Source organism: Gnatocerus cornutus, chromosome 8 (assembly GCF_029298725.1).
Source record: "Gnatocerus cornutus isolate USDA-ARS CGAHR chromosome 8, icGnaCorn1.1, whole genome shotgun sequence".
Taxonomy (NCBI): domain Eukaryota; kingdom Metazoa; phylum Arthropoda; class Insecta; order Coleoptera; family Tenebrionidae; genus Gnatocerus; species Gnatocerus cornutus.
The window spans coordinates 10,071,712-10,358,185 of NC_142240.1; the positions used below are offsets into that span (position 1 = coordinate 10,071,712).

At 39.3% G+C, this 286,474-nt stretch overlaps 21 protein-coding genes, 1 long non-coding RNA gene and 1 other non-coding gene across 38 annotated transcripts; 12 read left to right on the forward strand and 11 right to left on the reverse strand.

The window, feature by feature from the left end:
- The first annotated feature begins 15,039 nt into the window (after positions 1–15,039).
- aop (ETS variant transcription factor anterior open) lies at positions 15,040–18,462 on the forward strand. The gene is made up of 5 exons (XM_088043655.1): positions 15,040–15,195; positions 16,126–16,432; positions 16,485–17,081; positions 17,136–17,385; positions 17,439–18,462. Exons 2-5 carry the CDS (start codon positions 16,132–16,134, stop codon positions 17,719–17,721), a joined length of 1,431 nt encoding a protein of 476 aa, XP_087899781.1. The 5' UTR covers positions 15,040–15,195; positions 16,126–16,131; the 3' UTR covers positions 17,722–18,462.
- Positions 18,463–18,674: 212 nt separating this feature from the next.
- mtSSB (mitochondrial single stranded DNA-binding protein) lies at positions 18,675–19,378 on the forward strand. The gene is made up of 3 exons (XM_088043674.1): positions 18,675–18,783; positions 18,834–18,933; positions 18,980–19,378. The coding sequence occupies exons 1-3, from the start codon at positions 18,769–18,771 to the stop codon at positions 19,306–19,308; spliced, it is 444 nt and encodes a 147-aa protein (XP_087899800.1). The 5' UTR covers positions 18,675–18,768; the 3' UTR covers positions 19,309–19,378.
- On the reverse strand, positions 19,267–22,216 carry LOC148169665 (regulator of telomere elongation helicase 1 homolog). The gene is made up of 8 exons (XM_088043673.1): positions 21,540–22,216; positions 20,932–21,495; positions 20,707–20,886; positions 20,545–20,660; positions 20,128–20,497; positions 19,821–20,078; positions 19,393–19,773; positions 19,267–19,336 (listed from the first exon to the last, which is right to left on the reverse strand). Exons 1-7 carry the CDS (start codon positions 21,969–21,971, stop codon positions 19,405–19,407), a joined length of 2,289 nt encoding a protein of 762 aa, XP_087899799.1. The 5' UTR covers positions 21,972–22,216; the 3' UTR covers positions 19,267–19,336; positions 19,393–19,404.
- Positions 22,217–22,247: 31 nt separating this feature from the next.
- Positions 22,248–25,411, reverse strand: LOC148169666 (regulator of telomere elongation helicase 1 homolog). The gene is made up of 9 exons (XM_088044217.1): positions 24,291–25,411; positions 24,060–24,245; positions 23,900–24,015; positions 23,484–23,853; positions 23,179–23,436; positions 22,651–23,133; positions 22,385–22,602; positions 22,295–22,345; positions 22,248–22,263 (listed from the first exon to the last, which is right to left on the reverse strand). Exons 1-9 carry the CDS (start codon positions 25,317–25,319, stop codon positions 22,248–22,250), a joined length of 2,727 nt encoding a protein of 908 aa, XP_087900343.1. The 5' UTR covers positions 25,320–25,411.
- On the forward strand, positions 25,402–26,829 carry wol (Dolichyl-phosphate beta-glucosyltransferase wollknaeuel). Of its 2 annotated transcripts, XM_088043263.1 has the most exons (6): positions 25,402–25,612; positions 25,660–25,834; positions 25,881–26,086; positions 26,132–26,240; positions 26,289–26,526; positions 26,572–26,829. In XM_088043263.1, the coding sequence occupies exons 1-6, from the start codon at positions 25,547–25,549 to the stop codon at positions 26,774–26,776; spliced, it is 999 nt and encodes a 332-aa protein (XP_087899389.1). In that variant the 5' UTR covers positions 25,402–25,546; the 3' UTR covers positions 26,777–26,829. The 2 variants fall into 2 exon arrangements, with proteins under 2 accessions (XP_087899389.1, XP_087899388.1); XM_088043262.1 differs by having other exon boundaries at positions 26,132–26,526.
- A 32-nt stretch (positions 26,830–26,861) lies between these two features.
- LOC148169668 (uncharacterized) lies at positions 26,862–28,391 on the reverse strand. The gene has a single exon (XM_088043260.1). The coding sequence runs from the start codon at positions 28,178–28,180 to the stop codon at positions 26,963–26,965; it is 1,218 nt and encodes a 405-aa protein (XP_087899386.1). The 5' UTR covers positions 28,181–28,391; the 3' UTR covers positions 26,862–26,962.
- A 345-nt stretch (positions 28,392–28,736) lies between these two features.
- On the forward strand, positions 28,737–39,338 carry Rab3-GEF (Rab3 GDP-GTP exchange factor). 4 transcript variants are annotated; one of them, XM_088042724.1, is made up of 22 exons: positions 28,737–28,850; positions 30,118–30,617; positions 30,658–30,841; positions 30,893–31,050; positions 31,099–31,233; positions 31,282–31,397; positions 31,451–31,632; positions 31,681–31,866; positions 31,930–31,962; positions 32,095–32,189; positions 32,237–33,638; positions 33,684–33,884; positions 33,934–34,674; positions 34,722–34,940; positions 35,026–35,172; positions 35,245–35,496; positions 35,541–35,780; positions 35,826–36,098; positions 36,148–36,315; positions 37,425–37,497; positions 38,282–38,328; positions 38,576–39,338. In XM_088042724.1, exons 2-22 carry the CDS (start codon positions 30,181–30,183, stop codon positions 38,936–38,938), a joined length of 5,652 nt encoding a protein of 1,883 aa, XP_087898850.1. In that variant the 5' UTR covers positions 28,737–28,850; positions 30,118–30,180; the 3' UTR covers positions 38,939–39,338. The 4 variants fall into 4 exon arrangements, with proteins under 4 accessions (XP_087898850.1, XP_087898851.1, XP_087898853.1 ...); XM_088042725.1 differs by having other exon boundaries at positions 30,667–30,841; XM_088042727.1 differs by lacking the exon at positions 35,026–35,172.
- Positions 39,339–42,744: 3,406 nt separating this feature from the next.
- LOC148169670 (cilia- and flagella-associated protein 263-like) lies at positions 42,745–43,887 on the reverse strand. The gene has a single exon (XM_088044218.1). It carries the CDS (start codon positions 43,885–43,887, stop codon positions 42,745–42,747), a length of 1,143 nt encoding a protein of 380 aa, XP_087900344.1.
- Positions 43,888–47,357: 3,470 nt separating this feature from the next.
- Positions 47,358–165,324, forward strand: Ten-a (Teneurin-a transmembrane protein). Of its 7 annotated transcripts, none has more exons than XM_088044292.1 (28): positions 47,358–47,474; positions 49,178–49,221; positions 66,040–66,078; positions 75,061–75,090; positions 100,964–101,161; positions 107,150–107,359; positions 107,409–107,612; positions 109,394–109,549; positions 123,076–123,157; positions 148,844–149,115; positions 149,569–149,688; positions 149,737–150,579; positions 150,864–151,268; positions 151,742–151,927; positions 152,218–152,364; positions 154,052–154,259; positions 155,096–155,122; positions 156,753–156,872; positions 158,007–158,174; positions 158,217–159,068; positions 159,326–159,467; positions 159,518–159,769; positions 159,817–160,737; positions 160,784–162,438; positions 162,484–162,684; positions 162,733–163,063; positions 163,111–163,288; positions 163,335–165,324. In XM_088044292.1, the coding sequence occupies exons 5-28, from the start codon at positions 100,975–100,977 to the stop codon at positions 164,330–164,332; spliced, it is 8,865 nt and encodes a 2,954-aa protein (XP_087900418.1). In that variant the 5' UTR covers positions 47,358–47,474; positions 49,178–49,221; positions 66,040–66,078; positions 75,061–75,090; positions 100,964–100,974; the 3' UTR covers positions 164,333–165,324. The 7 variants fall into 7 exon arrangements, with proteins under 7 accessions (XP_087900418.1, XP_087900419.1, XP_087900420.1 ...); XM_088044293.1 differs by having other exon boundaries at positions 158,226–159,068; XM_088044294.1 differs by lacking the exon at positions 155,096–155,122.
- Positions 141,878–143,002, forward strand: LOC148169672 (alpha-tocopherol transfer protein-like). Its single transcript, XM_088043641.1, has 5 exons — positions 141,878–142,020; positions 142,064–142,214; positions 142,261–142,624; positions 142,671–142,773; positions 142,818–143,002. Exons 1-5 carry the CDS (start codon positions 141,903–141,905, stop codon positions 142,952–142,954), a joined length of 873 nt encoding a protein of 290 aa, XP_087899767.1. The 5' UTR covers positions 141,878–141,902; the 3' UTR covers positions 142,955–143,002.
- Positions 165,325–165,359: 35 nt separating the features above from the next.
- On the reverse strand, positions 165,360–193,254 carry mnb (minibrain). 2 transcript variants are annotated; one of them, XM_088042637.1, is made up of 8 exons: positions 193,009–193,254; positions 172,952–173,175; positions 169,289–169,622; positions 168,943–169,229; positions 168,628–168,884; positions 167,674–168,008; positions 167,434–167,504; positions 166,889–166,978 (listed from the first exon to the last, which is right to left on the reverse strand). In XM_088042637.1, exons 1-7 carry the CDS (start codon positions 193,079–193,081, stop codon positions 167,482–167,484), a joined length of 1,533 nt encoding a protein of 510 aa, XP_087898763.1. In that variant the 5' UTR covers positions 193,082–193,254; the 3' UTR covers positions 166,889–166,978; positions 167,434–167,481. The 2 variants fall into 2 exon arrangements, with proteins under 2 accessions (XP_087898762.1, XP_087898763.1); XM_088042636.1 differs by lacking the exon at positions 167,434–167,504 and having other exon boundaries at positions 165,360–166,978.
- Positions 188,175–189,012, forward strand: LOC148169674 (uncharacterized). Of its 2 annotated transcripts, XR_015770533.1 has the most exons (3): positions 188,175–188,624; positions 188,676–188,697; positions 188,794–189,012. It is a non-coding gene; the product is annotated as an uncharacterized LOC148169674 (long non-coding RNA). The 2 variants fall into 2 exon arrangements; XR_015770532.1 differs by having other exon boundaries at positions 188,676–189,010.
- Positions 193,255–194,089: 835 nt separating the features above from the next.
- Positions 194,090–200,021, reverse strand: LOC148169675 (uncharacterized). Its single transcript, XM_088042934.1, has 7 exons — positions 199,901–200,021; positions 199,505–199,852; positions 197,823–199,346; positions 196,280–197,685; positions 196,175–196,229; positions 196,014–196,055; positions 194,090–195,942 (listed from the first exon to the last, which is right to left on the reverse strand). Exons 1-7 carry the CDS (start codon positions 200,019–200,021, stop codon positions 194,993–194,995), a joined length of 4,446 nt encoding a protein of 1,481 aa, XP_087899060.1. The 3' UTR covers positions 194,090–194,992.
- An 11-nt stretch (positions 200,022–200,032) lies between these two features.
- On the reverse strand, positions 200,033–200,853 carry Tpt (tRNA 2'-phosphotransferase). Its single transcript, XM_088042973.1, has 3 exons — positions 200,727–200,853; positions 200,416–200,676; positions 200,033–200,368 (listed from the first exon to the last, which is right to left on the reverse strand). The coding sequence occupies exons 2-3, from the start codon at positions 200,674–200,676 to the stop codon at positions 200,033–200,035; spliced, it is 597 nt and encodes a 198-aa protein (XP_087899099.1). The 5' UTR covers positions 200,727–200,853.
- Positions 200,854–200,939: 86 nt separating this feature from the next.
- On the forward strand, positions 200,940–202,156 carry LOC148169677 (uncharacterized). Its single transcript, XM_088042963.1, has 3 exons — positions 200,940–201,186; positions 201,234–201,822; positions 201,871–202,156. Exons 1-3 carry the CDS (start codon positions 201,082–201,084, stop codon positions 202,128–202,130), a joined length of 954 nt encoding a protein of 317 aa, XP_087899089.1. The 5' UTR covers positions 200,940–201,081; the 3' UTR covers positions 202,131–202,156.
- Positions 202,031–203,218, reverse strand: alc (5'-AMP-activated protein kinase subunit beta-1). Its single transcript, XM_088042967.1, has 2 exons — positions 202,448–203,218; positions 202,031–202,401 (listed from the first exon to the last, which is right to left on the reverse strand). The coding sequence occupies exons 1-2, from the start codon at positions 203,114–203,116 to the stop codon at positions 202,255–202,257; spliced, it is 816 nt and encodes a 271-aa protein (XP_087899093.1). The 5' UTR covers positions 203,117–203,218; the 3' UTR covers positions 202,031–202,254.
- Positions 203,219–203,410: 192 nt separating this feature from the next.
- LOC148169679 (serine/arginine-rich splicing factor 7-like) lies at positions 203,411–205,072 on the forward strand. 3 transcript variants are annotated; one of them, XM_088042972.1, is made up of 4 exons: positions 203,411–203,590; positions 203,638–204,033; positions 204,081–204,263; positions 204,430–204,583. In XM_088042972.1, the coding sequence occupies exons 2-4, from the start codon at positions 203,687–203,689 to the stop codon at positions 204,482–204,484; spliced, it is 585 nt and encodes a 194-aa protein (XP_087899098.1). In that variant the 5' UTR covers positions 203,411–203,590; positions 203,638–203,686; the 3' UTR covers positions 204,485–204,583. The 3 variants fall into 3 exon arrangements, with proteins under 3 accessions (XP_087899098.1, XP_087899097.1, XP_087899096.1); XM_088042971.1 differs by lacking the exon at positions 204,430–204,583 and adding an exon at positions 204,590–205,072 and having other exon boundaries at positions 203,413–203,582; XM_088042970.1 differs by lacking the exon at positions 204,430–204,583 and adding an exon at positions 204,590–205,072 and having other exon boundaries at positions 203,414–203,590.
- On the reverse strand, positions 205,069–207,244 carry Ccdc85 (coiled-coil domain-containing protein 85). Its single transcript, XM_088042960.1, has 4 exons — positions 206,686–207,244; positions 205,940–206,582; positions 205,434–205,747; positions 205,069–205,298 (listed from the first exon to the last, which is right to left on the reverse strand). The coding sequence occupies exons 1-4, from the start codon at positions 206,917–206,919 to the stop codon at positions 205,254–205,256; spliced, it is 1,236 nt and encodes a 411-aa protein (XP_087899086.1). The 5' UTR covers positions 206,920–207,244; the 3' UTR covers positions 205,069–205,253.
- Positions 207,245–208,891: 1,647 nt separating this feature from the next.
- TRNAR-UCU (transfer RNA arginine (anticodon UCU)) lies at positions 208,892–208,964 on the reverse strand. The gene has a single exon. It is a non-coding gene; the product is annotated as a tRNA-Arg (tRNA).
- Positions 208,965–210,475: 1,511 nt separating this feature from the next.
- LOC148169682 (extracellular matrix protein 2-like) lies at positions 210,476–212,109 on the reverse strand. The gene is made up of 2 exons (XM_088042955.1): positions 212,005–212,109; positions 210,476–211,958 (listed from the first exon to the last, which is right to left on the reverse strand). The coding sequence occupies exons 1-2, from the start codon at positions 212,018–212,020 to the stop codon at positions 210,595–210,597; spliced, it is 1,380 nt and encodes a 459-aa protein (XP_087899081.1). The 5' UTR covers positions 212,021–212,109; the 3' UTR covers positions 210,476–210,594.
- A 16,509-nt stretch (positions 212,110–228,618) lies between these two features.
- Positions 228,619–249,611, forward strand: LOC148169683 (fasciclin-2-like). Its single transcript, XM_088042959.1, has 7 exons — positions 228,619–228,711; positions 233,834–233,884; positions 240,709–240,978; positions 244,199–244,327; positions 245,415–245,555; positions 248,247–248,717; positions 248,768–249,611. The coding sequence occupies exons 2-7, from the start codon at positions 233,836–233,838 to the stop codon at positions 248,968–248,970; spliced, it is 1,263 nt and encodes a 420-aa protein (XP_087899085.1). The 5' UTR covers positions 228,619–228,711; positions 233,834–233,835; the 3' UTR covers positions 248,971–249,611.
- A 1,627-nt stretch (positions 249,612–251,238) lies between these two features.
- Positions 251,239–257,502, forward strand: Tps1 (Trehalose-6-phosphate synthase 1). 2 transcript variants are annotated; one of them, XM_088042941.1, is made up of 6 exons: positions 251,239–251,389; positions 254,624–254,720; positions 254,764–254,920; positions 254,969–256,245; positions 256,291–256,912; positions 256,958–257,502. In XM_088042941.1, the coding sequence occupies exons 1-6, from the start codon at positions 251,332–251,334 to the stop codon at positions 257,243–257,245; spliced, it is 2,499 nt and encodes an 832-aa protein (XP_087899067.1). In that variant the 5' UTR covers positions 251,239–251,331; the 3' UTR covers positions 257,246–257,502. The 2 variants fall into 2 exon arrangements, with proteins under 2 accessions (XP_087899067.1, XP_087899068.1); XM_088042942.1 differs by lacking the exon at positions 251,239–251,389 and adding an exon at positions 252,058–252,138.
- Positions 257,503–263,811: 6,309 nt separating this feature from the next.
- LOC148169685 (uncharacterized) lies at positions 263,812–265,125 on the forward strand. Its single transcript, XM_088044220.1, has 5 exons — positions 263,812–264,660; positions 264,706–264,762; positions 264,807–264,896; positions 264,943–264,995; positions 265,059–265,125. Exons 1-5 carry the CDS (start codon positions 263,812–263,814, stop codon positions 265,123–265,125), a joined length of 1,116 nt encoding a protein of 371 aa, XP_087900346.1.
- The last annotated feature ends 21,349 nt before the right edge of the window (positions 265,126–286,474 follow it).

The window sequence follows — 286,474 nt, forward strand, 5'->3', positions numbered from 1 at the left end:
TGACCTAAAAGCCAACAGCGGAAGCATGACCCTAACTCAAATTCGACCACTTCCTTCATTTTTTCTTTATTCTTGCCGCACCTCTAATAAAATTTTATTGTCCATTAATACACAGATGCCACGCATGTGGTCATTGTTACGCAATTCGCGATTTCTGCCCACACCACAAGTTTTTGGCGAAGAAGGGCGTCGTCTTCGTGTGGGCTGAGGTTGTAGACCTTTGATGATGGACAAGTTAGAGTCGAAAACATTGTCAACGCGCTACTGGACGATTTATCTCGTTTTACATCAGTTTTTGATTGCGTGGTGCGTGATTAATGTCACATGCTGTATACATTCGAAATGAGAACAAGACAGGAAATTAAAAAAAAAAAAACGAAATCTTGACGAGGACAAAAATGTGGCAGACCTTGACCCTGCCCTGGCGGCGTGGGGGCAGGTGTCACAACGATAAGATATGCTAAATCAGAGGCTCGAAAATGGCGTCAACAGTGCTAAGGAAAAATTAGAATGGGTGCTATTGTCGTTTATTTATTGCTTTGATCAATAAAACTAGCTAAATAATTAAGAGCCCGACAACAAACAAGCGAGATAATAAAATAAAATTTGCCATTTTTTGCACGCCTTGTTAATCGTTGAATAACAATCAACACTTCTTGCAAAATTTTCCACGGGCGTCGCCCATCACACTCCCAATTTCTTCCTGTTCTGATGCATCAAAATTAATAACACCTGGATATTATCTTGAATTTATTCCAGTCGTCGGCTGTATCATCTCGTAATCTCATGTTTGGCTTGATGAATAGTTAAGAGCATAAACGACTCAGTGTACGCAGACGTGGTCGTATCTTGAGTTAAGAAATCCACATCGTTTTATCAGATTTAATTATGCAATTCGGCACGGAAATTTATGGCTCAATTAAGAGATATTTCCAGGTCTCGTGATCAGCAGTGGCGTGCAAGTGGAGCATCTTTGTGTCCATAAGTGACTAACGGCCACATTCATCTATGTTACGTTTCTGAGAAAGTCTATAAAGCCCCTATTGTATCAAGGGTAAAATTCAGTCTCTTTTAAGGACATACAATGACGTCCTTTTTTCACCTTGCACCTTGCAGGTAGCGAAACCGCGCCACTCCTCCAAACCGGGCCAGAAATATCTTCTTGTTTATGTGTTTAATGTTTGCATTAACACTTGACACTTGGCGAGGATTCGCCAACATCAGACGGTCTTTAACCCCGATACAACCCTTGTTTATTCAATCAGCGCAGTAACCTAAAATCTCTTGGAAATAGACTGTGGAACCGTTTTATCGGCTATTACCTCGCTTGCAAGAACAGGTGTTTTACGGTTTGGTGCTTGTCTACTCCGTTACCCTACTATTAACTGCATTTTTTTGTCTAGATGCACATGTGGGATTGACATCCCCCAACCACTGGTTTATGTTACGGATTTATGATGCGTTCCAGAGATTACAAAGAAAAAATGCATAGAGGGGGGCAAGAGTCAGGGAACCCGAACACGATTTAATTTTTCGTATTTCTCTTCCTTTTCTCTTTATGGTACTGAAATAATTCTCCTAAAAAAGCCAAAGTGGCGATGATCCATCCAACCATCAAAACGTAAAAAGGTCCTTCCAATCTCTTGAAACTAAGAACTTTAGAACCCACCAAACTCGCCGGTTCTTTCATTTTATGACTCTTGGACTCAATATGCTGAATCAACCCGGCTGACTTCAATTGGGTTATAGCTCGATTTATCTGTGGTACCATTGGGTACCCTTTCACGAAATAAAACACCACGTAGAAATACAAAAGGTGGTCATCAACCAAGTGGACTCCCTTTTGGTACGACTGGTTTATTCTCCACTTTATACTGCGTTCGGCCCAGCAACCAACAAGATTCCTGTGGTAGATGGTACGATTTAGACAGAAAGTACCAAGAGGACAAGTTATTATCTCTTTTTTTGATGTTAAAGTAGACCAGTTAGGATCGCGCTGGAGAATGTGCATCACGTCGTCTGTTAAACCCACATCCAAGTTGGATCTTACAATTTCTTGGAAAGACTCGAGTTGGTACCCTAGAAAATTACCAAAGAAGACGTTGATTAAGTTGCTATTGAAGACAATGTTAAAAATCATGCAGAGGTATATCCAGAAGATGAAGAGTATTCTCATTTCGAGTTTCAGAGGAGTCTTTTTTAAATTCTCACCAACTAAAAGTCGGAAAGTGGTAACATACGTGAACTTGCTAAACAACTGGGAGGGTTCTTTACTCATCTCACTTGTCTTCTGGAAAATTTTAGCCACAACCATCGTAAGAACAAACAGAATAACCCAAAAATTCATCTCAAACGTTTTAATGATTCTCATCCAATGAACCATCGGAAGAGCCTGAGGTACCACCCAAACCAACTTATCTTGCAAATGGTTAGTAGTGAAGTCAAAATCTTGGTACTGACTCGAGCCAATGGTACGAAAACCACCCATGGTCATATCGACCCGACGTTGTTGTAACAGTCCAAAAGAATTGGAGTAACTCCCGTTTTCCTTGAGACCGAAACTGAAACTACGGTCGATGACGTACCGAATTTTAAATTTCAAGATTCTTTGGATGAGAGCCAAAATTTCGGTTTCTAGACCTGAAAGTTTGAAGGAACATTCCACGAAAGGAACCACGCATTTGGTTAATATAGTGATGGTGGTGTTGCGCCAAAACTTCGGCAACACAGCTCGATCTTGAGAAGATGTCGTTTCTGGATTGGCGGCATTTTCGTACTTGTAGGGGTTGTACGATAATGCTGACGAATTTGTGACGATTGTTGCGTTTATTACGTGGTATTTTCCTAGAATTGCGAAAATGTTGACAGGGTCACAGTTTGTTAGGACCCAAAATTTGGCCCGTGGGTTGAATGAGTCCAACTCAGACCATGACTGTAGTGTTGTTTCCACTTCGCAATTTTTGATTTCCAGTAAATACGTTTCTGGTTTTTGTGGGTGCGAAAAGGTTCTGTAGTTTTTTGCATCACCGTGTATGATAATTACAGGGTGTTGCATGATCTCAGTGTACTTTCTAGACAACATGGAAGTGAGGACAAGGAGATTGGAAATGTTCATTTCGTCGAGTCAACTGAAAAACTGACTAAATTTATGGGCTATTAATTTGATACTTTTTTAATAATTTCCCAAAGGTCTTATTACATCCTAATGAGTCGTGGTATATGAAGAGGTCATTAAGTGAATACTTTATCAGCGTGAATCTCGTCTTATCTGTTATCATAAAGTGTGTTTTTCTAAAATAATGACGTCGTAAATCATAATGGAAGTGGATCGATATGCTAAATGTTTTACACTGTAATTATTTCGAGTGGAGTTTCATGCAAGCTTGCTAATAAAAATTATAATAACAGGATGATTTTCTTCGTTTTTTTCGAAATTTTTTCCCCACGGACCGGTTCGAAGCCGCCAAGGTCCCTTTTTTGAAAATGTCCTTTGTGACTGAACTGGTTCTCTTTTATGGTTTCTTTTCCTAACCACCAACCTGTCTGTCGCAGCATGTAAATCAATTTTTTGCCCTGGAGGTGTCGGAAACCTATCAGAAACCAAAACAACGTCGCTGCAGCTGGTGTCAGGAAGTCTCCAGTTTCACACATGTTCTTCGTGCACCGGCTCTGTTTATTCAACAATGTTTGCATACGCATCGAGCTTTCGCCTTTACTATTTACAGACTCTGCACGGTTTTTTCGCGTGGAAACAGCGAACAGATTTAGAACAATGGAAGTAGGAACGAAATCAAATAAATATATCCGGGTTGCACCGGTTTGGTATCTCATGTTTGGAGGCTAATTAAAGAAAAGGCCACGAGAGTCTTTTTGGTCTAGGTGCAGTTTTTATGGTTCATTGTGGGGAAGTTTTCTGAAGAATCAATAATTATTCATAATCACTTCCAAAGCCATTGAAAGCGCCTCCACAAATCATTGTAACGTTTCCAACGGTGAAAAGACTTTACACAATGCGTCGCACAAAGCCCCACTTTCTGTAAAATGTAAACTTGGATGCCTTCCCATTGACCTGCATCGATATTTCTCCGATTCCGCCGCCAAACTCCCGCTACAACGGCAAAAAGTCCCAAAAAAAATCTTACCTTCGCCCACCCCTCATCATTTCAGGTATAATTCGAACTGTCTAAATCTTTTGTAGAGTTCGATTTGTGCGTATTTGTCACCCTGCACCCTACTGGGGTCGTACCCTCTGTTATTTTTAAGGGGTGTGGAAGCCGGTTTGAGAAAGCGAAACTGGAACCCTCGATTCATTAAACGCCCAACATTTAAATGCAATCCTAACCTGTGACTACGCCACACCTGTTGGGTTCTTCCAGCCACAGGTGCGCTATGAAATCTCACATTCCGAGACGTAATCAAGATACGAGCAATTAAAACCAAGACAAACAAAGGAAAGGGTTGAAAGGACGCATCAGAAGAGATGAAGCGCGATAATTCGAGTGCAGCGACAATGCAACCGAGAGGTTAATATTTTCAGCTTCGGCTAAATCACTTAGCTTGATGAGATGCTCTGAAAGCCTGTTTTAAATTAAAAGTCAACTGTAGCCACATGTGACTGTAATATTTTTGTCGAGACGGTTGGTATTATGTTACGGCGTCATCACTGGGAAAGGGTTTTTGCACGTAATTAGCGGGATTTTCACAAAAAGACGAACAACTCGCTGCAGGCTAGAAAAATTGGAATTGTAATGAATAAAAAACTTTTTTGGCTAATTAAAAATACTATATTTTTGGTTCTCTAGCCTGCAGGTGCGGGTCGAGAGTCCCCGAATCCCTCTTAATTCCTTTTTTAGGGCGGCTCCCTGGTTATCTACCCTTATTTCCACCCCCTGGCCAGCAGCCGTCCAGATGTGTGTAACCTGCAAAGACAAGCCACACTTGCCATGCATCCCCCTTAAAAAACCCTTTGTGAATCCCGATCTCCCCTTTTCCAGTCCCTCGGTCATCGGGGACGCATCCATTATTCTTTTGTTAAGTGACGCAACATGAAAATTAGATCATTTTCTGAGTCGTGGCCGCAACCGCAAACAAAAACAAAGTCATAGGTACAGAAATAGCCCGGAGTGAGTCTTCGACGATAACGTTGAAGATGCCGGAAGTGGATGACATTCCGACGGTTTGGATTATTTTAAGAAATTTCGACGTGGAGAGAACACAATGTAGGTTCCCTCCACATTACATAACAATAAATCGACGATGAAACTGGTTCCGATGAAAGAAGACACAGGCGGCTGCTGAAGAAGAAGACGACGCAATGTGCAGTTTCTTAAGAAGTCTTGGCTATTGTCGAGCGTGGGAAAGACGTTTCGGGCTTTCTTCCGTATGCAATAAGATTTTTGATATGAAAAGTAGGGGACGGTGCTGGAGTTTACACTTTTGACCTCCATTCTTCTATTGAAAAAATTCAGAAAAGGTGCAGTTGAAAGAAAGAATCTTATCTTGAAATGCAATTTCAGACAAGAATGTGGGAACTGACTTTTAAATCGGAGTTTTTACATGCTCGTGGAAAATCTAGGAGACGATGCCGTTTTATACTTTTAACCTGCATTTTCTTCGAGGAAACGACGCACCGGATGTGTATAGAAGCCGTTGTTTGCGGAACAAATATCGCGTTTATCGATAGTCGAGAAGTCGTCGCTTTGGGATAAATAAAGAACAGTAACAAGGAAAATTTGTAATGCAATTTCGAAAAAGTGATCGACTTAGATTCGTTCCATCCAAAAAACTCTAATTACCCCTCGCTCGCTACTAACTTCTCACAGGAAGTCACTTTACACTGAGTGAACTCGAGCACATCGGAAGCACTTCCTGAAGTCATCAGATTGAAACGGATGTCTAATATGTCGTATTTTTCGTCTCGATAATCGCTCATAACTGCGAAGAAGAAATCATGGGATATCCGCCCGGCAGCCATTCCATCGAATTTTTCAAAACTGGAATTCAAATAGCCAATTACCGTTTCCGCTTGAAATTATTTTAATTGGCTCCGATCGAACATCCTCACCTGAAAAAACCAATCCGGGATACTTAACCAGAACTGGTTGGCTAATTGGCGACACCATGTCATAATTACTTTCATGTCAATATACCTACAACAGCATTTAACTTTTTTTGTGGTAATCACAGTTTAAAAACACGTCAAGCATAAGTGCCTGGAATGACTGGCCGTATCTCCCTGTTTCGAACCGATAAAACCACCATCATCAGTGACCATTTTCCGATAGTTCCGCGAACGATCAGCACGTGGTTGTTATGTGGTCGGATAATACCGCTCTCTTGGGATGATGATGAGAACAGCTATGACCTGGAGTATGTGGCCTTGAAGATCAACGACTTCCGGAAAGTAGCCGCGCCTCTCAAGCGATTTACGACGACCGATCGAAGATCGAACACGTTTGTGCCATGGGAACCTTGACATTTACCAGGGGAAGACGTCAAATGACAATTTTTAAGTGTGGTTCCAAAAAGCCGGAATTTGTTGCGTCAATCCGAGAAGAACCGAAACCTTCTGGGAAAAGAACTTGACAGGAAATTTTTCAATAACAGCTTTTTATACTCCAAGATTTTAATGCAAAATCGTTTCTGTTTTTCCCCATTTTAATTCGAGGAAAATGATGGCGTTTTTATTTCACTGTTAACGATCGTAAAAATTACAGAAAATTATACACTTAATCTAATGATAATTTTACGACTTATTCGCATCATTACTCTGCAATGATTTATTTTAAAAGCGCTACGGTTTTTAGAGCAAATTTAATCACAAGTTTGGGGTAATTTTTCGAAATTTGGAATAAATTAGCCTGTAAAAGTAGCCTGTAAATGTCATTTAACAGGGGTGTTAAAACCCCTAAATAACAATACTGGCAATGTGAAAAACATTTAAAATAAATGAAAAAATAGTCCGCATTGGTGAACGGTAATTCCAGCATGTGTCATTTTCCCCTCATCAGTCTGAAATAGCCATTTCCGTTCTGATTATAGTCTTTCAAAGTTGCCACTTGGCGTCTTTAATTACACCTTCAAACGAAATCAGAAAATTAGCATCCTCACTTTTAGTTTTTTTGTAAAATCACGTCAATAAACCGGTTTATCAACAGCCAGGAAAAGCATCCAAAGGATTTTTTCCAACAATTAGAATCAAGAATCGACCACATTTACGATGTGGTTTGCGTCACCACTTATCTAACACCTCCCACTAACAAACCACGTTACGTCTGTTATTTTTTCTTCAACTGAAATCCTGTTATTTGTATTTCTTGTTGGGTTATTATACGTTCTATTTGCAAATCGATTAACATAACGCGCATAAGAGACACCTTGAAATCGTACATTTTTAACGCTAAAAACGACTCGCTAACTTCACTCCGGCTTCCTTCCTTCCGGTACCGGAAATGGAACGGCGGCCATTTCTTTCCGTTTCCGCCGGATTCCCGATTCTGACGTCATCGCAGGGGATCGATGGGGCTATAGGGTACATTAAACAGGGAGCAGGATTTTTCTTGGGTCCATTAACACGGCGCTAATCATTCCTGCAAATATCCAGCACCTTGACTCAATTAGCGTTGAAACCGGATGCCCTCTGCTTGTCCTGCTACAACGCATTCAGCGAACCAGGAAGCGTGCAATATGTGGGCACTTCGCCGGCATTTCCGCGTCGGGGCCACTAGGTGAAGTTGACACCGTAAGCTCACTTGTTGCACTCCTCCACGGTGGCCCCCAGTAGGCGTTCAATCGGAGAAATCCTTACGTAAGCCCCGTGCAATATCGGTCGCTGAGTGTTCACGTAACAAGAAATCACATCCGTGTCGACGATTCGCCACACGAGCAGAGTTTCAGCAATTTTCGGAAAGTTACAAAGCAAATGTTGACACAGTTTTTTCGGGGTGGACGTCGAAAGGATTGCTCAGGTTTTTGGCGTAAGAGAACTCATCGGAATCTGTAACAAAAGAGGGTGCGGCTTTTGTCAAATTTCTCAAAAATTGCGAGGTGTTATTAGTACTTATTGGAATCCGTTAATTTTGAAAATTCATATCTAATCTGAATCTATATATAGATTACAAGAGATTTAAAGTGGCAAAATATTGATAGATTGCTACGAATACGAGGAATCCAGGATACAGAGAATTTTAATAATTTGCTTTGGAGTATTTGGAGAATCAAATATTTTAAAGTAGAATATCCAAAGGATTAAAAAAATACAACCGCAAATGCAGTTTTGCATTTGGGCAGTTTTTCACCCGCAATTTTGGACACTGACCAAAAATTTCGGATTTCTAGACCCAAATCTATTTCTGTTTTTATAATTGGAACACTCAGAGCTCTTTAGCTTTATATTCAAATCGAATCAATTAAAAACAAACTTTCCGAGTTGAACTCTTGGACAAAGATTGAAATCTGCATGGTAAACGGCAACTGTCGCCCAAAAGCACTCGAATTTACACCTTTGTGTCCAATTACGGTATCGCATTCGACCCAAATCCGGCTCAGTACCGCAACCTGGCAAATATTTTCAACAATAATTAATTCGAAGTATCAACAGGTATAAACGGTACCTCTTCCACAATCAAAGAAAATTTTGACCTCAACCTTCCCTAAATCCTCCAGAAAATCCGCACAGACGCATATTCCCAAAGTTCAGTGTCCTCCCGATATTTGTAGCCTGCACCACAGAATGCACTCGGTTATTTTAGATGACCCGCATTTTACCGAATTCCTGGCATTCAATCCTGTCGCGATTTTTCCCGGGGCGCAGCCGGAAATGGCACTGGCCGGAAATGACACTTGGGTCAAAGGTCGTTTAGTTTTAGACGGTTTAGACATTTACATGACAATGTGGCGTTTGTGGCTAACGAGACCATCCGGTGCGATAGCACCTAACGCACTTGCTTAAAAAATTTAAAAAGACTTTGATAAGGAGTCGGGGCAGGTCTTGACGTTTCCGGGGCTGTTCTCCGGAGTTATTAAATCACGGACTGGTTTCCGGTTCCGACAGAGAGAACCGCCGGTGGCAACATGGCCGCTACTGTTTACGTCAATTTGTAAATAAAAACGATAAATCTTGTAATTTACAGTGATAACCTTTGACATTCGAGGATATCCGGGCGGGGACGGCGTTTGATAACCTACAGTGATGTCGCAGAGTGAACAGATTCCACGGTTCCAAGAACGCAGACAAAATATGCAAAGCGAAAATGTGGGAAAATCAACTAAAATACTAAAGGCTGAAAAGCAAGCATTGCATAATGTGCAAACAGTCTTCTATTGCATAAAGTATTCGGTTTACACCTCAGGTGATTAAATTTGGAAAAAACCCGCCATGTTGGCCGCCATCTTGTTCCGCGAAATTCGAACACCCCCAAATCGATACCACCATTTTTCCGTCCGGTTTCTTTGCGTAAGTGGCGAGGAAGTCGCTCTGAATACTCAACAAACCGTATTCGTCGGGCCTCGATTACTGTATCCGTTTCCGCGTTGATTTTTCGTGTTCGTCACGGCCTCGTGCTTTCTCACATAAATATTTAGAGGAAGGGGCGCTTGGTGCACTTTCAAGGTCGCGACGTTTCGGGTTGCGTGTCCGAAGAAGACAACAATGCCGGTGCAGCTGCTCTCTGTAATGCGATCTGATGGAAAAATTGACCGAGAAGTGAATTGTGACATTCCACGAGGACTAGTCATAAAAAAGTTGAAATCAGACACTGCAGCTTTGCTTTGTCTGAGAGGTCACAAAGGGACGATAGTAAAGGGGTCAAAAATTTGGCGATGTCTCCAAGAGGTCGAAAAAATCAGTTGGGTCCTGCGTGGCTGGCAGCTTCTGACCCCAAAACGTCGCTCGTTGGACCAAAATGGCCCAAAAATGGCACGGGAGCCGCTTTCTCCGCTTACCCAAGTCGCTTATACAACGAAACGTGACACTGTCTCGGCAATTGCATCGTTTCTTACACAACTCAACATTGTGAAAATTCCCGAAAACACGATTCGTGAGAAGTTGAGCCGACCTGGAAACGGGAAAGGTCACCTTATTCCAAGATGGCGGCTATTTAAACTTCCGCATATTGTTTGGTAAAACAGACATCCCTGATTCTGTAATGAGTTATGATTTTTAATGGCATTGTTTGACATTGAAATTGTACGAATCTTATGTAACACTAAAACAACCGAAAATTGGACTTCATGAATTGCAAAAACACTGATAAAGAAAAATCTTGTTTAAGTTGGTTTTATCAACAATGAGAGTGATAAAACGATAAATTTTATGGACTATCGTGATTAAGGAAGAGGTACAGTAGCAGGACGAAATTTCCATTGCCAGCGGCTAGTTGAAAGAGTGCTAAATGCCTCATACTTTCGGCTATTTTTGACATTCCAACAAAGCCTCTTTGTGCACACCGCTAACACCAGGGGGTCTCTTCTTAATTAATTTAATCTTATTACTCTCCCAAATAAGGAGGATTTGCATTTTAAACCGTGGCCTTTAACTCGAAAAGTCCGCAATGTTCCTTCCTAGAAACCAAGTTTTCCCAAATTTCAGGTCGCAGGCAAACATAACCCAAAAACCTCAAGTGCTCAAATATTTTCAACATTTTTATAGCACGGAAGAGTCATGATTTATCACGTTGATTAGTTCGACAAGACAACAAAAATGAGCCAAGATTTCGGAATCAAAACATTTGCTAACCTCGACAAAATTGCAACATTACTATTTCCATTTACTCGAACAGGATGTGATTACCGTAATTTTACTCATAAATGTAAATTTTCCTTTCGAAGAAGGAAGATTGATATTTGCTGTTAATTCTGTTACGTGTTACGTTAATAAAATTTAATTCCAAGACAAAGCAGTAAACGTCAATGATAAAGTAAACATGGATAAGAACACGAGAAATGTGTGGACAATTAATGTTAATTAAACCTTTTTTTAATGCGTGAAACGGAAACACAACCTACGAAAAATTGCAGACTGGTTTTGGCCTTGCTGAAGCTCGTCAAGGCTGCTCATTTCGGTAAATGATTCCGGGAAAAGGCGGGAAATTGAGAGAAAAACAAGACAGGACCGCAATGAAATCATAAATTACGGTCAGAACCAAATTATGACAATTAGACATACTCAATTGGAAGTTCAGCGAAAGTAACTTGAATTGATTCCAAATAATTAGGGCAAATTAGGCATAGTTTCGAATTAAATTAGATTAAATTAGACGAATTGGTTGCATCGAACCAACTTCTGACTAAAATAGGTCAGGTTTATTAGGTTATAATTATTATATAATTAGGTAGGCAAATTTTAACAAATTTTGGATTTTAAGAGCACTATTTGTCTAAAATACGTGGATACAATATAAGATAAGCTTAAACAAGATCCTTTTGAACTAGAATGGAATAAATTGGGAAAAATTTTACCAAAAGGAACCCAGTTGAACCCAATTTATTTAATACAAATACATGGTTAAATCGATTTGGGTTAAATTGAACTAAATGCTATCGACTGGGACTTGTTTTGAGTTAAATTGAACTGGATTGACTTGAACCCAATTGGAATAATTATTATGGCTCACTTTATAAAAGAACGAACTGGATGGACTAAACTGACCAGTGTAAATAATTTATTTAAAATCCTGGAAATTCCGGCACAAATTTTTGTGATAAGAAAACTCTACGTAACTAACCACAAAAATCACACAGTTCTAGCTACTGAGTTATTGTGCAAATTTATTTATATTTTCACTCTGACATCATCCATTTCTTCTTACCTTTTGCATAACAATAACGCAAGTAATTTTCGCTCATGCCCAAAGATAGCACTTCCATCTACAGGAGTTTAAGTCTCAAAAATCCATTTCAGACCAACCATAATTGAGTCTGTTACTGTTAATTTTGAGATGAACAAAGAAGTCAAAGCAGGTTAAGTAGCTTTACGACCGCAAAATTGAAGGACGTGTTCATCAAGTTCTGTCAAAATTGATGTACGATGGACTATAAGCGGTGTAAGAATGCTAATATTGGTCATTATAGTGAGAAAGTTAAGTCATATCCGGTTCTAAATTCTTCGGAGTTCAGGTCAAAGTTGGAATGATTCAAAGAGGATTTAGTTCTTTTAAAACTCTCTGACCACAACGATATTTTAATTACCCTACTGGAATTGAAGTGGATAATCCTGGGTCCCTAGTTCAAAGTACCGCTCTATTAACCCATAATCTCCACTTCTGAACCATCTGTCCTTCACATTTACCTGTAATCGCAAAAAACAATGACGCACATCCACAGATAAATATTTACAAAGTCCGTCGACAGGAAATTTGTGTTCTTAACTCGATAATGAATTATTAGATATCGCTTATCACGATTAATTATCGCAAGGAAGCAAATTGGGCTTCTGACGCTGACATCACTCATATTATTGCCTCTGAATCATTCCCAACAAAGGAAGGAAGTGTAAGTGGAATAAGTCACTCTTGAAACGTTGCCAAGAAATCCGCTGGTTCTGTTTCAACCTCAGAAGTGGGATTTTTTCGCATGTGTGTACTGTCTATAATAAAAACACGCCATCAACGGATACATTTGGCATGTCCGGCCACAGTCTTCGCATTCCTTGGTTGACGTCACCGCAGACTCATTCCGCCTTTTTTGGCTTTTGCGAAGCAACACTCGCAGGAGATTTTTAACAATCGAAATATTCGACCCCCTATCTAGAATTATTGATTGCCAATTTCCGATAACAGATAAAAGCGTTTTTAATGATCGAGTTCCTGTATGGGAGTCACGTAATCACAAAATTCCGTTCTATCAAAATATCTTTCGAGTGGGTTATCTCCATGCTCTGTTTTGGTTGGAGATTATTTTCTGCAATTATGTCACTATGTGCAGATCTTATCGAACTTTTAGGTGTTTACATGGAAAAACAGACAGAACCGGGCTCCACTCACAAACAGCCCACTCAAATCGCATTTATTTGGGCACAGTTTGGATTCAATTTCAAATAAATTGACACCAATTATCGTACATCAAGGGTGACTCTGGAATTCCTGTCATGCACTATTTTGCCGCTTTGTTTTCATAGTGAATATAACTTCAGAAGAACCTCGATTATCCGGACCTCTTTTATCCGGATGCTCGATTATCCGGATCACCGATCAAAAAAAACACGTGGGTAAGGGTTTTCTGTTATCGTTTCAGATTACTTCTCTCACGCCAATAAAAAATGCGTGCCAAATAGTTTCTTTGTATAGTGTGAATTCGAGACTTGGCCGTCATTAAGAAGAAAAATTCTACCTGTCAAACAACAGTTATAAAGTAATAAAAAAACTTCTATAATAACATATTTGTATTTACATGTTTAACTTGTATAATAATCCAAGTTTTGCATTATTTTTTGGGTTATTATCGATTATGACCTCTGCAACAATTAGTCCGGATAATCAAGGTTCTACTGTCTATTAAAAATGATTTAAAATGTCACTACGTTAACGGCGTTTTAGATGCGATTTTGTGTCCAAGTTTTTGTTTTGTACCATAACTAGAACAGCTTTTTTCAAAACTAATTTGGATTTATGATTGAAGATAACTACTATAAACGTCATTTGAAAACAATCTAAAACCTACATTTGTAATAAGCGCCAATTTTTTTTAACATTTCGTAGCTTTGATGCTGGAAAACTTTATATGTCTGATTCAATTAATTACTGAAGTTCACTTTTTCTCTTATGTATTCAAAATTTAGTTAGCTCTAATGCAATCCACTTTATAGATTTTATCAAATTTAGAAATTTAGTCCAAGTTTAATAAAAGTATTGCAAATTTAGTCTAATTTCACCCAAAATTCAGACAATTAACTTTATAAACCTGACCAGTTTAGTCACATTTTTTTGAACTAAATTTAATTTAAATAATTTCATTGCAATAACCTGGTCCAAATAAGAGAAAAAGTGGAGCTTATAAAAGCCTTTTTATTTCCCATGGATGAATTGCGAGCAAAAATTTTTCAGTAGCAGACAAAATTTTATTTTTGGCTCATATTTTATCTTGGAATTATTTTTAACCCGATTAGCTCGTTGATATTATTTTATGACCATCATAAAGTGTTAAAACATCGAAAAAATGATGTTATTACTGATACTATTAATTTACAATGAAATTTATTCCATAATTTTATTGCCCATTGATGGGTATTTGTTTAAGTTATGTAAATTCGAGCTATTGATTATCATAATTTGTAATTTCAATTGGTTTTGGAACTAGAAGTTCCTGATTTAAATACATATGCGGGTAAACTGCCAAGAAGATTGAACCAATCAATTTGTCATAATGTTTTGGTGGTTGTGATGAATTTAAAGAAACAAAAGCTTGACAAAAACGATCGTGAATTGATTATATTTGTGGCTTCCGCTCAATTCGATATTCGTGGCAGGTTATTGGTGACAGATGCATCAATCTCAGACGTGAGTTCACGTTTCCATCGGCGATGCGAGTGTGAATGTTGAGGGAATAAAAACAAAGAGGAAGGTTGAAAAACTGGTCATACATTCATAAAAAAGACAGCAAAAAGCAAGGTAAAACAACAGAAAGTTGATAAGAATTGTATTGGATTAGCGTCTTGAAAGTGGCGTCGTCGGCGTCGCCTTGTTCAACAGGTGTCCGGACGCCTCGCAACATCCCAAATAAGTCTCCAAGTTGGTCACCCTTTCTTCTCCGCCTTACACAATCCATTTTGTAACAATTGACCTATTACGTTATCCCCGATTGATTTCCTAGTTGTTCCACTTGGCTGCCTCATTCCTCATCCTGTATTATTCTTCCCTCCAACCACCTGTCTCAAAAAATCGCCCGCATCATCGCTCCTGACAAAGTACAGATTTAGTTAGGAGGAAGTCTGCGCCCGATCCTCTGCCCCTTGCGCCCCCCAACTGTAGATCCGGTCCGAAGCGGCAACAGCGCACGTCGCCCCCACTCCACCTCGTACTCCCGCATACTCCAGCCAGTCCAAACAGTTCCCAAAACAGTAGTGGTAAGGTGGCGGTCGAGTTTACAACGTCACAGTTACTGCTATCAAGTGCGCCGAGAAAAAACAACGAAACTTGGAGGCGGTTTTCGGTGTAGTGTTCGTGAATTGTGAATGTGCCGTTTTGGATAACTCCACCAAAGGTAAAGAGTGCTGTGCTGGTTTTTAGCACTTGTTTTGGTTTATCGGGGGTGGCTACCTGTCGCACGTGTCTTCACCTGTTGCTCGTGTGTGATAAGTAAAGTTGCGGAATTACGCGAAGGAGTACGGTCTTGAGTCGGTTCCCAGAAATTCGTGTAGGCGAGAGGAATTTCCGGTGCACCAGAGGCGTGCGGTTTTTAGGGATCAAAATCACGAAATTCGTTCATCACTAAAATTATCTGTTTTGGAGATTATGAGATTTATAGGCGCCACCTGTCAATCCAAGACCGGAAGTCGTTAAGAATACTTTAAAAAAATATGACGTCACTGTTATCAATCACGATGTTCAGGTGTTTGTTACGTCATAGTTCCTGGGAATTTATGTGCGCAACGATTTATTCTTCTTCTTCGTTTCGTAATCTTAAAAAGCGATCAAAATGGGGTAAATGAGGCAAGACCAATTAAACGCTTGTGTAATGCAGGAATATGAGAATGTAGATGTAGAATTTTGAGCAACAGTTGCGATTGCGGAAGTCGTGTCTTTCCATTTCTCTTTATTCTCGCCGCTCGGCATTGACACATTTCTTCCTGGTAATATTTCACCGCGTCGACAAAAACCACTCAAAGGTCGGAAGCCTAAAACCTACATCAGTTTCCGTTCTTTTTGTCTTGTAGGCTTCACCTGAAGGTCGCTAGGCTGCATGTCTTTATCGCATTGTTACTTCAGCTTTATTTTAAAAGCCGGATAATGCGAAATGTAAATAGCTTGAAAAAACACACTCTTAACCTTGAAATAACTTCCGCGAGCGTCAGAGCCCCACGTATACAGTCGGCTCCGCTCTATCATTAGTCCGCGTATTTTTAAATTGCATGCAAAAACCACTTCCTACTCGTTTAAAAACTCGTTAATTTCGCAACTCATTTTCTTCCAGATCGATATGAAATTGGTGCCGGGCCCTCTGCCGCCGATACCCACCAGTAGCGCAATGGACCGTTTGGCCTTACCTTTACCCTTCAGCGCGGATTCTCTCTTATGGCGCTACCCTGCTTTGGGATTCTCCATCGGCCAAGCACAACACCCCCCTTCTTCGCCGCTCTTGGACTACAAGAGTCAACTTCCATCAAGTCTGGTTTCGGACCCCAGAGTTTGGAACCGCGAAGATGTGGGCACGTTCCTCAGGTGGGCAGAACGCGAGTTCGATCTGCAGCCCCTCGACATGGAAATGTTCCAAATGAATGGTAAAACTTTTCAACTTTGCATTGTGTTTAGTTTCATGTTTTTTTTTCGTAGGTAAGGCAATCTGCCTCCTCACTCGCACCGACTTGTCAGAGCGCGCCCCCGGCTCCGGTGATGTCCTCTACAATGTCCTCCAAATTTTGGTCCGCGAAGCCAACAACCTCCAACGAATGTTGCCGTCCAGTCCCGTCACCCCCACATCTCGCCACCCATATCCACTCTCACCTCATTCGCATCCTGCCACCCCCAACTGGAATATCCTCACGCAAAGCAACGATCCTTTCCATCCGCACGCCGCCTCTCTCGCGGCTCATCTGATGGCACAGAGCAACTCGGTGACATTAAGTCCGGCTCCTTCTGTAGACAGCCAAGCGGGAAGCCCACAACACGCCGATAACCCTCAGACATTCGGGCATTCCATTTTCAGCGCTGGAGGCAGCAATGGAAGCAATCCTTCGGATTCAGACGAAGATGGTTACGAGAAGAACGGGCAAAGCGGGAGCCCTCCCAATACTCCGAGCGCGTATTCAGTCGCACCACAGCTGCCACACATGGCTCCCAGGAGCCCCAAGGAGGTTGCGAACAGTCCCGGAGTTTTCAAAGCCGTGGGTCGGGAATTCTTCCCCAACGAGTCTCCAGAGCCCAATACGAGTAAGTTACACTTTATAATTTTAAAAGTTGGATTTAATTATTTTATTCGTCTAGATGGCCGCTTGCTGTGGGACTTTCTTCAGCAGCTCCTGAATGACCCAGCGCAGCGTTACACCAAATACATCGCCTGGAAGAACCGCGACACTGGTGTCTTCAAAATCGTGGATCCTCCCGGTTTGGCAAAGTTGTGGGGTATCCAGAAGAACCACCTTTCTATGAATTACGACAAGATGTCTCGGGCTCTCCGGTATTACTACAGGGTCAACATTTTGCGGAAAGTGCAGGGAGAAAGACATTGCTACCAGTACGTCTCTTTTATTCTTCGTTTTTCGATGGACTAAATGTTATTTTTTACAGATTCTTGCGTAATCCCACAGAATTGAAAAACATCAAGAACATTTCCCTTTTGCGTCAGATGTCACCCACGAACGTGAAGCCCCCAGTTCAGATCGTGCCAAGCGTGACCATCAAACCCGAGCCCTTAGAAGCGGAAAATGACGGGAATAGGGTTGATTATGATGATAAACCCACAGATTTAAGTATATCAATGGAAGGGCCGACGGATTTGAGCAGCAGTAGCAGGCACGTGACGAATATAATCTGTTCGCCGGATCCGCCAATTCCGCCCCAGCATCACTAGCGTTAGTGGACCTTATGTGCATTATTAGTGACTTTATTGGTGCCAATATTTATGAGACTTGTGCAAATAGTGATTATAAAGATGTGTAAATAGTTAATTTTTTTAAAGATTTATTAAGAATAGCGGTTTTTAAAGTGACGCTTTAAGAACCGACTTTTATAAAACGCATGTGCCAAAATAAATAAATTATTTTTTCATTTGGTCATGAGGGAAGTTACGTGACTGCTAAAGGCAGCTTTTTGAGTGATCCTCATTTGATGACAATAATTGGATAAACAATGTACAAAGAGATGGACTGGAAGTAAATTTTCAATTTTGGGTACATACACCACATTCCAATTTTTGTGGCATTTGCCTTTTTTGTTTTAAAGAAAAAACTTTTTTTTCTCAATAAATTTGCTTTTGGGGATTGAACTGTTTCCAGTTCTGTTTCTGTGATCTCTTAATATTTGACTCAATTCTTTGTGTGATGTTAAAAAGAATGTATAATGCTTTATGTATATTCAGATTCTGTACATATTTTATTGCATATTCAGAGAGATAGGTTTGTAAGGGTTGATAACCTAATGGCTTTATTTTTAAAATGTGAATCGAATTTTGTGTCAATTGGTATATTGTTCCCATGTTGATTAGTTAATGTAAATATCATTTAGAAACCCTCAATTGCAATGCTGTCTTAATATGTTTTGTATGAGAATTTATTGTTGATATGACAAGTTTGAAATATACCTTTACAACGGCCCCCACGTCTTTTTTTTAACAAATTGTAGTCTTTTTTTTAACAAATTTTAAAATACACTGAATAAAACGCCACGCCGTGTACGGTAAAACCGTCAATTTTGTTAATTGTGAATTTAAATAAAATTAGGGACATTTTTTACGATTTCGGAATATTTTTTTAAAGCCCTTCTGCGCCTTAAACATAGTCAACCAACAATAACACTTTTGACATTCCGGCGCACGTTTGACGAATTGAGGTTATTTCCGCGCACGTTTGACGGATTGAGGTTATTTTCGCGCGTCAGTTTTATTTTATAACTCGTGAAAATGTTTCCGCTGCAGGTAATTATTGATGACAATTGAAACTCGGCAATAATTACTCAATTTTTCAGTCACGAACTGTCTTTCCACTGATGCGTCTTTTAAATCAACCGAAAATTATTCGTCATGCCTCTCATAGCCCTGAACAAGAGCCTTCGCGTGTTGAAAAAAGTAAGTTTTTCAAACTGTTTTCAGATTGTACATCCGCTTTTTGTAGGTATTAACAGTGTGCAGTTATTGGGCCGAGTTGGTGCAGATCCCCAGAAAAAAGGTACAGATGAGCATCCCATCGCGACGTTTTCTTTAGCTACTCATACCAATTATCGATACGAGTCAGGACAGTTTTTACAACGTACAGAGTGGCATCGTGTTATATGTTTTAAGCCTGGGCTAAGAGAAACCATTTTGAATTATTTGAAAAAGGGGCAAAGGGTACACGTGACTGGGCGCATCACTTATGGGGAAATTAAAGGGGAAGATGGTACCAAAAAGTCGACGACGGCCATTGCTGCTGATGACGTGATTTTTTTCCAAAATACCAACTAGGATCATTGAGACTGCTTAATTGATAGATCTGTATAAATTTCTCAACATTTTTATAAAATAGAAAAAATAACGTTGTTTTTTGACCTTAACCTTGAGCTATCTTCTCTTTGGGGGACTCTCCAAAATTTCGCCTTTCCGCGTGTGAATGTTCACCAAATTCTCACTACTCGTAGCGTTGATTTCCACAAGTTGTTCTATGACTACACTTCTTACTTCCCTAGGCAGTTTTTCTTGAGCCTGCTGAAAAAAACTGCGAACGCTCCTTGTAATTTCACCGAAGTTTTTCATGTCTGTGATGTGCTGACGTAACCACAGAGACAAGTTGTTTTTAACTTTGAAATGGGCGAAGCGTGAATCCAATAAAATTATGGCCCCATAATCATTTTTGTGTCTTATAACCCGACCGATTGCTTGGTTGACGGCTCTGGTGGCTTCCAAACCGTACCAATCATCGCCTCGCAAGTACTAAAAAAAAACGATGAAGTACATTGATTGGATGAAGTAAAACTAACTTCTTTGTCTTTGGAGTGTCTGAAATTTAAATACTGCTTCTTCAGGATAATTTTCGGGTCTTTGAGCGGTGGATATGGCAGTCCTGTGATGAAAACCGCTCGTCCGTTGATATCGGCGAAATCCAACCCTTCGGAGATTTTTCCGCGACAAACTCCCATGAAAATCGCTCCCTTGAAACTCGGGTCTTGGATTTTGGCGTAGTAGTCCAACATTGCGGTTTGGAAAGCCATCTTATCCTTCGGCTCCACATAAACGGGCTGCAAAAGCTCAATTATTCTGTTTTTTTGTTTCATCATCAGTTATTACTTTAGTTCTGTTGATAGAGTCCCAAGTCCCATTATGTTGCCACATTTCTATCGTTTTTTCCATAATTATGTAAGACGGGAAAAAAATGAGGACCCCATCCGGGATTATACGAATCAAATTAGAAATTACGAGCCCCAAAGACTGGACGTATTTCGGGTTGTTACGATTTTTAAAATTGCTGTTGAGGAGTTCCATGTCCGGGCCTTTACTGAGGATTTTTACGCAGACTTGGTTGCTTTGAACGATATGAGGGTTTTCAATACGGACACCCACATCTAGTTCTAGCTCGGAAATTAGGGGCTGCAGTGGGGCCAAAGTCCCGCTGGTTAAAATAACGCAACGAACTTCATGGTCCATCAACATGTTCATCCTGTAATCCCAAAACTAGTAATTGGGATAAAATTCCGAGGTAGTTACCCAAATCCCGGGCAAAAGCACCAGAAATTCAGTATGCGACACTTTTCTTTGAGCTTCTGTGAAAACTGTGTGAACCGGAAATTCGAGAATTCCTCTCCTTCGTCTTCGAATTGAACCTGTAATTTCTTCATAACGCCGGTTGTTATCAACTTGAAATTTTACCTTGAATGACTCTTTGACTTTCTGTCTAAACTCAGGTCCTGTTTTATAGAAAACTATGTGCAACAGATTGACTAGAAGTTGTAAATTGTAGCCACTCTTTTGCAGAAGTTTGGTGGAGGTCAAGAAATCCTCAACGGTCTCCAGAAGATCGATCACCCCATGAAAATTGCTATCAATGATCTGAAACGGGAATATTATCTAAGAAAATTGTTCTACCATTCTCACCTTCGCTTTGTCTAACATAGAGAAGATGTAATCCCCGTCAAAAACAGTTCCTTCTAGAGCGAGTGGTGACAATACCACTCCATCAATCTGTCTTTTAAATTCCATGAGCATTTCAGTTAATTGCTGCAGTTTGTGGGAGGTAAAATTAACGTCTTCAACATCGAGCTGTCTTCCGCTTCTTAGCAAATCAAAAACTGCAGAAATATCGTCGATTGCATTTTGAATGTCGGTCGTTTTTAATTGCACGGAAACTGCCTCTTCACAGACTTTTTCAATGTTATGCGCTTCATCAAAAATGATGATGTTGTTATAAAAAACGTCTCCCATTGACTTGTTCATTTTGGGGTCCAACAGGTAATTGTAAGGCATAAAAATTACGTCAGCATCACTTCTAAGTTCTCGGGCCATGTAATAGGGGCAAAAAGTGCGTTCCCTGCCTAAACGAACAATGTCTTCTATGTCTACAATGTGTGTGCTACACAACAGTGGATTCTTTTTTTCTCTTTCTACTTTGTTGTAATACGCGCACTGATTTTTCTTGACTTTCGCTCTACATATGTTTACCTGGATAAGAATTATTAGCTTTATTTTAATTATTGGGTACATACTTTGCTTCCTGAATTTTTCTCCTGGAGTACTTCCTCATCAATGCACATTTGCTCTCTAGATCCCAAGACACAAGCTTTCATGTGATTGTAAGCTGTTCTTTTCATCTCCTGCATCGCCTGATGTAACTGCGTGTGAGTCCTTGAAGAGTAAATAATTTTTGGGGCTGTCAAAAGAGGCTCGCGCTGTTCATCAACATTTTTGTTAAAGAATTCAGGGGTTAGTTGTTTCGCACATTGTTTTTTCCTGTCGTCAAGCCATGCGAGAGACGCACAGAGTAGCGAAAGGGTCTTTCCCGTTCCTGTGGGAGACTCCAGAATTCCGTTTTTTGGGCTATCAATGCATTCTATTACTTTGTTCATGTAGTTTTTCTGGATGTCGTAAGGAGGGAACGGGAATTGTACATGGATGTCTCTTATTGTCACGTTGGCCATGGTCAGGAGTTTCAGGGGGGCTACTTGTAAAAAATTACATTTCTACTAGAGGAGGAAAAAATTGACGAAAAATAAAAACAGTTTTAACACCCAAACCAGTACCACTCAATTTAATACAATCACGGGTTAAATAACTTCAGATAACTTGTATTTAAAACTTCTTTGATAGGTGAGGTTACTTGGAAAAGTGAAAGTAAGGTTATGGTAGAAAAATGTCGTAATTTAGGGTCATTTCGCCAAAGTTTACACTGGAGGCAAGAGGTCGCGAGCGAATTTCTAATCTTCTTTGAGGCTCAAGAGATAAAATAAATGTTCTAATTTACTTTTTGAACGGTGGCGACATGGGCAAAAAATGTGGAAAATTGGTAGAGGGGCTGTTATAAAAAAAGTTATTATTATTCATAAATTATTACTATTCTAGTTGCATACTATCACAATATTTTTGAAATTCGACTTGATGGCATTTCGAGAGGTAAGGTGTTATTCCTCTGATCAAATATCGCAAGTGGTACCTACTCAAAAATATCTCATTTAACGACTTCTTGAGTTCTTCTAGATCATCATTGTTTTTATATGCCGACATAGCGGCAACCAACCTGTCGAAAATATCGGCATTCAGTGCTTTTTTCGCCTAAAACAAACCAAATAGTGTTACATGTTAATTCTCCTCTAGTACTACCATAGCTATGTAATCATTAATCGCCGAATTCAAAGAAGTCGTCGTGTCCCGATTCGCTACAACACTAATCTTCGTTTTCTTTGGAGTATTCGTTAAATCTTCTGGTTTTCTTTTATGGATTTTCACCAAGCCCTCGCTCGACGAAGGCAGGGAAACAGAACTGGTGCTAAAATCAAAATTACCACCTTTCTTGGGGTTCAGCGGTGGAGTATTTTCATCCTTGATTTGGCGTTTTACGGGAATTTTTGTCGTCGCGTTATCAAAAAACACTTTTAGCCCCCGCATCGCAACGCCAAAGTTCTGTTGAACTTGAATGTGTTTTTGTAACCATTTAGACAAATTGTGTTGGATTGTGGCGTTTGCGAATCTGCTATCAAGAAGGATGATGGCGCCATAATCATTTTTGTGTCTTATAACCCGACCGATGGCTTGGTTTATAGCGCGTGTTGCTTCAAGGCGGTACCAATCATCGCCTCTCAGGTACTAAAACGCAAGATTTTTTATTGTTTTTGGTTTGAAACTCCTTACTTCTCTATCTTTGGCGTTGCAAACGTCAAGATAACGCTTCTTCAGTATGATCTTCGGGTCTTTTAACGGTGGATACGGTAAGCCTACGATAAACACAGCCCGTCCGTTCATGTCAGCGAAATCCAAACCTTCAGAGACTTTTCCTCTGCAGACTCCCATAAAGACAGCCCCCCTGATGTTGGGGTCGTTAATTTTCGCGTAATACTCGCTCATCGCTGCGGCGAAGGAAACTTTATCTTTAGGTTCCACGAAAATGGGCTGAAATCTTAGAATTATTTCTTTGTTTCATTTCTCTGCCGCTTTACTTTGGCACTGTTGATCGTGTTCCAAATTCCACAGTTTTGCCAGAATTGTTGGCACTTCAGCATTATGGGGTACGACGGGAAGAAAATAAGAACACCATGCGGGATGACCCGGATGAAATTCATGAGAACTTGCCCCAAGGATCTGAGGTATTTGGGGTTGTCTCTGTTTTGGTAATTACAGATGAGGGGTTCATTATCTGGGCCTTTTGTAAGGACTTTGACGCAGATTTGGTCGTCCTTGACGATGTGAGGGTTCTCTATACATACATCGACTTTGAGTTCGAGCTCCGAAATGAGCGGTTTTAAAGGGGCCAAAGTGCCACTGGTGAGAATCACGCAGTGGACGCCTTGTTCCATCAACATGTTCATGCTAAAAACGAAAATTAGAAATGGAGATTAGCCATCAGGGAGATTACCCGAATCCTGGGCTAAAACACCAGTAACTCAACACTCTGCATTTACTCTTTGATGTTGCTTTAGATAACCAGTCATCGTTTCCCCATTTTTTTGGTTCTTCAATAGTGAGATGCACCTGGAAACAAAGATTACCACAAACACAACGCAAAATCAACTCACTTTATAGCACTTTTGTAGTTTTTCCTTAAACTGGGGAGTCAAACTAGCAAAAACTATGGATAATAGATTTGAAAATAGTTGTAAGCCTGCGCCTTTTCGCGCGAAGGGACCTTCGTTTACTGTGGTTAAAAATTGTACAATTTTGTCTATTAAATTCTGGACTGTGAGCATGTTCCTGTCGCAGATCTACAAGAAAGTTGTAATTTTTTTTTATAAGACTCTTTAACTTACGCCGGCTTTTTCCAACAGATCAAAAATATAATTGCCTTCAAAGTACGTTCCTTCGTCAATTGAAGACTTGATTTCAATAGCATCAAGAGCTTTTTCAAAGTTCAAAAACATTTCTTTGAGAATGCAAAGCTCATCAGCGGTGAAGTCTTTCGGAATTTCTTTATCGTTAAAATCAAAAACAGCCTCCTGAGTGAGGGCTTTCATGACTGTCGTAACTTCATCAATACAAAGAGTTATATCAGTGGACTTTAATTGTATAGATGCCGATTCTTCACAAGCTTTTTCAATATTGTGACCCTCATCAAAAATCACAACATTGTCGGCCAACTCTAGACCCAAGGTTTTTCTGGTTTTAGGGTCAAGTAAATAATTATATGGGGTAAAAATTACATCCGCGTTTTGTTTCAATTCCTTTGCCATGTAATAGGGACAAAATCTGTGCTTTTGCCCCAATTTTACTAAGTCTTCTATATCTATAACGTCGAGATTCGTAATTTCTGCATCAGTTTTTTTCGTCTCGACTTTATTATAATATAAACACGATCGCTCCCTCACTTTCATTCTACATAAATGCACCTTCATTGTGTTATTTTTTTCATTGACCACTTCTTGGTGGACGCACATTTGTTCCCGAGATCCGATAACACATGCTTTGACATGATTGTAACTTGATCTTTTCAACTCCTGCATGGCTTGAGACAACTGGCTATGAGTCCGTGACGCGTAGATAATCGTAGGAGTTCCTAAAAGCCCCCTTGTGCTGGCTTCACCTCCTACTGATTTCAGTTGCTCTAGGAAACTTTCAGGGAGTGTGTGTCTCTGGGCTTGAATTTGTGCTTTCTTCACTTCTAACCACGCCAAGGAGGCGCAGAGAAGAGACAGAGTTTTTCCGGTTCCTGTGGGAGACTCAAGAACCCCATTTTTGCGATTTTGGAGACAGTCAATCACTTTTTCCATGTAATTTACCTGGATGTCGTACGGGGGAAACGGGAACGCCACGGGGATGCCTTTTATAGTTGTCACAGACATGTTGCTCGAATTCACTACAAAAAGGATTTCAAAGTTTGAGGTTAGCCCTGGGTTTCCCGCCAAGGAGCGGAGAGCAATGCTGCCAATTTGCTGCCAGCTGTCACCCTAAAATTGACGTTTCTGTCAGAGATAACTTCTTTCTGTCAATTGCCAATTGAAATTTGCCACCGATTCATTTTCCAATATCATAAAAATCATGCGATAACTCCTTTCAAACGCCAGCCACGATGGACATACCGCTTAAGCTGCTCTTTTTCTACATTTCGGCATTTATTACAGCGTGTTTTTTAGCGGTAGGTCGTCTCAATTCCTAACCTCAAAACTCATGTTTTTTGCACAGTTTGGCATTCTTTTGGTCGCAACAACTCAAGAGTACCCCGTAATCATTAGGAGCAAAAAAGAAAAGGAATTTATTGATCCCGTAACCGGAAAGGTGTCCCAATTTCCTTCAATTGATGATCCCCCTAGCAAAAAGTTGAGCGTTGTTATTCCAGCTTATAATGAAGAAGCACGACGTAATTGTTGCGACGAATTAGGAAAAAAACTATAATTTTTTTCTAGTTTCACCAATGTTGGAAGAATGCGTGGAATTCTTAGAATCTAGAGCTAGAAGTAGTGATTTTACCTATGAGATAATTATAGTTAGTGATGGTAGCACTGATAGCACTGTTAAGGTTGCAAATGATTGGAGTAAGAAGTTGGGGGCTGACAAATTAAGAGTTTTGGAATTGGAAACAAATCGCGGTAAAGGAGGGGCTGTCAGACTGGTTGGTTATCAATTAAAATAAAACTTTTTACATGGAAACTTCTAGGGGGTTCAGAGCTCGCGGGGTTCCGTAATTCTATTTGCTGATGCCGACGGGGCTAGCAAATTTGCAGATCTCGTTAAACTAGAGAAGAGCCTGACTGAAAAAATTGGAGGTAGTAGCGCCCTTCCTTACCAATTTTCTCTCAACAATGTGTTTTCAGTTGACTACCTTAAAGACGACGTAAGCGGTCTTATCGCCATAGCTGTGGGGTCTAGGGCCCACTTAGAGAAAGACTCCGTGGCAAAACGCAGTCTTTTTAGAACAATTCTAATGTATGGTTTCCATTTTTTGGTTTGGACGTTCACTGTGCGGAGCATTAAAGACACCCAATGTGGATTTAAATTGTTTACACGAGAAGCTGCGAGGATTTGTTTTGATAGTCTACACGTGGAGCGATGGTAAGGCCTCCAAACTGTAAACACTAATAAAATATCGTTTTCAAGGGCTTTTGATGTAGAGTTGTTGTACATCGCGGAAAAACTTAAAGTTCCTACAACGGAAGTTGCGATTAACTGGACTGAAATCGATGGTTCTAAACTCACACCCTTTTGGAGCTCAGTACAGATGGGCAAGGATTTAGCTCTCATTTGGGTGAGGTACTTGGTGGGAGCTTGGAAGATTAAAGATCAGAAATTTAAGTACGACTGAACTATTTTTGCGTATTTTTGTAATTTAAGGTTCAATGAAAGTGTTTCTAATTACTTAGTCTTTATTTCTTTAGTCCTTGACTTCGTTTGAGTCAACAATTACAGATAAGTATGAAAATTCACGAAAGGTCATTTTAAATCCCCCGCCAGAAATAAGCATTTTCATTGGTCGAACATGGCGCGTCTTTTATTTCTCACCATTTAAAACTCGCACCATTGATCTAATAGCTGAAGAAACTCTATTATGGTACTGTGAATTATTCTGAAACTCCTTCACGGCGTATTTGCTACGATTCAAGAACGAAAACTCATTAAACTTTACAATATCTTCAACAATACTGTTCGCCAGTTCTTCAGAAATGTAAATATGAGTCCCATACATCACAGTTTCCACCAGAGCTGGGAGCCTGTACTGCTCCAATGACTCCTCATACTCACTTCTTGGTAATTCACTACGATCCAATTTGTGTCGTTCTAATTCCTCCACCAGAAACGAGTAGTAAATGTCTGTTAGAGTCTTCAAGTTGTTGTCCACATAATTACAGTCAAGATTGAGGTAAAGACATGTGAGAACGTCGAAGGCTGGTGGTGTGTATCTCCCCAATTGATAATCCACGATAAGACACTCATTTTTGTCGTTGAACAAAATATTATTACACCACAAGTCATCGTGAGTTAGAACGTTTCTAAACTTATTGGATGGCGCCAAGATGTGTTCCATTTCTTCAAAAATGAACTTCTCGAATCGTGCACAAATATCTTCGGCGTTTTTGTAGTCCATCAGTTTAATTAGATTTGTGACACATTTGGTGGTACTGAGCAACCACTTGTGCCTTGGTTTGCCTTCAGTGAAACTGAAGCAGGTCTCCTTAAATTCTTCTTTGAATTTGTCGTTCAAGCGGACGTCGCGTCTTTTTTCGTACACCAGACTTGAGGCGTGGAATCTTGCTGCAGTTTTCAGCAAGGCGATGGTATGGTCATCCTTAAGAAAACGCTGCACGGAGTTCATTTTAAAGCCTTTGGATCTTAAGTCGTCGAGAACTATCAAGTCGTCTTTCGCGAAGTAACACTTTGGGGCAAAATGACCGATCTTGTTGAGCTCTGTTATGAGGTTTTGGTAAACAATGACTTCTTTCTTGAAGATTCCAGAGTCGAGAACATAGTCCCGTTGGTTGAGGTTGAATACTGGGAGACTCTTCATGAAGTAGGAGGTTTGAGAAGTCGTGTTGTTCAACACAAAGGTGATGGTTAATTTCAAATGGTCACCCAAGAAGCCGGCGGCATTTTCATTGTACGTTGTTATTTGAAACGAAAGGAACTGAGTTGGAGTTTCAAAGGTTCGGTTGAGGATTTTCTCGCACTCTTCTTTAGTTAGCAGGTGTTGGAGGGGCGCTATGGTTGCCATTTTTGCACTGATTTGGGTTTTGGCTTCTTGCTATTTTATGTCTAAACATGTTTGTTTAGTGTTTGCGTGTATTTGAAATTAAAACAAAGGCATAATAGCTGTTTTTTGTTAACAGTGAGATTGGAAATGGAAACGTTGTGGGCTTTGTTGGTTTTAAACAACAAAGCGAACTAATCTATGATAACTGTATATTTTTGGAAAGTTATTATTCAAGATTTGTAGTTTTAATAAACGAGCCGACTTATTTGTTTTAGACTTTTTTGTTACGTCTGGATCACGTAATCCCCAAAGTCTCGCTTTCATAACTCCTCGCAACCTCCCCCCCACGTGACCTATGACCTTGCTTTTCCCCTTTTCACCCCGTCAATTTCATTACACCCCATGACACGTTCCGTAGGCGGTCAATTAACACAATAACGTCTGCCATAATAATTCTGAACATCTTCACACCTCCATCGTGTAATTAAAAAACCTTCCTTGCCCCTCTCCTTTTTGAATAATCGACGCCAATCAATGGCGCTTTTTCAGGGCGTCGCGACGCAGTTCCACCGTCGTAGGTTCAGCGCATGCCGACTACCCGGATCATTTATTCAGTGAAATCCGGAAAGCGAGTGTCTTCGCAAGCACGCACTGACATGGCCGAGCAAAAGCTGGACTCTTCATAAATTTGGTAAGTTTAATGTTGGGAGGACTTGAATGGCGTGTCAGGAGAGAGATTGGGTGTTTTGATGCATTCCTGGGTATTGATCCAGCACCACAAATGTCGGTAAAATGGGGTTTTTGGTCGAGGAGATTTTCGCGGATGATCAATATGGGTGGAGGCGCTGAGACTACTTGCGCAATTTTTGCTTTAGACACTTGTTGCGTTTCGGTTTTATAAAAATTGTCTTTACGTGCCAAGGTCGTGGGTCCTTCCTCTTTATTATGCTAAAACGGCGACTATAACCCACATAGCTGATAAACTATCAGTTTGTCGCCAGTGTTTGCCTACCACATGTGAACAGGTGTTGGACTTGGTAAATCTACTTAAATCAAGGATTTACAACTTTCCCAAAAAAGCTCTTTATCTCGGATTAGCTGTATCCCAAATTAGAGTGAGTATTGTTTGAGATGTGCTAATTTGTACGTGTCAGCTCTTCAAGCTCGCAACATTTTAAAAGCTTTCGTACATGAAAACTTCATTAGCACGCAATTAGTTGTTTTTATTGTGGATGCTGGGATGCTCTGAGAGGGGAGCCGAAGCTTAATTAGGTTTCAAAACCAGATGACCTACATTTCCTGCCAGGATTAAAATAGAGAATGAGGTCTTGGTAATGAAATATTACGCATATACGGAGTTATTGAGCTAGCTTACGTAATATAGAGCCAGAACTGGGATTTTATAAGAACAAAAGAGTCAATTTAAATTGAATTTCCACCCATCACGCTCTGACAGCATCTGGAAGCACGAGGATGTTGCGTCAAGCTTTTTACCCTCAGACGCTGAAATGAATTAGTTTAAATTGATGCAGCAATTTTCGCCGGAATCGATTTTCATTAAGCATTTGAGATAAAGTAGAGCGAGGTCGGTGATGCCCCGGAGTTGCAGTAAATGGAACACCGGAACTGCAATTTTTCTTTTGTTAAGCGGTGCGCAGTGGGGGTCTTTAATCACGGCTAGAGCATTAGATCGGATCTTGTTGCGCTTAGATTAATTTCAAGACGTGCACAAACTCTCATTAAAAATATTCCTCTGTAACCCGAGTTAAGTAAATTAGAAAAGTTTTGAAAATATAAAACGTGTACTCTGATTACATGATTTTTGATTCAGCAGGAAGCTCGTTACTTTATCGCTTTTAAATCCACGTGTTTTCCGTTTCCTCGTTCATTGCTCCTCCATCGATCTCGTTATTTCAGCCCCCGATGACCATGAACTCATAAATATTCTACTTCCACAGTTATTCCGATGATGTCGCTTTTGTCCCCTTCATCCGCCCCCAAATCGCCAAGGTGACCTCGCCATGTCCGTGGACGCCGAGCGGCAATTCTTGTGCCCCCGCCTGATAGACTACTTGGCTATAGTGGGGGCACGTCCAAGCAATAATGTCAGACAGAGCGCAAGCCCTCCTATTCAAGCTCCCGAACTTCTTCGTCGTTACCCCGTTCAAGACCACAAAGATTTTCCTATGCCGCTAGATATGGTGTATTTCTGTCAACCAGAAGGGTGTTCTTCGGTGGGTCCAAGGAGGACGGCGTTGAGGGAGGCTTCGTCTTTCGTTTTTACTCTGACGGATAAAGATTCCGGAAAAACGAGATATGGGATTTGTGTTAATTTTTATAGACCTGTGGAGAGGGTTTCTGGGGGTGTGGGAGTTGGAGGAAGGAGGGCTAGTACGAATTTGAGGAGGGATTCGTGGAGGAAGAGTATGGAGAAGAGTTCGGATTCTGCGTTCTCAAGGTAAGAAGAGTAAATTTGGATTTTATAATGGGGCTTTTAGTGATTATAGGAGCAGTAATGTTGGCCCTAGTGACTCTGAGAGGGATTGTCCGAGTCGGAGGGACTCGGAGACGACGGGGCCCAATACCATTCCCACACCAAGATTGGGGGTGACTGCTCCCTCCAATGACTCCGAGAGTGGAGGCAGTCACTCACCCTCTCCAAGAGCTAGTAGAAGAAGACAAGTACGTACCCCGTAACCTCCAACATCCCTTTAATTCAATATTTACTTGCAGAGGGTGCGTAACCATTCCTTAACCTCGTTATGCCTTCTCTCCCACCATCCTTTCTTCACCATGTTTCGAGAGTGTCTCTTCATCTTGAAGAAACTTATTGATGCTTGCAACGAATCGTCTAACCCTAGAAGGGTGGGCGGTTCGAAACAGATACCAAGGTGAGGGAAAGGACACAAAGAAACAAAAACTAATAAAGATAATTTAAGGGATAACGTGTGGAGCGTCCTAAGTGGACAAACCAACGAGGGCGCATCGTCGATTGTATTACACGACGTGAGGGAAATTGAAACGTGGATTTTGAGGTTGCTTTCAGCTCCCGTTCCAATTCCCGGGAAAACTAAGTAATCATAAATTCTAGCGGTAGATGAAGTTATAATTTGGTTTCGTAGGGTCGAGGTGGAGGTGTTGTCGCCGAGTGTTTATGAACCGTTGATATTTGCGTTACCTAGCCACACTCGGTTCAGCCTTGTAGACTTTCCATTACACTTGCCTTTAGAATTGTTAGGTAAAAAACGAAAAATATATTTTAACAATTTTGGAAATCTTTTGTGGTTGCAGGGGTAGAAACCTGTCTGAAAGTTTTAACAATAATACTGCTGGAAAACAAAGTCGTTTTCCAGTCGAGAGATTACAATGCTCTTTGTATGTCTGTGATGGCCTTCGTGACTATGATTTATCCTTTAGAGTACATGTTTCCGGTGATACCGATGCTACCAACTTGCATGAGCTGCGCCGAACAGGTAACTGTTGCATAACATAATTCTAGAACTACATAGAATGTCTTGCAGCTCTTGCTAGCACCAACCCCTTACGTGATCGGACTTCCAGCGAGTTTTCTAATGTACAAGAAGAACTTCAAACTACCAGACGACGTCTGGCTCGTAGATTTAGACTCGAACAAACTTACATCAGCTCAGGATATCCCAGTATTGCCTGAACCTGAAGGCACAATCCTGAAAAACCACCTCAAGCAGGTACTTCTTTGATGATTCTTCAATTTTAAAATTTTTAACTTTCTCTCTCACCTTTCACTTCAGGCAATGCAACTTATGGATCAAGTTGGCACTGGAGTAATTATTTTTCTTACCCTAGCTAGAGCACTAGTCCGCTTCTTAGATTAGTTTACCGACTTTAGCCGCCAGTTCATGCATGTTGAATGTAAACACTTCCGTTGTCGTCTTTTAACAGGAAATTGCTTTCAGGCTTTGGGAAGTTTGTCGACTCCGAGTGCCTCCAGCAACCAATTACAGCCTTCAAGACGTGATAGTATACCGGCGCCAACTCCCAACACTTTGAGGTATAATAGATGTTTGACTTTGATGTGTTCTGAAGAGATGATTGTAGCATTTCGCGACAAAAGTCGCCGGAACCCAGTCCCGCCCACTCTCCTGTTATCTCCCCCAAGTTGTCGATTACGCCTCAAAATGCTATGCCGCTACAACGCTCTGTCTCGCCCACGCCACCCACGGGGTTCAATCCCTTCATCTATGGGAATGACGTCGATTCGGTTGATGTTGCCACAAGAGTGGCGATGGTCCGGTTCTTCAATTCGCAAAATCTTTTGGCGAACTTTTCAGAGCACACGAGGACCCTGAGGTTGTATCCCAGACCGGTGGTGGCGTTCCAGATCAACAGTTTTTTAAGATCGCGGCCGAGGAGTACTCAATTCTTAAATAGATTCGCGAGGACTCAAGCGGTGGAATTTTTAGCAGAGTGGTCGCTCACTCCAACAAATGTCGCTTTCCAAAGAGTACAAACGGGGATTTTAGATCCTTCGCAAATTGGAGACAAACCGAAATGGTACCTCCATACTTTGGAACCCATCAAGTTTACTGTATGGGACGATGGTAGTTCTCTCAATGGCGCGTTGAGAAGCTTACAGACGCAAGAGAACCAACCCACTGATGAAAGTGGCTCGGACTCGGAAGGCGCAGAGAGTACAAGTTCAAGTTACTCGTCACTCAGTGACTTTGTTTCCGAGATGGTGTCCTCAGATTTATCACCAGGTTGTTCTTCGTACCAAGAGCAAAGAAAAGCGTCTGCACAGAACATGTCGTTATCCTCCAACGTCGATGTCGAAACTGTATACAGACCACCATCGGCGTTACAATATCCTGATGGTGGAATTCCTGCTGAAAGAACAGATTCCCCACAATCATCCTCTAGTAGTGAATCAGACTTGAGCTCTCCATCGTTTAACAGAGACTCAGAACTAGAATTCGGTAACCGCCAAAAGACTGAACAAGTTCTTGAAAAGACTGACAAGGAGGAAACCGAATTGGAAAACGAATCCGATTCGAATTCGACAACGACACCAAAGACGATAATGAGTTCAAATACAATAAAACCAGAGTCTCCAGGCAGTACCACAAGTGAAGAAAGACCGAGTACGCCTAGAAAGACAAGACAGGGACGATCGATAACTCCCGTTCCTCCAGTTACACCAGTTCTACAGAAACAACCAAGCATTGGTAATGTCTTGGCGAGGACTTCAAGTTTTGGTTCTTCGAGCAGTGGAAGTCCTGTGCCACCATCTTCAGGGGGTAGTATAGGGGGAGTGCAAAGACAGAGTTCTCAGGGTTCATTGTTCGAACAATTTGCTTCACAAGCTAAAGAACTGGTGAGAGAAACAACAAGACAAAGTAGTCAGGATGGACTTTTAGCCCAGATGGACAAATTTAAAATTCAAGCGAAAGAAAAGTTTACGGAAGCGGAGGAAAGCCATATCTTTGCCCCTTTTGATAAGGTTTGTAAATTTCTTGTTGCGGCTTCCATAACACTCGTATTGTAGTTGACCACACATGCTAAAAAGGCAGCGGAAGAAGCAACAAAAAGCGTACAAGAAGTCAGTAAAACGGCTTTAGAAGCAAGCAAAACCGCCACTGCTGTCAGCAAAAACACCCTCGAGGACCTCTCTTACGTCGGAAAATCAACATTCGGCGACTTAACAAAGAGCGCAAAAGAAGTAGTCACGAAGAAGGGACTCCTGAGGGTATAAACTTCCACTAAAATTTCTCACACGCTTAATTTTTTTACTTTAGGCTGATTCCTTTACGAAACCGACGGATTCTCGTCGCGAATCCACCAGTAGCTCCACTTCTTTAGTCGCAACTTCGAGTGTTATATCAGGAGCAAGTCGCGACTTTTTCTCCAACATCTCTTCTGATCTTAACGGTATCGCTGCAAGCACCACGAGTATGTTTTCAGATTTGTTCGGTAGCAAGAAAGATCATCCGAGGACTGCAGAAGTTGCAAATGTTCAGCAGAAACCTAAAGAAACAAAGAGTGGGATGTTTGGACCGTTTCCTCGAGGTCCGCGAGGTTTGGTTGAAAAGAGTCCTCTAATTAAGCACGCACCAAGAAGGCAAGATGATATCCAAAGAAAACAATCAGTGGATCGTTCCGCTACGAATAGTGAAAATCAAGCGTTCTTGAAGGACGTTGTTAATCAAGTTCTAGAGGGAGAAGGTGTGGGGTGGTTAAAACTTAACAGGTTGAAGAAGTTGATGGAAGACGAGTCGTACCGGAATTTCGTCTTGAGCAAGTTGAATAAGACGTTGGATAGAAAAATAGCGCCGGATGACCATATTGATGATGTTTGCATGGCCAAACCTGTCTGGAAAGGAATGTTGAAAGTGCTTCAAGCTGTGGTGCACGGCTTGGAGGTGACGTATGGAAACTATGGTCTCGGAGGAATGGCTTCCGCGTTTCAACTTCATGAAATCGCTCACACTCACTACTGGACAAAAGAGTTTATTGATAGCTCCACCGATTTTACTCAAGTAAAGCCACCACTTCATGTGTTTGTAAAGGTAAATGATCGTTTTAGAGCTCGAGTCCACGGTCACCTCAGAGCCCCCGTTCTTCTCTTCAACTTGAATGGGACAATTCTCGTAAGTCCTCTCAAGCTGAAGCTCCAGAAGTTCGACTGATCCAAGGCGACGACTCTGAAGCCGAGTCTCAACAATCCACCGCCGACATGTTCAAAGACATGTTGACCCAAAAGAAAAACATGCTTTTGTCTAAACTCACCTCTTTCGATTCTGATGTAAGTCTCTCCTCCTCCCCCATGCATGTGATGCTCATCAGGCATATTCTTCGGAATATGCTTGATTTTGTGTTGTATGTGGCAGGCTGAAGGGACATTGCAAGGCTCTGGAGGTACCATTTCTCCTTCAGGAGGTTCGATTACCACTGGTCCTGCTTGCGGTTTAAACAGAGGTGGTGGTCAAGCTTCATTCCGGTCCACGGTGTCTGATACGGAGGTCGAAACGTTGCAGGTAAGGAGCTTTAGTTGCTTTTATATGTTGCAACAACTTCCTTTCTTCACAATGAAGATATCGTTGTTGCAGTTTCCCAAATTACCTAAACAAAGAACTGCCAGCGTGTGGTCGAGTAAGTCGTCGTTGAGTACGGGCTTCAGGTACCACGGAGGACACATGGTGAACACGGTAACGTCACCGTCACCTGACGCCGTCAGAACATATCTCTTCGAGGGACTGTTGGGTAAAGACAGATCTTCGTTGTGGGACCAGATGCAGTTCTGGGAAGACGCTTTCCTGGATGCTGTGTCACAAGAACGAGATATGATCGGAATGGACCAGGTAATACTGAATAATACAAGAAATGTCGACTTACCGAGTTACAGGGTCCTCGTGAGATGATGGAGCGGTACAAGTCTTTGAGCGACACCGAGCGAAAACGACTCGAGCACGAAGAAGACAAACTTCTGGCGACGATGTTGTACAATTTAACCGCCATTTTGGTGATGCTCAACTGCAACAAAGCGGAAGTAAAGCGCAAGATTCGCCGTCTTCTCGGCAAGAGTCACATCGGTCTTGTTTATAGTCAAGAAGTGAACTTATTGTTAGACCAAATCAATAACTTGGTGAGTCCGTTGGGTTACAATTTGTTTTATTGAGTCGCATTGCAGCACGGTAACGATATTGATTTAAAACCTTTGGGATCTCGACTTTTACACCGCCAAAGTTTTACTGTCCATCAAGGGGTTGATGGCGGCGGCGAATTACGGTTTATGGAAGTTCGTGATGATGGTTTGGTATTACGTTCCGTGTCTGGGGTGATAGTAGAGCGGTGGTGGTTCGAACGATTAGTAAACATGACGTACAGTCCTAAGAATAAAGTCTTGTGTTTGTGGAGGAGGAACGGTCAGCAGACTCAGCTGCACAAGTACTACACAAAAAAGGTTAGTGGAAGATGTTTGGAAATTTGGTGTTGTAACAATGTCTTTACAGTGTAAGCAGCTCTACTATTGTATTAAAGAGGCGATGGAGCGCGGGGGAGTGGCTGGGAGCGCCCCTGAGCTCGGAGGGGAGTTTCCAATCCAGGATATGAGCAGCGGGGAAGGGGGGTTGTTACAGGTTTGCATGGAAGGGGTAGGATTGCTCTTCGCTAACAGCAAGGTGATACGATCAGGATTTTAGGATTAAGACGAAAATCGAAAACTGATCTAAATAAGGGATCAAAGTGAATTAATGTTCATTTTGGTCTCTATCAACTTTCATTTTTCTTTTGTTTCGTGTTGTTGGGTGCGCTGTGATATGTGCATTTGTCTGCAAGGACCACTCAAACTTTCCTACTTGCTCTGCCACTCGCTCGGTGCCATCTTTGTGTTTCTTTTTTTTGTTCTATAAAAGAATTTAGGACAGCGTAAAATCGGAGGCTCTTAACTCAGGTAGTAATTTTCTTCTTTTTATTTATTTAAAAACTCTATAAGTGTACTTATTCTGAATGCATGCAGCTCGATGTGCAGTCTTAAGATCTAGCTCGACGTTAAGAATTTTTAATTTCCTTTTGAATGTTTGGATGCTCTTCTTTTTCTTCTCTTTCTCTACTTTTCTTTTATTTTTCTCTATATCGATGTCGATGAGTGGTCATGTTGGGCAAAGGGGTGCTCTCGACGTCGCCGCGTCTAGACCGCCCCCGAGGCCGAGGCTTAGGAACTTTTGAGATGGTCCTTGTCGGTTACGAACTCGTCACTAATGTTGTGTTCTGTTGGTTTCTATTTCCGTTGATCTGTCCACGTCGGTCGCTGGCTGCTTGGCAGGACTTTGAGGTATATACAAATCTGGTCTAATTTGATCGTTAGATTAGTTACTAGTCTTTGTTTAGTTAGCGCTTTTTCCTGTAGTTGATTTGCTGCATCCCTCACCCACTTCCTTCCAAACACCGTTTTCTCAGTTGGTTTTTTTGATTTCCATTGCAAATCCAAAATTTTAACGACACGAGTTCCGATTCTGAATGCTGCTGGAACTGTTCGCATAGACGTAGTGTAGAGTGCTGCTTCTGGCGGGGACCGCATGGCAACTCACACCTGCACAACAGACACACACACTCTCACACTTACCATACCATCTCTACTACTGTTTAGGCCCATCATACATTGAGCAAACCATCTCTGAAGTTGCCTAGAGCTTCACGCATGACACGCGATGGCTGCATGACTTCTATTTTGCTTTGCTTTACTACTCTGTCTCGATGTTCTCTCTACGTAACCAAAACCGTGTTGCAGTTTTTCGTACGGATAGATCACATCAGGAAGTGCTTCACGCAGAAAGGAGGCATTTTCGTCATCGAAGAGTTCAGTAAGTTGCTCTCTTGTCTAGACGGCTCAAAATAAAACCAACGCGTCGTGCAACTTTAAATTTGCAGTAAATTTCCTTTCGGTCCCATTTGTGTTCAGATCGGTTAGATAGTTGATACATAAAAAGGTCTCATTTGAATACAAGGAATTTAATACCATGTTTCCTCTAGCTGCAAGAAATTCTATCCAGTATGGACGCAGTTTTTGCAAAAACAATTAAGAGCGGAATTCTGATATCGAGCTCTTATTAAAACAATAACTCGCCGGAATAGTATCGATTGAAAAAGTGTCTTGTAATTTTGTCATGCGACACCACTTCTGGATAATGGAAAATTCTTGATCTGATGTTTGAGGCGGCGCTGTAATATTATGCATACTTTCGTACTAAACGCTTCTGAGTCGTTCAATAGTTTCTTATATTGCAGGATAGAGATCGTATTCTATTGCTTTTGGTAGCGAAAAATAATTTAGAACAAGGAAAAGAGGTTCTAAAATGGTGGAGTTCCGTTGAATTTATTGTAAATAACACCGTACTTTTGCAGCAACTTTAATAAAAGAGGGCGCGATTAAAAAAGTAGTAAAAGTTGAGCGGTTATGCTCGTATCCATTTAATAGAGTCTCCAGTTTCCATTTCCAGGTCTGAAGTCGCAAAATACCTCTTCAACGCGACGAATTTAATATCGCTATAGTAAAAAGTCGCATTAAAATTCTCTCTTATATCGCCTCGTTATTAAAACCCGATTTTCCTTTCACCCCGTTAATCTATATAAACTCTTGTTTTTCAGATCCCAAAACGCGCCAAGTAATCCAGAGAAAGTACAAGTCACCAATGGTAAATTCCCTTTTCGCATTTCTTCCGTTCGTCTCATTTCGTTTAACCCCTCCCTATTTTGTTTTACACCCCACGTTATGTTATAGGCTAGCGAGATGTTGTTATTATTTCACCGGATAACCTCCATTTGCATGACACAGAGAATTCATGAGTTCGTACCCTCATCTGCATGACTATTTTATTTGTCTCCACGTAAGCCCCTTTTTTCCCACCCCCATCAATTTTTCACGCCACCTTTCTCTTCCAGGCCGATCAAATTTGCTACTCGGTGTTGTGCGTGTTTTCGTACGTGGCCGCCGGCTCCGAGAAAAAAGCCAAAGCTGCCGCTCCCAGGACTGGTTTGGCTCCGTTAAGTTGCTTGCGTCCGCAAGAACCGGAGACAAGACTGGAGCCGCCTAGTCCCGAGATGGGCAGTGTTACACCAACAGGAGGGCCTCCGACGTATCCACCGCCGGCGTTACCTCCTGGAGTGCCACCTCCCGCGCCGCCACCGGGACTGAAGGGTTTTGCGGTACCGGCACAGTTACCAGCAAGGCCGCCGCCGGTGCCTAGTAGGACTCTGCCGCCTAGGCAGCCGTCGTCGCCGCAGCCGCCGCCACGTCCGAAGTGACGGCATGGGAGGTATTCGCTGCCGTTTATTTACGGGGACGAGGCTTGTATCATCCCCTCTTGCCTTCCGTGGGTTTGAGGGTTGCATATCAGCGCTATTGTTTCGTTGTTTTTTTATGATATTGTAAATTATGTAGACACACCAAATGTTTCCTATCTTGTATAGAGGGAGGGGTTAGGCAATAAGTGGAGAAGGTCCTGAAGAAGGGTCTACTACTAATAAAATACTGTGCCTACATAGTAGCCATCTTGTAAACTTTGTATATACAGTTCACTGTGACTATTCCAGATGTATCGAGTTATATTGATTTTGGCAAGCAATATTAGAGTCGTTGTTAAACCCGCTGAAGCTTATGTAAAGACATTTTACATGTGAAATAAAGTCTAAAGGAGTTTCAAAAGCGTTTCTTTTTTTCCCAGAGATAATGTCCCGTCTCTTGACGAACATTATTTAACGGACTTTTTCTGAAATGAAACGAATATGTAAATTTTTATGCAAATTTCGAAAAGCCTTTTTGATATTAGTATGCAAAGCCTCACTAGCTTTTAGAAGTGAACGTTTAGATGTTGCGATAACTGTCATTTCCTTCTTTGAGGTAGCAAAAATGAGCATTTGGTTACAAATGACGTCGTTTCGACGTTGCAAAGAAAACTCAACGACTAAATGCCTAATATAGTGACGACGTGGCTAATTAACTTTCAGGGAACTAGTAGTCGGGAGATATTAACAAGTCGTCCTGGATTCAAAGCACAGGAATTTTCAGCTCGAATCGGGAGCATTACACGATATGCTGGCGACGAAATTATCACAAAATGTGTAACCTTTGCCCTTCGTCTCTCCATCAAATTTTAAATCTATTTGATCGCGAACGTCTGGAATGATAGAATCTGTAATATTTGCCGCTGTTAAGTCCTGTGGTCTTTTCGAATTACGTCCTTCCCAGAACTAGTTAATTTAAAACCGTGTAGCCTTTGAAGTCTAAAAAACATCCTGACAATCTCGTTCCATGAATATTTCAAAGTCTGAACCCTGGAAACAGATTTCAAGCCCGACAAATTGATAGTTTTATTTTCTCAAAGAAGTAAGCTTTCATTTCGTAATATTGTGTAAATTCGAGTCGCACATTCGAGTTTAGAGAAAAATGCATCATATTACTCAGCGATGCAAATTTGAATTAAAATTTCCGTCGAGAGAGGCACGCAGAGAGTAAGAGAATAATAAATTAATTTCGAAATTTCTAATTTATCATAGAAATGGAAACGACGGTGAAGTACGACGAGAAATTCTCCCTTTGCTGCGATAAATAAGCTTTTTTTATTCAAGCATGCTTCTGTCTTGAAACATTTTACGAGAATGCTGTAAAATCGAAAAGTAGCAGAGAAAAAAAATCTTAAAATTCCTCACCCTAATGTACTTTGGCGTTGCTCCGAACGAAGTAGTCAAAACTTAAAATGTCATTACGGCAAATCCCTTCCTCATATCGGCTTAGCATGGTCGGCACGAACTCGCGCGTGGCCTTTTCCTATCCCTTCGAGCTCCCCTCTTCTTAGACGACCCAGGAATTTCAGCAACCGCAGCGAAATATTTGTGTCGGGCATATAACAAATTTAATCTCTTGTTTGCACTTATTCCAGCCGCGATCTTAATTTTTCCGATTTTCTACGTCACAATGCATCGTCCCTCTCGCCCCATAAAGTTTTTCCTCTAATTAAATAATTACAAACGAGCCAAATCTTCGGCTCTGTTTATTTGCGATGGGAGCAACCGGAAACATCAGTTGCGCTTTTAATCTCTCCTTTGGGACGGTTTTAACCGATGATTTCGTGTGCTTTTTTCACGGCTAGTTCCATATGATGACTCAACTGGGACCGGATTGGAGTGCTATTTTGAAAAAAAATCCGGTAAATATTTGCCCAGGGTAACTTTCTCGATAAATATGGAGGTTGGCACCGGCTACCCAAACATTTGCTTAGGGTAATGCTGTAAAGTAACCGTTTCGTCTAACTTTCCGGTGTTTACATCATAAATTCTTGCTTAAGTCTTAATTTCGTATTCATACGTGACTCACACACCGGATTTGCCCGGAGTCGTCCGGGAGATGTAACTCACCTGAATGTCGAGGAGGTTAATGGAGCGTAGAGATTAGGGTAATTGTCGAAATTGCGGTCTTAATTTAATCGTTTTTAATTAAACTTTGAGTTTAAGGGATTTTGATCAGTTCATAACGGCCGGATTTGATTAAAAGGGGCAAAAGTGGCCACGGTCCACGTTTACCCTTAACGTGCATTTATTAAATTAAATGGCTTCACCGGAGTTTGAAAATATTTATTTGAATAAGAGTTGCGGTAACTTTTTCCTGCGAAACTTTGTTCAATCACACATCTCTCAGCTTAATTGCATTGACAGTTCGACCTGGTGGCGGCATTTAGAATGTCGTTCCGATTGCGTTTGGCGCCCCCACATCCTCTACATAATAGAAGCAATTAAGATACCGCCGTTGATGCAACTTCGAAACTTCATTACGCAGCTCTAACAACAAGATCTCGGCATATTCGTGTTGTTAATCGACGTCATCTCACGTACATCTCTTTGGAGTGATAAATGCCAGCAGTCGAGATGGATTCTCACCCCGTAAGTCGTCCAGAAACCGTAGTTATTAATCTCTCGCCAAAACATATCCTCGCGGCAATAACAATTTCTGCAAACTTTCCTAATATAGATTAGTTTCGCGCTGGTTTCGCCTTGATCAACTCGATCCCAAGAATGTTTCGCCGCAAATAACGATTCTCCAGCCTTTTAACGTAATAAAATACTTGCTCTCTCGTAGTCAAATTACTTTAAGAAATTTTCTTTGAGAGACGTAAATGGAATTCAATTTCGACGAGACAAAGGAAGCCGTTTTACTTTAAAAAGCGGGTAAACAAAATTGTGATTACCGGAGGTTTTATTAGCACAATAGTGTTTTGATTAATTGTTACTATTGTGTTTATCCCGAGCCTTCCCCCAGGCCTGTGGTCACGGTGTTGGCTTCCGGATCTTCCGCCGATAAGAGACTGTAGGTGTGTCGTGCGTGCCCGCTCCAGATTATCCCCCGACATATGAGGGTCGAGTTTGTTATCCCGAGCGGCACACTTCCTCCCCAGGGACCCCAAGATTGCCAAAGTTGGGAAGCCTCCGCACTGTCCAATATATACGGCCTGAAACATCAAACTTTTCCTCACCAAAGAAAATATACGTCAGTGGACACGCCTCTTCTTAAAGCTTGACGGCTTCCAAATTTATCGCAGGACATAACCGTAGCCACCACCTGTTCCATGCATCCATGGAAGCAAACAGAAAGTTTTGCTGTATTTTGTTGGATAATCACAATCAGCGAATATCGATAATTTCTTAGTTTATCCAAACGGGAATTTGCTTAATCAAGTTTGCATATTGCAGAGATGGGATGAGATGCAAATATTGCCATCGAATTGAGGAAAATTTGATACCGGCTTTAGGAGTTTCGCTAGACTGTCTTGAAACTAGTAAATTTAATCCTCGAGAGATCGTGAAGCGTTGCATGTATTGCAATATGTATTCTCAGTTTGACCTTTACATGTGACAAAATGTGGAGGCGGGACACAAATAATTCACAAGATCGATACACAATAACAAGTTTTTAACAAGCTTAAAACTTACATCGTCTTTCTACATTAACTTCATGCACTATAAGTCCGAGAAAATGAGAAAAAGTCATCGCGAAGACATTCCTTTTTAACTATCCACTTTATTCTCAATAAATACAATAAAATAAAACTAAATAAAACCTATTCGTACCGCGGAGAGTACTTTAAAACCATCTTCATTCTTTGAATCAATAACTTGAAAGTAGTGTCTCTGAGGTTCTTTCTTTTACTCCACACTTCCACTTCTTTTTTCAATCTTCCTAGTTCTAATTTCGTGTTGAGATATTCTAGAACGCCAGGTGCTTTGAAGGAATTCTTCAGATCTTGAAACTTTTGGTATCGTTCTTTAGCTACTTTCATCGCAACATATCCTTGGTCAAGATTCGAATCTAATTTAATAATATCTTGTTCCACCATTTTAATAGCTTTGCCAAGACTCTGTTTTTCACTTGCTTTCTTCTGTAAAACTTGCTTGATTTGACTTAGCTGCAAATTCCCCTTTCCCGCCATCTGTTTGAGTTCCATCAACATATAAACATGACTTTCTATCTTTTCCACCAAATGAAGATTTTCAATTCTGAGGTTCTCAACATCAATCTCATTTAAATTTTCTCCAATTAGTCGTTTATAAGCTAGAGTTGCGCTAAGTTTGCTTGCCTGTACTCTGAGAGAACTGTATCGTAGTCTAAATTTATCAGTTGAAACGTGCGTTTTTCTGGACCATTCGTTCATAATATGAACGAACTTCTGGAAAGTGAATTCTTCACAATATTGTTTGTATTTTTCGAAGTCTGTTGTGGCCTTTAAGATTTCCTGTTGCTTCATTTCGCAGTCTTCAAGCTGAGCTGCTAGTCCAAATTTGAATTTCTTCAGATTGGAGCGGATTGCTTCCACTTTCGCTTCCATTTCTTCGTTAGCTCTCAACACCATGTTCAACTTCTGGTTTAGACTAATTTTGTCTTTATCAAAGGCCTGATATAGACTTGACGGCGGCGATGAAAGAATTGATTGTTTATGCGGGAGTCTTAAACCAGACACACGAAATTCCGGATTGTTTTTTTCTAAAAACTTCCTAAAAACTCCATTCTCTGAAGCCAACCTTCTGATAATAACTTGAAGAGTTGTGGCATGTGCCACGAGTTCGTCATCAGTGAGCGCCTCTAGAGGCTTTTCTGAAGACGGCTGACTTTTGAAGACTGATTCGCGTCTAATCCCTGAGCTTCTTAAAAATGTACTGTCTTTAGAATCTTTATGGGATTGGAAGAAATCGTCGGATTTCAACATTTTTGTGTAAAAAAATTGACGTAAAAAATATGACGTTTGACAATGTTGTTTGGGCAACCATCCAACCACAAGCTCTAATTAAAGCTTAATGTTGGAGAAAATTCCGGAAACTCTGGGCAGACACATAGTCATCAACATTAAGCTTAACACAGCGTCTTACTGGAACTGATAACGAAAAGTGCATCTGGCAAGAATGCAACTGTGTAATTACAATCAAGGTAATCCTTACATAATTGCATTCGCGTGACAATGGCTTGGCAAGAGTTTTGAGGTTAAAGAGGAATCATGACTGGAAGAAAGAAGTACGTTTTGAGCAAGTTCATAAAGAAAATACGCCCGGCGCATCCACCATATTTTAACAGATATTATAATTATTTTTTTTTTATATTTGTTACTTCCTTTGTGGACATTTGCCGAAGTTTGCTTAATACTTTCGAGTGCTCGCCTTTGTGTATTTTAGCAACGTGAAGAGACCGGTAATGTGTGCTGCTTATGAATTGATGAAGCTCTCGTTTAGCCTCCAGGAAACGAGAAACGTCCGGTTTGTTTCGAAAATGTTACGTAATATCATCATATTAGCCAATAATGCCCCATTTTGGCATGACCTGTGCCACTTTCCTGCAATTACCATAACCGAGGAGGAAATTAACCTCCAACGCCACATTCAACTCGAATTACATCGGTTGCTAAAGATAAAAATAAACACATTTCAAATTATTGTTCTAAGTTCCCGATTCTGCGCGCTGATTAATATTCATTTTTGCTCCATGAATTTATGATTGTAAACTTTTTTTTCGTGTTTTTTCTCCGGTCAATACGAAGCAAGGAAGACATTGCGATTCGGGTTGGCTTGGCGCGAGTTAGTGAGCACTAAAATAAGATGTTCGAGCCCCACGTGCTCTGCGGCCGAACTGCCCCCAAGGGACGGACCGTGGGGGTTCGCCACCCCCGCCGCCCTGTGGACGGCTGCCGCCGCGGAACGTACGGACCGACATTCATCACCGTCTCTCTAAGTAATTGGAATTTCGCAAATATCACAGCTGCTGGCAGTCGGTCTATGCATGACGTGTAAATTATGCGCTTATTATACAAGAGTTAATTTGCGCTCACAGACAGATAGAGCTTAGGCGGTGGCGGTTGTTTAATGAAGTTGGAGGAAAATGGATGAACGATTTCGCAAGAAAAACTTTTCCGAAAAGTATTGAATTTTACCCGCACATTGTGTTTTTGTTGACTTTGTTCAGTGTGCGGCTATTATATGACGAGTTCAAACAATTGTTCGCAATAAATACTTCATTACCGTCATTAACGATGGATTGGACAAAAAATAGCGACAACTTCATAAAAGTAGTATAAAATGTAAAATTTGCGCACTAATGCTATTGCTTTGTACGGTATTATTATCATTAATTTAGGACGCAACCGTGCGCAAATTCGATGTATGTCACAGTCAAAATGGCTCCACTCCACTGCGCCTCAAATTCAAAGAGAAATCCGTGATCGGATAATTGTAAACGCAACAGCAACTCTCCTCATGTTTGTGTCGAAAGTTAAAAGAATAAACTTCAAACACGACTGTTTGTTCCATTATAGAAACTTAAAATTTAATTTTTCGACTTTCTTTTAAGTGATACAGCGTCGGAATATCAAAGAGCCGCCACGCGATGACTGCTCGAAAGAATAAAACGCGAACAATGTAACAGTACTTCTCTCAAATTCATATTGCATTCTCCAAACGTAATAACATAAAATGGTGAAATTCGTATTTCCCGATGATGATATTAAAAGTAGTTATTTCAGAGCTCAATGGTTGGGAGAAATTACAAAACACGTTCCTTTTCCCTTAAGACTCGAGGCATATTTTATTACAGAATTCCCCATATTCAATCATCGTACAATCACATTGATATTTGATTCGAATCGCGAGAGGGAAAACAGAGATGGAATGGGGCGATTTCATGGCAAATTTAGGCTCACAACTGTCGGGTTATTACCTTCGGCATAATCAAAGGGAGATTTATGTCTTTATCAATCAAGGAGAAAAATTGGAACGGAGTCGATTCTCTCAAAATATTAGAAACGAAAGAAATCGGTTATTAATTCAAATTTCGAAACCCTCCGTTAGGGATCCGTTCTACTGACACAATTTCTTCCTTTCCGGTCAGCGAAAGTCATCTTGTTAATTCCTGACCGGAGTCAAAGTCGCTGCAGTGAAATATCTGCAACGTTATTAGATACAAAAGCGATAACCGCAAGATGTCGAAACGGTCAACTGCAGTCAAACCGTCTTTCAAGACGCTTTTCCATCGCGGAATAATAAATTCAACTGCAATTTTTCAGAGGAAGGTTTCATATTTTCGCCACCTTTCACAACAAATCGTAGACGAGCTGGACTCCCGGGAAAACATTAATAATCCGGGAAGAAAATTTAGATGGTTTGTACACTAAACTGACACAAAGACTTTAATGGGGTTAATAAAATATGTATTGTAGAGAGGAAAGAATGCAATTTGAAATTGAAATGAGAAAAAAAGATTGATGAATTCTGCAAAAAGAAAAATGAAGTAGTTAGTGTCCAGAATTTTCCGTAAAATTTAGGTTTTCTAGAATTATGTTGTGAATTAGTAATTTTGGCGCTAGCAGCCGAACCGAAACTGTTGGCAATATTTTTCAAGTTTCCCAACTCTGGAAGACTTTAAAGGCCTCTAAAGTTACCAACGTCCAAAACTTGTTGAACTCTGTTAAAATTCCAATAAAAAACAGAGAATTTCCGCCATTAAGAATTCAAATGTAATCAGTTTTTTACCAATCTGGGTCACATTAAATATCAAGTGGTTTGTCATTAAATCATAATTGGACAGAGAATCCTCGAAATTCGTTTAAAACATTAATAAATCAAACAATCGTTGTAAACAAGTATTTTTTGTGGCGCGTATTTCCATAACTGATTTTAATCCCCTGTGATTTTAATACATAATAACAAAATATTTGCTTTAGTTGGAAAATGTAAAACTGGCCATCCCGCGTTTGTTAGTGTCAAACTGCCCCAAACTCTTGCGTAAAACTCCCCTTTTTCCCTTCACCGCCCCTCAACCCCATTAATTCCGCTCCCCGAGCCGTGCAATTCTAATCACAGTGGGTCATTTGAAAAACCCATGTAATTACAGCCGGTAATTCTCGTACACGATTACAATACATAAATAATGAACCAATTTAAATGTTTAATGAAAGCTTTGTTACCGGCCGTTCGCACCTCCGACGCCCCTTTCCATGGCAAAAACTAGAGACTTAAAATTTCATTGCGAAAACATCCCTTAATTAGGGGCGCTCACACTGTCGAAATCAATTAAACGAAATACCTAGCATCGAAAAGAAAAAAAGCGACGCGTCTCTTGAAAAATTATGAATCGGTGCGCGCCGGCTTCCTCCGACACCGACGTCGCCGTCGTCCTCGTTCAGTTCGCCGCCAACTTCGCAGGCGTCGGGACGCAAAGCGTCGAGGCTAAACGTGCGCGATAGCATGTGAATGCGAAGTCCAGACGCGACGAATCTGTGTGTGTTGGCAGAACTGATTAGGTTTCTCACAGGTGAGAGGAAGTCCCTAAAAGAACTTCCACGACGAGAAGAATTTAATTAAATCGGCAATTTTTAATCCAGCCGTGGGTGGTTTAAGGTGTTGTCGGCTCAAAGCAACGCTGAAAAGACCAATCTCTATGAATAAAGCCTGTTTCTGTTAATTACATGTTTTGTTTAATTAAATTGGCTTTTCATTTAATGGTTCGTTGCACATTTTGATGAGGATTTTGTGAAGTTCTGAACCATTCACCGACTCTTGAATTAACCCTCGTCGGTTGCTTTTTCGGATTGGCTTTGGCGGGAATGACCACAAGTTCAGATTGTGACATTTTGACCAGATTTTGATTTTAACAGACCTTGTTTGCTCTAATCGAGTTTAAATTGTGTTTATTTGGTTATTGTTTATTCACTATAAATTTGCTAAATAGGATTCCGTTTTGATTAACCCTGTTCCAAATTAAACTGTAATGAGTCTACTAATGAACGTTTGTTTGTTTTAAACGAAAGAGCCTTTCAATAAACATTTATTCTTTCAATTTTATTTATTCAGTGTTTATGTCAAATAACAGGTTATAAATTGTAGGTCATTAATGTGTTGACTTATCATTTATTCATTTCTCTGATGGAACATTTTATTTCATGTTTGATCATGATCTTATACCACTAAGACTTTATTAACCAAATATTCTACCCTTCAAACTAATCAACGACTTCAATCAAATATAACTTGCACATTAAACACTCAAATTAAATTAACTATATTCAACGTCAAACGTGAAATATTTATATTTATATTAAACATTTATATTCCTGAATCGACTATTATATCCCAAATTTATTACACCAAAATGATTAATTGAGTTTTTTGTATTTACCGACATTTTTTATAAAAGGTAAAACTCGAATTGTTTTAAAAATTCATTCGTGAAGTGATTGTTTCTGTTGCATATTTAAGCGGTTTTTGTGGTACTTCTATTTTCAATTCGGTTTTGGGAAATACTGTTATTGAATTGACTTGCTTTTATTTATAGCTGTCTGCTAATGAAAGAGGACGTATCATTGAATTATTCATGCAGAAGAAACGCCGCAATTTGTATGTGTTGTTGAAATGATTTTTATTTTTTGTCGCAACAAGTGTATTTTAAGCGCGTCAAACAAAAAATTATTAAAAATTTGTAAAATATCCAACTCTTTAATAAAACGAGCAAATATCTAAACATCCACGGATATTATTTGAAATCTCAGAGCAGATGAAAATTGGCGTTTTACTTAAAGTGTAATCTCTTAAAATTGGGTTATCAACAAGGAGCATGCTTTTTTACTTGGTTTAAGTTTTCCAAAGTCTAGTATAATAAAGCTTTTACAACGATCTCTTTGTTTGGAATTCCTGGTATTTTCAGGGTGCATTTCTTTGAAGTATACTTTGTGCAACTAACCGTTTTTAATACTCCTTTTAAAACCCCGCAGTGTACACAGTTATCTTAGATAAACAGGAATGGGACAGTACGGGCTATAAAATTTTCATTCCATCCCGACGATTCCTGTAACTTTCACTTTGCATTATTACGTGTTTATATTTTAGCTTTTAAAGTGATGAAATAATTTTGTTTGCTTTTCATTATTCATATTTGATAGTGGGCAGCGTAAAAATAATCAAAACAAATTTCAGTTTTTACGTAATGTAAATTAAGCAAAACATTTCTCTTCCTTTCAGGAGCGGATTGGTGGTGCCAGCGTCGCGACGCACTTCCCTCCAAGGTAAGTAAAGCCGTAAACCTCGATCGACTCCATTTACAGTTGTACTAATTCGAATTTACGAGCACGCCCATTTGCATGTCCTAATTCCGCATTGATACGTCCCTGATTTACGTCCCTTTGCCAGGATCGGGGCAATTTTTCCGTCGGAATCAGACCGTAATAGTGAATTTGTAAACACGCTAGTTAAGTAGATGCGGCTTTCAACTTACATGGATCAATAGCGTGTTAAATTATGAGTTCGGAAGGATTAAGATAGATTTACGATAGGATTAAATTTCGGTGCAGAAGTTTTCGTATGATATAAGCAGAGAAAAACGGTCTTCCTCGTGATGTTGAGCGCAACAAGACAATCCTAGCTGTGATTGTAATCGAGTTAAACTATCATAAATCTCATCGGGTTACCGTTATTAGCATAATAAACTCAATCAGCAATTTGAATATAATTCAAGGGTATGCCTTAACACCTGATTCCGTATGCATGGATCTTCCAAAGCTCGATCATATTAAGCGTGAAGTCGTAAACTCCAAATATTAGATTCCTCCGGATCCAATCGCGATCTAATGTGAAACGACATCGTGTTAGACTATGCTAATGAAAATCGGTCATAGCCACAACCGCCATTTTTCCGGGTTTCCGGATCGATTCCGGTCATTTTTCATCGCGGTTTTTGTCCTGACGCTGCAGTGGTGTGATGCGTATGATGGTGGCCACAAAACCTTATAATGCTATTAGCTTGCAATTTTTTAACATTGCAACTAATAAAAATCGGAGATGAATTTTTTTTACATTTTTGGACAGGTCTCTGGTGAAGTTACAAATGTAGCCATGTCTGTTTGAACACGTCCTTCTGTTGAATGTTTTATCATCGCTCCATAAATTCCACCTTTTCGTGGATTTCCTGCACACTTTCCTTCCCCAAGTAGCCCCACTTTTTGGACTGTTCTCTGCGTTCACCCAAGACTTGTTAGTACCCCATAATAGTGGTAAACGAAGGTCGACCTGGGTCTCAGTGGCACAGTTGTTGTAAGTGAGAACGGTTGGAAATTCACAGTTGACCTGGTGTGTTCATTAATCATGCGATGAAACCGTTTCCCGGTAATGAAAAACGGTGCGCTTTATCATCTGTTTTGTGGTTCACTTGCAATTCTGGAATTTAATTTGACGAAAAAAAGACACCTGTGCGAGTTCCCTGCGAGGTGCAAAAATCCACTGTGAATAAAATAAAGCGTCGTCTATTAAAGAGCTTTAAAACTTGGAGAAACATCATGGAGTCAAACTCATACGTTGGAAAAGTTCAAGCGACATCCGTGGAAAAAGTAGGACACGTTGGAACGGGAAACATGGGAAGAGGAAAAGGATGGAGAGAAGGGAATGGAGGAACTCTTAAATGCCGTTATATACATCCGCATTGTGTATTTGCCCGGAGAAGTTTAAAGCCCTTTTAATAGCTCATTAAACTTTCTTACATCGATTCGTGTTTTGTACCTGTCTCGAAACGGGATTGAGATACAGAGTGGACGATAAAAGGAAGTTTCGGGGAACTTCTAGCACTTTCCCTTTATGGAAAGTTACAACGATATTCCTGTTTTAAAACGTAATCAATATAATTCCCACACAACAATTTTTCGTCTTGTTTTAATAATTCCAGCTGTTCCAACTCGCCAAACAATTAAAAAAGGACTCACAAACACAATACCGTCGCGTGAGTCCCCGATGTAATTAGTTTTTGAAAATCGTGAAGCGAACACGACAAAAGACTCATTTTTGTGGGAGCTCGTTAAAACATTCTTAATGAATCCATGGAAGCGATAATGTTTAAAATAAGTTGATGGTTCTTTGATCCCGTTATTTAGTAGGAGGGTGTTCCATAAATACGACGCTCGTAATTTGTGGTCGGTTTAAGTTGCATTTTGCATTTATTAAGATTCTTCGATTCAGATGAAAGGAAGTTGGGAGTTAGTCGCGATAATTTTAGCTCATTTCAGCCGTGAAATATTACTCCGTATGCTGAGTTAAGATAATTAATGACGATTTGTCACAGAGAGGAAGGAATGAAAGAATAATAATTGTGATTTAGAGAATATGATTAATTTGACTATTTTTCATTATAAACTGTATTTTGCTCCACCGTAAAATTCGTTTCATTAAAAATTCGATTATCCAGCCTCCATGTGGAGGAAGCGACGGATGCATCTAAACCTTTTCATTTAACGAGCGCCATGTATAGACTTAGGAAGTCGTTTAAATTTTCGATAACGCCTCCTCGAGCAATTTTATCTAAATTGGAGAGTGCGTATCTGATAAAATATCGAATCTTGGAAGTAGGGCATACACTGGGTCAGTCACCACTTGCCTAATCCACACTCGCTCCGTTATTGTTTCGGCAATATCGACGTTCCCGGAGTCACCCGGAGTCGACCCTTTCAAATATCCCTTTCATCTTATCTTTGCCTTCGTCGCAAACCAACACATTTCAAGAGTACGACTTAATTGCTTCGTTAAAAGAATCATTCTCCATCCAATTTAAAAGAAAAACAACGCCAACTTTTTAATCCACTTAGAACGTACATAATGGAATCTGCCCCCAAAAACTAATTTTCCTAATCTTTGTAAAGTTAAATGGTTTTGCATTTTATTTAAATATGAATCGAGACACACGGCGGGATTTTTAATTGCACTTCTTTTTAGAGACTGAAATATTGGGGGTCGTAAACTGATAGATTTTTGGGTAATTTATGGCTTCGCGCAGCAATAAAATAAAATGCTGAAATCTTGCCTTCGAAAATCGCCCACTGAAATTTCAGCTCACGTGAAATATATTTCGGTATTGAGTCGCAACAGCGAATTTCAACGAACGTTTTTACACGAAACAAGTCTTTCTATTGCTATTTTTATTTCACTGCGACCGTGCGATAACTCCCCAAAAGCACAGTTTACATAAAAAAATAATTAGAGAAAACCACCGCAGTTAATTACTTTCATTTCGTTTTTCACTGTTGATTTGCTCTATCGGAAATAATTTCTAGATGTCAGATGTCTTTTCACCTGACACATGCCGCTCCCGAAACTCGACAATTAAAATTCCTTCGTCGTCCTTTTGTGACGATTCCGTCACGACGCTTGTGTACAAAGCTCGTTATTCTTTTCTTCATGAACATTAATCAATCTGCTTAGAGCCTTTTGAAATCTAGCTAATGCTCCTGAACGCCTCAAACTTTCATGATATTAACGTCGAAACGGATCTCCGGCTAGTAACACTGTAGTTACACCGTGTTCTAGAACGCTGAATAAATGATTAGGGATGGGAGGGATTAAAATTTGAGCGGACTTTGCAATTGAAACCGATGCCGGGACGAAACCGGAATGCAAGAAGCCGGAAAAATCGCCTCGGGGCCGGTAAATTAGATCTTTAATAACAACCCAACTTGTAGAATATTTCGAAAAATTAGTTAGTTTCGAAGACAATGCATTTCCGGGCCCCCATTGTCTCCTTTAATAAATTTGTATGGCTCGTGGCCGCAAAGCTCGTCATTATTGAATTAAATTATAAACCGAAAGCCGCCTCCATTTCAGCACTTCACTCGAATGTTGTGTACTTTCGTGGAGATCCTGCGTAATCGATGTGAAAGTGCTTCATTTGAGGATAGAGCTTTCGCAGCTTAAGGAAAGCTTAGTTGTGAGGAGCTTTAGAGGGTTCGGTTTTTCCTTCTCGAAGCCGGAGGTCGACCAATTAGACGAAAATTCTCTCGAAACAAAAATCGAGAAATTTCAGCGCGGGACATTGTTGCCATGATTCATGAGGTCTTTTGTTGGGGCGCTTTGTTGGGGCTTGCACATATTCCGGGTAATCATTTCTATGACAAAAATTACCTGGGGATAAATTTTCTCGGGATTAATTAAGGACACGTCAATCTTTATGAGTCGATAAAACAAAGTTTGGAAGAAAACCGAAACGCCTTGACCTTTCAAAGTCGCTGTTTTCGTCGTAATCACGGGAAATCCGTGTTTCTCAAATTAAAATTCCAAAGCAACACCGTTAAAAGGGGTCGCATTTTTAATAAAGTATCAATCGCGAAGGGTTGTGATATTAAATACCGAAAGTTCTGCGAGCTTTTTGTCGCGGAAAGTGACTTCCTGAGGGCATTGTTCTTCCTTCGTGGTCTTAATGGGAGCGTCACGGTCGCGAGAATATGCGCTGTTTGTTCAAATGACAGCCTTTATTGATGGTGGTTCATTATCGTAAGTTTCCTGAAGGTGACACCGACTAATTGTGTTTATCTGGAAAACTGACCATAAATAAAATATTTAACCACCTTTCATACCTTTGTTTGGTTATGACGTCACAAAGGCGCTATTTTTAACGAGTAACGATAGCGACGGTCGATAATAAGTGTTAAGAAAGTTCTAGAGATAAGTGCTTAGGGACAACTGACGAAGCAAACAAAAGAGATTCTAATTGGCTCATTACATGCAATATGACATTTATGAATAAATTAGAATGCAGTTTTTATCGATCGGTTATTGTAAAACATTTCGCCGCCTGTCAGCTCCAAAAAGAAAATTTTAATCATCGATAACAGTTTCGATAAAACCGGAATTGTTTCTGACGTGAAAATTTCGGATTAATTTCTAGATGAGGGATGTCTGAAAGCCGTTCCTAAACCAATAAACAAAATTCTTTCGCGCAAATCTCTTTTACTACAACGTCTGTGCAGAGAATTGAAGCTGAATTTTTCATGGTCCCTCAAGAGCCTTAATTATAGAGCAGCATCTCGGCTGTTGAAAATAAATTATTAACTTTCTCGCATTGCTTCGTTGATGACTGGTTAGTAGAAGAGCTCGCGGATTAAACAGGTTTAAAGATGGGATTCTACATAACCTACATTTTCTTAATCATCTAGTTGTAATTGCTTTTGCTACGTCGGTACCAGTGGCCTCTTTTCAAAGAGCTGAAACAATAGAAACCTGTAATTTCATGCATGATGGATTTATTCAACAAAAGACCATTCAGAGAGACATCGGTTTTAAATCGGAAAGCTCGTAAATATGGAGACTCATATCGATTTACAATTACGCTACAACCCGTCGCTTTTACCCCAAAAAATCGAAGCGAAATTAAGTTTGCCGATCTTCCTCGATGGATGATTTACAAACAAATGAATTTATTATGGAAATTCTAATGGCAAAAGACGGATATGAACGTAGGTGTAGATAAAACTGGAAAAATATTACACAACTGTGACGTCAAACCGAACCATAATTTCAAAAAAAGACACGTATTCAAATTTCCCGCCCCACAAAACATCCACAAATGGAATAATTAATATAATGCCGCCCCAAGTTGGAAGTGAATTCCATTTAACATTACACAAGAAAACCAATTAATACCAAGTCTAATTTAACATTTAGTCGTAACGGTCGTTCTTGTGAGTCCGGTCGAAATTTACTTAAGAGGCTTAATAAATTTCTAATTAGAAGGGAGACCATTGACCAAAACTCCCACACGCAACATATTCAATTGCACCAATTTTCTTAATTGACTCTCAAATTAAAACTTACAAATTAATGGTTTCGCTCAAAACTACGCATTACAGCCACGACACACTTTTCGCCTTGGTCGTAAACTTTTAACGCCCACTAATAAATTCCAAGATAAGACGTGTTGGGCTAAATACTGATCTGCACGTTACAATAAAAAAAAGTTTATTTTTGTTTAACAATTGTAAAGTATATGTGGCTCTTTTGTTTGCATATTGTGATGTTATTCCCTTTTATTTGCTAATAAAAAACGTAATTGCGGTCGTAAATGTTTTCAAACAAATTATTGGAGAGTTAAAAGTGTGCAGTTGCGTATTCACGTTTTATGAAGCGCGTTGAAGTAGAGTGTATTATTTCAAATTAATTATTACAGTAGGTAACAAAACAATGGCAATTAAAGGGCCGGAACCAAAGGAAACCATGTCGCGTCATAATAGCTATGTCAACTGAAATTCCCTACTGTAATTGGCAGCTTAAACACCACTCGGAAACTCAATTGACGAAATTCGAACGCCACGAAAATGGCGTCGATCCAACATATTAAACACCCCCGTATCAAATTCCCCGCAATTATCAACTGTTTGTTTACCCAGAAATTGGCAGTAACCATTAGTGTCGAGTGGCGGGGGTGGCGATTGAGTTAAAAGAGACAAAAAGTCAAACTAGCAGCAAAAATATTGCGATATAACCCGGCGCATCCACCATTTCCACACTTTATATTTCCGAGAAGTATTTCAATAATTTAATGGTTCTTGGGTTGTTACATAAATGTGATAGTACATTTGAGTTTTTTTCTATCTTGTCGGCTTGAAAAAGTACCATCAAATAATGAGTGGGCAGTCAACAATGCACGCGAGATGCAATCGCCCGAACCTGCTTAATGCAGCGGCAACAATGCACGTAAAACACACGATTATTCGAGTTATTTAGCACAAATTCTCTGAATGAAATCGTATTACCATATTTCAGTGTAATTAATGTGAAGAGCAGGGTTTTAATTATGTTAACAAGAACCGCTTGACTGCCGGAGGCTTTAGTTGCTGCCAACAGCACCATAAACACAAACGCCACTTTCAATTTCGGGAAAAATTCTTTTGCTCATGATGATTAGGGTTATTTTAGCACCACAATCTCAAAATTGTCTTAAACGCGCCAATAACCGATAAAAATCGATCTATCTTAATTTTTTATGGACACCCCCACCGCCCCGGATTTACGGCAGGTAATAAACTTCGTTATAAAATTAACAAATTGTGGTAGATTTCTTTATGGGTGCGCTATAATTTTTTATGAGATGCCATCATTACGTGAGGTTGTAAAAGTGTGTAATTAATACTCTGTTTGGATATGGAACCGGTGAAAGGAAAGCGGGAGCAATAAGTGTAAAACAAATTTATTTTTTTATAGGGTCGGAATTGTTTTATTCAAAGTTTTCCTTCCCGCTGCTGCATCGATAGATAAGCGCCTGTTTCCTGGCGCGCTTCGCGTCTTGTCAGCTTCTTCTCGAGCCTTTATCTTGTTATTTTGTTGTTTGTTGCCATATTTCGCACGTAAAAAATACATAAAGTTCGAAAACGAAGCACAGTTTCGCTCGTTAGAAGCCAGATTTATGGCGGCGAGAGAAAGAGGTTTTGCGGCGAGGGACAGTCATAATTAGAAAGAGGATGACCGGTGCAGATCTTAATTTATTTGAAGAAAATTTGAGTCGGGCCGTAAAAATTTCTCCGACTTCCATCCCCATTTCCTTCTCTTATTTCTTCGCAAACAGCAACCAATTAGATTTAATAAGCTTCGTATTACCACCGTAAAATCCAGGAATCCCGGCGTACGCCTACACCCCATTTTCGCCCCAAATAAAACACGTCTTCGCCCTAATTACACCAAAAGTGGCATTTAACGAATCCCAACTCACCCTTTGCGACAGTACTTATCTATTAACTGTTGGTCGCAATAAATCAGCGTCGAATGAAGGATGTAGCATCACGGAATTCATAAATTAGCCCAACATAAATCCGATATCGCAATCTCAGAGACGCACCTTCATAAATACGAACGGTCACAGCATTTCCATTTCGAAAGCGGCCTCTATTTCATTGCGACATTTCTCTATCTCGAGATAAGGGTTGCTTACGGTAAGAGACTACCCTTGTCAACGGTAAATCTAAGCGTGCAACGACATGCAACGTTGCACGAGTTCGAAAATAGCGAGCGTCGGAAGTTGCAGGATTAATGGGAGACTCGGAGATTATGACATTTTACTGTGTGATATAAATAATTCACGGAAACTCCTTCCTTTGCCTGCTTTTTTTCAATGAAGAATTTAATTTTTGAGCTTCAGAGGAGTGGCGGTTACAACTTGGGGATTTGCGATAAAAGTACTTTGAGAAGTTGTGTGTATGAGAATATTTGGTTCGGTTCAAAGTTCTTTCCGGTTTTTCGTATTATGTAGTTGGGGGTTTTATCTAAAGGGATTATCGATGAGCTGCAACAATTTTCAACATGTTCATTTTAAAATGAGGGCTACGAAGCGTGGGCTAGCTAAGTGCTTGTGCAAGTGTTTTCATTGAAGTTATAATTTAGATGCACTCTGAGCTGACGGAAATTATAAAACAAAGTTGCACAGAGTCATAAAGTTTAATCAAATCCTCATTGATGTTTTCTAGAGTTTTAATAACGTTATGGTTTTTTTAACAGCTTGTTTAGTTCATTACGTGAAGTTTCAGTCAAGAAAACAGCCCAATTAATATTAATAGTGCAGTCTGAAAAATATTCCGTTTTTGCTCATTTTGTCAATCTTCACCTCCCTGCCACGCGCAGTTCGTCCCAATAAAACGTTGAAGTTGAATCCGTTACGTTCGCATATTCCTGCATCATATAAGTGGATTTTTGCTTTGTGATTTGATTTTTGCTTGAAACCCGTGTTTCCCGGGCAAATATGCTGCGATCCAGCTCTCACAAGAGCCCCATCCGGTGCCGAGATGAGGCCATAACGTACACTTTAGCCGGCCCTTAGTCGCAACGAATCCTATAGATTCAAATTCAGGAATTTTGTATAAGGATAAACGACCATTCCGGCGACATGCACACACGAAAACCGCTTAAAACACAACGGTCTCGTATTTATTAATCATCGTCGAGGTCTAAGTAAATTACGAGAGAGGAAACGCCGTGTTCGGACGTTAATTGCGGACCGAGAAAAATTTAATAAGGTTTATAGTGTAGACGTAAAATTTAAGGGTTCAGTTTCATTTTCGTTGGGAATAAAACATGTTCAGAGTCTAATTACAGCGGAACGTGGAGGTTAAGTGAGGGTTTTACCCTTTCGGGAAATGGAAGACACGATAATGTTCGGAAAACCAAAGGTTTTTCATTTGTGATAGTAATTATCGCTGTGGAAAAACTCGTCACGTTTCCCATTCCAGAATAAACAGGACAGCTTTCCGCGTTTATGACAAGCGTTCACAATCGGCTTCAAGCAAATGTAATAGCTTTTGCAATACTTATGATTACACAAGTTTTATTTACTTTCCAGAACGATATTTCGTTCGACTTATCGCTACGACCCATTTAAAATTTATGACTTTTCACGTTCGATTTACTCCGACAAATGATCACATCTCTTGTGATTGATTAAAATTCGTTAATTTAATACAACATGGCGTCACTATTAACCTTTATATTCCATTGTTGTGACTGCTATAAAATCCCGGCGCATCCACCATTTTCGATCGATCACTCGACCATTAGCTGGCGGTGTGAAAGGCGGCGGATTTGATAGATTTTAATAAAAAGTGAATTGAATCATGCTAACCTGTTTAGCGGCGGGGTTTTTGCTGCCGCCAAATCCGAGAGGAATTTTTTTTACGAGACGATTACAATTGTTTTTCGTCCCTTTTTTTCGTACAAATTTGCAAATTTTTTAATACCAAAAAAAGAAAATCGGATTCGATGAGGTTCTGTTCTTTTTTCGCTATTGTTTACTCTAATTATTCTGTTACTGTACGTTTTAATTAATTAGTGAAGTGCTTTCAAGTCGGGATGCCCAAGGCTGATGCTATGGATGCTTTTTAGGTAAGCTTTTTTAACGGACTTTCGAAGTTCATTTTATGAGTTATTTCAGGCTTTAGCGTTTTTTCATATTCTTTAATTATCTTGTTCTGTGTTTTAATAATGCCGAAGTTTTTATATTTGATGTAAAAAGAAGCTTTCGGTGCTTAAGCTTTCATAATATTTTCCAGTTGTCTTAGCATCCACTTTTATTACGATTTTGCTTTAATATGATCATATTTGATTTAAAAAAAGATTGCATTCCTCGGGCTAAGACCCCGTTTTATCGTAATTGATTTTTATTGGATTAGGGCTCCAGCGCCAAAAAAAGAAAATTTAGAAATGATTTTTGTTGTTGAAGTTTTATATTAATTCTACAACAATTAGGTACATTGTAAAAAATGTGGGCAAATGGTCGAGTTTTCCTTTTCCGAACCTCTTCACTCGTTTCGCTGCATAAAACGTTTCAACTCGAACCAGAAAAGTGCTGACAATTATAGCGGCATTAATCTTAAGTTGCCTTTTAGCTAGAACAACAGCTTTTATAAAACTGTAGCACCGTTAAAAATAAATCACAGCCATTCGCGACATTCTAAGTTTTCAGAACCGTACAAAGTCAAAAACCCTAAATAACGGTCTCACGTTGACAATAAAATAAACCACCCCCTAACAGATTTAGTAAATGCGTCGTTTTAAATAAAAAAGTCGCTTTTTTCCTCTTGGTTTTTTTATGGTGATTATGTTCCGTCATAAGTCTCCAGTACCTGCGCAAGCACAATGAAATCTGTTTGATGTTTGGGATCGGATGCGCAAGAAGATTAACGTGTCACTGAGGGTCGCTTTTTAACGAGCTGAATACACAAAGAAACGAAAAAGAGAGGCGGTGACACGACGAATGGCATCAATCACTTTGTAGTCATAACGAAGAATTAGTGAGTATTTTTAGTACAAGGCTGTGTCGTCGATTCGAGTTATTGGGTTTAAATTGGGATGTGGGCGAAGCGGGCGGTATAAACAACTAAAATATGAATAAATCGGAAATTTTAATAACCCGACAGTTTTGGCAAGTTTTCAAAATGTGGGTCCAGCTGCTAACTGCTTTATTTGTACATTCTCGCCCTTCTATTAGTTTGTATTTTCAGCGCCATTTTTTCCGTCGCCGCCACCATTACTCGCGATAAATCCCCGTAATGTGTTCAAAGGTCTCGCCATTAATTCGTCGGTGGCGGCTACAATTTCAAAAAACAAACTCGAATAACTCACCGTTTGTCCGAATTGATCCTTGTATTGTCGCAGCACGACGCCAATAATTTATTTCGTTTCATATTGCGCCCCGGCGCGAAACGTGCCCGTGAAAAATGAGATAAAGCGTTGAATTCGCGACGACTTATTCAGATAAGGGAAAAGTTCGATTATGATAAAATCCGTTTGTAAGAATTGTAGCGCACAAGCTAAGGGAAAATCGACACCTGGAGCTTAGCACCCTCCATATAATTCAATTAAGTCCGGATCTGGAGATTTTAAAAATGATTTTTTCCAGGGTCGCAAACCTTTTTGATCATTTAATTAATTCAGCACACACAAACATGTTAATCAACAAAGAATTACAGGAGCCGCAAGGAATAAATGGGAACAAACATCGGGTTTATGTAAATATGAGTCCAGGAGCAGCGTGCGTGAATTTTTACACGTGTATCAACGTCAATTAAATCATGTAAAAGTACGAGCGGTTGCGAGTAGACACGTGTAATTTACACGTCGCTAATTACGATAACAGTGGCGTGGACCGTTTTCTCTGCATTATTGATAAGGCGGAGGCCGACACAAATTCAACCCTATTATTTATGGGAGTTCGTGTCATTTTTTTTCTTTTAAATTTCATGAAGAGTTTAATAGACTCAAACAATTTAGAAAATCTCAATAATCGCCACTCAATGACAAGTTAAAAAGCCGTTAATTTCCCATGTCAATGTCGATTTGAAAAATACACTCGTTTACTGCATTTTACTCCATGCAATTTACTGTGACTGCCAGGAAACAGCAACATGCGAGTCTAAAGTGACAAATGGTGTAACCCCAAGAAGGAATTGACATTTAATTTAATCAACAGTTTTGTACAAATTATCGGGCGTTTCAACACGAAAAATGTGGTAGATTATATTGATTATCTCACTTTTTACATATTACGGAGGTATTTTATGACGTGATTACTGGCTATTACCGATAAAAGCTCAAGAAAATAATGAAAACTTAAGCTTTGTTTGTGCGTTCGTGAAAAAGAGGCATTTTAATGACCGCGGCGTTCTTTTCGAAGCCGATGGCAGATTAACAGGAAAAACATGCATCAACTGTTGTTTTCCTTCCAATTATTGTATTTATAGATCAATAAATAATTCTTCAAGCTGGAAATTTTTTCACTCACGATATTTCCACTGACAAATCAATGCGTTGTGAAAAATTAATTAGGGAGACCTCTACTTCCTGCATAAAGAATTAGAACCTCTCGGATTCAATCAACAACTAGCGTAATGTGTTTTGATTGGCCAAATAAATAATTCCGGTTTTTCCGCATGGACATCTGATTGGAAGTTGCGTTTGAATAAATAACACAATCGATATCTTCCTCTCAAAATAGAGAATTCCAATTTGTAAATTGCGTAAACAAGAAATCCGGAAAAACCGTGTCCACCTGGACTCGACGTTCCTCCTATTCACTCTTGAAATGAATGAACAGACATGAAAGCTTGCCAAAGAGGAGGACTTTAATTAGCTACGAAAAAATGTCATAATTTGAGTAAGAGCGCATCCTGTGGCGGTCGTTGGCACGTGGCTTCAACACCTGACCTAGCTCATGTCGCTTGCACGTGAGCATGGAGCAACACGTGCCAATTATGAAAAAATCTCGCTAATTTAAACGGACAAAAAGAATTGTAAATATTGGGACAATTTATTCCACACACGTCATACAAGCAAATTGGAAGCGCGAAAAACGAGAATAATGATGTTGCAAAAGTAATTACTCTAATGGATTAGTCTTTGGGTGGGCACTGGGAGAGAATGGGAAATTAGATGAAGCCTAAAATGTGTCAAATTTCACCTTCTTTGTGGTTTGAATACTTTGTTGCAGCTCTGTACTTTTCCCGGAAAGTTTTTATGCCGCCCCCGACCATCATTTCGCGCTTAATCGCCGTCTCTCGTGCCGCATTCCCATGAACTATTTGTCCGCGATTAACGTCGAAAGTCGATTTAACGTAGTAATATTTCTCTCGTCCTGGAATTCGTCTTAACTACCACTTTTAAATTACATCCTGAAGCAACGGAAAGTACTTATGCAAACTCGCATCGAATCAGACGCTCCAAATTAGTAAAACTTGTTGATTTTAAAGAACGAACTTCGTCACCACCATCCAATTACGTTCACAAAAAAAGTAGCAAACGCGTGAATCCCAGCTAGTAAACATCGATTAGAGTTTCGTGTTCTATGGCGCTGCTGTATTTCATGTCGTTGCCAGAATTACTATCAAAAGTTGTAATTAAAATTGATGGGACATTCGCATTCGGGAAAGGGATGTTCGCTTCGATTATCTATCGAAGCACGTGTTCGAGGAAAGTTTAAAAGCGCGTTTTATATACCCCTTCAGTGATGATGATGATATTACACAGAGGTCGCTGCGGATGGCTTGTGCTGTTAGTAAATTGATTTTTAAAGATACGTGCTTGCTCGGTTATAAATTCTACCTACAACACTGTCACGAACTTTTTCCTATTAATTTACTCTGTTTACGTGCCGACGTTATACTTATTCGCAAATCGATACCTTGGTGACAGTAATTACGACGCTACTGGCTGAATTTCCTGGGATTTTCTACATTGAAAGGCGCTTTAATCGAGGAAAAAATGTAGTGACTATTTGGCAGCTCATTTCCCCAAAGTCACCGCATAAATCCAACCATTAGTTTTTATTCCTTCTACACCCTTTGTGGCGTTTCCAAAACGCCAGATAACAACTACTTTATTGGTGGAAACATATCCTATATTGGCAACAAAATGAAACTTTATAAGAGTATCAAGTCCGGAACTAAGGACTAAAGCATAATGTCAAATCATATATGTTCACTGAAGCGTGTAATCAATATCTCCGACTTATCCGAGCTCTTATATATGATTGTCGTAGCGCCGCAATATGTCTGCGATTTTTTTCTTTTCCAGTCGAGCTTCCGATGCAATTAATTAGAGCAAAAATTTAATACACTCAACATTGTTCCGACCTTTCATATTTTGTAAAAGCAATTGCTAGAGTTATAAATAGAGAAATGAAGACTGACATTAAATAAATACTACAACTCCATTGTGAAAAGATAAAGTAAACATACACCCGCTGTGTTGCTGTTTCGAAGAAACGAAAGAAAAATGTGAGAGAGAATGTGGCTAATTAATAGAGACGAGGCAAAAACGCATGTTTATTTTACCAACAAAGCTGGCTCAAACTTCACAAGTGCCACATTTGAGCAAAAAATTTCGTAATCTTGTCATTTCAAGAGTATTCTGAAACCGTGATGATGGCGTCGATAAAACTTTCAAAGTCCAGAGCGAGATGGAATTGAAAAAGTATGTTTCGCTTTTTTGTGAGATTTTGCGAAACAGTTTAAAGCACTCGGCGATTAAATTTTAGTGCTCTTAGCTTATTGATTAAATAAAAAGGAAGATTTCGAAGCTCATTCTGATGGTTTAAAACCTAACTAGATTTATTTGTCGCTTGACACTCTTAGGAGATTAATCCAGTAATGGAAACATTCTTACAACAAAGAGGTGTTGTGAAACATTAAAATTGGTCTGAGATGGAACAGAATTTGTCAGGATTCTGCTTGGGCGTGCAGCTACAAGGTTGCCAGATGTTGAATATCGTGGTCTTTTAGGCAAAAATTGAATCTTTTGAACTTAAACTATCAAATTTTAGAAAAAACTATTAGAAAGTCATTTCTACAGTAAAATGGCTTTTTGATTTAGAATCTAAACTCCGTTTTGCTCCATGAGGTTCGAATTCAGAGATATTCTTAACATATCACGGGTTTGGAATAACAAGGTTCTAACTGCATTTCTGACGAAAATTAAGATTTTCATAAAATTCTACTTTTTTAACATTGCTTTCCTGTTTTCTTAATAGGAATGAACGTAGCTTTATGCCTTTTTAAAATTCCAGGTGTACAAAGCTTTATTTGTTATAGATTAACTTAATGTTTTAAGTTAGATCTGGCATTCTTTACTAATTAATTTTACTGCAGTTAGAATCTTGTCATTCTAAACCTGTGATATTTTTAGCTACTTTTATCCTACTTAATTATTTTCAGTTTTTCTTGAAAACGACAACGTTTTAGAAAGCCAATTCAATACACTTTCCAACAATCTGTAAAACTCATCGTTAAGGTTAGTACTTGTAGTAAATTTAAAAAAAATGTCAAATTTCATACAACTCAAAAACTATTACATCAATTTTTCATCGTAATGCAAGATTGAAAAGAAATTTTGCTTTTTTGACCCGTTAATCAATAGATTTCTATCTCTTATTGTTTAGAAGTTACAAGACAAAAAATATAAAGTTTTTCAGAATAATTGAATTTATTTTCTGGCGATTTAATTAAAAAATCAATGCCATTGCATCTCTGAGTCCTGACCTGATGGAGTAAATCCGGATTCAGAATGAGGAGGCAGTTTGACTTTAGAAATGACTTTCCACTGCTCCAGTAGAAATTCCGTCCAAAATTTGTTGACTAGTCTTATTATTCCTCAAAGTCTAGAAACACATTTTTTTTATTTGAGTAGGTGGAGACCAAGCATGTTCCAACTGAAGATAAATGTGCGTTAATGGAAGGAGACAATGGCGCTAACTGCGTACTAAAGAAATGTCCAGAGCTGCCATTCTTGGTCCTGGAATAGTATGACATTTAGTATCGAGCGAGCCGCTAGAGCGAAAGAAATGACACGTCTTCGTACCAAAGCGATATTTACAGCAAGTTGAAGAGAATTCAGTTTGATGCCGTGGCAATGCGGGCTCTGTAACCGTTATCGGTAAATAATGTGATAGCAGTAAAAACTCGTAAAAGCCAGGATAGTTGCGCTGACGCATCTACCGCGTCATTAAGTGTGAATTGTGCTTTAGCGCGTCGATTTTAACGATTCCGGAAGACTGTTCCGGGCCGTAACAGACAATAGCCAGTTAATTTCGCATGTCGCAAACATTGTGTAGCAAATTAGCTGTAAATCTGCAACAGTGATGGATGCTCGGGTTGCCCAACCTGTCAGACGCTCCTTGCCTTCCGATATCCTGCACGCTATCTCTGCAAGCGCTCTGATAAAAGGTAAACCCATTAGTCAATGGGCCATTTTCAGCAATAAATAAGATAAGACCGCATTTAATTATGAGTTATCTAAGGGCGGCGCGTTTTGTTTGAGTGGTCGTGACGCGAATTGAGAATTAATTATAGCAAAATGCCTTAAAAGACGGTCAAAGGTCCAAAGATATATTCCAGGTTTTTATGGAGGACTATAAACATTCAAATGGCCATAATAATTCAACGGGTGTAGCTTTCAGACTCAACAATAACGATTTATATGGCGGAATTATAATATGACACTGGAGTCCAAAAATTGACGAGGGTTAGTTTGTGCATATACATCTCACTATTGCCTCGTTTCCGGGGATGCAAATTATCCTGCAGGAGCGTCGTTAGCATTCGTGACGTCACCGCGGCGCCCGCAGATGCAGTGGTCAGCATCGCAAATCATGGACAAGATGCTTTTGACATGGACGCTGATTTTTCGCATTCGCGCCGATAAACCGCACTCTTCTTGAATACCGGACGAGCCAAATGCAATTCTTACTGTTGTACCAACTGTTAGAAGAGTTTATATATAGCCTAGGTAAGATATATGGTTGAGTAAAACTTATCTGCAACAGAAGCTTTCGGTAAAGCTCTGTTGACAAACGCGTTATCGCAAAGTTATAAATCCGTCAAATTTTAATCTAACTTAGTTCGTTCAGATGCGTAACCAGCCGCCAACAGGACGTGCACTGAAGTGCCAACATCACCAATTACTATTTATATCCATATTCTGATTTATGCGTGGAAATTTCCCATCAACATGGCCGCCAACTCTTCCTCATCCTCCATCTTCATTACTCAGCATTAGCACGTCCGATGAAAAACTAACAATTTGAATTTTTCATGTTTCAGTCTTTGGAGAACCGCCGGCGTTTCCGCCGATAAATCCAGGTGAGTTATTTGTAGAATGTCATATCTTGTTTATCCGGGAAATGGTTCAACGCTCACGAGTGCAGTTAGTCGCCAACAAAGTCTTTTGTATTCGTCGGTTACTTTCTTAATAAAACCTTGCGTTGTCACTCGGAAATGGCACAATCACTATTGGTCGCGAGGGGTTCCAATTGAAAGCGTATTCTTTCTGAAAGGACTCCATTATCCTGTGAACGTCCTTCGACTCGCTCACATGCGGATTCCATCAAAGAAACATCACCAGCTGTGGTTAATTGACTCCTAGAAGGAGGAAGAACCGATAAAAAGACGATCTTGCTATCTACTAATTACTTAAGAGCTGAGACGATACGGACGGGATTAGGAGTGCCGGGTGGCCGCAATCAGGAAAAAACTAAGAAAATAAAGCGATCGTTGATTTAGGGGCACAGTATTGTGATAAAGCCTCGCATACTAAACGAAATTCAGAACGGAATTTAGCTGGAGAAGCCAAGTTGTGAGTTCCTGATCTACGCCAAAAGCGCAATAATTTGGTGGCACATGGTTTTACGACACTTCCAGTCTGTCGCAAACGCCGTCATTTTGCGAATATCGGGCAATTAAGCCCACAAACAGCTCCGATATTTACGTTGACACTAATTCGTTTTGTTGTCGGCTAGGTTAAGCGCTTATAATTAGAAGACTGCTTCGAATGCAACATCTGTGTTATTTTCATTCATTAGACCGTCGTGTTTAAATCCAGTACAAGTTGAAACGACCGTGTCGGATCTTCTATTTCCAGAAGCAAGAATGTGCACGACTAGTCGAGACTTATCAGTGCTCCTATCAACAAACTTTATAAGGACTTCCTGTGCTATGCTGGAAGACATTTGGAGTTGGCGAATGTCTGGTGCTGTCGCCGTCAGCTCTGAAAGAGATTGTTCTAATCCAAGCTTATAAAAAATCGACACGAAGAGCAAAAATGTTGTCGAGACAAGGTTGTTTCAGTGTCTATGAAATTTCTTCCGGGAGTTTACGAGCCATTTTCATTGGAGATAATAGAAGTGGGTTGGTCGTAACTGTGGCCCAACTAGTCGTAAGTAATGAGCGTGTTAATAAGAATGGCTGCTTGGAGAAGCGTAACTCATGCGTCCTTTATAATGAAATGAGATATCTACCTTACGCAAGGGTTTCACATTGTACTGTCATAAACAGACGTAAATTTCAGATCTTACGACTATACAGATATCTTTCTTTGAATAATAATTACAGGATAACACACCATGGAGAGAAATCTTGGAAAAAGACGGAATTAAGATATCTGTTAGAAAACCAGTCGAGCGTTCGAATCCTAATAGATCCTAAACAATAGTTACGATTAAGCTTCAAGTTCATTGAAACGTTGTAAAGTTATTATTGTGTCCTTACAATCTCCAACGTATTGTCCGTGGCGAAAATGGCCGCCCGACGCCATTACGATGTCCGCAATCTGATGTGCCAACAAACATAATTTAGACACGAATTTTTCAAGCCGGAGGCAAAGTCACGATTTAACCGGAATCGCATCGATGCTTATTTCGCTATTGTTTAATGTGCAAATCGCAAATACAATCAAAGCCTGCATATAAAATCGACCGGAATTAAAATTTCAATATGTTATTCCATCGAATAGACAAAATCAATGTTGGAATTTAAAATTTACATCGTATTACAATAAAACTGCATAAACCTCGACCAAGCTTTTTCGCTTCGTCGATATTTTAATTTAAGAGCGAAACTCGCGATAAGTGAGCGAACTCGTATAATTTTTCCGCAACTATGATGAATGGCCAAGAAACGAAACAATGGTGATAGTTGCATCCGTTTGTTGTCTGCACTGTAAAATTTATAGTGAAATTTCGAAAGTTTGTACGATAAAAATTAGATAAAGTTTGAGGACAGTCCCGGTATAAAATTTGTGTTTTATAGCTGCAAAAAGCATTTTAATTAAAAAATTAAATTTTTTCAGGCCGCCATCCGAAAATTTCCATAGCCCAGTCTTGATTAAAAGTAATAAAAAGCGAACCGCGACCCCTACAATATTAAAAGAGCGGTTTGTTTGAAAAAAAAGTTTACCACAACTTTATTAATGTTGAGCTTTTAATTGAAATACAACAAATCGTTGGAGAGGGACATCAGCAAATTAGCTGAATTTTTAATTAAAATTTTCCAAGTTTGACAGGAAGGAACGTGTTGCCTTATTTATATTCCTGTGTAAATCTTTATGCTTTGCAATTAGAAAAATCAACCCGGGAATATTAATCTTGTTGCGAATGTGTACAAAGTTTGCTTGCATTTCTTCGACTTTCTGATCAACTTCAAAAAGAGATAAATAAGCGAAATTGTGTCTTGTTGCTCGCTTCCGCCCACAAAAGAGACGAAGAAAAGTAATTGCTTCTCCTTTGTGCCTGCTCTCGATTTTTGGGGTCTTTTAACTTTTAAGACAATTAAATTTTGTTTGGATTTCGGAGGATTTGAAGAAACCGCGATGGATTGGAAGGAAGTTATTTCCGAGCCAGGAGATATTAATTTAGTTGATTGAAATGAGGAAAGTGGACGCGGTCAATCGGATTAAGAATGAATTTTCTAATTAAGTTTTCATTCGCATCAACTTAAAAGCTTAAAAAAGTCAATAATGATCAGGGCGCAATTGTCGGAAATTAGGCCCATCGCACACCTGCACCTTTCAGTTACTCTTTTGTTTCATTTTGAACTAATTGCCACCATAATTCATTGGTCGCAATGCGAGAAAATGTGAACAGTAATCAAAAAGCCCTTTGTTACAAGAGTCGTGCATGTGAACCGTACATTTCTTTGTGGCTACGGTTCTAACATAATTTACCTGTCAGAGATAGTATTGTGCTATTGTTTAGAGTACGGGAAATCTTTTACCACCTAACAAGTTATTCTCGTGTTGTTGCAATTACGATGAGACACTCGGAAGTGTCTGATCCGGGAGAACATATCCTGTCCATTATCTCCGGAGGGAAAAATCGACAAAGTGCAAACATAAATCGACACGGTTACGTGCGTGAGGAATTATGGGCTTCTTCTTGCGTGTCGACAACAACGGCCGAACTTTTCCACTTTGGGACTATTATAAAAATGCAAAAATTCCATCGAGAGGGATTAACGAGGCGAGGAGAAGCGCATTAGCCAGTCAAGGAAAAATATTGAAAGCACGACCAAGAAAAGTGCTTAATTTTTTTTAAAATACTTCCCGTGTTTTTACAAAACATAATCCTGCTCGAGACAACGGAAATCCGCTGTTCTTAATTTAAAATCTGAGAGGAACTCCAAGTCAATTTTTGAAAAAAATACGCACATTTGGGGATTTGGATTTACAAGCAAAAACGATCAACAAAAAGTAGTTTTCACGGAAAATCAGCGCTGTGCTGTGAATTATCGAGTAATTTTAGCAGCAACACGAAAACGCTAATAGTGATAATGGAAAAACAAGCTTGGATTTTATTTTAGCAGGAGCTAATAACGAACAAAAATTAAATTTGAAACGGCGTCTCGTCGTGGTCCTTGGCGTCGTGGGCGTCTCATCATGGCAGTATTAATACTCTCCAGTTTCAGCCGTTTTCATTAATTTTTTCTGCAGGATGCTCCCTCGGGACACCACCTTAATCTCGTATAATTGAATCCCGAACGTCATACGGGTCATAGAGGTGGGCGAGCGGTTCCGACATGCACCTTGTTTACGACTTGGAAGTGAATGTGTACCCTTGAGCTCAGGCTTTTTCCCAAGAGGCAAAATGGCGCATACCCTCTCGGCAAGAAATAAAAACACAAATAAAACCTGACAGCAGAGCTCTCTAAACTTTAGTCCGTAATACCTTTACTCGAGCTAGTTTTAATATGAACGTGGGACGCATAAAGCGGCCGTCAATCCGCTCGAAGAAGTAACATTTTCGGATTATGTTTAATGCACAACGACAAGAAAATTGTTCTTTCGATTATAAACGAGAGACTTGGATGGATTTGAGAAGCTAATTCTTGCGGGTGAGTGCTTATTAAAATGCAAGACGATGGCGGAGATGCGCGCATCGCATTTCCGACGAAACAAATTTCAACAGAGAACTTAATGAATGGTAAACAAACTTTAGTGGAATATATCTGCTCGGATACGAGACTTGTTAAATATACGCGGATAAACGAGCCTTTGTCCTGATGGCAGCAACGGTTTAGCGGGATAAAGCTTTGTTTAGACTATTGAAAGTTTACTATCAAATTTTAGTGTTTGACAAACGGTGACCCACATTTCGTGGCCCCAGCAAATTTTATGCAAATTTTCCAACACTAAACTAGTTCAAAAGCTAACAGCGGGGGCAGAATTTCAAATTAAATTTCCCCACCATCGCGATAACGATCTTGGCAAAATAAATAATTATCTTTAACAATTCGCCTGAGATTACCTAGTTTTGATTCGCCCGTCCCCAAGTGTGTTGAACCGACGAACTGATTAATTCCATATTAATTTCTATGGAACGTACATAGAGCTTGTGTCTCTGGAGGCAGAGATCGCCTGAACACGGCCCAATTCGCACAAGAGATATCTGTATAAGTGTTGGCGGCGGTACTAATCCAGCTCCCGACTTCGATGAGCTGTATAACGCAGAAAGTTCACCTCATTTCCCGGGGGCGGATTATCTTCGACCGCTTTTGATTACCGATCGGTGTTCGTTCGGCGAATGCGCGCCCCAGTTCTACACATGCTTTTTGCGCTACATTAACATATTAGAGCGCAAACTTGTCCATTAGAACAATCCCGGAATTATCCTCTTGTTTTTCCGAAATTAACGAGCGCTGCATGCAATTCCTAGTTTTGCTCGATACTGTTATTAATGATATTTGATTAAACGTCAGCTGCACTTGCAAGAAATTAATTTCCGGTCGACGCGGAAAAATTCGATGTGTTTTGTACCGGGATAAAAACAGGAAGGGCTATTATGGGACGGATTAATTTGAGGCGTTGTATTATTGGAAGCGGAATCGAAAAGCAACACTGCTTTTTCAAGATTACGCCAGAATACGCATGGAAGCTTTAATTGTCGCGAAATTCTGAGATGTTATCGCAACGGGAAATTGACTAACAAAAACGGAAATGTTGTCCCTCTTAACTCCAAAATACCCCCCAGCGAGGCTAAAGTAACAGAGAAAAATCTCCTTTGCGGCTCGCTTTGATTCGCGAGCATAAATCGCGATCAGAGCGTCGAAACGACGGAATTAAAAGGAAAAGAAACAATTATTCGTGGGTTTGTCGTCGAGGGGAGATCTAACCATATTTTGTTACATAAAGCGTGTAATCTGTTCAAGATTCCCGCTGCTTCTTCGATATCGAGTTTCTCTCAACACAAATTGAAAATCTAACTGGTTTAGTGGAGTATATAAAAGCTTGAGGTAACATCTTATCTGGAGCATTAACCCATCTTTCCATCTCATTTCGCTTCTACAGGACCTTTTGACCCTGTTTCGCCCAGTTGACCTATACGACCTCCGGACACGAATCGCCACTCTACGTTGATCGTTAAGGGGGTTATTCTTCAGCGCTAGCCACAAAATGTCCCCGTAATTTAACGGAAATTCTAATACTATTAACAGTTTTACTCGAGATTTACTTGTGAAAAATGTTTTCGCCTTTCACCTTCGTTATTTATTTTCCCCGATTTCTCGCAAAAATAAATAATGAAGGTCTCTGGAAGAGCGAGCGGCACGCGCAACGCAATTCTCTCCTAAGTATAAATTTCCTGCTAAAAATGAAAATGTGCCCAAAGTAGCTGACCTGAAAATACAGCAGCTGAATATTTCATCGTGCTGAGGTCGAAAGTTGAAAGTCTCAAAGTCCAACAGTGCCGTGGGCGTAGCTTCTAATGCATGCATAGTTTTTCTTCCATGTCCGGGAAATTTACATGTAATGGAAGGGAAAAATCCACCGGAAAGACCCGATCCTATTAATGTCTATTATTTACTCAAAAGAGGAAATTGAGGGTTGAAACCGCCGTCGCCGAATCCCTCGAATCTGAAAGCAATCCACTGATTAGGTCGCCCCGATTTTCTTTATTATTTTCCAATAGGCTGGGGTACATTCTTGCCTCGTTACCCCATTAAATTGTAAACATTGCACTGAATTATGGATTAACTTGTTAATTGACCAGCGTTTTATATCTAAAATTTATTCTCTTTGAGTGTCTTTAAACCACATCGCTGTCAGCAATTTATTACTAATAGATGGATTCTCATTTCGAGTTTCTATTTTGATCCGTCTCTTCAATACGTCACTTCTAATTTAGATCACAATTTTGCTACATTTCCCCTTTGAAATAACCACAAAATAACTAATATCTGAAATTCCGCAACAATGATAACTAAATATTTCAATGCGGTCAATAATTGAGTACAGCTAGGACAAAGCTACAATTTTGGGTGTTTACTCATGTTATTTGAGTGCTAAATTGGAGTGGGTAGTACTAAAGGATTTACAGTTTAGGGCATTTATAGTTAATGATATCCAACTATTTGGACATATAACGGTCATTTTATTGCGGAAATCAAAGATTTATTGGCATCGCTGATCTGTTGAAGCTGGCCACTAAACCAGAGCTTAGAGTGGACATTTTGGTATATCACGGTCTAAACTCGACCAATTTGCCTTCTCTCATTCATAACAGTACCATTACCCACGTACTACGTGTTTACTACGTCATTTCTGGCCAATCGGAGATCTTGGATGTGTGCCATCGTAAGCGAGGAAGTAGTAGCTCCGCCCCTTTCACGTTCAACAAAGTAAGGACGTTTGCACTCAAGATTTTGATCCGCCGGGGACCAGAAAATTTAAATAAATTGCATAAATTACAGATTCCGCGAGTTCCAAACATGGCGTAAAATGAAAAGTCCCCCCAATTAAAATCTCGCATTTTCGGAGTGAGCTTTATTTTTGTGTTCTTATGAATTTGCCGTTCTCTGTTGGACTGACACCTATTGTTTTCTCGTTCCCATTTCTTCGGATTTTCTCACCATTACAAGTCACGTGCCACGAAAAATGCACATTAGAGAGGCGTATTTCTTCCACTGACACCTGTCAAAGAAGCCCCTTTACGTCGTTTCGTAGCGGTCTCTGACTCTAATGCATTTTCTGCATTTTCCAGACGAATAATCATTTGGGAAATGTTATTACCGACATAAACCTCTCGACAAGGGAAGAATGGAGCGCTTGCAGTCTCATTATTTTTATATTTATGTCGAAACACTGCATCAAAATAAGTAATTGTGGATGCAAGCCCTAATGAAAAGGCTTTGTGTAGCTCGAGGTTTTGTTGCTTGGTTTTTGATGTGAAGCGCATCTTTTGGTACTAACTCCTGGTGGTGGAAGAATGCGTTTTATTAGTGAACACAGGAAAAACGTATGAGGAAAATCACGTAGATGTAAATGGGAATGTAAAAGTTTATGGCGGTGGAAACAAAAGGTAGGTCAAAAGTAAATGAGCGAACATAAGTGAACAGACGTGCCTCTACTTTAATTAGATTAACGAATTGTAAAGAAAACGACTCGCAGGAGCGAAAACTATAAAAATAAAATGAGTGCTATTTCTGTATTTAATTAAGATTTAAAGTTAAAAAAGCCATTTAACACTGCGTGTCCGATTATTATCCGAAGAATAACACCGCTTACTTGATTAATGCGAATTTGTAAGATAAGTAAAAAACGTGATTCGAAAACACACGCGCAATAAAAAAATTTTATAGTCCATGTAATAAAAAGCAAACTTTTCTGTATTTCCCTCCTGACCGATAAATACGGTTTTAAATTCGGAATGGAGTTCATTAGTTGACTTTTCGATACAAAGACTTGTTTACATCGGAACAACGTGACGTCAGGGAAATTAATCGGATTTGCCGCGAAACCAACAAAATGAAAATAAATTCATATTTTATCGCAAAAACCGAATTTTATGCACTAATTTCCATCGCAATTATTTATGATTGTCCGCCATAATATTAAACATTCCAAATAATTTATAATTGTGGCTTTATTTATTGTCATTGGATTCCCTGATGCAGCGGTGAATTAAATATGAGGATTAGGGTGGGGGAAAAAGTACCCTCTTACCTACTCAGACGTCCATTAGCTGACGCGAAGATTCAGGATAAGGAAACGTTACTAAACCAACAACAAATTGTGGAATATATGGCTCGGAATCCTCCAGAGATGGCAGAGTTCATCTGGCAAAAACAGGAGCCAAGATAATAAAAAAATCCTTAAATAACACAAAGAACGGGACGTAATGGCGATGTTATCTCCAACACTTTACGGTCGCATGTTCGCCTACATTTCACACTTTACGATTTAATTTAATTGCGAACCGTTAATTAATAACGATGATTGCTGCTACGATCGAGAGATTCTCCACGGAATTGGAAACTTCAAATTAGCGAAAGTATGGGAAATTGGATTTGAATTTTTAACTGCAGTCGATAAATATACTGCAGAACCTTGCGTGGGCGCAAATTATTACATGTGCGCTTGTACGGAAGTTTAAATTGAATCCTGACTGGCGCTTTCTTCGGCGAGAACTGATAAGAAATTCTGATAAAACTTCCAAACAAAAGTAGAACATAGGAGCTAAATATTGCATTAATTTGTCCGACAATAGCAGACTGCATGCCGTGCGTTTTTATATTTATTGTGGTAGTGTCTTCCGCCACAAGAACGCTCCAACGTTAATTAAAGTCCGCTGAAATATTGAATAGTTCCCGTTAAACAACTTTCATCGTCGACAAACTGCTGCCAATTTATTTTTGTGGAACAATTTCGTCCGCTCCGGAGCGAAAGCAAACTTCTCGAAAAAAACATGACGTGCACGTGCTGTTCTCTCGCTGTCATTTCCTCCATAAAAATGTCTTAGTTTTATAGAAAATAAGCCCCCAAGAGCGTACATTTTAATTTGTGTTTTTTGTTCACAGGAGAGTGTAGTCGTCTGCCAAAACGAGAGGGTGAGTAAAAGGACAATACTCGTAGGAAATGTAAATTCCGGTCCGATTCCACTTTTTCCGCCCTGAAAATAATTAATTTCTCGCTCCATCAATCATTGTTTATCATTTTTGAGTGATGCTCAAGAAGCCTAACAGATGAGCTTTATTATATGAACGGTTCAATTTAAGTAAATAATGAAGACATCAATCATGAGCAATTTTATGTTTGTCCGAAGAATCGGAATGATCGATGAAATATGGAAATCGACGTTGAAGTTTGACGGTCTGATGAGCACATACGAATTGTTAAATTACGTGTAATTAACGAATGCACGATCTAATTACGACCAGAGACGACTGTAAACAAGAGCCTAAGACAAACTCTAAGTTAGTTAATGCCTTAGTTGCTGGGAACAAAAGCTCGAGCCATAATACTAAGCTCATTGTACAAACTACAATGGCATACTGATTTAGTGGGAACATTTGGAAACAGCGCCCATTCTACCTAATTTTAAAGAGTTTTTCGATTCGAACAAAAGAAACTTTCATACAAATGAAAAGTTAATTTATCAAGCAGAGCTCTAGAGGGAAAGGAGCACTCATATATGACGGCGCAACTCAATCTTCCAAGATTGAAATTTTAAATCAATTGGAGTGATTTCGGAGCGACACGCGAGAAGATTACATTACTGAAAACTGAGTCCTGGGTGAAAACAATCGCTCTGAGCTAAAGGATGAAACACCAAATTAAAAACTCCACTTTCTCCGATCATACTCGTAATGAATCTCCCGAAAAAGCGCTTCCACTCCAGTGACTTAATTCCGCGTAAAGGCCAATTTGTCAACGGGTTATCCAAACAAGCCTCGAAATAATCCTCCATATATCAACCACGCAAAGAAGCCGAAGAAGCAGAGGCCTGTTCTTGCCCGGATTCGCCGCTTTCTGTGTGTACTCAACGCTCCGCGACCGCCATAAATCTACCACTCTACTGTTGGTATAAGTTTCGGCTTTTGGCTGTGGCCGTGATCCGCCTTTGCGAGTTGTGTATGGCCTAAGTCGGCTCCGGGCTACAAGACGTCCGGAAAAAAAAAACAAGAACTAAATCTATACGTATTTAGCCGGAAAGAAAGCTTTGTTTGCTTTGCGGAAGTGCACCTGTAGAATTGCCAAGTCCGGGCTCCGGGCGATTTTTAAACAAATGAAGCGAGCACAATGGATGTGGAAACTTGCAAGACTTGAAAGTTTATTAATTTAATTACATACTTTGTTCAGCGGAAGAGTTTAGTGGAAGAGGATCACGTCGTTTTATTGGAAACGTCGTCGAAGCGCGAGAGCTTTTCCTCTCATTACTACGATTTTTTTGATAGAATAGACAACAATCAAGGGGGAAATTGAGAAGAAACATTTATTAAAACACACATTGGCGCACAATTAGTTTTCTTCTTTTCTTATTGTTTTATGGACGTCACGTTTCTTTCCGATAACTTCGAGTTTTCCTGAATAAAAATTACAGACTTTGAAAGCACCACATTCTCTATTAATTAAATCTAATACTTAACCGGGGATAAACACGAGTTGAACATTAAGTTGGCGGGCAAAGTTTAAGACGCAGATTTAATATAATTAGAGAAGAACAAGACTAACACAAGACAGGTCTTAATTAATTAAAATAATTGGATTTAGATGAGTGTATACCTGGAAATGTTTGTAGAGGAATTCGGAAAAACAAAAGTTGGAGGTGTTGTTACAAATTAATTATAATTACAGAAAGGTAGAAATTTGGGATATATGTGGAGCGGAATTGATCTTAAAACCAAAAACTGAATTTAGACTTTCCAAGTAGATTTCCCAGTCTTCCCGTTTGTCAAGTCATAACTTCCAAATAATTCACGCAATCGATCTTGTGTAGTCTACAAAAACCCCGACTTTCAACTCGAATAAACAAGCGACTTTCCGATTCGAACAATTTTTTCAGGCAGCGAAAAGTTTCAGCAAAGATTAAATTACGAAACTTTGAGAGATGTGCTTTGATTTTTCATCGGGTATTTTTAGTGGGCCCAGAAGCCCAAAAAGCGTTTAATTATGTACATAATCTTGGAAACGTAAAAAATAATCCTTTGTGCGAATTTTGTTGGGGTGCGTTTCCCCCCTCATTTTCGCCTAAATCGCTAGTATTTATCCGGGCCGCAGCCTTTCAATCTCGAGTGTGGTGTAAATTGGCATCCATTTGCATAAACATTAGTTTTCCGTACCTGAGAGCCGTGTTTGAGCGCCTGGAATTTTCTAAAATATGCGCATAAATATATCGAATCCTGATTACCGCGCTTCTCGCCTAGACGCTCATTAAAAATCTTCAAAATTACCATCCTTTATTGCTTGTTTGGCGGAAATCGCCACCTTACAACACCCGAAATGACATTTTTCAACGGATGTTAATTATTGAGCACCTTTCTTCAGCGCCCATAAAACCGTTTTGTCTCGTCGCTCTTGAAGTATTGTCGTCCTTGTAACGTTACCAGTTTACGGCTCCGGTGTCGCTTTGAAAAATTAATAAACGTGTAAAACAGTGCGCTTGTCGCGCGTAAAAATAAATATTGAAACACGGGTTAGTTTTTATTGTTATTGCTGCGACTCGGTGCGCCCAAAACCATTACCATTATGTGTTTTAAAGTTGTCAGAACCGTGCCAGCCACCGAAAATAAAATGCCTGTAAAGTTGGCATCTGTAAGATATTAGCGCCCCTGACAGCAGCCAATATGCGCCACGAGATAAAGCACTTGTCACTTAAAAGTATTGACGCGTTTAACCGCCGGGGCTAATTACTAAAGGGGTGAAAGTTTACGATTTATTTATTGTAAAATTATCAATTTTATCATCCCCCTGTTTAGGGTTCAAGGTCCCGGAACAATAAACCTCTAATCCGGAGGCTGCTTCTCCGTGAAATATCATCGCAATTTCGGTATTCACAGGTGGGATGGAATTATTTATTGAAAAAAGGTGCCGGAAGATTGTGAATTAAATCTGCATAGTGCGAGTTCGAAGCACGCCCACCGTTCCGAATTTATTTTTACTTCTTAATTTAAATTCTATTTACAGAACATTTTGACGCAACGGTGTCTAAAAATAGATCGTCTTGTGAGAATTTGTCGAAAACTTCATCAAAAAAAGATAATCTTCGTGGGATGAAAAGAATGGAAGAGTGTCGGCGGTAATTGTTCTGTGGACGGCGATGTCGTGGAAAGTCACGCATTAAAACATCCCTTGACATTTTCTTCATTAATTTTTGATGCAAAGGCCGATGTAAATTTGAATAATGTTCACCGTTCATTGTTAGTTGGTCAATGGAAATTACGACTTCCGGGTTATACACGCACGGGTCGGACCGGAAAGGAGTTTCTAGGGGGAAAGTAAAAGAAGCGTCGATTTTCCGTATTCACTCGACTAATTTAATTATGGAAGACGTGACAGTTTGAGAAATTGTGTGTTCTGATTTGTTTCAAATTGGAATGGAATGGAAAAAAAATAATTACACTTTTTTGTCATGATTTGAACAAAACCCACTTTTTATTCCCGGAGCACTCAAATCGTTTTAACCGTAGTTAAATTTTCTCTAAAACAAACAGAAAACTCGTTCCAACTAAAATGTTTAGCTAAATTTTGTGAAAAATCGTTTTCCGAAGCGAAATTCATTTGTTACTCAAATAGACGTACAAAAAATGATATGATGTTAACTTTGTCACGGGAAATAAATAATAATGAAAGTCTATTTAACGCGTCTCCCGCTTCGTTCCAATTTTAATAAATCCGACTTATCTAAATGATGAAAAACTCGTGAAAGTTTTCGAACACTGCTCGGTTTTTCCATCTGGAAGTTGTTATGGTGAAGATCTTTATGGTAAACCGGAAAATGTGGTGCTTGTAGGACGCGCGGTATTTTATTCATAAAATGCAAATCGTTGTTTAATTTAGTGTTAATGGAACCGTTTTAATAAAAAGCTCTTGAAAACGGGTGATAATTTATGAAAGGGCACGGAGAAAATTACTGCGCCGCCACCAATACCGAATAACTTTAACCACCGTATAAAATTTCAAACGTCTTTATTTATAGAAGTTTGAAATTAGTAATTCGTGAGGTCGCATAACAGTCTGTAATTTTAAAACGGGGGCGTTTGGGGAAGTTTGTGAATGCGCATCTGTAATGAAAGCGTCGGTAAACAGACGCCATGGAAGCTTTCGGAGATATTTTTAACACTATTTGAAGAATGGTCTGATAGAACCTGCCATAAATATCGCATTTTGTTCCGTTTGCGCCGCGTAAAATTTAATTCTCATCCCCGGCTTTGATATTAATATTCCGGCTGTTAAACGTCGAGATATGGAAAGATGTAGCAGCGTCCATAAAGTGGCGGGCAACATTTTTATCATTTAAAGTGGTTAGCGCAGTACTTCGTGTATTTAAAATTTACAGCCGCAGCTTTTCAAAGCGGAAAACACTTGAAAACTAAATAATGCAGTGCCGACATTTCCACGGCACAGGTCGGTTTAATTTACGGCAATCAGCCGCTGTCGAAACTCCGGAACGGAGAGCTTTCACTGCAAAAAACACGTCCGACCGGAAATAAAGCTTTTACTTATCTACATCTGCATAAATGATTCATCGCAAATCTCGCGCAAATTGCCTCATCTGCTTCCAACTGATGGATGGACACATTGGAAAATTGCACAGCGAAAACTATTTTGTGTGGAGGCACAGAGGAAAGCGCTTTATGATAGCCCTATCAAATTTCTCCCAGTTGGAGCAACGATAAAACCGGGTCAAAGTACGTGACTAATGAAACGGAGATACAAAACGAAGTGTTAATCCTTCCTTTGCCTTTTCCACCTAACTATATTATTTTTTATGGTAGTGTAAAATCCAACTTGGCTGAAAAAGTGTCTTAACGAGCGCAGCGTTTCGCCCATTAGCGATGCATCATCAGCGATCGTGGACTTTTTACACAAACGATGTGTCCTGAGGGACTGTGTTGGTGATGTTATTAAAACCTTGTTACCGCCGTTTGTTTATAGGGATAAGCGACCGGACTAGACATAAATATTGAGATAATTGTAATTATTTCCTCAAAGTTCGAAGCTTAAAAAGGCTGGCAAAAACAAAATTAGGAAATGACCAACGCTTCGTTGCTTCGAAACTTTCGCAAACTATGGCCATATTGAATTTTTTTCGAAACTTTGTTGTTTTTCTCTCGTAAAAGCTCTTTTTTTTTCGTTCGTCCCCGTTCAACCTCTGTAAAAATTCTTTTATTCCCACTTCATCCATTGTCAGAGCTTGTTCTTGTATGATCTCTGATTAAATTTATCCTCGAAGTTTTGCCGTCGCTCGGGGAATATTTAATTTAATAAACGTTAGCTCGCTTAAACACCTCTCTCATATACAAGCGGACTTTTTAATAAAACCGGAACAATATCCCGTCGATGGGGCTCTAAAATCCGGACATTCAACCACAATCGCTGCTTTTTCCCCTACTCGAACTAATTAAAACCGAACGGCGATTATCTCAGGTCTGCATGTAATAAATTTGATTTGCACACATGTTTCTGAGCTTTATCGACTGGCTCGGACGTTTGTAGGTCGCTAGGAGTAGGTAATTCCGCATTTGCAACTGATGTAATTGCGGCTAATTTGTGTCCGGAGAACTGAAGATCCGCCATGTTGTGATGAGGACACGTTATCTACTCTAACCAGTCGCAATTTATGTTTCCATCAATAATCGATCCGAGGGGGTGTGAAGTGCTCATCGGGTGAATGCGTTTCGAGGTAAATTATCAACGCACAGGTCAGAGAGTTGCAGACTATTTTCAATAATAACTGAAATCATTTTTCAAACAGGTGATGTGGTCGAGGGTTATCAATGGTAATGGCTAACTTTTTGATGCCAATTTTGGCCATTGGAGCGTTATTTTCACTGGGATTTGTTGGGGATGAAAATGAAACTTGATGTGCATTTTACTTGGAAGCTGTAAAATTAATAGATGTTTACTTTATGATACTTCTATTTCAGTTACTAAAATTTATGACTTCTATTTTCAGAGTTGAGGCGGTCTGTTTATGAAAAGTAAATGGTGTCATATTTAAGAGGATTCTCTTCGAACATTTAAAACAGCACAAATTTCGGCCGACGTAGGATAAAAATTATTACACCATAAAAAAAGCAAGACATGGACTGAAGTAGATTTACAGACTTGTAAATTTTATTTTAGAAAAATTAAATTTTCGAATTCCAAAAAATGTAAGCAAATTCTTAGCAAACAAAATAGTAAAAACAATGGCAAAAATCGCATCTATCTGTCGTAGTTGCCGAAATACTAAGCACCAAAATCACAGAGTTCAAAATGTTTATCCTTTGACTACAACTTCAACTTCAACTGCTGATAATTCGGTTATTTGTAAACGTACGTTAAAAATTCGCACAATTTTGGGATTTTTCTTGAAATTCTGCATTAAATGAGCACTAATAACTTGAGTGTACTTTTGAAATAAACGAGTAAATGACCAAAATTCATCTTCTAAAGCTCTTTTTGGAGTGACTTTCGAAGAACTTTTTGGGAGAGAGAAAATGAGGTTACTACCTTTGAATTATCAACTGCTCAAATCATATAGATCGATAGGTCAAATAGTCAAAGTCTGGGTGAAATGAGCACCGATAAATTCAAGTTTGCTCCGCAATTAAGCGAAATATTAACCGAATTCGATTTAAGTACATCATTTTTTTGAAGAATTAAAGTTTTGACTCTGGGATATGTGAGAACAGATTGTTATCGGTCCAAAAAACAATGGCGCGAACCGCATCTTTCTATTTGTCATAGTTTCGAAGATTTCGAGACCACCGAAAGCGTCAAACACTTTGTTAATAATACAATTTAATAAACACTATGTATTTAATTACGTACTTTATAAATTCGCACATTTTGGATTTTGCGTAAAATTCTGCGTCAAATAAACACTAATAACTTGAGTTTGCTTTAGAAAAAATAAACAAAAGGGTTATTTTTAAGAAGCTTTTGTGAAGCAAAAACGACAATTAATCCAAATTAATTAATTAATTAATTAATCAAAAGTGTGAGAAAAGCGATGGCGAAAACCGCATCTTTCTATCTGTTGTAGTTTCAGAGATATTGAAAATTGAAAATTTCGAAAATAAACCAACTATCCAAAACTATAACCGGTATTTATTGTCGAACGTGGATTTCGACCACAAATTTAGAATCTGCATGGAATTCTGCGTAAATGGGAATCTTATAACTGGCAATAAAAATTAAGCCAAACTTGGAAAAATGGATCTCTGTAAAACAGCTTTAATAAAAAAAACATAAAAAAAAAATCCATTTGGTTTTCGAGATATTTTGTTAAGTATAACTTCACATTGGAATTCCCATAAGCGAAATACGGCAGGAATCCTCTTAACAAGCCAGTTGAGTTCTTCCTAAATTTTAATATTTACCACCACCGAAAAGGACGTAAAAACCACTTTTCATATTTGTTAATTATCGTTTTCGTTTCCAATTCCACGTCGCGTCGCGGCTTTGCGAAGTTGTGCCTCTGTTATTTGCCAACATAACATAACCATTCCTTTTATTCCCGTTCTCCTGGAAAAGGTCGTTCCAGGAGTTCCCTAACAATGTTCAAAGTGCAACATTGCATGTTTACTTGTCTCAAACATGGCGTTTTCTCCCGTCGTGCGATCTCCGAAGTCTCTTCGCATCACGAGACCTCCCAGGTCCGGGTCGTTATTGATTTCGGTTGCGGTAAGAGGGCAAAATTTCTGCCACACTGACACACATTAACATAGACATGGCTTATTGTCGTTACCGTTCGAGGTCTGGCGCCAGTAAAAAACCGAAAACGTTATTGTAGACGCATCCGTTTAGATATGCGCGTCGTGCGTGTTGGTAATCTCCCGTCGTGACACTTCCATTTGTAAGAGTTTTTTACTACAGGCTGCCGATATTTTCGGGGACTGCATAACAACGAAGTCTGTAATGGAGGATTCTGTTAATAATTACGTAATTGCGGGGTGTTTTGATGCGGTAAATATACGAATGAGAGAGTTAATATTTGATGAGGAGACAGAAAAAGGAGGGGAAAATTAAGCTTTTAAAAGCTTCTTGACGAGGAGGTCATGTATGATTTACGGAAACATGCGGAGATTTTTCAGACTGGAAAACATACGACAGATTACTCACTGACGTTGACACGCTTGTTGCGGCACGACGTGAATTTTGAAAATCTTTCAGAGGAGGAAATGGGAAAAACCTCCTCCACAATAAGTACAAACAAACTTAAATACTTTGTCGTCTCTGTGTGCTTTTTCCAATCGCAATAAAGGAGTCATAAATCCAAATTCGTTCGCTCAAGACAAAGTTATAAGTTATACTGCCGCCATAAAGTACCCCTATTTTACGTTATTATCGCGTTTCGCAATTGTTTCTTATATTCGCCGCCCCCGAAAGTTAATGTTTATCACCGGGACTGGTATCCATGTTGAACTGGGGCGGCATTCATCGTGTACCGTCCCGAGGTTAAGTAGAGCGTGAAGCGATTGCCGCCGCCGGTGTAGATATCGGTCGGTGACGGCGTCACCGCCACCGCGTGGGGTGCTGAGAGCAATGCTATGTATCTGTCTCCACCGTAATGGAGATAGTTCCACTAACGCCCCACTCGGGTATATGGCTCGTGATTTTGATACGATGATGTATCCATAAAAGATATCTAAACACGTCTCAAGTTATTGTGAAATGTGTGCGTTTGCCCTTGCCCGAAAAACCGCCAATTTATCCTTCGCCAGGATAAAGGCTTGGCTGGAAATATCGTCATAAAGTCATTGTACGAGGAAACATTTATTTTAAATGGTAAGAAAGATTCAGGAGCCGCGAGTGGACTTTGTGCATGTTCAGCAAGTGGGACATATGGGGGCGCATTACGCTCGTAAAACTTCTTGTTTTGGATGAAATCAGGTGTTTTATTACAACGGTCGTTAAAATGAAACTTGCAACGTTAAGGGACAAAACGAGATTAAATAAGGTCTACATGGGCAATATGTGGGAATTGGTGGAAGTCCGCAATGTTAATTTATAATGTACCGAAAAATTTAGTTAATTCGGATCTGCGTTCTATTTCAGAACAAGATTTTAATCCTTTAGATAATATGCTCGTGTTATTGTTTTACTATTAGTTACAATAATTACCAATAAATTGTAGAAAAGCAGTACCAAAACCTCGTAATTCCACTGTTTTAGGATAAAACTGCCAAAGCTACAAAATTCAATAGAAAGTTGTAAACATTTTTGGTCTGTCTTTAAAACAAAAATTTCTGAATATTGTGTTCATTGCTCTAAAATTTTGAAATTGAATACAGTTAATAGACAATACAATTAATAGACAAGACGAAGTAATAAAACCTCCAAACTTCACTGTTTCAGGATTTAAACTGTCAAAGTAGTAAACATATTTGGAGTTCGTCTTAAAAATATATTTTTTGTTAAATTTTGTTTCTTGGTATAAAATTTTGAAATTTAATTTAATTGATAAACAACTCAAAAATATCAAAACTTCCAAATTTCACAGTTTTAGGATTATATAATAAAGCTAGGTACTGAATTCAGTAGAAAAGGGTGAACCTTTTTTAAGTTTGTCTTGAAAATAAAAATTTTCAAAAATGTTGATTTTTGCGCTAAAATTTTGGAATTTAACACAGTCGATACACAAGTAGAAAGTAAAAATTTAATTGTTTTAGCATTAAAACTGCCAAACTTACAGAATTCAATAGAAACTAGTGAAGCTTTTAGGTTCGTCCTAAAAATGAAGATTTCTAAAAATTCTGTTTCCTTGCTTTAAAATTTTAGAATTCAACACAGTCGATAGACAAGTGTAAAAAAATAAAACTTCCAAATTTCACTGTTTTAGGAACACAACTGCAAAAATTACGAAATTAAATAAAAAGTGGTGAACATTTTTGATTCGTCTTCAAATTAAAAATTTCAAAAAATTTTATTATTTGCTCTAAAATTTTAGACAAACATTTGATAATTAAGTTAAAAGTATCAAAACCTCGTAATTTCAGTGTTTTAGAATTAAAACTGCCAAAGCAACGGTATTTAGTTGAACGATTTGAAAATTTTTGGTTACTCTTCAATTTGAAAAATTCTAAAAATTTTATTCATTGCACAAATTAATTTGAAATTTAATACAGTTTATAATATAAATAATAATTTTTAGATAAGTCGAAAGTAATACCTAAAACCCTTCAAATTTCAAGTTTAACACAGTTTGTAGTCAACTCAAAAATAACTAAATATCCAAATTTCAATTCAATAGAAAGTGGTAATAAACATTCATTTTGAGTTCGTCTTCAAAATATATTTTTCTTAATGTTATTTGTTGATGTAAAATTTTGGGATTTAGTTAATACATTTGATAGACGAGTCAAAAGTAACAAAAGCTCAGAATTTTACAGTTTTAGGATTAAAACTGCTAGAGTTACAAAATTTAATAAAAAGTGGTAACACTTTAAATTTTAATTCTTTCTTTAAAATTTTGGAATTTACACAGTCGATAGACAAGTAAAAAGTGATAAAACTTCAAAATTTTACTGTATTGGGATTATAACTACTAAAGTTACGGAGTCCAATTGAAAGTGTTGAACATTTTTGGTTCGCCCTGAAAATAAAAATTTCCAAAAATTTTGTTTCATGCTCTAAAATTTTGAAATTTAATACAGTTGATAAACTAGTCCCAAGTATCAAAACTTCCAAATTTCAGTGTTTTGGGATTAAAACTGCCCAAGATACAAAATTTAATTGAAAATTGTATAATTCTTTAAATGGCCTTACGTGAGATTTTGTGGAAATGCGCAATAATTTTGTGGAAATGCGCAATGTTAATTTATTATATCAAAAAAATGTCCTAAAAAATGTAATTAATTCGGATTTGTGTTCTATTCCAACAGAATTTTAATCGTATAGATATGTCGGTATTATTGTTTTACTATTAGGTACAATAATTACCAATAAATTGTGGAAAAGCACTAATGATAGAAACCGCCCATTTGTTTATTTGTTAAATAATGTATGTATGCGTTACAGTTGCATTAAATAAACCCACAGTTTTGTCGAATTCCGCTGAATTATTAAAGCCGAATAGGGAGATTCAGCGCCAGAGATCTGACAGTTTTAATAACATTCAGGTCAGGACGCACAATAGATAAATTCTTTTTTCTTTGTAAGAAAACTCGAATTTGACTCTACACCTTGTGCGATAATGACCGCGTTATGCCTTGTAACGTTCCGTCATGAAAAACGGTAATTGTTGTTTGCCAGTGCGGAAATAGGAAACATTGTATGTGAAAACATTTAGGAGAGGAAAACACAATTCCCGACTGTTGAGCACGACGAAACTCCCGTTATTTATACAGGAGGTGTTCTCTTACTCGTTACAAGAAGAGATCTTTACTACCGTCGTCGAGCAATCTGGCACTAACAATGCCAGTAATTGATAGCAATAAATGACATTTCGCTAACAAGCGACATGCGACACTCAATTTGTAGTTTTGCCGCCTCTCGTATTCTTGTTCCACCCCCAAAGTCAGTCAAATCCGCCCCATGAAAAATTGTGATTAGTCACATTTTAAGAAATCACACTACTGCATGTAATTAATCATAACTCGGAGTGGAAAGCCGACGGCGGTGCATAAATCAACTTATTTAATAGAGAACGTGTTAAACAAAATTTTCATTTTGCCGTTATCGATGCATGGATGGACTTGGTTATTGCGTTGCGGGTTTAATTAATGAAAAGCGATAACGATGAGCAGATGAGCGGCAAATGGCTTTAGTGGTGCGCTCTATATAACGCACCATCAAAAAAGAGGAAAAAGAGGCCGGGATTTAGTGCTAATTACCACTACCGGAGGGACTTTTGTCGAAGCAATAGTTGGCTGTAAAAAATTCACAAAAAGTCCGTTTTTTTCCTGTTTAACATTGCAACTGTGCGTCAAAAATGACATTCTTCTGGTTTTCCATTAACGCCACTAAATAAACTTTTATCGTTTCGCTTGTAATGCTGTTACGACCAACATGTTTTATTTTCGTCATTATACGCTGAATTACTCATTCCAGTACAATGCAATAAAGCGCTGGATGAAAGTCGTTAAAATGAATCGCTTTGCACTTTCTTTGGGTGTCGTTTTGCACATGATTTCGTTTAATTTCGGTCCCTAAATGGAAATTTCGCACACCTAAAGAAAGTGAATTAAAATGATAGCCATAAATTCCGATGTGTAACTTAAAAATGGCGCTGTCAAGCAGCCAGATGAAAATTTGTTTTGAACAAAGCCATAAGTCACAATTCACGAGCTTTGCCGCAAAAATGCCGCTCTGCCTCTCGCTTTCTTCAAAGCCACGAAACAGATGGGATTCCGAGTCTTAAATTTAACGCATCGCCTCGGGAAATTTATGAAAATATGCGTTTCATATATATTTGCGGTTTTAAAGTTATTATGTGCCCTAATACGGCAACGGAATTTTTAGGATGGCTCAAGGGTTAGACAAATTTCACAGTTTACGACGAAGGGAAAACGATTATTAAGACGTAGCAATATGCAGTTTTTATGGTTGAATTGGGGATAAATTTTGAGGGGATATGCCGCAAATTAGCGTGAATAAAATTCCGCACATTCTTGAAATGTTGTTCCACCACCTCGTGTAAATATAAACACAATTACTTCAATTACTAATGTTTCCTCGGCTACATTGTTTATTTTTTTTCCAATGTTGTTTCGACAAACACATTTGATGTAATAACCCGACACCGGCAACTCCGGTTTTGACGTAAAATCACGATGTTTAATTCTGTTATGAAAACTTAAAATTTGATTAAACGACGCTCCGCTTTTTTCCTTATAATCTAATTTCCGTTTCATTTATTCTCCTTAATTAGCGCCATGTATAGAAAATGCGAATGGTTTATCCTAAAATCCTTGATTCTTTCTTTCCCAGGTCAAAACATCACCACCGTGAATTCCCGGAAACTCATTACCAGTCAGAACGGTATTTGTAATGATTCGTTTTAATTAACACGGAAAACAGCAGAATCGTTTCTTCGGAAAGTTTATTAAATTTCGAATAGTGAATTATTTAGCCAGAACAATGCCGGCTTAAATCGGTACTTAATAATTAGGAAGAAGGGAGAGCATGGGAAATATTAAAGCCTTTTAAGTCCGGGTCGAGGTGCACTCCATATTTTCGCAGAATCACTTACTTAGCACCGGGATAAACGCGAACGCATTCAATTATACTGAAATGGTGAAATCCTTTTAATCAGGAATTCAATGCGCCCACTCCTCTACAATTACAGAGTGTTGGAAATTCACAAAGCTGGGACGAAATACATTATGGATTTAGAAATGGAGCGGACGGAGTGGACTCGAAAGTGTGGGCAGTAATGACGCGTTTCAGATGAGTTTACATTTTTCAGGATGGACGAAAAGTACAATTCAGTAGCATTCAATTATTTGCGGGTTGAGATTGGAATAACACTCATAATTAAAAAACAACGGCTTGTTTAGGCCAGTTATAATAAAACTTTGTCGAAATTGTTACTTACGGTTTAATCACAACACTGAATTCGTTGGCACTGCTGAATCTCGACTGTCCATGCGTTCCTTTATACTCGTATCATTATATTATACCAAAAAAATGCTTCATTACTGAGTCGTTGCATCACACAATTGACGATTATTAATAAAGTTTACACGCGTATTTGTTTGAAAGTAAAAAGTTAATTGTATTCTTGGTAAAGTTTGATATTTGCGTCGTTTTTTCTTGAGCAGAATAAAAAGTTATTTTTAAGAGTTTCGTATAATTAATTAAAATGTAACAAACTGCTATAGAGAACAGTACCGCAGGATAAAACAGGAAAACAAATTAAAATTTCAATATAAATGAGCGAGAAAGGGAGGAAAGGAAATTAGTTAGAACGAGACCGCGATGGCGCGGAGAGAGAGCGCCGTTGGATGAACGATGCAATAAGAAGTTAGAGAAGTGTTTAAAGAAAACAATTTGAGGAGGAAGGCAAAGTAGACTAGAATTAAAGATACCTCTCTCCGATTTTCACGAGGAATTGTTTATCCAATTAACATTTTTATGTAAATAATCGCGATGCTTAAACGAGACGCCATCGGCAACGGGATTCCCAGGTTGTTGTAATTATATTTTCTTGGCGCATTGTCGGGATTTCCGGGAGCTTTGATTACCCCGGAAACGATTGATAGATTTCCATTACCTGAATGCCCGTCAAGGGACCGGAGGATCTCAGTCGAATCGTTTCGGCCAAACACTCACCCTTTGCTGATTGCTGAGATTACTGAGAGCGTCAACGGTATCGCTGGAATGCGTGAAGATATATTCCACGATTAGCCCGGAACAGGGTGTAATTTACCCCGTCAAAGCCGAATCAATTATTCCGAGGGCGTCGGATTCCCCTATAATAACTTCTAGACAGATCTTACCAATAATAAATTCCTCTCTGTCTACGCTAAACCGAATAACAGTTAATTACAATTTTTTCCGGTCAATAAATCCCCGCCCGGACTTTTCCGGTCATTTTCCATTTTAACATATCCATTAAACTTCCAGCGTCGATTCATCCCACGGCGACGACACAACAATGCACGGCTCCGGATTTTATGTTTGGATTCACTTAAGGATATTAGAAGTATGCACGACCGGAATAGTTCGGGCGGGGTTTTCACCGGAGCACGATAAACAATGTTTTATTCTTTTTTTAAAGTTTACCGGAGTCAATTTGCTTGCTCTATCAATCATGTCGCGTTATTCAGATGACGTCTATGCAGATTGAACGGTTTACTATTAAATTATGTTGGGTAGGAGAGATACTTTCATTATTCCCAGCTGTCGGAGTGTTTATTATCATATTTCGACGGAATGCAGACTCATAAAAGTTTTAAAGTGCATTTTATGGATTTATTAAGGTGCAATAGAACGTAAACTTGTATTATGCATAAGCGAGGATAACTGAGTTTAAACATTTAAGTTGAAGTAATTTCCATTGGATTTTATTCAATTATTAAAGCATAAATCAATAGGTGTCGGCAACAGATTTTAAAGCGAAAATGTTGAAATGGGAGGCAAATTATGTATAAGTAATTTGTGGCGCTGGCGAATTTTTATACATTTTTCTGTGGGTTAACGATGGGGTAAAAAAATGTAGCTCCCGAATCAATAAACTTCGAGGGTCCATCAATTTAATAATAATAAACCCATTAGAGCAGTGGCGTTCTTGGCGTTCCTTTCCGATCGTCCGCCGTCAAGTGTGATTGGCAGACGTTGATCTAATAAAGCGGCCTAAAAAAATCCATTTAGATATTTGTTCCCGAACGTATGAGATTTTTGTAATCCACTCACCTTTCCAAACCTGCAAAACGAGTGCAGATGTAGCCAAGATGTCTAGACAGGTGAATTTTCGTGGAATAAAATTGGTTCCGACGAAAAGAGATCTGTGAATTGTTAAAGCGGGCGAGGTGGAAAAAACCTAATTAGGTCGGTGGTATGGAAACAAGGAAGGTTCTGCCCTTGGAAAAGGGTTCTCGCTTAGCTCGAAATACTAAGTAAATCAATAGTGTTAAATGTTTAATTCCCCGAGGCGAATTCTATATCGGGAACGTAATTAGCAACTGCGTAGGTTATTTTAACAAATTATATCCAACGATCGATAAACCTGAAGGGTTTTTAAGGCTAACGAGCAAGGATAATAACGAAAGGTTTTTTTATCCCTTCGTGCTAAATCCGAATGTGGGGTTGTGAGATTAAACTCCTGTTTTGATTGGACGATTTTATGGACTACCATAACATCTAAATGGCAAATTGTAGTGTTTTATGGTCGGAAGAGTCATTTACTTAACTATACTGTCACGGATAATTTTAGATAATTTCCTTTAGAAGTAATTACGTACAATTTTAATGGAGTCAGTCCACATTATATTCTTAATAGCCGTTCCAGACACTCTCGGTCGAGACAATTACACAAAAATTTCGACGCCTGACTTCTTGCAATTAACAGACAATTCTTGGAGCAAATCCAACGGAAGGATTAACCCAACGTTATGGACTTATGCAAGTGAAGAGTTGCTAAATTATGCTTATCGCGGCTTTACGACTGACGGAGGGCGAACAACGCAAAAATAAACAGCCGAAATACAACCCGAGAGACCGAATTTTTAAATTTTACCGAGGGATTACATTTATCTTAACCACGTTAACAATAACAATAAAAAAGGGTTGTTGCAAAGTTACACGAAAAGTTAAACCGGCGCCTCCACCATTTTTGCAAGTACATATTTTTGAAAAAGTTCTCGTTATTATGATTATGTTTTGGCATATTTATGTCTAGCGTGGTGTCGGCATTTGTCAATACATATAAAAATGTAGGAAAGATATCAGAAAATGGCGCTGCGACGAATCACAATGGGCACCGGAAGCCATCCTGCAACCCGCTCAGATATATCCGCTATGAATATATTCCGGTCTGACATGTCGATGTTTTGAAAGGGCCCGAAATCGGGCGTGCACCCTGTGAAAACATCATTCCTGTGCAGTCGACCAAAAATGTGCAGCGAATATTCGTTGGAGGGAAAAAAAAATGTTATATACAACTAAGAGATCCGCGCAGATGATGATGTCGACAGCGTTTCGATCACAAAAGACGCGGAAATATAACGTAAGACGAGACTTTTTCAATAAATAAAAAGGTTGCCTTCGACAGAAATGAATCGAGAGAATTGCCGATATCGGAAGATGTAGCAGAGAAAAATTTTGCCAACGGAATTTATTACACGGCGTGGTTCTTTATTTATTTAGTGGCGGCAGGGTGAAACCGCTAATACCAATTTTACGAGCAAAAGACACTAGAAATACACATTTATTATTAAAGCCGACTACAATTATTCCGCAAATGACAAAGAGGATTACTGTTTCATGATCTACAACCTGAAAGCGGCGCTCATAATGTTTCTCATAATAACTGGTGGTGCTATTTTATAATGGAACTTTACTAGTTTATTTATACGCTTTTCAGCCGCACTGTGTAAGTGATATTTAATTCAGTAATTAATGTACCACGACCTGTGAAGTGCGCGCATGCAATTTCGACATTTATAAAAAATGCTGGGTTTTACCATCTAGATGTTGCAACAAGTTTCTTTTCTTTTTTTAAGCTTGATGCATAACATTTTAGCCCCATAAAAGCATCAGTGGTGCCTGCGACTTAAAACTAGTTCTTAAAGTTAAAGTTGCGCCATAAAGCCTAACTGCCCCTTATTGTCAGTCGAATTTTTATGCTCTCGCGCCATCTTCATCCCCTTCGTCGTATATCTAAAACCGTGGCGTATATCCATGTGCATTATTAAAATTTTCCTCGCGACTTCGTCACGTTTACGAGTTGCAACAAAAACTAGACGATACATTATGCATGGCTCATCCGTGCCCTGGCAGGGCGATTCGCCACTGTTATTAACCCCTTGAAGACGTCCCTGTAAAGTTTGATGTAAAAATATTAATAAGAAGTGCAGAAGCTCCGGTCTTAAAACGCGAATTTCCGACAGGAAAGGTATGCAAAGAAGGAAATTGGTGATGAAACTAATTAAGTGTACCTTGTTTATTAGCGGCCCAGAGGTGTTCAGCTCGCATCTGCTTATTACAGGCCTCGAAGAGAGTTATGTCTTTCGTAATAGCTCTCCTCGTCATTCCGAGATGGTGTTCCCCGAATTAATTCTATTATCTGTAAGGCCGTGTTCTACAATGTTGTATAAAGGACAAGATTACGTCGGGATGATACAAGCGCGATTTTTAATGATGTTATACAAGAGAAGGTCGTTTTTGTCCTTGGAAGGATCAAAGGCGTTTTTGTCGGCGGTTAACGATAATTGCCACTTACTGAGCGGAATTAGCGACGGCGACGGAGGATTTGTCATTATCCGTCAAAGGAGACTAACCGGAGGCGATATATTTCCTTTATGATCATTATTTCGATAGGAAGCTTTCGCAAAAAAACAAGCTTTGCTGCACTAGTTAATTTGAGTAAACAACTCATTTTGTCGCGAACCGAAATGTATTTACCTTTGACAGTTTTATTGAATGTGGGCCATATATTTGGAAGTTCCGGAGGCTTAAAATCAGGGATGTTCACTTGCGTGTGTAGGCCCTCTTGCGTTCGGCGGCAATTATGATTAGTTCCACGATAAACATTAGTTAAATTTGCTTAAGCTTCAGGGGCAATTACTAAGAACTATTATGGTTAACAAAACACACAGAGCGAGCACTTGGTGTAATTCTATTAAGATTAGTTTCAGAGCAGGATGTTGTCAGAATATGAATGTTATCTATAGTCCACAGAATCGCAGGTATATTGTCGAAAATGTTGGTGTGAGGCAGTGTTGTTCCGGAATTAGATGGATCTCGTTTCCAGACGGTCGAACTCCCGTAAATAGTAATTAATATGGTTTCCTAATTCCACTTCTTCAAGGGTGGAGATCTTGATGAAGAATTATGTCTGGTGGGGTTGACTAACCGCCCTCATCTCGAATCGCAACGAGATACTTGTCATCGTCTAACGAAAATTGCAGGCGCGGCCCCATCAATCCATTAATTAAATCTGCCTTGTCTTCTCAAAGATGGTAAATCTTTCTAATTCGATTCTGAAGTGGCATTTCCCTAGCCATCGAGAAATTACTTCCGCAACATTTACTCTTTGTTATCGAGCATCAAAGTAAATAATTAGAGAGAACGAGAATCGCCCGATCAAAGTCACGCAATTCTTAAAATTCTTTTATCATCTCCCCCTTCACAAATATGGCAAGTTTTCAAGATTCGCCGACGGATTTGTCAATTTTATTGCAAACCCAACTTTAGCCAAAGCAATACAACTCCACCTTCCAGAATATTGCCCCATGCAAATTGCAGCTATTGCAGATAAGTTATAACCGCATGTCCAAGTCTGTTCCATCGAAAGCAAACTTATTACACTTTGTCGCAGCGTCATTCCCGTATTATCTCGGCAAGAATCCGCCGTTTCCGGGCCAAGTGCCCCGGAGTGATAATTCAGCGTGTGTTGTAAGTGTCGAGAGCTCGATTAGGGTTTCCAGGCTTTTTGCTTGATGAATTTGACATTAATAGGTATCCGACTAATAATCGAGTCGAGCGAGAACATTTAGATCGACGTAAGGACCTCTTCTTCTCATCGCAAAAAACCTTATAATGCACGTCTGTTGAGTGTTCTCTGTCAGCAGCAGTCTCTGAGTTAATGTGCTGTGTGTGTATTGGCTCACTGCAGCCTCCAATTTACTGGAAAGGCAGATTTTATTAGCAGAGACACGGTTTCACTTAATCCGGACTAATGCACCCGGAAAAGAGAATATAATCAACAAAGTTCTCATGAAAAAAATGTACAAATACGAAAACATAAATTTTTTTAGAAAACCGGCGGAAATAAATTTCAGGCGTCATTCTTCCACAGTAACGTAAATTTGCTTAATTGCCATTTTGAGCGACGTTGAGCTTTGGATTTGGAAATTTACAGTCTTGTCAAAGAAGATAAATTTAGTCTGTTTTACGGCTCTGTCGATAAAACATAATTTGTATCCACAATAATTCTTCGCGCAACTATTTAGTATCAAAGATGCCGACTTGACATCGTCAAAGTTCCTGGTCTTTCAATAATTATTTATCAGTCTCCTCGTGTCGAAAACGTGATTGTTCCGTTGAGAAATGTAAAGTCTTAAAAGTTTGAGTTAGTAGAGTAAATAGATTGGAAGGAGCCTGAAACCAGGACAATGTAATTAAATGTTTATTCAATTCAGTCGGTAACAATGTGCTTTCATTGAACCAACACGACTTGTAAAGGCTACGTCTGAAACGTTGATTGAAAGGCAGAAATTTCAGCAACGTTTTTCGAATTCGATCCGATTAATTTTTAAAGAGTAGTAATTGGAATTGCAATGTTACCGCCAACTTCAGGTGTTTAATAATTATTACCGACCGACGTGGACGTAAATTCTAATTGGGTGAAAAAAAGAGATAAATTGAGAAACAGTGAAAAAGGCAATAAACCGGGCGTCGATAAATCTTTTTGTTCCTGTTTTTGGAATTTAGAAGCAATTATTTTCGTTGAAAGCCGGCCACGAAGCTCGCATCGATTAGCCAGCAAACAATTGTCGAATTTAAATCGGAAGACAAACAATAAGCTATTCTAATAATTCTGTTTTCGATGGAAATCCTGGCAACAGTTTCCACTCGTGCGCATTATAAAATCAAAATGAGAGGAAAAAGAAGGAAATGAAGCAAGTTTGCTGAATAAACATGATTTAGTTTAGCGTCTACCCAACTAAAATATTCATAGCATTTTCTTACAATTGGATAACTGTTGAAAAATATTTCATTATCATTTTTAAATCGATCCTGTAATTTCACGTCATCTTTGAAAAATGGAGGTGTTGTTCACTGAGATAAGGTCCCCAGATAAGTGTCACATCCTATTTCCGGAGCTGACCGAAATGAAATATTTAAAAACTCCGGTTGGTTTAATAATTCTCTTGTTATTTATTCACCGTGTGCGTTGGCTTGGAAGTTGAAAAATTAATGGTGGCTGATTTTGACGCGCAAACTCTGATATTCACATCTACACGAATTAATTTAGCCCTCAAACAAAGCTCTGTTACCACAACAATCAATCAAAAACCACCAAAAATTCATCCCTCCAAGCTTCAATTGTTGCAGTAGTATCGTTGCAGTTATCGATTACCACCACCTCCAAGTAACGTAGCGACATCTATCTTCCTTTCCGGGGGCTCCCGGAGTTCTATTCTTCGCCGCTAGGTGCCGGAGTTTGTTCTTACGCACAATTATAAGAGATTATTGCGACGAATATAATTAAATTGATGATGTGAGGAAAATTTGAATCGAATACGTGATAAAACATGAAATAAACAAGATAAAAACCATGTTAAATATGCATGAGATCAAATGGAGGAAATAGAAAATATAAAACCGCATGTGAGGAACTGGAAATGTACTCAACCTCTTTCTTTTCCATTACGTTCACGCTCGGGCGCAAAAGTTTTCCTTCCTCTTGAATAAATTATAGTTGCGGGTTTTAATTTTAAACGGAGGCGGGGATTCAGATTTGAACTGTTGAACGCCAAAAATTCAAAGTGCTTTGTTTTATTCAGTTAATATCGAAAATTCACGTTATATGACAATACTAATTTTTTGTAAATAACTCACATTCGTTCGTTTTGTTCACAAATTATGAAAAAGTTTCAGGCCATTTTCAGTCTGAAACAATGCTTTTACCATGGTTGGATTAAAAAAATTCCACCCGCGTTGTATAGAGTGAAAAAAAGCTGACGAATTGAAACAACTCGAATAATTAAAACGTTAAATTGTTCAAATTTCAAATTTTATTAATTCAGCTTTACATTTTATCTCTTTAATTGTTGATTTTTAATCGTTTCACCAGACTACTTTCCGGGTCGTGCGGCACAATACCCCAAAGTGTGTTTCCATGTTAGTTTCTTGGGAGTCGTCTAAAGGCGCGCAAAAACTGTTTATGAACGGATTTCGAACTTTTCGGCTCAATATAAAACCGGAGAGAATAAAAATCCGACAATTTACGCTTTATTCCTCGCATTATTTATTCAGACTACAAGAAATCACTTTTCTTCATATTTTTATTCGAGCGATTCAATTTGAAAACGAGGGAATCTTTTAAAGCCAAGCACTGGAGATTTATTATGAATTTTTTCGCTTTTTGTCGGGTCGTTGAGTGTGTGTCTAATGGAAAAATATGCTGATGAGTAGCGATACAGCTGGAAAAACGAGGGTCGATTGGTCGAGACTTAAAGATGAATAATGACGTTTCCAGTGTGACATCGTTAGTCACAATTTTACAGCAATTTGTTGGGTTGACAGCTCAAAAGTTATGTTAATTGGAAAAAGAACGGCGTTATTTGTAAAAAAAAGTGCCGGATATAAAATTCATGGTCGCCGGGGGGCGGCAGAGCGCACTGTAAGTTCCGCGAATGGAACCGTTAAACAAAAGTAAACAAGTCCGGAGGCGGCGTTTTACGAAATTAAAAATAACCACCAAATAACTAACAAGATTGTCTCGGAAATGAGACACAAATGCCAAAGACTTTTTCTTGGTTCCCGCTGCATGTGAAGTTCCATCCAGGAAATTTGCAGCTTCCTCTAGGAGCTTCTTTCCAATTATTGCCTTCCTGTATGATGCAAATCGCGCCTTTTCACGCTCCTCTCCGGGGGTTAATATTTCGCCGAAAGGGGTGCAATGTTTGTTTGTGGGGGCGGCGGCTTTAATGACACCGGGGATCGATAATTGCCGATCTCTTAACGATTTACGCCGCCCTCAGATCCGACGGATTAGCCGACGATCACGTACACCGTCTAGTGCGTGATTGTGATTTTTTCGAATGCATTTACTCTGAAAATTCCAGAATTATCAACGTTTAATGGCACATTAAAATTACATTCAAGCTCGTAAATACACGTTTTATTTAATAATCAAACTAGCGCAGCTAGTAATTGAAGGATAATAAAGAGGAAGATATAATGTTCCACTTTATTAAATTACACTGTTTTATTGCGATTTTAATAATCTAATGTCTGATAGAACAGAGATCGCTTCTGGGGATTACGATTTTTTCTCTGTGTAAGGGCACTCGTTTCAGTCCTTATTGCTCCGGTTTCCGCTTATTAAATTTTCAAAATTTCCATAAGTGCTGCCATTACACAATTTTACACCACTCGTATCGACGAGGCCATTTATTAAGCACGGAAAATCGAACCGTAAAATACTGTTAACACCCTGTGATAAAAACCGATATTTATAACATATTTCGTCACAATCAATTTTAATTAAATCTGATATTAATCACGAAACATCCATCAAACGACTAAATAAATTCGATGCACAAACGTACTAAACATAAAACAGGTGTATTCATTATATTTCAGAAACTTTCCGGCTTTTAAAGCACTTTTCCTAAACAATTTGACAGTTACGGATTTATGTGGCAGCGCGGCTTAACATTCTTTGTCACGTGATGGTGCCATGAGCATTATATTTTATTGCAGACAGCAAATTTCGTGTAAATCAACAAGTTTTTTAACAACTAAACCAAATAAAGAACGACAAAAATTCAAGTTGTCTTAGGCGCCTCCACCATTTCAGTATCAGCGTCATTCTATAAATATATTTAGAATTTAAATTAAACTTCTTTTTTTGTATTTTTATCACGAAACTTTTGCCAACAACCTGTTCCGCTTCCAACTATTTACCTGCAAAGCGGCAGAGCCTCCAGCACTTATTTGCAAACAATTTCAAGCTGGATAATACATTTTTCCGTTAAAAACTTAGAAAACACAGCCTGCGGTTGCAAACGCGTAAACACGTTTTAGGCTCATTAAGTTATTGTCTCGTTCGGCGTTCTTTACTAATCAACACTTTAATTAGAATAATTAGTCGTCTGTTTTGATTAGCTCCAGGCCACCAAAACTTCCATTATCATAAAAGAAGGGGAAAAAGGAAAACATCCCTGATCGTGGCTCATTAGCGGGGATTGTTTTTTCGCAACGGTTGACACAAAGAGGGATATTTCTTGAGGGAAGTTTGCAGGTGTGTGTATTCTTTGGGGTTGGCGGCGTAAAACTTAAACGTTCGTTCAAATTATGATGAATTATTCAAATTTGATTTGCATGAAGCGGATGCGAAGTTTTCCACGTTTTCTAGGACTAGAATGGTCCTTAATAACTTATAAGTGGAGATGTTTACTTACGGTTTTTGCTACATTCACCGACACGAGTTTGATTTTAATTTTTTACACTTCGCTAATTGCAGACTACACTAAAACTGCAATAATGACCGTTTTATTCCTCTTAAAAATTCCGAAAGTAAATTAGAAAACATTAACTCTTTACTGCCGTTTTTATCCCACAATTAACGTCCAAATGACTAAAACATTTTCCATTATAGATTCCCCCGAGTAGTATTTCATAAATTTCAAAACAGCCATCGAAGTATGAAGCGTTTAATTTTCTCCTATATATAAAAACATGGAAATTTATTACGTGTTAAGCGCAACGTTAAACCCAATATAATGACATCTACCGCGAAGAAACTATAAAACCTCGCCCTGACATCTTTATTATGTTTTTACATTACACTGTAATAAACAAGAATTGCATTTTCCCCAATCGCTGTCGTAATTCATTGTCGATGGCACAGGATCCCATTAAAAGACTCCGTTTTATTACGCACAAAACTAAAAGAAGTGCGGTTATAACCTGAGCAAACATTGTTTTACATTGCGCGAGAAGAGAAATAATTTCAGCTGATATTTATGGAAACGTTTCCACAAGTTTAGATTAGGAAAGGAATAGAAATGGTGGATTTATTTCAAGCTATTTTAAGCAAAAATCGTCGATATGCAATTAGTTGAAAATTACTTAGATCTAGAGGGATAAAGTTATTAATTTTTTTTCAATTCATAATGTAATAGAAACTGTACATTATCATTAGAACTGACAGCTCAATTTATTATTTATGACAAATCAACACTTGCATGTTTTATATCCATTAAATAAAAAAATCTGGGCCCAATCCGTGCAGTTATTTAAAATAAATAATTTATTTTTCCCAAGCGGATGTTGTTGATTGATCAGCCGACAAAAACTCATGTTTTGGATTTGGTTTTTATCCAGCATTTACAAATTCAGATTGTTACTGAGCTTAGGGATTCCAGTAAAATTAATTAAATATTTAAAATAAATAAATAGAATGGTGGATGCGCCGCATCGCGTCAATTTATATAAAAATAGTTTCATTAGTTTTATTAACCCTGTCGTTGATTGAAACGCGTTTTTTGTTTACGAATATGATTGTGTAATGTCTCGCCACCGCCGCCATCCGAGAACCTCCTCGTCTTAATTTTTTCCGGTTTGCCGGAGCAAACAACTTCCGGAATTGGCCTAGAGGGCTGCGCTTCTTTGAGAGTTGCTCGTCAACTCCTCCGTCCAGATGCTGCTCATGAATTCCACCCCTCTGCATATCTCGCAGACTGTTGCGCTGTTCAAAGGCGGGTGCGGAATTCCAATTTCTAGCACACACAAAGTTTCCGTATACTACCTAGCGCGCATACAGCCAACAATCCGCAAACGCTTTGTAAGACTTTCGTCTTGGTATTTCCGACATACCGCCAGAACAAACCGGGGGCCTCCACCCCGATAACAACTTGACGGTTTTATAACTTGTTTTCGCCGCAGCCTCCGACACGAAATTAATGTCTGAAATATGAATACGGGCATAATGAAAAAGAACAAGTTGCGAGAGCGTCGTAAAAGGATGCGAGGAGCGAACGACGGCTTATTATTGGAGGGGAGGATTTCCAAATCGACGACGACGCCGGAAATTTTGACATAATGCAAGCATAACGATAACGAAGGCAATAACAATAATAAACAACTGGGGGCGGGGACAGGTGGCGGGTGGTAAACTCCCAAACTGTTAAAAAACTAAAGTTAGAATTTATATCGAAAGTCGCTTAATCCTCGTCTTAAATAACGATCGTTTCTGAACCTTAATTAAAAGTAATAGCATTAGTTGATGTCCCGGCAGAATTTAATAAATAAAACTTTGTGACCGGAAACGGAATCGCATTCCTTTAAGTGTTTTGTAACGATAAGAGTAATTGAAACGGAAAAGTCCCGTCAATCATCTTTATCATATCATTGCAAGGTTCTTGTTTGTTTCAGATGGGTTGGTGATGGACAGCAGCAGCGGGACGCTGGGGCGTCGCGGGCTGAAAGCCTCCGCAGGCATGAGACGTCAGAGGAGCCTGGAATGGCGGCAAGAACGCGGTTACAGCTCCAGCGAAGAAGAAATTCCCACCAGACCTCTAGACAGCCACGTCTTCGCGTCCCTGCTGGCACAAGCCCAGCAGGAATACTCCAGTGAGTAGAAAAGACGAACTAGTGAAGAATTTTATATACTCAATTCCGAGTTAAACGCTGCTTGAGAGACAGGAAAAAAGTTTGGCCGGCGCATCCACCAATTGTTGTAAAATTGTCTTTGTTGGAATGTTGGAAAATCCTCCCGTTCAACCCCCAGGTGGCGGGGAAACGTCCACCCCCAACCGGACATTGCAAACACGTGTTGATTAATTTACAGCCGAGATGGTCGAATCGATACGGCATCACCCCTTGTAGGCTCGTGGGTGGTGGTAAAGCCGTACAGACCAGGCCTAATTAGAAGCGACGCAATAAAGCCGAATGCGAACAGTGGCGTCGGCTCATTTAACGTTCGTCCTAATTAGAGTAGCGTTAATGCATTCATTGCGATGAGGATGAAGCCTCATCTACACTGACTAGTGTAAAACGACGAATTCACACGTGGAATCAATTATTGCAACCGACCGTCGTAATTGGCAGGGCTCGATATGACGCTGGTATGCAAATGTCTGACCGAAAAGGGGATGAAGCAGCCCAATTTGGTTCGGTTGTTGTGCGTCTAATGACGCCACTTGTTGCAGGAGGGCTGATTTAGGCCAAAAACGCCCTTTCCAAAAGCGAACTGATTGCCACGAGTCGCGATTTTTACGAATAGATCCATAGAAACTCGAAATTGTCTTGAATGAAACCACTCGCATTGTTATGAATTGAATTACGAATTAGGTAAAATGAGATAAAGTTGAATCAAATTTTTAATGTCGTTGCCTGTGCCCCCTTGTTTTGAAAAACGCAAGAGCAGCGCCAAAGTGATAGCCTTGGGGGCAGGTTAATAAAATTGCTGGAATCTCTCCCCCAGCTCGAGTTAGTTATCCTTCCCCATATTTTTCTTCAGCGAAGGTAGTCTGTTCGAGTTTCGTTTCGCAGTGAAGCAATTACTGCGTCGGTTATCACGTCTCAATTTCATGAGAGCGAAATGTGAAAACCACACACGTCTTTTTGTGTTGTTAGAGCGCTCACTAAAACTTGAGCTTTTACGCGTGAAGTGAACTTGGATATGGATGGAATCTTGGTAAACTTGTTAAATCTAATCCAGCTCATGTGACGCACTCTGAATAGAAAATGTGTACAAGATTCCGCCCCAAAGCTCGCTTTGTACAATTAGACGAAAAAATTGACTCCAGCAGCGTCCATTAAATTTCATGTTCGGTAAGAAAATCTTTAGCGGTCGCAACAGCGACATAACTGTTGTATTAAAGTGGGCAACGCTGAACGGCTTTGAGAAAATGTGGCCGTTAAACATTTACTATTATTGGTTTTGCTGTAGCGAAATTAAAGGGAGGATACATTAAGTTGTGAAATGCGAGGTTATGCCAGATATAAATACAGCAGGGGGTGCTAATGTAATTTCCACAGTCAAAGCACGGCCTCTTTTCCCCGCCATAAAGAACGGTTAAGCGTTGTTTTAGTGGCGCTGGGCCGCGGTTTGCTTTCCAGACTTTATGCCGTCCCCACGCTTCGGATATTATGAGTTATTATTCTGGATAGGTGCGTTTTTCGTCCCCCGCCAAAATCATGTGATTTTTCAGTAGGTTTTTTAATAAACTCTTCACTCGTGACGTTGTAATTTTTTTGGAACACATTGTGTATTTTTAATCTTTTCGGCGTTCTTCCGCGGCATAGAAATGAGGCGTCTCGTTCCAGAGATCCGCGATCCAATTCGGATATTACAATGCAGCAAGAATAATTCGATAATCTATATTCGAAGTAACATGCTGATATGGTAATAATATCAAAATGATATTAGAAGCAAACGTGCACAGACTTCATGGCTATGAGTAATCTTTTTCGCAGTGGGGGCGGCTAAATAAAGAAACCGCCTCCAGCCCTCTGTGTATCTATGGGTTATTTGGATGTATCCTCACATTCATTCCCGCCACAAAAGTAACTTCGTGAATATAAATCAACGTCATTGTGCTTGACACAGATCATCAAGGAGCTGCCACCACTGGTACATGCTAATTATAGAGCTGGATTTGCAGAAATCTGTTGCTTCGTGAGGGGTGGTCACATCCCTTGTCACCATGCAACACATTCGAGTCACCATGACGACACTTACATGTTAGAGGTCAAAGAGGCTGAAAAAGGGACGTCTGTTCCGGTGGCATCCGACCGGAATCGGGAGTGTGATTGATAGACGAAGCCCTATCGCCTCCACCTGACCCGAGATACTTAATTAAAAGTGTCTTTGAGAAATGTCCCGCCTTTATTGCAAGGATTCCGAGAAGGGCGAGCAGGACTCATATAAGGAAGAATGAGGAAAAGGAGGCGGCGAGCATTGTTTGCTTTAAATAACGAAAATAGACACGCAAAAGCGAAATACTTTTGACCTTTATTGTGTCCACGAATAATTGATTTGCCAAACTCTGACAATTTTTGTCACAAAAAAAACGAAGTGTTTCGTATTTTCTTCTTCTTTATGTCCCAGCCGTATTTTTTGTCCACACCTTCTGGAGGAAATTAACGGTCTTGGAAATTTTCTTCGTAGTCATTCATGAGCTTAATTCTTATCGTAAGTGGAGCAGAACGCAATTGTCGTTACGGTCTCGAAGACCCGGAAGTATTTAAAATAAAAATTACATCCGATGTGAGTGAATAATTTCAATGGGCCGAGCCTCCGAAACAAAGAGAAGGAGCCCCAAAAACCGACAAGGAATTAAAATACCCGTCTTATATTTCCCGTTTTATTTAACGTATCATTTATAAAAAATGTAATTTAATAGAATCTACCCCCAACGTTACCTTGTTACGGAAGAGCATTTTCCCAAGTCGCAAACTTTAGTTTACCTCAGGCGTCAGATTCAGCGGAATCTCTAGAGTACCTTGAAAAATAAATCACGTCTTTTCTAATCATATATGAATGACTTCCATTCCACTTCTGAAATGCAATCTCGCCGAATATCGAAAATCGAGGGAGAGAACTGGGTCTTAATTGAACTTAAATCAAAATTTTGTTTCAACTCACCTGCAATTATGACAGAGGAAAAGACGGACAGGAAGTGGAGGAAACCGATCCAAGACTGCCGAGACCTGTCTGCTCCCAGGGGCAAACAACTCAAGATTGAATATGAAAATTTAATCAGGTAATTTCATAGGGGATGATGCCTCAATGCTTTACCGACAAATTGTGTTCGTTGCTCCTTTGCCCACTTCTTATCAACGGACAAATTTCTCTACTCGATTGCCGACAATTTCGGGTGAGATTATGATTAGCTGCGAGCATTTGGAGCGAAGACGGACGGAATGATAAGTAGGGGATGCGAAAGTGCGTAAAAAATAATTACCCCCGACACTAAGTGCCTTGCTAGGATTACGGGGTGAAGGTGCGGTGCTGGCGAGGATGTGATGGCTTCAGGCTGGTGCTAATAGGGCTTAGACGCTCTTAAAAAACGCGCATTTTCACTTTTTAATTCTAGCTTATATTGATAAGATGACGAATTCGGTTCCCAGCTAATGTTTTTCCCGTGTGCATGTACATCGATCAGACAGGCGGTGAAGTTTCTTATATATTTTATTCCGGCTCAGTACGTTTCCAATTACCAAAGTGTTCCCGATGGACGTAACCTCCAACCTTGGGTCCGTCTGTTTCATAACGGGACGCTTCATTGCCTCTTCCATCAAAGAAAACAATACATCATGTCGACAAATCCTGGAGCCCTTCGAATTCGCTCTGGCGCGTTGACAGGAGCATAGTCATCCTGCAGGAACAAGAAGGGCGCACAGTTTCTATGACAACACAAACAAGCCACTTAACGGATGATTTTAATTCCGTTAGGAGGTTTTTAAATTAATTACGAGTGACGTAGGATTAGGAAAAAAGTAAAAAATTACTCGTTCGCAGCAGGACTGCGACACGGTTTTATCGGTTTCCTGCAACTCGAACATATTCAGCAGTTTCAGTTGGATTGTCGAGCAATTATCCGCGAGATATTTCAAGTGATTAATTTAACTTTGCAGGATCTGCCACGTCGGCGATTTTTTATTATAATTTCTACATCGTGTCGTACCACTACATTTCCGTCATTAATTTCCTCTTCGGACATTGCAAAGAAGCGCCACCTGTGTAATCATTCATTCCGAATCCCAGGTGCACCCTCAAATAATTCAATAAATCGGGGGTGGATCATAACACCAGGCGCAATGCGTTTGTTTGCGGTATCTTGAAACAATAACGAAACCGAGTGTGGGGCAATTTCCATTTATGTGGAGCCACCGGAGACCTGAAGAAAATTAAATGTCGGCTTGGCAATAAAACGCGTTCGGGTCCGGGGCCGGAGTCAAAGGTGAACGACGATCGTCTGCATTGAACACCTGCGGCGAGCTACCCCAAAAGTAAACAATTCGTGAAACCGACTTGTTTTTCTGGACGCTGGACTGGAATTATAAACTCGTCTCGGGGGATGCAAAGGGATTCTCGGTCTGCTGATTTCCACATCAATTAGGAAAACTCATCGGCACAAAAAGGGCGAACTTTGTTACGAAATTAGGGCACATTAATGTGGAATTACATAATTGACCAACTTTTTGTGAGCATAAGTTATTTTGCTCTCCTTTTATTTCTTCAGCCGGCTATTTCGGCTGCCTGTTCCAATAAGGATGCTTGATAAATGGCCCATCCCATGTAAACAGTGTCCTTCATTTGGTCCGAACAAAGACAGCTAATGATTTCTGAAAGCTAGATCTGTGTTTTTCCCGTTAATCTGTTGCTCGACTAGTGGTTTAAGGTGCGAATCCGTTCTGGATTAGGGGTGGTTCTGGGGGCGGCTGCAGCTGAGTGGCGGCGTGATGGATGGGGTTGCCAAGCCGACACCCGGTCGTGGTCCACGTGCCCACCGTGTCACGTCCGCGATTTGTGTTCAAGGAAACCACACGACCGATCGAAGTGCTCCCGAGGGAACACGATGCTGGATGTTATTACAGTTGTTTTGTTTCCCGAGAATTACATCCTTTCATCTCGATTCGGAAATCGACTTTTTCAAGGGTGATACTCCCTTGGACGGGATAAGAGAGCTTGAGGACTCTCAGGAAAGGGGAAACCTGTAATGTACTGGTGCTGCTGCACATAAATACATAAAGAGAAACTCGACTTTCGAGGGTCGTCCAAAAAAAATCCCGCGCTTGATTTGTTCTTGCGCTAATTTCCATCAGCTCCTGATTGAAAATTTCACAATCCAGGGAATTAATTCGTCCCGGATATCTGTTTACGGAATAGTTGTGGCGAAGGCAATCGGAAATGCTCGACATTCCCCCCAGCGCTCCCCGGAATGTGAAGTCCTCTATAATTAAAACTGATTAAACCAACAATTACTGTAGTCCCCTTTCAATGATAAAACTCATATCGATAATTAAAGCGAAGCCGTCCAACTTAAAGTCGCATTAAGAGCGGTGAGTGATTAAAAGAGAAACGGGGGGGTTGACGGGGTGATTGGTTTTATTAGGGAGAGTCTATCAATCAAGGTGGTGGCGAATACCACCCCTTCCGACACAAACACGAACGACACGTACTGCGGCGCCGAAGTTCCATTATGAATTAATTGTGTTTACATCCACTTACACAAAATACCTTTCACATTTTACTAAACTGTTATTGTTTAAACGCCATCGAAACTTTGCTACGAATGGTCTGAAACGGATGCTTGATTAATGAGTGGCGGCGGAAATACCTGAAAAAGGAAGTGTTTGTCGTAGAGTCGGAATTGGGGTAATACAAAAAGCGCTTCTTGGAGGATCATCGAAAATTAATTTGGGAACGCCGATATGATCCGGTTGAGGCGGAAATTTGTAATAGATATAAATCATTCGTAAGGAAAGTTCGAGCTGATGGATCGCTCTTGATAAAAGGTCAAAAATACCCGAACTTTGTTATTCAAAACGAATTATATTGACCAGTCAAAAACAGTCTTAACATAATACTCCCAATTTGAATATTTCCAGGCGTGGACCGTTCTTATCGCTCTGACGACACCGAAGACGCCGTCACCACTGACAACCCAACGACGCCGTTCCCGACCCCGCCACCCACTCTGGTGTCTCCCCGTTCCCCTCTTCCTCTCCACCGCCAAGCGTCGCCGTTTCCCTTGGAAAATACAAACACCCGAAGAATTCACTACGCAACCCCTCAAGATCGACTCCGTGGTACCAATGGTAAGAACTCTACTTTTGGTAAAAAAGACTATAATAGTGTTTTTCCAAGGCGAAGTCATCTACGCGAGCAACAAAAAGACTCTTTCTAACAGTACCTTGGGTCGGACAGGTCGGGGGCGGCACAGAACCGGTGGCATGACTTCATCCAGCAGTGCAACTTCTTGTAACAGCTGCAACGATGGGAGATTGCCGGCGGCGGCAAATCCTGAAATTTCTTACCACGAGCAGCAACAACGGATCTGTCTTAATAACGGTAAAAAAGCGTAAATAAAACGTTTTTGAGAAACTATTTAGAGTCGCAATTAAACATTAATGAGTTTTATTTGATCAAAAAGCACTCGGTAATTAAAGCCGACTGATGCTGTTTACAATGACAGGCGAGTGGACCGTCGGATGTCCCGTGCTGAAGGGATTTCAGCTTCAGCCGGACTGCGGCTATCGGATTTGCCAATCTAATTATAAAGTTGGTCGTAAAGTTCCATAGCCGCAGCGCTAATGGGATATATGGAAGCTGTATTTTTCGAAAATTTCACGCGGAAACCACATTGTCCGGACGCGTTAAGTGGAAAGGGACGAGGCGGCGGATCTTTTGTTTTACACCCCCATGGTCCAAATCGAAAAAGGGTGAAGTTGCGACGTCATGGGCATATTAAACCAAAAGGGGGTGGAATGTGGAGGTGACGAGATAAAATTAATTCCAAAGCAACACAATAAGATATCAAGAGCATACCGGCTAATTTAAACCTGGCAATTACTGATCAAGTTTATGTGTCTTAACTTGTAGGTAATTACTCCGAAATAGTAGTAATTAAGAGTAGGTTATTAGAATGATAGTGACATTATCTTGGGCTATCAAGTTTATTGTTTTGCAGAGTTATTTTCAGCTAAATTAATTTAACAGCCTACTTGTAATTAGGATTTGATTGCTCTAAACCCCTGTAATTTCCCTCGAAATTAGTGAAATTGTCGCAGATATCTAAACAGTGATCTTTCAGAACTGGCTCAGGTTTCAGCCACAACAATTTTTTTCAACACCACCCGTTTCGTATCCATCACTTCCATTCGTGGATCTCTCATTAATTCTGCTCGTCATTGTTAATATCGATCACGTATTTCCGGCTTGTTTGTTAAGCTTTGACTTTGTGAAACAACATTTACAAAACCGGCGCTTTTTTTATTAAGACAACAACGTAACAAAGGCCGAAATTCCATTAATCATCCGCGTTACGAGCCAGAACTAGACCCTATTTTCTTCCCTGACAATAACTAATTGCGCCGACATTTCCTGATGATCAATTAAAAATTGGGGGCTCCCACTTTTTCCAGGCGCGTTTCCGACAATTTCGCTGTTCTGACGCGCTAGTAGCTAATAATTAACTAATCGAGTTAAGCGATGGTGGATACGTGTAGTGGCGCCACCTATCTGGCTCTAAGCTAATTACAAGTCGTCACTCATTACCTTAACTTCGTTCGAGGTCTAATTAGATTTGTTCGGTTGCGACTTTGGAGAACGACGTAAAAGTCGGGGATGACAATGGGGCCTCCAAGGGGCGAAGTTACGACTTTTTTAATGCGGGGACAAACAATGGCAAAATTGGATTATAGTTAAGTTATAGTTAAGACTGGAAGTCCACAAAGTTGACGAAATGTGATCAGAGAGGAATTTTCTCAGGTGGGCGGTCATTTCGAAGCGATAACAGTCGGTGGCGCATCCACCATTTTTGTAAAATTGTTTCCAAATAATCTCAGGGAAATTTGCCGCTTGCTTTTCAAAACACTCTCTTTACCTCGTCCATTATCTTCTAAATCTCATCCCCGTCGGTATCATCCGTCGGTCCCTCGCCAAATCTATTTAATTTGTAATAATTTCGTATAAATTTCCATATTATTAGCGCGATTTGCATCCTCTCGTAATTTTCATGAAAATTCATCAGTTTACTCGTTCGAGTAAAACACGCCTTCGAATAGGTTCGTCATTATTTACAAATAATTTCCTGATTATAATTTCAGATTTGAGCACATTTCAATTTTCAGACGTAAACGAAGAGTCTCCGCCGGAGCCGGCACCACCGGAAGTGCCCCCAAGGGGTCCTTCCCTGCACTCGGCCACCCTTCGACGCCGCGCCGAGTACACCTTGCCCGTGGGCGATGGTCAGGGAACCCAAGAGTCCCAGTTCTTGTCACAAGGAGGTAAGGAGCGTCATTTTAATAAGCGGAAACTGTGAATCAACGAAGGTATTATGTAAGCAGTTAGTTTAATTCACGATAAAAGGGCGGTCAGTAGTTCGGTCTTAATACGGTCGATGAATACTAATGTCTTGGCTCTGCGACGCGCTTGTAAACTTTATTGCCACTTAGTGGTGCATTAGCAGTGATTGGGGACGAAATACGCCATCAGAGTACGCTGACGTTGGCGGCGGCGAGCATGTGTCCGGAAACGCCGATTAACTAACATGTGAGTAAAAACTAAACTCCGGACAAGAGCTTCTCGGGGTTACCACCCCCACTCTAAAAATGCGTTATGATGTATCGTGTGCACTGTAGAGTAAACCACTTTGTAAAAGTTTCACACCCTCGTCAGTTTTTCTGACGTTAACGGTAATCCTTAAAGCACACGTCGTCACTCATCGATTGTATGCAAACGACGTTCTCAATAACGGAACTTGTAGACGATAAGAATTTCATTTTTTTTTCTTTCTTTTCGCTACGCCTTTCTGAACCCGCGTCGTCACGACGGAAAGACTCTAATTTAGCGCAATACGGTCGAAAAAGGGAGTTTATGGAGGGTGATTGTGTTTTGAGGAAGAAGGGGTGACGCGGGAAATGTGAAGTTTAAAGTTCAACTTGGGATAGATGGTTTCATTTGAACCTGCACAAAAAAGCGCGATCCAAATTTCACTTGGAAGTCTAAAACTGGATTCTCTAAATTTTTTTATTGCCACTTCAAATCATCGTTTTTAATTTAACACATGACAGCGTTACCCATTAGCGACTAAATTTCAATTATTATTAAAATTACAATTTGTTACCAATAAATCGCCATTATACAAAATAATAGTTCAATAAATTAAACATGAAATTTATGTGGAAAACTCTAATGTTAAATCGTGGATAAAACGCGTTTAATTCCAAATAAATATCGAACTCAAAAACAATGGTTGACATTTTCGTTATCACTAAAGGGAAATTTTATAAAAAATTCATTTGTGGTAACTTTTTTAAAATATTAAACACTCTAAAAATCCAGAAAATTTAAAAAAATTTAAAGAAAAGAACATACAAATTCAGAATCATACAATTTGGAGGTTCTGAAGTTTCTAATGAATCTAGAACGTTCAGCTCCAACTTTGCTGAATTAGAAGCAATCGAAGACTAAAGAGACTCAAGAAGCTGTTGAATCCGAAAACTTGCAAAAATCTTGATCATAATCAAAATGGTGCTTTAACAATTCAAAATCGAAAGCGATGTTTGCATACTATGGATAAATATTTTCGATTTTTTTTAATTCAAGCAAAATTCCAGTTTGTGAATTTCACGAAAGCCTGAGTCGTAATTCCACGAGTGCAGTCAACCCGTGTAATAAAAGCCCCTAAAATCAAAATTTAATTCATCTACCTGCAGATTCCAATTTTATAAATGCCCGAGTTGTTTGTTGAAATTTACACATTGTAATAAATCCGAATCGCTGCGTCGAAAAAAGTTAAACAAAACCCGCACAAAATTCCAACAAAAACTTTAATCAGAGCATTGCGGTTAATTTTATGCGAAATAATCCCTACAATAGTCGCATTACTGCACGAATCATACCGGTATGAATAGTTTATTACAAAATTGGAATAGCTGTATATTTGCATACGAAAATATCGCATGAATGAATTTAAATCAAACAACTGGTAATTTGTTGTTTGCCCAAGTGCGCAGTGAATGATAAATTTAATTTAAAGTAATCTTACACCCACGCTCGTGGATGCACGTAATACAAAGTGTGCTCAATCGGAGAGGAAAAGGTAAATACAAACAATTAACAACCGAAACTTGAAATTTTATGCTTGGAAATATAATTCTGGTGGCTTATAGCATGATGAGTGTCACATCAATTCTTGGTCAATTCGTTCTGGAAACTTCACCCTTTCAGTCGTTCCACTTCGATTACATTTTATTTGCGCAGGGTGGAAATGGGGCGGTTTCCGAGGCATTGTCTTTGCCGGATCGGTTACCCTCGAAGTATTTAATCATTTTCCAATAATTCCTCAACAAGAAAAATACCCTTTTCCACCTGCACAAGGGGTGGCGTTAATGGCCGTCCTGAAAAATGACATTTGTAGTCATTATTCATATTCAATAAAGAATGGTGATAAATAGTCAGTGATGCATTAGCTAACTTCTAGTCAACGGGGCGAAGCGTGCAATTTGAGGAAATGACAGTGGCCATGTCGCAGATGTGCAATTTTAAACAGATTAATGGTAATAAAATAGAGAAGAAGATATGTGCATGCGCAATTAGGGTAATGGCGGCGCCGGACGCTAGCGACGTTGACGGTGAATCGGTCAACTAAAAGGCAACGAATATTGACCCGGGCGTCTCTTTTCCAAGCCTCTCTCTTCTGCGTCGCGACGCGCATTGACGTTTGCACCTTATATGCCTAAATTTGTCGGCGAAATTCTCAAATTTTACACACCCGTAATCACCCCCCATGTAACTTTTTTAATTCTATTGTGGCTGATTTTTGCGAAGTCGACAAGCTCGAACCGAAAGCCAAATTTGCCTTCCGACATATTTTTAGAGTGCACTAATTAACTTCAAGCCACAATTGGCTGTTTTCCTAACGAGAAATGTTCGCTCGGATTTAGCCAAACGTTTAAAACCACTGGAAGCCTTAAAAAGAGCCGATGCTGGTGAGGGGTGGAGAAAAATACAACTAATAAAGTTGCAGAAAATGTTAGCAAAGATTTATTTTCTGCTTGGCCGCAGGGAAGACTTTCGGATGCTCGGAAATCCTTTTGAGATATTTATCAAACATTCTGGGCAAGGTTGTAATTTCAGCTCGTAGGAAGAAATTCATGCGCTGCAAATTAAGGGACTTGTAAGCGCATTTGTTTCACAAAAAATGCTGTTTATTTATTTACTTATTTAAGGAAATTCTTCTATATAGATAATAAAAAGTAACGTGCGATAATATGCTCTCATAAACATAAAAATGTGAACATGTAATACCATCACAAAATATTATTAACTTATGACCTAATTCTCATTTTATGCATTCTCTTGCTCGGTTGCTTTGCTAGAAACTACGTTTGTTTAAATTAAAACGCGGACAATATATTTCCAACTATGTGATTATATCAGAGCTTACGATCTAATAATTTGTTAGTCTACGTTCAAGGATTACAAACAATGGAGGAAAACTGTTGACTGAGTGAAGATATTTCTAGTTCTTGTTGTATGAAAACATGTCATGCTGGTGACCTTTGTTTCGTTCTAGAACCTAGAAAATCAGCCGAAACCTGGGAACTTTCCGTTTCGCCGACTTTTCCCTTCATCCCAACCGCTCCATAAATTAGGCAAATTTGGCCGCCCTCCCGAAAATCGCAAAATTTTTCCTCTCGAACCTTGCGGTTTTATCCCAAAAGGACGCATAAAAAGCGAGATTACAACCATTCCCCCATCCGCCCGATAACGGCATCGTAATGGTCAGAAAAGCGGATTATTTTTTATATCTAAATATGTCACATATGTCCCGGAGCCGTTGCCACGTTGTTATTGGCAAACGCCGTTATCTCGTTTAAAATACGTCCGTGTCGGTGATTCGGCAGCGTTTAAGTGGCGATAGTGTGCCGCCCCCGTCACCCTCGCCGCCCCCAATACTAATCTTGTCCCGTGCGACGTGACACTCGCACAATTACGCGTTTGTCACGGCTACGGTTAAAACAACACGCGTGACAACAGGAATTCGCAATAAGCAGGCTCCATCAAGTGGGCTTGGGCTGCCGCCGCCACCGCCTTTCTCGATTTTTGTCTGCTCGGACGAGATATGAATATTAAAACGGGACTTATTGAAATCATTTTAATGTACGAGGGTTGAATTCGAAAGGTGGACAACGCCAATGGTTTTTATTGCGATGGGAGCGGCGAGAGATGAAATAATAGCAAAAAGAGACTGTTGGATGAGGGGTGATTCATTATTTCATCCCTTTGGAAATCTGATCGAGTGTCAACATGTGCTTCCTCGTTACTTATAGGGTAGTTTCAGCGAAATTTTCCGCTAATGTACTCACTTTGCGTCCACTAGGATGGAGCGTGGATGTGAATATTCATGACTTTAGTAGCTCATTTCGGCTTGTTTCAAACTGTAGCCCCAAGCTATTTGATAGCCGTTTAACATTAGCGCTGCCGCCTTATCGATCAGGGATTTTTAATGAGGGATTAAACGGGATTTTAAGGGCTGAAGGGCGCCAAGACTACTTACTGATGTTTCCACTAACATATTTCAGTTCCACAACTTTTGTAATTAAAAAATAGTTTTGTTTGCTGCACTAATCACCGTTGTCGGCAAAAATAGCCAAATCCGGGATCAATTTTTTTTATTTATAAGCACTTTAATTGGCAATTTAATTGATCAAACAGAACAAGCGCTTTCATGGAATTGCAACAAAACTCAGTTATTAAAGGGAGGATTTACTGCGGTTAATAGAAATCAATTTCCTTGCATGAAAACTAGAATTAGCGCTATGCTTATTTCATATTCCGCAGATTATACTATGGAAGATGTTCCCCGGCGCATTCGCCATTTCTCAACCTCTGGAACGTTCTGGTCGACAAAATTTCCCGTAATTTTTCCTAACAATTCCGGCACCCCCGCAATGCGGTTGTTTTGTTGCACCGCCATAAAAACTCATCCAACTCAGAAATCGATCAGATCACAACCAAATTACTTTCCGATTGGACATTAATGTTGGCATATTTACCATATTATCCTCATCGTTCCGACAGGTCGTGGCTGGTAACGAGTAATTAATCATGCGAATACCTTGATGATGTCTGCACAGGGGTTGAACAATGTCGGGCTTGTATAACATTGTCTAACCCCCTGGACCGGATGCGTCGAGAAGGGATGGCCATGCGTAGAGTTCATATTTCATAACCCCCCGTTGTCACTAAACGAGGAACAATTAGGAAATACTGCCGAGAAATATTGGCACAATCTCTGCTAATTCCGAGGAATGGGCGTCAAAGGGTGGAAAAATATCTCTGTGCATAATCGGCGGCGAACACATCAAAAATTCTTGGCGTTGTTTGATTTTCTCCAATTTCGAACACGTCATGAGTCATCCAACACACCACGTGCGTCGATGATGAGACGATCGATCTTGCAGTGACAGGACGTTCGGCGTTTCGAAAACAAATTACGTTTATGAAACGTACACGTCACGTACACAAAACGTAGTTAACGTAGCTTTTGTGCATATGACACAGTTTTCATTTACTTGTACATGTGGGGCGGTGTCTCCGGAAACGGTGCAGCATCTCATCAGAAATCGCTAGAGGGTGGCTTTATAGGTATTTTGTCGCCCTAAGTGAGTCTGTTACCTAAAGGGAACTTTATCCCTTATTGCTTCATTCTGAAAGCTGGATATTGTAACTGGTTTATCGGGGGACTTACGTGCCAATAGCTGTTGTCTGTTTTCTTCTGAAGTAGATCTGAATATTCGCGACTAAAAATGCGCCATCGTCATAGCAACGCGCTTTAACATCTCACCTGACCACCCTTTTCCGGTTCCGGCGAGTGCTTCATAACTTCATTCATTATGCATCATTTCGCGATTAAGCGACCTTTTTACAAAATCCCGCCCTAATTGTGTGCATCTCTCGGCAATTTAGGGGATTTTTCGTGCATCTCGTATGCAGTCAGTCTGGTAGATAATTGTCGAGAGAGAATCCCACCGAACGGACGTCGTTTTTCATCTTCAATACTTAATAGGCAACACGAGTTCCTGGTAATCTCCCTCGACGGAACATAGAAAGAATACCAGACGCTCGTTCTTTTATTGGGACACTACACGAGACCAGACATTGTTATTAAAATCCGATTCTATTCAACAGAAGCATTTAGAAATTTGCATTCGTAATGGGTTTTAAGAAATGCGCAAAAAATTACTGAAGAGAGGCGGAAAGTCGTAGGCCGGAGGCGGAGAATTATGCTTAAAAATATTTCAAATTGAAATTTATATGTTTCTTGCTTCAAGGAAGGTGTAATAAAAGCTGATTTACATTCAGAAAAACACTTTACGATAAAAGCAACGCTTGGAATTACGGGGAAGTAATGAAAGCGCGGAAATCCATCAAATTTCTCACATTCGTATTTATTGTGTCGAGATTCTTAATGATATTTCTAAAAATATTTTCCTAGCAGACTTGTTTGTCCGATGTTAAGCCCTCCTCAAGGAATAAAAGAAAACGCTGCATGATATTTCCAAAAGCGCGTTTACTGAGCTAAATCTGGAGATGCTTCGACAATACCAACAAATACACAATGGAATTACCTTGTTAGTATAACGATGTGGGCTGCATTCACAGTTGCATCGACGCGTGTTTACCAATGGGGTTCACGCTTGGTTGATCGCAGCGATTGCAGCATCTGTCGCAAAATCGCATAAAAATGGAAACGCCCTTGAGATATACCCAACATCATCCCTCATATGGCTACTTGTAGATTCCGAGATCTTGTATAAATTTTGTTCGTGAGAGAGCAACTTAATTATCCGAGAAAAGGCTAAAAATCGCGCGACTTTGCCAAACGCTGGTAATCCTTTGTATGTTTATTATCCTCGATAATAATGTTAGCGATAACGGCATGGCACATTTCCAATGCTGCATTATGCAGTATCTGGCTCATGGACCCCTCTACAAATTAGACGCATTCAAAAGTCGGACTTTCGCCCCATAACAATAAAATTAAATGTGTTGTGTCGGCGTCTGACGCTTAATCTAATTGTATTTACACTGTTTGCCATTTTTGAACGGATTTGGATGAGGGACGACGATAATTGCACAATGAACCGATAAACACCGAGTTTTTCGAAATTCTCCAAGTGTCCGTTTTCTATCCCGCCACCTTATCGATCCTCCAGGACAACGATGGCCTTGTCGTCGCCGTTCGATACGGGCCGAGTCTTATTAACTTTTCTTTTCTCGATGCCTCATTGCTGGAATTTCGTGATGTTATATCATTTTAAGAGAGGTATGCGGAAAATTTGCCGAAGGCGAAACGTTCGGAAACCAATCGAATTGTTGAGAGATGTGGCGATCGAGAGTTTTTTAATAGCGACCCCGAGCGTCAAACACGAAAAAATCGCCTCGAGGTGAGCCAAAAAGTGTGATCTGTATTAAAATGAGGATTTTAACAGTGTTAATAAGTGAACTTTGGTTTTTTGGGTGGTTGGTTTATTATCGCAAGCTTGGGATCATAGGGGATGAGGGTGATTTGGGACATATGCAGCGAATGCAATTACGTGACGACGCATTCAATCGATGGATTAATAAATAAACATGACAAGTGGGGCCACGAGTTGGCAGATGGTCAAATAGCACCCACGAAATCGCACTGTCAAAAGACCCATTTTTGTATTTTTGAGCAAAAATGGTGGAGGCGCCGGACGAGTTATTCGCGTCGAACTTTTCATTTTGTGTTGTTGCGAGCTAGTAGCAAAGAAAACAAGAGATTCTAATTAATAAAATAAGTCGTTAAAAAGTAGATGCATTGTATGCAACGTGAAGCTGCTTCGTTGTGGATTATAAATTTCCCTTTTTAAGCAAGCAAGCAGAAAATTTAGTATGTTTGAAAATTAAAAAGGGACGGTTTAGAGCGACTAATTCCGGTAAATTCGATATCACTTAAACCCTCTTTCTGTTCGCTTCCGAAGTCGATGCACCCGGCAAGGTATTTTCGGTGGGCGTCAGATAGGTTTACGTGACGACTGAACGAGGGCGCTTCACCCCGTTATAAACTGGGGCAATCGATATTAGAAACTCCCGCCGCGGTGCAATCCTCAGCGCCAGTGCGTGTCTTTCTACCAAATGTGAATCTTATCTACTCAAAACAAACAAGTGTCAGACGAAATAAGGCGCGAAACCACCACTCGCGACCTCTACAGGTACTCTTCATAAAAACATGGTCGACTACATCGACAGAATCGGTGAGTGGTCGTCTATTTATACATCGATCACGTGCTCGCTTTATTTCGTCCGATTGCTTTTTATCCTCCAAAAAAAGCGTGGGGGTGGCGGATTATTGTGACGCTAATCAAAAGGGACGAGTCGACTACTCACATTTGACGGTACAAAACGTAAATCATCACGGGGAGGTTAATAATTAACATGTGAGTTGGGAGTACCGCAGGGGGGCGAGATAGGGCCGGCGATGTTCACCGCTTTTGCATGATTTAGGCGAGGTGCAATGGTAATTTACGTAGGTCGGTTGTGGCAGGTTGAAAGGGTAAACAATGCTATGGACTTTGAGGAAGGGGAGATGGAGTTACATATTTAGGAAGAGAGAGGGAAGACGCTCAGTTTTCGATTTTTGGATGAAAATCGCGTCCATACAAACATTGTCGATATAAACAACTCATTTACTTTCCATACATCGAAATAACTTTTCAATAGAAATGACACTTCAACTCCCTTTGATATTAAACAAAATGCGATCGTCAAAAAATACCCTAATAACACATTAGCACTTATTCTTTATAAATATTCAAGCGGAGCATTTACCGAGTTGTCATGAAGATAGTAATACCACTAATGACTATTTCGCTTTACGTGCACGACATGCAAATTCATGCCTATTTAGCACTAGAAATTTCGTATAAAATTACATAGATTATTTCTTATTACGTAAATATGTCTTCATTATTTATTGTTTATTGAAGTTTTTGGAAATTTGCAAAAAATTCTAGAATGCGCAGACTTCATGCGAAACGGAACTTTTTCAAAAATATGATTTCGAATTTTATAAGCAAAAAATCCTTACATATCACTGCACGATAAACATCGCAATCACAGGATTGGATTTGAAAATATTAGGCTTAAAAAGAAGCTGCAAAATGCTATTTCATGTTTTAGCTTCCGACATTTTCATGACCTGAATTGGAGATAATCAGATTTAATCTACTCAGCCTTTTTAATCCTAAAAGAAGTACAGTAATGAACGGAATTCTGATTAAAAATATCATCTAGACTTCTATGTAGCACCAATACAGGGTGAACCCAAAGAAAGTGCAAAGATTTTAACCACAATATCAGACACCGCTGTAGATGATTCTGCAAAAAAAATTCGAAATTCGAATGGGGCAAAATCCCTCCAGATTACCCGAGATTCGACGCTTATGGAACTAAATTTAACCTTTGTTTACCAAAAACTGCAAAAAGAACAAAACACGTTTAAAGCTAGAACACATTTCAAAAACTAAATATGGCGAAAAATTAATTTGTTTGAAATAAATGGGGTCTTCAAAAGACCTAATCTTTATCTTGAATGATTCGTAAGGTGACTTTTTCCGACTTGTTTTGTGGACCAAACTGAAATTTTAATGAAAAACGTTACCTGAAGTTATTATGAAAAATGACCAAATGCCCTTCAGTGGACAATCCACAATGTCATGACGCCTAAATTCAGTTTCACCCGTAAAACAAAACACTTTTTATAACTTTAGGTTCATCACAACACTTTTGCAGAAACCACTGGCAAAAAATTAAAAAGTCTAACTCAAAATAATCCAAATTTGAACAATTTGGCACTGTAAATCCAACATTTTTCTACCATGGTTATTGCTAAACTGAGGGAAACTCTGATAAAAACACTTGTTAATGTGTTTTTATTCCCATTTTTTCGATGGCTTAGACTGACAGTGAACTTGAGTTAGTAGCCTTCAGTGGCGCACACACATTTCTGCAGAAAACTTTAATCATTTTTTCTTCTTGAAAACGGTGATTAACTAGCAAAGACCGTGTTTAATTTTTGGTAGTGTATTTCCATTGTAATCCAAAATATTAATAAAACAACATAAAAAAAATCAAGTAGGTAAATACAGGTTGTCCGGAAAGTGGCGCATCACCTTGAAAGGGGGTAATTGGGTGATCCCCCAGAGCACCAAAAAAATGTTAAAAAAAATTTCCAGGCTCTTTGTTTTCGCAGGAGGACGAAAAGAAAATTAGGAAAATGGCAATATTGCTGAATTGTTTCCCCAATAATTTAAATTTTCAGTATTCAAAGCCATAGTGACGTTGCTGTTGTATTGTTGGCGTTAGTATGGTCGGCTCATGATCGAGTAATGTAACTATGGTTTCATGTGAACGATGCCACACTGATCGACATTGTTGACTCAAAAAGGTTGTTAACAGTTTTCAGCCAGTTTTCACAAGATTTTTCCGAGTTTTTTTGCATCATCCCTTTGTGCAAAATGTCCTTTAGATCCCCAATTTATTTGAACAAAAAATTATTGCACTGAAATCGTTAATTCTGGCATTCAACTTTTACTCTTCAATTCATCATATCTCGAAAAATTAAAGACATGGATTTTTTTTAACATTTTTCCGGTGATCTATGGCATTGTTCGATAATGCAGTATCACGGTGATGCGCGACTTTCCGGACACTCTGTATATAGTGTATACGGAGGATACCTGGACCCTTTGCTAAAATGCGAAAAAAATGTTGAAAAAAATCTCGATCCTAGTAGAACCAAAATAAAATAAGGAAAGTAGTCAACATTGCTGAACTGTGGACTCAATAATTTATATTTCTTGTATTCAGAGCCACGGTTTCATTATTAAGGAGTTGTTTTTCAAAACTCAATAAATCCAATTTTGACTGACATTGGGTTTGATGTGAAATTGGGATTATTTTGGGTAAATCTAACAATGCGTATTTTTTATTCAGTAAAAAACCTCTTGCTAAAACATTGTGTAACCCTCTTATGCCAAAATAGTTTAGGTAATTTTGAATACAATTGAATAAATTTGAACAAACTATTGTTTTTTCTAATCCCTTGTCAAAATTTATGAAATGGATTTATTGAGTTTTGAAAAATAACTCCTCAAATATGAACGATGCCACATTAATCCCTTATAGTTTATTCAAAAATTTTGATAATCATTTTCAGGAATTGGAACGTGAAATACTTGCTCTGAAATTCTCAATTTTGGCATTACCTGTATGTTGTTACTTTTTATTTCTTTAAAAAGAGATATCCTCCTCTGATTACCAATCTTTATATTGGATTCTACTGCTTGTTGGCAAATACGTATAGAATAAGTTTGTCTTCCAAAGGTGATTCATTCGGTATTTAACATATTTATATTCCTTTATATTTTCGTGGTATAAAGTGCGGATTACGGACATTAACCTGTCCGATTTTGGAATCAACTTTACACAATGGATGTGTCTGATTACAGTGGTTGTCCGATTATCCAAGATGTGAATTAGACGTACATTACTGTACCAGAAAAATCAAATCAAAAACGGGCGAATTGACAAACTTAGGTAATAACAACCAAAAATAATTTAAAATGTTTGGAATTTAGGAAACTAAGATTTTAACGTAATAAAATTCTAGGCGTTTCGAAACCACTTTTCTCTAACCTTAACCTCGTCTTTCCCAATTTTCCTTGAATGAATTATCCCGATGCACCAATCTCGAATAATAGAAAGGAAAGCGGAGGAACAGTCAACGCCAGAGTCGGCATTAATTTTCCGAAATCTACACGCCCTCCAGTTTATTGTTTTAAAGGAGTTGCGTTAGTTGCGCGATTTCACCTTGTGATTTGCGAAATATAGTTGTGCAGGAGTCGTTATGGCTTTGTTGTGGTGTTTGGAGCATCCACTATAATGACAAGTAGTTGTGCTAATCAAGGAAACGACAGTGTCACGAACACAATGCGCTCGATTGAAGGGGTTGTTCTCCTATATCACATATTAACATCTTCCCTTGCGAACGGATTTAATAACGATCACCCGCTTCGCGTCCGATGACTGATTGAGATTGGAGAAGGAAGAGAGACGATGCGGAAGATTCTGTTTTAGAGGAAGAAAGAATGTTAAATCTTGAGCGGTAATATGTCAGTAGTAACTAGTCAAAAGTTGTCGAAACGATCGGAGTACATCCCGTTTTCCGGAAGTCCATCACTGTCACTCAACCGGCAAAGTAATCGCCATCGGGGATTGCCTTCGAATGCAAAACATCGACTCGTGTTGGTACGAGACTGGATAAAATCTGCAGGGAGAGTGGAGCTGTTGAACGTTAATAAATTATCGACGCGACGAGGGTTGCCTACCGACCATTTCGAAACGAGAATGTCTTCCTCGTCTAATCACCGATAAAAGACATCAAAAAATTCTACCCCATCACTTTCAGCGACCCCATAATGGAGGAAGCGGAAATGGCGAAAACCAATAACTAAACGTCACCTTATCGAAAAATGGAGCCGCCAATTAATGCAAAGACAACATTTCATTTCGGAAATAAACAGGAGAGGGTGTATTAGACCATCCACCGTTATCGATCTGTTGAAAATGTAGACGGTCGTCTTTAGTGTACCGCTTGCGCGCTGTGATTCGCTCCGATAAACATTCATTACCTGCAACTCACCCCCGCCACTCAATTTAACCCTCCTCAATTTAGATTACTGTCCGAAACCGCTTCCTTGTTCTTCGGCGGATCAACACTTTTTAAATTAAGAGAGGGCCTCCATCAATGTTCATTAAGAACGAAAGTGGCCTGTACGCCGAAAAACTTGTAACTGATCGAACAAAGTAACATTATGCACCCCGAAACGAAGAAAATCTTCCCAGTTCGCTGACATCTCCATCTTCATACATATTCATTTGCATAGATTGCATCTTTGCACTTCTGTTTATCTAAAAATCCGTCAAAATCCGCCTTCTCCTTTATCAAGGACCTCCATATTTCACGCTCTGCTACATCCTCAAAGCCTCCGGATTCAAATCTCAATTAGCAATTAGCTCACTTGTACGTTCACCCAAGATCACACCCTCCTCCCTCTTGAACCAACTTTTCGCCTGAAATTCTTCAAATTGTTTGTTCGCGTTTATGGGGCTACATAAAAATTCGCCTAATTCGATATATTGAAGGCTAACGTTTATAAACAGCCCCACGTTTGTTTGATGCATTGCTCCCTTGGCTGTAACTGTAGCGAGGGGTGAGTCAATTGTCAACTCGACACCATCAGGAATTATGGCTGCAATTTTTCTTATTCCATTTCGCAACACGTTGCGAACATGAGAGTGTATTTCGCTGATTAAATTTAAATTGGCGGGGAGCAACGTTTGATATAGAGGATATGCATAATTCTGTATTCAGATTTTCGGCGCTTCTTCGAGAATTTTATATTAAAATGTTGGTGGGTATCAATCACACGCAATCACAGGGAAAAAGGAGCTAAAACAAGTCAATAATATTCATGTTATTTTGAGGAAAAAAATGGTATTTTGCGCCCTCCTTGGCGGCTTTGCTCCTTCGCCGCTGCTCACTTCTCCACCTCCAGCGTCTCCATCTCGAATGCAATTAATCCTCGATTCCGATGCGTATTTACATTTTATTGTTTGTTCATCGCCCGAGCGGGTTATTATTAATCCTAGTTGTTTGACTTGAGTCGGTGCAAGTCCAGGCCGTTTCTCCTGTTGACAGAGCGTGTTGTTGCAGAATACGTGCTCAGTGGAAGCCCCCGAGCCCCCAACTACCCCGCCAGATCTCCCATGTCTGCCGGCGCCGCCCCCCAACACAGGTAAGTCCAAAACATGAATATTCACAGCGTGAATGATTAATCGTCGTGTTAATGTTTTATAACGACACGTGTTTATTTACGGGCGGTTTCTGTTTGCTCTTTCGAATTGGAACGCAAATACTTATCCCGAGAGGATGAGGTTTTTTCTAAGCATCGGAAACGAAATCATTTCGGTTTAATTGGGACCAGATGTAGAGAGTGATTAATTGGGGCTTTTTAGATGGGCGATGGTTAATCATTTAGTATTTTTAGACTGATAAAAACGGAATGTGATAGAAGAGTCTTATGAGCTGCTTCAATTAAAAGAGTGGCTTATGATTAACGACTGGAAGTTTTCGCATGGTCGCAATCATAAAATTCAGATTAAATTGTCTTTACCGAAATGTGGGCTAATACCTAAAACAGAAATTCGTTTTTGAAGAGCGATAGAGCGACCTTCCGATTTAGCAATGTTTTACTTCTTTGGATGACAAGATCCTTCCACTACCGTGCATATAAAATTTCCATTCATCTGTAAAAAACTATGCGCAATTTCCTGCAAATAGCTAAGAGAGTGCACTTAGACCCACTGTAAATATTAATCTCTTTCACGTACCGGCGTCTCAGTCACGTCGTTGTTTATTTTTACAGAAAATTAATGAAATTATTATTAAACCAGTTTTTCCAACCACTTCATAACGCGGAGGCGTTTTAATTTTTCAATAAGCTAAAGGTAACGAGGCTCTTCCACTTTGCACCTGCTTCTGGTTTATTCATGTAATCGTGGCACAAGATCGCGTGACCCGCGACGATTTTAAAAATTTCCTATTTAACTGCTGGAAAATGTCGAGATCAATGACTGATTACGCTGAAACGATCATTTGTTGAGACATTTCAAAATAAATTGAAATTATCTCAACTGCTGACAGGGTAATAAAGTGGCAACAAAAATCTTCAGGAGCTCCCACATTTGTTTCCGTCATGGAGGTCAAAGTGTGGGAGATGAAAAATTAGAAAAAAATTTAAGTATCCGTGTTTGTACCGAATAATTTATTTTCAACTGGAAATGTGCATTTAACCTACTTCGTTCCTGCAAAGCTCCGAATTTATTCACCCTCTCGTCACTCACGTCCTATCGCATTTTTGTAAATCCTCCATCAAATTGATTAGATAGCCACCGATTTCAGGCGGTGTAACCGCGGTTAAAACCGTGTAGTTAATCAAATATTCATGGGTCCGATAGTGGCGCCCATCAATAATCATTACAAGAACACGATAGAGCATGTCGGTGTAATTCACGTGTGAGGTTAGGTATTTTTAATGCGATTTTAACATTGAAATGGACTTTGTGCGTGATAGGCGGCAGTAACCGTGAGAACGGGCCGCTGCACCAAAGGGGCGAATGGAAAAGTCGGGGAAAGAGAAACCGTCGACACATCCCACATTCCAAATGGGGCACGTGGCCCCCAACTCTCATTAAAGCATGATTAAAAACAAAGGCGACCGTTACGGCACCGGCGAGTCTCCTTAAACGGGACACGAAGAGGGAGGAAAAAACAAACGTGTAGACGACGAGACGGCGGAAGATAGCATCGGGGGTTGCAAATGCACCTGCATGGGGGCGGCAAACTGTTGATTACGGAACAAGGAAAATGGGAAATCTCGTCAATAATTTAATTACGACCGAGGGGGCTGTCATGTTCAAGAATAGTTATTTTTGCTTCGGCCCTTTTTGTATGTCTAGCCATATTTGGCCTTGTGTTGACTAAACTACACCATTTTAAATTGGGATCAGGTTCAGCAACATTTGAAAAAGCGCCAGTAAATAAATTTCACACTGCTGTGCTTAATTGACTGTCTTGTCCACGCTGCTCCCTTTTTCTTTCTTTTGAAGTCCAGTCATCTTCTTTTTACCAATTAAAAAACGAAATCTCGGAGACATAAATCACGAACGAGTTCACATAAATATGCGCCTGATGACACGAAAATTTATAACCAGAACTTAGATATAAACAGAATACCAATCTAGAAATTTAATTATCAATTTTTCGAGAAAACGTTTTGGACTTTCCTCGCGCCCTCCGACCTCCAGGATAGATATGCTTGTTCGTATCAAATTTTTGGCGATTAAAAAAGTCCAACGTCGCCTTATCTCAGCCAGGCCGGAGATTATCTATTAATGTAATTTATTTTGCGGTGTGCTGTTCTTAAATGAAAGCAATTTGCTCTCTCTCATTTATTAATGAAGCTAAGCAGATGGAGTTTCCGGAGCTCCGGACTATGTTTGCGGGTTCCATGCACACAGCTCTTTGTTGGCAAAGTTTGTTCTCACGTAGCAATCAAACAAACTCAAAGTAACTTATACATTTGTTTGTCTCGCGCTACAAGATAAAGTACACAGATTTCGGTTTTGATGTCAGTTTCAACCACTTGTCAGCGTTGAGACCACATAATAAAAGCTTTGTCGAGAAAAAAATCCATCGGGTTAATCAAAGGCACATGACCGGAAAAGGGTTTTAAAGTTTTAACTCGAGTGCTCTTGATTCAATCATTAGTTGTTTAATTAATCTAATTCGTGTGGTTAATAACTTAATTGCAGATGAAAAGCGTTTTACAAGGTACTGAGCGCGGATTTAATGTAGTTTGCGATATTGTTCAGAAAATTGTGAAATTGTAGTTCGGAAGTTAGGAGGGAACTTTGAGACACACATCGACATGCTTTCAAAAATTGTGGCTTGTTTATGAGCGGGGTAAAAATTAACTGCTGTCGTGACTACGAGCAATCTCCCAAATTAATTAGAACGATTAAAATCTCCAGACACGTTACAAAGTTTATGCAGGCATTAAATATAAATTTTGTTTTATGTTGGTCGTGCATTTATCACTCGTCTGTCTCGATTGACTGATTGTTGAAGCCTCTTGTTTGTAATTTGCGTTCGGGATTCGTATACACAAGCACCCTTCTGTTTATTACTGCACATAAAATCAGGCAGAAAGACGAAAATTTCAATGCATTTTCACCCTCGATTTGTTCGCCAGACACAACATTTAAATTTTAAACAAACTGCATTTCGTCACCGACTTCGCTCTCCGTGCTCTGCCATTATTATTCAAAATCACATCTGTTTGAAAGCAGATACTAAGATTATATGGCGTTAAATTATCCGACACAGTCATCGGGTTTTTGTTGTGAGCAAAAAGCGGCGTATTCCATTAGTTTATAGTCTGTAATTAGAGAGCGCATGGTCTGTACTTTAGCGCAGATAACTACAAGAGACGCTGTTAACAAGGGCGGTCTATCTACAGATGCTACAGTACTCGACTTAATTTGAATGTTCCATCCGCATGACGTGTAATTCTGAGAAGCCTCCTTTAATGACTAGAAAGGACGACTTACTCTCCAGGGCCTAAATCCTAACACAGACGTCGAGCGGTGTCTTCGTCTGCTTTAATAGCTGCGTCGTGCCGCAAATGTTTTAAATTTCTCAGATATTTGCGGGTGCTTTTCAAAGAGCCGAAAGAATTACAACCGCAATGTTTTCACTTAATTACTAATAACCCACTCACGGAAACACGTCATTTTCTCGCTGCGCATTCGATTTAGAAAAATCCCCCTCTGCAAGTTCCCAACTTGAAAATCACTTTCGTTTCAAGCAACCTCATGAAAGTTCAATTAATGACTGAAACTTGCACAAAGCTCCCTGAAATTCTGTAACAAGATATGAAGCGACTTGCTGAAATTCTTTCAGGTACCATCGAGATTAATTGCTGTGAAATTGATTCGCTAAAGACGTTTCCCGTGGTCACGTTTTTTAATCCACCTGAAGCGATTTTTATAGCGTTGCACATGCACCCTCTTTGGGAGTAATCGAACAAGTTAATTATGGTGGGTGATCATCGAGGCAGCACGCATGAGACAATGACAATGCCGCTGATGAGGCGTATTGTCGGAACCGTTGGACCGTTCATGTGTTACCTCCATATCGATCTTCTGAAGAGCACACGTGACTAACAGAATTGCCGCAATTAAAAGTTTTCACTGTAGGATAATTGAATCATCGCGCATCGCGGGGCTCATTAAAGAAATTTTTTTCAGCATTTTTAGTTAGTCCTAGTAACTTTTGCTTGAAGAGAGATTACTTCCTGGTGGCCCCTCTTTTCCAATTAAACCATCTCACCCCAGTTCACAATTAAACCCTCGTCTCGTCAATCATTTCTTTCTTATGATCGGCATCTTCTTCACATGTCGAAGCATCCAACAGGAGTTGCCAGGTAACGGGACGCTGGGGATCGTCACATGCGGTCGTCATGACGACGACGCCACTTTAATACGGCGTCGTTCAACTCGAATTCGAAGCGAATTAGAGGGTCATCGCGTGATCTGATTTGAATTTGACACGGGGGACTCAAAACTCTGTTGTTTACTAGTAGTATCACTCTAGTCGCGTGTTTCAAGATCTCCAATTATTCCTGAAATCCCCGGTAAATAAAACTGGGATTTGGGAAATCGAACGGTGGGAAAAAATTGGAGACGTCGGGACTTTGACTTAGGTCGGAAAGAAAGGACAAGGGGAAAGTGATAGATGCTCATGTTCTGAGGGAACATAAACAACAACCACAACTGCTTTTACAACAATAACTGTAATAAGGGAAATAATGATATCTGGAGCTCGGGGTTATTATGGCGAGACGCGGGCATTAAAGGCAGACGTACACAACGATGATAATTTAATGAACGGCCCCAAGAACTTTAACCTTTTTCGTTCTCTGATTTAACTATGGAAATTTAATCCTTCCACCGCAACTTCTGACACATGTCGCAGCAAAACTGCAAGCTCATTCAAAAAATCAAACAACTTTTAAATCTTGAAACCCTAAAGCTCTGAAAATATTTGGCTTTTAGATTTTAGTTAGTCAGTTCTCGGCTTCCAAAATTGCAATGTTAGAATACCCAATTTCGCAGTTCGTCTATTTCTAAATTATTATCCCTCATTTTACGAATCATAAGAAATCCCGATATCTCGTGATTAATGTTAAGGAAGCCTGGAAACTTCTAAAGGATCTGTTACAGAATCCTGAAAAGTTCTTAATAATTAAATATAATCAAAGATGTAATGGTGTATCCTCAAGAATCTTAAAGAATAATTCTAAAGAAAGGTTGAGAAGAAATATCCTAATTTAAATTGCTGGGAAATTCTGATTTGACCTGGCGCATCCACCATTTTTGCTGCAGTTTAGGCTGAACTTCCTATTGAAAACAGGTTTTTTGTAGTTTCTCTCCCAGCAAAATTGTCTCCGAAAATTCCATAACGTCCCTCTTTCTTTCAAAGCTACCGGTCTATGTGTCATCCTTTCGCATGTTTATTCTTCCAAAGCAGTGCGTTATCGTCCTGAATTCAATTCCCGTTGGGACTTACGCGTTCTCAGCTGCCTCACAATGGGACTAGACACATCCATTTTGCCACTGTGACTTACACAAATATAACAATTCTATAAAAAGTTCTCGCGTTTTATTTTTTTATGCGGCCACGTGAGAATCTCCACGTAAAAAGAGCTGTTTGGTAAGAATGTTCTTTTCGTTGTCTCTGAGGGTTTCTGTGGAAATTGAAAGAGACATGTTTATTCGAAGATTAATTGTTAAAAGTAGATTTTTTTGGTTGGTCTCGAACGATTTAGTGTCGAGCACAGTCCATTTGCGCTCTGATGACGTTATCGACCTCAACACGTGTCGAACGAAAGAATGTCATGTGTGGCAGCAATGGTTGTTTTCGACCTGTTTACACGATTCTGTTCTTGTTTGGATTGCTCTAAACGAAGCCATGAGTGTTGTGATAAACAACAGGACTTGTTTTGAGTAGTTCTAGCCATAATATACTATAAATTCTGGAGCTATCCCCAACAGATATTATTATAGGTCTAATTGTAACGTAGTCGATTCCCATTTACTCCCGGACCGATATTGTGTGTACAAAGTTCCGGCCTTTCCTTATCTACTCAAAACCATTCAACTCGTTCAAGCGAGCCTATTCACTCCAGACTTCAGTTAATTAATACGCGACGGACCGCCACGTACTAATTCCGGGGAATAAGTCCGAAGTTTGAGACTCTCTTACCTGGAAATTCATAAATTGCCAAGTTTCGTCCGGTCTTTCTCGTGATTAATTCCGGGGATTAATAGAGATTTTTGGGGGACGGGACGAAAAATGACGACAGGTCAGGTGCGCTCGTTCCGGTTCGCTCCGGGTGTCTTGTAAAGCGTCTTGTCGCGGATCCGGAGGGAGTCGACCGTAACGATGACATTTTTCTAAATGACTACATGAGAATACAAGGGTATTTTACACAGGCCCGGATTCGACACTTTTCCTCTTTTTATTCCATGATTTGCCTCTAAATATTTATAACGTTTCTATCCCCGGATGTCTGGTGATAAACGGCGGCAATCTCGGACCAGCAGAGGAATTTTTGTAATTGCGGCTTCCGGAAAGGCCAAAGCCTCCGGAATTTATTAAAGCCGAGCACGCCTACCGGAGAAATTTTTATGTCGTGCAAAAGCTCCAAATTGACCCATCCAGATTTTCTCAAACTTTAATCAGAGCGCTTATTTTTAGAGATGTCTTCCGCTACGACATTGTGTCAATTAAACACAAGTATCGACGTAATTATTCCGAAGGTGAGAGACGAGAAGGAAGAGTTAAATCGTTGCAGCAACACATCTTCTTGTGTATAACAATTCCGAGTTCTCGTAAACGCTACTACTTCCCGGTTTTATGATTACATCGCTCTGCATTTCTCTAGAAAGTGGAATACGTCTGAAAGACGTCTCTAAGCCTCATGAAAATCTTATTAAACCGAGAATCTCTACATTAAACTTGAAAGGTTCGAAGCAGGGCCTAATCAATTCAGACTTCCGGAATTTCCGGGGGAAAAAACCGCTTACGGGTGGACAAGATTTCCAAGTTGTGAGGATAGACGATAATTTGTTGCCTAGTTATAGAGGTGAAGTGTGCTTTTGCAATCTCCGTTGATTTAGATTTTACGAGTTTTTCCAGAGAACTTAAAGTTTTTATCAATTTGCGTGTCGTCCTTGGGGTGTTATGCCCTCATATCCAGCGGCGTATATTAACGCTTTTACGATCCATCCGTTTAATCCCCGTCGCCGTAAATATGTCCAGATATTGAGTCGAGGCCGTTCCGCAAACAGCAATCAAGAGCAACATAGACGCGCAACAAGCAAAATTTCCCGTTCAAAGGACACACGTGTGCTACTTTGTGGAGATTAAAACGGTAAAGAGCGTATTAATTAGTGTGCAGTTGACAGGATTGCCGAGAATTATCAATGGAAAGACAGAGAGAGGCCCGGAGCCAGTTTGACCCCCTGCAGAGCAAAAATTGATCGCTAGCAACGAAATGTAAACCGCGCTAACGAAGTCATTTCCTTCGGAATTAATGATCCGGGATTCTATTTCACCCACCTACGGGGAAAATACGTCAAAACCACCGCCTTCGCCTAGTTTTCCATGAGCGGATTTATTTTATTTTGCAGGATTCGATTAATATTCTGAAACCAAAATGGCCGTCTCTCTTTGTTGGGACATTGAGACGTTACAATTAGGGATATGATTGAAATTTGAACTGGACGGTGAAGTGCAAAAGGTGCCACCGCCATTAGGCTGCAAAGAGCCGGAAATTAGAGTTAACCGGATTGCTGAGGCTCGGCGGTCGAGTTACTTTACCGTTCCTACATCGACAATATCAAATAATGAAGTTCTAATGCAGAGGGATGTAAGGGCCTTATCTGGTGCCCTCTATCGAACGGCCCGTTATCAGGCCCGTGACACGGGTAAGCTTTTATCCTACACACTGCGACTGACGTCCTAAGCACAGGACGTCCTTATAATTCTATTACTTATCTCCCTATCGCTCTTTTTTATCTATTAACCCCCGAGTTGACTTTTGTACGTCTTAATTACATTATTCACTCGGCTTTTATGTCGGTGCGTCAGATATATAATAAGAATGCCATCCGTTTCTGACGTGCCCTTTTAACTAAACCCCTTAATCAAGTTTTCCGAGTTTCGAGGAGGAAACAACGATGACATATACAGGTGGGGACATCAAGCCGACCAGAATAATCATGCCCATTGTCGAACTAATTAAGGCAATTATGCCTCTCAAGACCAAAATTAAGTTTTAATAAAAAAAATATATTCCTTAGTCTGATTTCAATAAAAGATTTAAGGATCCACCCTTTCTTTAAAACAAAATGGAAAATGTGATTGAAATTGAATTAAAACACAAAAAAGAATCAATTCATGGGTTCGCATTATCTTTATCAAGGTAGTTTTTACAAAAAAACGGAACGCTTATGGTGTAGCTTGTCATTGGTTGAACTTACTGGTCAATTATCACGTTTCATGTCGATTTAATGATTTTATATAAAAATGTAAGAATCCACCCTTTTTGTAACAAAATGGAGAATGAGATTAATAGGACTAAACCTAAAAAAAATCAATTTATTGGTCGGCGCTATCTTTTTCAAAATAATTTTTACATTAAAAACGCAGCGTTTCTTGTATAACTTGTCTTTAGGATTGGTTCAATTTCAAAGCCAATTATCGTGTTTCATGTACAAAAAAAAGAACCATTTCATTGATTTCATATACAGATTTGAGGATCCACCTTTTCTTTATAAGGAAATTATGAATGTGGTTTAAATCGGAGTAAAAACTAAAAAACAGTTAATTCATTGTGGTTCGTATTACCTATATCAAAGTAGTTTTTTCGACAAAAACGCAACGTTTATTGTGTAATTGTCATTCACTGCACTTCTAGGTCAATTATCATGTTTCATATCCAAAAAAAGATACCAATTTATTGATTTCGTAGAAAGGTTTAAGGATCCACCCTTTCTTTATAACAAAATGGAGAATGTGATTAAAATCGGACGAAAACTCTAAGAAGAATTATTTCATTGGCTTGCATTATCTTTGTCAAGGTAATTTTTACAACAAAAACGCACCAACTACAGCGGTTCTTGTGACCTTGTCATTGGTTGAACTTCGAAGTTATTGTTTTTCATGAACAAAAAAATCTATTCATTGGCGTTTATTAGGAACAAAACCGGTAGTTTTTATTTTTTTACGTCCCACCTTGTGACCTTCCTATTCCACCAATTAATTCTGCCACTGAATGGACTGGAAGGCGTTACCTTGCACTTATTTCTTCGTTCTTCAGATCTGTAGTTCAAAATGTTAAGATTTACTTAGAGTTATTTAGATTATTTTAAGACCGAATGGTCTAATTTAATCTAAAATATGTAAAGATTCAGATAAACTTAAAATTTGCTAATAATTTTGAATCATGAAATAAGAATTTCGGAATTCTAAAACTCTGTTTAAAGGCCCAAATAGCATCTTGAAATCAAAAAATTTAGGATCTTTGCAGATTTTAAAAAATCGTTTCTTCCATAATTCTGTGCCTTCATTATAGTTTTTATAGAGCACCTTGAATTTTATACATATGCGTATGCAGTCTATTTATAAAGTAGCTATTAATTAACTAATCGTCAGCTTAGGTTGTAAAGTCGCTAAGTCCATTTTTGAACAAAATGCGTTTTTAATTTTATAAAAAGGATCCTTTTATGTGTTATTATTTCAAAATTAACAAACATTCTATTTCTATTCCCCAAATTTTCAAATTCCAGATTTGACGACAAATATGTAAAAAATTAAGGTTTTTCGACCTTGGTTTATGTTGTTGGTGGTAGTCGGATTTTAATATTTTCTTCGTCTATAGATAGTTCCTTTCGTCCGTAAAAGTAAAGAAGCGTCTCTTCGTATGCAATCCAATTGCAAAGATGCATCCATCCGCCAGATGTATGGCGACCTCTCCCCGATTAGCCCCCGTTTTCGTATCGGTTTCACCTCACTTTATGTAAAACGTTCAGATTTTAATGGGCCATAACTCAGCTCGCTCCCTGTTGTTAATCTTAAGAAAGGCAGCGTTTTAAGAGTTCTGGTCCACATATTTCCGTGTCTCGTAACGACACACCCCCATAAAATGGGTGAAATCTCGCGAATTTATGCGAAATTAAGCAGACATTACGAGCTTCTCCCAATTGGACATCGATTTTTGCGGCTTCACCTACTCAACCTTCAAAAGGAAGACTCCCAAAGCGGCTTACTTTCAGCCTGTCCCGTGCAGACACCGTTATCACAGTGCTTTGTTTCAGGCACTTGATGTTAATCGTGGTCTATTGTTGAGACCGCAAGAAGAGCGACTCGCACCAAGCAAAAAATCGTTTCTGTCTGCGCAAAGGAAAATGAATTTTTATGGTCGGAGGCCATTTTAACTACTTTTATACAACAATGCACAGAACGCTATCTGTGTAATCACCCAGCCGGTTTATTTTGTGCCGCTGCAATCGTATTTCACAAGTTTACTGTTTCATGAGAATGGAAGAGACTAACTGCATGCGCCAAACATAATTAAAATCGGGGGAATTACCCAGTGAAGGAATGCTATAGCGACGGCTTTTTAATCTGGGACTTGCCAGTGCCGTTGCCCTGATGGGACACTTTTTGCTTCTTTTCGCGCGAGAATGACGGCTCATGTAAGGGTTATTAACGGGAAATGAGATACGTACAAATTCTGAAAAGTCGGATATTGCCTTGCTGCCGCGGTCTTTGCCGCTGTTAATAACACAGGAGATGTGTTTGATTTTTAAGTTTTAATTTCTGTCAGAATGATGTAAAAAGGGGATAAAACCTGTCCGGCGGTAACGTGACGTGTATTTTCCGTTATCATTTCAAACTACACAAACTTCCTATTGAATGGAATCCACAAAAGCGAAATCTCCGGGATATCTATATGTGGCTTGCTCTGTGGTGACTAATAATCTGTCATCGGTCGAACGCGGAAAAATCCAAATAGGCATTGTAGTAGCTTAAAGTAGGAAGTTAATAAAGAAGAATGGCGCGGCCTGAGCCAACCCTCATCGAATGATTTATAACATATAAGGGTTGAACGGTTTTATTTGTATTGTGGATATATGATTAAACCGGCACGTACCCCCTGTTCAAAGCCCCACAATATGTTCACCAATAAAACCAAAAAGAGAGGGCAAGCACGGAAATGTTTTGAAAAATATTTGCTTGTTTAGCTCGAGTTGTCTGCCGATTTAAATCGCGTCTCTTCTTACATCCAAATAAAACGGTGCGCACTCATTATACTACATCAGCTTTGAAAACATCGCAATTTGTTCGGCACGGTGAGTTTGAAATAACAGTATCATATTCTGCATTCCGGAGTTTCGTTGAATAAAAATAACAAACGGGAAATATTCAAATTTACATTTGATGGGTTGAGAAGCTGCCATTGCGAGAGCTACGCGTTTCGATCCGTCCTAAATGAAACGTTGAATAAAATTCAATTACGTTTATTCTTTTATGAAAGGCCCCGGCTTTTATCATCAAAATTTACAAATTCTTCTTTTTATGGCGAGATGCATTTATTAGTTTAGTTCAGGCGGAACTCGGCAATCTCACACAATTAACACCTGGCGTACACAAAAAGATACCACAAAGAACAAGAATTTGGAGAATTTTTTATTAAATTTCTATCTCAGGTTCTGCACAAAGTATGACAATAATTTTGAAGACGCGACGAGTCGGAACTGCGAAACAAAGAAACTATTCCAAACTAATTTCTAGATTTTAGTCACTGCGGAAAGCTTCTTATCACTTTTCAATTTCCCAAAATTTTCAAGCTTTGCATATAAGTAAATACATTTCATCTCTTCCATCCATTCTTTCGTCCCTTTCGTGAATCCTGTCATCCGCATCGAACACATCTCCTCTCGTCTTTATTTAACGGCGAACTAATTTGTTTTGTGATTGAATATCGACCGGCTGAGAAACCCCCGATGTTTCTTCTTTCAGGACGCCACGCGTCCTCAATTGACAATGCAAAAGTTATTAAAAATTCACCCCCGCTTCAACCTGGCGCACTAAAACATTAATTAGTTGTCGGTATACAACGATAATAGTTGAGTTCTTGGACGCTCAAAGAGTCCTGTATCTGTGGTAACAGAATTAGAGCTAATGGAGTGGCATATTGCCGTAGTGATGTTCATGGCAACGTTATGAGGGATCGCATTCAACCCCTGAATCCTTAGAACTGAACAGGGGAAAATCGAAATAATAGGTGAGGCGAGAATTTAAATGAAAAATGGTGGAGGAGGGCTTCTAAAAAGTACTGGAAGGTTTTGAACAGATAATATCAGTGTGTCCCGAATTTTGGAAATAGTGGTCCCTGGAGCCGGATCACCTGGTTCGATAACCGCAGCAAGCGCGGCGTTTGTGCATTCTGTGCATACAAATAAATCCGTATTGCGTCCAGCCGTTGCAAAATATAAAATTTAATTGCATTCCGCATTTGCAATATTCCAAAGTATCCGTTTCGTCGGTTGCACGTTTTAAATAAATTTTAGCGCGATTGCACGTTAAACGGTCGAGCAGGTTTGTTCCGTCGGTAATTTGTATTTATTTGTGTGACGACCCTCGAGTTTATAGTCTCTGGTCACCACCCCGCGTAAGCACTTTTCATGCTTACCCCCTGGAAATGACACAATGCATGATACAATACGTCCTCGTCCAACGAGTACCTAAGCTTTAATCCTCTCGATGTATTCAAGGTCGGATTTTTTCTGTGAGTCGCATTAGGCCCCCTTTTGCTCGACATTATCTAATATCAGCCGAGGGATGCATAGAACGGTTTACAGTCCATTTCGCTATCGCGACCATATCGCTCTTCACTTACATTGTGTGTGTTTTCGAGGATCCTATTACTTCTGTCGATTATGTTGTCCGAGCCGCACACGACTTCTCCGATACGTCAATCTTATCTAATAACGATATGAACTTGTCAAAATTTATCGCAGGATTAATGGATCCTGGCGTGGAAACTGAAGAAATATTTCACGTATAGTTTATTTCGCATTATGTACACAGATGGCCATTTTTTACAAAGAAGGGTAGAGAGAAAAACAAGGGATGAACATAAAATAGAAAAGACAGCCACCTGTACAACTCCATCGACATAGAGCTTGACAAATAGACGCTCGGAATCTTTTCTTTGGAAAGCTCAGATCTCGTATGAATACAACAAAAACATCTCGAACACCATTATTACGTTCGTTTCTTTCAATTTGATTGGTTGACGACGCCTCGCATCCAGTAGTGAGAATTTCATAAAAATTTCAGCGTCCGAAACAGGATTGCAGGCACTAAAGGGGCGTGAAATAAAAATTTGCATGTGAAACGCCGTCCGTTGGCAACTTTTGAAAAATTGATCGAGCGTGGGAGAGTCGCTCGATGGTAAATGTTGTGTCTTAGAGACGCTTGAATATTTCAGTGTAGCGCCGATGCGATCCATGAATAATCCTGAAAAATCCTCGCAACAATGGCAGACATCACGCGAAACAAATATATATGCTAATTTGCACACCTTGTGTAATAATAAAAACAGCATGACGTCTAGCGAGTCGCAGACTTGTCAACCTTAATAACATCTTTCGGAATTATTGACGACGAGTTGGGAATTTTTTACACACTGAAACTACCATCGCCGAAATAACACGAAATTGTAAAATAAGTTCTCATGAAACTGAAATGGCCATTGTTTGTCGTATCTGGAATATTTGAAAAAGCACCGCGGCTGTTGAATGGAAAACAAGAAGAGGGAAAACGCGCCAGTCGAGCGTATGTTTCGACATTGAGAACAATCTAAGGAAGGAAAACAATTCTTGTGCGGAGATATGCAGTGTCGAGAACCACCCAGCTAGAAGATTAAAAATTGCCGGGGCTCTGTGTTTCGAGCCGCTTGATGGATGACCTGCGACGCGGCGCTTAAAATATACACCTGGAGGAAAACTTGAGCACGATCAAAAAATGGAAACGCGATCTTCTACTTTGTCCTCGCCCATAATCGTTGCAGTTTTCCAAGCGCAATTCTATCCCTTTTGCATTCATTTATAGTGCGCAACTTTCCAAAATTTAATCCGGCTTTTTCCCTTAATCCTAGACGCGGTTGCCTTCTTATGCGTTCTGGGATTACAGCTCGCTTGTGCTTGTTTATGTGGTGTGCTTTCCGAACATGTGTTTCTGGTTGTTTGTTTGTGGAGTTGGGCGCGAAAACACGACCATATGGAGGGCGCAAGATGTTCTTTTTCTGGCCTCATTAACAGGCGACACCCTAAATCATCGCTAGATAAAATCTCGGCTTTATCAAACTAAAAATAAAATTTGCGATGTCAGCGCACCTATGTCTCCAAGTTATGTCGTCTGGCCCAGATCCTGCGGTTTCTAACAATAATTCTTGTGCGTTATTGTTAGTTATGGGGTCGTAAAAGCATTATTTGTTTGAGGCAACAACAAGTTAAATGCGGACGATTAATTAAGGCAACTTTTATTATGCCGGCCGCTGGTATGAGTTTCGGGGCGAATTAAATTTGAAATATTCTGGCTTTTAGTGAAATTAATAGCAAATATTAGCTTGATTCCTAAAGCGAAGGCGCGTACTGCAAATATTGTATTTAACAATGAATGCTAACGACGCGGGTTCTGCCGTTGCTCCAAGACAACCCTTTTTATGTTGCTTCCTAATATCACCTCTGAATTTGCATGTAATGTATTTTAATTCCCTTTAAGGTCGCGTCTCTTCTCACTCGGATATTTAATACTGAGCCAACTGAAACTTGTTTGCCACGGAGTTTTGATTCTGGGACTAATATGGAAATTAACCGAAGGGGGCCCCCGAAACTTTGCGACGAATTTGATTTTTCCCTTGACAGGTGCAACTAGACGACAATTTGGAGCGAGTTTAGAGAGGGACATTGTCCAGTCAGCGACCCCACAACGTCTAGTTTATCCAGTTAAACACACAATTAATATCCTGTTGGGTGAAGACTGTATTAACAACTGCAGCGGTCCTTTGAAACAATTTTTTATGGAGTCAGTAACCGCACTCCCTTAAGTCCGGAATTAAATAAGTTTTCACCCCATATGAAAACCCATTATGCAAATTAGACAAAATATTGGCAATCGTTGGGTCGTATGTCCGTCGCCGCCCCGGCGTTGATTTTTCGCCCCCATCGCGCCATAAACTGCATTTCAATTAGATGAGACAAGTAATGAAATTTTATAGCGCACCCCCTCCTCGCGCAACATTCTTTGTGCATTACAGCAGTCGACTTAAGCTAACATATAGGGTGGTGAAATTGGTAAATTCGTAACGCTAACACCATTAGGATACGTCGGGGGCGGTGTAGGGGCGCAAATTGCAATAGGCCGAAGGATAAACTGACTCCACAGTGCGTATCCCAGATTGAGGGGCGGTTTTATTAAGCGTGTGCCGGCTAATACACCTCCAAAAAGAAGCGAGTAGTTACACGGATCAATCATTCATCAAGGCATTAAAATTAAAACATGACGGAGAAGAGGAGACGCAGTATCTGCGGAAGGCAGCTCAAGTGATGAAACATGGCTATAAGTGAGATATATTGTAATGGAGGAAGTCCGTCATTACTCAACACTCGCCTCGAGTCGCGCATCATTTATTAAATCTCGCAAACTCAGACATGAATTTTCTTGTAGCGATACAAAGCGGCCGAAGGAATCGATCGGATGAAATTAAACAGGCGAATTTTTCTTTAACCTTGGCCCCGGAATCATCTGTTCTCTAATCCTGTCCCATCTCCGGGTTCGGTAGTAGTGCGGCAATCCACAAACCGGAGTTGTAGCAGCATCTGGCGCCCTCCAAACTCCTGCGATCTTCGTAAGCAACAACACCGGAGTCACATATGCTTAGCATCGAAATCATATCTAAATCTCGGCGTACCGGAGTCTGGCTGCAGTCGCGATATCTCCACTGTATCTCAAATTACATCAATTCGGGATCAATATCGGTGTAGGCGCCCAGCGTATTGATGAAGAGGGACGCATCCGGAGTGTTCTTGTACCGAACAGAGCCGCTGTCACGAGAAAATACGGCCATTCGAGGCTCGGGGAACCGGCGTTATTGCGTTACTCCCGGAGTTTTTTCAAGTGCCGAATCGAATTTTTCATGAAAAAATCGAGATTCTACACAACAATATCCAGTTTATTTAGCTGCCAAATCGCCGACATTCACCCGGAAAAAATGTCACTTTGAGTTTTGACCCGGAAACACCAAAGATACACTTTCAAAATTCACTCGGATTGAGACTCGAGCGCAACGTATGCAAACCTGGCACGCAATCGACAGCTCCCGGAATCAGCTCTGACATTCATATCTCAAAACAAAGCACATTTTATAATCGCGTCCTTTGAATTTAAACCCGGTGGAACTTCAAATATTTTTAATTAATCCCCGACGACATTTTCATTAGCAGCTGCGGAAAAATTCATTTCCAAATTGAAATTTTCATGACGTTGTTATGGCGCAATGTGTCCGGAAATATTCCTGAAACAATCTGTCAAACCTGAAAAAACCTGGATTGTGACGAAACTAATTCGGAAACTGATCTGAAATCAAGGGAGCCCGCATCTGCTTGTCCCTCAAGACGCTCACCGTCCCAACTATGCAAATGAGATTATGACAGAAATGAGACGCTCACCCTGCGTGATTGAATATTGTTTTCGGATTAAAAGTTTGATTTCATTAGTGCTTTTGTAGGGCACCTACGACATCAAAAATAAAGCTTCAGAAGCTTTTATGGCAAAAGTTACTCTTTGTTCTTTTATTTTAGGTTAATCTACTGTGATTAGGGAAGTCTTTTAATGCTTCTGATGATCCGGTAAAGAGACGCACACAAATAGGAGTCGTTTAGGGAGCAAATGATGCCGAGTTTATTTCTAACAGTGATTCTTTTTTTACTTTAGCAGAATTACGTAAAACACAATCGCATTTCTAGTTAGCCTTGGTCTTTGATTCCATTATGAAATGAATTATTCCACTCTTTCGTCTGTTCCATTGCCAAAAATGACACGTGTATCCGCGACTGACCGATAAAAGAACCACCCGAAGCTCCTGGGAATAAAAGCTCTTTGCAACAGAGCTTAGCGCAAAATCTGCCACTCAAGCTTTACGCTTCTGGTAAAGCCACCTTGCAAACCGCCGTCCGAGGCCGATATCAGATTAATTAATGCTGAATCGACTGGATATAACGGGTACCCTCCTTCGCACAATCATTATCAAAACTGACAAATCATGATCCCGTAATTGAATCCGGTTGTTTGTCGACGTAAAAAGTTTAACCCGAGCTAAAAGTTCCGCTTGGCATCAACATTCGTAACAGAGCAGGAAACAATTATTATGTAAATAAGAACATGGTGTACATAAAAGCGACTTAATTAGCACCAGGGTGTGCATTATGGAGCTAAAACTTGTGCTAGGTTCTTAGTTCAGTCGTGATGTAAGCTTATTAAATGGATGTGGCTAAAGTAGCCGCTTGCTGAAATTACGGCGTAATTAGCAGCGAGAGTCGAGAAGAGGAAAAAGTTTCAAGAGTCCCGGGCGAGACCACCAAAAAATGTTTATATTAAACCGATACCGGAGTCATAAATTCCAGCTCATTCACCCCATTATACACCTACTATTGATTTTCCATCCCCTTTTCACTTATTGGATTGCCACAAGTTGGCAAAAAATCAATAGACGAAAGAAATGACAACTCATCAATCACAACTTGAGGATTGTGCCTTGGTAACATTTCCATCATCAAGCAAAGGAAAGATAAAACAAGCAGTGCGCGGAAAAATTGCACACCACCCTCGTCATTTGTACACGAAAATGAATTTAATTTCCGTTACGTATCAACAAACTAATAAAATATTTGGCCTAATCTCGGATAAGGAAATGGAAAAACCCGAACACGTTAAACATAGGAATGATTCAACATTTCTATCTGATATGCAGCAATGAAAATTGAAAAAAAACACAAAACCAAAAGGTGTCTACCTTCTAAATTAATGAATTTTTAAAACCACTTCCGTCTATCTGTCATTGACATTTTGCTTCTCCGGCGACAACCTTAAATTTAAATTATTACAGTTTTCGATTTAGCGTGAAATTCTGTGTGAAATGAGCACGAAATGCTTATAATAGTATTCCTATTATAAAGATCACAAAGTTTGGAATATAGAAGTTCGGATTAAAGAGGTTTTAATGTATTAAAAATTCAAATTTTAAATGGCTCTTTAAAATAGGGTAAAAAGAATCTATTTTAACAAAGAAATAAACAATAAAAATGTGGCGTTGTTTTATTTTTAGAATTTGTCGATAAACAAGAAAATCACCAATAGACAAATTTTTTTTTATTCCAGTAAAATATTATTAAATACTTTACCGAAATCAGCCCTCGGAGGTCTGGCTCAACTCGGTTTTATTAAAGCTAAAATACTCGACAATATAACCACGTAATGTGGGTTGATGGGGGCGGTTTATTGAAGTAGCAAATGAGAAAATTTTGGATATGAGAAAGTGGCGAGTGTTCCGGGGCGAACTCTGATATAAGAGAAAATGGAGCTTTTTAGCGGTGGTTTAGATAAACGATTTAATTTCATCGATACCAACGAAATGAAAAAACTAGGGGATTGCGAAAAATATCTGAACTTTACGGTGACCAATTAATTATTGACCCACAAACAAAACTCAAGGTAAACACATTATAACTGCTCTGGGAATTACGCCAAGGTTGGATGTTGTTAGTCAACATTAACATTCCAATATGAACGTTTGTATATCTCCCGAAAAACTCTACGAAAGAGACCCGAAATTAAAACGCGCGGATGTGCAAATCCTTCAGGAATGGCTCAAAAAACAACCACATTTACCGAAACTCGAAGGTGAGTTCGCAGTGAAATTCTTAAAGTGAAAGTGATTTTCCAGAGATGCAAGTGATTTTGTTCTTACATAGTTGCTACTATAGAATCGAAGCGGCGAAATCCACAATTGATAAGTATTTCACCAGGAGAACTCTTTATCCTGATTTATTTCAATATCCTGGTGAAGATGTGCTTCGGACTGTTTTATCAGTGAGGTACTAAACCAGAAATCTCAAAAAAGAATCTAATTTTGTTTTATAGTTATATTAATGTTCTCCCCAAAACAACTCCTCAAGGCTACTCGGTGTTTTTTTTAACATTATTGGACCCTAAAGTTGAAAAATACGTTTTTTTACACCAAGTCATACTGACAAGCTTAGTGGGAGTGTTGCACTATCATCGCTATGGGTTTGAAAATGGTACCGTCATAGTTTTCGATTTTAAAGGCTCGAAGTTTGGACATGTGATGAGAGTGAACTTGACAATGCTCAAACACGCACTTGAACATGTACAAGAGGGTCAACCTCTTAGGATTAAAGGAATCCACATCGTGAACACCCCATCTTTTATGGACAAAGTTATGTCAATGTTAAAGTCGTTCCTCAGCAACGATCTTTTCAATTTGGTAATAATAAAAAGTTAGAAGGAAAAGTGAACAATATAGTTTGTAGATTCAACTCCATCCGACTTTGGAGACTTTTTATAAATACGTGCCGAAAGAATGTCTGCCGAAAGACTACGATGGTGACCTTCCTTCGCTTCAACTGTTACAAGGTAATAACAATTTGATTGAAAATTTTAATAATTCGAGATTTTAGAGGAAACTACGAAGGAATTGTTAGATAATGTTGAATTCTTCCGATGGCACGAATCGCAGGTTGTTGATGAGTCGAAGAGGGCGGAGAAATCGACTTCTGGAATGGAGGGTACTTTTAAGAAACTTGAAATTGATTAAAACTTTGTATTTTATGGTATGGGACACATTAAAACAACTTTTTAGTTTTATGGGTTTTTTTTTCTATGTGAAGTTTTTCGGGCCAAACCAAGGTAAACCAGGTTGTTTTGACGTTTACTCGAAAGGAAATTTTATCAGAATTTGTAAAATTCCATTTAATTATGCAGGGGAAAATTAAACACGAATATTGGTATTGGTGTATTTTTCTAGTGGCAACAGAAACTTATCAAAGAACACAAACACGGCTTACGCTCTTGTAATTAATTAGGAACAATATTAACATACAAAACATACAATCTTAACATGGAACATAAAATTTCCGCATAATTTTATAAAAATAGAGTTACCGAATGAAATTTTTACGAAAGTTAAAATCTGTTTTTTAATGATCACATTGAAACCACTGATCGCTGCCCTGTTTGTTGGTGATAACCGCCATAATAAATGTAAGGACGTGATTTTGATCTTTTAGGCCAGCTCCCCGTTGTCAATCCTTGTTAGCCATGCTAACCTGTCCCACTTTCCCCCATGAAAATCGAGCATTTTCCATCCAATCACCACGTAATCGCGCAATTACCCCTTCCCACCCCGTATGGTGTCATGATTGATGTATTTTTTCAATTTGTATGTAAAACCACACCACATCCATTTCCTTCGATACGAATCTCTTGTATTCAGCACCCTTCTAGCTCAGGGGGGTGGAATTCGCATGTCTACCGTCCATAAGACTTCCAGTGGCGGCTCCAGCCCGTGATGCAGGTGACTGAGGTGACGGCGACAGATAGACAGGGTGAGGGTTGCATAGGGGCGCTTGCGCCACTCGCTATCGAGTTCGCCCCGAACTGCGACAACCCCACTTCGTCCCAAACTGTTGAACGGTGCGTGTCTCAGTCGCGATGTTATCGTCTTTGCGTCATGTTAACACAACGGTTCGAATTTAATTATTGTTCAGTTAATTCGCACCACGAGATACACCGATAAACTAAATGCAATAGAAATTCGCCGGGGTTGTGAGCTGTGATGTGACAGTGTCTGCCAAAATGGATAGCTACGGTCCGAGGCCGCCACCCCTGCCCAGGAGGGTGCGAAACATATACGCGGAACCTTTTTCGCACGAGCCGAGGTAATAATCGTACGTTTTAATTACGTTGACCCGAGAAAGAAGGGAAAAACTTCCGGGCATTTTCCGACAATTCTCCCTAAAAATACAAAACTTGCTTTTGGCAATTTTATATGACAACACTGCAGGTAATAGTGTGATCTACAACCCAATCTCTTTACCGGAGCGCTCTTGGAATCCTGCCAATCCTCACTTGCAGTGTTACATTTTCCAATAAAATCCACACGAGTTATAACAACAAAGTGAATTAATTTTAGACTTCCGAGCTTCAAAAGTTAATTCAGCGATCGATAGGAAACCATAATTTTGATAAAACTCACACAACCCTTAATTACTTCCGAAAAACCTCACATTACACGTACGCCACTGTTTTGCGGTTTCAGAGGGTTGTACCAAGTTTGTGTTCCGAAATAATAAATTATAACACTGGAGACGGTTTACACTATTTCGCTCTGTTCCGTTTTAATATTATACCAATTTAATAACGCCACGAAAGTCGTAAATTTTTACGCCCCCAGCTTTCGGAGGGCACACGCTTCCGTTCTGAAATTTTTGCTGTTCAAAAGAACGGTAGAAAACTGATGGGGGTGGAAATTTACAAACAAATAGAAATGGAGCAATGTCAAAACTGACCTAGATAAGTCTGCACGAAAATTTAATAAAATAAATGAAAAATGCAGTTTCTTCGCAAAAATTAATTTTAGGAAAAATTTAGATGAGTTCTAGGTGAGATTAAATTCCTTCCGTCTTTCAAGAGTCCGAGCTTCTTTTTTAATATATTGAAAATGCTTAGGTGGTGTTATTTATAAATCCTTAATAAAACAGCTGTGGAAATGAAAAATCAAATTAAACCTCCCCAAAGTAAACGTTTGTTTTTAAAATGAACTCCACTTTGCTTAAATGGTAAAAATGAGTCTAACTTAGTTTTAGTTGGTGCTGCCTCCGAGTCACTTTTTAATTTAGTAGAGTTTTGTCGCAGTCTATTGATTTTTAATTGACTTTCTTTTAATATCGCGTTTAGTGGAGGCTCTTTTTGTTCTCAAGTGTATCACTACTAAAGAAAATGAGGAAATGAGACCATCACAATTAAAAATTTAAAAGCTTTTAATTTTTCTTTGAGAGTTTCCGTTACAGTGTAAATTATTGGCGATAAAAGTTCAAAAATTCCACAAAGGAGCTTATTAATTCTGATTTTATTACCCGAAAAGATAACTCTTGCTTCGTGAGAATTTAACGGATGGTTGCATTTTGGTCTGTTTTGAATGAATGACCAAGCTGGATTTTCTTGGTAGGAAGCAATAAAAGCCACCCTCTGCTTGTATTTTTGAAACTACGTCAATGACCTGCCCGTTTCCACACATTCCACATGTTTTCGTAATTTCCCAATCATTTCCCCAACCTTTCAAAACAAAACTCCCATTTCTATTCATGACCAGGCAAAAACCAAGATACCCCTTGCATTTTAGCGCAACGTTTCCATTTTGCAATTTAAATCGTTCTTCCTTGAGCATTGTTCGCCTTCCAATAGTGCGTTAATAGACTAGCAATTTTCGGGGTGAATTTAATTAAATCCGAAACAATATTGTCTATACAAAAAACGATCAATTCCTAAATACGGTCGTGTTTTTTTTTTAGATTTGATTGTGGGTGGTTCGCTTCCGAGTTACTAATAAAGCAGTGACCGGAATAGAACGTGATCCCGGATTTTATTTATTTCAGATCGACGGATTTGCATTTCTTGTGCTGTCGCGGTGATTCATTTAGGTGGCACTCTAGAGACAATTAAACTTGCCGGTTCCAATTAGTGTCAATCATTCCGTACAGAAACTCCCGAACGGAATATGCGATCCTGGTTCAATGGAAATGTTAATAATAGAAATAGCAATGTGTGGAGGCGGCGATCATGAGATAATTTCATCCGAGTGCTAATTACGCGGTTATTTCCTTGCGCCGGTCTTGCGACTGGTCAAAATTTCTCTATTTTGCGCTAAAAAGCAATTAAAACTAACGAGCTCCCAGGGCCGAAATACAACGTCGGAGCAACTAATCATTTAATTAACATGAGAGTTAATTAGAATTGTGTCAAAGGGAGAAAATCAGCAATTTTCGTTTATTTTTGACCGGAATGGAGCGCCCCAGTGATTTTTCTGTGTAACTAAACAATGCGAGTTGATAACTCTGCATTACACCGCTTTCCGCGTCATTTAACGGAGTAATAAAATTGCCATGTAATGTCTTATAGATTAAGTTTAAATTTCGAATAAGCTATATAAATGTAAATTCGAAGGCAGTCGCAGCGGAGGTGTTGCCGCCTTTAATCCATCAATTTATCTCCAAGATCGTGTAATTACTCGATACTTTTATACCGGGCGATATTTTTACGGCACTTGAAAGTTTGATTCGTTGGATGATAAACGAGTTGTTTGTCCCCGGAGCAGCAAATTGCTCTTTATTGGTCGCAATGACCTTTCAATTGGATTTATAGCCTAATTGATCAAACTAATAAAGAAGTCTTTGTTGTTTTACAGCCGACTGTAAAACCAGTGATTATGTAAAACGAAAAATCTTTAACCGAATAATTACAACAGATCTAATGCATATTAATATTGAGGCTGCATGCCCGTTATCATGCAAATTTGATAGCGGAATAAAAGCAATTTGTATCAATGGTTTATTTATATTGGATTTCTGGGACATCGGGCTTGGGGGCAGTCGGTCGTGTAATTGCATTTTCATAAGCAATAACGATGCATCGGATATGGTGAGTCAGAAAGCGGCAAAAATTGACATGGTATTGGGGAAAAAACGGACAAAATGGGGCACAATTGACGTCAGATTAAACTAGGGATACACACTTTTAAACGTTAGACAATTGGAAAACAATATCTGAAAGGGGACGTGAAAATAAATACAGCTGGAAAAAAACGTATCCAATCCAAGTCTAGACACATTGTACGGTTTCATGGGATACAAACAATAAAAAAGTACCCCGGCGCTAATACAAATTCTGTTAAATTAATGCTAATCAAGTCATAAAACTCGCGTAATTAAATAAAAGCAAATTTATGTTGCCAGGTGAACTTGTTGCTGCCACTCTGCATCCCCGAAACATTTTAAATAAACTAGAAACTAAAATAAATCAAATTTAAGAGTGACGCGTAAACAGAATTATTTTAATGGGACTTCGTTCAATCACTGTGATTGCATTTTTGATTGGTTTTCGCTGATTTGTGATCATAAACTAATAGATATAAATGGAATTGACAGAACTTTTTTTTCGAGATTAAAAATAACATCATTTTGATGACTTGCACCTTGTATTAATGGTATTTCCTGCAACCCGATGAGATTATCCCCCCTAGCCTCGGATCCAATTTGTCCAAGTTTTTAATATCAGAGGGTGCATTCATAAGCCAGAGCCCACATCTCCAACGTAATCAGTGCATGCAAGTCCCAAACCTAGTCAAGTCGGGTCTCTTCGGGATTAAAGTAGAGCCGTCCGTTCGTGTCATTGCACCGAATCAGATCAGCATAGATTGGATTTTTGAGCAGTGTTTGATTCACATTACATGTTTAATGGTGGGGTGTCCCATGCGATTATTTCCACCACCGATCGGTTCGTCAACTGTAATGCAATATTCCATTCGTGTGTCGCACAGACGGCCGAATCAACCACCGTGAAATCATTTCAACTCCCATTTACTTTCATCGTGGCCTTTTGTTCGGAATTATTCGACCAAGTTTAATTAGATTTGTTTAGAATTGCATCCTGGAGACGTCGCACCTTCGGTGGGGAAAACTACCACTACTTTTGAGGCGAGAACGGTGTAAATAAAAAGTTTTAATTGAATTTGGTCGCGTTTGTCTTTTGCGGCTGCTGAAACAGACGCTCAACAGCCGAAGGATACAAAAAACGCATTAAAATTCATATGAGAACGCTGCAAAATTGATGAAGACTGCTTAGAACTCTAGGCTCGTTAAACATTTGTACAAGACCGTCAAGTTTCCTTAGATCTTGCGAACAATAGGACAAGTGCGGCATCCGACTATTGACTTCGCGCCGCAAATACCACCGACAAATTCTTTCTTTTTTAGCTCAAAGACAATGCTTGTTGTCGGAGAGCGATACTCACAAATGGTGGATGCGCCGGGAAATGCCAAAGTTCAAGCAGGGTTTGTAAATATTTTATTTCACTGACTACTTTTACATGAGAAATAGAAAACTTGTTTTTAGATCGCTTACCTAATTAACACAGAAAGAAATCCCATTACAAAATCGGCAGGATTTTAATTTTCTATCGTCTCTAATTACACAGAAAAGGTCGTTTAAAAAAACATTTCAATGAAACAACCTAGAGAAATATTTTACCAGAAGCAACAGTATCCTCAATGCATTATTAATTTTTATACATAATTTATTAAGTCGTTCTGATTTTCTCTGGGAATATTTTATGGGCTGTCGAGTTCTTTTTGCCATAAAAAGCATCAGCGTTTTCGACTCGGGAAACTTCAAATAAAACATAACGAGACAGTTCATAATAAAATCAGACATCAAAACCAACACAGAGATTTATTGACAATTTTTTTAACTATTGGAATATTTTGTTGAAAAAAATGATGGATAGCCTTCCGTCATTAAAATCCAATATAGAGTAATATATCAAATTAATCAATTATCTGTCTATGAACCAAATTACTCGTTTAAACAATCAATGATTTATGTTAATTGGTATTTTGATGTGGTCGGCATAATTTTTTTTGCTTTCCAGACTCGCTCCGGGTCTGCAGCAGACGCAGCTTTCGCAGCAGCTCCCTGCTAGCAGCAACACTCTCCAAGGGGGTCCTCAGCAGTCACCTCTGGTGATGCCCGTGTTCCCCCTTCGCCCGGCTCAATCAGCCCATCCTCCACATTACTCGCCGTATTCCCCGTCCAGGTTCCACATCGACAAAAGATGTCAACACCGATGTTCATGGAAGTGTCTCAGCATCGGCTTGATCCTGTTGGCGGTCGCTTTAACCGCCATGTTGGCGTATTTCGCAGGTAGTTAAATGGATTTTACGGGTCTTTGTTGTCGCCGTGATTTGTTGTAACGTGCCGCATTGTAAATTTCAGGGATTGCCCGAGCCATTTTATATCTAAACATAACCGTTAAATGGGTACATTGTACCCTGTATATCGCGAAAATTGGCGTAACAAGAACTCGCGCACTGATCGAAGTAATGCCGGAACGGTTTGGTTTTATGTCCGGGAATGATGGGAATCAAATAAATTGTACGGAAGCTGCAACAAGTCATGGTTTGATTGATACTGTGGGAAATATGCAAGCTTCAGGGGTAATGAGCGTGACGAATTTTTAGTGATTGGTAATTTCGAAAGTTACCACCCCAATACAGGTGTTCGATTATTACTTGAAACGCCGCTTTTCCTATTTTCCACGGTGCGGCTCACAATTATCTGCATGTTTATGCCCATTAACGGTTGACCCCTCCGCAGCTGTCAGTTCAATGAAACCGAACATGGATCCATCGAACTGCATTCTAGTGCAAGACGTGAAAGACGTAACCCACGACCAAATGACACAAGGCTCCGTGTCGACGCAAATGCCAACCGAAGGTACGACGACGCGAGGCGTCGGCAGGAATCAAAATGTCTCATTTTTAGAATCCCTCCCGACGAGTACTGCAGAGCATTCAAGCGCCACAACGCAACACAGCTCTCTGCAGCCACCGCAACAACGCAGCCAACCGCAGACACAATGGCCGCCGTTGCCGCTGTTAGAACAGAGGGAACTCAACACGCTGCACACGGTGACGATACCACCATATCAATTCTGGAATTCCGAGTTCCGGAACAAACAGCCGGCATTTATCCGATTTAATTTCACACTGCCTTGGGGCGCAAACTTCGCCGTGTTCGGACGGCGGAACGTAGCGCCGAGCGTGACGCAGTATGACTTCGTAGAGTTTATCAAAGGAGGGAGGTTAGATCATCGACTGAGGAAGCGACAAGTTGACGATGATGACGACGAGGATGACGTCGCGCCGTTTAGGTTTGCTTACGAGAATCGGAACGCGAGAACTGATGTCTTGGACAGCATCTCCAACTCGTACGAGGGTACAAGGAAGATCCTGGCTGACTCCGAGCCGAAAGGACCCTTCTACGTGCCTCACAACATTAAACTAACTTATCCAACGGATTTATCGACGGATTTACCCCATCCCACTCTGGATCTAGGGTTAGCTATCGATGAACACGTGATTGCGAAACGGGAAGCCGATATGGAACCGATGCTGGTTAACGTCAGTCTCCTGCAATATTTGGACACGGGCCGCTGGTTCCTGTCGGTCTATAACGACGAACTTCAGCCGCACAGTGTATCTTTGATCATTTCCGAAGCGGAGGGTGTCAGCACGACTTGTCCTAACGACTGTTCAGGGCGCGGATCCTGCTACCTGGGCAAGTGCGATTGCATCGACGGCTTTCAAGGGATCGACTGCTCTAAGAGTGAGTATTTACTTTATCTACCGCTCTGTTCCCAATTCCATTACGAAGCTCTCGGACAAACAGAACCGCCATTAATAACGACGACGGTTGGCGACGCATCGATCGCTGAACTTCCACATTTCCACCATTTTACTAATCATAATAACAATTGTTTATTCAAGTACAAAAAAGACAACACAAGAGCTTTCACCGTTCGATTTTATAACCAAAATTTCAGAGATCTATTAGCTTCATTTCGAAAACAATACCCTTTTGTTTCCATCCAGCTAATTATTGCGTTCCAGGTGTCTGCCCAGTCCTGTGTTCCGGACATGGCCAATACGGCGGTGGTCTATGCCACTGCGAAGAGGGTTGGAAAGGCGCCGAATGTGACATTCCCGAGAGCGACTGTCGCGTCGCCGATTGTTCTGGTCACGGTCAATGCGTTCGCGGCTCCTGCCATTGCAAACCGGGATGGAAAGGAGAAACGTGTGAAGAACCTGACTGTGAAGATCCCACCTGCTCGGAGCATGGCGCTTGTGTCCACGGCCAGTGTTATTGTAAAGCCGGCTGGAAGGGTCCACGATGCGATGTCATCGACGAGCAGGTCCACAAATGTCTCCCCACTTGTTCAGATCATGGGGTGTACGACTTGGAAGCCGCAAAGTGCATCTGTAATAGACACTGGACGGGTCTTGACTGCTCCCAAGGTGAGGAAAAACTCATATTGTTTTTAGGACGTTCTCGCCAACTGAATACCAATCTGCGAGATGAAAAAAGTTTCCCGAGATCATTAAGCGACATAAAAACATCCAGCTGGCGTTTGCCAACTCCTCTTCTCACCCTCGACTTTTACGAGGCGTTATATCGAACAGGCCATCGGAGAGGCGGTGTTAAGGCACCTTAATGTCTTTATGGCTTTCCCTAAACGCGGGGACTGATAATAATAAGAAAGGCCACAGGGTAAATGCAACTAGAGGATCTAGCGCAAAGTCAAATTTTTCTCTGGAAACTGAAACTCCCACAAATCTGAAACAACTTGTCTTATTGGGCAATGAATTTTTTATCAGTCTCGACTTCGAGCCCACACATTGCTATTTTTAGTATCATCATCAAGTAAAGAAAAAATATCCTCTTAAGCGTTTTCCTTGGGGATGTCGTGTTATGTTTGATGTATTTCCAGCTCTGTGCAACTTGGATTGTGGCCCCCATGGTCGTTGCGACTCCGGAAAATGTCGATGCGATCCCGGATGGACAGGCCCAAGATGCGAGCAACTTCCCTGCGACCCCAGATGTCAGGAACACGGGCAATGCAGAAACGGAACCTGCGTGTGTTCCCAGGGTTGGAACGGGCGGCATTGCACCCTCCGTGAGTACTTTGCAACCCTTTCACAGGATTATAACGTTAGTAGATATCAATAGAACAGAGTATAATCTACAATTTGGGTCCAGAAGTAACAATTTGATATCTACTTACGTTTACGCTCGAAAACTAATTTACTTATCTCACATAGCTTCCTCATCTCTATTCTCACGCGCTAGCTCCATCTAACCGTGGAAATTAATACGTTCTCTACGTGTAATTATCATTTCAGCATGCTTCACGAAACGGGCTTTACTTTCATCGTAATTGCTTGTGAATTTCCGTGTCTTTTTCAGCTGGTTGCGAAAACGGCTGTTCCGGTCATGGTCAATGCACCCTCGAAGAAGGTCTCTACAAATGCGTGTGCATCCAAGGATGGGCGGGTTCCGATTGCAGCATTCCTCTAGAAATGAATTGCAACGACGACGTGGACAACGATCACGGTAACGTTTCTCTCCCTTATCGTTGTAGTCATAACTCCCTCTTTGGGTTCTTTCAATTTTTCTCCCTTTCAATTCGTGCCTCTACCAACCGCTTTATTGATCAAACTCGCAAAATCGCATCACTTTCCCGCTAACCCCTTTCTGCTTTTCTTCCTCATTCACCTGCCTCTCTAATTTACGGATGTTACCCTAAAAATGTTACGCTTTGACGAAGACGAAATTCGATGGGGTGTCTAAAAACATTACTTTAAAGTTTTTAGTCGATGGAAAAAATACATTTGATACTCCCTGTTTTATTGCCTGTCATGTGTGGGGGCTCTTGGACGTGACTTGCATTACAGAGGCGCAGTGACACCCTGCACAAATCTGGTTACAACTGCCTCATGTTTATGTTGAAGCTACGATAGCGCTTGAGCGATGATTGATGACGTTATTATCGTGAGCATTGAGGGACGAAAAAGGTTTTTTCTGCAGTTTAAGAACAGAAATAAATTTCAATTATAGAGGCATATACTTGTTGAAATTCCGGAGCGCTATTTCGTTGGGGGTAATTATTATTCTTTATAAAGGGTAAATGAAAAATAACCTGTACGTGTAAGGGGGCTTTGTCATTTATGGGCTCACAACACCTCTGCATATTAAGTACAATAAAAATTAAAAAAAATCATAATGTTTTTCCTAGAGTCGATAGTAAAACATGCAAGTCCGGAAGTTAAAAATAAATAGAGGTTTTATTATTTTGAGCACGAGTATCGACTGCACTAATTTAAGTCATAGTGGAAAACAAACAGTTTTTATAAATTTTTATTTTGCGAACGAACTAAAATTGCTTTTTTTTAAATATAAAGTTGTAATTCTGGTTATCTTCACTCTATGGTAATGAAATTCGGGGAGTTACTTCATTAAAGCACGAGTATCAAAAAACAAACTGGTGAGTTGTACTGCAAGTGAGACAGTTTTTGGAAATTTTTGTTTGGGAGATGACTAAAAATTTCAATTTTTTAAAAACAAAAATTTGAAATTCTGATAATGACATTTGTGAGTGTTATATTGAGCACAAGTATCAACTCCACTAAATTGAAAAGTTGTGGTGCAAAAAAAACTTTTTTGCGAACAAATTAAAATTTTAAATGTTTTGAATAAAAATTTGTTATTCTGGTAATTTTCACATTATGGTAATGAAATTTGAGGAGTTACTTGCTTACAGCACAAGTATAATATCAACACCTCCAATCTGGAATGTTGTGGTCGAAAAGAGACAGTTTATATAAATTTTTATATTGTGAACAAATATTTTCCAATTTCCAGTATCTAGCAAAATTTCGTCTCTCATCGGAGGGTAATTTTCCTTAATGACTTAAGTTTATCAGAATCGTCATCTTTATTGCAGGTTAATGTATAAACTTTGTTTTCTAGTTGGAATAAATCGATTGAAAAATAAAACCTGTGAGATAAAACATTTTGTAAATTTAAATAGTTTGACTGTTTGAAATTTAATATAACATTTCATTGGAGCGATATTTGTTTCTCGTCTCGAATAAAAAGAAAGTCAGCAGAAAATAAGTGCTGTTTGCGGAAAAATTGGCGTATGCAGGTCGTCGTCCTTGATATAGAGGGTGTCTTTGTTGCTATCTCACCCTCGCATGATGTATTCTGCACGTGTTGAACGATTTGTGTTGTTTGCCAGACGGAATGACGGATTGTTCGGACAGCGAGTGTTGCACGCACTCCAGCTGCACAGACCACATCATGTGTCTATCAAGCAACGATCCCGTGGAAGTACTTTTGAGGAAGCAGCCGCCATCGGTGACGGCGTCGTTCTATCAACGTGTCAAGTTCCTGATCGAAGAAAATTCCGTGCAGTCGTATTCCCACATGGATGAATACACCGAGAGGTAAGTGGTCGGCGATGGCGCAGTGTGTCGAGTGATGTCTTAGAGCTTAAAGAGCAGAAATCTAGTCACGCAGACCATTCAAATGCGGCTCACAGGAAATCAGCTCTGCACGTTGAGTCGGAGGTCGGCGGACACTCGCTGGCCGCTTTGCTCGGGCACCGCACACCCCCAGCGGAGCCCCATCCCCCCTGTCCGATACCCCCAATCCGCCCGGAATTCTCCGGGAAATCATTTGTGTCTTGTCTTGTCTGAATCCCTGTGTGCGTCTCCCCGTCTCCGAAGCCCGAGTCTGTCGCTCAGATGCGGACGTAGCGTCCGCTTTTCGGCGCGATTTATACACCGCCGAGACTCAGTCTTTAGTTTTTACTTTGAGATAATGATAGCTGATAGATGTTGGTTTTTATTGGTAATGTGTACGACCCATAGCCTTAGGTACGTATCATGCCGGTGGCGGACACAAGTTGAGCAGCCAATGTTGTTTCACGTTCTTAGCCCGCTTCTGCGTCCGTCCGTTTTTTTTACATATACATTATATATGTTTGTTTGTTTGCTAGTAGACCTTTGCTAACTTGTGTCTGTCATTGTCTGTAGCTAAGATTGTGATTGTGTTGTGTCGTCACGGAAAGGTGTGAGTGAGTGCGTCCGTTTCGAACATGTACCCGGGCCGTCCCGACGGAGACGCCAATATAGCCCTCCGCCGCGACGACCTCCGCTTACGTAGTACGTGCAGCGACGCTCGGCGTCGTTCCGGGCGTCGCCGCAGAGTATTGCCGTGTGGTTAGTAATTGTCCTGTCTTCTGTGTCCCCTATGTCGCTGGTGCAACCTTCACTTGTAGCGAGTTCTGGAATTCCTTTACACCGCGGTAAGTGGCAGCATCTCCCCATGTTCTGTCTGTCTGTCTGTTCGTCTGTCCGTGTGCTGCCTGTAGCCTGCGCTCCCCACGTGCCTCCATCCTCATTTTGTTTTTGTCCGACATTTTATGTACTCTTTACATGTTTGTTCATTTCATGCTTCGTTATCATCCCCGGATCTTTTACGCACATCCGTAAGAGATCTTCGTTTTTTTCCGTTGCATTGAATGTTTCAGCTCTTGTCTCTGTCGCTACGCCATTTGTGACTCGTCCACATTCATTATCATACCATGAATCAATCATGTCTCCCGAAGCTCGACACACACATCAAATCATCATCGGCGTTTTATAAATTGCAATCGAACAGGACGTCCGATTACACGACACGTTGTCCCGTTGCGATTTGTAGTGCGCTGCAATGAAACGTGACCATCGACGGACACCAAAACGACGCGCCAACTGAGAAACAACATTGTACACCTATTAAAATGTATTTACGGATAAATGACGGCTCGGCCGAAGTCCCTCCTCTGTCTTCGTGTCATTGTCAGTTACCCGCGACCTCTGTGCAACCTGTCCTTTACACCCACCCAACACCAGTGCCCTCTTTTGCATCGTTGCATTTTGATCGACCACCATATACACTCATACCGACCGGATTCGCATCTATGTGAAATCCAAAGCGGCGAACGACACACTGCCCACTAAAAAATGTAACTAACTTTTGAGGTGCCATGTCGTTAACTAAATTGTCAATTTTAGGAAAGTCGCAAGGTAGGTAATTTCTCTTTTTTGCCAACCCTGTCTAGCGCCTCATATTGTTAGTGTCATATTTATTATTATCTCGAAAAATCGATTACCAAGTTGACAGTCTTCAACTTGAAAAAAATCGACGTAGCCACAACTTCAACCAACTAAAAACTCCTTGAACTTGTTGAGAATCGCTGACCGGACTCGGCGAAGAACCTGAAAAAAATTACTTATTAAAATTTAATGTGAAACTTTGAAACTTGTAAAAGTTATCGGCTATGAAAATGTTAGAAAACTTTCTGCTTTGGCTACTAAATCGTAAAATTCTGTTTAAATGTGTAATTTCTTCATTTTGCAGCAGTGTTTTTTGAAAAGAGGAGAATTCAGTTCTCAGCAAGTGTGTCTTTCGCCGTCCTCCGCCGGTCGGCACGAAATTGAGAAACCCATTAAAACTTTTGGTGTTATGGTACTTCGATGTTATAAATTTTTAAATTATTTTCATGATTACGTAGTGGTGGAACAATGCCTGCACATTGGACATCGTTGTTGTAATAATGAAGAGCGGCGACAATAAAATCGTTCCGAGTTTTGCAACACGTGCGATTAATTCCACCTGTTCCATTTTATTGTGCTGTAAAATCATTATTGCAGCAAAACACAGCTTATATTTACGGCTTTTATCAATGCTGGGAACGGTGCATGATTAACACGATCGATCGATGGATCGGTTGTGCTTCGAACTTAAAATCGGGTGCTTTGTAATAATTGGGTATTTAGAGCTACGAAGCGACTTTGCACTCTCAAAGCTTGTTCTCATCTTTTCCTTTTTGAGATTGCGAACGTCTCGGATTTGTACGAGTTCGACGTTTGCTTACCGGAATTTGTTAACAGCCGTGTAGCAGTAATGAGAGGTCAAGTTGTAACACCTCAAGGACTTGGAATTGTCGGGATAAGAGTTTCCGTCGATAGGGAATCGAGGTTTGGATTCACTTTAACCAGGCAAGGAGGATGGTAAGTGCTTTATTTTCCTGTTTCGGGTGTTGGCAGTCTGTTTCTCGTTAAAGGCGGATCAGAAGAAGAAAACACTCGTTTTCTTGTATAGAAAAGAAATAGAATTTCGCAACAAATTTTAGAACAATGCAGTTTGTCAAAATTATGAATAATTCATCCATTTGGGGAGCGACCCTTCGCTGCAGAATTTTGCAACCTTTGACATACAGAAGACACTTTATGCTATGCAAGCTTCTTTTAACTAAAAAAGCACGAAAAAATCTAAGCAACAAAAAGAATCTCCTCTAAGATCATTTTGTTTCAGAGCTCAAGCACGTCGGAACTAAATCATGTCGGCTTAAGGGACGCTCTGCAAGTTATTGTTAGCATTTCTAATAGACTCTCGTGAATATCATACATATTTAAAGCCCCTCCCCCCATTAATTCGCGGATTTAGTCCCGGATTTCCCCCACGATCGCCGGATGTACAAATCCTTGGAGTTTTTCTCGAATTAATTATGTACAGGCTGATCACAAAATACTAAACAGATCTCCACGCCGACATAATATTTATTGTTGCAGCTAATTGCCTCCTTGTGTTAATTAAATCGCATTTCCTATTAAAGGAAGCAATGTTTGATGATTAATTAATAAAGCGTACAAAGCGTTCTTCGGATTAGTTTGTCACAAGTTGTTATGCGTTGGAAAATTACAGTAAAATCCATTACTTTGATGTGACTCACTGTGCTGTGTTAAGCTACAGGGTGTTTGTTTATTTATTTACCTGACTGGGTTTTGAGGGTTCACTATTTAAAATGCTTTGATGCATTATTAAGGGTTGCTCGTGGCTTTGTCAATTGTGAAAAATTAATTAACTCAGTTTGATGAAATATAGTTACTTTTGATTATACCCTGTTTTTGTCATTGTCAAGTAAACAACCCTTCTAAGTTTGTGATCGCCAAAGGCTGCCCTTAAAATTCATAGAATCCACCCGAGCAATTAAACACCTAATAAAATAAACTCCGGAGAATAGCAATAGTGTCGTTAATTAGTGTCTTTCCGGCTTTAACAGAAAGAGACTGCTCGCTCTGGGAAATCTAATTTCTTTAATAATTTAATTGTCTCGATCCCACGTCTTGCATTTTTAATGTCAGGTTCGATGTGCTGGTAAACGGAGGCGGCGCAGTAACCCTCCAGTTCCAAAGATCGCCCTTCAAACCCTTGACACGCACCGTTTTCGTCCCTTGGAATCAAATCGTGGTCCTTCCACCTGTCCACATGCAGCTCAATGATGATTCGGACGTGTCAAACCTCCACACCAGGTACGAAATAACCTTAACTAACCTTCTAATCCCAAGTTAAAGCTTCCTCAGCAGGAACCCTGCCATCAACTTTCCGGGGGTTTCCCGCTCTCTCTTTGGGTCCACCGGAACTTTACCGAGCACCTGTGATGACCACGATCCGGAACTGCTGAAACCTGTAATCACCGGAACTTGGATGCCAGAAGCAGTCGGCGGTTTGCCCGGAAGAAGCGTTATTTTCGCCGAAACTCAAATTGTGCAAGAGTCTATACCCATTCCCGGATCCGACTTGCATTTGATGTACCAAAGTTCGCAAGCTACGGGCTATCTAAGCACGATTTACATGCGGCTGACGGGTGATTCTATACCTCCAACTTTAACCCACGTCCATGTAAGAGTGGAAGTCGAGGGCTCGTTGCACGTCAAAACTTACGAAGCCGACCCTGACTTACTTCACATCTTTGCTTGGAACAAAAGAAACGTTTACAAGCAAAAAGTCTACGGGATCGCCCAAGCCAAAGTTTCGATTGGTTATCAACACTCAAGTTGCGTCGAACCAATCTGGGAGACACAAACTGCGGATCTGAAAGGGTTCGACGTCGATATTTCCGATATCGGCGGGTGGGGGTTGGATATCCACCACCACTATAATTTCCACGAGGGTATTTTACAAAAAGGAGATGGTTCGACTCTGCACTTTAAACAGTATCCAAGAACTGTTAATGTCGTGATGGGGACAGGCCTCCAGAGATCGCTGGACTGTCCTGGACAATGCGGAGGACCAGCGAAAGATGCTAAATTGTTAACGCCAGGGTCATTGGCCAGTGGTCCCGATGGGAGTATCTACGTCGGTGATTTTAATTTAGTGAGGAGGATCACTCCTGAGGGAAATGTGTACACAGTCCTCCAATTGAGGTAAGCGCATTGCGTGGAGGCATTTAACAACCCCACTTTTTCGGAAGTTTTATTAATTTTAATATTAATTGGATTTACAGCAACCCTTCTAGGTTTGCCTTGCCTAATTTGGTTTTTTAATACTATTTGATATTCATTACGTAAAAAAATATTTTAAAAATTCCACCCCTTGCAGTATTCAAATTTTGAAATGCTTCAGGTGGCTTTTAAAATTTATAAAATGGGGAAAACTAATAATTTTAGCCTCCTCATTGCAGGGCCACACAAGTTGCCTACCAATACTACTTAACCATTTCCCCCGCCGACGGCCACTTGTACGTCTCTGACCCCGAGAAGCACCAGATTCTCAAAGTCTTATCCCTCGAGCCGGTGCAAGACCCCAGCATTAACAGCGAACCGGTAAGTCACCCATTTACGCTAAAAACTCTCTGGTGACAAATTATATGCAGGTCGTCGGTAACGGTGAACGATGCATACCTGGGGACGATAGTCAATGCGGCGATGAAGGTCCAGCAAAAAATGCTCGTTTAGCTCATCCCAAGGGCCTAGCTATTGCTGCTGACAAAACTATGTATATCGCTGATGGGACCAACATCAGAGCAGTGGATCCCAAAGGGATAATTCATACGCTGATTGGTAATCATGGTCACCATAACCACTGGAGCCCCATTCCGTGTCACGGGGCGCTGCCTGCCAACCAAGTAAGGAATTTCCTAACAATAACCATTTAGCCATTTCCGTGATTTAGGCGCAGCTCCAATGGCCCACGGGGCTGGCTCTGAGCCCCCTCGATGGCTCTCTTCACTTCGTCGACGACCGTTTAGTGCTCAAACTCACTGCTGATATGAAAATCAAAGTTGTGGCAGGGACGCCGCTGCATTGTCACCGGGAGGACAACGTGACCAAAACGCAACCTGACGATGTCTTAGGCACGGTGCTCGCGCTGGCGTTTTCACCCAATGGTGATTTCTACATCGCCGAATCCGACACCCGCAAAGTCAATTATGTCCGCCTTATCGACTCGTCAGGTAAAATCACGCATTTCGCTGGTAAAATTCAAGACCGTACCAGAAACAACTGTGACTGTTCAACCAACGCCACGACGATAAGTCCCAGAGCTAGTGAACCTCCTCCAGCTTGCATCTGTGGCAGCACCGACGAAACCACGAGCAATGCAGAGACTCTATTATCGTCAAACGCGCGTTTCCAAGCTATCTCAGCACTCACGGTGTCTCCTGGGGGAGTTCTGCACGTGGCAGATCAAGGGTCGCTACATATTTTAGCGTTACAGCATTATTTACCCACGCATGATGAAAATGGGGAGTTTAGAATCCCGTACCCTGCAGCTGGGGAAGTTTATGTTTTCAATCGATACGGACAACATGTCGCTACTAAAGACCTTGCATCGGATAAAACGCGGTATTCGTTCCTCTATTCGAAAAATACAAGTTTTGGGAAACTGTCGACTGTTACGGACAGCTCCGGTAATAAAATACAGTTCTTGAGGGATTACAGTAATGCCGTTAGTTCGATTGAAAACACACAAGACCATAAATCCGAACTGAAAATATCAGGAGTGGGGTATTTGGTTAAGTTATCTGAAAAAGGGAGATCGGAGATAGAACTGGACTACGACATGAATTCGGGGCTTCTCACCAGTAGATCAGGGGTGAGTTTCGATACAGTCGAAAAAAGTTTTAATGGTTTTTTTGCAGGGCGGAGAGACTTTCATTTACCAGTACGACTGGATCGGAAGAGCGACAGGCGTGATACTTTCAAGTGGAGAGACACTTGAATTAACTTCGAAGATTGCAGACGATGAAGGGCTAGAAATCACTGTTAGCAAACCACCAACGCAGCTGACAGTCACTGGGAAAGCCAACAAGAAAGTCATCATCATCGACGATTCCGAGGTGACCGAGGCCGTCACTCTCACCAACTCCACGGTCTCGGTGAACTCCGCTTGGGGTGGCCGCATGGAGATCGCCGCCGTGGCTCGGCATCCTCTTCTTGAAGTGTCATTACCTGTAGAAGCCGAGATGTTGCCTGTGTGGTCAGAGCAGACCACAGTCTTCGGCGAAGACATCCAAAATTTCATGTCGACGGCGTTCTCTCTCGTCGGGGATGTGCGCAACCCTCAACAAACCCTCAATCGGGAAATCTACGTTAACAATACAAAAATCCTTTGCATCGAATTCGACCAATTCACAAGCAAAGAAATATTTTACGACCACGACAAACTGCCATTATTGACAATAACATACGACCCTGCAGGGTTGCCATTAGCATATATTCCACACAATGGTGCGGACACACTAAACATATCATACGACACCTTCAACAGAATCGATGCGTGGAAATGGGGGACAAGTGAGTTGAAATATAGCTATGACAGACACGGATTGCTGTCAGAAATCACGAGTAGTTTGGATGGTACGCAGATGTTTACATACAACGATTGGAACATGTTGGCGAAGATAACATTAGCTAGTCAAAGAAGTTTTTCGTTGTCGTACGACGATGATGGAGGGTTACGACATGTTACATTACCTAGTGCAACAAAACATTCGTTTAGTTTGCAGCCCTCTTTGGGCTTTTTACGGGTCACTTACACCCCTCCAGGGAGTGTAAGAGCGTACTTACAACATTTCTCCCATTCTGGTCAACTTCTACAGACTGTTTTCCCGGGGGAAGGAGCTCGAGTTGTGTATCGGTACAACACGAATGGAAGGTTGAGGGAAGTTGTACACGGCGACGGAAAAACACTGTACCACTACTCTGAAACTTCTGGATTACCCAGCCAGATTTCCCACGTCGAGCCAGATCTGGAATACCGATGGGACTATCAGTACATCGGTGGATTACTCATGGAAGAAAGGATCGACTTTGGTGCCAAAACTGGACTGAGCAACGCCAAGTTTACCTACGACTACGACAATAATTACAGATTAATAGCAGCGCAGGGACGAATTGGAGGACAGAATTTACCGCAGTACAACTTGGCGTACAATTTCAAGAGTGGGGCTCTGGAAATGATTGGTTTGTTTAAAATTAATAAACCGAAGAACAACGAGACGCAAGTGTACGACGGAACCGCTCTTTTTTCAAGAAGTATAAGCTCGCGGTTTTTGGAGACGCAAGTTGCTTTGACTATTCATGGCATGGAGGTGTTCAGGATGGAATTCAATCATGACATGCACGGAAGGATCTCGCAAACGAGGACCTACACCCGGAATGTTGGTGTTAATCCTTACACTAACATCAAGAATTACACTTGGGACTGTGACGGACAGTTGTTGGGGGTCGAAGCGCAAGAGCCCTGGGGCTTCAGATATGACGATAATGGGAACATGTTGTCCCTTACCTACAGGTGAGTGAAACAGAGATTTTGACGCCGCTAAATCTGGAATTACAGAGGGAATACCATACCAATGGAATACAACGCCATGGATCGCATCATCAAATTCGGTGAGGGTCAATACAAATACGACAGCCGCGGTCTTGTGGTTCAAAACGCCCGTGAAGAAAAATTCCACTATAATGCAAAAGGGCTGCTGGTGCGCGCGACAAAAAGAGGACGTTTCGATGTTCGTTATTTCTATGATCACTTGGACAGGTTTGTTTCAGTCATTCTTTAAAAATTCCTCCAACTCTTTAATCTCAGATTATCGGCGCGTAAAGACAACTATGGCAACGTCACCCAGTTCTTCTATAACAACGAATACAGACCGCGCGAAGTCAGCCAGATTTACTCGCCCCGAGACGGAAAACTCATGTCTTTGGTCTACGACGACAGGGGGCATTTAATCTACGCCCAAGTCTACAGACACAAGTACTACGTGGCTACGGACCAGTGTGGCACGCCCGTTATGATCTTCAACCAGTACGGCGAAGGAATTCGCGAGATAATGCGCTCGCCGTACGGCCATATCGTCTACGATTCAAACCCGTACCTCTACCTACCGGTAGACTTCTGTGGAGGCCTTCTCGATCAGGTTTTTTATCCGCCATCTTTCAATCTTTTGTAACTTTGAGATTTTAGGTCACTTCACTGGTGCACATGCCTAATGGTAAAGTCTACGACCCTCTTATCGGTCAGTGGATGTCGCCTCTATGGGAAAACGTCCTCGAGCGCGTCGCCACCCCGACTCAACTCCATTTGTACCGCTTCAACGGCAATGACCCCATCAACATGGGTGTGAATAGAAACAGACCCACAGGTACATCACCTTCGTGGTTTTCACAGTGATAATTCGATTCTTTCAGATCATTTGGATTGGTTGGACAAAATCGGCTATAACCTGCAAGGTCTCGCCCCTCAGCTCTTCCCCGATGATCTTCCCGGCGGCCGGATGCCTCCTCTTCTCACCCAACCGGCAACCTTCTGGAATCCGTCCAAAGAAACCCTCAGCAGCCAACTCACCATGCACTCTTCATCAACCGACATCCAATCAGGCTTCCTGGCTCATCTAAACACGCGAAAGATGACCACAGCTAAAGATTTATCGGCACCCTCGAAATCAGCCCTCAAAACTGACGTCATGGACCTCGTCCCCAAGAAAATAGGAGCTGCTTCAGATCCTCCTTTCGGTAAAGGTATCTTGGTCTCCAAAACCACGCAGGGTCAAGCCATCGTGTCGAGTGTCCCAGCAGCTAATGCTATCTACCGTGACGTTTACACTTCAGTCTTCAACAGATCATATCTTCTTCCGTTTACTTTCGTGGTTCATAGTGCCCAACAAGACGCTTTCTACTTTGTCAAAGAAGAAACATGGAAAGCCAACGACGACAAAGGCCAATTAAAGAGGTTACAAGGACAAGTTAACACGACCTTCCACGAAATCGCAAAGGAGAATGGAAGCGGCAACAACTACTTTGATGTCAAAATCCATGGAGCAAATGCAGTGGTAAATCTAAGGTACGGTACGACGATGGAAAAAGAAAAGCAGAGGTTGTTGCATCACGCGAAATTGTCGGCGATACGAAAAGCATGGCACAAAGAAAAAGAAGCATTAAAGAGCGGCTTTTCTGGAACGGTAGAATGGTCTTCTGGAGAAATAGAAGAACTGATGAAATTGGGTTACGTATCGACGTACGAAGGTGACTACATCCACGACGTTTTGTTGTATCCTGAACTCGCTGAAGATCCGTACAACATCAAGTTTACGAAGAAACAAAGCGACTCGTCCAAGAAACGGCGGAGAAAAAGAGAAACGAAGAATTGCCAAGAACGATGGTGGTTTTCGTGGAGCGAAATATGCTAGTGACCAGACAAAGACAAAGTGAAACTATATTCAATTAACTAAGTGTGATGTACCAAGAATTAAACTTACATGATAATGTGAGACATTTTATACCAATACCAAAGTCTATTTGTGTATGTACTTCAAAGATGCCAAAATGTATATTATTTATTTACGATATGTTACCTATATGTATGTGATTTGACGCGTTGGTGCGAATCGCGACGCCGAAACTCTTTTTTATAACTACTTTTGAAACATGACTGACTGTTGGAGCGAGCGATTTGCATCAAACCCGGAAATGTAAATATTTGCATAAAATACTATTAGATATTAAAAAGAAAGAAGAAACACAGTTTCGGAACAGCATAGAAACGGTATTATAATACAACTTAGAGCTTTAAATAGCCCGATATTCGAATGATCGATGAGCCATTAGACAGAGGTATCAGAATAAATTTGTAAATATAGTCCAGTTATTACCTTTTTAATAATTTTAAATTAAATGAACGAATTTATCTTAGATAGGCAAGAAAAAATGAAAAAATCATTGATATGTATGTTGTGTTGCTTTACTTAATAATTATAAGATATCATTGTGACTGATCTATGTTCATGATAGTAAAGCAAACCTTATCCGCTATGTACCTTGCAGTCTTCTCACCACATCTCACCACCAGATCTTGTAATTTTGTTACCAAAACGAAGAGTTATAAAACGATATATATTTTTACTCCGCCTGCCAGTGTAGTATATTTTGTGTGCTGTTGTTATTATTGGATATTTCAACACAAAATGTACTAATTTAATGTCGATATATGTTGTCAGACTGTCATTACTCGCTGGGACATTGTGTTACAACGCTGTTCATTCAACTATACACTCGATTTATATTCGATATTTATTTGTACAGAGGTAGCTTTATTTGTCCATCGCTAAATGAAGTTATATTTTCATTTAATGGATCATCTAAGTATTATAAATGTTTTTGAAATAAAGAAATTGTTTTTTAAGCGCTCTTTATTTACCTCGCGACAATCAAACAAAGTTTCGTACTTGTAAAATTTATTTTAACAAAATTATCTACTTATACAAGACGCCTAATAGTAATATTAAAAAAAACATGTAACTCACCCAAAAATTAAGTATAACTTAAATGAAATTAGTGATATACAAGACAAACTCTTTGAAAACAAATTGTATGTGAATTTTCTTTTGGAATTGAATTTTCACGTGAAAATTGAATGTAGTCACAGTCTACAGTTTGATTCACTTTACTCCCTAAGCTTTCCTAGAACAAAAACGTGAAGAGTGTCATTATCCAGGAATACTAGGAGTAAGAATGAAAGGCGACGTTTTGATGTAAATTTATTTAAATAACAAAGAAATTAGGAATTCATAGATCGCATATTTTATACACTATCAATAATTTCTACATTGCTGAGAATCATTGCGTTCATTTTTCCGTCAACTAAATCGTGAATGATTATAACTGCACATGACTGACGTAAATAAATAAGTGTATCGATAAATACAAGTCTAGTGATTATTCATTAAGTTAGGTATTTACAAAATAACTCGAAAGTTGTCTCGCAGCTCGGAAGATTTTAGACAAAGTTTAGCCAAATTATAAAATCGAACTGAATAGACAACTTTCGCGCTTCATGTACAAACTGGTATCATATTTTGAACACATTTACCACTGTACTTGCGGTAGTGGATTGGTATGGCCCTGGCTTTAAAAAATACATAATTTGTCCTAGGTCGCATCCAATATTGCTAATTTGACAAAATGAGGTATGTTTTGAAATGGTAGCGGAATCACTTGTTGCAATACTGTTGTGCTTAAAATCATCTAAGGCTACTTTTTGAACACTTTTGACGCGTTAGTAATGAAAAAACCCCTGTTTAAACAACCAGAGCCAACTTTCATACAGTTAACGGTAAATCATAGGAAACATGTATACATATGTGGTTACTCGCTATAATTAATCATTAATATTTAAATACTAGGCATAAATTACTTTATCCTTCATTTTTAAACTTAATTCCTATTAAAAATCTCGTGATTTTTTTTCATATCGTGTCCTTCGATTGGTGATCCGCTTAAACACAACAGAGCGTCAGCGCCCCAAGTCTGTTGTTCCTCCCTTTGGAAAAAGTCTTAAAATCCACAACGTTTAAAATCGCACATCACTGTAAACGCCAACAGTCATAAAAAAAATCTTTCCCCTAAAAATAACCAAAAACAAAACCATCAACAATCACAATTCACTAAAATCCCGTGGCTCATTTCTCACACTGTACGAAAACGAATTATGACTACATATTGTCCAAGAACAAAACCAAAGTCTCAATGTATTGCGACCGAATTATGCTGCACGCAAACGCCGACCATAGGACTGTCGTCTCTGTCGTTGGGTTTGGCCTGCTGAGGACCGTTCGCCGTTGTACTGCTGTTATGTTTGGGGGCGCTGCCGTCGGTCATGGGGCCCGGATACGGTGCATATTGCAATGACGTTGGCCCATAGTTTATCATCGGGGCCTGGTGGTACCGTTGTCTATGGGGATGCCGCGACGGTGATGGATCACACTCCATCGTCGTGTACCCGCTCTGTTGGTAGCTGTGGCTCGAGAGCTCTCTCGACCGTCCCACCAAATTTAACCCTGAAAGCATCCAGTACACGTTACCATCAAACCCATCGTCACGATCGTCACGCCACTCAACACTACAGCTAATCTACACAGGCCAAACAGAACTGGAAGACGGATAAAAATAGTAAACGCAATGGAATTGTCAATATTAACGCTCATTAACCTTTCAACTCGTTAAGTACTTCTGTCGCTTCTTTCATTAATCAGCACACCAAAAATAAACGAGATCTTCTAAAAATAGAACTCGGATAACAATGCAACGACTATTATTATTCTCTCCGCTCGCTGTTCGCTCTTCTTCCGGTCGAATCTCACGGTTGCGTCACCTCTTAAGTATACTTAAATCCGTCAACACTCGACTTAAGTGCCAACACCAGATGGCGTGCGACACTTCCAGTTCTGTTAACTTGCGAAAAAAAACAAATGCAAATGCTAACAAAAAAAACTATGATCAACTGATTCAATACCTGTGTTAGTAAGAGTAGTTACGGTTCGGCACCGTATCACTATGTTAGTCATCGTTGATTTCCCGCAACGTCTGCACACATACAAAAATTAAAATTACGATCTCATTCTTCCCAGATGCAACAATCGCATGGTCATGAACAACAGAAAAACAATCACAAGCATAAAACGCGCAACGAAAATGCAAGAACGACTATCATCATGGATTATAATCAGAAAAACCTCGTCCCCAAGACACGTACCGTGTTGACTACTTGAACTATTCGTGATGGACATGTCCAACGACGCCACAGCCGGACTTGAACTGTTACTGTTAGGCGTTGAGGTGCATTCGTCCGTGGTCCGTTTGAAGAAATTATGTTGGAGAGCGTAATACGACGTTATCCTGGATTTTGGATCATAATCAAGCATACGCAAAATCAAATCCTTGAATTTGAGATATTCGGCGGTCGAATGGCCAGGTTCACCAGCTCTCCTTCCTCCAGGACCTCCCGTGTCGACACCTAGGATATCGTGGAGTCGCCTCGTCCCGGGCAACTTGTACTTTTTCCCGTCTTTCGTCTTTTTCAACACATATCTACAAGAAAAAAACAAAAATCAATAAAAAGGAAAATTTGGGAACGTGGCCGGAGGTATCAAAGATAAAAAATTAAACCCCAAAGAGTATTATTTTGGGGGCTTAGAGCAAAAATTCCAAATTAATTGAATTACGATAACATTATTTCAATAATCCATTTTTTATTAAAAAAAAAACAGGGAGATTAGACTAATTCATGTGGATTTCTCACAAATTAGTGTCGTTACCATGAGGGTGATATAACTTTTCCCGCATGAAATTAGTCTTTATACTGTCACCCAAGGCCCTCTCAAAGTTTTCGGATGGATTTATCCAAACTCGGACGCGACAGTAATGCAAAAACGCTGTATCGCATGCAATAAACTTGAAATAAAAATCACTACTTGGCTCGTAATTCATAAAAGATATGTCTGTTACACGGCTGTATCAAAAGCGCATTTATCTTTTCGTATTTCTATGTAAATGAATGTAATTTGCAGCACTGTATCATGCCAAATCCGACAAAATCGCGAAATATTCATGTTAGTTTTTTTGGAGACGTAACAACTACTTCAGAGAGCGCAATTTCGCAACAGTTGAAAGAAAAAAGAAGAAACGAGATGATTTTCAGGGTGCTTACCTTCCGTCTCCTGGCAGTTTCTCGAAGAACTTCCTCGTCTTATTCGCTTGATCTAGAAGACTTTTCGGTGGCATTCCCAACACTTCGACTATCTTATTCATTTGATCGATTTCATTCGCTCCGCTGAATAGAGGCTCTCCCGTGTGCATCTCGACCAGTATGCACCCCAAGGACCACATGTCTATCGCTAAATCGTAAGGTATACCCAGTAACACTTCTGGCGACCTATAAAACCTCGACTGTATGTACTGGTATATCTGCAAAACGAAAACAAAATGATTCGGATTGAAAATTTTGAGTCTCTTTTTTGATTACCCTCTGGCCTAGCTGGCAAGAACTCCCGAAGTCGACGATTTTTATGGCTGAACGTTTCGGATTGCACAACAGAATGTTCTCAGGCTTCAGATCGCAGTGGATGATATTCAGTTCAGGCGTCGAAAGGAACAATAGGGCTGTGCACAGTTGCTGGGCGAACTTTCTCGTGAGATTCAATGAGACGCCACGGAAGTTTGTGTTCCTCAACAGATCATACAGATTATACGAGAGCAGTTCGAACACCAGACACAGGTGGTTTCGCCACATGAAGTGCCGCTTTAATTTAACTGCAAACGAAAAGAAACGTTCACCCTCTCTAAATCAAACAAATTACAACCGGTATTACCTATATAATACTTATTTTCCGCGTCCGCCCTATTCATCATTTCCAGTAGTTTGACCTCGATTTGGGCCTGGTTGAGGAAGGGTTTCTTGTTCTTGATTATTTTGATCGCCACGTGACATTGTTCCACGTGATCGTAGGCCTTAACGACCTGTCCGAACGATCCTTTGCCTATAAGCGAGTCGATTTCGTATCGGTCGAGGAACTTTTCACCATTCTTCACGATGTAATCGTGATTGTCGTCGTCGTAACCGTCATTGTACAGTTTCCTCTCTTTTTTATGAGAGGTATCTTCTTGGGGTTGCGCCGCTCTTCGTTTCTTTTTCGCGTAATACACCTACAAGACACACATAAAGAAATCGATAAATGGAAGGCGTCACTAAATCTATTTTTTTTTCTTTTCCAGGTTCCACTGCCGCCGCCGAGATTTCCACTGCATTTAGCGTCGCCGTTTCCGACATGATTTGTTTTCCAGTTAGACACAACTTTTTCTAATTTAATTTCCCTCAGGATGACGTGATTAAAATTTAGTTCGTATAATTAAAGTTATTTGCATTCCGGAATTAATTTCATTCGCGAGCTCTCCCGAGGTGGAGATTAATAATAAAAATTGACGCCAATGACGACTTACATGACACCAATCGCAAAAAATTACGAGCAGGTCCGTAGTCGAAAATATTCTATCCTGTCTAGTTTTACTGTACCGTAACGGCCAGTTAGGGGTCTGTTATACCTAAGGTTAATGCCTCTGTTATGGTCTCTAGTTTGTGAACAATTATAATGGCAATTACGACACGCGTCAGCGACGAACGGTTCGCCCCAATTAATTAAACCATCGCGTCGAATTAGAGTCTAATTAAATCGTGCACCTTCGTCTCGTACTCGTCCGAAAAAAAATGGCATAAATACGACAATACCACGACGATATTGGAGATCACGCGCCGCCAATGTGTTGACTGTCGCTCGCCCTGTCACTTGCCCATAACTTTTACTGGCATCAAGGGTGCGTGCCCTGCATCGTCAAACAGATAATAACTTGGCAAGCTAGACGAAGTCCCAATATATTACTAATATCGGCCATACATCTTGAAAGGAAAGATCTATTCCGCCCCGAAGAACGACATCCGAAAAACTAATTGAAAACTTCCAGATAAACAAATGGGAAAAGGAAATATAGCAACAACATCCGCGAAGTATTTGAGCTCATCCAGAAAAGTTGGAGTTTTTTTGCCACCAAAAGTCATCAAGTTTTATAGCTTCTTGAATTTTATTTATTTAGTTTTTATAAACAAGACAAGACACGACATGGTGGGAATCCGGCAATTAATTGAATAATTTCGGGGGTTGAGTTGATTCATCGTTTACTCGAGAGACAGATGTTCCAGAAAATTGGACATTTTCTAAATTTCTTTTCCATTTCCATTTTCACCTTGACAAATCACCGCCATTTTCACACCAGCAACTTTCTTCGCTGAAAAAAGAGCACACGGCGGAATCCCACAATTTAAAATTCCCCCCAAATTTTCTTTGTCACAGTGTATTATTCCCAGACAGCGCTAATCTTCAAACTCAGTCGTAACAACAATGTGAGGTCGTGTTGTTGCCATGCAATATCGGAGTCGCGACCTTGCTGCATTCGCGAAACAAGGATAATAACAAAAAAATCCAGACTCGGAAAACCCACCCCCTAAAACCCCTCCGTCCGGCGGCGGCGATCCTCTCCCTTCCACGAACCGTAAACATACCCGTCCATTTCATAAATAATTCCGTTCTGTTGATAGATTATCGTAATGACACTCCGCCGTCACGGTTCAAACGATTCGGATTTTACGGATTACACAGTCCGTGGGGGCGGCCGGTGACGTGGGCGGCGGTGATCGACGTCGTAAATACGTCAGTCTGGAAGAGACACACTTTTCCAAGAAATATGAGTCGGATGAGATTTTCAAGTCGCGTGTCGGTGCCGCCCCCGACACCGAATAAAAAGAGAAAAATTTTAATTGTGGCAGCAACGCAACCGCCATCGACGGTGTAAGGAATTGTTTTGTTTGGGACGAGATAATGGAAATTCATTATTTGTAAGTGGCGGTGGAACGCTCCACGGCTTTTTAATTAGAAGGTTCAACGCGACTGTGGACGGTCGTCGTATGAAGTGGCGGTGGGAAAAATTGATGTTGAAAGATATAGTTGGCGAGTGGAAAATGTATTGCCGGATGTGAAGACTGCACAGGATGTAACGATTTGAAAAATGAGGAAAAACGAAGAGGGGCTTAAGTAATGGAAAAAAGGCGGGAAATGCAAAAAGAAATTAAAGCACCAAATTAAGTTTGATCCTGAAGGCTAGATTTTCATAATTACAGAAGAGGACACCATTAATCAACGTCAGCGCAAAAAAAATGTGGCCAGAATCTATAATGCAAAAAGTATTGTAATTGGAAAGTAGGGGAGAGGGGGGCATAGTGGGGTACTTAACATTCAATTAGCCACGCATGTTAAAATAATAGAAATTAACAATTTTTTTTTACTAAATATCATAGACTAATGTATTGCGGATGATTTTTGTTGAACTTTTTTTGATTACCATAAAAAACTTACGACTTGTGAGCATTATTTTAAAAAATGGGATTTGCCCCGCTTTGCCCCGCACATAGGGGTAAAGTGGGGTACCCTATGGGGAAATCAAATTTTTGAATTACTGTGTACCTACTTAGAAAAAGTAACATTTTAAAATTACTTAGGCATCAATGCCAATTGCACATAAATGAGCAGGTTCATCATAATTAGCCACAACATTTGTATGACTAAATTTGAAAAAAACTTGCTCCCTAACTTCGCGAATTTTTTAACGAAAACACTGAATTTCACATTTTGTTTTATAAAACATATAGGTTTTAACATTTTGTTTTATAAAACACACGTGGTTAACTGTCAACTAACAACCAATCAAAACACGCTATTCGACTTTTTTCACAGCGTTTGATTTGAGCAGCAGGAGTGTTACCCCGCTATGCCCCGGTACCCCACTATGCCCCCCTCTCCCCTACTTGAAGATTAGAAGGTGGTGTACAAACATTTCTAGTGTTGGAATTGTATAAAATCGAACTTATCGTGTTGCAGCAGCGGTGTTGAATATTGTATTTGCTTCAATTCGATTATCTGAAGGAAAGTAGTATTTATCCCAGTTCGAGAGTCAGAAAATGAAGCAGGAACTCTGAAAACGACGCCCAATCAGGCACCCAACAGGCAATAAAAGCGTCACCCTTTCCCCACGGCAACAAGAGTGGTTGTTGTCGCCGCCCCTCGTCGCAACATATGTAAAACCTCGAAAAACCCAAGGAAATCCTCGCGGAAATACGGATTTGCCGTCTCGGAAACCCTAATATCCGAATGAGTCACCGCGACCGTCATCTCCTGCCGCAATTTTCCACTTTCCGAAGTGCCATTATTGGGTTTTTTCGCTCGCGCGTCATCGAGTCGAAAACGGTAATTGCAGTGTGCCAGACACCGTTTAACGCCCTATCAACTGTTATGTCCCTGTTTACATATCTTGTAACGTCGTCGTAGAAAACCCTCTTCCATGGCTAGATGAACGCGTAACGGTCCGTGCTAACGTCAAGACGTCGTAAATTCGTGGAACCTGGTGAACGTCTCGTTTCCTACACCCACCTCGTTGATGTGTTTGTATGTTTTGATCAGGTCCACGCTGAGTTTTCGTAACGGCGCCGCTGACGAGTCCCTGAAGGTGTGAGGTATTCGCGCTTGCATTGCTTGGATGTCGGCTGGAGGATTCGACATGTGACCCATTCCCAACTGGTCCTCCGCCACGAGGCGACCGTACAGGGGCACATGACGTTGCCGTAGCGTGTCTCCGCTTCCACTGGATACAGGCACTGCAAAAGAAGAAAAAAAAAACAATAAAAATTGGCCCTTGAGACAGAAAATGTAGAAAGGAAAGGAAACCTGTCAAGGTGATGGCACCAAATATTTGCCGACACAAAGAAAACAGTTCCAACCGTCATGTGGTCAAAGGTCGACTGTATGTGAGTGCTTCCACGAAAAAATCGGTTATTGTTAGCAATGTTTTTTACACTTGCAATAAAAAGTACAACTCAAAATTCAGTTTACATTCAACACAGCTTAATCCTTCAGGCAACAAAAAGAATGCGAGTCAAATTTATAGGTGCAGATTAAAAAGTTGCAGACGCATACACAACTAGCTTACAATTTGTAGCAAAAGAGGTGGCAATTTTACCGTAACGGGTGCTTACCGCCAATAATAAAATTGATAAATACCCATCTAGAAATTGCTGTTCGTCTAAAAATCCTCGCTTAACCTGCGCGATAAAATCTCCCTAAAGGGAAAAAAGCGTAAATCTTCCCATATAGACGTCTCAGTTCGACCGTCGGCCCTCAAATCACGTCTATTCACGGGATTCTTCCGTTATTAGACGGATGAATGGTGTTATTTACATTTCGGATCATTAATGCATGAATTATGTATGGTGCTATTGACGTCATCGGATGCCGAAAACCCAGGAAAATTCACCCACAATACTAGAGCCCCCGTAACACCTCCAATTATCCGCTAACATGTATCGTTCCCGTTCTGTTAACTAAAGCCTCCGCAACTTCGCAGACTCCCGGCAATGTTTTTGCGTGTAAATCAAAGTTTCCAAGTGTTGCGCTTCTTGCTTTAATTTCGACCGAACTGTTGCTGAAGTGAACACGACCCCGGAATTTATGGTGGACCCGGATTTGATTTAATGTTCAATGGGTTTATTGCATTGCAACCGCGCGTTCCGGTTCTTAACGTCCGGAGAACTCTCTTAATATTGATTTACGTGCAGTCCGGAAAGAAAAAAAATTAACCGGGAGATGACGTACAAATTATCATCGTTTAAATTTGGCATAAGGAGCGACGACGAAGGACGTTATAAGCATCATTAGTGACGCTCGCAAATATCAAACAACTAAATAACCGGCGTCGTTCCCATCCAGACGCATAAATACGGACGCTCGGGACGCCCGCTTTATCTGCATGCACTTATATTTTTCGATAATTGAAAATTTATTTCGGGAGGCGTTCCACTTCTTTATTGCGGTCGACCATTAAGTAACGAAGTATGTACAAGCAGCGGCGACGAGTTTCCACATTTCCACAGAATTTGCAAATCAAAATGGTCTTGCGGGTTCTTCTTTTTATACAATTAAAACATCTCCGTTTATTCTCTAGCTGCTTCACAATTGTGATAAAATGAATAAAACTTTGATTGAACGTTGTGTGATCCCACTTTTGATAAAAACCCTTTGCAATCAAAATCAATCCTTTCCCGCCAACGCACAAACGTCCGCTCAATCAAACAATTTGCCGCACAATTAATTAACCTATTGGATTAAAAACAAACCGCTTGTGTCCCAACATCCAAGAAAAAATCCCCCTCGAATGCATTCGTTTCCAGTTACAAACACCAAAGAGAAAAACTCCAAATCAAGGTCGATGTAGCATCAAATCACCGCTTGCTCTATTTTATACGAAAAAACAGGGATGAACCCACACGTATCGATTCAGCGATTTAATAATGCAGGTGATCCGGACAAAAAATATACGGTCGCAGTGTAAAATATCCATAGTCATCGTTTCAAAATTCAACCAGGATTTCATTACGTGGAAAAGAAAAAGAACAGCGACGACATTTTTTTAATCGTGTGATTTTTGATTCTTATCTTATCGCGTCCTTAATCCGGGAGAGTCGCGTCCTGGTGATATTTCACAGGGATAAAGGATGACTTTCGGGATTCTATCTTTCGGACGTATTTTTTTCAGAAGCCTCAAGACAGGAGATAGCATCGTCTGCGTGGAGCGAGAGGATAAAGTGACATGGGTGGTTATTTCGAGTGGACAGTTTAGAATGAAAGACTTGGACAAGTTGAAAATTAGGAGAATGGCGAAAACGAAGAAGAGAAAAGCCGAAATTGTTTTTCTTGTACCTTCATCAAATTATTTGTCGATATCACAAAAGCAAAATAAGAAATTCAGGGTCTAAACATTTGATATAAGTTGGGGAAACTAACTGAATTAAATATCTGGGAACAAATGTAATAATTATACTCGGAGAAGTTTTGGGAACTATTGATGGGATTAAAAACCAATAGAAACAGGAAAGAAGCCGCTAAAAAGAGACAAATTATGTATCTATAAGGAAAGATATAAAACCATTTAGACGTGTTGAAAAAAAAATTTACCCGGCGCCTCCACCTATCTGAGGAGTGCCTCAACAAACAGATAAAAATTAAATGCAAATTAAGTCCTGTTTACCACGATTGATATGATAGTGACGTGGCTGGTATCGATAATTCATTCGTTCGGCCGTTCTTAGTTATGCAGTCGGACCTATTATTATTCACTAATGGTGCTTCAGGGCCGATCGTAATTATTAATGTGATCGTTAAAGGATAGGGGCTTGCGGTCGTCGAACTTCCTAAAAGCTTTGCAGGGAGCTTTGGGTGCGTGCGTGCGTATGTATGTGTCGCATGTGGTGAGCTTTTTTATTCTCTTTCTCCTCTCCGCGTTTTTTTCCAAGGGGGAAAAGACGGAGGCGATCTCCTCCCGATAAATAATGGAGCATACATAATGGGCGCATAGTTGGCGGTCGTGATGTAAAAGCTCGCGACCTCTTGACATTCCAGACGGCGTGAGAAGAGCGGAGACAGCGGAGGAGGAGGACGATGCCGGCCAGACGTGTGCCTCTGCTTCCTTCTTCGCCCCGATCGATACTTTTGGCCTCCCACCTGATTCTTCTCCCGCCGCCACCGCCGATGATGGGGAGGATTTTCGACACCTTCATAACGGGCTTTTCTTCGCGTCGTTAATCACGAAAAACAAAAACCGAAGGATTTGCATACTTTTGAGGGATAGTTGGTCTTTTTGCTTGCGGAGCAACAGTGCTGTCTCGGTTAGTGCTCGGTTTGGGCGGATTAATGACGTAATAGGGTATATGGGGATGAAATTATCTGCTGCAATATTGTGATACGATACGGTTAATTCGGTTAAATGCAGTTTCCAGAGTTCGCTGTTTGTAGCTTCTGCTAATCGGATTGATCTGATTAGATTTGCACCATGTGGCCGACAATATGCTGGTGGGAAATTGGGTTAGCACGTTTTTTAGCAAAAGAACAGGTGCAATAGACGACGCTACTTCTTTGCATAATTAATACAACCCTTGACTGCGATGCTGATTGTCTAGTTTGTAATTGAATAAATAAGAACACAGTAAAGTGCAGCTTGTTTGACAGACAGACGCCCCTTCGGGAGATGGATTTCGATGCGATCTATAAAAAATTCACTCCGTCTTTGTCTGAAATGCCACCTGGGACAGTTATAGTTAATGATAGACCGTATCGGTGCTCTTTAATTATTTCCACACTTCTTTTGGTCGCTCAAACATACACATACTACATATCTCGAGATAAGGAAACGGGGTTGAAAGCGACACCGAAGGGTGCAATGTAAAAATGTCGAAATGATTGCGGACCATTGAATACCTCTGCTGGAGAACTCTTTATGTTGCTGTTATGATCGTTACTTTACATTAAAATGCACAATGTCGCATGTTTTCTAAACGAGAACGAGAACCAGATAAAACTCATCTATTGTCGGACACTTATCGAGATTTTCGTCAAGGACCATTTAAATATAATGATGATAAATCGGACATGTTTAAAGAAAAAATCGGAAATGGAAAGTTATTCCAGATTTCGTCGAAATTACAACTCGATTAAAACAGTTGGGATAAAAACTGGCAGACAATTTGTAATTTAGCACAAAAACTAACTCTAGAGGGAATTAACTTTCCAGACAGAATTTGATAAAAGACCGCAGCTTCGCCATGCTTCTTCAAGAGGGGCAACAGTTGTCTAAAACAGGTGAAATCTCAGCTATCATTTCTCCAATCTCCTCCTTACACTAATCCACACCGGATTGACGTGGTGCAAGTCCGGTAATAGAATTGTCGCTTGACTGCACGTCTATACCATTTGGTCTCTATAACACACTCCGACCTACATAACAACAACGAGACTTATCACCCTCACTCCGTCGTCTTATTTTTCCCTCCTTCAATTTTCATCCATTTCGAGTCGTCGACAGCCACCCCCGTTCCAAACCGCCACCTCAACCTATAATGACAACACATCTGCGGTCTGAATACCTAGATCTGCCGGACGAGACCGCAACTTTAAATCGTTCCCAATTAAACTTTCCTTTTAGGTTCGATAAAACGAATGTAATCCTGCTGCACTGGTGGCTCTATTTATCGCAGGAAAACAGTTTTTCTAATCTCGCTCCAGTTGCACCGGAATAATCCGGGTTCTGCTCGGACAGCTGTCAAATACGAACACCTGCTCCGTCTGAAAAATTTTTCATCGACCGCAAAAAAAAACAAAAGAATCCACGTCACGTCGTCCAAAAGGTGAAAACATCGACGTTCATAAATATTTAACGCAGACGTGTAAAAAATGTCACGAAAAAATTCAAATTATGGTTAACAAGCTTGACTTTTTACGGTTCTTCGGTATTTTCGTGCACATTTTGACCGGCGAAAGGATTAGCCACCACAAAAAGCATCAAATCAAACAAAGAACACAGAACTCCACGAGACTTAAGACAAAACAAATGTCTGTCAAGTCAAAGAACACTTTGATGTTAATTTAAATAGAGTGCCGGCAAAAGCTGTTGACCTTAAACGCGGGAAACTGTCTGAAATTGGAATATTGTTTGTTCGTCATGTTCATAGGAACTATATAATATCAAAGTTGAACGACTGAAACTATTAAGCGAGCCACATCAAAAGATTACCATTTTTCAGAGATGGGATGTTGCACCAACACGAGCTTTTCGTTTTGTCCACAAGCAACAAACGCCTGAATTGCCGAGCTTTTACTACCAGTTGGAAGCTGCAAATTCTTCGGCTATTCGACTCAGCTTATGCAGGAATAAAAAATGCAAGCATCGCTGTTTTATCCCTGGTCGTGAAGAACTCTTCTATAGTTTTTCATTTCATCTCATTACGATTTCATTTCTGTCAATCTTGTGATGTACATTTCTTTCTTTTGAAATTCCCCCTATCCACTTACACTACCCCAGTAAAGGTGCCTTTAAATTACCACTCCGTTGCTCTATCATTCTATTTATATCTTCAATCGTTTCCCCTTTTTCTTTTTAAGTTTTTTGTTGGTGTAGTTTATCGAGACACTCATAACCTTCATTTCTCTCACTGAAAAATTTATCAATGAACGGAATGAAGTTATCATGTCAATCTGTCCCACCTCTACTGGCCCCAGTCAATGAAACCGGCTCCTTTCTTGACATTAAAATTAACCGAAAACAAACCCACGCTATTAATTATAACCTCGACAAAAATATAATCAAGATTGAGGTTAATTGAGCGCTTGTGTTTCACACCCTTTGTAAATTAGAAAGTAACACGATATAAAACAATTTGATGGCGGAAACAAGTTGAAGTCGCGTCCAGCATCATAATCATTCAAAACTGATCATAACCGTTAATATGTCGCGAAAGTTAGGCCACGAGCCAATTCGTGATCGGATTTATTCCGACGGTCATTATCATCAATGGGCACACGCCCCTTGACTTATAGGGCGCCGTTCGGCCCGTATAGAGACGTCAGAGAGTTACATTGTCAGTGCCAAAAATAGGGACACCTATCGATCCTGTTGGTCTCATTTTTTTGGTAGCACCTCGGCACTCGATGAATTATTTACAGAAAAAATTAAAATTTCAAACGGACCGGTGCAAATGACAAGCCAGATTTAGCTCAGGCAAATGCAGAACGCTAGTTTCGAGTCAATACAGTGTCAATTAGAGGTTGTTTCGAATTATTCAGCGTAGAACCAGAGTACCAGCGTGATTGACGTAGTGGTGAGCGAAACAGCTGCTAAGAAGATCCTCCGAAAGCTAAGTGAAAACGAAAAGAGACAGGATAAGAAATTGGAGACGTTCCAAAGACTCCAAACGGCTTCTCCAGAAAGAACGGAGGATTTTTAGAGACGAGAATCGATGCAGTTAGTCAGAGTAGCCACCTGATCGACGCGCCATATCGCAGGTGATGATAAAAATCGTCTTGAATGTCGGATGGGATTTAGACCAAATGACCCCATTCCATCACCGGATCAACTACGCGTCGGCAATGTAGGTATGTGTACAATATCCATCTGAAATAGTTTTTGACCTACCCAAACAAACCGCCAACTGCAACAACACGACGGCGGTATCGATCCGAAGCCCAAACGCCGCCGCTTCCGCTCTCGCACAGCCTCTCGCAGATTTCCCACCAACTTCGTGACACATAAATCACGTCGCCTTGTTCGAAAATCAATTCGGAGCGGGGGCGGCGCGGCTAGAAACAAAACCATGGGTTTTGTTCTTGAATTTCCACTCATTATTTTTAAAGCGTACATCCAACACCTTGTTTAATTGGAGAAAAAAAGTCTCAATTTGCACCACCACGATCTTTTGAAAGTTTATTATAATCGGTTTCACTGTTACTCATGTGATAAAACTCCAGAAACAGCACGTGACTTCAGGCCATGCGTGTTTTATGTGTGTACATAAGCTAATTCATGTTTGATGTCGCGGACTACGACGGAAAAGCATCTAAAGCTTCGTTGGACGCTGCTTTATGTTAGTTCTTTGTGCGATGATAGTGCAGTTGGTGATTTACAGGGGATTTTTGGATAAAATTACACTGTTGCATCAAAGTCTTCGAGCGAGGAAGGATATGAGAACAACTTACGTCCCAACTTTCGCCATTATCAAATCCATCTTCGACGAGAACTAACAGTTTTTAAATGCAATGTCTACATACCCCAACCGTCGAAGCGTTTTATTAGTTCACAACTTCTGAAGAGATAAATTTCGGAATCTTTAAGATTTTGCAGGGAAAAACAAAGAAAGAGAGCCGGGATTTCCGATTTTAGAAGTAAATCTCACTGTAAAGATGGAAGCCGTAAAAACGATGGCATTGCCAACATTTTTAATGGTTTAATAAGGGCTATTCTGTATCGAGTCTGTTAATTTTAAAGGTATGTTAAAATTATAAAGGTCCCTTAAAGTGAAATTCCTATTCTGTATCACCGAAGTCCGTTAAAATTTTAACCGAAGTACGTTAAAAAGCTGCTTATTTTAAAGGCAAGCCGAGGCCATCCTTTAAATTTAACAGGGTGCTTTTAGATTCACTTTGACAGTTGGTTTCGAGGTTATTTAATAAATGTTACGAAATAAGATGAATTTTGTTGAATTCTTCAAATGCAATTACATCAAATTTGATGCATTTGATAAATTTTTGATAACAAAGAAATCACATGTATGAGGTGAAATTTGAAGTTACTTTAATTATTATTGAATGAATTTTTATATTCAGATAAAACATGAAATTTAATTTGAATTAGCAATTAAAGCGAGCCATTTTCTTCGTCGAATAAATAATTTATGATTCAAATTGTTCCGATTATTTAAATAAATTTAAATAAAACCCTTTGATTCTAATAAACAATTTAAAATAGTAATATTATGTTGTATTAGTATTGTAAAATGCATTTTCACATTAGATTTTTATTTAAGAGCTCTATACGATGGATAGCGACTTGGTCATGTTCTAAAAATTACAGAAATGCATTCTAGACACTCATTAAAATAGTTTCAAAAAGATATCGACAAAGTAATGTTCGCAAATAATTTACCTATTTGTAATAAATAAAACTAAGTAAAAAACTGCACGTTTTGGTAATAAATAAATTTGCATTTTATTATCTTTGACCTAAACTTTTAATATGCAAGGATTTTCTACATTCCTAAATATTGATGTTGGACCAAAATGACCAAAAAATGTGTTTCAAGTTTCCAGTTACGTTTATACATTGTTCAAATATTTTTTTTAATATTATTTACGATTTGTCATTCTCATTAGTTTCATTTCTCTCGATGATAGTAGTGAAAATCACAAAATGCGCACGCGCAAACATACCACTAGGGCTCGTTCACAATCGAATTAACAGACGTACGTTAAAATTCTCCATTTTAACGAACTACGTTTATTTCATGATACAGAATAGCTATTTAAACCCCGCACCGTTAAATCTGACTATTTTAACGTACCCTTTAAATTTAACAGACTCGATACAGAATAGCCCCTAATGTGTCGAAGAAAAAGCTACAAGTCGTTTTTCCCTATCACTGTCTTTAAATAAACATATAAAAACTCCAATGACGGCGAGTAAAATCCGAGTTGAATAGTTCCTCTTGAAGTTCAACAGTCCGAAATCTCCTGAAGTTAAAAAAGACAATTTGTTTTTTTTTTCTGTCAACATTTTCATTACTTCGTGGCTTTTTTGCGTCTTGACTTTAGAGGAAAAACAGAGAGTAATAGTACCTCTAGAAAAAGCGTCTAAAAATGTACCTAGATCTTGATCCCCTCGTTAGAAAAGTCGTCAAGCCATTATGTAACATTTTCCACTTTATTTTTTCCCTTCCTCTTTATCTAAATAACGTTCGAATTAATAACCATGCAACGTCTTCAGGTCGGTGCGCCAGACATTCGACCAGACAAGCACCGACGTTAGTCTTGTATCGTTCCGTGCATAAATTTAGTCCACAAAACACAAATCTGGATTGGTGCAGCACTGCCGCCGGTTTAACGAAACGCAACAACTTAGCAACTATGGAACGGTACTATGAATTTTAAAACAGGTGCATATAATCGTCATCATATACCTACGCGCAAGGTTGATGGCTGTTGCTAGGCCGATCGCGCTATTAAAACGATTGTTTACTTGCCAATTATCGAGTTAAACAACCTCCGAGTGAACAACTACATTGAAAAATCGCGCTATACTGCCCACACGCACATAAATAGATCTAGACGATGTATCTCTGTTATCCTTCCAGCTTGTCTTGGAAAAAATCTAATTTGTCCGGAGGACGCGTCCTGATTGAATTTTTCCCTCGTCTCCGACTAATTGCATCCGAAATGAAAGTCGCAACCCTCGCTGAGACGACGGAAGTGCGACCATGCGACCAGCAACAAGTATGAGAGGTAGACGAGTCGCTCAGACGGTGCTCCGGCCATCTTCCGGAGAGGTTAAGAACCGCCACGGAACGACGGGAATGCAAGTGCCGGTCATTTACGGACAATGCGACCATCCGCTTTATCTGACGCTCCTCGCGAAGAAGATCACCATTGTTACGATTCGACATCGGCAGTTCCGGGACAAACAGGAAACGAAAATCTTTCGACCACCAAACGAATTTTATTCCACTCTAAACGATCTCTAATACCAGAAATTTACGTCTATTTTCCAGCTATACCCTCGTCGGTCGTTGCTTTCGATCGTAAGTGTACAATTTTCCCGGAGTCACGCTATTTAAGAAAAAAAGACGAGCGCATTTCGTCGAGCGCCCGGAATTAAAACCAATAATCCGGCGCGAACATGCAACCGACACTGCCATCCGGTCAATTGTGATTCCGGTTAAACGGGTTTTAATCCGTTTCGGGGTTGCTGGATAAATACCGCAATTAAAGTCAACGAGAGAGAGTTGAAGACGAGAGTCAGCCGTTCTGATGGAATTTAAATTGGAGAAGGTGGCGGCCGATGGAAAATGCGGAAATGGAGCGTCGCCAATATCGGGAGAACGTTCTTCTCTTCTTATAATAAAGAGAAAAAGAACACAAGAAAAGACCGGTGGAATCTAGGCTTTCCTCGCCCGACGCCTCCACCCGATTTCTTCGCTCGACATGTGCAACGAAGGAGTGGGATGCAATGTCGAATGTCCTTTTAAGGGTCGGCCTATTCACCCAATAATAAACACCCACATCAAGGGATTTCATAATAGACAGCTAGTGCATATAACCGGAAAAATAACGTCAGATTCAAATGGATTATCAAATCAACTGGTTTTTGAGCAAAAGCTGCAATGAAAAATCCACCTTCGGGTTTAAAGTTATGAATCGACACAGTAAAGCTTAAAATTACGACACATGTGCTTACAGCTTTCGTAACACAACATTACGCAATGTTTTAAAGTACTTAATAAATGTAATAAAATGCCAAGTGTAAAAGAGCACCTTTTAATTTATCGACAGTTCGAACTTCCAATTTTAAACACTTTGTTTAGATTTTTTAAATGTTATTGTATGTATTTTTTTAATACAAAAACTATTATGACAGTACAATAAAAATCAAATAAAATCAGTATCTAAAAATAACAATAAAATGCTCAGAACTTAGTAACAATCTCGAGACTATCTAATCTGTGGGAGTTATGAAATCTTTAAAATAAAATGAAAAATCTGTAGTTCGTAGAACGGTAATTGAAAATCCTCTTCTCAGTTGCAGTTGCAAAATAAGTCGTTTTGTTTGGCGTTTCTCGTTAATTTACGTCTTTAAAATACGTTCTTTAATGTTTGAAGTTTCTTTTTTTCCCCCATCTATGAAAATATCTACTTAGTTTCGATCAACGACAGTTCGATTGCGTCCTTTGGACCCTCCATTCCTTTAGTATCTCCTTACCGTCATAAGACTTTTATTTTCTTTATCTTTCTCATAGAGTTTGGTGAAGTCCTTGATCTCGAATCCAGTCGCTTCAAATCAAATCCTTTTTCGTCCTGTCTGTGTTTACATCTCTCAACGACCGTTCATTTACGTGCGAAACGATCAAAGCTTCGTCGCGAATTGTGCAACTGTTCTTGCGGAAGTTCTTGTCGTAACACGATCGTCCTGTGACTGTGGGTTTTCCCTCGTCGGTCATCGGAGTAGAAAGAAGCCTGTGGTGGCACGTAAAGAGTTAGATTTTCTCTGGGAGAAAGTGTCATTGTGTTGTCTTTTCTCTTCACGGTTGTCGCTCGTCATCGTAGAAGCAGGATGTTAATTTATTAGCGGAGGATCTGATCCGGTCATCGCGTGTTTCCTGCACGTCGCGTCAGTGTCGGCGAGCTCTTTGTTATTGTCGTTGGCAATTCGGTCTTCTCCCCCGCCATTTTAGAAACGTCATCGACGCCATAGCCTTGACATGGTTTTGCGAAATTTACGACGCGTACGAATTGAGGTGGCGGCCCACTTGTGACGATAAGTTACATGAAAATTGTCGATAAACGATCGATTGTTGATTTTTTCCGTGGATGGAAAAACTTTTCCCTTCTCACATGTGTGGCCTTTTCACGTGTCACAGTTTCTCGGTGGCCCCGTTCTACCCTCTTTCTCTCTCTCTCCGCTTCATAGAGATTACTTCTCCTTGACGACAGCATGAAGCGCAATGGAGGACGACGAACGGCGGCGCATTTTCCAAGTGCACACAGGGAAAACACGTGAAGACGCCATGTTATCTATTGACTTATCAAGGTCGCACTTCTGTGAGCTCGTGTGTTTGTAAACAAACGTTCGGTTTCGTAAAGTTTACTTTGTGTGTGTACATCATACGCAGTTTCGTCAGGTCGATATTTCCCCACGATCGAATTTTTCCCCGAGTCGCATTCTGGGAAAAAGCCTATCGATGTTATTTCGACAGGTCTCCAATATCTCCAGCTTTATCTCTGTCGTGGCGCCGTCGAAACAAATGCGCTTCATCATCGTGTTGGTTGTTTTGTTTGCATTGCAATTTGTCTCGTCGAAACAATCGGAAGGCCAAAGGCCACCGCCAAAAAAATACCACAAGTGCTAATTTTTCTAACTAGACCACAAGGTCTTGTACTGATAAGACGACACCGCAAATATTTAAACATGTCGCAACCGCCAAAAACGACACGAAGACTCTTCTTGGGTCAGTTTTTGCGAGGGACGTTGACCAATTTCAAAAGTTGTTTGTGAAGAGTTGTGTGAGTCAGGAGTCAGTCCACCTGCTGCCATCGACATCTGCAAACCGGCGGTAGACCTTGAACTGCTTGGTGTTCTTCACGGATTAAATAATCTTCATTGTAATCGAAGATTCGCCCCTTCGCAGAGCCCCCTAATACATTCGCATGCAAAATTTATCGGAAGTACTACTCTGTAACTCGGAGGAAGTAATAAATGCGGCACGTGAGAGTGCTGTTAAAGCGACCAACGGAACTGTCTGCATGTGCAACACTACCAGACAACGGTGACTCAAAATCGAGAAACTCCGGGGGTTCCGGCGATTCCGATGCCGACGCGGTTTTTACAACTATTTTCCTTGAGCCAAAATTGTGATTATAACAAAAATGTAATGTTACGTTATGTTTTAACATAAATAATTCATTCACCTCCCAGCAACTTTTCGTCCTTGATCCCGGCCAAAACCGCGCTTCCTCTTGGAGCTTTAGCCTCCCACACTCTGCGTTGTGCCCTATGACATTTGACAACTGACCCCTTTCGAACCAAAAAGCGTTAATTTTTGCATGAGCAACAATACAACGAGCCGACATATCTCGTCCATTCGTATCACGTAGCGAAGAAGCGATTCGATATATGTATCCTTCGAAGTGCATTGCGCATGCATCTTCGTGGTTTTATCAGTCTCCAAGAGGAGCGTTCTTCCTTTTGAATTATGTTGGAACAACGCCGACGCCTCAGCGATATAAAAAGCGCAACCTCCTCTACCTTCCGAAAGAAAAGCAAAAAAAAAATTCGAACAACCCAGTCACCGACCATTCTCGATCATTATTACAAGGGCGACCATGCAGTGAAAGAGAACCGACGTCCTTCAAGCAAAAGGGGAACTCGTAGACAATGAGGACATCCATCTGGCACACCGCTCATAAACAAAGAAGAGTTTGACTGGCGTCGACCAACAATGGGGTTCACGCACCGAGAAGATGAGACGCTTAATCTCGCAGCCAATATTCATAAAGCATCTGGAACACGCAATTATAAGACTAATACTGCGCAGTTTTCGCGCAAAATGATTACGGTTATTGTGATGACTTCCATCCTGGGCCCATATTTAAGACTTTGCGCTACATATATTTCGTAAATTAACTCCAAGGAAAGGTGCACGCATTTTTACTGCGCACTTTCTCATAGTTATTACGGTGTTCATCCGCACGCAATACCCAAATCGCTGATTTTTTAGGAGATCAATGAACGCAAGGAGATTCGCGAATTTGCTCTCCTTTGACATTTCCTACTCCAATTAAAAGTCCATCAACGACCACACGCCCAAACATTAACACCGCAAACGTTCGAAAATTTCCATCACGTGCCCAAATAAGGATTAGTGTCATTGAGGGAATCACCCATTAGCCTTCATCGACTCTTCCCGATATTTGGAAATTAACCCCCGGCCATAAACACTCCGCAGGGGACCGAAATTAGATTGCGATTTTAAAACATTAATAATTCTGTCGGTCTGAAATCCGAATAAATTGCCGCGATAAAAAATAATAATTAGTAAAAAGAACAACTCGAGATCCCAATCTTCAAAAGCGTACCTCTACAAGAACAAAAAAATCTGGAGTGTTTGTGAAATTCAAGACTGAAGTGGTTGTGCATTTTAGGTGCGAACCTTTTTTCCATTTTTTTTCGAAGGAAGTCTTCTCCGACGAAATTGCGGATTGTGTAAATAACGCCGCGACTACTCGATTATGCGCTGCGCAAAAAACCTCCCCCGACGATGAACCGCGCCAGGGGGACAAAAACTCGAATACGTGACCCGAAGGGGTCATTTAAAACTTTCATGATTTTAACACGTCTATGCGGATTTTGCACGATTTAATAAATCTACCGATAATGACTGTGAAACTTTCAAATTAAAGATGGAGAGAAAGGGGGCTGTGGAAAAATCATCCCCAAGTTTATTTTCTGCAATACTTCAGATATTTGAAGTTGAACATCGCATTTGTGAGGTGGCATTTTCGAGTGCGCGGCGCAGATCAATATGACTCCACACTTCTCCCTTCTCATCTCCGAGCCCCTTGTCCACAATTGGGGAGTCCGGCTGGAACGGGGTTGGGGGCGGCGAGACGCGGCACGCCGGGGAAGGACGGGGGCGGCGAAGGCACCTTGCAGGTGGGGCGGAACCGCTCCGCGAGTCATTACCTCCGTTCCGAGTGTCTGTCGGTCAATCTACGACGTTTCGGACAATCACGGACGCCATCCTCGGGCACCTGGCGCCGACCAAAAGTATCGAACGACGCCGCGAAAATAATCATGCAATGTTTTATTACTTCGTGGAAAACTATTTTTGGCGTGCACATTGTATAATTTTAGCTTGCATGTGTCATCCCCACCCATTTTTCCTTTGACCATATGCAAATTTAGAACTCATTGAAAAAGAACAACTAAAAACGGGAAGCGTTAACGACCACCTTCGCAAAGACGTCGGTGATTGCATCCGAACTGAAACGCAATTGGCCGCGTCGATGTCGTAATGTATGACATAAGACGACTGTGCTAAGCAAAATGACTCAGCACCCACCTTTAAGACCACAACTTTTACTTTACATGTTGCAAATTGACTGCGAAAATATACACTGACCAAAATCACAAAAATTACCCGAAAAAAAAGGAAATTAAAAAAGTTTACGACGCATTACACTTTACGGCGAAAGAATTAAATTTAAAAGTCAAAAGAGTCTACTTCCAAACAGTATCTTCCACAAATTCGCTTTCATTATTAATCTGGAGAGAACACAGGTAGGTTGAGATGAGTAGGCGAAAAATCGCGAGGTCGTCTTAAGGGAGGTACACAAGTGCAAGCAAAACTAATGTCAACGCAGAAGTGACATGTTTTGAACTCACTGATGCTTGGGAAATAATTGTGTCAGTATTTATAAACAACTACACATAAACTGTTTCGTAAGCTGCAATCCTAACCTACATTGCATTTTATTTGGAATAGGTACACTGCGAACTAAGCTAAAGACTGCAGCATTTTTCGCCGTGTGAACCCCCCTAACCCATAAACTTCTTCGCATCCATAAATAAACCATTGCAAAGGCGGAAAGTCTGACAGAATTGCTACAAAACGCCTACTAATCAACATTTAAACCTTCCAGTAATTAGCAACGTTTTATGACGATTTAAATCAAGAGACGTTTCAAAAGTTCAAAAGACCCACGAAGAGTTCCAACAATAACAACACCACCACCATTGAAAACAATGCATTTACGACATCCGCCTTCGTGTGACGACAGTTCAACTCTGTTGACAATCCTCAGATATTCTAAAATTCAATACACTATTATCACTGCGAAATTTCCGGTAAGAACTAGTTGCCAAACTAAATCCATCATCAGTCGACGTTTGGGAAACAATCTGCAAAAAGAAAGTGCGGAGAGCAGTGGCGGGTCGTGATTCTCAAGCAATTATGTGGTAAGTCGGTAGTCGCAAAAATAAACATGGAAATTAACGTAAACATTCCAGAAACACTCTAATGAGTAAACAGGTACGCAATTAATCAAAGTGGATAAATAACGAAATAAAAACCAAACCGCTGCTAATATAAAAAAGAGTCTATGCAGACTTTTGATTGTTTTCGAAGATTATTTTAGGGGACAAGAACCGCAGAAACTACGATATACAGGGAATTCTGTTATGAAAAATTTGGAATTTGCAAAACTGAAGAGTCAAGTTCAGTTTTGGGGCCATCGACCCGCCGCCCCATTTTGAGAATATCCATTTACCCACATTCCTCAGCTAGGTCTTTTTTTAAACTTTCACATTATGAATAAAAGTGGCGATAACCTATAAAGATAGTCGGGATGGCAACGGTGTTGGTACTGCGTTTCATTCAATATCTTCCGACCAAAGTGCACACAGAACCTCTCCTTTATTATTCCAACCGTTTTAGGAAGTTATCTCCTCGCGCCCGGAGCGTCGATTCCGGAGTAAAATTTTTTCCGGATAGTGCGCATTCCCCGAAAGAACAATTTAAATCCTTATCTCCTCCATACACGAACATTAATTAATTCCACAATAATATCTCGGTGTGTCAGAGTGTGATTGTCGCGCGTCGATGTTAATTACGGATGTTTTTCGCGAAACCGGAAGCACAAGGAATAGTTGGGATAGCACCAGAGGATAAATTTAGATCTGTCACTGAAGTTTTTCGGGTTTTAACACTTCGCCGTGGGCTCTCTAATTCCGTCCGACGCGAGTGCATCGTACAGTTTGGCAAACTTTTATGCATCGATGTGCTCCAAACTTTCCGAACACCTAGTAACAAAGCGCGCTTTCTATAAATACCTGGCGCTTTGTCTGGCCGGCAGTCGGGGGCCACAGACGAACTGGAAATAGACAGTAGCGGCCGCATTGCTACGGAGTCAGCTAACCAACTTGTGGGCTATTATCGTATCTCGTCTTCACTAAAACGACTTTTGCTCTCGACGAATTGAAAATTAGATAATTCTGGGCGCCACTCACAAAGCAACAGTGCGAAAAATTAGCCCTGACGACTTGTGTATTTTTTTCTCCAAAAGAAATACAGTTATGGTGTTTACATCTCACGAGCACTTTCTTCGATGTTTTATTTTTCATGCCAAAGCTTTTTTTAATTGTCCCAGTACTAAGATTTTCTGTATTTTTTTTAAACAAACAGAAAAAGTGCAATATTTTTAAACCATCCTGTGCTGTGTACAATGTGTTCTGGAATGTATTCTGTATCACCTTGGCTCTGTCAGTTACGTGACAACTTTTCAAAGAAATTAGTTTGTTGGTAAATAATACACAGTGCAAAAACGTCAAGGATCTTTTTAACAGTTATTTGTGTAGGAAGAGCGCAACGAAGGTTTTTGACGATTGACAGTGATTAGCTCCAAAATCGAGCACAATAATCAAGATGTATCCGCAGAAAAAAGTCCTCCAAACGTTTTCAATGGGACTAAAATCAGGTGATCCCAAGTGGTTTGTCATTCCGATCTGAACTCGTCAACCTTAGACCTCCACTCTCGACGCACGTGTTAATAAAAAAACAGGCGAGATCAAAGTGTGTTGAACTTCCGGTATATATTCTTCGTTTCTTATCACCACCGTGTATATATACAAACGTGATTATCACTTGGCTGCAACATTCTCATTATCTACAAGTCGCGGTCATTTGAATTTAGCAAAAACTTTTCCTTCGGCCTTGTCATTACAGAAACCTCAAACGTGATGAGTGCGATTGTACGAGCGAAATTATAAAAAAACAATCAAGTGATCCATGAAACACTTTCTTGACGTCATTCGATGTTGATTCACGGCCAGTACTGGCACGTGTCGATGGTGGATTTTTGAAATTGTGGAAATCTGTGGTGGAAGTTAGTCATGTTTTTGTGTATATTTACAACGATTACGGTCAAAGTCTGGTTCGTGAATCGTTAAACGGATTTTACAGTAGATTTTATTGAATACATCTGTCATTAAAAAACGCTTCTGGAACGACGGTTTCCATATTTGTGGTACGAATTGCATATGACACACTCCGTATATGCCGTGCCAGGCATTCACTTCCCATAATCATCACTCTGTAAACATAATTACTGACATTTAAAAAACAAACAATGTAAAAAAGGATACTGTTCGCTTTCCGCTATCGGAAACAGAAGACGGCATTTCAAGGATACTTCTTCCAATTATCCTTAAATTAACACTCTGAAAGTGTATAAACGTAACTCGTAACAATAAAACTTTCAAACTTTACGACTGATATCCGTCACCGTACAAATCAAGATGCATTATTTTAATGGGAAATGCATGCTCTGGCGTCTAAACACTCAAGAAACTTCTTCGAATCGTAAGGGTGTGATTTTAATTGCGTTCGCAATTTTGCAAGTCATTTGTACTTATTACAAGACTTTAATGGGTGAATGTAATGTTTCCTACACTTGGCTACGTTTGAAACAATGGACTGCCAAACTTGTACCACTTGCGAAAGAGCTGAATCAGATGGTAACGGTTGTGGCGATTTAAAAAAAAAGTTGTATATTGCGACACGAGCTCGGCAAGTGGGTTTTAATAGACCGCGAAAGTAGCCTCCTATAGATCTGTTTACTATGTCAGATTTTGACGTACATAAGTACCATCGTACATAAGTCAGCAAGTGATAAACACTTCGAGGTGGTTACAGATTAACAGGTTTCCAATTTTGTGTCGAATTTAATCAAGCATTTCTATTTGGAGTGTAAACACTTGACAATGTTGCTATATGTTATAAGTGATAGCTAAAATGACTGTAGCAGATTAGTTACCCTTGTTTTTGTTTACCAGATTCTTATTATATCTCTTTCGATGAACGACGCAACAATGTGATATTACGTGACATTTTAATTTAACAATTATTTCTATACACGACATACGTTTCTACATAACCGGCCCACTTGGGAACATTTTTTTGTAACAGTTCCGGGTTTGCACATGTTGTAAATCGGTCAAATATTTAGGAATGTAAAAAATAATTGTATTTTTAAATAAACACCTCTCGAAAGGTGCCAAGTTATAAAAATAAAGTCAAAGATATTTCATAAATGATAATTTCAGTGTTATCTCAGATTGTACATAAGTTTAAAATATTATAATAGCACTTAGCACCTTTTATCAAAAATTGTGCAATTCGTAAGTTAATTACGTATTTAGAGTTTAGCACCGCTATTGCGTTTCAATGCAACCTTAACCCTCAAGTTTATCGTTAAAAATGAAGCTTTCTTGATTTGGAAAGTTACTAATGAAAAGATAAACAGACAATTTTTAAAGATATTTGTACCCTAACTAGTACTAGAATTTAAAAAATGTTCAAGGCGGTCCGCAAATTTTTTTGAACCCACTCACTACCAGGTGCTTAAATTCCGATATATATTTTTGATAAAATTTTACACAAGGAATGTAAAATAAAAACAATATAAAAGACATTTTACGAGTTATTTCCGTGCGACACAAGAAGTCACAAGTGCACGTCAACAGTACTCAAGTTTACAAACAAATAATTTAGTCTGCCTCTTATCAGATAAATAATGAAACATTTTAATGTTAGCAGCGCGAACAGAATAAGTTATTTTTACGTTGCAAGATCATCTAAAATGGATAAATTTTATGAACGGATGAGAAAAATAATAAATATAGCGTAATAAAAAATATACACATTTTCTTTATAAAAAGGTAGGAAAGAGTTTTGTATTTTTAAAATACTTTCACTTTTGTTCATTTGTAGCTCTGTTTCATTTATCTAGGCAAAATTTCTGAAACTAATTAAATGAATAAAATATAAGGATTGATCAAATTTAGATATGTACTGATGTTGGTGATACAAATGTGTAACATAAACTCGCTAAAATAAATTGTGGAGGACGAATAAATAAAATAAAAATTAACATTAAATTGCCATATGTTTAGCAAATACTGGAACACCTGTACATAATTAGCTTAATGGGAACAGTGGCGTGCGCTTCAAATTAGTTTTTCTGGAAAACAGGTCTCGTTATGTTGAATTTGTTGTTTGTTAATATTAGGAAATGGAGTGTATAAAGTAATAAGAATAGTTGTAGTGATTGAGAATGTGTTGTCGTGTGATTTTGTTCCACCTTCCCCTATGTTTATGTTTGGTTGAATTTGCGCCGCCACTGACCGCGAAATGCACATCGGTGACGTCACAAATCGAGGGAGATTTCTTGGAAACGTGAAGGTTGAATGGTGATTAAATAAATCCGCAAGTCATCAAATCCGTGCATGGGATAAAGAAAGGATAGGTCGATGGTAGTGTGGTGATATGGTTAGTGGTACTTACTTTTGGGTTTGTTTTTGTCCATGAGCATGAGATGGTCGTGCTTTCGCCACGCCATGGGCTCCCTGTCCGCCATAAACAGGGCCCTCGATCAAGATAGCGTCGTCAGCAGTCGGGGCTCATAACGCCGCCGCCGGGCACCACCACCAGCACATGCTGTCACCGGGTAAACAATCCCGCGTGCTCGGGGCCACTAACCTCCGGCCCCAAGGCCAGCGCAGGGTCGGCCTCGGCCGCACAGGGGCGGAGCGGGCGCCTCAGCGGCGGGCCCCCACGGCCGCCGCCGCCGTCATCGCCGCCACCAACTCTCCGCCACGCGCACTCCCCTCGGAATGGACTGCTCCGCGAACGCACCTTCGGCTCGGGTCAAAAGCACAAATAACAACAAATGTGCGTGCGAAGCACGCCGCCACCCAGAGACCCGATCACCGACGAAAGACCATCACACAAACAACACAGAGTTCCTTCACTTTCTGGAGAACGTTCACCTCGACGCCGAGACACGTGTGCGGGAACGGAAAACGAACGAGACGGAAGGACGGGATGGCGCACTGCACAACAAATGGGGCACAAGGGGGCTGTCGGGGGCCGACCAACGGGACTTTGTTAGCTTTCGCGACCGGAAAATGCGTCGCACACCCTACACAACAAGCAACATGGCAACTGTTATTGGGCGCAGGCACTGACAGCGGCATTTCCGAACACAAAAACGAAACGACGCGAAACGTCGCGAACCATTGCGGCGGGGTTCTTATTCCGAAGCGTGACACGGGGGCGCCACCTGTCAAACCACCAAAGCTCACTTCACTCGCTTCAACTTTTCCTCCGTTCAAAAAAACGCGCGAAATTAATCAAAAATTAGAAAATAACATCCAACAGTATAATTTACCAAGAATTTTATCATTTCTAAAAAATTAAAGTAATAAATATTTGGAAGGACCAAGAGAGTTTTGCCTAACCAATTTTTAGATTAAAAGAAACAAAGTATTAAAAAAATGTACTTACCTTCAGCAATTCAATAAACCCTCTTTGTTATTTAATGAATAGTTTTTAACATTAAGGATAAGAAATAATTATCACCACATCTTCTATAAAACCATTTATTGTTGTACAATTTAGTTTACAAAATAAGTCTCATATTTCTTCGTGCCGATTATGCTACTTCTCTCAAACGGAAGCCGGATAAATATCACATTTAAGTTTCTCTCGAATTGCTAAATCTATTACATTCAATTCGTACGACCCAATCAATATTTCTAATTGAGTTCGTCAAAATCCCAATATTCCGTATTTGTTCCATTAAAGTTTCATCTCGGCCGAAAAATTCATAATTTCAATTATTCAAACTGTTCGATTTTAATTGCGATTAACCTTTGCCCTTTGCAGTAATAAAATTGGGACCTCTCCCAATTTTAGGTTTTGACATCCGCACATGACCAGGTCAAAATAAAACTGAATTAATTTTCCTTCTAATATAAAAACCGAAATTTCCCAAAACAAACGAAATAGATGTGTAATTGAAAGATGTTACGTCACGCCGCCCACAATTTCCGCATATTTTTTTTCAATTGATAAAGCTCCATATTAACACTTTGGTTAAAAATACTTATCGAATCATCGAAATTGTTCAGTGACGAGTTAACAGGATGTCAGTCTCAGCCTGGAAAAGAGATCGCGAAGGCTGTCTGGTTTCCTTGCACGCCAGACAAGCTCTCTAAAAGATCAATACTTAATTTGAAGCGACTGCGTTCTTAGACGGACAATGTTCTTTGCCTACCTCAAGCCAGCATTTATACGGCTTCAAAAATTACGCAATAACCAAGCGAAGAAAACAAACATAAAGCATACACTTGTTTATTAATTTTTTGTCAACAGTTTTGTAACAAACTATTCTAGCCTTAACATAAACATGCACATGGAATTGCCAAACTCAAGTTTTTATTTCAAATATACCCACTGTCACGTATAGGAACTTAATCCAAAGCACTTAATATCTAGGGCCGAAACGACCTCTACCTCGAAACGGTTGCGCAAAGTCTGTAAAGTTTCCTTCGTGTTCTCGAAACTGGTGGAGACGAGACATGTGTCCTTCCTCTTGCATAAAGTGTCGACCTGGCAATCGCATGACTGGTCTTTGAGGTCCTCCATATCTTTGTCCGAAATTTTCTTGCGGTTCCTCGTAGTATTCTTCAAACTCTTCGTTTTCATAGTCGTATTCATAGTAGTTTGGCTGGCGATCTCTGAGAGTTTTCCTAAAGCTGCCCCTTGTTTTGAAGGGTGCAGGTTTCGGTTTTTCCTTCTTTACCGAATTGGGGGTGGATGGAGATTCTACTCTGCTCTCACTGTTTTCAGGAATTAGAGAACCTTTAATTTCTGTCTCTTCCTTTTCCTTGCTCATTCCTAGTAACTGTGCGGGTGTCATATAGGCTATAGAGTCATTCTTTGCAAGTCCCTTGTTAGGCACCAGCTCCTCCTCGTTAACTTGTATGGCTATATTAACAGTCTCCTTGCCTTCAGACTGAGATCCCACATCAGCGAATGTTTTTGCTTTCCTTCGTTTACACTCTTCACATTCACGCTTCAGATCCTTCTTGGCGTTTAGTATCGAAGCTTTTAGAGTTAAACCGGACATTTCCTCATCAGCGAAAGAACTGTTTGATTTCTCCAATTCCAACCCTCCACTCAAGTCTAAACTCTCTTTCAAAACACCTAACTTTTTTAGAATGTTATCAAGAGCTAAAGCAAATCCATCCACTTCTTCTGTTGTCTTCGCCGGTGAGGTGAATTGAAAACGCACTACTGGTATCCTCCGTAATGGTGATTGATTTTTAACGTCAATTTTGTTCTTTGCTTCTGTAGATGGTCGCACTAAGAGCCTCCCGCTGAACTTGCGGTCATCACTCATTGATTTGATTGCATCTTGGCAGCGAGATATTACTGCAAGCAGCAATTCGGTGATTTTCGATTCCGATATTTTATACAATACATGATCACAAAGAGGTACTTACCCTTGATTTTCTTCTGGAGATGTTCAGGACTTGATGATTGAGCTAACAATGAAACATGAGGTTAATATTAAATGAATTACTACCAACTACTTGTTGTGAAATCAAAGAGCCGCTCGGCTGAACAAAAACCTTCACAAAAAGTAGTTATTTAGAAAACGTACCTTCAGACTTAAGGATCAAAAAATCGGAAAGCGAAATCTTCTTGTCAGCATACAGCTAAAAAAAACTCCACAGTTACAACAGAATAACAAAAAGCGACTCATTACTTTATCAGGGTCGTCCGTTTCCATTTCCATTTTCTTTTCCTCTGCGTTTAATTTGAACGCAATCTCGGTTAAGAATTTCGTAGTTGGGGAGACTACAGTACTAGATAATAGAGCAGGTACCGCCAACTGCGTGGAGGCCTGTACCGGTTGTACATGCGACACCTGCATCGGGACTACATTACCTGCATTACCCATCATATTAAAACTTGGATTTATAACATTCGGTCGATTCATATACGCATCACCAATAAAGAAGTTCTGATCGTACTGTTGCAAAGAAGCCGCTGGACTCGGAAAATATTGTGAAGGGGCAGGAACGGGGGCAGGAATCGGATGTGGCACTACATTAGAATACATAGGATAACCTGGAGATGTAGCAACAGGCAATGGAGTTCGCGTCTCGTTTAGTTTATCGCGGATTTCCTCCAGGAACGTTTTTTTCTTCTTCTCTTCGTATTTTTTTGATTTTGAGTGACGATGGGAAGAGTCTCGTGACCTAGAGCGCGTTCTTTTCCGAGAGGACCGTATCCACATTTCGCGATCTGAGAGATTCGAGTCCACACTAGAAGTACGTTTTCGAGGACGATAGATCGGCTCTCGAGGTCTCGTTCGATATGAAGAAGGACTAGGGGAATACCGCGAAGGCTTCCGTTCCCTGCTATTGCTTCTTCTTATAAACCTTTTTTCTCTGACTAGTTTCACGTCTCGTGTTCTTTCAGAACTACCACCAGAACGGCGCTTTTCTTTATCTTTTAAAATAGTACTAAGATCAGTCTCCATCTCCATTCCCGGTGGTACCAAACCTGTTTCAACTATTCTCAACTTGTCGTTCACTATTTTCTGTTCTCTGTCTTTAGCACACTTAAGTTTATCTTTGTTAATGTCTCTTTTGGTTTTTTCGGGATCGCGGCGATCACTTACACGAACCTCTCGGGATCTCGACCGTTTCCTGCTGTGAGAATTCGATCTCCCGTGACGTTTGGGGGATTTAGACCTCGATCGGTACTTTTTCGAGCGCTTTTCCGGACTTTTATCGACAAATCTAATGGGTGAATGGTCCCTTTTATCTGTTTGGGACGATTCACTCGCATCGTCAACCACTGATTCTAGCAGTTTGTCTTCGTCCCACGCATCGACGATATCCAAACCATCCATGAAATCTTCATTGGAAAAATCATCGAAAAAGTCCGCCGGGATATCTTCTTCCTCTTCTTCGATATTTTCTTCGTCGGCTTTTGATGTTTCATCATTTTTGTCGCCTTCGTTTGTTTCAACGTCACCCGCACCTTGATTCGGTGTCGCGTTGGTTTTCTTACCTGTGATAACCTCATCGTTGCTATCTTCGCTTATCTTATCATGCTTCTGAATCATATTTTGTTCAATTAGATTTGGTAACGACAGTTTATCTGAAAAAACGATAAGATCATAACACATTTGTCACAGACATATTTGACAGGACTTGACAGGACATTTGGGGGGAAACTAAAATCCCTGTGAATCCCGCGAAACACTTTTAAAACGCAGCTTAAAAAGCAAAATTTACCTGCATCTATCTCCAAGGAAACTGCATCGTCACCCCCGTATGACTTAATTTCCAGGAACTTTTTCAATTTCACGTAAAAAAAGTGGCCGGCATGCAAGAAATTCTTGCACTTCTTGCTGCGACTAACAAGGGTGAATTGGACTATGTCCTCTTCAAAGCTTACATACACTGTGACGTGAATTAGTAATGCCTGGGGTAAATATTTGGCGATGCATTTAGTCGCAGCGATTTCTTTATCGAGTTCACCGATGTTGGGAGGCAACTGCGTCAACAAATTCTTCAAAATATTCGTTCTTCCGTCCCAAATGTTCAATTCGCTTTTACATGTGTAAATTGTCATATCTTGGTCCGTTGCCTCTGAAATGTCCATGCTCAAGACATCGGTCAAAACTTTAGATGTCAAATCTTTAATGCTCTGTTTCCACTGGTCTTTCTCCGCGTTTTCCGGTTTCTCGAAATGAAAAGTGTAGTCAAAATCTTGTTCTTGCGTTAAAACTTTGTACAGCAGATCGCTGGTGCCTTCTTCCATCAATTTTAGCGAGTTTCTGCACATTTGGACAAATTTTCCTGCGCAGCTCAGTGGTACGGAAGTTGAAACACTGCGAGAATGTTCAAACGGGTCCTGTATGCAGATTCCCGCGTTCATTACGAAGTCTTGTTTGTTGTTTACAAACTCTCGATAACCACTAGGGAGGTCATACGGTTTCAAAAAACAGATCTTATCAATGCTGGTACCCAAATACGGCGAAATGACTTTGGAACTGTAGTCAAAATTACTATAAAATTTGAAGAAACCGACCACCAGATTCGGCATCAACTCGTTTCGAAGGGATGGGCTTGAGAACCCCCGAAGCTCGAAAGAACAGTTCCAACCCTCCACCAAGTTGGGGGCTATATTTTCCTGCAAGTCTTTAACGGAGGGTATGTTGTAGGGTTCGTGTTGAAGGTAAAAAATTACCAGCATATACAGTGCGTAACTTGAGAAAAAGTTCACTTTCTTAAGATCGTAACAGTCGGCCCAAAATTTGATCAAAATCATTAGAGGGCGCATTTTCTCGTCGAGACTCAGATAATATCTTATCAACTGACTGTTGCACACAGATAGTTTGTTTCTTATGTTTAGATCGCAACATATTTGTGTCTTTGTGTGGATACATTTGATAATTGGAATTTTTGCTCCTGAGATGAGGAGGACGTCACAGAATTTCCGACATTTGAATATCAAATTTCGGATTAATCTCAGAGTGGCTACTTCGGGGCGTTTTGATTCACGTACGTTAGCTATGTACACATCTAAATCGCTTCCTTGTACATCAAGACCTGTTACACTTGATCCAAAAAAATAGATGCTATTAAGGGGGAACATGGCACTTAGAGCGTTGGTGAGGTCGTCTTGGATTAGTTTTTTCTTTTTTTCGTTTTCGACAAGATCGATTTGAAGTTTTTTCTGTAAAAGTAAGACCTGTTCGGGGAAGGTGAACGCTCCTTTTAGGGTTTCTAAGATGGCTTGTTTGGAGTCAAAATCTGTTGAAAAGACAATGTTGGACCATAAATGCGTTTTGGGTAGTTTTCATGGGATTTAGAAAGCTGTAGTGATAACAATAGATAAAGGAGTTTTCATTGGGGTCATTAGAGGTCTTCTCAAGGGGGTAGTAATGGAAAATTCTCCAAAAATCTCTTACCATTGACTGGCTGCTTATTGAGTGGCTGCTTGTTAACTGGCTGCTTGTTGACCGGCCGCTTGTGCTCTGATGGTCGCTGGTACTCATTGCTATTCTGCGGACCAACATTATTCTTCTGATTCATTTGAAAAGGAGGAGTTTCTGTGACTTCCTCCCAAGTCACTTTCATCTCACTATTAAAAAGTTTATGGTCTTTGTATATAATTTTTGAGTGTGCTCTCTTATCAAGGAAGCAATACTCAATAGCAACCTTATCATCATCTTGAATATTAACTTTTTTGCTACCAATGTTACCAAAGCGTGCAAAATACCTATGAATGTCATCCAGTCTATCAGCATCAAAAGGTCCTGAAAATTATAAAATTACAACAAGTTATACACAAAGACATAGAGTACCAGTCACTGTAATTTTCTTGGGAGTATAGTGCATGTGTTTCTTTCCAGCAACATGAATGTGCCACACGTTTCCCAAAACGCGCTTTTTGCAGATTTTACAATCGATAAATGGTTTGTACATTTTGGAGATTCTTATTTAGTAACGATTTTAAGGAAGTACTTCGATTCTAGAATCCCGTTGGCATTTCCAGGACTCAAAATAACGCCGTTTGCAGACGTAAAAAACTGAATACCATCAGTTAAAGCTTTCTCTAGATCTACATAAATAAAAACTTCAGCATTTCCTCTCATACCACTAATCACATTCTTGTTCTTAGGCAAACCATGCGTGAAATGAATGTGATTTCTACTCATGCGACTCAGTCCTGTCCGTTTTATCGCCTCCAAGTTGCACAAGTAAGTACCATGAATAACATATGGAACAGCCTGTGGGTTTGTTAGAGGAATAAGCTCAAGGTCCCTCACAACCTACAAAGATTTTTTCACGCTCAAATTCGACGTGCCAAGTAACATACCGTGAGAGAATGCCCCTGATTTGCTCTTATCTCCAAGAGATCATTCTTTTCTTGAAGAAAAAATCTCTGCTTGTCATTTGTGGTAACCACCCGCTTTATATCATCAAGTGTGTACTTTCCTTTAATTTGTTTGTGGTTGAGTATATCTGAGACTGCGATAAATCCCTCAGGGGACACTGTTAGGCCTTCTTTAGCAGCAGCGTGGCGCAGAAGCCAAGATAACGTCTTGCTCAAAATAACGTCACTTTTGTTTTTTGACATCTAGAAGTAGCTGCTGTGATTAAAATTGTAAAAAAATGAGGGAAACTCACGGAATTTGTGTAAGTCGGTAAAAACACGGCTTGTGGAATAATAAATCAGACCTGTGATATCACCAATTATAGATAACTTCGTCAAGTTGGTAGAACGTTTGAAGGTCGGAACAGGGAATTTCTTTAAACGAGTTGAAATAATGTTTAATCAAGGGCCCAACCTTATATTCGACTTTATTACAAGAAAAAAGCACAGAATGATGTTTAATGAATACAACATTCGAGTTTCAACGTCATTTTTTTTTGTTTTTCTCTGAAAACTTGATACAAGTTCAGGTTGGCACCCCTTCTAGTCACCCTAAACTGTCAATGTCACTTCTTTTTGTCACTATTTTGTTTTGCTTATTTAAATAAAATGGAAAAAGTTTGTAGAACGTGTTTGCGGGTCCCCACTAACTTAACCCCGCTTTACACGGACTCTGCTTTAGTTAATAAGATCGAGACAATCGCTTCCATTGAGGTATGTTTTCTGTTTTTTTCACGAGATAATAATTTCATGTTTCCTAGCTCGTCAACAGCGCCAATTATCCTTCGAATATCTGCCAAGAATGCGTCGCAAATGTTAATCTCCTTTACAATTTCCGTAAAGTTATACTCAACAGTGATAAAGAGCTTAAAGAATGTAGTTTTACCCGTCAGAAAACAAGCGAACCTTCCGAGACAAATGAGGTTGAAATTGAAGAAGAGATTAAGATTGAAAACCAGAGAATAATAGATCATGATGACGAAGAAACAAGCGACCTGACAGAAACTGTGAAAAAAACAATAGCTCAGTTGACAGCTGCAAAGTGTGGGATCTGTGACCAAACATTCTCGTCACGGTTCAAATTGTACTGCCATAAAAGGACCATGCATGTTAATCTAGGAGTTTGTAATGTTTGTGGAATGGTGATAAGGTCTGATAATTTAAGGCGGCACATACAGGGACATTTGGCGCAACCTGTAGATTGCAAAGAGTGTGGAAAGGTTTTTAAGAATCCAGAGTCTCTAAGAGGGCACATGTTGATCCATAAAGGCTTGATTTACACTTGTGAGAAATGTGGAAGGATTTTTAAAGTCAAGTCAGAGTATAAGAGACATTTAAAAATTCACAGTGGTTTGTACCTCTGAGTAAATACGACCAAGTTTGAATTCATTGTTTCAGATCCTAATGTGGGCAAAGTGATGTGTACCATCTGCGGAAAAAGAGTTCGGGATATGAAAAAACACATGCACAGCCACACAGGAGAGCGGCCATACTCGTGTGCTTTCTGTCTGAAGGGTTTCACTAGCACCTATTCGCTAAAAGTGCATACAAGACAACATACAAATGAAAAACCATTTATTTGCGAATATTGTCCAATGGCATTTCCACAAAAAGTCTCGCTTGTTACGCATATAAAATCAAAACACAACGTGACCTAATTAAAATAGATTTCTACGTTCAATAACATTTTTTTTTAATTTTTTATGTACACATTTATCACAAGTTAATGAAGCAAAAGAAACAAGACAACCCTAAGAAAAAAAATATAAATATAGTATCGTTTTATATTGGTTTGTAGAGAAGAGTAGTGACGTATTTTTTGCGGTACCGATGGGTCGCACTGAGTACCATGACACCGTCTTTAATGGATAAGGCATAAAGATGATTCAACATCACATGGTTTGGTTCAGGTAGAAGTGTGGGCTCACACTGCAAAAATCTCGTACCATTTTATTATTTAAATATTTTTACTTACCGAAAGTGGCGTGTCTTTGTTCAAAATGACTTGCAACAAATGTGGAGGTAGAATGGGAGGCCCTGTTACCTTCTCCCAAGGTTTGTTGGCTGGTATTTCCTGGCAGAACTCTTTCTGACTGTTGTCTGCACTGTTAACAGTCTCGCTGTCTTTATCTAGTGCTTGAAACACCTCAAAATCTGACTTCTTTACAGTGATCATGTTATTTTTGACTCCACTGTCAAGCTCCACAGTTTTATTCCCAGGATCATTCCTCCACTCGCCATCTACATAAAACTTGTATTGGTGCTCACCTTCAGGTAGATCAATTATCGTGACAAAATCTCCGTGACTCTTGACCATGGGAATAGTTTTCCACTCGTTGAATGTCCCACTGACATAAACGTCCTTTCCGCCACCTTCCCATCTAAATACTGTTGGAGTTTTATCACTGGTGTTGACTTTGGTCCCCTCTGACACAGTATTGGAACGTGGCCGATGCTCGTATTCTACCATCGCAGGACGTGTGAAATACGGCTCTTCGTCGTCTTGAGAGCTCTGAAATACCAATTTGTTCTCGGGCTTCTTGTCAAAGACGAACGCTTGGCCTTCTTTGCTTGGAGATGACGGGACTATTTCGCCAGGTTTGGGACGTTCGCGGGGCGCCCCGCCGCTGCCTGCGTTACCCATTTTATCGATTAATAACGATTAACACATTTATTTACAACGCATTGGGCTGTCTTGACAGCTGACGTTGACAGCTGCAAGCACTACAAGGTTGGCAGTGGCTACAGTGACAACACACACAAGCACTTGTAGCCACTATTTTCTTCTAATTTGATTATTTTTTTTCGGGGACAGAGTTTGGGCACAGTTTTGGATTCAGCATGAAAAGACAAATTTTCTGACAAGTGACTATAGCAGCGAACGCAGCGTGATTATGGTGGGGCTGTCTTGACAACTGACGTTGACAGAGCAAGGTTGGCAGTGGCTATGGCAACGTTTGTTTATGAGTGACGTAATTGTAGGCACTGCTTTTTTGGGGTTTTTCAAGGATTGTAAGTACGTGGCGTCGGTTTCAGCGTCGCCCCAAAGTCCCTACGTGATTGTAATACTAAATCAATAGAAGAAAAGTGTTTTGAGAAGCCTTTTATCAGTATTACAGTAAGTGAAGGAGGATTCAGTGGTTTAATCTGAGGCGGCCATTTTAGGTACGCCGCAAACAATTTCTTGTTATCATTCCTGTGGTAAAAATTGGAAATGCGGGACAACGACCAGGAAAAATCCCAATCGCCAGACCTGGAAAATAAAAGGCGAAGCCGCAGTTCCTCGAACAGTAGTAAGAATAGCAACAAAAGTAAACAGAGTCGTTCGAGCTATTCCAAGTCGCGCTCCAGATCTAGGAGCAGGAGCAGCGAACCAGATGGTTACAGGCTTCACATTGCGGATATAGGAGATGACGTTCGAAAATCTGACTTAGAAAAGGTGTTTTCCCCTTTTGGGGAGCTCAAAGAAGTCTGGATGACAAACAGTACACCATGTTTTGGTTTTGCTGTGTTCAAGGATAAAAAAGCAGCTAATGCGGCGCTGAAAGCCACCGACGGAATGTAAGAGTGAGTCCAACTGGTTCGTTTTGTAATTGAAAAGGTTTTAGAGAAGTGGCAGGCAGCAGGATACGGGTGACTCATGCTAGACCCAGAACCCGGGGCTCAGGGAGACGATTTTTCAATAGTAATATGAGGTGCTACCAATGTGGTTATTCGGGACATTTCTATAGAGATTGCCCAGAGTTGAACGGCGGTGGAGGAGATAAGAGAGACCGCGACCGGGATTCACGGTAAAGTTTATTTTGTTTGATTACGGGACAAAGCAGGAATTGGGTGCGTGTGTTGCACCAGCTTTAGGGTATTTGTGTGAAGATGCTTTGTCTCGTGATAGCCTTTCTGTTTCCTTCGAAGTGCACCAAAATTTTTTTACCTAATTGTTGTTTTGTGATTTGTCAGGCACATGGTATTAATTTATATGGTTTGGTTAAGCATATTATATGGATTTGTTTGATGGGTGTCCATATATGCCACTTGGTGACTTGGTGTGGAACTGACATAGCTTTTTGGCCCTGTATGAGTCAGAGTATGGTGCTCATTATGGTATCAATATTTTTAGTTACGATTCACGCTACGATCGGTCTAGACGCAACAGAGACCGAGACCGTGACTACTACGAGAGGGACTATGGTCGAAGACACCAAAGGTCGAGGAGATACGACGACTACCGCAGGAGCAGTCGCAGACATCGTTACTAATTACGATAAAAGGGTATACATAATTTTGCATTTCCATTTGTGTGCGTTTTAAAATGGGTGTTGTTGCTTTCATCCACAGATCATGGTTTTGTTTTTATTTGAAGGTATGATTGCGTATCTTGTTATTGTGTTTTATTTTAAAGATCCTAGTTTTGTTGTAACACTTTCAAGGATTTATATGTCATTTGAAAATAAAAGATGTATTATAAGAAAACAAAAAAAAACATACCTCCCCATCTCTTCATGTCACGTTTCACCGACTGATTGAAGGCCAACGTTAAGTAGTACAAACAAACTGTTTTGACAAAGATCTAAATATAAAACAATTAACGAATCACTCACGATTTACGTCATATTTTTTATTTAAAAATCTGTACAAAAATAACAATGCTTACAACCACACTAACTTAGCGCCTATATGTTAAAAATAAATAGATACTTTAAAATAATACTCTGAAGACACTTAATTCGATGTAGAACGTCAATGGCAAGACGTTTGTACTTTTCAAGAGTGGCAAGAGAGACTTATCGGCGCGAAGATGGAGCTTCCTCCAGTTTGCGCCAAACAACCTGAAACAGCGTCTTATTAATATCACACCTTTCCATTTGATCCCTATATTATTTTCAGAAAGTATCCGAGTTTTATGACCCTGATGACCAAGTTTTATCGACAAGAAATAAACTAGACCCTCCCCAGGCACTTACGTTGCACATTTCCCTGACAAGGGCTTTTTCTCCGTCATCCATATCCTGAGAAGTACTGTCAGACATATTTTCCGCCCTTTCAGGCATCCTTCCTTCTCTCTCGAGTTGTTCTCGCACTTCGAGAACTTGGAGAGCTCGTACCACAGCTTCAGGCCGTCCACTCAAGACCCCAACACCGGAATCTGGTGGAATGGCCAAACTAGAGTCGCCTGTCGTCGTCGCAATCTGGTTGATCTTATGTGTCAGAGCTCGTTTGTCTTCTTCAAGTTGTTTGACACGTTGCTCTAGATTCCTCACATATTGCATGATTTGATCTGAAAAAAAAAACTCGTGCAATATGGAAACAAGAAATTTGTGTTGTTTTTACACGGAATTGAGAGTGGAACTTCCGGTGTAATCGTGGGAGCGCCGTAATTACAAATGCAGTGAGAAAACAAGTCGTTCCCACAGGAGTAAGCCACGTGTGAAAGTGATTTTATATAGTGTGATTAAAAAAAATATCTCACCGTTGAACGTATTCCGTTGCCGCGCCAAGTTCTCGTGTAGAATTCTTTCCCGACTCGCCGACCGCCTAGGAGGATTTCCTCCCGTGGTGAACTGCTGCGGCACCGCAGGTTCATCGGCGTTGGTGCTGGAACTTGACCCATCGCCATCATCTCGCAAATTTCCACTTGGCGCACTTCCACACGCTGCACAAATTGAATTCCCTCCTCTCTCCTCATCCAGATACAAACACAACTCTTTCAATTCAAGATTGTCCTTAATCAACTCTTGTTGTTTATTGTCCAATTCGCGTAATTTACTTTGATATGCTGACACTTCCTGGCGCATCACGCTAGCAGTGTAACGACCGAAACGTTGCCATTCGCGTGCCAGCTTCCGCCCTTTCTGACGATCATCGTCGAGGAAGCAACACAGGTCACGGAGCTCCTGGTTATCATCAGCGAGGCGCTGATTTGCTTCTTTCAGTGCCCGCAATTCGCCCAGAATACCTTGCATGTGCCGGTTCGGGTCGACCATGCGAGGGTCGTCTGGTTTACGGACAAATTTTAACATTTCTGGGCGGAGAAACTCGTCGTCGTAACGAATTGGGGGGCGGTGCTGCACCTGCGGGATACCCGGCTCGTCAAGGGGACGGGGCTGGTGTACCTGGGAGAAAGTCCAAGTTGAAAAAAAAAAGAACTTGGATAATGTCTGTTTATAAATTCCGGACCTGCCATCGCCTGGGGGGTAAACATCGTACGCCACTCACCTGCACTTGCGTTACGGTACGCTCAGGGTAGTACGGATAGGGCTTTCCAGCCTGGGGCACCCTCACGTTCTCGGGAAGCTTGGGCGCGGGGTACTGCTTGGCATCCTTCGGATGATGCTTAAGAATGCCTTGGCCGCCTGTTGGCGGCAGCGGCGGCGGTTGATATCGCGGTGGTGCAGAAGTGGCCGAATCCGCTGGTGGCTTAAATACGAACGGCTGTTTCTTATTGGACATGTTTACAACATGTCACCTTAACCTCTTATCGCGAACTGTGCATACTCCGCTGGCTTTTAACTCGATGTAGGTCACCTAAGTGGCGCACTCACATATTGGACACAAATTCAAGACGGAAGATTTCCACTAGTAGCTTTAATCAGTGGTCAAGAGGGTTTAATGAGGGTATTCACTTCACTTGGGCACTTGTAACGAAAGAATTTTGTGAAATAGTGAAGGTACTGCGCGTCTGGTACTCAACATGGCCGATGGTACTGACTCGACTCGAACAGACGTCAACACTGCCAAGTAAACGGAGTGGGTATGGTATGAGCTGGGGCCTGGCCCAACACGAATTCCACACCGAGAGTCGATTTGACCTCAAAACTTTGCAGATAGATACGGGGAGACGATGATGGCATTCTTTGAGGAAGTGTGGTATTTTTCACAAGGCGACTGAAAGTGGATACTGGGAATGTTAATGGTTTCGGGGAATTAGATATCGGTTTCCATTTCAAGAGTCTGGAAATGTCTTTGATTACCACCGTGAAGACGTGGTACTAATTAGGGAAAGGAATCATGTAAATTCTGCGTTTTGTTTTCATTTAGAAAGCCAAATTTCCATTTAACGTTAATAAAAGATCTGAATTTTAATAAAAAGTATCGTCATATCTTGAGCCAAAAAATTCAGCATTGTGGTCCTGTGATAGTGATTTATGTAATAAAGGTCATTAGACTAAAATGTTGCGTTTTTTTTTAATTCCCTAACTAACCATTTCACTGTGATGTTTTCAATTCTTAATTTCTTCCGCCGTGTGAACAAAAAGCGTAGACAGATTTTTTTTTGAAACAACAAAGACTAAAACGAAACTTTTTTAATTACGGTTATGCAACCAACAAAACATTTTCCCCCGGTAATAAATCCACCCCCGAAATTTTTGCGACTAAGCAATAACCCCATGCAGCCCCTCTTTGATCAACGTGGCGCACACCCGGATGAATCCAAATGAGTCTCGTAATTCAGAGCAGTAAAATTTTAGACTTGGGAGCTGTTTTGTCGAATTCTTAATGCGCCCAATCGATTCATCGGTATTTCCGTATTGTCTCGTCCCAAGTTCGTTCTTCATTGTTGTTTTAATCATTCGCAAAACGCGATCATTTTGTATGATTGCAGTAAATCCTCGGAGTTTTCTCGATGCATAATTCAACGTGAGTTCAGTTCTTTGTCCTGTGACTTTCTAGCGTTGATTTTTTCTAGTTACCCCTATTTGTAGGGTTGTAATAAAAAAGTCAACTGCAGGCGAGGCACTAGTTATTCTGAACGAGTTTCACGCTATTATGAGTTCTAGCGCAAATTAATTTTTTCGGGATGTCTGGATAAATAATTTACATGCGAGCTCGAGTGCCCCTTGGGGAACTTACAGGTTCTTTTATTAAATCTCAATTAGTGGCAGGAATTAATAAGTTGCGCGCTTGTTAATGAGCCCTACATGAACGGAATGCGGGTAGTAAATTCATTACATTTTTTACCCTTCGTTTTGTTCCATTGGGGCTCAATGTCACCTGTCATGAATTCGTTAGATTGAACTCCTCCGATATCAAACTGTATACATATTCAACAACCCTCGCAAAAACCCTAATTTTAATCCCACAGGGACGGGAATTTTATTAAGAATTGATTAATTCATACACTTTTTATTGGCTCTTTTGTAATAAAAACAAACGGCGCTGTAACTATAAATCGGCCTTTTTTATTACGAATTAGAGCGCGGCGTTAATGCCGTATGGCCCACGATGATAAAAGTCTAATTTTAGTAAATTGGGTTTTATGCTCGTGAATAAATATGACTGACACTGATGCAAATAACGAAAGTAAAATTTCTTGTGGGACTCCAAAAGTTAGAAGCGTCAGAAATGTTGTGATTTATTAGATTGGTAACAATTTTTTTAAATAAAATCGCTGCTTATTTAAAAAAGAGGCCGCTAAGCCAGCCATCCCTGGCGGGGATCGAACCCACGACCTTTGGATTAGAAGTCCAACGCGCTATCCTCTGCGCCACAGGGACGTTGGCTCCTCTTCGTTTCTAGAGAATTAACAGGAGGGGGTCAAGTCCAGGAAAAAATTAATATTTTAAACTATTTGGATAATAAATAAAAAATTAGAAGACATTTATTAGCTGGTTTCCGAAGCTTTTTTGTCTTGTTTTTAGCGGGAAAGAGTAAAATTGTTCTCAAATCGTTCTCGTTATGTAATGACTATAATATAACACCCTGTATAAGGAATCTCAATTTTGGATAACAGAGAATGTTGTAATTTTCCTCAGAAAAAATCTCAATTCAAAAATACAATGAAAAATATTAATTTAAAAAATGGTGGATGCGCCAAACTTGTTTCATGTCCAAGCATAAATTACCCACCGCTGAGATTTTTTGCAATTCGATTCTGGTGGCCATAACTTCTTATTAATGTATTGGCCTTGGTGGAGCGCCCCTTCCGCTCCATGGCCTTCGCCCGTTAGCTCCAATTCCGTGAAAATCCGTAATATCCCGGCAAGCCCCTCATCCTTCAGTCCAGGTGTGAAAATTGCCTTAACCGCGTTTTCCGCCGCAAAAAATCATGCAAATCTGGAATGATTGACGTCTAGGATATTAGGGCTCCGTCCGTCCCGAGCGTCCATCCCGGAAATGAGAGCGTTAATCCGAAACATCCCTTCGGACTTGAATCGAACGAAATGAATTCGGTTTCTTGTTACCGTGGCATGTTTACGTCTTGCTGTAATGGAGGTGTAAAGTTGAATCTAGGCAATAAAATACCTGAGATTAGCTACTTGGCCATGGCTGGAATTCGCAGGCTCATTGGTCCTTTGAGATTCACCTGGGCTATGGGTTGCTTTGCAATTAAGATCCCTGCAACTATAAATCTCAGCTTGTCGCAGTGTGTCGTGTTGGACCATACGGGAACAACGCTTTGAGTTATTTCATTATCTTTTAAAGGTTGAATTATAAATGGAATATTTCACATTCTTTACAAGGATAATTGTTTTTGGCGGATTTGTAATTTGGATTATTCGGTGGAGGATGTGCTTGCCTTTGAGAAATTCGCTTAATTACCTTCTTTCGCGCATATCTCGCCATTCCATCGCTAGACGTTTAATTTCCTTTTACTATACTTCACCCAACCACATTTGCCACGATGGCGGTTGAGGAATAAAGAACTTGCGGTGTTATAAACTTCTACAGACTGGATTTTGGCACTTCCGGGATACTACAACGCAACAAAAACTGCGAAAACATTATTTATGACACCACTCCTTCATAAGCATTAATTTATTATATTTTTCTCCAGATTTTCTTTACTGTTTTTTAGTTCTTATTACAGAAAATAAACTACAGCGTCCGGAATGAAACGAGCTCATTCTGGAATAGAAATCCCGATATTTTAATCCTGTGGCTTTAAATATTAATGGAGCAACAAGATTTAAATTTTAAATCTCGCGCTCCAATATTCAAATACTAACTTAAAACCATATCACCATGACGTGATAGTTTGGCGCGAGTTTTGAATACCAAAGACTCATTAGTGCGTATAAAATTTATTAAACTTGGAACGACAAAACAAAATCACTTTTGTGACAAACATGGAACATAAATATAAAAAAGTAATACAAAAATAAACTCTCGTTGGCAAAAAGGAATTTAATCTTCTTCGGCATCCTGGAAGAACCAGTCTTCATTGTTGTCGAAATCAATCACAACAGTCTTTGGTCTCTTCTTGACTAAATCTTCAATACCAGTCCATTCATCATCGGATGTTGTAACAGCCTCATTTTTTACAATTTCCGCATTTGGTTTTTCTTCATCCCAGCACTCGTCGCTGTCGACGTAGTGTAACTCCCCCGAGTCATCACCGACGTCGTCTAAAGACGCTTCTGATTCTGAATAGTCGCTAGCTGACAGCACTTGGAATCTTCTTCCGTGGGTTCTTACGTCCTCCAATGTCCCGCGGAATTCGCCGCGTTTTTTCGAGTATTCGTCTCCCAAAAGTGAGGTGTCGAGGTAGTTTTGCTCTAGATCTATAAGTTTGACTCGGTCGATCGAAATGGGAAGTTTTTCCAACTCATTGTTGTATAGATCGAGAAGTTCTAAATCGTTGGTGAATTCACCAACTGTAGAAATACAGTTTAGGGGTGCTTTGATTATCGATAATTTTTCCAAAGCGGTAACATATTTAGGTAACGAACAAATCGAGTTACGGGAAATATCTAAAATCTCCAGATTCTGCAATTGTTGGATTTCTTGTGGAATCCAGTTGAGCTCGCACTGAACCAAGTGCAGTTCGACTATAGAAGCGTGAGAAAAAATCCCCTGGGGAATCACAGAGAGGACTAAATTATTTAATTTCAGAACGAGTAATTTTTTCCATTTGGTCTGATTAAAAAGTCCATTAATCTCGGTGAATCGATTTTCATTTACCCCCGACAAGTCATTGCTAATATCCAAAAACTCCAACGTTTTTATCCTTTTGAAAAAGATAAAATCAAAATCCAGGAGCTGGCAGTTGGACATTTCTAGCTTTTGGACGGTTAATTCTCGCGTTGGGTTTAACTTCATTAAAAAATTCTTTTTGTAGCAGACTTCTGCCAATTTAGGACATCGCACTGTTAAAATCCATTCTGGAAAGTTCTCAATCTGGTTCTCTTCAACCTTCAACTTTACAATAGTGTCGCAACAAGCTGGTGTTATATCAAAATTTGTGAGAAGATTGTGGGACAAATCCAACAACTCCAGAGAATTCAAACCGGAGTACAAGCAATAAGGAACTTCCGCGAGTTTATTGTGACTGAGAATCAGTTGTTTCAAGTTTAACATTTGTACAGTATTGGGGAGCTCGGTAATTTCGCAGTTAGGTATCGATAGGATTGTAATGTGATTATAAGTAGACGGGGGGTTGGTGATCAGCTCATTTAGACGGATCATATTCTGGGGCTCTTCAAGGGGGCTGGTGCTGCGGAGGCGTGGATAACCTTCTTCATCATTGTCGAGACACAAAACTAAATCAACTAGAAAGAAGGTTACTAAAGGATAAATTTAAAGAAATGAACTTACATTGGTACATCCCCATGCCACCGCCAGTTAACGCCTTATTAAAGAATTTGGAAAAGTGAGGTTAGATTTATGTATACATGGGCGCGTGGTACGAAAACACGAATAGAGTGGACCCGTTCGTAGGCTGCGAAAAGGAACGAACTGGTTTGAGCGCCACGTTTCGCGGGAAAAAAAATAAGTTTGATTAGTTAACAGTTAATTTATTAGCTAATATAACAATAATTGCGCTATTATAAAGAAGTTTCAGCCACAATTTGAGACGTTTAATGTGACCGTGTATTTGTTATTGTTCACAAATAAACGATGCATTTTATTTCATAAAGTTGTCTTCTATTTTCTGATTTTTTTGAAGAAATAGGTAAGGGGAGCATAATATTAAATACCACTTAACGAAACTGAAATTACTTATTTTTGTTTCAAGTAGCTAAAATACTCGTACAGTTTTTGCGGACTAATCGTATCTGTTTTTTTTTTACGGAATAGCAAAAACTTTTTAGGTACGTGTTACAAACAATATTTTTTAGTTATAGTTTCCAAAAATACATTCAAACCTTGAACTTCAAAAATAGCTCGCTTTAAATTTTAGTTACATGCTATACGAACCATCAGTTTGTTTAAAATAAAAACGTTTTTTTTTTTGATAAAATGCAGAATCTTGAAAATTATTTGAAACGCAAAACACATTGTGTTAAATCGAGTTAAATTTATCACAAAATTAGTTATTCATATTTTCGTGAGTCCGAAAACGTCATTTTACGAGTCCACAAATTAGCTATTTTTGGGAGCGTGATAATAAAATAGCTATTTTTGTTATAAGTACCTAAAATACAGTTTTTGCGGACTTATAGTTACGGACAAGGCGTTTCCGAGCCCGCAAAACCTTTTGAGGTACGTGTTATACTAACAACATTTATTACTACGTATGATTAATAATAATAATTTCTCAAAAATAGTAGAGCTTTGGGACTTCAGTTATCATGTCACCATAAGTAACCATCAAATTGTGTAAAGTAAACACAAAAAACTACGTTTTTTGCATAAAATACAGAATCCTGAAAAAAATTTCAAAAAGTGAAGAAAATTGTATACAAACCTAATAATTTATTCGTATTGATGTACCTACTAGATTAAATAAAGTTGTTTAATTGTTGAATTGAAACACTCGATGCTTTATTAGTTGTCATGGTAACTTGTTGGGTTTGAGTCCGAAAAAGACTTATTTTAGGAACTTCGCGTATACTAAAAAAAGATTTTTCTTGACTTTTTTGACATTTGTTTCTCCAAATTTGCACCCTAAAAAATAGGTCTTGCAATCGATACCTGCGGTTGGCAGTACTGCGTGTCTCATTCTTTGCGTTTTCTGCGTGTTTTGCATGACCAATGTGAGGAGCATCGAATTTTTTTGCATAAATATGAAATTCATTCTTTTTAGTGGATCCCGTTTTCATGATATTTCATAACAAACGGCCAAAACTAAGTAGCGAATCTGGCGAATGAAAAATATATGTGTTTTACGAAAGATGGCGGGATTTATTTTCAGTTTTTAGAATGATGTGAGAAAGAAGCAACCTTGCTGGCTGCATTTTTCTTCTTAAATCCGCGTAGTGAAGCGACAGATTTAACAAGTGTTTAGTAAACACAGTTTTTTCTCGTTTTATGAAGGCTGCTTATTATTCTGTTTACTTAATGTTCCATGTTCTTGCGGCGGAAGTTTCACACGAATTTGTCCGCAATATCGAACTTTTTTAATTTGTAAAGCAATATGTTTAACGACTTTATTTCCCCGAGGAGCCATTAATGTGCGAGCTATACCAATCAGCGGGAATTTATAACGTCGAACTTTTAACAACGAATTATTCAAAGTATGGTTATAAAATTCATTTTTTTGACATTTTTCAAATTCTTCCCTGATTCGAACTCGAATTAAGAATAAAAATGTTGCGGTATTACAATCAAGGGTGCGGTTTTTATAATTAATATCGGGGGTTAACGAGGGCGCCTGTGATTCCCCAAACGCTCTTATTTCATAAGAAGGGCTAATGGATGTTAAACATTATTCTTGATTAGCGTCGTAATGGTTGCGAATTTGGGTTTTTCTACTGATTCCGAAAAATTAATGAGAGTGACTACGGACGAGAAAGATTGCAGATATGACTGCAAACTTATTAAATTTGAAATTAATATGTCAGTTCAAAGGGATGTAAATGCGCGCTGCATCGTACTAATCAAGTTTGTAATTATAATACTTCAAAGATACCAAAGTAGTTAAAATTAAATAGTTTCTGGTGAGTGACAGGAACTAGAACAAGGAAAATATAAATACGACTCTATTATTCTCTTTCGTGCTTTTACAATCCACCCCGATACAAGAGAGTACAGGCAAGTTGTTATAAAGTTAAATTAAGAGAGGGTTAGATAAAGAATCTAATTTATATTTTAAAGTTTCGCCGCGCACGCAAACTGCGACTACATAGTTTTCATTGTAGAGACACAGTTTTAGCTTAATTTTGCATTATTATTATAGTACGCTTTCCCGACGAAAACTGTAATAAAAGGAGACATTCTCTTGGGAAGTTTCAGTTTCCAGCTTCTACCAATTTTCTGATGGCGGAAACATACCTAGAGAATGCAAAATTCAAAGTGGGGCACACCTACATTACATCAATCTAATCCGAAATATTTTCATTTTTAATGCGCACGACATTACAAGTCATTTTTTAAAGAAATTTACCTCGGAACTCGATGTTCATTTCACGTTTACTGACGACATTAAGCGGCTTTTCATTGCTTAGAAAATTAAAGGCTTTCAGCTGAAGGAGGGCTTTGGTAATAGAACGACCCTTAGTACTGGCAAATTTAGAGAGCATTTCTTTGATCGTTGCTTTGAGTGATAATCTTCCGTTTTGATGAGTAGCCACCAAGTAAACGGGTCTTACGCCCACGCAATTGTGCGGGATTTTGAAAAACGGAATATAGAAAAATTGAATTGAAATTCGTTTATAGCTTGTATAATTAAAACAACGCAGATCAAATAAAATATGAAAGCTTTGAGCTGCTGTGTCAGTTCGCTTATGGAATAAAATGAGATTAAACTAGATGATGCATAAAATATCATAAAATAAATAAATAAATAATTTAAATACACCAGTTCTTGCCTGTCGATAATTAATTTCTTACAATTGGGACATTTTTTATAAATCGAAGTTAACAAAAAGTATTTTCAATTTATGGAAATGTCACAAAGAGGAGGACCTAATAAAAAATAATTTAGTGACTAATTCTGTTTCTAGATCATGTTTGATGCGTCAGCGTCGCGTCGAACAAATTAAATTAAAAATTGCTAAAATTAGATTCCTACAAATTAACAGTACGGTTTTAGAAATAAATAATCCCGGCGCATCCACCATTTTCATCTCCTCTCATATCCCCCAGTATAGTTTCAATAATAACGTTGCACCGTCATCAAAAGCTCAAACTTACGTGCTTACCTCTCAAAGATAAAGATAAATATTTGAAAATGGAGATATAATTTCGCCATGCAACTGGAATAATTTGCATATTTCGCCGAAAACTTGCTCTGAGAAACAGCTAGAATCTATTAGAAATTTCCAGTTTACATATTCATATATCAAAATACCGGTAATATCAACCGGGAAATGTCTTCACTGCGACGCTTGGTTTAACACTGTTCCACATATGCCCGCCTTGCAGTATCAAATTCGTTACATTTGTAACATTTATGCGGCCCTCAATATTTTAAAAGTATGACAGCAAATAGATTGAGTCCAATAAAACTAAAAAAGTGTGAACTTAGCTCTCGAATTCAGTCCTCGCTATTAATTCTCATCAGTAAGTTCGGAGCTTAATATTTGACAGGTTTGGCCTTGAAATCCGTCAATTACTGAAGTTTCCGTATTATGATTGGTGGTAATTGATTCTCCGTGTTTCGACGTTTCGTCGTCGTAAAATCCTCCAGCTTTGTCTCGTCGGAGTTTATTTATCAAGTTCATGTCACGTCTTGATAAAAATGGTTCCCGAACAGGACGTGTACACGATGTTCGTGTCTGTTCAATCCCTCGGGAACACTTGGACATTTGGATGTCCACGCCATTGATCGCTTTGAATTTTTGTTTAATGGTTTTGACCTCGCGGAAATTCGGCGCTGCTGCCATAAGTAACACGGGTAAGCGCGTGCTTTGTAATAAAATAGTTTAGGAGTATTATAACTTGGTGCAGTGTCAGTGGGATATCACGTAGTCCGCATTTTTCCCAAGAAAGGTTTTTATGAGCGCGTCCTTAAAATGCGACATCAAGGCGTAACTATTATAACGACTGCTCTATTAAAAGGGCAATGTGCAGTAAAAGTGGTGAAAAATTGCGACACGAAGACGATTTGTTTAAAGGGTCAAAGGTTAAGAATGAGGGGCATTGTTAACGCCGCTGGAATTAATTAAATGGATGTATACGAAGGGAGAAGCGAGCACGTGGAGTAATGGGAAAAAGTCAACTAAGCGGTTAAAGACATTGAAATTTCAGGGAGGTTGAACGATCTGAGCTGTACTGAGTTGTAAAATGGCTGTTGGGAGTAAGTGTTATAACCTCATTTCTGCAAAATTCGATTACGGTTCTGCTAGTTTCCAAAGTAAATATCACTTATAAACCTATATGTCGTAAAATGCTACAATTTATATTTTTCTGACATCATAAAAGCTATTGACGTGGGTTTCATGGACGTACATGGAAGAGATCAACTCGCTTTTACTCATATTAATAGTATGAATAATAAAAATGCTTGATTTCGAATAGGACATCAAAAAATATTAAGTGATCCCGGCGCCTCCACCATTTTTATACTTAAATTTATATTTTTTTCTTTTCGAGATATCAATTACAATCTTTAACTATAGCACTAATTTCATCTCGAAACATCATCTCTTGAAAACCCGGATCAATCCCATCTACTAATTTGTTCCCAATATCCACAAAATGAATGGTTTTGTCCACCGGATTTCATTCAACATTCAACAAATTGCGATTTGCAGGAACCGGATAGGCGCTCCGTCCAACATTTCTACCAAAATTCTTTTAAAATAAACTGGTTGTAACAAATTTTAGCCTGAAGACGTACAGTTCTGTGGACGTCGTTCCGGAAAACTGCGACTGTGAAAAGAATAGATAGAGCTGCTTTATTATCGTCTACTTTATCCCGTTCTAAATGTAAAATCAAATAAGTTTTTTTAATTGTGTTATCAATTATTTCTGCAATTATTGTAATTTTAAAAATAAAAGGAGAATATCAACGTAATTAAATAAGACTTGTGTTAAAACGAACGACTCTCTACGCGCTGGGAGCTCCAAATATTTTCTCGACAAATATTCGAAATTCTTGAAGTAGCAAAACGAGGACCACATTTTAGATGTTGAAGGCTTTACTTCGGAAGTTACCAGAAATTAGAAATTTGTTCTTTCTAGTATTTACGCAAAAAACAAAATTTTTATTAACTTTTATTTTGTATTATTTCTTTATTTGTTTTAAATCTAAAAAATAAACTCTGGTGGTTTTACTACCTTCGTCTTGTTTATAAAGTGTGCTAAATTCCAAAATTTTGAGCGAAAAACAGAATTTTTTGAAATTTACACTAAAACTTTTGACCACTTTCTATTAAATTCCGTAACATTGGCAATTTCAGTCCTGAACCAACAAAATTTGGAAGTTTTATTACTTTTAGTGTGTTTATCAACAGTTCTAAATGCCAAAAATTTTGAGCAAAAGACAGAATTTTTAGTAACTTTTATTTTAAAAGAACCAAAAATGTTCATTTTAAAACTCCAGTGTCTTAATTTTTTGCTGAATACTGGGCTGTTTGAGTAGTTAAAGTAGGATAAAAACGAACAATTAAAAGCGCATTTGTCGTATTGGTCCAAAGTCCCTTGCTGCACAACGAAAAAACAAACCGAAATGGATTGGTATTCAATTCATTCAAATTTTTTAGTCCGGCGCTGATCGGTTGCTGCTCCACCGGCACAAAGAATTTCAAAGTATCTGGGGATTGCTTTCATAACTGAAAGTTTTCCCACCGCGCTTATTTTCGCAACTTTATAAAACAACGCTTTTAATTAACTGATATTATCGCAACAGGGCTATTAGCAGGGGTTAAACAAAAAAAGTGTCTTTATGTGTTTAAATTCTCCCGTTTGAAAATGCGAACTCGATTCTGTTTTGGGGTGCGGTGTTTCCTGAGGGAATTATGGAGCATACAGGTGGTTCTCACCTAATCAAGCTTGAGGGAAATCGCATTTAGAAGCGGAACCATCGATGGTTATCAGTTTATCTCCGCTTTACTATCATTTTTGGTGGAGGAGCCGCGGTTATATGAATAATTTCCATTTTATTAAATTGGGGTGCAATATTTTCGCTGTCTTAGAACCGATTTACACTGATTTGGAAGTCAAATCCGTATCGGAGACTTCGAAAAGCTCGCAAGAGTTTGAGCTATTGTTTATTGCGATACTGCAATAGTTGGAGTTTTGAGAGTCATCGAGAGAGGCTTATCGATCGCAAAACAGAATTATGAAATGTAATATAAAATTTCTCGGATGATTTATTCTCTTCGAGCTTGTCTACTCTTTGATTTATATTTGTATAGATTAAAGTCAGGTGAATTTCTGAAAAACTTGGTCTTTCTGTGACACGCGACGATATTGCTGATCTCATATATCCACGATTTAACATCCTGCTGAAAGTTCACCATTTATTTAATATTTCTCTCTTCACTTTTGACAATATACTTTTTGTTCTCCACTGCTGCAAGTTATTGAATTGTCGATCAATAGCTTGCGAAGAATATTCAGCTTTGATGATTGTGTAAAAACCTCACCCCTTGATCAAACTTTGGTACAAGTTATTAAAAGACCAGTCAGGGCGATACGTGATGATTTTTGAGAAGTAATATCAGACGTCTGTCAATATATTTGTGATTTGGCGATGAGAGGGGATGATCGGACTTTGTGGCGTCTCTTCTGGCGCCGGTGGCGTCGGCAATGCGGCGCCACGATGTCCAACTGGCACAGTTCGCCCAAGAAATGGGGGCAAACATCAATATCATCTCTCGGTTTTCAGGTACTTTAAAAAATTCCTGGAAAACTAACAACGAACATGAAAAGTGAATTTAATCAAACACTGTTTGTTTAGTTTTTTGCTCTTTTTATCCAGCAACGTCCGAACATTTCCTGTCAGGACTGCTATTAGAGAGAAAACCAGAACCAGTGCATTACTACATCGTGTTGCACATTACCTCCATCAGCATAAAATTATCATGTCATTTATCATCGTGCATGGAAGCTACAAATTTTTAGTGGCCGCTTTTTATCGGGATTATGGAGATTTTATCAGCGGAATATTTCGGGTCTTTTATGACAAAGCCAGATTACAATGGTTACATAAAATGTACCACAATAGATAAAATGTGTAGTTTTAATGTGGACAGAGTTACGGCTTTTAAACAAAATAGCAAGTTATAAATTATGGACCAAATTAACCCCGTGCTGGATTACTGTCGCTACGTTTAGTAATATCATGGATTTATTTACAGGTTTACCGAAATTTTTTTGCGGGGCGCATCCACCATTTTTGCTGCAATAGTAAAGAATTAATTTATTATTCAACTGTAAACCCAATCGTATTGTGGGTACTTTAAATAACATAACTACAAACTTAAAAAATTTAAAATAATTTGTTTTTCAAAGTCTAGACTTGACTAATAATAATTAAAACACTATTTTTATTATTTTAAGATTTTTTTGTAAAACTACAAATTTAAATTGCTTGAACTCATAACAATAACGAATTTAGCGTTAACAGCTTCAATAAGTCATCACAACGAGCACATTTAATGAATTTTCAAGCTCAACCGGATTTTCGCTTACATTTTTAAGTCCGGAGTTGTGTTCTTCTAATTGAGCCACAAAATATTTATGATTGTTTCGTTTTAATTTATTGACTTAGGGGAAGGTAAAACGAACTTAATTGAAAATAAAATTTACGTTAGCCACGACGCTTGAAAAATCCCACCAAGAAGAAAAAAAATTAAATTGATACTTTCTTTTGTACGCTGGAAAGATGTGAATCTCCAGTTTGATGCAAATGAAGTCACGAGCTATTAAGATCGCCGGATTTTGTATTTTTTTTTGAATTAGAGCGAAGATCGTTGTCGCAGCGTTGGAGACAGTTCTATGATATTTAGTTTATAGAATATAGGACAGGATGGAATCAATAAAGCACTATTCGGTTTTTCTTTGTTTATCGCTCGTTTTCCGATGAAACACTCGATCATTGCGAGGCTTAATTGCTTTCTCTGGCTCACGCACTTGGATAAATAGCAACAGATAGGATATTGAAGCTATAAAAGTCCCGCAAATTGGGGTGCTAACACAATTACCGAAAAATATCAGAGATCTGGTATTATTTATAGAAAGAGAAATTTGGATTCGAAATCTCATTTCGTTGTATCGAGAGGAGGATGAATAAACAATGAGAAGTGCGGACATTATTAACGACAAAAGTGGCAAACGTTGTACAAATACTCGTTTATTTCGAGGACGGCTGTTATTGACTTTTTGTTGCACATTTCATAATCTGCTAATTTAAATTAGTTTAATTGGACCAGATAGACTAAATGTGTAATCACCCACGTTATCATCTGAAATAAATTCGGTTAGATTCCCAAACTTTTGGATACTTACAGTGTAAATAAGCGACCAATCTAACTCCAACAACCCATGAGCGGAAAACCTCTTATTCGTGAGACAAACTTGCAGGAGGAAGCTTTCATCCTACAAAAGAAATATATCGATCTTAAGCACCCACACTTACCTTTTTGTATGAAGCTCTTCTAAAGTCTTCACAAAGAGCAACAGCATCAGCGGCCTGAAAATCAAAAATTAAAATTTTGTGGTGTTTTTAGAAAACGGACTTTCTCTGAAAATCGGATGTAGGGATACAACAGGAAAAGCACTTGCAACAAGATCTCCAGACTCCAGAATGTGCTAGCTCCGAAAAGTGAAAGCTTGTGCTCGGTGCTGCGGTCTTCATTTATTAGTTCCAGCACAGTCATGTATAAAGTTGAGGCCACTGCAGTTGTCGTGTACACAAATTTAAAGAAAACGGTCACTTGTGCAATCTTCTGGATCTCTTTTTTTAGATCAAAGTACATTTGGAGGACTCTTCTAACATCGTCTGGTTGCACGGTGGTAAGTTTTTGGTTGAAGGTGTCCATGATGTTCGCACTGATCATCAAATAATAAAAATTAAGAATTTCTCCGAAGATCGCCAAGAATGTTAGGTACGCTGCCAAAAAGTGACAGAAAACAAAAGAAAAGTTAACTTCTTCGAACATCACTCCAAAAGAAAAAACAACGAATAAAGTGGCCGTAATTTTAAAAACAGTGTAACATTTTAGAAAGACGACTATTTTGGTGATGTTGCTTTGTGTCTTGGTTAGTCGAAGAACGGTTTCTTTGAAAGCTACAATTTTTTTGAAAGTCTCTGTAATGGAGGTTTGTTTTACGTTCATTGTAATGACCAAACTTGCTAAGTAAATGTAATATTCCATTCGCGTTATTTTTAAGAAGAGTGCTTGTTCGTGTCCTGATAAACAAGGCTTTATAGCAATAGCCAGAATAATTATTGCGGTGGTGGGTAAAATGCAGTAAAATCTTGCTAGAAATGTTGTAGTAAACGCTCCGGCTCTAATGGAATACGAGGTTAATCCTGTGATTTTACACGCCAGAAAAATGTATTGCAATGGAACATAGAGATTTTGGCTCATTGTATTTGTTCTATCGCAGGGTGGTGATATTGACAAACCGTTGTTGTTGGACACCCATAAGCTTAATAAACAATCTATTGAATTAGTCGAGAAACAACAATAGCAATAATATTTCATAGGCATAGATATTGGAGTTTTATTGACTGCAAACTTAATTATATTGACTGCGTAGCTAAATTGAATAAAATACAGCGCTGGGGTTTTTGGGATTTGATTGAATTTTACCGCGTTAACAACGTTTGGTATTCATGATCTAAAAGTAAATCCGATTTTGAATTTTTTAAAGGATGCCGGAGATGTTTTTCTGTGCAGTATCGCCCCATTCTGTGGTCTTCTCGTTAACAATTTCAACTTCTTTTTGATTGTCAAAGCACAGACATTTTAATTCGGGTCCGATAAATATGAATGCCAAACTTTAACTTTCACTTCTGAAATGAAAGTACAATTTCTGTTCAGGAATTCGTGTTGCTTGTCTGCTAAAGTTTTAGGTGAAAGAGGCGGATTAAGAAAGTTTCAACTTCTATAGTTATTTATTTTTCCCACTTTCATGAAATGCGTTCGCGGAATAACGCGACATTCATTAAATTAATTAGTTCTAGATAAATTCAATGCCTACGTTTTTTCCAATATCTCTCTGAAAGAAGCTGGAACAATTAAAATGAAAATTTCTGTTTTTTACTATTTTAAAATCCAGCTTAAAGAACCGTAGCTTGTTCCCTGGTCATTCAAAAAAGTATCACTTTTATAGCGATGTACAGCGCTCTAAAAAAGGCGAACAAGAGATATTTTCTTTTATTTTTATGTACTTTATGAATGCTCACTAGATTTGCTGGATTTCGACATCGTTGTTGAGTTTCTCCATCATTTTCAATGGATAAATAGCACAAAATAAGAGTCCTCGCAGTTAGAATCTAACGTGAAAACCATAAACCCAACTCATGATTGGAGAATGATAGCCTTCGGAGTCTAAATCTGTTACTTTTAGTTTATTTTCTTAATTATCTCGCTAAAAATGTCTGATGAAATTTTCTGCGAGGCAACTAAGACTAGTTCGAATAAAGAATTTAGTTTTCTATTTATTTTTGAAGACAGGAGTTCATGCTAGAAACGGACATTTTGCAGGTTGCTAACTCCTCTTTGTGTCGTGGAATTTTATATGAGAAACTATTGTGAATTTTATTAGATGAAAAATCAACGTAAAACTCCCAAGTTGCATGCTCAGACTTCGGATTAATTTCAACCAGTTATAAGCCATTAAACGAATCTAAATAGTCTGAAGAAATTCGATGAGTTCGATAGCACTACTTTGAAAATAAAGCATTTTATTTAACAATCTGTTTAAATTGCAGCAAGTAAATCAAATGAGTCGCCATTAGCGCCAGCAACTGAAAACACTTTTTTTAAGACTTTGTTTATTTTCTAACCGTCCAACCTACGAGAAATACCAACGACCAATCCAATTCCAGAAGTCCGTGCGTCGTAAATTTCATTTTAGTGACAGCAATTTGCAAATGAAACATCTCTGTCTGAAAAATTTAAAATGAAATGAGGAAAATTGGTTAGCTTTCCCATTTACGTTTTTATATCGAAGTGGAAATTCAACATCTTCGTAAGGTTCAATTGACTCCACAGCCTGTAAAAAGTTTTTAGTGATGCACTTGACTGAGAATATAATTTACTTTGTGGTGGAAGAGCACGAATGGTCTTAGTAGAAAATAGGTATCTAAAATTAGTTGTAAAATCCATGATAAGTCGTAAGGAGCGTATATGTAAAAAGCTGTGTCACGAGTGAGAACGGAGTAGGAAGTTGTGGCCACTTCCACGACGACGTAAACTAGTTTGAAAAAAACAAAGATTTGACAAAAATTCTGAATATCGTTTTTAATTTCATAGTAAAACCGAAAAAGGTGGCGAAACTGCCTCGGTTCGACCACTTTTCTGACTCTTCTCATTCCTTCTATAGGTATAGTTAAATAAGCAAACAATAACATTTCTGCAGTCATCATCATCACACAACGAAAAGAATAAGCGCAGAAACAAATCACTGACCCATTATTCATCACAAAAAAATACAAAAACCCATTATAAGGTACCCCCAGTGCCTTTACAATCGAAAACATTGTTAAACTTCTCCAGACATCGTAATCTTCACCTGTTAACTCTTTTACCAACTTTTTAAACTCCACGATCTTCTTGAAAGTTTTCACGATGTGTGTTTGCTTCAAATTCATTGTTCCAACCAAAGTGAAAAAATAAACTCCCACCATTGAGTGTGCAATAAATGTAGAAACGGATTCGACCTTATCAACCTCTGAAGAGCAGTAATTCATGCCGTTGATCGAAAAAACGTAAAGTAACAAAACCGCGATGTTTAACCAAACCGAAAATTTGGTTCTTTGAAACGTAACTCCATTAAAATGGTATGAAGTTAATCCTGTAATTCTACAGGTTATAAATAAAAAAAACATGTACGACGTAGTTCGGTGAGTCATGACAAAATCGAACTAAATTAATTCATGAAAATTAGTGTACTCTATTAGATCCATTATGGCGGAGTGCAATATAATGACAGTCGTTTCGTACGTATTTTTATTATGTAGATATTCTGGTCTGACGTCTTATTTTGTGGAACACCGTGTTTTTATCAAAACGAAATTTTCTGTGGGTGTCAACTGGATTCTTCTCATGATCAATATTTTTTTCTTGCCGAATCTAAAGAATTGTTCGTATAAATCGGACGAGGTTGAGTCGTTTTCCACGCAAATCGCTTTAGTTGTGTCTTTTTATTATTTTCTCGCTTTGGTTGCTGTTATGAATTTCAGACAAAACCACATTGTCCACATTTTTAAGAGAATTCTCTTACTGGAGACAGTCGTGGAAGAACTCGCTTTGAAGCAAATCGACGTGACGAAATCTCTGAAAGTGAGTGCTTCAGTCCGGTTTTTTAACCTACTTCTAACCCCTGGGTCGTTGCTGTGGGTAATTGTGACGAAAGGGCCGTCTTACAGTATTTGTTTTGTTAAGTTCATCTTAGTTTCTCTAGTGACCACCAGTGGGGAGATGCTGATATTTTTTTATTTAGTAGCCACAGTGAAAGGGGTTAAAGAAATAAATTTGGTACTGAGACAGAAAACTGAATTTTGTACGAAGAAAATGCGGAAAATTCTCAGGATTTTCCTCGATATTAAAAGAGATATTGAATGTTTCTCTCAACTGGTTTTCTTCAAGTCATTATACTTCGTTGCGGAAGTCTCCACCACGACTTACGTTGTCTTGACAGTGAAACTCGACTTTGTTGAGATTCTCATGAATATTTACTGGATTTTGATCTTAAGTTTTGAGATGTTGGTGTTGCTATATCCTTATATTCTTTATCACAGAGAGGTAAGAAGGTAAACTGATTTTATCTATCTCACAGTTCACAGGTTTTAGCCACTATTGAGATCTGTGAAGATCTGCAGCTTTCACAGTGTTATAAAGAGGTAAGTTCTAATTTAAATAAATTTAGTGTCGTTCTAATTGTATTTCTAGAAGGAGATGTTGAATCTTCAGTTCACTGTCACGCGGGTGAAATTCAGCGCGCATGGGTTTTTCGACCTGGACTGGCCCTTAATTTTCATGGTAAAATTAAATGGTTAAAAGACAAACATTTTTCAGTTATTTTAGATGATAGCTTCGATGACGACTTATTTAACTTACTTGGTACAGTTTCGACAAATGAACGAAATTGATTGATTGATCGATTACATAAAATAAATTAAGCACGAAATAATCACCTCGGCGAAATTCCTCTTTTTTCAGTAAAGTCTTGGTCTACTCTCTCTTCGCTCCGAAACGAGAAATCCGTGAGAACGAAACTATTAAAGCTGCCCCGTTCTCATCTCCAACATTTTATTCTATACAGTTTGAGACTGTGTCGCTTCGAAACAGCGTCCGCCCCATCTTTTAGTCAAATTCTATCAAATTTAGTTTTTTTCTTTTCGTTACTTAACTTTCATAATGAATGTAAAAGAGAAAGTTGTTACGCGAGCGTTTAAGAAGATCCTTTTTTTTCAAAGCTTGATTAAGGCAATTACCTCGGAACAGATCGATGTTTGAAAACCCTTGAAAATTTTCCTGCTTGCAAAATGTTTAGTTGGAAGTTCTAGCTTGCGGTTGTTGCTTGGTGGTGACTTTTCGCTGGCGTTCCGTCAGTCGAGATTTTGTTATGTTCATTTGGTTAGAATAACTGGGAAAACTTTGCTATTTTTTTCTATAGTGACTATAAAAGGACTTGGGAAAGTTGGTGAAGATAAGAGGAGTGGTGATTATTTTCTTCATATTTTTGAAACTTTTTTCTTCAAGATGGAACTCCTCAGTACGTGTTATACCCACGGTCCAATTAGTTTCTGATTATAAGAAACGGAAAGCGTGATGTTGTTTCAGATGACGCGCAAACGACGACGTATTTAATGTACTTTTGCAGTTCGAACAAATAGAGCATAACAAAAAATTAGGGATAATGTTTAATGTTTTGCTCCCACACAAAATTAAATTAATAAACTTAATGGTGTAAACAACTCCAGGATAAACACTTCATGTTAAATTACTACCACAGAAGGTTTGAGCTTGACATGACAAAGCGGAAAATAATCTCCTCTCTTTTCTTTTTTTGTCGTTGTGCGGGATTATCTTCGTTCTCATTTCAGGGCACCTTCAAAAGGACCATTTTCTCAAAATTCCTCAGTTCGGCCTTCCTCGTCTTTGGTCTTCTGGTTTTGTCAAGTTTGAGACTGTGCGACAATGAAATTGACTCCTACTCTGAAACCATTTCACACGCTCTTTTCTTTGTGTATTTCGTCAGTTTAATGGTAGCGTTTAATTTGAACCAGAAGAACATCGTCAAGACTTTTACCAAAATTCTTTCTTTGGAGAAAACAATAAGAGAGTTTAGTTCGGAGGAAGTTGATATTTCGAACTCTTTGAAATATTTTCTCGCGGCTAAATGTTTGGAGGGTCTTTTCACAGTGACGTCTTTTCTCTGGCTCGGATTTTATGATTTTAGTCTCGCGTTTTGTGGTATGAGATTTGCTTACTCACATTTGGTTGTAATGGTGGGAGAGAGTCTGCTATTTGTTTGCTTGATGATCAATGTGGAGGGAATTCGACAAGTAAACAAAAATGTGTCAGTAATCGACCTCAGAAAAATTCGTAGAATTCTTATTTCTTTCTTTGATATAAAAAACGACATCCAGAGGTTCTCCCAGTTTTTGGTCTTCTTTAAATTAGTGTTTGTCGTCGAAGGTATCGCCACATCTCTCTACTCTGTTGGGCTACAAGATTTTACGATTTTTGATATTTTTGTGACGAGCTACTGGATTTTCGCTCTCATGCTTTCAACGTTTTTTCTTCTATATCCTCATGTTTTGTTCCACCAAACTGTGAGTACTTTTTATTGTGGTTCTTTAATTAATTTCTTGATTCAGACTCTGGAAACTATTGATCTTTGCGAGGACATTCAGTGCTGCCAATTTTACAAAGAAGTAAAGAAGCGAAGTGATGTTTAATATTTTAGTGTTTTTTTTTAGAAGGAAATGTTTTATTTGCAAAGTCGGGCAACGAAGATGAAATTTACCGCTCATGGTCTCCTGGAGTTGGATTGGCCTCTTCTCTTTTTTGTGAGTTTTGGTTTTTGTTTAAATAATAAAGTAGTGATGGTTTTAGATGACAGCGCAGATAACGGCGCATTTAACGTACATCTTGCAGCAAATGGATAACTAAAAATACAATAGGAATAATGTTTTAATAACAGATACGACAAATATTTGTGTCTCACTGTCTGATTTTTATAAAATCCAACTCCTAGCGAAACCTTCTGCTTTATTCTGTTATTTTGTTTTTGTACTCGATGAAAAATGGATCTGAGAACTCGCGATAAACATCTGACAAAGAGTATGAATAACTCCGGGCAAAGTTTTTTCCGTATTATTGATGCTTTGATTTTCATTTCACCTGGAGCTTTTCTTACTCTCAACATTTATTTAGAATTCTTTTCAAGTTCTAAACACCTGATAAACATCCCTAGTTTAATTAATGTTAAATGTCTGCCACCGCTACAGATCTTCCCTTTTTTTTGAGTAATCACCACCCCCGGCATTCAATGAAAAGCACCAAAACGAGTCGCCAAATCTCCACAGTAACTTTCTGTATTAATTAGCGTTCGCCTTAATTACACGAACCGTCGAGTTTTGATAGGAAAATTGCGGATTAAATGTGGGACAACCCACTGGTAGTTTTCGCGCTTCTATTGTAGGCGAATGCAAATGGACCCAAATTAATGAAATTATGTTCTTTACGGCCGCAGTGGCGGAGGAAATGATAATCCAGATTTTTTAATAACTCGCTGAAATGGAAATCCCCAGTCTAGATTCTCGAGTTCATCACAGATCATGATAATGTAATAAACTACGGTGTAATCGATTTCTGTTTATTCGTGGAATTACGCAATTGGCAAAGTTATCTAAAGAAAAATAAGTTATCTGAAGGACGCGAGGAGGACACCGCAATAAAATTAATCGTTTTGATTGTTTTCAATTAGCGACCAGCGGCGGAGGGAGCATGCCATGTGCAATCGATGTAAAATAGTCGGAGTTTCTAGTCTTCCTTGTACGGTCCATGTGGCGCCAGTACAATTTCGCGCGCGCCACGATCATCTCGTCCCAGCAACCCTTAATTCGCAGCCCCATATTGCACCTCGTTACATAAAATCGGCTTCGAGGGTGGCGCGACGCACATTGTGATAATGCTTAATTGACGGATCTTTGCGAATTTTTTTAGTGTTGTGAAGTGCGACTACAAACTTTCACAGTGTTTATGATGAAAATTTTCAAATAAATTAGAGGTAAAATTTCTTTTAATTGAGTTTAATTTTTCTGTTTTCTGCAGGCGGTGGGAATAATTAAATACTTCGTAAATTAAGACGGAGAATTGTTAGGCTAATAGAACCCACATTTGTGTTCTAGGAAATTATTTAGGGTTCTACGCCGTGCGTTATTAATATTTGTTAGCATCAGGCGTTTTTAGGGGCACTTAAATTAATGGACAGTTTTATAGTGTGTCTATGTGTCTTGCTAAAACTACAACTGCATCGTAAAGTTGATTTGATTTGGTTTTAAAGTTAGCCTCTGGCTAAACGTTTCGATTTCAACGGTACAAAAATCTGGCTTTTGTTCAATTAGCGTTCATTTCAATTATTAATTAATTTCAAGTCCTGCTTTATAAATTAATAATTTGGCTGTTAATCGAATTGTTCTAATTTAACAGACTGTAATTACTAACTAATCAGAATTTATTTGATATAAAGCGAAGTTGGAATGTTGTACATTAACTGGACTTTGTGACATTTTGTCATAATTGATGAAATTGACTTAAACTTGTACTTTGAAGCAGAAGCGCAACAATGAAAATAAATCGTCTCTAAAAAAATTGTTAATGCTAGTTCTTCTTACCAACTATCAAAGTTTTAGCATAAAGAAACGTGTACTTAAGTTCTCAATACTCTTTATTAGCGCTTTTTAGCAGGGAACATCAATAAGCTGATTGAATAAATAATGATCCGTGATAGCAAATTGCGAAAGTTTTGGCTTCAAACAGCGAAAGAACTTTCGTTTTTTAATGCCGCTCTAAATAAATATTTAATTATAAACTCGATAAGTTTTCTCATTTAATTTGGGCTTTTCTCTTCGCGGCCATTTCGAAGTGATTTATTAAAATTATTTTCTTGTTGAACTAAGCCGGTACAAAAAATTCGATTGTAATTACTAAATTAGTAGATCCCAGCGCTCAATTTCGCCTAACAAGCCGTTTTTCATGCCTTGCAAAACCTCAGACAAAGCTAAACCCTCAAGAAATAACATCATCATCAAGTTGTGTGTAAGAGTAAACGATGTGGGATTAAAAATGTTTACCATGCAGATTATCCCCGTGGTGAATTTTGCTGAAAAATGTTTTTTTCTTCGAGCTCCAATTAGATTTTATCGCTCTTTTAAAATTTGTACGACATTGGAAGGGTTTATCTCTAAATGGCGATTAGTGAACTCTTGAAAAAAGGAAGACAACACGAGATGTTATTTCACCTCGTTGCGGGGGCGGATAACCTTAAGCTGAAACCACTTGGGACTTGGGTTTTCGTATTAGGGATCGTTTGTGTAATGGCACAATAGTGCACCGAAGTGATGGCGTCGATTTTAAATTGTTGGAAGGGTATTGAAAAAGAAGTATGGATGAAAGCGGAGATATTTCGTGGAAACCGGAAAAGTGAAGAAGCGTGAAATGTGAGAAACTCGACGCGTAAAAAAATAGTGAAAACTTTGATTTTTCAAATACCCAAAGTGGAAATGTCGGATCAGGAGTGTTGACAGAGCTCCGAGGCTAATTGCGCAAAAATTTGAGCACAGGAAATGAGATTAGATGCAAATGAAATTACTCCTTCCTCTCCCAACAATTTCCTCTCTTCAATATTGCATTCTCTTTGATTAAATTATTTACGCTTACTTACCAAACTTCACCAATAAGAACTTCATTACCGTAACTTGAAGGTAAATTGCAGGCTCACATGCTTCGACTTCTTTTATTGTATTGTTGCAACATTGTGGAATAAGAGTCACCCGCCAACTTCTCGCTACAAGAACTAATTTAAAATAAATTAATATTCAAATTAAGCCACAGCAGGTACTGAAAGTGGGAAAGGTCATGAGTTGGCACTTTAAAACGAGGCCACCTGGAGAGCAAATTCTGCTTGAAAAGGAAAACTCCGACTCTGCAACATCCTCAAAATGTCAAAAATCGATGTACTGAAAGCAATATAAATTCATTATTTCCGTTGAGACAGACTCGATTGAAAAAAGCTTCAAATGAAGTGAATTTGCGAAAGCTCGAAGATTCCTTTACACCACACCGCTGTTAGATTTTCCGCTGTCAAATGTCAATAACTGAGCTATTAGATTGATGCTGAAAGGATGGATGGATTTTATTTACTCGCCGAGTTTTATGTGAACAATCAATCATTGCTTTCTTAGTTTAATTAATATGGGGGCGGAGCCACGAAATGGCGAAATGGTTTTTCATTTTTTTGCAGGAAATGGGGTGAAAACGGGGCTAATGGGAAAAAAGGAAGACTTGATTTTACATTACATTCTCCAAAGTTCAAACGAATATTCACGTAAAAATGTATTAAATAAAAACGGACGTATTAAATTTTTTATTTTAGTTTTACGAGGATTTTGCGACGTGTTTACATAAAACGAAAAGGGGCAAAATTTGATTTTGGGTCTGTGGCGCGGCTTATGGAACCCAGAAAATGAAAGATAAATAAAAAGGAGCGAAGGTCATTTTTCGTCTTGAAAACACACGGCAAAGATATGCTACGATTATTTATTGTCAAGAGAAGAAAAGAAACAATAATAAAACATTGTTTTCTCTGCTTTTTAATCCCAATTTGGACGACTTAAGTCAATAAATACTCTGGTAAATTATGTGCTTGTTTTATAAACATGTCCTAATATTGTGAGCAAGAACGTGGGATTAATTTTTTGCCGAAAGCAAATATTTCGTCGTATTAATTTAGAATAATCAGAGCGAAGTCTTCGAACGAACGAATTTGTGTATTAGATGATAAATTGCTGAAATTAAATCTGGTCTAGATCCTGAGCGGAGATCGAAAATATTCCCAGAAACACTGTAAATCCCCCGTTGGAGGGAAGCTAATAAAAAAGATTTTCCTTTTATTGACGTAATAGATAGACATTGAATGAAGAGACCATTCAGAATTCAACTTTGCTTTGCTTTCAGGCCGTTCGAGGGTCGAGCAAATTGCGTCACAGAAGCATTAGACTCGTATCCTCCATCCCACAAAGAAAAATACAAAGAATGCACTACTTGGCACTAATTCTTTTCCATGTTCTCGACTACACTGCCTTAATAATACAATTCCGAATCGTTGTTTGCTTATCTTATTTCACAAAGTATTATCTCTGGTTGTGTTTTCTGCAAACTCTGAATCCCTGTACATGGAAACGTCGCAAACTTTTATCAAAGCCATTATGATAATTTCCCACGTTTTCATAATTCCCAACTCACAAAGCCTATGCATCCAAATGCACGAGTAATAAATTTCGTGGTCGATGGAATTTTTCTACGAATAAAGTCATTAAAGTAGAGCACATTAACTAAGTCATTCCGTTTTATGTTTCATTAAGGCAAAGGGTAAAGTTTAGTGACCTGAAATAGGCCACTATCTACCCGAGTCCGACCAAAATTACGTCAGTATGTACACAACTAGTCTATCTAATTCCACTACGTTAATGCAAGAACAAACATGGGCGCGGAATTTGCCCGATTTTTCTAAGGAGGCATTATCTGACGCCTCATAAATATTCATTAGTTACCTTACAAAGGGGTTGCTGGGGGCGGTACTTAATTCTATTGATACCCCCCAACTCGGGGTCAATAACGGACGCCACTGTTTTACCACATCGCTTCATTTGTTTAGGTAATCCGATACAAAATTGGCATAAAGAGGAAGTTCTGTTAGCTGAATTAACAACAAAATTTACACCCCTGGAGGAAACTGAAACGATTTTTGATAATGAGGGAGATCAATTTCGCAGGATGACAGTTCGAATAAGAATTTCCGAATATTAATTGCAAATTGCGGTGGTAATGTTACACCAACATTTCCATTTGTTTCATTACAGTCACTATGCTAATGACAACAATGAACTGTAATTATGAGCGCGAGTGTAGTGCCGCTCAGTGGGTTGTAAAAATAATTGAGAATTATTGTTGCTTAAGAAGTGGGGAAACTAAGCACATTCTAGGAAAATTACGACTGAAAGACGGAAAAAATAGATTCTGGTCCGGCGCCTCCACCATTTCATATTTTCCAGTCTCTTCCGCGAGTCCAATAAAGAATTGTCTGAGATATCTGCATAATAATGAAACGACTACAGCGATTTGGGTGCAGACTTAACCTCGTCAGATTTATAAGAACAGTTCTTTATAGTTGACAAGATAAAACAAGGAAGATGACACAGACTCTCCTGAAAACATAAACCATAAAATTCACAATTTTACCACAGTTTTATCTTTTCTTTCGTTTTAAGAACCTCTAAGCATTCTTTTAAGAATGTGCTAAATAATCAGGAATTTCCTCCCCTGAGCTGTCACCGCCTGAATTATATCATATGAAAGTAAGTTTGAGGCTAAATTACGTCAATATTTCAAATTTCAGCGGGAGCAAATTGGATTTCTGTCCAAAAATAAACAAGTTCCGTGTAAATTAAAATACACCCGGAGAGTCTACAAACCTTGATATTTGTTTGCTTTTGGATTTCTTCCGCGATAAAAATGCTAGCAAAGTGTTATAACATCATTGATACAAAGTTTCTTGCGTCCTCATTTATATTTTATTAAACCTTTCGATCTTGGAAACAGGAAAAGTTGAGCTCTCTAAACAGCCCCTAAAGCTGCAAAAGTGTTAAAGATTTTGATTAATCTCTCGCGAACTTTCATAAATTTGAAACCTCCTCAAAACCAGAAACCTTATTTAGATGCGAAAGCGGTCGTAAATATTTTTTGTGTTGAAACTTGAGATAAGTAACGTTCTCAGTTTGTTATCTGTAATAAGAAATCCATAAAAACTCACCTCATTGATGTTATTACAGAAACTTGGGGAGTTTTAGCGCCTCTCAAACAATTCAAATTAGTGAGATAATAAAGTTGCTGAACACTGAAACCTCTGTATCTTTTTATCAGTGGGTGTTGAGGTATGTTCGATTTGTTGAACTGGAATGCGAACACTTCGTATCATTAACAGATGAGAGATCAAAAGCTCGTCTACATCCAGTTACGATCAATATTGACAGGAATTTGTTAAAGAGGAAAAAATAAACAGAAGGTTAATAGGGGCGTCGAGGCGCTTATAAAAATTCTACTCATAGTATCAAGTGTATTTATTGTTTCAGAGATGAATTGGCTGAAAGAAAACCTTGTCCTGCTGGCGTTCCTGCTTCTAGGTGAGTATTCAAATCGTGGCGAGTGTGCACTAATGAGCTTTGACAATTCCGATGCAAATCAGCGGCAAAAAGCTCGCTTAATTTGAAATTTATGTGTCAAAACTTTACGGCTGAAACTTCTCCTAACTGCTCTAATACAATAGCCAACGATTCTTATTTAAAACTTGTTTGGATTGTTTGCGAGTTGTTTTTCGGGCGGCAGTTTCCATAATTTGCATTCATGTATTATTCACTTTTTGTACAGTGGTGCGCGTTAAAACCATCCAATATTGCTCGCATCCACCTAAATAAATAAAAACGGGCTTTATCGAGAGTTCTACAAAGCACATTTTGTAAACATCATCCGATGCGAAGCTGGCAACACTCGCATTTTTACCGAGAAAAATTATATCTGCCGGAATTGTTCTTGTAAACAATCTAACGATCTCGACGTCATTTCTCCGTTTTAATTAAACTCTTCCAGCCGTTTCCTTGCGATATTTTCTCGATATTTCTTAAACATTCAGAGTCCGAGGCAGATGCTGTCGATCCAATAAAGAGAATTTTATTAATCTCTTCAAATACTATAAATACATTGTTGGATTAAAAGATGAAAGCTGTTGACTTTATGGACCAATATCGTACGCTTCGCTAACCATATTTTTAATATCGGAGGCTATTTGTTTCAGATTTGCTCGCGGAAAATAAATCAAGACATGCTAAAACAATTTATTTTTCTACTATTATTCGTTGACTTTGCGCCTCCAAAACTTTTAGCTATCAATCAAATTGCTTTGTAAACCAGCTGAAATCACGTACTCAAACTTATAAAGAATGGCGACAACTTCGACGCGACACTATCCGTTTTTAAATTTATTGGGATTAACAAATCTAATCGCGCAACACAGAGACACCTCCTAAAAAACGAACATTCATTTCCGAGCTATCAGCTTCTTTGCAATAATAATGGCTACGATAAAGGATTTCGAAGTGGACATGGATAAAAGCCGCAATTCCTTGATAAATGAACTGCTTCAACTGTATAATTTATTTGAAATCTTTTCTACTTTGCTCCACTTCTGTCCATCATCTGTTTGCTCTCGAGATCAGCAAACAATTTATTGCAATTGAATGTTTAAAATTGTGCGGCAAAATGGTGGATGCGCCAGGTCTTCTCTAAAAAACTAGACGGAATTGGTAATTTCTGCTAACTTTTGACAATTGAATATACATAAAATATATGTGTATTACCATAATACATTATTAATTAGAAGTTCATAGTAATCTGGAAAATTTGTGACGTCAATGTTTCCAATTTAATTAAGTCTAAAAATACGACTAATTTAAATCGCCCAATTTGCTGTCTGTTATTAAAATTTCTTCCGGTAATAAAAACCCTCGACAACAAGATTACCATCCTCTATTTTACTGCATTGAATCCGATTTACGGTACTTCCGCCACCATAAAATATGTAAGTTGCAGTTCATATTTTATTCGTGCCTTTAAGTCTGCGCTGCACTTAAAATGTCGGTATCGACAAGTAAAGTATTAGAGGTTTTGGTCGTACTAATTCCTGGAAAATATCTTTTTAATGAAACTTAACGCATCCCGGAACCATCCCCCATTTCCGGCGGATATTGGATTTTCCCCATGTGAATTTGGCGTTGCAACTGAAAATTTGGTGCTAGCTGCACTTCCGCCTCTTGATTTCGCCGCTTTTGAGGCTGTCATTATAAAGGATAACGTCCATCGACAGTAGACGTTGAAACTTCACGCATGACTTTTCTCCAACATGACATCACACTATCTCACAGTTCTCACTTAACAAGGGTTGCAATTACCACTTGGAGTGGAAACGGTAGTTTCAACCCTGTTCCCTACATTAACCCCCGACCACCATAATCATCTTTGAGCTAAAAATGATTCCGAGCCGCATAAAATATGAGATGGAATTAATGGTGTAGGTGTACTCGGCGCTCAAAAACAATAACATTAAACTTGTCGCGTCCATAAAATATTTTTCATTCGCGACGTTTCATTTTAACGTGATGTTTTGACAGGTCATATTATTACGTAATGGTAGGACGACTATGACAAGAATTTGCTCATTTTACTGCACGGTTTCATGTTTTATTTATGGCAGGAAACAAACACCGGTGAGAGCGTCTTGTGTCTACGAGATTAGAAAAATTATAAATTTACCTCGCTGCTTGGAAATTTAATATTGGAATTCGCTCCTGATCTGATTGCTAATTCGGCGAGGAACATTATATCGAAATGTGCTTTAGGGCAGAACCGATATTATAGCTTGAATTGTTGCTGTGTTTCCGGGTTTGCATGTGGAATGCGTTTGGGCGACCTCAGACCACAGTCTGTCCTTGTCCGAATGTAATTAATTGATGTCTGAAAATACAATTCAGTTTAATTAGGACGTTTTGTTAACAGAGTTCAGCGATTGGAAAGCTGTGTACTTTCAGGATTTTTAAAGTTTTAAATTGGGTACAGAGCTGGATAAAACTCGTACGAGAGCTTTATTATAATATTTCATGTTTGAGTTCTCGTTAGATTGGCAGGAATGGATTTATTGCCAATTTCCGTGTCCTTTATTGTTTCCCTATCACTTTTGCGCCATCACCGAAAACGAGGCATAAAATTCCTAATCTGGTTGTTTTTCGAACTTAACTCGATCATCGTTAATTCCTGAAAACGTGATTCGTCCGGATTTGTCCTGGCGATCCGTCTTGCATAAAACATGACGTTCTCAAAGTGCGTCAATTTAAAAAACACCCCACGTCCACCTTTTCCATCACTTTATTTAATGGATGAAGGAATCGCTCGTTTGCATTCGCCATTATTAAATTCGGCTTCGACCCTCGATAAATTATAAATTAATTGCCGGGCCTGCACTACCATAATTAGGACGTGGGCCGTGTATGTTCGACGACACTATTACCGGAGCTCCGTCGGAGCTGAGCTTCCGGTGATAGATGTGGCTTATCGTCAATTACCACAAACCGGAGCCAATCGAACTGCCTACACGCGGGGAAATGTTCATTTGAGGGTTATCTATGCTTTGGCTGGAGTCGGGGCGATTATACCGAAAATAGGGGCGCATTTTTGTAGTTTTACGGCCTTGAACTCTGCGCCACCTTTTGCACTTGGCTATCCCCTGTTGCCGCATTAAATGTTAACAACAATTCCATTTCTGCTGATAACCCAGCACATGCTCTCCCAAGCTTGCCGACCACTTGTAAGCCTCTGGCAGTTGTTGCGTTCACCCTAGCGCGAATTATTCAGACCACTTCCTGGACACGTATCCCATCGGGTCCGGAAATGGTCGCCGGAAGCTGGAGAAAGGACAGGATTTTATTTTCATCGCTTAAAACAGCAACCATCGATTTTTTCCGGGCTTTGTGATGACTTTATCTCATACTTTTACGAAAGCCGCGTGAATCCGCGCCCTCTTATTGTCCTTTTTGTTTGCGGTTGGAAAGCATTTTTTAAAGAAACTTTAAACAGCTAGCATTAGCATGAGACGAGATTAGCCCGACGGTGATGTTTCTATTCGGGTTAATGTTAAAGTTCTGCGTCTCACCAACATCGCGTTCTCATAACTTTGTTCATATCTTCGAACAGCATATTCCCAAAAGTGGGGTTCTGTATTTGAGGCGCAACGCGACATATTTTCCTGATAAATTTGCTCAAAGCGACGCTGTAATTATCATTTTAATTGGGGATTATGGTTGAACAGAACTTTGCGCTATGGAGATTAAGACTAAAAAATCAGCGCTATTGAAACTAAATTAACCAAATACCGGCAAACTCGGCAATAAATCGCTTAGAAATTCACAATGTAGTGCACTCATTGTCACAGACTCTTGAGAAGGAGCCAAGTTTTATGAAGGATGTTTTGCATAAACATAAAAATGTTATATCTGGGTCAGCTGGCACAAGCATTAAGTTTATTGGTTCTTCTTTCCGGAGTCTCGTAAAATAGGCACAAAACTATCCTGCGGCAGAAATTTTCTACACAAATGTTTTAGCGTGAATATTGCAAATCGCTTGATTGAGTCAGCTTTCGCTCTATTTTCTTATTGGAGCCCCAAGCCCAAAGTACGCATAAACGTTCGGAAAATGGCACATTACAGGACTAACTCCCTTAGCCGTTATCCCGCCATTTTCCTGTTAAAACAAGCAGCTTCTAATTTCGACCCCAGACGAAAATAAAAAGTGAAATACATGAAAATAAAGCAATAATATTAACGGTTAGGGAGTCCGACATTGTCATCCTCACCAACTTTATTAGAAAGACAAGCTGTTGCTTATTCGCTAAAGAGAAAGAATCGAGTTTTCCACAGTCTATGCATGCAAAGCTGAAAATTAAAACAATTTGAAAAAGCTCAAAATGGCGGATGCGCTGGAAACTTTGCTTTGAATTTAATAAAAAAAATACAAAACCATCTTAAAATAACGAAGATTCGTGCAAAGTTTCGAAAATTTAATTTAAAATTCCACAGATTTTCAAGCTGAATTTATTCTTCCGGCTTTGACGAGGTGATATTTATTTAAGACCTGCTAGATTTGACAAAATTGGAGATCATTCGATAGTTTCAAAAATGAAGCTGCAGCGCCGGAGAAGCTATTTCGCTGAATATCAAGTAAATTAATGTAAAAATGAGTGCAGCCGGTGTAAATTGCACTGAAAAGATTCCGCAATCTCGGCCGTTTTCTCGTTAGTGTAGCCAAGAACCTGTTTTTGGCACAATATGCAAAGCACCATCTTCTCTGATTAACAGTTCAAAATTCAATTAGGGAAATTGCAGCCGCACACACCGATACGTTTTTTCTCGTTGTAAAGCTCGAAACATATGGTGCTTTGAAGTGTGTTTATCCACCGGTCTTAACTTTTTTATCGCGGAAGATTCATTCCACAGAAAGTCTCATCTCATTAATCAATAAACAGACACCGGGGAGCTTTGACGGATTTTTTACGAAGCTTCAGGCTTGAAAGAGCTTTTATTTTAAAGTACTGTGTAGGCAATTAGTCGCATGGTCGTTTCAACTTCCAAGTTTCAAAGGAGATAAATATTTAAAAATGGTTTATTACGAAATTTTTTAGGTGCAATTAGACCAAGTAGACGTAAAAGTCGACAAGTTTAACGAGAGCAATTACAAGTATGGCTCGATTTGAAAGCTGTCAGATTTGCTTTATTTTGGATCCTCCCAATTATCCCCGCCTTTTCCATAAATTACCTGAAACATTGTTGCAAATCGGGACGTGTATTTCGATTATTTACCAAAAAATAAATCACTGTCCAGAAAAAAATCGTACTCTGCGGCAAACCCGAATCGATAGCGGCGACAATTAATGTTTGATGTCAGATAAATTATTGTTTTGGCTGGAATTATCGTTCTTTCCAGTCCGACATGCACACTTCTATGACAAATTGTCCACGACGAATCGCTTTTGTGACTGTTTTGGTGTAAATTATAGCCGCGAATAAAAATTTTTTTTCCAGCTGTGGTTCGCGGCTATGGTAATCTTGTGACTATCATGTTATAAATTTTAGTGTTTTCTGGGGCGATTCTTTACTTGAATGAGTGATTTCTTGGGAGACGATGAGTTATTTCCCTCACAAATTATCTTGAGGAATTTTTGTCCGAACGGCTTTTAATCACTTCCTGTCGATCGACTATTAATTCTCGGCGGAATGTGAGAAACGACTTTACGGTTTTTCTTGTTTATTCAAGCAACTGGTTCGTTTCTCAAACTGATGACCCTTTCCCTGATCCCACTTCTTAAAATTTGTATTAAAATGCAATGTTTCACGTTTATGACTTGGCATAAAGAGTGCGTCTCGTCGAAAAACATGTTTATACCTCCCTATTTTCATGTTTATTTTATGTTATGGCTTTTCCCGGTGTTCTGTAAAACGAATAAACGAAAAAACATGATAAGATTAATAATTCACGATAAGACCGCTCACATACAAACGTCGCATTCGTCGGATTATGTGTTGAAAACCTAACATTACAGGGATGCCAACGGTTTTAAATAAAACCGTTAACGAAAGATCTGTTAAAAAATGCAACACATAAAAATTTTATTTCGGGCCGGTTTTATGACGGATTATTGGTTGCGACAGTCGCAGTGGATATTGGAAATGATGCGTATGCAAGTCGGGTTGGGTAATTGATGAGCCTTGAGAAGACACTTGGAAAAATGTTCCGAACAGCTATAAAAAAGTTTCAACTCAGATATAGATGGCAGTTGGGAAGAGATCTAAATCCATGAAGAAATCCAGGCGGGGAAATTAAAGGAAATGAGGAAACAAACAAAAATTTAACGGTAGAATATTTATCAATTCCTAATCCTAAATAATATCGAAACAGTAGCGGTTTGGTTTTTATTATTGATGAAATTGACATAAATTAATTGCAAATTATCACAAAAATAAAGCTGGATTCGTTGTTAATTTCCGGCGTGTATCGAATATGATTACAGCCCTGGCTTTGAATAATAAAATGTGCCCCGCTTTCCCAGGCTGCTGTAAAACAAGTTAGGTTCAACATTGTCAAATTTCCAAGGCTGGGACTCGCATTGTGCGCAAATGTAATCTTAGTAAATGTTATTAAAGTCTGCATACACATAGTTGAGTAATCTATTTTCTATTAGCAACGGGCGCGGAATTTCGAAATCAGCGTTTCGCCCTCCTTTGAGCAAAAATCCCGCCATAAATAATTTCCAACTGAATTTAATCAGGCTATAAGTCTCCTTATAATGACAGCTTAAGAATTCTTCCTACCAATCAATTTTCTTGTTAAAATTGAAATTCTGTTTCAGAGGTCCACGGTATCCACATTACTCTTAAAATGGCGACAAAAGCAGTCAACGATGATACATTTGTGGTAATTTGTCGGGATGAGGAAGGCCTCGCCATCACTTGGACCAGTCCGAAAGGAGCAGTCCTTGGTCCAAACTCACGTCCAAAAGCAATAGTTGGATCGTTTGGTTATTCGATTCTGTTTAACTCTCCTCATCGCGTCGAAGACTCTGGAAACTACACCTGCTCCACGAAGAAAGACAAGGAAGTGTTCCAATTAACTGTGGAACGTAAGAGTTTTTAACGTAAAGTTTTCAACCCTTTGGGGCTGTTAATAAATTCAATCCCTGGTGCCAGTTGTGTTTAAGTTGTTGAGTGTCCGCTCCCGGAACGATAAGCTTGCGATTGTGCTGCAGTGCTTTTGGGGGGTGGTGGGCCGGCGGCGGGCATCCAGTTTTGCAACTAGTATAATGAGTTGTTTATTTCGGTTTCCGCTCTTCAAAGGCGCACCGCAGCTTATGAGAAATTAGTCAGACGAGTGAACTATGAGAAACTTCGCTACCCACATTTAATGTCGAACATACACAACGAGCACTATCGCATATACCGCATTCTCCACGAATTTTACAAACGTTCATGCCATGCCGATAGCGTCAGTTTGTTTTGTTCGAATACCTGAAGTCTGTTTACCGGAGACGGCGCGTCGATTCCCCGGAAACGTCTTCTGCCTCTTCTGCAATTTGCGGCTCTTCGAGCGGAATGTTCCAAATTTGATAATGTCAGCTTATGTAACCACAAAGTGGAAACAAAACATTTTTCAGTTTTCATCATTGAAATGTACCTGCTAACGAGAAAATGATGTTTTATTTCAGGTAACTATTCCATCGCACAGTTTTTACGTTTGGAATTTAAATAATTTTAGCCGCGATTCATATTTTCAAAGATTTTAATAAAGCTCATAAAAATGTCGACATATTACAAAACATTCTTAAGATGCCCGGAAAGCGGAAATTTTTATGAGAAAAATTCATTCCAAAGTCCAATAAAACTCAGGCTCTTTGCTCCTAATTCATGACCGCGTCCCACTCTTTTATGTACGAACACGTTTTGTTATCATAATTGGCATTACATCACCGGTGCTTAAAGATTTTGGAAACGCAGACATTTCAAAGTTCAGACCCCATTTCTGATTTAGTGGATTTTAACGGCGTGGAAATGCGCAAAATGCGAGCAATTACATTATTAAAGGTAATAAAAATGGTAATCCAAAAGGGAAGTCCGGCATTACCGGATTTTAAGGCTAATGTTCATTTAAATTTGATACCGAAACAGAGCTCTCGTTATTATGTTATGCCTGTGAAACGCACACGTGCTTTATTGCGGAAGTTTTAAAGAAAACAATTTTATTAAACGATTATGTGAGGGTTAATAGTTGGAAGTTGGAAATACACTCTGACCTAGATAATTCGTTTTAAATTAAACATCAAAACTAGACACGAAACGTGGGAAAGGACAGGCCTGGGGCCGTGATAAACGACCCGTGGCCCGAAATTTAATGAAAAAAACTATTGTCACAATTAGCTTTTATATTAATTTAGTGGTGGCTTTACATCTTCTCCCATCCCTGGGCTTGTTTGCGAGCTTGTTTGAGGTTGCCTTTCTCTTGTACACAGGCATTTCGCAAGCTAATCCGCCTCAGATCCCTCGCGGTGTCGCTGCTAAAGGTATACAGTGTCAGCACGCATGTTTCAGAAGAAATAAACCCGAGATTATGCTTTTAATGGGTTGGAGTTGATGGGATATAATGTTTGACGCATTCCATTACCCTATATGGGTGTCTCGTCAATAATATTTTATTTCTCGTAAAGTTCGCGCAATATGTATGAAAGCTTTCTCGTTCGTGGTGCTTTTATTCCAATTTCGCAAGCTTTTATTGATTGACAGCTAAGTCAGCTTAGGAACTTTCCACGTAAGTCCCAAAAAAATAAAACTTAGATTAAAAATCTGCAGCCCAACTTGACAAATTCCGAGGATTTACACCGAATGAAAATTTTATAGGTAATTAAAATTAAGGCGATCCTGAATTTCGTCTTTTATTCCCGAATTAAAGTCAGCTAATTAAATTTTTTTATGACACTATTAATATACATTAAGACCGACTTTACGTTGCCTTAAATTATCTTTTATTCCTCTTCGCGAATGTTATTTTAGAAGCACCAGAAAACACGACTTTCTCGTAAGTTCACCTGGTTTCAAATAAATTTTATATATCTCCGAGGTTCAGCTGAATATACATTTCCAAAGTTGCGGTTTCAGAATCTGAAATTATGTTTTCGGCGACAACTGGGTCGGTTAAATCCAAATTAAAATTTTGCTCTTTTTGTGGATAATTTGGAAACCGGTGTGAGCGTGCAGGACTTAATTTGCTTTTAAAATACCGAATTTACGGTGCAGTATTTGTGGTAGAGCGAAAATAGTTTAGGATGGTTTAGAGGCGACAAAATAAATGTTTTATTATATTTTATAGGGGCATCAAAGGTTGAATTGCAGGTTTAAATGTTTTATGTTTTTTTTGTTGTTTACTTTGTCCGAAACAGTGGAAAATGTTTATGGGGAGTTTTTTGCGTTAAAAGTTAACGATGTTGAGAGGGGAACAAATTGATGATGACAGTTTAGGTGGGTTGTAATCTCGAAATTGTTAAATTTATTATGCTCTTCTCACTTTCTCTCAAAATTAAAAAAATTTGATTCGCTCATCCGACCTTTTCAATAAAATAACAGTTGACAACGCCGCCGTCATCGTGTCCACGGATTGTGAGTTTTGTTATTTCTCGTCGATCTTTTCCTTTTTTTCGCTTGATTGAATTTCCGCATCATGCTTGATAAATAATAAAACTGACTCGTAATACGTCACCGCTGCACAAATTACTCCGAAGAGAGTGCAAAGCGAAAGAGAAATAAATTGCAGAGAACGATCGCCTAAAAGGAAACTGAGAAGCTTAACAAAACACCCGAATATGGTGTACATCCAGCTCGCAGTCCTTTCGCCCGCATTTTCGAACTTGTTTGAATAGTAATTTATTTTGCAAGTTTTCGTGTAGATCTCCAGGAAACGTTTCGACATTTATTCCAACGATTTGTAGCCATGCGAGTTTTTCGTCGCAATTAATATTAGATTAGCGTTGAAAGAAAAATGCTAGTGCGCCATTACACCGATCCGGTCTTGAATTATTTATAATAATTTATGATAAGCACGTTTTCACACAATTTTCCCATTAAAAACAGATATTTGGAAGAGGGCATTAATCATCGCCAGCAGTGCAACGACCAACAAATTTCGAATCCATTTACGAGCACGTACAGACCCAAACATCACATTTGCTGCCACCGAAACGAATAAATTGTATAGTAGCAAACACTACGCTCTGAAACTAAATTAACATGCCCCCATTAGGCCTCTATTTAATCCCGTGTTATAAATCCTTCCAAGTCGATTGTTAAATGTTTCAGCTCTGCTACAGTTTACCGACACTGCTACCAACCAGACGGCCGTCGAAGGCACCAAAGAGTTCGTCCTCAAATGCGAGGTCAGGAGGGGCACCGTCACGTGGATTTCCGAAGGGGGCAAAGCCATCGACAGTAAGTTTAGTTCATCGGAGCGCCACGTGCACAAAATCGAGTTTTTTAATTAACCCTGCGCCTCCACCATTTTTAGTAGTTCGAAAGAAATGAATATGTAACACGACCCAGGACTGCTAGCAGATAATGCAGTTTGATGTTGTATCAAAAAAAAAATGAACATTCCAGTCTAAAATAAGCTCAAAGTTATTTGTAGCTCGTTCTAAAAGATGAAACAACCGAAGAGAACTAAATTTAATTCTGTCTGCAAAATTAAAATTATTTTGTTTTTTTGATTATTCCAAATAAAGCTCGTTCTTTCATTTCAACCATTCCGAACTTATTTCAAAATCGCCTTCACGTGCCTCTTCGTTTCCAACCATTTATTGCTTTAGTTTCTGCAAAACGTCCACAATTTTCCATATTTACATTCACCTCAACGTTTCAGTCTCAAGAGTCATTTTTCGCGTGTATAGCATTATAATAATTTGAAACTTGCAACGTGACCCAGCTCACAATTTACGGCACTTTGACCATATTTTAAGCTATCTCTGTCCATTCCGCAATGTTTGTTTTAATTCTGACACGGTTATGGAACGGTGAAACAACTCCGATAAAAGAGTGGATGGAAAAGAAGAAAAAACGATCGTTTATAACGCAAGCATCTTGAATCGCTCCAGTGTAGCAGTGAAGCAATTTGAGAAGGGAATTTTCTTTCATAAAGGAAGTGAAATGCTTCGAGATATTAGAACATTAAAAGTCACGCTCCATTAAAGATATTCTCCAGACGCGGCATTGTCCTTAAAAATTTGTTGTTTGTAATTCAATAGTCGGCTGAATTTATAAAGATTTTTCCTGGGATTCTTCGGCCGAATTAATTCGTTGAGACGTGACTGCTTTCATTAAAGAGTAATCAGGGGACGCTGGGTTTGTCTTGATTTCCTGTAATTTTTCCCGGTTTATAGCCCAAGCAATAAAATTCGTTTTTGCTTGTTGTGCAAATAGGATGCCTCGAAAATGATACAGACGCGCTTTGTGCACTGAAGCGAAACGACCTTAATTTAGAAAACTGCAGTTTTTAATTTCCGTTGTGTGTTTGTTTTTCCAGCAAACGACAAGTTTAAAGTGATTGGCGACGGCCTCGTCATCCGCAACGTCACTCGCCACGACAGTAAAACCTACATTTGCAAAGGAGTCCAACAAAAAACCGGCGCGGTCTTGGATCGGAAAATCCACTTCCACGTGAAACGTAAGTACATGAGTCAGGTACATATTTCAATAAAATCCATACATGTGTTAAGAGGCTGAAAAAAAAGTTTCGTTTTCCAACAAATTTCCCTAGAAGCGACGCTGAAATATTCATGGGATCGACGCGCACAAAGATAGACGTTAGTAGGGTTTTCTGAACCTGTTTTATTACCGATTCTGACCCTGGACGAAAGCCATAAACCACCACCGTAATTTATTTGCTGAAAGGAAATAAGAAAAAATAAAGGGAGTATATGCAAGATGGGGTATTGTCTGGAGTTTCATGCTTTTGATAAATCTCGATCCGGTATTAAATCGAGCTGAAAGGATTTTCGGAGAGTTGAATCAGGACGATATAAAACGGGCTGAGCCGATTAGGGGACAGCCGTGGTGGGATTTTTGCACAGGGACAGTGCAAAAGTTGCCTCCGATTATACATTCATTTAACTAAGTTTGCGTCCGATTGACCCGAACAATGTATTTATTTTCTCTGAAAAAATATCGTCTAATTGGATTTAAGAGCAGAGTTCGAACGAAAACACTCCGCGAAGAAGAAAATTGTTTGAAATATCTTGGAAAAACAAAACCGATCTCGGCATTAGTAATATCAGGTTTAATTACTAGAGGAAAGAACTCGGAGAATCTGACGTTCTTAGCTGGGAGAAAAGACGGATCATTCCCTAAAGATTTGATCCAATTAAACAACGTTAGGTAATATTACTCCTGTTATTTATAAGGGAATTTAGGGACCTTGTGCGATACATTACAGATACAAAGTTGACCATAATTAGAAGCAAGCAAGAGACTGTAATTATAATCTACACGAGGAGCACTCTGTATATTGTGGTGGGATGAACTCAGTACATCACATAATTAATTGCTATTCATCGCTGAGTGCAAACTCGGTTTTGATTTTATTTATGAAAGCTCCAAAGTTAGTTGTTCTTGACAAAAGGCTCGAGTTACGCCCTAAAAAATCATATTGTCGACGAGAATTAAGAGGAAATCTAATATTCTTTTTGTGAGTTTCACAGTCGTTAAGAAGATATTGCGATGCATCTTTCCGTTTTCCAATTTATCGGATTCACTTGGCAACACGGATGCAAATTCAATTTAATTATCCTGTCTAATGTAGTAAAAAAGAGATAAAATCAGGGATGCCTGGCAAGATACGAGTACAATTTCCGGTCGCTTGTAGAGGAAATGTATGTTATTTGGCTGCTGTGTGCGTTGGATGCTTCTTATGTACGAAGCGTCAGCTGAATTTTAAAGTTTTCACATGCTTATTGATTTGAATTAGAAACACCTGTTTGACTACTAATATCCCAGAAAATTTCCATGATTGCTTTAGAATTTCGCCTTAGTGCCCATATGACGGGATTAAATGGGGCCAGACCAAACCGAGCACATATCGATAGCTTAGGCCGCAGATTTATTGGTATTATGCATTGGGTTCTTTGCCAGATTTATCTCGAAAAATTTCACAATATCGGCAAAGGGAAATAGCAACTTAGCTGAGGAATAAATAAGTTTGGCCAGGTCAATTTACGTCAATAACTTAGAATTAGCAAACTTATATTGCAGAGCCCAAAACTCAATCAGCAATTCAAAGAATTGTCTGCAAAACCAGAAGATCTAAGATAGATATCAAAGCTTTAAGAAAATGCAAAGATTTGGTTACAAAATTACATCTCGCTAATTATTATCTTATTACGTGAACAGCAGAACTGGTTTTAATGCAACTACGAGCGTCCAGCAACAATTTAAGTGATTCGATTAAAACACTGGTTGCAGCACGTAATTAGTTTAACGTCTACTCGTTTGGATAAGCCACCAGTAAACAAAGCAATTCTTCTTGTTCCAAAACAATTTCTGCATTTATGTCTTACTAAACTTTTCACATATTTATCTCTGTTAATTTAGAGAATTGAAGCGTTTTCTCCTCGATAAATCATCGTTGATTGGTCCATCCTGTAAATCAGCGCGATATAATCAGGAAAAAAGCCAAGATAAATGTTCCCCCAATCCCTGGACCCTTGTTTCTGTTCTATTGCATCAGGCAAGTTAGTTAAAACATCGATAGTGTGAAATTTATCGCCATAGTTAGCATCATTTACCGTTCCGAGATAGGAAAGTCTGTCTAAGCACCTGCCAAGTAGAATTTGTCTAAGAGAACAAACCACGCAGTACTTTATAATTCTCAGCCGATAGATTCTCCCATTGAATCCATGCAGTGGTGACGGGTATAAATGAGTGAACACATTCATCCCGCATGTACGTAGACATTAATTAAGCTCTAAACACAATTCTACACGCCGGTTTAATTGCTTTATAGTAAGTCGTTCTAATTGGTGGATGCGCCGGGCTGATGAGGCAGCTGTGTGTGACAACGTTGACTACCTACCGGTCCTAATTTAATCGCACTTTCCGAAGACCTAATGTACTGCATAAGTTTACTTCAGACTTTACGAGATTGTGTCCAGATTGCGAACGCCCAACTTCGGGTGCATATAATAAGGCTCAAAGGAAATGGAACTTTATCGTGTTGGAGAACCTTTCGCAATTAATTATCCGGACGCTGCTCGATAAATTACCACCGGAACACGACGGCTGACAAAATCGACACCCAGAATTGTGTTATTTCTTACAATAAATTCCATGTCATTTCTTTTGTAATATTTTTCCGTTTTAGATAAGCCGGTGCACCCCAATCACCCCAAGAAGCACATGCGCCAGGACGTGGTTTACGGGTACATAAACGGCAGCGTGAATTTGACGTGTCTAGCGGTGGCCAACCCCCCCGCGGATTTCGAATGGAAAGTAAACGACAAAAAAGCTAAAATCGGTCATATAATCAACGAATCTCCCGAAGTTTCAATCCTGCAACTTCACATCGACAACAAAAACTCCTTCGGTAACTATAAATGCATCGCGAAGAACAAATATGGAAGTTACGAAGAAAACTTCACTCTGAAAGAAGGAATGAAGCCTTTAGTCCCCGCGAACGTGGCGTTAAAAGACACCATGTCGAAAAAAACCACATTTGAAATTATAGACCCAGAACACACGCCAGAAATGGATCTACACACTAGAGGATTCCGGGTACAATACAGGAAGATCGATGAAACTGAGTGGAAACACGCGGAATTCAATATTACCACTAGTAAATAAAATTATGATTGGTTACGTGAATCCTACCACTGAATTTTTCAGGTAAATTATACACTCTGGAGGATTTGGATCCCAACAGCGAGTACGAAATGCAAGTGGCGACGAGAAATGCGGCTGGATTAAGCGATTACTTTCCGGTCAAGAGTTGGAAGACGACGTCAAGAGCGACCACGGCAAATTTAACACCGGCGGTGTTATGCATCGGTGTCGTCATGATCCTTAAGGAATTCTTCGCCTTTTGGTGATGCAATTAGAACCGGAGATACTTCATGTAATATACGTACACAGCTTTGGAAATTCTAAGACCGGATATATCTATGCGTTCGTAAAACCATCATATCACTATTTCATGTCGTCATTCAATGTCATTTCGAGCGATCAAAGACACGATTTTCATTTAGGTATCTACAGAATTGTGATCTGTACAGGGTGAGAAAAAAAGACGCGAGAAGCGTCTGGGTTCCTCACCCCGCACCGCGAATTTTAGTTGACTAAGTGCAATTTTGTAAATATAATTTAGTATATTTTCGAGTTTAGATCCGTTATAGTGCCACTTCATTGTAAATAGTTTCCTGTGTGCTATTTGTTGACAAATGTGCCAATGTTATATGAATGTTGCATTATCAGTGTAGTTCTTGGTTTAGTGTGGCTTGGGATGGTTGACAATAAGTCGTTTATTTATGGTACCACTTCCAAACTCTTTGTACCAAACTAGTACCAGAATCGTTCAACAGTTATACTTCAGAGTTTATCGCTTTTAATTGTAAAGAGACGTGGATATTTTGTTGTTTAGAGTAAGTTGTTGGAACCGTTCCGATGAGACGATAAAATTCCGCCTCATTGCAACGGGCAAGGTCTGTATAAAATAAAATTGTTTTTCTATAAATCTCGTTTAATTACCACCTTTCCCTTCGTTTGAATCGAATCGATACCGAATTTTCACCTCTCTGTTTGTCTGGTTGTTGATTTTTGAAATATCGACACATTCTCATTCTCGCCTCTGGCTCGAGAATTCTCCATAAAAAGCTTATCTAGCGAAAGAGGGTTCGACAAGTGGTAACATTCCTCGTTACCAATGCTAGAAAAAATAAGTAAGAAACTCGCTGCAACAACGCAAAGAAATATTTCGCCGCCCTAAATCCGTCATGTCAACATTTGCGAGTTCCATATAATATGTAATAATAGAATTTCCCCGCTTGACACATTCCCGATGGAATAGGAAAACCATCGTAAGACGTCAGATTGTGACGAGGCGTCCAATGATATCGGTGTCTGTCAATGTTGTACATATTTAAAGACGCTCCATTCGCTTAAAAACTTGAAAGGCCAGACCTCTGAACCAATTTCTATTTAAATTTTTCCATTGCAAACCAACAAAATTTGTATTGTTTGAAAATTCAATCAATCAGTTTTTGTTTAAATTTCGCCCATAATTAAAACACGGATTACCACTGCGTTGTGACTAGTTTTAACCGCTTTGTTTTTACTGACAGCTTTGTTTTGCTTATACACGCAAATTTTAAAAATTAATGACTAGTCGAATTGGTTTTAACACGACAGTGATACCTGTTTTACAATTAAATTAGCTCAACTTGGCCTCGTTCTTCATTAAAATACTAATTAACTGCTCCGTGGAGGTCATTTTTCATGAGATGATGAGACGTGAAACGATTTTAAATCTCCGAAATTAAATTTAAATAAATGTAGTTGACGAGAAACATCGGCTTTAATTCGTAAAGTAGTTCGATGTGTTGACTTGGCGAAATCTGTTTTTCGTCGGATTTTTTAAATTAAAAAGCGATTTTAATTTTTAATTTAGCAGCATCAGCTTCATTAAAATTAAACACAAAAACATCGAATTCAGATTTTTACAAAGTAAACGGAAGGAACGTTTAATTTAGATTGAAAGAGAAACTGTACAATTGTTGCCAACTCCACCATTTCTAATTAGAAATCACTTAATTTGCGTTAAGCCCAAGTTTCAAACTTGCTAGTAGATTAATCAGAAATAAATTTATCTCATCTTTTAATTTTAATTTTTATAGCCGCGGCGGCTTAACGATAATGGATTCTGAAAGATTGGAGAACTAAAGAGCTCGTACTCTTTTAAAACAATGAGCGCCTCCTAGAAGCTCCTGCCATCTACTGCGGTTGGTGGGAAGCCGCAGCAGGATTCTACTCTTCCAGATCGCGGTGTTATCAACAAAAATGTTTATATTATGCAATCGCAAAAGTTCAAGATCCTCCGCATGTTTCCGCCCGATTTTTTCGCCCCTCTGAAGGTCTACTTTCCTGAGATTTCGTTCTTCGTTTTCTGTGCAATTTTCCCGTCGTCATTCTTAGCAACGTCCGAACGTCACAATGTGACACTTATCAAATCGACTTATCACTTCTTTGCCAGAATGCACCCTGTTATTGGACTTTTGGGTTTCGAGTCTAGATTATTCGATCGCTGGTAAATTTCCGCGCACCTTTCGCGCAGACTCCCTCAGCTAACAAGGAAGCGAAGAAACGTTCGCGTTCCGGAGTGTCTTCTATCGTGGTTTGGAAATACATTAGAAAAAAATTATTTCAGTGGTGTCCAAGAAAGCAGGAGACAGGGTACAATGGGTTTGTGGCGCCGATTACCGATAGTCCCATCGGACTCTGAGTCAGATTTCTCCAGTAAGTACTCTCAGAGAACCTACCTCAATTTTGATCTTGACCTTTTTTTCGCGGCTTTTCCCTGAATTTTTGTAAGCAGCAGGTAAGTTGTGTCGCTGTCTTAGTCGGTGTTAAGTTAAGAATCTCAAATCCATTTCGGAAGAGTGTCCGATTTCTGGGAGGTTCTCTGATTTTTCAGCTAGACCTCGACCTGTTGAACTTGGAGCACCAAAACTAGTTCACTAGGGTCATGTTTTGTTTAGCTCTTAGAAAGACAGGGCTGAATTATAACACCGATCACGTGCCTGTCAGATTTGTTATGAAAAATGTTCGTGGACTTTGTGATAAGTATTTACGGATTTTTGTAGAATGAAAATGTCTTAAATTAATTCTCTGTGACAAGTAAATATGGTTTTGTTGATAACTGAGTTCGGTGTCACTGCATTTACGTAGTTTGATTTTATTTCTTCGATAATGGAAATAATGAGATTTGAGGTTTGTAATAATTCATTCATTAGTCGAGAAAAACAAAGTTATTCATAAATTTAATTAGCATGCAATGTATTGGTGGATGTAGACGAGTTTTTCGGATTTATGGAATGCTAATATTGATTGATTAAATGTTTCTTCGGCACTTATAGGCAATTATATTGGATGTGGGGTCAATATTGGATAAACTCGGTAAACAAATCAGATGCATGATATCAGTGTTACTTTAGTGTGCATTCCGTGTCGGTAAACAGAGGGAAATAAACTAATTGGGCGGAAAGGTATTTAAATTTACGTTTCGAAATATTGCGAAGCTGAATAATCATTGTTTTAGTCATCATAAGTACGTTACATTTTTATTACACACTTCACAGTTCTTAGTCAAACTTTCAAGGAATTCATAACTTTTATGGCTCAGTTAACGAATTATTATCTTCAAGATGCAATTCTCGCCGTGATCCCATTTCTCCAAAAATATTTCTTTCGGTTTCTCCTTTGATCTTCCGCCCCAATAAAAAATTACAATACATCCATCAACGCCTGAATAAATATGTCCAAACCTTGCCACCCACGTACAAACTAATTATCCCATTTCCATAAATAACTCAGCAAAGTTACCAGTTTGTTTACTCCTTCAATTTACTTATTGTCACTCATGAAATACGTCCGTCATAAATTACATTTTAATCGAGAAAACAGCCCTAAAACTTTCACCAAAATCCAGTCTAAAATTAATTTCACCCTTGACTTCCATGATCAGCAAGCTATCACGCCCTCGCCGAATGCGACCTTGGCGCGTTGATAACAAAAATGTTTATTTGCATATTTGTACCTGCGATTGTAATTCTTGGCGTCTGTTGGTTTATCACATGAACGAAATTTTCCATCACTGCGTTGGCTATTTTAATTATTGATTGGTCAAAGAATGACCAGTGATTACCTGAGAGCGGAAGGGTGTGACTATGCTTGACCAAGGATATGACTCTCTAGAGGACATTTTCTGTGGTAACGCTGTTGTTTGATTTTGATTTAAAAGGGTGAATTGTGGTTTTTGTTATAGCAATTAGCAACAGTTTTATCTCGAATTCGTTGTTTACTAATTCTGTAAATCTGTTCAATGTTCATAATTGTCCGTTGAAAATCAGTTTTACAACAGGTGTTCTTGTGACTGGTCAATGAGGCTGATACAGTGGGAAGGAGGTAAAAATTAAATTTTAACTGACTCACAACCATAAAGTGTAATTATTTTACAACCAACTTTATTTACAGCCCATTAACACAATTTAGCGTTTTTCTTAGACTGTTAGCACAAGAACGATAATTGCGAATTGTGTTGTTTAAGTTTCGACAGTTTTTCAGTTCTAAAACGGGTCAATGGAAAGATGCTTTAACACTTTAGTAATACCGTGTTATCATTATTTTTATTTTATTTTTGATAACATCGTGAAGTTTAATTAGTTTTCGTCTATAATCTGAAGTAACATTGTTTGTAATTTCTTTTCTCCAAAAGTGTTTTGGGGCACTACTGTACTTATCTCCATTTATTTATAACTGGTGTTTACATGTGATTATAATTAATATGAATAATAAAAATGAATTGACTCATAATTGCTGGTTAGAAATCTCGGATAGACATTTTGAATGAAAATAAAAGGAGAAAAGCATCTGAAGAGGTAGCCAAGTCTATTTTGGAGCGTGATCTGATATTTTCGCCCGTTCTCCTTTTTCAATTAGAATTAGCAGAATTTTCCTTTCATTATCGCTACACATTGTTTTAATTTCTCTCTTCTGATTCATCCTCCAGAGCAAACACCGTAAAAAATGTGTCGCTAACGACCCCAATAACAGTTAACGACGTAATCTTTAATCCGTTTCAGATAATAGAAATTTCCACTAATATGACATTATTATTCGTAATACGTAGGAAATCTCCCTCAATCAATTTCGATAGCCCTCAGGAGGTTTCCGCAGCATAGTGGAACGCTAACAGACCGATTATAAATTTATTCGTTATCAAAGTCGGTTGGCCAGCACTGGCGATATTTGCGGAATTTGAAATTGGTATGAAGTTTACACAAGCAGATTTCCATCGGGTTATTCGACGAAGTTGAACAAAAATGGATTGACTTGCAAAGTGCACGTGAACGCCGAAAATAGTTCCAATCGAAAATAAGAGTGTCAACACGGCAAAGGAAAATTAACGAAAAAAACACTTAGATAACCCTCTTACGTAACTTTCAGAGCCTATTTGTGGTTTCTTCCACCATCCGGGTACTTGATAATCACGCTAGGACTCGTGGTGCAATTCGGATAGCTTTGAGAATGACGTCAATCGCCGACCTTAAATTTTTCGTTTGGAGACAAGGGGTGCGACCTTTGGCTGAGACATCGTCGCCACGGCTGGTTAAGGAGGATGCGATGGTTCTTCTTATTGACTCCGGGGAAAGTGAGCCAGTTTGGGGCGGTTGATTTCGAAATAAACTCGATCTAGTCCGAAGAAAAAGTCGTAAACAAACATGTAGGAAAACACAACATCGACAATGTCGATTGACCACCAAGAAGTGATAAACTGTTGACCTCATGCGTCCGTGTAAAGTCGATCTTTGTCCATTTTCAATTTAAAATCGTAACGCGTCACTTTATTTTATTCAGTGCGTATCACATCTCACTATAAACAACATCCGAGATTTGTTTACTTTTCGGACGATGTCTTTTTGATAGCAACTTGTTTTGTTCTTGTTATTAAAAAATTCGTTATGACCGTAGATGTGGTGTCCTCCTCCGGGAGCATGATAGTGGTGTCCAACCGCTTGCCCTTTGTCCTGCAGAGAAAAGCGGATGGATCTCTTGTCCGGAAAGCGAGGTAAATCCTCTTTCACTCTTCTTCTCTTACGCGTTTTTTACAGTGCTGGAGGGTTAGTGACGGCGGTGGCCCCTGTGGTTATCAACGGAAATGGACTTTGGGTGGGCTGGCCCGGAATTCACCTCAAAGACGAAAACGAGCCAATCCCGGAGTCCGATCCGGACGATATCACGCCAACTGCCGGGCTCAGATCTGAGAAAGTAAAATTCTTTTTATTAATTTTCCACAATTAGTTGTTGGTTTGGTAGGTTGTGGCAGTGCAGGTGGATCCAGCGATCTTTGATTCCTACTACAATGGCTGCTGTAACGCTACATTCTGGCCGCTGTTTCACTCGATGCCTGACAGGGCTAACTTTATGCGAGAGCACTGGCAGAATTACACCATCGCAAATAAAGAGTTTGCGAAATGTACGATGACAGCTCTGAGGTCTCTGCCGAAGAAAACCGGCAACGACGTGCCCTTGATTTGGATCCATGATTACCACCTCATGTTGGCCGCAAACTGGATCCGACAAGGGGCGGAAGACGAAGACATCCAGTGCAAATTAGGTTTCTTCCTCCACATCCCGTTCCCACCATGGGACATCTTCAGACTCTTCCCGTGGGCTGATGAGATTCTCCAGGGGATGTTAGCGTGCGACATGGTGGGATTCCACATCACTGACTACTGTCTCAACTTTGTAGATTGTTGCCAAAGAAATTTAGGTTGTCGTGTCGATAGAAAGAACCTTCTAGTCGAACACGGAGGTCGCTCAGTTCGGGTCCGACCTTTACCCATCGGAATTCCTTTCGAACGTTTTGTGGAACTTGCTGAAAAAGCCCCGAAGGTCCTCTCAACCACCCAGAAAATCATCTTGGGCGTCGACAGACTCGACTACACAAAAGGTCTCGTGCACAGACTCCTGGCATTCGAAAAACTCCTCGAAAATCACCCCCAACACATCGAGAAAGTTTCACTCCTCCAGATCTCCGTACCATCCCGCACTGACGTCAAAGAGTACCAAGAACTCAAAGAAGAGATGGATCAGTTAGTTGGCCGCATCAACGGCAAGTTCACCACTCCCAACTGGTCCCCAATTCGCTACATTTATGGTTGTGTTAGTCAAGACGAACTCGCAGCGTTTTACAGAGATTCTGCTGTTGGTCTCGTTACACCTCTTCGTGACGGAATGAATCTGGTAGCTAAAGAGTTTGTAGCGTGCCAGATTAACACACCGCCGGGAGTGTTAATAGTGTCGCCGTTCGCTGGAGCTGGAGAAACGATGCACGAAGCTTTGATTTGCAACCCTTATGAGATCAACGACGCTTCGGAGGTGATCCATCGCGCGCTGACGATGCCTGAAGACGAAAGAATCCTCCGGATGAATTATCTGCGACGACGGGAGAAACTCAACGATGTTAACTATTGGACTAAGTCGTTCTTGGCAGCTATGGGCTCGTTACTGACTCAGGAGGATCACGATGAGATCGGCACCACGTCGATGCCGGCCGTTACTCTTGACGACTTTGATGAATACTTGGCCAAGTATGAGCAGAATTGTGGTAACTTTAGTTAACGATAATGTTGTAGGTATATTGGAAACACGCATAAACTGGCGCTTTTGTTGGACTATGATGGTACTCTAGCTCCCATCGCCCCTCATCCAGATCTTGCAATTCTTCCCCAGGAGACTAAGAACGTCCTCCAGAGACTCTCGAATATCTCCGACGTTTACATTGCGATTATTTCCGGAAGAAACGTCAACAACGTCAAACAGATGGTGGGAATCGAAGGGATAACTTACGCGGGAAACCACGGGCTGGAGATTCTGCACCCTGATGGCACGAAATTCGTTCATCCAATGCCGACAGAGTTCCACGACAAAGTCGGTGAACTCCTGCGACAACTCCAAGAAAAAGTCTGCAGAGAGGGCGCATGGATCGAAAATAAAGGAGCTTTGCTCACGTTCCACTTCCGGGAAACTCCTGTACATTTGCGACAGACTCTTGCTGAGACAGCCAAGCGTCTAATTGAAGAAGCCGGTTTTAAAGCTGGCAAAGCTCATTGCGCCATTGAGGCAAAGCCTCCAGTGCAGTGGAACAAAGGCCGAGCTTCCATCTACATCTTAAGAACAGCTTTCGGTGTCGACTGGAGCGAAAGGATCAGAATTATCTACGCAGGAGACGATACGACCGATGAAGATGCCATGCAGGTAACTCAACAACTGTGTTTTTTCTTAAACTTAACTTTTTTCTAGGCGTTGAAAGGCATGGCGGCGACTTTCAGGGTAACTTCTTCGTCTATCGTAAAGACATCGGCAGAGCGTCGCTTACCTTCCACTGATTCAGTTTTGACGATGTTAAAATGGGTAGAGCGACATTTAAGTCGCAGGAAGCCCAGCATGGACGCGAATAGCTACCGCAGGAATTCGCTGGCGAAAACTGCGGTGCAAATGGAAATGTCTTTCATGCACACGCAAGAAAACCCTCAAAGAAATGGGAGTGAAGAAGACGTCAGCCTCAGCTCGAGGTTATCTAAGAAATAAATTTAAGTAGATTAATGTTACCCGAAGACTCGAAACGTACCTACCAGAGATATTTTTTGAATGTGTTAAAGCACACTTTTACCAAAATGGATGCAAACTTAGCTCATAGTTTTGTATTTTGTACTTTGTATATTTTTTAAAATGTAGTTTATTTATTTTTCTTAAAGCTCTGTAGGTGAAATGAAGAGGCATGCCAAAGATAGATGTGCCAGAGATATTTTATGTAATGTGTGTTAAAATAAACTAAGTAAAGCCCATTTTCCTAGACTTTCAAGTTCTCCCTCCTCTTTTTGTTTGGTTCCTTCTGTACGATGGCGCTATTGATTTCCTCCCCAAATGTAGACAACTGCGAGTCTTCGGGATTTTCATGAGTAGATGGCGCGTGATGTCTCTTCGGAACTCAAGTTCTCGCAACATTTTGCGGTCTTAACTCAGCAAAGTTCTCAAGAAAACTGTCTGTCACAGCAGGTGAGACGAAAATTATTCGAATGAGGTTAAACCGGTTGATGAAAGTTTGAAAGCGATTTGAAGTTTGGGTGAAGGCAATTAATAAAACACGACCCTCTGAAAGAATGGATCCCTTCAGTAGTTGATGCATTATTTATGAGAATTTTGTTATTATTTAGGAACATTGTGTAGCTATAATAAGAATTTTAGATGCTTTTGAACTATTTCGCTTCAGGAGGGAATGATTTAATAATGAGTAGCCAGAGGGTGGGATTAGTAATTTGAAAATAAAATAAAGGCAGTCTTTGCGGTGGTAGCGACCCCTGCCGAGCTCCGTTGATCGCGAAGGATTTGGGACATAAGTGAGAAATAATTTAAAGGTTTGATCCTCTATAAATTCACTTTTTCAATCAGACGCTCTTTATTTTCAAGGCGAGGAATCTAAAACAAGTCCATAAATCAAAATCCAATCAGAGAAACCAATCAATATGAGAAGAAGAAAGAAAAAACTGTCAGATATCTCATCAGACCCAGACCGGAACATAAAAATATCCAGATTTGGAAAAGAGAGCGTCAGCCGTTAAACTGGATATTCTTATTACGCTCCATCTTGATGCAATATGATGGAGAATCTTAAAACCAAGCAGCGGTCGGCTGTAATATCTCTGTCTTTGACAGGCGATCTGTTAGCTGATACAGGGAAATCAACGCTTTCTCTATTCTTCCCCCGCAGTAATCGTTTCTTAATTTATTTACCGCTTCTCCGCGAAATTTATTAAGACTGCGCAAAGCTACCTGTTTCCTTTCAAGTCTAATCAAAAGGCAGATTTCGTTATGCGTAGCAAAAGCAGCTTTCATCATCCAAATTATGCTTTTGATTTGGAAGAATAAACCGGAGGACATTTCCGGTTTTGTTTGAGACTCGTTCGGACAATTTAATTAGAGGGTCGAATTTTTTTCTTTTCTTCATACGTATCAAAGTGGAAATAAGAAATAAACAGGGAAAGTTAATTAAGGCCGTTAGATAATTTGAAGGGGACGCTTCGGCCACGGAACGACTCTTCCAACTTTCACAGAGAACATTAAATTAGAAAAGCTCAAATCGTTTTGCCAACAAAATGGAACGAGTTGAAAGTTTTCAATGAATGTCTAACGAGGTATTATTCTTCACCATTTAACCTAATCATCATATCACTTTGTAACACGAAAAGTCTTGGCTTTAACTTCGGAATTGAAGAGGACCCGGACAACTTCTGTTTATTTAATAAGAGCGCCGCGACGCTTTTGCCTACGGAATGCAACGGAATCGATAAGCTGGAAACACAAAAATTACCGGAAACGGAAGCACGCTGGCGGTTTATATCTTTCTTACTAAAATTCAGTTTTGGTATTTGTTTATAGCGCAAAAATGATTCATTTTTCGATAACAATGTAGTTATTTTTTAATTAAATATTTTTGCAACGTGTTATCTCACCCTCCTATGATCCCAACAACAATCGTCTCTCTATCCAATTAGTATTTTTCGCATGACCGAGCAAATTGCGTCCCCATTCGACACTTCCATAGATCGGAATTATTCGATGCAACGCGGATTTAATGACTGTGAGTCCGCTGTAACAAATTGTTTTTATTATCCTCCCTGTTTCGGTAGCCAGAAAATTCGCTATATTAAAAATTCGAAAGAGCAGGGGTGAGCGTCATATTGTCCGTCGGAATCTCGACGGTATATGCAATAAAGAACGCATCTTTGTGTACAGCAGCCCTTGCTGATGGCCAAAAACGCGTTCAGAGGTTGTATCTGGCTTCTAAATACCTCCGCTTCACATGCTTTCCGTGCATAAAAGCTCCGCCGCCTCCGGTGAAGCTCCTTTGTGACAGACATTAAAAATATCTCACAATTTTCGGTCATTTATCAAAGATGCCGTCTTAAAAGTGATAATGCAGGTTGTGGTTTGGTTTTGGCGTTGGGCGCGAGTTGTAAATCTCGCCCAAAACATCAAAGGCGATTTATGGCGCGGCCTGATTTTTCGCCATCCATATTTAATCGCGCATATCGGAGGTTGCATACATCTTGACAGCGGTATCGAGTGGTTTTCATGAAATTTCGTCCGTGCTGAAATTGCGGCATGCATAATTCCGTCTGCAACAAACTATCGGTCGAATGCGCTCAAACATCCTCGTCATAAATCTTGCTCCAGTCCGGCTGTAATGTTATGCAGACATAATCTGCAGACGCCGTTTACATAATTCTAAATATTTTACGTTGTCATCATCTCGAAAGAAAAGAGGATTATGCTCTCGTAACAATTAACTGCTTTGAACTATAACAGGATAATTAAACTTAATAGAACTACGAGCTGAACGGTGATGCGATTTGTCGATAACGGGTGTCGTCAATTTTCTATTTTTGTTGTTTATTAAACGGATTATTCGTTGCAATTCGATAGTTCGACAATTATGGTCACGATAATAAAATCACATTCATCACTGACACAGAAATGGATTTATTCTGTTTTTACACAGAGCCGACTGGCCCGATTTTATTTCGCTCTTTTTTGTGCATTTTACGATCTTAGACTGCATGCTGAAAACGAATAAAAATGGTGGATGCGCAGAATCATGATAAAATCTGAAAAGTTTTTGAAATTTTGTCACAAGTTGTGATCGTTTCCGTGAGAGGGCTTCAAATAACCGGAATGTTGAAACTCAAAATTCCTTTTCCGTGTAGCTCGCGGAATCCGAAGTAGGTGCAGACATCTGTAAAGGAAAAGTGAATTTCTGTGTCTATTATTGGCGTTCTAATATCGACCAACGCCAAGTTGCATCCTTCCCGGAATTTAATTACAGCACGTGCATTCGTCGTAGAGGATTTTTCCGGATGGACGTCGAGTTCGAGGAATCCGTCTCATTTTGAGAGCGATCCTGTAGAAATCCGTGTTAAGAAGACGACGTCCTAATCCCGGGTTCAGCGAAGGCTGGTATATCCTTCTCGATCCTCGAGTTAACATTTGACCGGCTTCATCTCCTTTATTCGAATCGAGCGGCTCATTTGAATATTTCTGGATGGAATTTGCGGCGACTGTTGCCAGACGCCGCATAAAACATGGACCGTCATAAGTACACCGGAATGGAGTTTCTGCGAGAGATCGTCTTCAATTTGGCAGCAAAATCCGGAATATACTAGAGAATAACACCGCTGTGTCGACGGCGGCGCATAAATCACCGCCGCCGGCTTATTACCGGAGGCAGCACTAAATCACGCCGCCTCCGAAAATATGGGCGCGTGGAAAAAGTGCCCAACGAGAATGCAGTCGCTGTAATGGACCATTGCACTTATTATAGCACCCCATTGGCTCCGTAAGGCGCGCGCTACAAATTATAAAGGAAGTCGAAAGAAGGAAACTTCATCGCTTCTTCTGTTGCTAATGGACGGTGGCGGCGGTGGCGGCTAGCCTTGTTTCACAAATCGCTAAGCAATTTTTTACGCTCAAACGGGCAAGGACACTGCCGCCAAACGACCAAATAAACCACTCACCAACAGATATTTTAACTTAAACGAAACGTTTAAGCATTTAATTTTATTTTATGGATTTTGATTTTGCCGCCTCAGACGGCACGTCCAGCCGGCTTTGACCACGGGCTGTCATAAACAGACGCAACGCCACCCCCGCGATATAAACATGACAACTTTAATTTGTTCGGCGGGGTGCCATTAATTCGATCTGCCCCCACCCCGCCGCCACCAACTCGGAAACGTTTATTGTGGCAGTAAAATGGACTAAGCCCTCGAAACTTTATAATAAGCGTCTCCGACATACTAAAACTAAACTGTCTCTATGTACCAGTATCTAGAGAACTACCAGTAAAGCTCCTTCAGAACGCGGCCGTGATTTAATTTTTTTCTCATATCCGTTGCTTTATGGCCGCCATTATAAATCTGGAGGAATTTAAATTGGAGACCGGGGCCGGCGTCGCCTAAGAGAATTAAAATAAGTCTCTAACTTCTAGTAAGATCCCTTCAGAATAACACTTTTTTAGGGATATTGTCCTGTTTTTAAAGTATTTTTAAAAAGCAAATAATTTCAAATTTTTGCTGTTTTAAGGTAGTTTTTAAAAAATAACATTTTCAAAAACTTTTCGCCGATTTTAAATCATATTAAAAAAGTTTAAGACTGTCTTCTGTGCTGAATTTCAAGGCAATTCCATCTGTTTTTAAATTTGTACTATACGGGTCTGTTTAGCACACTTTTTCGTTTGACACGATCATATTTTTTCTCAAATTTTTATTCGTAAAAATTTAAGAATTTATTTTCAAACAAATTTCCCCGTAGCAAACAGCAAAATTTGAGAAATATTTTTGCAAAAATATTTGAAAAAAATTTTAAAACATGTTCGAAAAATTTACAAATAATTTCACAATTCTGCGCAGTAACAATGCGCCAAATGTAGAGAATAAACCCTTAAACCGCAGAAAACATTTTTCTGTATTAATTTTGTGACAAATCCTGAATGTCAATTTGACAGAAAGATTCTCAAATTATTATTAGTAAAAATTTGAGAAAAAATATGATCGTGTCAAACATGAATTTTTTCACAAATAAATATTTAATTATGCATTTATACCATTATTCTTGTTTTTTTCTACAATGGTTTGTCATTTAACTTTTTTTAACATACTTTTCAAAACAGGTCGCAAAAGTGTTACGTTCTGACGGGGCTTTACCAGTATGTAGTTAGAGACTTGTGTTTAATCTCCTCATATAGGCGACGCCGGCTTCGGCCCTCAATTTAAATTCCTCTGGATTTATAATGGCGGCCATAAAGCAACGGATATGAGAAAAAAATTAAATCACGGCCGCGGCATCGAAAGGCGTTTTTTAAAGAAAAGATGGATGGCGCAAGACGCTGGCTTATCGGGGGATGTTTCACGGACAAGTAGCGTTATCCGGACACTTGGGACCGGAGCCACCACCAACGTGCTCCAGATTATGGCAGTCATGATCTATCGCAAAAAATGGAGAAGAAACTTCTAAATTATGCGAAAAAAACTTGGCTGTCATCGAGATTCGAACCCAGTTTCCTCATATCACTCCCAAAATTAAATGTGTTTTTTCAATGTAACACTTGGAAAAAACACGTTTATGTTGGGCGATTTCATATCAAAGTGCTGACGGCCGTGTTGCTCATAATACCTCACATCATATTCAGCACGTGAATTTGTCATAAAAATTGTCACGTATAAACACGCCATAAGTTCTCGGATCTCTATTAACATTTTTATTTGGGTGTAATGGGGCTAAGTCAGTGTTTTAACGTTGAATCGCTCGGTGGCCATTAAATCGGCACATAAACTTTTATAATCTTCAAAGAGGTATCACGAGAGTTTGATTAAATTTATTCGTGTAATAACACAAACTTATTGATTCGCAATATATTTTATTGAGTTTATTTCAACAATTCGACGGTTTCATTGCGAAACAGTTAACTCCAACAAGTGGAAGCTGAAATAATTTCGATTTTTTGTAAGAATCGGACTCACAATATCAAATTTCTAACTCCGCCATTTGATTAAATTGTTTGTCAATGTGGCGTCATTAGCTGACCGCCAAATCGATACGAGATGGCTTATCACCGGATGTACCTCATCAAAAATAACGACATATCAACCGCGAATAGATTACACGTAATTGTCTCCGAAGGATTTTCTGATCGGCCAATCGCCCGCTGCTTAAAAAACCAGAGCACGCATTGATATTAATCCTGTCGGCCATTTTGCTCGCTGTTTGTGTAACAGTGTCGTTTCCGGTTGGGAGACGACCGGAAGAGCCACTCCGGGTTAATGGTAAAAGTGTGTTATAGCAGGGATACATGTTTATAGCATTTAACTTAGTCCATGTTAAATCGGATTAATTTGCAGTTCTCGGGCAACTGCGTGCTCTTCTCGCACATGCAAGACGAAAACTACCACAAAAAGAGCAAGAACTGTTTTTATGGTGCATGGAAATGTGTGTTTATCCCTAAAAAAATATTCGTGTCGCTGCGACAATTAATTAATTTGTTGATGGAGCGTGTAAACAACTAATTCAATTATGGTGTTGTAATCCATTGTCGTTTCACCATGCAGCACAAAATAACAGCCCCAGCTTCGTTGCTTTTCTTTCTTTGTAGATGCACCGGTTTGACGGCTTTTTCTGTGATGAAAAACGAAGAAGTCTTTAGAAAAACGAAATTCGCGAAGTGTCTCAATTGCGGATTGTGCATCTTCAATATTTTTTTCGTGGCTGCGTTACAACAATGTTCTTTCGAATCGGATAAAATCGAATTGGTTTCTTCGCACATATGTCACTTTCTGTATTTCAACTACTTTGTTAGTATGCTGGTTATCATGAATTTGAGGCAACACCACGTCACTCAAGTTTTTGAGAAGCTTCTCGTTTTTGATTCCATCGTCGAAGAAACAACAGGTCAACAAATTGATCTGTCCAAAGAAGTGAAATATTATGTCGTTATAAAAGGTTTTGGTTTGCTCTTGAATGTCGTAGTCAACATCTGGATCACTTTATTCAAGGACAAGTTGTTTTGCAACATTAGATTTTGGTGGGTGATGTTGGTAGCACTGAGTGGAGAGACCATGTTATTGTTTTGTCTGGTGGTGACCATCAAAGGAATGAAACAGATTAATTTATTTTTAATAGAAAGAGGCGATTTTTGTGCGTTAAAAGTGCAGAGGGTCTTCAATAGTTTTCTTGAGATTAAAACAGACATCCAGACGTTTTCTCAAATTTTCGTGTTCTTTAAATTTGTGTACTTTCTTCTGGAAGTCGCCACGACTTTGTACGTGGTGGTGACACGCGAAGCCAAAAGCACTTTCGATTTTATGGAATTTGGAATGAATGTGTGGTGGATAACGGAGCTTTTCTTTGAAGTTTACATGCTGCTGGCGCCACATGTTGCCTTCACGCAAAGTGTAAGTCTGTTTCCAGAAGAATATTTAGTTATGATCATGTTGTAGGGATTAGCAATGATGGACACTTGTGAAGATATCCATGGCTGTTCATTTTATAAAAAGGTATGGATGACAATGAAAACTCTTTTATTTTCTCATTTTTGTAGGACGAGAAATTGCACTTGCAGTTTGATCTTGCTAAGATTAAATTCACAGCTCACGGGCTTCTTGAGCTAGATTGGTCTTTACTGTTTGTGGTAAGTTTCTTAATTCAGTCAAAGGGATCTGAAGATTTGTTTTTAGATGGCTGCTTTGATGTCGACTCATCTCACCTATTTAATCCAGTTTAAGCAAATGTACAAATAAAACTGTTTTCGATTCAGCCCATTTTTTACGAGCGAAGATCCGTTTATTTACAGTGGCGAAACAATCATGCATAAGAATGAGTCGTCGACGTTCTACCGCAAACATAATACCCAGGAATAGAGATCCAAATAGCGCGTAATATTTGATAAACGCTCCAATACTTGAAATATCTAATGGAATATATAAACAGATGGGGGTATTATACGGCACGTATTTGTCAAATAGGGTGGATGTCTCAAAGAGAGCACAGCTTCGATCCGACACACATCTCCTTCTACATGAATAATGCGTTATGATTGCTTCATACATATTTAATATCCACTCAAACCTATATTGTTTCGCTTCAAAAGAATCTTTTTATTTTTTTACTGTCACGGCCAAATTCCGAATTATGTGGTCCGTATTCTCTATACCTTGCTGCTATTTTACATGATACAATCAATATTTATTTTGCAAGGAGCTGAATATGCTTTCGTTGGACCGCTTTGGGCTCATTTTCGTTACGTTTGGTCGAATTAATCTCCAGGTAGCGGTGAATATGACGCTCAAACGTGTTTATGGACGAATGTTGGGTATTAAGAGCGCGGAAACCAATTTTGGCGGGATTCAGACGCCGATTTTTACATGCAAGCGGGTTTTTTCGAAAGCTTAATTTTAACAAATTTCTCGTAAACGACCATAGGCGCAGCCTGCTTCATTCCCTTTTTAAACCTCTGGTAGTTTTGGTAAAAATGGTGGATGCGCCCGCATGACTGTTATGCAATGAGTGAATTTAGTTCTATAAAATTGTTTGTAATTTAGTTATATTGTTTTTTACACTGAATTGTAAAATTGCTATTATAACTGCAGAACGTGATATATATAATTTTGATTGTTCCAATTTGATTATCTTCTGTAATTATTGTTGTTTGTAAATAATATTTGTTTCCTAGTTAATTATTTTGAGCAAACAGATTTTTCCATTGTGTTTTAGTTTTATTACTTGTTTGAGTTCGCGGAACTGATCAATATTCAATATTATTAACGTCAAAGTTTTATCAGTTTAATAATTTCTAAAACTAGGTAGTAGCAAAACTTTTTATTGATTGTCCATTCTAATGAATTCTAGCGATTACCGGATTTAATACTCAATTCTCACAGACGTCATAAACCCGGAAAAGTTGCAAACTGTAAAACAATCAACTTTTCGTAAAAAACTAAGACACTGAAAGCTCCACTAACTGAAATTTTAGATTTGAAGTTTAATCGAATATTAAACTTTGAAGTTCTCAAGTTAGTGGCTTTAAGGATATAAATGCTCCACTTGAAGCGAATTTTTTCCACGTATACCCCACGGAACCCGAAATTAATTTAAAAACTTTAAGTTACAAACAACTTGTAGTAATTGTATTAGTCACATGTATTCCCTCCGGAAATCCGGGCTATAATCCGTGAAAAACATTTAATTGGACTGAATTATTAACGATGTTGTGCCTAAGCGGTAAAAGTAGCACCGACTCTCTGGAGAGTGTAAGACCCACCGGAAGCCATCTGGAGTCGTCATTCAAAGTTGGATCAATTTTTCACCGGAACATTGTGTGCTGACCTCATACATATTTAAGCGATGATTAGGAGTTAAATATTCAAAGGGAACATCAGCGCTGCTATAATTTTCCACGAAAAAAATCCGGTTTTTGTCGACTTTTTTCTAGACATTAGTGAAAAGACCCTAAACCAGATTTCGGCGCTTCTCTACGTGAAATTAATAAAGATTCACTGTTGGGTCCTAATCATTTAATTCTAATCAGGCCAACCGGAGCCTCCGGCCATAAATCCGGGTATAATTTACGCCCTCGTGAAAAATAGAGCCACCATTGTAGATATTAGAGTAAATAGCGCGTTTATTGTCGACGCAAATTCCACATCACAAAGCACTGAGGACCGGCGACAAAAAACGATTTAAATAACCAAACTGGAGGGTTCGTGCCACGCACAAGAAATTGTAAAGACCGATTCGGTCATTAAGTGTTTTTCATGGGTGCTAGATGGCAAAAAGCTGACTTTATATTCACGACAATGCTGCAATTCTGAAGGATAATTAAAGAATCCACACGCGTTGGAAGTGTTGAGTCCTTTATTTCTGTCCACCGACTGTGAAAATTACGTTTTAATTAGCCCGAGTTTTCCTCAAGACACAATGACTTATTAAAGGATTATGGACGGGGCAAAGAGCTAACCGATGTTAATTATGGAAAAATTCGAGTTGGAAATGAGGGAACTCCAAATGGGAAGTCAATACAAACGCAATTAAATGGAAATGGAACTGTTGTAAGCGAGCACAAAATGCTTTAATGGACAATAAAAATTATTTTCAGGAGCTACAGTTTTTTAAAATTCGTAATATCATTTGAGGTTTTCTCTTTGAAGGTTTATCTCTGGAACTAGATTTTTGAAAAATGGCTCTGTTTCTAAAAAGTGTGGAAGCGAGCCGTCATTGTGGGCCGCTTTAATAAAAAGTAAAATCGCAAATCCATATCTTGGTTCTCCCATTCTTCCCGGAACGAGGAATTTGGGATTTCAACAGAGTGTTTTTTGTGTTGTGTTGGCTCGTGAAGCGCGTTGAATTGTGCAGTGAAATTTATTAAATGTGAGAACATATTTGCTGTTTTTATGCCCTCAACTCCGTGTAGGTTTTGTCCTTTTTGCGCCTTTAATTACTTCGAGGATAATTGCGATTTGGATAAAATTAAATGAAACATTCCCGGGAACAATTGTCGTTTCTTTGTTTTTATTTTCGACGTACGAGTAAGATATTTTGAGCTTAGACGAAGTATAATAGAGTCCGTTGTTCCGTGCGAATTTTTCGGAGTATAGTTCCGGAGAAATGTGCGGAATGTAGTTGTGTATAGCGGGGCCATTGTGCCGTAATTTATTGCAACGTCCCAGATCAATTTATTTGGGATTCCGTTCCTTACCATTCCCCCAATTACCCGCTGAAAAATCTCTTCATTTACTGTTTGCAATTTCGCAGCTTGCCGTAATAGTTTTAGGGAACGGTTCTAGTTTAAAAGGTTTGCACCCCTAACCCATATTTATGTGCGGCTTGCTCAAATACTAAGTCCGCTGTTTGTATAAAGTTCTGTATCACCTGCGGGCTTATAGCTTACTCTGCTATTTGTATTACAAACTGCTTACTTGAACGCCACCTCTGCACGACCCAGAATCACGTAACCACCTTTGCCTCTCCTAATCCATTTTCCGGTCTTTCAGCTATGACTCCACTTGTTTATATGCCACATGCTACAAGACAAACCTTCAGACTTAATTGACTTCATTCACATCTCGCGCTACGCTCCGCACAATTGTTCTGCACTGCAGAAGTGCCAGGATGCGCTTGATTAAAAAAAAAAAAACACACACACACGAAGTATGCCAGCTCGCACTAATTAACCAAGATAGAATCTGGAAAAAGGGTTCTTGTTGCCGCATATTCCGCTTTACTGGGGAGCATTCAACGCGTTTCATGGGGAAAATTTGTAAGGGAAACGAACACAAAAATGCAATTTAAACCGGGCAAAGGTTTTAATTGTTGTTTATTTACATGTTGCGTCTCTTGCAAAGAGGGGGCTGATTTCGCAGCAGGTTGTCGACTTCTTTAGCAAGACTTTTTAGGTGGAAATAGAAAACCAAGTTTTTTTCTAGTTTGTACGTTTTAGGTTTGCAGGCTCATAAATTATAAACAAATGTGGTAAAAAACGATGGAATAAATAGAATTCGAGCTCCAGACCAAATATGAATAATTTGAAAAACAAATTGGAAGCTATTTGTTTATTTAAGTGGAATTAAATTACATTCTGATTAAATTTGTAGAATTTCGTAAATAATTTCGTTTTAATTATTGTGTGTGGTTGTATAAATCGAGATTTTTGGTTAATCAAAAATTGATTAAACGATCCTGATAAATTTAGTAGTCGTTTTAACCGAACCACAATTTCAGCAGTGAACTTTTGTAGTGTATCTTGAATGTTGCATTTCATCCCCTGGCTCCGTCCGTCCACTCGACCCGCCGTCCTTTTTGCGCCATCAGCAACACGCATTCGCAATTTGCGGTGTCGCAACGTCGGCCAAAAACCACCAACATACAATGCACAAGTTGTGCCTTGTTTTTGTCGTTGATCTGCCATAACAATGCTAGTTTAAAACGGGGCCACTCGCACAAAATACGGCATACTAATGATCAAACTGACGCTATTAATATTTACATAGAGAACGACGGATCTGTTTCGTGTGTCGGAAACATCAACGTGCAATTATTCAACGGGGGCGGCGCGCCTCGGGCAACCAGAGCGAACATGTCCGGAGCGGTGGCGGCGGCCTGCGGACACTTCATTGCATGCTCCATCACAGAGGGTCCGCCGCCACCGACGCGTTTATTAATGCAAGCCTGCAGCTAAACACTTGCGCCTCATGCAGATTTTGGCGGCGTTATTACGTCCAATTAATGTCCGGGTAAGACAAAGGCTTGTTCGATCAAAATTCGGTTTAGATCGGAGCTAATGCAATTCATTACCGAGAAACCCGTCAACTACCGCTTGTTTATTGTGGGAATATAATTATGAAGGGCGGTGGGGAGGCGGCAAACTGGAGAGATCTAACGCGATATATTGAAATTGTAGAGAACGCTGAATTTTGTGAAATTTCATGACTCAGTTGTGGGCTCTATTGTTCTGTTCACAGATGTTGCAGCATCGGCTCTGAATGAAAACTAATACCATTACAGAACCATTTTTACCTTTCACAACAGGTCGTTCGGAAAAATTAACAAACATTTAATTCTATCTCGCCAAATTGGTTTTGACCATTTTACATCGCTTTTATTCACATTTATTATTCCAATTATGCTTACATTTATTCATAATCATCGCCGCAACCAACTTTTTTTGAATAGCTCAAGGCACTGACAGTGAAAGCGCAAAAAACTGTTAAAACAGTAATTTTGTTTTTGAAATAAATGTCAACACCACCAACAATTAAAGCATAACAAATAATCCAAAACTGTTTTACTAATCAAATATTAACAATGCAAAATAAAAATTAAACAGACACATGTTAGTTCCCAAACCCTTATCAGGCAGATTTAACCCTGAAAAATAATAAGGTGGTTAACACCGTTTTGTTTCACGAATAATGAAATTAGGTTTCTGGTTTAACCAAATTACGTTAATCAAAATAATTGTGTTAGCTGTTGGTAGAAAATGTCACCAAAATTATGGCTCAGCTGATTTAATCATCCGAACTATTTGATTGAATTAATTATAATAATAATTATTATTACAGATTACTGTCATATTTGTCACTTTCACTGATTCTGTTTATCGCCTGCGTTTAAACTTGCACTATTGTGCATTGCAATTAAATCAAATTTCCATTATTTACGATGTTACCAGTAAGAGAATCCTTGAAATAAAAATTGCATAAAATAAAGAAAAGGAAGCGTAAACAAACTTGCAATTCCATTAATAATTATGTATTTAATATTTTATGGTCACTTGTAATTGTGAAAATAATTTTAAGTTATCGAATATGCCCAATTGGCTGTAAAATCAGTGTTGTGCACAAATCATGGATACATTACATTTATGATTTACGAATACAACTTGGTTCAAAGTTATCAACGGTATAGTTTCAAAACAATTAATACTTTTATAAGTAGATTTTAAACAAACATTTTAAAAAAATATATCCTTTTATTTGCCTTGGCTTAATCTGAAGGCTGTTAAAATTTGTGAGCATTACTGTTGCACTTTAGTGCAGTTATGACTATTTAGAAAACCTTTAAATATTCGTATTATCTCTCCTGATTAAAAATCTTTATTACGATTCACATGTTTTGTGCAATGGACAATAGGTTCAGCCGTAAATTCTACAAATTTTTACTATAAATTAAAATAAATATATAACAAGAATTTCATTTTATTAAATATTTAATCAGTTTGTTAATTAATTACTAAAATGTAAAGTTTATTCAAAACTAAACTGAGTAAACTTTGTGTACACGCCCAACATCTTACAATGTGAAATAAAACTTTCTCAAATTTTATTTGTTGCAAAAAAATGTTTATGAAACAAGTAAATAATTTAGATCACTGTGGACAGGTGCTATAACAATCTTGCAAGCAAGGACAATAAATAGAGCGAGTCTATAAAGCCTTATTATGTACCAATTACACACAAGGCATTATGTTCGATTGAAGCGAAGACAACTTTCTTTCAAAAGAATGAGATTGGTCATCGAAACTTGTAACGGTTTCAATATGCCTCGTTTTTAGTGTTATGGTTATTTTAAAGTAAAATAGAGCAATTTTCTATCGTTTACAAAAAAAATCGTATATGCTATTCAGAGCCTGTTAATGTCTACCTCACAGGCTCAGGACACAAAGCTTCATTTTTACTCTTAATGACATAATATGCTATTTTCTTCAAACATTAAAAATACTATTTTTTAGTCGTTTTTAGACAGTAAAGTAAGCAATTTTGTTATAAGTAATGAATAGCGCTCGTTGACTAGGCAGAAAAAGTACTTTGTGTGACGGGTACTATTTAAGACCTACATTTTGCACTTGCACTTGCACGATCTTATCTTTGAAACTCTTTGAAAGCAATATTTTTTACAGTAGATGTCATCAATGACAACTACATGCATAACCATCCATGCTTATAGTTCAATTTGCTCTTACTCATTGATTGTCGGTCGTGAAATTGAATCTAACGTTTGGAGCAAAAGTGGTATTTGTTATTTGGCCGAAAAGTGGCTTTGCTGTCTCGCAATTTTGCATACGCTCGGCTACGCTACGCTTCGCTTTGCTATCAATTTAATTGCTCGACAAAAAATACCACTTTTCTGCCGTATAACAAAATTTACTATTGTATCTGTTTTCTCAGATAACATTACGAACGCCATTATAAAGAGCCACTTTATGGACGCTAAACGATGTCGTAAAACACACATAGATTATTATACAATCGGGCATAAATAATTGTTCTAGTCTCTGGCGTTAGAGGTGTCAATAATTAAAGTAAAATTATTGCCCATCAATTTTTTAAACTGTTCATTTCGTATGGCAGTTTAGAGACCTGTTTTCATAAATTGAAATTAGATGGATGTATAAAATAATTAAGAATTAGCATAGCAGCAAAATCGCATCAGAAGAAGCAGAAATTCTAGCTAAAGCCGTATTAAGTATTAAATCCGATTATGATGTTACTTTTCAGCGTTAATGAACATAGAAATAATTTCAAGAGTTAAAGAATATAAGCTGTGAAGTTTGTGACAAATATTCTCCGATATTGATACTTTATTTTCGTTTAAGAGAAATTGCCGGAAACGAAATCTATACCGTAAGTAACACATTATTCTTGCCTCACTAGCGAGTAACTCGATATGTGCTCTAAAAGCTTCACGAAGAATGTATTTTTCTTGGAATATATTTGGCGACGAGCATTCAAAGGAAGTATAAAGTGACACCGAAACTCTGATACTTTTCGTAATCAATTCCATCGGAACATTGTTAACAAATCCGATTATTCAAGTGTACTCGAAGACGTTGTTTTTTGTTTAAATGGGACACAATGGCCGGCTGAAAGCTGAGATATTAGCAGCATCTTTCTCGGGCACCGAGAAAATAGGCGATAATAGTCTAAAAGGGATATAAATGTAGGAGATTTAAAAGAAAAGAAGAGTAGAGGTCAACCATAAAGAAATGGCCGAATCCTTAGGATAACGAGACTAAAGAAGGATATCTGACTCGGGAAAAACGAGGGACGTCGCATGCGGATTTATCGAAGCCATATTTGCATCGGAAAAGTACATATTCTTTGCATCCTGAAATGAAAGAGCCGCAAAGATTTCATCCGCGAAAGCTGTTTGAAAGCAACAAACAATTACCGCAAAATTTCGCTCCGTGCAATTATAAGTAACTTTTGATCTGGATCATCAAAATTCCCTTATCAATACCAAGTTTTTTATTCGCGAAATTCCCGGAATGCGAGCTCATGAAAAAAATAATGAAAAGCAAACATTAGCTGTTTTCGTCAAAAATAACAATTCAAATTCACAAAAATTGCACATTCCCCCTCGACGTAAAATCCTGTTTACGAAACAGCTTTCGCTTAAAAACGAAATTTAAAACAAAATCTCAGGTAGGTACTGTAAATGAAAGAACACAATTCGCAACATCAAAAGAATGACCGCATCAATCACTCAGCGAATTTATTTCGAGAACAATATAATTTCGTTTTTTGCTGTAATATCCCGTCTCTATTTACGTAAATTCCTCTAATTTCAGCCACAGCAAAGTGATAATAATTTATCGATCTCGTCACTGTTTCGTGTTTCTTTTTAATGGCATTCATTACAGTCATTTTTTCATACTAGATTTATGGCATCCATTACAACTGTCAAGTAAAAATCCATTATTACATCATCCGCCTTTCAAAAACCCGATTTCCGGTAAATACCCACATTTTCTCCCCATTACATGAATATTTTACACCACTTCATTATGGTGCGCTTTTTTCTAGGAGACAACGGAGCTCAATGGGGGCGGCTAGCCGCCAAATCACAAACGTTATTTAGTGTGGCTCGGTGGCACTAGATGTCGCAGGGGAGGCACTCGTCACGGATACACCACTAATTTACACCGAAGCGCCACCGCGACCTGTGTTGTGGGAGTTGCTATGCCATTCGAAAGGGTTACATTTGGCCATGTTTGGGGATTTGCTGATTAACAACGGGCTGTTTTTAAGCGGGGACGGGAATACCTTTTGTTGGGGGCAGCGGCATACACAGAACGCCGCTATAAACTTTTTGGGACTTCTTTTATGAGAAAAGGGATGAACTATTTAATTCGTATTGTCTCCAAAAGGTCGGCGAATTCAATGTTTACAAAAATATTTATTATTTATCGTCTGTTTCGCTGTGTTTATTATGTATTGGTAAATACGCCACCAAATAGCAAACATGATTTCATTAAATAAATACGGAATAATACTGCAATTCTGTAAATTCACACGGAAAATCTTCCCAATTAGTTTGCAGAACGTAAAAAAAGTGCTTCTGGTTGTTCATGCAACAATCGAGTCGTTACCGAGATAAACTCACTATTCCGAACAACAAATGTCAGAATTGTTACCATCAGCGATAATTTTCCACTGGCAAAACGGGTTTGATTATTTGCCGAACTACTAATAACTTGTCATTTTTCCAAATTCATATCCTCTAACAGCCCATTTCGCATTTAACACGTTTCTAGTCCGACCGTAAATTGCTTTTATCGACGTGTCCATGTAATCCCCGATTTTTTCGATAAAGGAAATTAGTTTACCGCCCATATTTTCCGAACGTTATTCGTGTTTCAATGAGTTCAACAATGATGTTAATACAGAGTAATGTCATAACGCAGAGGATAGATCGTTGTTTATAATTCAGGTCCCTTCCACATTAACAGATCCGGCTTGGGATTACGCGCTGTTGCAGCTCTCTAATTTTGCATTAATTTAATACAAGCTCGACATATAATAATAAAATGATTGGAAATTATAACCGGACGTGCTAAAACTAATTTAGATTAATTTAGAATTCATGGATGTGGTTCCAAGGTAAAAAAATGAGTTGTTTTGATTTATTTGAAGCTTAAACAACACTGTCATCAAATGATATTTATGGTTACAAGCAAATATTGTAAATGACAAACATTACGTGGTATTTTCGTACAATTAAAACAAGCATAGTTTCAGCGATTATTTACGTATTATGGTAAAGAACTTTGATAATAATTAATGACTTTAAGTTGGACACGAAACAAATCTGTCATTAAACCATCATAAATAAATTTATGGTGAGCTTTGTGGTTTTGTTGCATTGGCAATGACGCCGATTTTTCTCATTACACATGCAAATTGTTTTCCAAACCGCAGACATTTGCCCCAATTCCATCCCTTAAACAAATAGATGGGTGATTTTATATTAAGAGGTTTCGGTATGCCCACAAATTCCAAAAATAAAATTTTTACCATTGTTCTTTCCGGTCTTCCATATTATTCTAAATTCAAAAGTAAGATCTTTTTAATTTATAATGTTAATAGATTTTGGAAATATTTTTTCCTAGTCTCCATATCTCCGAAACTAAGACAGATAGAAAGATTTGGTTTTCGCCACCGTTTTTCAAAACTTATCAAAGCAGTGTTTTTTTGGCGTCACTACCAAATTTACTTCTTAACGTAAAATCCCCAAAATACGCTAACGCCATTACTCCCAATCCGACTTTGTGTTCCTATTAATCAATTAGTGAATTCTCTCAACGTGCGTAACTTTTGCGGCAGACTGTAAAGGTTGTGCCTTGCATAGTAATCCCAAAAGTGTATGTCTATGAGCTACGTGCCCCACTTATTAATCAATTATCGATACATTTGTGATAATTCACTGTAGCAGTGTTTAATTTGTCGGTGAGCACCCTAATTCGACGTACAATGATGGATTCGGCCTTATAAATCTGAGAAGAAATTCGCGGAATTTATTTGAAAGCAAGCCAAATTGGCTTCCGATTGTATTATTCCGGCTCGATTTTGATCAGATGTCGGCGTACTGGTTATTCGTCTTGCTGACGTCTAATCAAATCCTAAATGTTCGGGAATGGATGTGGTGAAGCCTGGGGAGGGGGAGGATGTTTAAATTGGGAGAGTTACTTAATGGGAGCGTTAGGTGCAAACAGGAACAATGAAAACAGGAGAGGATTTGGATTACCCGGCGCATCCACCATTATTTTATTTTTTATTGATTATTTTTTGTAAATAGGGTTTCATGGTTCTGAAATCAGGACCGGGGATGAAATATGGAAGTAGTTGCTCGGTTAACAAGTGTCTTAGTGATATTCAGGGTTTATGTCGAAATTTAATATCGCGAGGGTTGGCAGAGAGGGTCGTGGCGTAAATGCGCACCGATACATTTTTTAAGACGGTCTCTGTGTGAATTTATGTGGGTGTCGACAAATGGAATTTCCAAATATATCGAATGAAGTTAGGTAGAGTCGCACGTCTGCGGTCGGTAAATAATAGAGGGCAAGTTGTGATTTATACGAGTGCGAATCGAGCTTATAGTGAGATAACGAAAACAAATTTAAAAACATGCTCCCTATTAGATTTTATCGTTGGATTTCCACAAACACACAAACTCCGACTCAAATATTTAAAAGATCTGATAAATAAAACTCATCAAATAGATTCAAATCAACATTAAAACTCGCTCGCCGGAGACTTTGCCAAATCTGAAATGAAATCTGGCGATATGAGATGGGCGAACATCCAAACAATATGTCCTCTTATCAGTTGTTGTTAACAAGTTTTCTGGTCCGTAATGGGCCAACTTCCTATCGACCAATTCCATCCGAAATGACGACCGCCCCGCTGCACTTGTCAAGCTTTTTGTTTTATCAGTAAACGGTTTGAGAACGTCTTCACTGCTTTTATCTTGCCAACAACACATTGGACGACGAAGACGCGACAGGATTAAGACAGATCTTATTTATTTACAGGACTGTTTACTTTGCATGGAGTTTCCAAACCACAGCTTTATAAAATTTCACATCATTACTAAAACAAACGTTTGTTTTAAATTTATAAATAGCAATTTTGATAACAATTGGTACTAGAGAAGTAGAAAGTTATTTATAAAGTAAATCTTCTAGTCCGTTTTGCTCCATCTGGTTTAGACTCAGAGATATTCTTGAAAAATGTTTTTTTTTACTGTACAAACATTTATTTTCGTCACTTTTTTTCGAAAATGTGCAAAGCTATGAAATTGCTTGACAGTATTTTGAAAAGCCAATTGAATAAGCTTTCCAAAGACCTATAAAACTCGTCGCTAGCGTGAGGCCTTTCCATGATGTTTTTAAAAATTGATAAGATTATCGCTATTTTTGGTAATTTTACTAGCAATTTTAGATAGAAATCAATTATTACATTGATTATTTTATTGTAATGTATCATTCAAAAGACCAAGATCTTGCCTTTTTGACCCGCTGAAAATGCATTGCTATCGTTTATCGTTTAAAAATTACAGTACAAAAAATATTGAGACGTTTTTCAAAAATTAAAAATTTTTATTTTTGGCGATATCTTTAAAAAAAATCATAGCAATTGCTTACAAAATTTCTAGGCACATATTACGTTTTAAAATGACATTAGTACTAATCCACCCGAGAATAATATATTTTAGAAACTTCTTAATGATGAAGGATTGTTAGATTGCTTATAGACCAAACAAATTAAAGAGTAGAAATCTTTGAAAGAAATTGTTCAAAATTTCCTAGGAAAGAAAAATGGGTAAGTAACAATTAAACACAAATATTCGCCAGTTTGTTAGAAAGTTAGCTTAAACACAAAGATTAGTTTTTCTCAAATATCTTTGCAAAAACTAGCTTTCCCGACGACTTCTATTGTTCGTTGGGAAGCTTATTTAATTATCTTTTAAATAATGTTTTTATAGAGTTTTATGATTTTGCTAGTTGTTTAGTGAACGTGTACTCAAGAAAATTATTTTACAAATATTTCAGACTTGATGGAGCAAATGGAGCTAATTCTACTTAAGAAATGAGTTTTCACTGCTCCAGTCCAAAATTCGCCCAAAATTAGTTGACTGCCGTAATCTTTGGACGTGGCGGGCATAATCCGTCGGTTTCCTACGAATTGAACGCGCTCGTTGAAAAAATCCCTCCCTGCCATTATTTCCATTTTATTTGCGCCGGTAATCGCCTGACGATTTATACCTGCATATACCGGTCGTAAATTAAGATCGACGCTAACACACTAAACCGTCTCTATTTCATATCGATGGTCAGATAGTTTTATGTGCAATCACGAGCATATTCCCCGGCATTCGTTATGTCGACCGGACGGATTTACAGGACGGCAGTTATCCTCGCAGTTGAAGCGAGTTGTAGCTGATATTAATTTTAGAATGACAGATAATCAGAGTTCCGACCACAATGGCGTATATTGTTCCCTGGCAGCATAAAGGACGTCAGTCCGACAGTTTACTGCTGACTTCTCGACTCGCCAACACAAGTACTCCCTATTGCACGTACACTACGTAACAACGCCGCGTTTCCTGCTCACAAACACTCCACGTCTATTGTTCCATATTTTAATGCTCATATACAGAGTGACCACCCCGCATTGAATGAAATCCCGCGGGAACAGTTTGTCTCGGGTCGTTGTTTTGCATAATGCAGCTAAAAGGATATTGCGGTTCTTGTAGGAAAAAAATTAACATTGTGTAATATTCGATTTCCGGGAGGTGCGCTGTAATTACGGGAAAATGAGAATCAGAAATTCCCGACTTGAATTGGAGAATAATCTTTCGGGGATTCTTTGAAGGCTTGCAGTGGGTATCTGTCCATTTCCTCCCCATTTCCCTAATGAGAACGAGCCACGTCGTTACGGATTTATCTCGTAAAAGCTTTTCAGTTCTGATTAGTTATTAATTATGAAAATTGTAGCGCAACTTAATCTATTAGACAATGCTTCGTTTCGTTAATCAAGAGTTAGCTGAAGTGAGAACAACACAGAGTTGCATGGATTTCCATATTATCTGAAGAGCGCTCAAGCTTAAAATTCCAAAGCAGAGTCTCATTACTACCGAGCTTTGTCACGAATTAATATCAAGCTTTTTTGCAAGGAAATTGTTCATTTTGCTCATACGAAAATAAGAAATTTCGTAGCTTGATACGTTTTTGTTTAAAACGAGACAGAACGAGTTAATTAAGTTCGTCATGTTAGTCCCCTGCTTTAGGGATGTTTCGCCCCTTCTAGTGTCGCTATATTATGCTCTAGTAATATTTTATATAGGGTATATTATGAGGTGGGGTAACATATTGAGTTCTGTGTTCATCCCTCGTCGTTGGGGACTTTTGGACCCTTCGCCAAATACACCAAACGAAACAATTGACGTCTCTTGATATATGTGCAGATCGCAACTGCGTCGCCTGTGGCTTACTGATAATGCCCTTTGGTTTATTTTGCCCTGCGATGTTTGATATACCTCGGATGATAAATGACCGCCCCAACACAAATATTCATACGCTTCTTTCTCTTTACTTAATGATTTTAACTCCCAAAAATGGATCTCGCTTTATCGCCGACGTAAAAAGCACATATCGGTGTTGTTTTCTTTTCCGGAGACCCTTCCGTTGTCGCCCATAAAACCCACCCCCACCACATATCTCTCGGTATGGACGTAAATTACAGAGACGCCTCGTAAAGTCATAACGGGCGATCGTTGATATGGATCTGATAAGAACAGGAATCGTTAAACTTTAATTAAAACTAGTGATAGTTTGTGTCGCGGCTCGTTAGATATTAGCCGAAGCCCTATAAAACGCCACATGCGAAAATAAAAAATCGACAGATTTCATCGTAAATCCGGGCGGTAAAATATTAAAAAAACAAAAAATCGACGAGCTCATAACGTTGATGAGAAATGTGAGAAATAGTTATTTACGTCACGATTGAATTACTGAAAAAGTGAACTAGTCACTCGTACAGTGCAATAAAATTATCCTTATCCAAAATGCACTAATAAAGTGATCTTTATTATACTATCTAGAGACCAAGAGAAAATTATCCAACATTTCCATGACAAACAAGCAGGCATAACTTTCTAAATGCTAAAAATTTGTTACTACTGCCATTTCTGTCAATTCCTTTAATGCCTTAATTATTGCAACTAACAAAGACTTTGGATAAAATCTTGTATTACTTCGAGTGTAAGAGCAAATTCACTCCAAAAATCTTATTTTCTTGATTTACGATCTCGCGAATTATTGATTTGTTATACAGCCTTATATGTATTACAAATATCTATTATTTATATACAAAGTACCCGGCGCATCCACCGCCAACAGGCTCGTCAAATTTGAGTATCATCCATCACAAAAACGTTCAAGTATACCTCATAATTGTGTGCTTAATTTGTGGTCATTTTTGCGGTAATTTATCCTCTTAATTAAAATTACGAAAATGACAGCCCCAGAATCAAAACTTTGAAAAAATTTATATCTTTGCACGAATATAAATTTCCAAAACTTGGCTTTTTTGTTTTAGAAATTTGTCCTTTAGTACAGCTAAACAACAAGTTAAAGACAGTAACTCTTCTAAATTTCATTGTTCTATCAATAATAATATAATAACAACAGGTCTTAATAAAAAATGTGGGTAAAATTTTGGCTCGTCCTCAAAATAAAAATACATATATAAAATTCGTTTTTGTTTCTTGATAATTGTGCCCTTTAGCACAGTTGGAATATAAGCCTAGAATAACAACCTCCCCAAATTTTATGCGTATAGCGTTAAAATTACGAAAATGACAGCTTTTACAAATAAAATTTAAAAAATTATTACATCCTTCAAAAAATTTTTTAAAACTTGTCCATTTTGGTCTATAATTTTGTGTTTTGGCAGACTTAAAAAACAAGTGAAGGGAAGCAACCACTCCAGTTCTCAAAACTATAGTTGAAAAATTACGAAAATGACAAGCTTTTGAATTAAAATGTACCAAAACTTTGCATCCTACCTTCCTCTCCATAATATATTTTTTTTAATTTTGTATTTTCTGATCTATATTGGTGTAACTTTAGTACAGTTGAAAAATAGCTCCATAACAAAACAACTTTGCTAAATTTCATGACTACGCAGCATTAGAAAAATTACAAAAATGGCAGATTAAAATTTTCAAAAGTTTTACATCTTCTCAACAAAAAATCAAAATTTGTGCATTTTGTTCTATTATTTTGTTCTTTGACAAACTTAAAAAACAAGTCAAAGGTATAGCAGCCCCTCCAAATGTCATACCTTTAGCTGTAAAATTACGAAAATTACAGATCTTAATTTTTTTTAAATCTTTGCTTCTTTTTAAAAAGAAAATTTCTAAAATTTGCCAGTTTTGCTGTATAATTGTGTACTTTGATACAGTAAAAAAAATATAAGTCAAGTATAACAAGTTCTCGAAATTTTATGTATACAGCATTAAATTTACGAAAATGACAGGTTTTCAAAATGTTGGATCCTCCCAAGAAAACCAAATTTCAAAGCTTGCCCATTTTTGTCTATAACTTTAGTTGTAATGTATAATGCTATGATTTGACACAAATAAAAATTACTAAAAATATCCTGACATTTCACGCTGTAGACAGCAGTGGACTATGAATCTAAACTTTTGTGAATAATTTATTTTTTTTGAAAATTGGACGGTGCGTTAATAAAACATTTCGAATAAATTGTTAACATCTGGGCAGCCATCTGTGTCATTCATGAAATTAAAATTTCATCGCAGAACGATGGCTTCGATTAACGATCCATCAAGTTTGTGAACTTGACGCAAGACTCTATTATCTTTAATTTTGGTAGCAGGTGCTTGAAATGTATCGAAAAATATTAAAAAGCCGTAATTAATCGTAACTGCTGATCCTGCTTGGTTGTATTTGTTCGATCGTCAAATACAATCGAAGCATGAAATTTGTAATTAGTGTAGTGTTGTTTGTGTTGACGTGATGTAAGCTCCAACGACCGAAAATTTGAAAATCAACAGAATCTATGGAAATAATTATGAGAGTGTTGGCAGCCACGCCTTTGTCGTAAATTAAGAAATAAAATTAACGGGAAAGTCATTGTTTTATTGGTGGCTAAATAATTGACGATTGTATCGATAAGAGGTGAAGGACGAGCGCTCATTAATGGAATGAATAGACCACATTATGATTATTACTATTTATTGCTATTACCTTTTTTTGGCGAAGAGCCATGAATTTCAAAGCAATCTATAGAGGTCGTAAAGATTTATATTTAATTTAAAACCGGCGAGCTTAGTAGTAAAATAACAATTACAAAGACATTTCCCGAGCTGGCTGCCATCGAAATTAAAATGGATTCTATTTATTTTATCGACGTAATAAAAAATGATGCGTCATAAAATGCGCGTTGTAACAATCTTGACGTTTTCTTTAATAAACGCCACCACGTCGATTTTCCTGCTAAGGTCTGAAATCCAAGAAAATGGTGTAGCAATTGTTGGCAACCATCATTGTTGATAAAATCGGAGGCGCGAGCAACACAAAAAGACATAACAATGTGACGTTATTTAGCGCTGGCTAGCATGCAACCAGGAAATTTTAATCTCGCGAATTTCGTTGTGGTCCCCGGAGCCGGATGGAATGCCTTCCAGTTAATAGCACCAGTGATATTGAGTTTGTTTAGCGTAAGAAGTTAATGGCGGCGTTTCAAATTTTTCGCTTTGGAATCAATTTGCGCACGTATTTCTCTTGAGTGCTGTGTAAAACCCTCGAGTGAACGTATATTGTTGCCGCCTTATCAGTACATTGGTGTTATTTTGGTGGCGGCGTCTTCGACGTACGATTCTTTCGTTGCCGTTGTTGCCATCAGTAAGCCTCTTATCTCGAACGGCACAGAGAAGTGCAGCGTTGCCTGGACCAAATCCGACATCGGCAGGGATTATTAGCCGCCTCCTCTTGTTACTGTAATCTGAGAACAATCATCTCTCCTGGCCGCCTCATCTTCTGCCATTAGTCTTATTAAGCGCTTCGACGTGCGTGGTGATTAGTAATATTTAATTAAAGCAACGGGGCGGTGTTGGCAACCCTTCCTCTGATCTCTGTGATGGTATGAGTTTGTTGTGTGGTGAGCCAGGAGGCAGGATATTAAACAGACAAAGACACACGGGCCGCCCCATTATGCATGCTACCCGACGTTATTATGTACTTAAGAGACGATAAGGATAATTAGTTTTGTGTGCAGTCTTGGAAGGATATCGAGCAAATTCCTATTAAGCGTCTTAGATAGGCGCGTTAAAATTAACAATTTCACAGGGTATTAATGTCTGCACCAAGCTAAAAGCGCTGCAGCGGAATTTTCACTTTAAGCCAGACGCACACAGTTCTTAAATGCTTAGCTCAGGTTAAAAGCCTCAAGACTAAATTAAAACGAGCTGGGGTTTACTCGGGAACTACTTAACTAAAAAAAAAGTTGGTAAACGGTCGTACAAAGCGGTAATATTTCTTGATAAAATCTACAACACCCGCGAGTATGAGGTATAGTGGTGATGTTAAATTGAGTTTGATGCTAGGAAGGATAATAAAAGTCGTTGATTTGTATCATGAAGAATAAATGTATGTTAGTTGTATTTATCAGTTTGAAATTAACAATGTCTGTCGCGTCGTCCACGCAAGGCCTAACATACAAGTTCATTGTGTCGTCGGCATTATCAGTCTCACAGGCGAGTAGCCGCCCACAATGCCACCGCTCGACATGCAACCGCAAACTTGCGACACTTCCACGGGGAAATTAACCACCGATCGATCCCGATATTATAAGCGATGTGAGCAAATAAAAAGTCAAACAATCGGAGCGGACTCGATTGCCGACAAATCAAATCACCGACTCCGAGTGGAACGACGAGATTGAAAACGTACCTTTGTCTGTGATTTTCAATATGGGACGCTCTTAAGTAGATTGCGATGGTCGCTTACGAGCCATTGTGCCCTCGCGATCTAATATTTCACGCAGCTTCGCCTTATTCTCTGGGCCGGAACTCCATCAGACCGCCAGATTGAAAGAAATTATCTGTTTCCACGGATTGAACACTCGAGTGTGTAGTCAAATTCCGAGGGCTTTTGACGCCGAAACGCACCATTGTTCAAGAACTCGTTAAAGCCCAACGGCTATAAATCCTGGGCACGGAATGCCGCACCTGTGACGGAAACTAACGGCCGCTGCCTTCCATGCAGACAACCTCTTGTCAAGGGCTGCAGCCAGAAGCCGGATGTTGCGGACGAAGCATTGATTCTCCCAGACGTCTTCTGCGAAAAATGCTTTTACGGGTAGAATTAGAATTAGCACGTGCTTTGTGGGAAAACCGGCCCTGGAAACTTTATTACAATAATTGGGTCCTTTTAACTCCCGGCCTCGTATGTTTGTGATTTTCCCCGCGGCGCACAACAAAATTCAAAGCAGTCCCTTGTAATGTCACCCGACGCTGCCATAACCCTACACATTATCCACTTTTACGATGATGGCATATTACTTTCCGCTAATTGCCCCCGAAACCCATCATCCAACACATCGTGTATGTTCTACCTCTCAAAGAGCAGCATCGACATAAAACCACGTGTAAAATGGCACCGAAAGAAAAGTACTACTCCGACTTCAGCCGGGGGGCAGTAAAATCTCAGTAATCATTCCCCGGGTGGTTATGACTCAAGTAGAGTGCAATAGTGGGGCTGTGAGTGGACGACGTCGTAAAACAAAGGCTCCTTCTGCCGGAGGCATGCGTTCGCACTCTACAACGTTACGGCTCTTCACATCGTCAACGGCACAAGGGCGCGTTGCGAGAGGCCACTTTGATCCGACAAAAGGCCGACAACACAACACATTTCGAAAAATGTCGAGTTGCAAACACTTGACGCATGGCGGATTTAAATGCGATGATGAGCGAGGGATTATACCGTTTTTTGCCGTTTTGACCAGATTGCATGTAGGATTATGCACTACTTAAGTAAACAATACTCCCACGATAACATCTTCACGTGTAAATATCAAGAACTGACTGCTGACCCGGACGTCATAAATAATCCCTCAACAATAGCCAGCGCCCTAATAAGTACACATCTACCAGCTCCATTCATACAATATTAACTGTCGCTTTACATGCATTTATGAATGTTTTATGTCAGTTGAGCGTGTTCGAAAAATCACGATTTAACCAGAACAGGTGACGCTGTGGTAAAAAGATACCAGTTGCCACTTTTGGTCCATTACATCGTTGCAAATGAAAAATTTTGCGTGTTGGTTCGAGAGCGGCCTTTGTTGGCATTGTGCTTATATAAATGGTAGCAAACATCGTTGGAAAGTGTGGAAATGATGAAAGTTGGAGTAAAAATTAGAATTTCCCTCGCCGTGGGGAAGGCAGCGACCGTGGGGGCCGAGGGAAAAAGCGCAATCCTGCAAAGTTGCAAGTTGTAAATTCAGTGTAACCCTTCCTCGGGGCACAGTAATATAGCAAAGGCGCGATAGGCGGCGGTGAAACGTCGAGTAATGAGTATGAATACGTCACGTCAGAACTCGAACTCTTGGCAGTAAATAGCGAAGCCCCAAGTTGCTGCTCTACCGCCGACTTGCTCACGAATGAGAAAATATATTACTCCTACAGATTGCTGACTAAATTACATCGCATCACCTTGGTCGGACAGAGACGCATCGCAGATTAACGGCTGGACGCTTGATTGGACCGACGACTATATACCTGAAAATTGCTCAAGATTTTGCCGACGCCAGGTTTTACCTATTCTTATTCGTATCGATCGTGGCGTACGCCTTTGATCCCCTTCATTACATCGACTTGATAAATGGAAGTTTTTCGCATCATAGTCGGCCATTATCAACCCTTGTAATATGAAAGGATGAAGTATTCCACGGTGAAATATACACTCCTATTTCACCTTGGATGGCTTAACATTGTACCGCTCAGACAATCCGTCCTAGTAAAGAATTGCTACAAGAATATTTCCTACTTGCTAACTCGTTGACTCTGACGCCTTATCACACTTTAGGGGGCAATGAAACTGATGTATGCCGGGGACAATTAGATTGTTACATTTCTTAAGATACACTATCTGTCTTTATTATATTGGAGGAGGGAGACATCATTTATAACCGGCCCCAATTAAACTTTGCTCAATCCCACTAATTCCTCCGAGATAAACTCTTATTTATTACCATTTTTACACGCAATTTTTGCTCTGTTCGAAAACCATCTTTTATAAAATAACAACCGTGTAATTTAAAAATTCCTTTCTCCTCAAAATTTCATAAACTGCACAGTTTTAATTAATTTTTTCTAAACTGTATGTGGCGCCCTCGAAAATCTTTTAAAGACTGCTGCAGATTGTAAATTAAATTTACATGGTAGTATCAGTAAAGTAAGATTTATGTTGTGCTAGTTCCGGTCCAACAGAATTTTGTTTAAAAGCTTTAAACTTACATCTGCATTACTTTATTAGATAATGGAGGCAAAGTAGGGCGTGTTGAGATTCCACCTTTAATGTTCAAAAGCTTATAATAGCTATATAATTTAGCTGAAAAATTGATGGGGATGAAATATTTATGAATATTTTAGTAGGCATTAAATGTGAAGGATTTAACATTGAGTGGAAATTTTCGTAGGTTCATTTTAGGGTCATGCGATACAGAATAAAAATTGTTTTTAGTACCACCGGAATCAGAGCCATTTAATTTGCCACGTCGCGGTGTAAGACTGCATTGTTCTTTCAAATGAAATCTCTTCTCGTTTCATATGTTTGTTAACAAAGCGTCGTTTCCGTCTAAAGAAAATTCAAAGAAACCAGGTTTGCTCTTGTTCTCCTCGTTC

Coding starts and splice junctions, on each gene's coding strand:
- Ten-a (XM_088044292.1), top strand. CDS start 100,975: ATGGACAGCAGCAGCGGGACGCTGGGGCGTCGCGGGCTGAAAGCCTCC. Junction 149,689..149,736: donor GACGCAAATGCCAACCGAAG/GTACGACGACGC, acceptor TCTCATTTTTAG/AATCCCTCCCGACGAGTACT. Junction 158,175..158,216: donor GTGTCAAACCTCCACACCAG/GTACGAAATAAC, acceptor CCCAAGTTAAAG/CTTCCTCAGCAGGAACCCTG.
- LOC148169670 (XM_088044218.1), bottom strand. CDS start 43,887: ATGTTGAAATCCGACGATTTCTTCCAATCCCATAAAGATTCTAAAGAC.
- mtSSB (XM_088043674.1), top strand. Junction 18,934..18,979: donor GCCTTCGCGTGTTGAAAAAA/GTAAGTTTTTCA, acceptor CGCTTTTTGTAG/GTATTAACAGTGTGCAGTTA.
- LOC148169677 (XM_088042963.1), top strand. CDS start 201,082: ATGGAAAAAGTTTGTAGAACGTGTTTGCGGGTCCCCACTAACTTAACC. Junction 201,187..201,233: donor AGACAATCGCTTCCATTGAG/GTATGTTTTCTG, acceptor CATGTTTCCTAG/CTCGTCAACAGCGCCAATTA. Junction 201,823..201,870: donor ACATTTAAAAATTCACAGTG/GTTTGTACCTCT, acceptor TCATTGTTTCAG/ATCCTAATGTGGGCAAAGTG.
- LOC148169683 (XM_088042959.1), top strand. CDS start 233,836: ATGAATTGGCTGAAAGAAAACCTTGTCCTGCTGGCGTTCCTGCTTCTA. Junction 244,328..245,414: donor AGGGGGCAAAGCCATCGACA/GTAAGTTTAGTT, acceptor TTGTTTTTCCAG/CAAACGACAAGTTTAAAGTG. Junction 248,718..248,767: donor GGAATTCAATATTACCACTA/GTAAATAAAATT, acceptor TGAATTTTTCAG/GTAAATTATACACTCTGGAG.
- LOC148169685 (XM_088044220.1), top strand. CDS start 263,812: ATGCAGCACAAAATAACAGCCCCAGCTTCGTTGCTTTTCTTTCTTTGT. Junction 264,661..264,705: donor ATGTTGCCTTCACGCAAAGT/GTAAGTCTGTTT, acceptor ATCATGTTGTAG/GGATTAGCAATGATGGACAC. Junction 264,996..265,058: donor TTAATCCAGTTTAAGCAAAT/GTACAAATAAAA, acceptor GTTTATTTACAG/TGGCGAAACAATCATGCATA.
- Tps1 (XM_088042941.1), top strand. CDS start 251,332: ATGGGTTTGTGGCGCCGATTACCGATAGTCCCATCGGACTCTGAGTCA. Junction 251,390..254,623: donor CTCTGAGTCAGATTTCTCCA/GTAAGTACTCTC, acceptor TTATGACCGTAG/ATGTGGTGTCCTCCTCCGGG. Junction 256,246..256,290: donor TTTGATGAATACTTGGCCAA/GTATGAGCAGAA, acceptor ATAATGTTGTAG/GTATATTGGAAACACGCATA.
- LOC148169672 (XM_088043641.1), top strand. CDS start 141,903: ATGAACGTTTGTATATCTCCCGAAAAACTCTACGAAAGAGACCCGAAA. Junction 142,021..142,063: donor ACATTTACCGAAACTCGAAG/GTGAGTTCGCAG, acceptor GTGATTTTCCAG/AGATGCAAGTGATTTTGTTC. Junction 142,774..142,817: donor TTCGCTTCAACTGTTACAAG/GTAATAACAATT, acceptor TCGAGATTTTAG/AGGAAACTACGAAGGAATTG.
- LOC148169675 (XM_088042934.1), bottom strand. CDS start 200,021: ATGTACAAACCATTTATCGATTGTAAAATCTGCAAAAAGCGCGTTTTG. Junction 199,347..199,504: donor CAATAAGCAGCCAGTCAATG/GTAAGAGATTTT, acceptor TCTTTTCAACAG/ATTTTGACTCCAAACAAGCC. Junction 196,056..196,174: donor TTTGATCCTTAAGTCTGAAG/GTACGTTTTCTA, acceptor TTTCATTGTTAG/CTCAATCATCAAGTCCTGAA.
- LOC148169668 (XM_088043260.1), bottom strand. CDS start 28,180: ATGGCAACCATAGCGCCCCTCCAACACCTGCTAACTAAAGAAGAGTGC.
- LOC148169665 (XM_088043673.1), bottom strand. CDS start 21,971: ATGGCCAACGTGACAATAAGAGACATCCATGTACAATTCCCGTTCCCT. Junction 20,079..20,127: donor ACTCTATCAACAGAACTAAA/GTAATAACTGAT, acceptor GAGCTTTTGCAG/CCCGTTTATGTGGAGCCGAA. Junction 19,774..19,820: donor GACACTCCAAAGACAAAGAA/GTTAGTTTTACT, acceptor GTTTTTTTTTAG/TACTTGCGAGGCGATGATTG.
- Rab3-GEF (XM_088042724.1), top strand. CDS start 30,181: ATGTCCGTGGACGCCGAGCGGCAATTCTTGTGCCCCCGCCTGATAGAC. Junction 31,867..31,929: donor TGAAAAACCACCTCAAGCAG/GTACTTCTTTGA, acceptor CTTTCACTTCAG/GCAATGCAACTTATGGATCA. Junction 38,329..38,575: donor GAAAGTACAAGTCACCAATG/GTAAATTCCCTT, acceptor TTTCTCTTCCAG/GCCGATCAAATTTGCTACTC.
- Ccdc85 (XM_088042960.1), bottom strand. CDS start 206,919: ATGTCCAATAAGAAACAGCCGTTCGTATTTAAGCCACCAGCGGATTCG. Junction 205,748..205,939: donor GCAACGGAATACGTTCAACG/GTGAGATATTTT, acceptor TTTTTTTTTCAG/ATCAAATCATGCAATATGTG. Junction 205,299..205,433: donor TTGTCAGGGAAATGTGCAAC/GTAAGTGCCTGG, acceptor ACGCTGTTTCAG/GTTGTTTGGCGCAAACTGGA.
- LOC148169679 (XM_088042971.1), top strand. CDS start 203,687: ATGCGGGACAACGACCAGGAAAAATCCCAATCGCCAGACCTGGAAAAT. Junction 204,034..204,080: donor CTGAAAGCCACCGACGGAAT/GTAAGAGTGAGT, acceptor AAAAGGTTTTAG/AGAAGTGGCAGGCAGCAGGA. Junction 204,264..204,589: donor GACCGCGACCGGGATTCACG/GTAAAGTTTATT, acceptor CAATATTTTTAG/TTACGATTCACGCTACGATC.
- mnb (XM_088042636.1), bottom strand. CDS start 193,081: ATGGCGGACAGGGAGCCCATGGCGTGGCGAAAGCACGACCATCTCATG. Junction 173,176..193,008: donor GGACAAAAACAAACCCAAAA/GTAAGTACCACT, acceptor CTTCTTTTGCAG/TGCCTGTATCCAGTGGAAGC. Junction 168,009..168,627: donor AAACTGCCAGGAGACGGAAG/GTAAGCACCCTG, acceptor TTTTTCTTGTAG/ATATGTGTTGAAAAAGACGA.
- alc (XM_088042967.1), bottom strand. CDS start 203,116: ATGGGTAACGCAGGCAGCGGCGGGGCGCCCCGCGAACGTCCCAAACCT. Junction 202,402..202,447: donor ACAAAGACACGCCACTTTCG/GTAAGTAAAAAT, acceptor AGATTTTTGCAG/TGTGAGCCCACACTTCTACC.
- aop (XM_088043655.1), top strand. CDS start 16,132: ATGAAATTGGTGCCGGGCCCTCTGCCGCCGATACCCACCAGTAGCGCA. Junction 17,082..17,135: donor GTCTCCAGAGCCCAATACGA/GTAAGTTACACT, acceptor TTATTCGTCTAG/ATGGCCGCTTGCTGTGGGAC. Junction 17,386..17,438: donor GGAGAAAGACATTGCTACCA/GTACGTCTCTTT, acceptor TATTTTTTACAG/ATTCTTGCGTAATCCCACAG.
- wol (XM_088043262.1), top strand. CDS start 25,547: ATGGACATACCGCTTAAGCTGCTCTTTTTCTACATTTCGGCATTTATT. Junction 25,835..25,880: donor TTATAATGAAGAAGCACGAC/GTAATTGTTGCG, acceptor ATTTTTTTCTAG/TTTCACCAATGTTGGAAGAA. Junction 26,527..26,571: donor AGTCTACACGTGGAGCGATG/GTAAGGCCTCCA, acceptor ATCGTTTTCAAG/GGCTTTTGATGTAGAGTTGT.
- Tpt (XM_088042973.1), bottom strand. CDS start 200,676: ATGTCAAAAAACAAAAGTGACGTTATTTTGAGCAAGACGTTATCTTGG. Junction 200,369..200,415: donor ATCAGGGGCATTCTCTCACG/GTATGTTACTTG, acceptor AAATCTTTGTAG/GTTGTGAGGGACCTTGAGCT.
- LOC148169666 (XM_088044217.1), bottom strand. CDS start 25,319: ATGTCTGTGACAACTATAAAAGGCATCCCCGTGGCGTTCCCGTTTCCC. Junction 23,437..23,483: donor ACACGATCAACAGTGCCAAA/GTAAAGCGGCAG, acceptor CTAAGATTTCAG/CCCATTTTCGTGGAACCTAA. Junction 23,134..23,178: donor GCAACGCCAAAGATAGAGAA/GTAAGGAGTTTC, acceptor CTTGCGTTTTAG/TACCTGAGAGGCGATGATTG.